The 264,934-nt window shown below is 43.0% G+C and overlaps 7 protein-coding genes across 42 annotated transcripts; 2 read left to right on the forward strand and 5 right to left on the reverse strand.

Moving 5' to 3' along the window:
• Positions 1–5,798: 5,798 nt before the first annotated feature.
• Positions 5,799–8,778, reverse strand: METTL21A (methyltransferase 21A, HSPA lysine). Its single transcript, XM_030240419.2, has 3 exons — positions 8,571–8,778; positions 7,264–7,375; positions 5,799–6,278 (listed from the first exon to the last, which is right to left on the reverse strand). The coding sequence occupies exons 1-3, from the start codon at positions 8,715–8,717 to the stop codon at positions 5,881–5,883; spliced, it is 657 nt and encodes a 218-aa protein (XP_030096279.1). The 5' UTR covers positions 8,718–8,778; the 3' UTR covers positions 5,799–5,880.
• A 964-nt stretch (positions 8,779–9,742) lies between these two features.
• Positions 9,743–53,334, forward strand: CCNYL1 (cyclin Y like 1). 6 transcript variants are annotated; one of them, XM_030241854.2, is made up of 13 exons: positions 9,743–9,877; positions 10,940–11,830; positions 14,570–14,637; positions 15,794–15,878; positions 30,938–31,012; positions 33,092–33,126; positions 34,749–34,849; positions 37,857–37,892; positions 38,630–38,681; positions 41,982–42,101; positions 44,090–44,256; positions 48,694–48,856; positions 51,618–53,334. In XM_030241854.2, the coding sequence occupies exons 2-13, from the start codon at positions 11,599–11,601 to the stop codon at positions 51,732–51,734; spliced, it is 1,251 nt and encodes a 416-aa protein (XP_030097714.1). In that variant the 5' UTR covers positions 9,743–9,877; positions 10,940–11,598; the 3' UTR covers positions 51,735–53,334. The 6 variants fall into 6 exon arrangements, with proteins under 6 accessions (XP_030097714.1, XP_030097712.1, XP_018767160.1 ...); XM_030241852.2 differs by lacking the exon at positions 9,743–9,877 and having other exon boundaries at positions 10,635–11,830; XM_018911615.3 differs by lacking the exons at positions 9,743–9,877; positions 10,940–11,830 and having other exon boundaries at positions 12,749–14,637.
• A 3,135-nt stretch (positions 53,335–56,469) lies between these two features.
• Positions 56,470–60,904, reverse strand: FZD5 (frizzled class receptor 5). Its single transcript, XM_018911614.3, has one exon. It carries the CDS (start codon positions 60,887–60,889, stop codon positions 59,159–59,161), a length of 1,731 nt encoding a protein of 576 aa, XP_018767159.2. The 5' UTR covers positions 60,890–60,904; the 3' UTR covers positions 56,470–59,158.
• Positions 60,905–61,225: 321 nt separating this feature from the next.
• Positions 61,226–154,087, reverse strand: PLEKHM3 (pleckstrin homology domain containing M3). Of its 8 annotated transcripts, none has more exons than XR_003946355.2 (10): positions 153,529–153,973; positions 147,677–147,902; positions 144,742–145,598; positions 136,914–137,849; positions 125,254–125,399; positions 120,409–120,602; positions 109,223–109,286; positions 92,252–92,409; positions 72,359–72,484; positions 63,575–63,694 (listed from the first exon to the last, which is right to left on the reverse strand). XR_003946355.2 is itself a non-coding variant. In XM_050976841.1 (10 exons), exons 4-10 carry the CDS (start codon positions 145,397–145,399, stop codon positions 82,313–82,315), a joined length of 2,334 nt encoding a protein of 777 aa, XP_050832798.1. In that variant the 5' UTR covers positions 145,400–145,598; positions 147,677–147,902; positions 153,529–153,621; positions 153,708–153,973; the 3' UTR covers positions 76,280–82,312. The 8 variants fall into 8 exon arrangements, 6 of the variants coding, with proteins under 6 accessions (XP_050832799.1, XP_050832798.1, XP_030097549.1 ...); XR_007777963.1 differs by having other exon boundaries at positions 63,576–63,694; positions 72,184–72,484; XM_050976841.1 differs by lacking the exons at positions 63,575–63,694; positions 72,359–72,484 and adding an exon at positions 76,280–82,490 and having other exon boundaries at positions 153,529–153,621; positions 153,708–153,973.
• A 15,071-nt stretch (positions 154,088–169,158) lies between these two features.
• On the reverse strand, positions 169,159–202,354 carry CARF (calcium responsive transcription factor). 24 transcript variants are annotated; one of them, XM_050976831.1, is made up of 20 exons: positions 201,890–202,282; positions 198,505–198,626; positions 196,689–196,958; positions 195,582–195,702; positions 193,404–193,533; positions 192,950–193,034; positions 188,888–189,077; positions 186,570–186,690; positions 185,524–185,667; positions 184,859–185,092; positions 184,298–184,460; positions 183,212–183,287; positions 181,113–181,243; positions 179,746–180,112; positions 174,870–179,268; positions 174,216–174,258; positions 172,882–172,920; positions 172,315–172,368; positions 171,117–171,278; positions 169,159–171,005 (listed from the first exon to the last, which is right to left on the reverse strand). In XM_050976831.1, exons 3-15 carry the CDS (start codon positions 196,902–196,904, stop codon positions 179,150–179,152), a joined length of 2,097 nt encoding a protein of 698 aa, XP_050832788.1. In that variant the 5' UTR covers positions 196,905–196,958; positions 198,505–198,626; positions 201,890–202,282; the 3' UTR covers positions 169,159–171,005; positions 171,117–171,278; positions 172,315–172,368; positions 172,882–172,920; positions 174,216–174,258; positions 174,870–179,149. The 24 variants fall into 24 exon arrangements, with proteins under 24 accessions (XP_050832788.1, XP_050832789.1, XP_050832787.1 ...); XM_050976832.1 differs by having other exon boundaries at positions 172,315–174,258; positions 174,870–174,951; positions 178,563–179,268; XM_050976830.1 differs by having other exon boundaries at positions 172,315–174,258; positions 174,870–174,993; positions 178,563–179,268.
• Positions 202,355–202,397: 43 nt separating this feature from the next.
• On the forward strand, positions 202,398–210,477 carry WDR12 (WD repeat domain 12). Its single transcript, XM_050976837.1, has 13 exons — positions 202,398–202,567; positions 202,649–202,743; positions 203,782–203,876; positions 204,501–204,607; positions 205,426–205,541; positions 205,970–206,124; positions 206,790–206,835; positions 207,029–207,114; positions 207,280–207,420; positions 207,532–207,637; positions 208,563–208,695; positions 209,222–209,294; positions 210,011–210,477. Exons 1-13 carry the CDS (start codon positions 202,527–202,529, stop codon positions 210,086–210,088), a joined length of 1,272 nt encoding a protein of 423 aa, XP_050832794.1. The 5' UTR covers positions 202,398–202,526; the 3' UTR covers positions 210,089–210,477.
• A 16,553-nt stretch (positions 210,478–227,030) lies between these two features.
• FAM117B (family with sequence similarity 117 member B) lies at positions 227,031–255,377 on the reverse strand. The gene is made up of 8 exons (XM_009088074.4): positions 254,662–255,377; positions 247,744–247,892; positions 243,473–243,565; positions 242,847–242,960; positions 237,072–237,215; positions 235,845–236,070; positions 235,126–235,246; positions 227,031–232,923 (listed from the first exon to the last, which is right to left on the reverse strand). The coding sequence occupies exons 1-8, from the start codon at positions 255,182–255,184 to the stop codon at positions 232,605–232,607; spliced, it is 1,689 nt and encodes a 562-aa protein (XP_009086322.2). The 5' UTR covers positions 255,185–255,377; the 3' UTR covers positions 227,031–232,604.
• Positions 255,378–264,934: the final 9,557 nt, after the last annotated feature.

Consider the following 264,934-nt stretch of genomic DNA (forward strand, 5'->3'; position numbering starts at 1 on the left):
GGTTAATTTGGAAGGAAAGCTGAACTATTTTTCAGCCACTTTATTCCCCTTTTCTTAATTTGAGATTTCTCTGCAGATTTTACAAGCTGCATTCCAAGAAAATAAATCAAAAGGCTTTCCAGTAATTTGACACCAGGAAATAAAGGTACATTGACAATGTGTCACCGTGCTTGAAAAGAAAAACACAGCACAACCACCTTTCTTTATCAGGAATGATCATCATTTAACCCTGAAGTCTGTCATTGTGAGCAGGTTTTAAAAAGCATACAGTACCTCGATGGTTCTCTGTTGTCTGCCTGGGAACTCGTTTTTCTGAGCTCTGTAATTTGCTAGCTGGTTTTACAAAAGCCTGAAGCTCAGTTGGTCTGGAAGGAGCCAGACTGGTGAAGAGAGGCTGCTGAAATCCACCTTCTGTGTGCTTGTGACAGGTTCAGGTCTGTGGATAGAGACTTATGTGTGTGAATCTTTGGGGGAAAGGGACCAGATCCAGGTAAAGAGGGTTTGCATTTCAAGTGTTTTGCCTTGGAATGTGTTTTTAAAATGTATTTCAGCTGTGGCCTGCAGAGAGATGTGCTTGGGCTATTGGCATAGCACAGAATGAAGGGAATGAGCTGTTTGCTTTCTGGCACTGCAGGTGCAGGTTTGTGAGTTGCTCTGTGGTGAGTTCAGGGCTGCTTTCAGCAGCAGAGGCAGGAGCAGTCAGCTGTCCTCAGGAGCTGTGTGCTGGCAGGGAAAGGGCCAGGGGCAGGCTGGAATGACCCATGGCTGGCACACTCCATAAGCTGAGCATTCACTGCACTCAGGACTCGAGCAGTTCACTCAGCCTCAGCTGCTCATTCCTCTAAATTAGGGGAGATAGCTGAGTGAGAGCATGGGGATGGCAGGCCTTGAGCCAACTGCTTCTCCAGAAATGGCCACTCTTAGGAACTAAGGATGTTTGGGTGCTCTCCACAAGTTGTGTTTTATCCAGGTGCCACTCCATTTTTTGTGTGTTTAATTACATTTATTTATATTAAAACATTAATTTTAAAACGTTCTGCAACTTCAAGTTTATACAAGATTTGAAACTGTGCTGCTAATAATGGACTTCTTGGGATGGGAACAGGACAAGAAGAGGTGCTAGTTGGCAGCCAACCCCTTCACAGATTTTTTCCACAGATTGGTTGTTCACTTCAGAAATTAGTTGTTTCTACTCTGGATTTATAATTTGAAATTGTTTTGAAACAATGTTTTTCAGGGAAGCTTCCAGAGCGAGGGTGTTCTTCTCCCTTTGTAGTGTAAGCTGGAAAGAGTATGTTCACCTCATCTGCATTTCTGATTCTTTACCCAGACCATGTCAGCACAGAACAGGGTATTTGAGCTTGACTCCCACATACTTGTGGAAGTTAAAAGACTAAATTAAAATCCATCACTGGGGGAAAATAAAGGCTTTTTTACATCTTCCCAAAAATCTAGAAACATCCCTGTTGCATTCTTTTTTTTTTTTCTTTTTTTCCTTTTTTTTTTTTTTTTGTGCTTTATCTGTGTTTAAAAGGAATTGTACTGGGTTATAATGCATTTTATTAACACTATGTACATATTAGCTGCTTTGTGTTTCAGAATGGTAGTAATTGCTTTGTATATTAAAGTGATTCTTGTGAATTTGTGAATTATTGTCATAAAGAAGTGCTTTTTCTTACTGTAACCTTTGTGGTATAAACTGTCATAACTCCCTTTTTACACAAACATTTATGTGCAGTCACATAAACATGCTTTAAAAAACTCTACAAAGTCTCTTTTTTGAGCAGGGTGTTCCATTTACACTAATTTAATTTAGTGTCAAATGGCAACTAGAAGAATATGGGAAAAGGTGTATTTTGAGCAGTCTATGGTATCATCTCAACCTGTGCCCTGCCCTAAGTATTCATAAAGTATTCTCCCCAAAGAGAAGGCTCTTTTTAATCTTAATTGAATTAGATTTAGTTAGAGGTTATGTCCTGACAAACAAAGTTTCTCTTCCTCCTGATATTTTTAAACCTATTTTCCAGTACCCCTTCTGGAGACAGTTCTGTTGTTTAATAATGTTTGAAAGGCTTATGCCATTCACAGTTTAAATGTGCTGCATGTCTCACTTTTAGGCATCCCTGTAAACCATGTCCTACTGGTCTTCAGAACAGAACAGAAACAGAAGGCAGCAAACACTGCAAGGATCACAACCCTATTATGTAATCTGCTAGGCTGGATCCAAACACTGGGATGGAAGCCAGGAGAACAAATTCAGCACTGAGGTAAACACACCTCCAGTGAAATCAAGGGGAAGCAGTAAGGTCAGCTCATTATGGCTGGGATTTTCTAGTTTTCATAATGCCATTCATGTTCTTGCTCAGAAAAACCTACAGTAAGGAGAGAAAATCCCAAACAGGGTTAGTCCCTGAGATAAAAATGCAGTTTGGCTTGTATTTTACACTGAAAAGAAGTGGGTAACAGATCCCTGTGTAGTCAGCTAAGTACCTTAATATCAGTCAAACATTACCTTGGCTGCAGTGACACTTCAGAAAAACTTGTTTGTTCTCTTGCACCTGTTTCAGGGATGGTTTCTCAGTGTCACAGCGTGGTCCTGTCTTACTTGGTCACTCCCCTTTGCCTTGGACCCACTCCCTAGAGCGAGTGAATTTCTCAGGAGACTATTTGTGCATTGCCCCACTACTCAGGGATGCACGCCAAACACATCCTTCTACAGATGAGCTCAGATCACCTGCTACAAAACAGGATCAGTGCAACGGAACCACCCAAAAGAGTGGGATCCTCTAGTGCTGGGATGAAGAGGGTGACAGAAAGTGCTTGGGCAGGGTGTTGGTATAATTGCCAAACAGCTGCTGGCAGCAGCTGCTGTCATTCATCATCTCACAGTAGAGCAGGAGCTCCCGTGGGACCCGTGGGCTGGGACAGCCGAGTGTGCAGGTGTCACTGCAGGGGGCTGCTCCCTGTGCTCCTCAGCAGCACTTACACTGCTGCTTGTCCTGCACGCCTGCCATGATTCACTTGCAGCCTGACTCACTCCTGACCTCTCCCTGAAGGTAAGTGGGTGGGAATACACAACACTTGTGAAGCCAGCCTGGGACAACAGCAGGCAGCACTCACTGCCTGGTGCACCTGGGTGTCAGCACTGCCCGGGGGGATGGACTGCAGCTTTCAGCTGAGCTACATCCTCACAGCTGATGCCTGCTCCTAAACACTGTAGCTTTAAATGCAACCACAACTGACGTGCACATGGCTGTGGCCTAACTGCAGTATTCCTGGCTCTGGTCTCCAAACAGGACATGCACCCCAGTAGCTGTCAGAGGAGAAGGTGTCCCCTTGAGGGGTGCCACTTGCTGGGCTGGGGAGGGGCCACCAAGAGCTCTGCAGGTCAGGGGCAAGGCACTCCCCTGAGCTGCCAGTGCCATCTCTGCTTTTCTCCACAGTTATTTATGGGCAGCAGCATCGCTGCAGCCTTCAAACACACTCCCTTAGGTGTGCATGCAGCTGCTGTGTAACAGCAGCACAGAGAAGGAAGCCAAGCCTGGTCTCCACTGGCACATGCCTGCTCTTGCAGGATGGCTGTGGGCTGTAACAGCAGCAATGGGAAATCTGACACTGAACAACTGTCAGAACAATTGACAATTGGAATTAAACTGCATTGGTTTAAAAGTACAAAACTGTTTCTATCATCAAAGCAAGACCTGAGGCAAAACCCCTTCTTAGAAGTGTGCAGGTTGCTGCACCAGCCTTTATTCTGTGCTTTATTCTCTGCTATTTGGAGATTTCTGCAACTTGCAGCAGTTTCAAAAATTAGCAGAATTTTTAGCATGTTCCTGCTATGGCAACAGTGCAAGCTGCTATGGCTGTCAGTGCTGCCAGCTCCAGCCTCCTGCAAGGCCGAGCACTGCCAGGCTTTTCCCACAGGAAAGTTCCCCTGGGCACTCAGGAGACCAGGCACCAGCACACTGCTTTCTGCCAGCTCCAGCCCATGGGAAGCCTGAGCTACACTAATCCCAGGTGAGTCTGGAGACAAGGATACACCAGTAGGGAGGAAAAGGGAGAGGTGAGAACTTACAGCCACACTCCCAAATGTAGAGCCAGAGAGAGGGGGGAGAGTTCATCATTCTTTTCATCCACTGCTCACCCAGCTGATAGGACAGAAGGAGCTACACCTGACACATGAGAGCCCATCTCATGGTCTGTTCTCAGTTAAAGGTGCTGTCTTCCTTCCCCCAAACTGACTCCAACTCCAGTTTCAGGCTGTGAATTCCCAGCCAGCTGCCTAAGCACTGTTTTAGTGACACCATGTGGCTTCTGAGGATACTGTTACAGCAAGTGTTCTAGAGACGGGTCTGAAGCCAAGCAAGGAAATTCGCTGAAAACATGCAAGAGATGTGCCAGGGATGAAACACAAACCTTAGTGATAAATGTGTCATTTCCACATCACAGTCAGCACAGCACTTCTGGACCACCGACCAGGAAGTATGATGGAAGCAAAAGGGACAAAAACTTCCAAAATGCCCATGGTCCAAAGCTGCTTTGTTCTGCAAAGCTGTTTGCTGTTGCCAGTGCCAAATATGTACACATGCTCAAAGTCTGAGCCTGACCTGAGGCTTTTTGAGTTTAAGTTTAAAGCAAAGAAAGTTCTACATCCACACACAAAAAGTGTACTAAAGCAATTCCTGCCTTCAGAGGTGTAGCTCTCTTCTGTTAGCCCATTCTTTTCATCAGTTTCATTCTTCCACCACTAGAAAGAGAAGGAAGCCTGGTGCAAGATGGATTCCCAGATCTTGTGGGATAAACACACAGATGTGTTTTACAAGCTCAAGGTATGAAATCTGTTACTTACAGCAGTGTCTTAACAACCACTGTGCACTGAAAGCACACTGAAACCTAGATGCTGCCCCAAGGTCCCAAGTAATGCACAAGTAAGTACTTCCCCTGCTGCAAAGACTTTACAGGGCACCCTCCTGTCCTAAGTAACAGCTCTCAGAGCCAGAGGGAGCACAAAGGCACAAAGCAGAACATTATCTAGTGGCACTTTGAGAGTCAAGGGCTGATTTGATATTTTAAGAACAGCTTGAGTTTCCTTGTTGCACTTTCCCACTGGCACATGTGCACATGTATCTCCTCCAAGGAGCCTCGATCTGTGTGAGGCAGACTTGTAAGGGACAACTTGGAAACCACAACTGCTTCAGTACTGCAGGTGTAGCCCACTCACTTGCAAATCAGGTTAAAGTAACACTGATTTCTAAGCTGGCTTACTTGGCAATCCCTGTTCCCAGAGCCCCTACAGATTTTGTTCTTTGTTTCACTGTGCCTCCTCAACGCAGCAGTGACAGCAATTTAATAGCATCTGCCCTTGGTTCTTTTTGCCTTTTAAGTGGTTTCTTTTATTGCAACTTCTAAGATGCAGAAGTCCTGAAGAGCTAAAGCATTTAAAGCTGGAGCATTAGCTTTTACTTCATCCACCCTCCTACTTTTCTAGAGTTAAGGAAGAGAGAAAGGGAAAAAAACCCATTGTAATCTCTTTAAGTTCCCCCCAGAAGTTAGAAGTGGTTTGATTTCAAACAAGAGACCTTTTGATATAACAGTTTTGATGCTGGAGATTTCTGCAACTTGAATCAGTTTCAAAAATTACATTTGATAAAAAACCAGTGGAACACCCTAAATGACTCTATTCATATATGAAGCAGAGGTTCAATATGCAGAACAGAAGTCCAATCCTTGCTGTATCAGACCCAGTGATCAGACAAGACCATCAGAACAAGAAGCCAGTGAAACAGCACAACTGCAACTTCATGCTTAGGAACAAGTGTATTGAGTAGAAACAAAGGGGAGAGTTGAACAGCCTCAGTGGCTTATTAACAAAGCAGAGAGTCACAAGTCATCCCTGCGACTCCCCCTCTGTGCTTTGTAGATGTGCACATCCTTGCTGGAATCATAGTGGACCTCAGACACAGAGAAGCGCTCCCTCAGCATCCTCAGGAAGTCGAGGTCGCGCTCGTAGCGGATGCGGCAGGAAAGGAGGATCACCGCTCGCTCCGAGCACAGGTGCTCCAGCGTCCCAAGCAGCTCTGCAAATGTTTCCTCCAGATAAACGATGTCTGCACCCAGGATTAAGTCAAATGCTCCTGGAGAGAAGTTATCCAGGTCTTTTCCCCACGTCAGCTCCTTCACCACCGCTCTGGGACGTAGTTCAGGGGGTAAGTTCGCCTGCACGTTTGACTCCAGGAGCTCCAGGGCTGCCGCCCTGTCTGTGAGGGTAACTCGGGCACCTAAGGGGACAGGAGGACATGGCTCACACTCACAATCCACATCCCTCAATACAGTATGTGGAATACAATGCTTAACTCCAGCAGGCTCCTTAGTTCCTGTTAAACATTATCAGCTCCCCTGAGCTGCCTGATTTAAAACAAACAAATAAAATAAGCAAAACTGCCCTGTCTAGAGACATCCTACCCTTCATCAGCCACTTAAGAATATAAAGCGTATTCTACGTGAAGATTAAGTTGGATAGGGTAAAAAAACATATTTTCTGAAGATTTTTCCTAATGCATGAAAGTCAAGGAGTTACTTTTGGCCTTTCCATATGCAACAAAAGAATAAATTACAGGGGGTGTTACAATTAACCGCTCCAATTCCATATTTTTCTGTAGGAGACAGGCAGCTAGAGAGCCTCTTTCACAGGTCAGACAAAAGTTATGCCTGTATGAGTTTACATGGCATGACTGCATTTTGTCAAACTGTTTTGTTTCCATGATTTCAATAGGCACCTTTCACAGCCGCTAGAGCTTTGAATTACAAAGTTAACCTGGGAATGATTGCACAAATTTAACATAGTACCCAGTTCCTGCTTCATCCACAGACAGATCAGCAGCAAATCATTTCTGCAAGACAGGCTAATGAAATGGTTTCTGTCTGTAGCTTTATCTGCATGGGAGGACAAGGGGAAGAGGGGAAGCACAGCTCTTGTCCCTGGGGGGGAGTGCTGCAGAGCTGGATGCTGCTGAGCTGCCTGCCATGGCAACAGGCACAGCCTCAACAGGGTCCTGCCACAAAGTAAACTGCAGGGGCACCATCACTACAACAAATACCACAGCAGGCTCTGAGTCTAACAGGGAGGGAAGATGACTCAGAGAACCATCACAGCTCACACGTGCAGCTTTGGTGCTCACTTCTACAGCAGGCATGTACATGTAAAAGAGCTGGTTTTACTACAGTTATGATTTGCTCTAAACAAGGCAAGGAAAAAGGCCTTACCTAGCAACGTGACCACTATTCCCAGCAATCCAGTTCCAGCTCCCAGCTCAATCACAGACCGATCCCTGAGATCAATGCCTTCCATCTCCAGGTAAGCACACAGAACAACAGCCTAAGCCAAGAGACAAGGGCACAGGGTTTCAGTCATACTGACCACAGGCTTTCTGGCTTAACCTGAGGGAGAAGGTTATGGGAAGAGTCAGGTGCTTCAGGTCTGCAGCAGATTTGTTCAGCACTTCTCCACCTCCTGTTTGCACCTACAGTCTTTTTATGCCTTATGGGAGTTTTTTATAGAAGAGTTTTATGGAAGACTCCTACTGGCAAAAGGAAAAAAGAACCACAGAGGTTACAGCTTGGATGTGACAACTGCTCCATGAATCCCCAAACATAACAGGAGGTAGAAAGAGTTGTATTTGGAAAGGAAAAGTTGTATTGGAAAGGAAATACAATAATTGTACCTGGAAAAAATTTCCTCAAAGAAAATTTGAGGGGTTGTCAAACACTAGTGAATGAACAGAGTATTGCAAAAGTCCAAAATAAGGTTTTATAGTATCTTGTATGGTATTTCAAAAGATTTCTGCACAACAGTGGAGTGCCCCTGGGAAGGACACAGGGAAAGTAAATTAATGACACTTCTAGCTGGTTGTATATAATATGTTATATATTGTATAGATCTTGATAAGTACCTCTCCCACAGCACTGTCAAAGCTGATGTCAAGAAAGATCAGCAACCCTGTACACCAATTCATTTGGGAAGTTTGCTGAAAATGGTACACTTCTTCTTTTAAACTAGAGGTAAAAGTGCAATCTGTGTGTGGACTAAAATCCACCCAGATGGAAAGCCCTTGGATTCCTGCAGTGATGCTGTGAGCGACTGCGCTGTGGCCTTGGACCCACCACCCACCCCTCTTGTTTTGGACGGCTCTTATCCCGAGATAAAGTCTATCGGCAGTCCTGCTTGAGGCTACAAGCAGTGGGATCTGAGCTGTGCTCCGAAGGGTGCCAAGCTAACATCACATCACCAGGCACTTTAAAGAAAGAGGTGAGAGTTATCCCGAGTATCTCCCGTATTGGGCACTGCCTGTGCAGGGTTTGAGTGGTGCATCCCTCTTGCATTCCTGCAGGATCTCTTATCAGGGAAGAGGGAAAAGTAAAGCACAGTTTAACATATTCTTTCCTAACATGACAAAAAAAAAAAAAATTTAAAACCTTCCCTTTACAATTCTACGGTAAATAATTTTCTACGGTGAATCTGAAAGCTCGGCAAGAGCCCCAGGAAGCCCCCGAGCGCAGAAAGGAGCACCTACCGCGTCCCAGACCACGGCCGCCACCCCCAGCCGCCGCCAGTCCTGCTGGAGGCGGATGGTGCGGCGGGCGAAGTGGAAGGTGGCCCAAGGGCTGTGCAGCTGCCGCGCTGTCCAGCCGCCTCCCTCCTCGTAGGGCACCAAGGCCATCCCGCCGCCGCCGACCGCAGCCCCAGGCCCCGGCTCAGCGCGGCCCCGGCAGCCGGGCAGGCCCGGCCCCTCGCCCGGGCCCGGCCCGCCGGCTCCGCCCGCGCCGCGGCCGAGCGGGAAAGGCTGCGCTCAGCCGCCGAAGCAGGGCGGTCTCTGCCCGGGTACGCGAGGCTGGGCTGGGCCAGAAGGTCCCCGGAGCGGTGCTGCCCCCCAGGCCGCGGCGGGAGCGGGGGCCAAGGCGGCGGGGAGGGCCCCGGGGCGGCCCGAGCGGAGAAGCGCCGCGCTGCCCCCGGCGGGAGGCCGGGCCCGGAGGGGCTCCTGCCTGCTCACAGCCGCGGCCACGCCGAAAGGTACGGGGAGAAAGGTCCCACTGGTGCCTTTGGGACGCTGTCAGCTGTCCCCGCAGCCTGCCTGCGGTTCCAGCCTTGGGTTTTTGCTTCGGGGGGTTGGAAGGCAGTTCCCGGGAGAGGCATTTGGGCAGCGCAGCAAGCCCCGTGCTCCGCTGCCGGCACGGTGTCTCCGCAAGGGCTCACGCCAGCCTGGAAGCGCTCCCTCGGTCGCTGGGTACCCGGCACGGACACAGCAGTTCTGCATCTCAATCGAGCACCGACCGAGGCAGCACAGCCAAGGCTGCTCTCTCTTTCTGCCGGCCGTGTGGCAAAAACGCCCCCCGTGTTTCTTCACCTTTGGCTCCATTTAATCTCTTGTTTGGTAAAACAACCCAGTGCTCCTCTCCTGTGTTCCTTGAACTAGCTCCAAAGACTGCTAAAGGCCATGGGAGAGCCGGGAGGTGTCCTGGCAGCTCTCCTGCTCTGGCTGCCTGGAGGCACTGCTGCAGGACCCCCAGGGAAAGGCGCAGTGCCTGCAGCCACCTCCTGAGCCCCCGAGAGGAGACGGGGCAGCAGAGGCAGGGGACACATCTCTAAGGGCTCTGTGTCCTGACAGCTCCCGGGGACACCAGCGATGAGGCAAGGCCGGCCCCTCGAAGGTGGGACTCTAACCACAGAAATCATCCCCTCTGTTTCCCACAGGGACCAGCAAATCTGTCTGACAGTCAAAGCCAAATGTGGTTTCATCTAAAAGCTGTCAGTTTCAACAGAGTGGCTCAAGATTCATGAAAACCTCTGTGGAGGATCATTACAGGTTGCACAGGGGTAACAGTGAGTAAAGCTTGTTTTCAGGGTTCTGCTTCTGTAGGAGAATGGAACCCAAAATTTCACTTGCCCCAAACTAGTCCATACTTGCCTTACAGCAACTCAGACTTCTCCCTATAAACATGCCAGAACACGTGTGATGATTCAGTTTTCTGTGGTTTTATGTCCTAAAGTGCTGGTTCCTTGCCACTATTCTGCTTTTGAGAGTTTGAAATTGCTTGTGCTATTATCTCGATTATTTTTTTAATTATTTATATAGACAGTGTGGGGAAAAAAGCAATGAGAGTCATGACATTTGAAACAAGAACTCTGTTTGAATGACTTTTTGTGTCACCTACATTCTGCCTAAGCTACATCAGCAGGCAAATAGAGGGAAACTCCCAAATGGCACAAAGCCTCAACCTCCACCTCCTGCACCATATGCCAGCCCTGGGACCTCCAACCAAAATATGGAGGAGTGTGGCTGGGCTCCAGTGCTCCCAACTGCCTCCTTTCTATCCCCAGATGAGTTCTCTTCCCCTGCAGTATTTCATAAGACCAAGTGTCTGGGTGAATAGCAACTAGAGTAAAATAAGGCTGCATGTGAAAATGTATTGTTCCTGAAGATGATAATGTAGTGAGTGCTTTTATCCCAATAATGTGATTTTATTAGTCAGATATCCCTGAATATCTCAGGAGCGCAGCAGGCTCTCCACCAATCCTGCCCTGTTTCCCAGAAATATTTCCCCTTCTTCCCTGATAAAGTTGCTCTGGCACTGACTTCCATGAGCCTTAGAAGATCAGAAATTACTTTCTGGATCATAAGTGAAGCTATTAAGAGAGAAGCAAGTCCACTAGAGGTTCAGTAAGGGCCCTGATTCCCCATATTCATTCTGAGCCTATGTTTACCTTCTTTTCAAATTTCCACATCCATTTTCTAAGAAAATAGAGTACCTGGGTATTACAGTGGCAGAGAGACACACTTGGTTTCTTCTACCTTCCCTGACAGTAAAAGGATAAGGAAAACACACCACCACAGAATTGTGGCTAAAACAGATGTCCAGAGCTGGCATGCCTTTCTCCCAGCAGGGCTAAAGCTCAGCCCAGCAGTGCAGTGGTGAGAACACAGCCTGGTTTGGCTTTTGAGCCCTGCAGAGGGCTGCAAGGACACCTAAGCTGCAGGTCATCTTGTGAAGTAGGAAACAGCTGATTTTAAGGTAAGCAAGAATGATTTAAAGTATGAAGAAACACCAGTTTGAGTCCATTCTTACCTCATTCAAGCACTTGATAAAGCAGGCACAATGTAGCCAATTATGAGTAAATCCCACCACCTCGGATTTGGGTAAGCTGCTCAGGGTGATTTAACAAAATTGTTTAAGCACAATGGTCCTTGAAATACTTAAAAGATCAAAGGACAAAGTAGGTAAGATAGAAATGAGAACAAATTATTTTGAATCTCTACTAATGTAAGTCTCTTACTGCAGTCTTCTCTTTGCTGCTTAGTATGTAAAATCCTCTCTTAGAAATGGATGTGCCAGTTCTTGTGATAGCTCTGCAGACACTGGATGCACTGCATGTCTGCGCATGGATTTTGGAGACATCCATGATGGGAAAATACTGCATCCCTCACACAGTCTCTGGTTACCAAGGCAAAGGCAGATATAAATAGAAACAAGCTGATTTTTTTTTAAACTCCATCTAGAAACCTGTGTTGTTGATAACCCTCTGACAGCAACGCCTTATTCCAAATGGTTCTGTTCTGCATTTGTGTGGAAACTTCTGGCTTAATCCTTTCCTCCCAAAATAAACAGCAGCTACTTCTGGTTGTCATTCCACTGAAATATGAAAATTGTCTTGGAAGTAAAGTTTGGACAAATATCTGTTTTGCTAAGAGCTTTCATCAACCGAGTGAACAAGGGCTAACACAAATCATGGAGGAAAACCCAGAAGAGAAAGCAGTCTTTCTCCCTATGTATCACTGTAAGTAACCATTCAAATGATTTAACAAGTTTTACATTTTCATCTTTACCAGTAGAAGAATCTTCCACATTCTCCACACCGGTAAAATAGATGGGGTGGTGAATCACTTGCTGTTAAATACAAAGGGAATAAAGCAGAGATTCGTTTGGTTGATGACAGCTTGCAGTTGCAGAATCAAGACAGCCTCAGCTTGAAGTGATTTGGACCATCTTTGAAACTGATGGGGTGAATTAAAAATGAAAACTTTTGTTTCTGCAGAAACTGGTGGGTTATCAGTAGACCTTAGAACTTGCTGCTTCTGCAAGATCCTTGCAAAAAAAGTGAAATCTTGAAATAAATGTATAATCCAATCTAGCATTTAATTTCCTTTACACACAGAGTTACATTAAACAGTGGAAGTAATGATCAAAAGCATGAAGATGTATCGCTTCATAAGTGCTTGAGCTGAAACACAGGAAGTTTCTGGAACCTCTGAAGAGGGAATTGTTCCTATCAGTAATACTACATTTATGCCTTCAACCTTGCCTCTTGATAAACTGCCATATATAATCACCACTTTTTTTAAATGTCTTGTTGCACAAGGATCACTTAGCTTTTAGGAGAATTATGAGTGAGCTCTCGAAGGCCTTGCAGGTCTGAAAGCTGACATTGTTGTGAAGTTTTAGTTAAGGAACAAAAAGCAAGTTGAGTAAGCTCTTGTTCACAACTAACCACTAGATTTCCAGCTGCACTTCATTTGCTGGAAACCTCCCCCCACTTTCAGATGTTCTCAGACCGACAGCCTTACCCACATCTCCAGCTGCTGAACTTCCAGGCCATGAGATGCCAGTGCTGGGTCTTGGGAAGGGAGAGTCCATAACCCACGGAGCAGACATGGGAAAGGCTGCTCCAGCAGCACTCCAGGGGCACAGGGCTGTGGTGGGGAAGTGGAACAGACATGGGGTAGGGAAAATGCTACAAAAACCTTCCTTTTGTGGAGTCTGAGGAAGGATCTAGAGGCTTAAAATTAGGTAGAAAAATTTATGATATGTTCTATAGGTGCAGGGTTTTGCAATTTGAGAGGAAATTACAGTGCAAGCAATGCACTGTATTAATTTAAGACTAGTAGCACCAACTAATTTGAAACAATTTAAAAACAATTAAATGGACAGGCAGACAACAGCTATAACATTCATATAAGACATTTCCCTCAGTGCAGCTTTTACCCTTTTAAAAGAAGGAAGAATCCAAGCATATGAAAGATGTGGGGGATTTAGTGTCATTTCTAATGGTATTGTCAGTGTTTCTCTTCTTGAGTCCTTAGAAAATCCATCAGACAGCAAAGATGGAAGAGTTTAGTTGAAGCAATTTCAGGTACCTTAAAGCTACCAGGGAGGGCCCCTTAGCACCACTGTCCAGCCTTTGGTGGCCCAGAGTTGGAATTAGAACTGCAGAAGGTTACCCTAAATAAGCTTGCTGCAGGACTTACATGTGCACAGTTAGACTTTTCTGAGAAAAACTACTTGAGTTAAAGTTTGTGTTAAAATACTGAAAAGCATTTTCCTTTTCCACAGAAGAAATCTGTATCCCTGACCTGCAGCAACAGCTATTTCTAATATTTGATGTGTTGGTTCTTCCAGCCCAAAGTACAGCTTTGCAGGCTTCCGTCTTGGCTCCAGCACATCTTGAATTTTCTTCTCAGGCACTAAGCCTCCATTAACATGAACTTAGTCTTTAGTAACTGTCAAGCTGGTTCTATTTTACCTGAAGACAAAACAAAGGTAGGAGCAGAAGAGAGAAGCTAAGATAAAGAAGGGTTTACTCCCACATGCCTGTGCTGTTGGTATCCCTGCAGCGATCCAGATGCTCGCAAGCCAGCCAAGCAGCTTCTGCATTGCCTGTAATGACATCTTAGATTGCAGCAAAGGCAAAAGGAGGGATTTAATCAATGACAGCAGCACTGCAGTCTGTCCTTACGCTATCAAACACAGCTCCCCAGCCCTGGTTTGCTTGTATTCACTGCTGGCCAAGGTAGTACGGGAGGTTTAATAGTGTGTGAAACATTAGGGCTGCTAAAAATCCACCTTGGGTGTTCTGAATAACCTCCCTGGTTACTTTTCTCCCCCAAACATTGGAATATTCTATTTCCCTAACTACTGTTTAGCTCAGGGATTTTTCCCTTAAATGGCCGTAGTCTTAGGTTACTTGTCAGCTTCAAAAGACATCACACGTGCAACATTTTTGTCCTGTCAGCTGGTAGTGGTTTTCAAAACAGGATGCCTATTTTTTCCCCTGATTATTTCCAAGTGAGACACAGAAGTCTGAGCTTTTGTTTTCAGTTGGTTATACAGGTTCAACCTGGTGATTCATTCTTCCTGCAGCTACATTTCCAGGAAAAGACAAAGCCCTGGCTCTTCTCCAAGTTATCCAAGTAAGAGCAGCAAGCACTCCTCCCCCAGCTGTGACACTTTCTAAGAAGGGAGAAATTGAACAAAACACATCCCAGAGTTGGTGTCATCACCCTGCAGATAGGCAAGGAGGTGCATGACCTTGGAAAGGCATGTGCAGTACCAAGTCAGGGGGAAGGTAACAGCAATTTACTGGATTTAAGATTCTCAGCCCTGTGAAGCACAACTAAATGTGTGCAACGAGCCATTCTCCATTTCTGGGACTGATGGTGACTGTGGAGCTGGATGGTTTACAGGAAATTCTGCAATTTCGTTTCAAGCCTTTTAGAAGACTTTCATCTTCTTGTTGCAGTTGGTGTGGACAAGAACATATGCCTGGAGTTGGGAATTTTTCAAGAGTTATTACTCATAAAGAAGCTGGTAACTTTGGCTTCAGACATCTCTTAGGGATACTGCTGCTTGCAGATGGAGGGGAGCCTGGTTTTACATAATGAGGCAAAGGACGACAGGATTGTGTGGTTGTGAATGCAAGTGCTGAGATTTCAGAGAGGGACTTAAATAAAAACCTGCACAACTCTGCCTACGAGGAAGTGTAAAGACTTGTCTGAGAAGTGCAAGCAGACAGCAGCTCCCATGTACTCAGCAAATGGGCCAAGTAAAGAGACAGAATTACCTCCCCCTGTAAGCCCACAAGCCAAAACACAGCTGGTAGCACTAATATTAGTCCTGTCAAGCCTGGTAGTCTTCATTTATTATGCAGCCTGCAAATAATTATACATATACTTAAGTTTATAGCTCAGAAGCTGCATTTAGTGGTTGGCAGGGTGTGCTCCTCACTTGGAGTAGCTGGCAGGGTATTGCTGCTCTGACCTCATTAGATTAACATGAGGGGCAAGTCTAGTCCTTTGTATATTCAGAATAAACCACAGGTCTTTCTAATCTCTGCATATTAGTAGCAGAGGTCACTACTCCTTTGGCTGTCATCACAATCTGATTTAGGGTTTGTTTCAAGATGCTGTCTGGCCCTCCTTAAAGGCTGTGTGGAGCTCTCCTGAAGTTTGCAGCAACTTCCCGAGAGGGCTTAAATTAGAATTCATTTCCCACATTTTTGAAAGTTACTTTGCTTTCCCTTTTGTGATAACTAAAGCACAGGAGGGTTGCTGCCCACTGGGTGCCCTGCTCAGAGACAAGGGGTGGTAACTGAGAGTCCCATGGCACACACATCTCTTTCTGGAGCAGGAGGAAAAGAGGTTGAATCCCAACAGTAAGCTATTTTCAGCTCAGGCATTCATTATTGCCACGATCCACCACCCAAAATGCCTGCTTATGCAAAATGTGCATCTAGGTACGTGCTGCCCATTGTACATCAAAGTAACTGATTTTTTCAGTAGTGGAAACTGTCTGATGATTCACTGGGGTAAATCAAACAGAACAGTAGAAAGATGAGACAGAAAATAGTAAGAGGACCAGAACCAGTAGTAAATCATGATAGAGGGTATTCAGTGTATTGCTATAGCAGTAAGTCAATAGAATGTTAAGCTGCATAAATAAAAGATAATGTGTTTCATTTCTGCAGGGTGTTGCTCACACTACACCTATTAACAGGATCACCTGGTTCTGCAGAAAATACACCCAGCAACAGGTTTTGTCATATTATCCTGGTAAGTCAGATCTGAATTAAGACTTTAAGAGTTACTTTGCCAAAACACAGCAGGAAATTATTATTCCTCATCATTGCAGCTAAATGAAAACATGCACAGATATGGAAAATTACTCTTTACTGTTGTACTGAGGTATGTGGAAGAGGAAGCTGAACTTCTCCTGGAACGACAAGGAGGTGGGACAGTTTGCTGTTTCTGTGACTTCCAGGTTTTAAATTCAGCTTCCTCTTGTTTAAGACCTACATGAATAAGTCCTCACAGGGAAACAAACTACTGATTTCTTTCCTCCCTCTGCATGTTTGTATAAATCCTGATACTCTGCAACAGCAGCAGCGCAGGGGAAGAGCAGCCTTCATCTCTCCCCTTTTGCAGAGTTACACACTGAGAACAAGTATGAAACCCATGGGAAACTTCAGCCTCTGTGAGGCAGAGAAACCAAAACCTTCCCAACCCAAATAGCAGCGAGGCACATCGCATACTCCAGCCACTCTGAGTTCCCAGCATTTTTCACCTGTGGGCACAAGTACGTGGGGTTTTGGCTCTTGGCCCCAAAGGCTGGCTCCTGGTGCTCAGCTGCCCAGTGAGCCACTCCTGCTCACTTCCTCACCCTTGAACAAGGATTTTCCACTGCCCAAAACCGCAGCTTTGGCAAAGGATTTCCTTGAGGCTGCTCCAAAGCTGAGAGTTAGCAGAGGTCCCAGCTTGCTGCTGGGATGCCTCTCCAGCTTCTGAAAATAGTCAGCCAGGTGCAAAGAGTGAGGGAAGGTATTGCTCTTCTCGTGCAAGAGGAAATTATGCCAGTTTTCATATTAAATAGTGCAGGTGCAAGCCAACTCTTATTCTTGCTTGAGAATTAATTACTTCAATAAGTCACAGCAACCCTCTAGCTTCTTCTTTTTCCCCACCATGCTCAGAAAAAATCACTGGGTGCAATGCCAGAGCGAAGGAAACACCAATCTCTCAATGGCTATTTGGCATGAAGCCCCTTCTTCTCTCCCTGGCCCAGGTCAGTCTCCTGTTCCAACCAGTGGTTCCCCCTGGCCCTTCCTAGAACTGGGAGCAGGACTGGCTGGCCTACAGATTTCTGTGCAGAGGGACTTCAGCTGACCTGAAGTGGTTCAAGAAGAGCTGAAAGCAAATCTTCCCCAAGGCCCTGGTGTAATCCACAGCAAGGTCAGATTCCTCTGGAGTAACAAGGCTTTGCAAACTGTCAGTAGCATGTAGACAGGCTTAGCTAACACAGTTTAGAGAAATTGCTGGTAAGTGAAAAGGTATCATTCATCAGTCTGAGGGAGTAATCCTCATATAAGACTATAAATCATTTGGTTTGTCACTTTATTGTGCCTGGGATTAAGTAGTACAAATTCTGGAAACACAGCATCTCTGACTTTCTCTCTTCAAAGAAACTACACAAGGCTTGCCTAAAAACTCCATGTTTGTCATCACATGGGAGAGCCAACATGAGGATTTTTCCTACAAAACAGAGTAAAACCCTGAGCCTGCTTATCTTTGGAATAACTGCCAGCATGATAGCAGAGTTTTGTAATACTTTTGTGTGCTCTTAAGTCTTCTGCAGAGCCATTCTTCTTATCAGGGGCCAGAGTTAAATTTTTGTAGCGATAGCGGGTTGTTTCATTGCAGAACAACGCACGTTTGCCTTTATCAGGGCCTCTGACTGCTGTGGGTATCTCGCCCTCCAATCCATCTTCCCTGGAGTGTATTTGAACATTCCAGTCTCCTGAGGAGCTCTCGGGTAGCTGAAACTCATCAAGCAAATACGCGGCTGCTGGGGACTTTTCAGCGCTCCCCGGGGATGCCGGCGGTCCCGAGCAGTGTCGCTTTCCCGGACTGCCGGCAGGTACCGGGCACGGCAGCGAGCGGAGCGCCCGGCGGGCGGCTCCCCCGGCCGGGAGCCCTTCGGAGTGAGGGGAGAGACCGGCCACGACCTGCTCCAGATCGCAGGAGCTGCGGCGGGGCAGCGCTGGCGTTGTGGCTTGTGTTCCTGCGAGTGGCTGTCCCCAAGCTGTTCCCCGGCTGTCCCCTGGCTGTCCCGCATTCCCGCACGGCCGCTCCCGCCGTTCCCGCGGCACGTGCACGCCGGGCCAGCGCGAGCCCCCCGGGGGCGGGGCCGAGCGCGCGGCTCCGAGCGGGCGTGGCCATGGGGGGGGCGCGTCCGAGGCCTCGCTGCCGGCTGAGCGTGCGCGCGTGCGCGTGGGGAAGGCGAGGGGAGGAGAGGGCGGAGCCGCGGGCCAGGGGAGGGCGCGGCGGCGGGCGCGTGACGAGCCCCGCGCCCATTGGCGGAGCGGCCGTCACGCGGCGCGGCGGCGGGAGGCGATTGGGCGGTGACGGGGCGGGGCCCGGGCTCCCCCCGGCGGGCTCTCGCGGGAGGCCTGTGCTCGCCTCGTGCAGGAGGCGGCGGGGCGGTCGCGCGGCCGCGGGGGCGGGCGGGGCCGCGCGCGGCCGGGGCGGGGGCGGAGGCGCTGAGCCCGCCCCGCGCTCCGACCCGCCCTGCGCCCGCCTCCCCTCCCCCGGCCCAGCCCGGAGCCGCGCAGCCGGGGCCCGGCGGGGGAGCTCCGAGCTCCATGGGCAACACCGTCACCTGCTGCGTATCCCCGGACGCCAGCCCCAAGCTCAGCCGGGCTCGCGGCGGCGGCGGAGGGGCAGCGCCGGGGCCCGATCGCTGGGCGGACGCGTACCAGGCGGCGGCAGCGGGCGGCGGCGGCGGCGGCGGCTCGGGGTCGGCGGAGGCCGAGTCGGGGGACTCGGATCCCGGCGGCGGCGGCCCCCACCTCCAGCACATCAGCGACCGGGAGTTCCCGGATGGTGAGCGGCGGGCGGGCGGGCGGGGAGCCCCGGGCACCGTATCCCTGTGCCCTCGGTGCCCCCGCTCCGCCCGGGTGGGCACCCGAGGGGGCACCGGCGGCCCGAGGCGCGGCCCCTTTGTCCGGCGGCGGGGGCAGCGCGGTCCCGCCGGCCCCGCGGGGCTCGGCCCGCGCCGCGCCCCAGCCAAAGTTCCCCGCGGCTGTCACGGCGCCGGCACGGCCCCGGCGGGTCCGGCTGCGGGCCGGGACCTCCGCCCGCGGGACAAGCCTGGGGCCGCTCGCCGAGTCCCCGCCCGGGCCGGGAGCGCCTCCCCTGCCGGGCAGCGCCCGGCCCTGCCCGGATCTCGGAGAGAGGGTCGGGGAACGAGAAGAGATCGTGGCAGAGCCCCCGGCTGCTCCCGGCTGAGGCGGAGAAGTCTGGCTGCTCCTTTCTCCCTAACTATGGAGTCGTGACTCGGTCGTAGTGTTCGGGCAGATCGCACAAGCTGCTGCATTTCCAGTCTCTGTTGAACAGGAGGAAGGAAGAGGGTGTGTGGGGAGTAAGGGAATTAGGAATTACAAAGATTGTGTGCATATGACATCACCGTGGCTGGACGTGAGTAATTTATACTCTGGCTGTGCAGGGCTGTAACTGTGGACTCATGACACCGGCGTTCCTTGTCGCTTAGCTCTCTGTGTTCCCAATTTGCTTTCCTTGGACTCATGGGAAGAAGGTACGCGTGTGCTGCTCAGGTTGCTCGCAGCGGCCCCCGGAGCGCTGGTACCTCGCAGAGCCGCTCTGGAAGGCATCTCCTGGCGGGCCGGGAGAGCCGCAGGGCGGTGCTGCCAGGAGGAGCTCCCCGGCCATGTAACAGGTTCGGGGTGCTGCTGCCTGCCCGGCCGCTCACGTGGTGCTGCTGCTGCTGCAGCCGCACGGCGCAGTCTAGCACCTCATGATATTCAAAACTTAGTTTAATTAACAAACATCTTGCTGTTCCTCTTCGCAATTATAACCACGCCTATGGGAAATGTATTCGCTTGGGAAAAGGATAGTCTGCCTGGCATCTTTAATGTACGGTGCATACGGTAGCAATAATCACTGTAATCCGTACTCTGCTTGAACTTAAGAAAAAAATTTTTGCTGTCAGACTCGTTGCAGACAGTGTGAGGAGACCTTCAGAAATGGAATTATTCAACTTGCAGGGTTCTGCACAGCACCATATGGTGCAGCTGTTCCAGAAATGAGATGGAGCAGTCAGCCCCTTGGAGCTCCTCTGAGACAGCTGTGCAGTAGTAGAAATTGTGTTTGCTGCCTAGGAGAAATAAACCTTTATTTTTGCAGGGAGATTATTACAGAACTCTCTCAGCTCATTAGGGGAGGAGGAGCTAAACTCTCTAAAGATTCTAATAAGCCAAGCAAAAATGCCTAAGCTGAACAAATCTCCTCAGGAATAAGGGTTGTGTTTGTTTGAATCTTTAGTATGTGATCATGTCAGTTCTGCTCAGTAACAGATTAAATTGTGAATTCATCCATGTTTCAGGACTGGCCTTGAAGTAGAGAAGTATTATTTTTTTTTTAATTTGCAAGCCTGAATAAGAATGTATAGTCCAAGAATAAGATACTAGCTATCTATCACAAATTTTACTTTTGTGGCTATAGAGACCTGAGTCTTCAGGCAGGAGATAATCCTAACATTAGAACTGCATAAGTGCTATATGTTTAAGATGATTTTAAAGATCACTTTCACAGTGGTTCACTATTGCCCTCCAAAGTTGATCTGCTGCAAGTGATAGATGATATTTGAAGTTTTCTGATTGATACAACTCTTTAGGGGTGCGGAAAGTATCAAAGTATGATACCTTTATTAAAATAAAATTTAGAATAGTCAATCTTAAAAGTAAAACTTCTTGTGATGATTTTTGAATGTTGCAAAGCACTCCCTGGATAGAATTGAAGAAGTTAAGTTCAAAATGTAAAGTACTATTTGTGAAGTCTGAAATCTAGTGTTATGATCCAGTCTTTATGAAGAAGTTAGAAGTGAGGCAGCTATTTGTTTAATTTAATACCTCCTACGAAAGAATAAATCTGTAATAGACTAGATAGTTATGCCTATTTCTCTTAAACTCTAGGATGTAAAAGCTGTTGGCATACCCAAACCATGCAGACAGCCTGCATGTTTCTGTGCTCTTGACTGCTAGAAAGTATTGGTTTCATTTGGGGGATAAAACATATTTCTGTAATTGATTATTGTATAATACCATAGGCTAGCTAAGATGCAGACTTAGTCTATAATGGGAGGCTGAGAACCTACTGACTGCCCTTTTCTTGAATCCTTTGGCAGGGAGAAAGGAGAAAGCTGCAAGGAAAAAAGTCAAGATCATTTTGGCTATTTTTGTTCCACACTGCTGAGTTCTAGGAGTTTCTAAGAAAACAGCTAAATATATCAGAAAGCTAGCATCTGAATGGGATGGAGATGCTTCATTCCTTAAATTTCTACCTCCATGTTGTTTGTTGTTCTAAAGTCTGTCTTCAGTACTTATGCACTTGTTTTGCTAAAATTGAATGTTTTGGTTGTATCAGGAATGCAGAAGTCACCAACTGAGCTTTGGCCTTTTTGTTTTGTATTGTTTTGTAGCTTTGTGTTGCTCTTCCATAGCAAGTGGAGTGTGTTCCTTGCAGGTCTGTGCTCCTAAGTGAGGATTATTCTGTAGCTTCTCCAGCACTCTCCTTAACAGGCACCACTTTCCAGCCAGCACTGCTTAGATTGTCTGTATCAGATCAGAAGGAAACAAGAAAATTCTCACTTTCTTAAAATGGACAAATTACGCTGTGGTATTTATGTATGACAGAAAAATCAGTGGTAGGTGGAATGGAGGTAAAACACTCAGTAAAACTGAAAGACTCATGTTTCAACAAAGGTTAATTCAAACAGGAAAGGTTTGTCAGATCCTCTACTAAGAGAATTTAAAGGATGACCTTGTATTTTATGGCTCTCGAGATCCTGAGCCATACCCTGTTTGGTGCACGCTTTCTCCAAATGAGAAATAAACCTTTATTTGTGATTTGATATGCTAAGGCAAGTTGGAATAAGTAAACAGGGAATAAACATAACTTTGAAAACAGAAGTTTTTTCCAAATAGGTTCATGCCTACTGCTAATATTAAATATCAAAGTCTGCCATGACTCTAAAGCAGCTAGTTGACTTTTCAGCTGAGCATTAGGTGTTCCTTAAATCAACAGTTCAACACAGTTTGCATTGACCAAAAAGGCTTTCCTATCTAGTTTTAGTAATGGTAGCCTTTGATCTTAGTGTGCCATTTAGTGGGCTGTGGTGATTGGTTTGGTGTTTAGTTTGGTTGTTTGGGTTTGTTTGGTTGTTTGGGTTTCCCCAACCCCAAATGAGTGTCTGCTAATCTTTATTTTGGGCTTCCTTTTTTTGTCATTTTCCTTGAGATTTTTTTCCTTGTTTTTTAGGGGAAGAACATCTTACAGCTGACGCTTTCTTGCTAGATCCCTATGTTTAAACATAGATCTACTTCAAAAATTCTTTGATCCTTGGATAAAAGAACAAGACCTTGCTCAGCAGATATTTCTCACTTGAAATCATCTCCCAGCACTGCTGCTCATCACTGAGTTTGAGCAGAGGTTTGCCTGAGTCCCTTGGACCAAGGGGAAGAGTACTACCCTTCTGAAGTGGTGGGACAAAGTGATCTGGGCCCTCACCTGAATAACTGGGGGTTGGAGAAGGCCCAGGGAAAAGACAGGGATAAGAGGGAACAGCAGATGGGATCAGGAGAGGAGCTGATTGGGATGTGATCATCAAACACTGGTTAGATGGGAAAGCAAATGGAAGAGGACTTTGAAGAGGGCTGTAGAAAGTGAGGTTTACCTGGCTAGTGCCTAGAGTAACTCTTGAAAGCTTCAGGGTGTCTGCATGCTGAAGTTATTAAACAGTGTTGAAGGTGAACAGATATTTGGATATATTGATTGTCTGTGATCTGGTTGTCTGTATCAGCTTGTCTGTAAATCTCCTTGCAGAAGGTCTAAATACTGTTCATTTGTTTCTCTTATATAATTTCATCTTATTTCAGGCATGTGGGTGGAGGTTTTTTCCTGGTTTTTTTTTTTTTTTTTAGTTTGGGGTTGGTTTGTTGTTGGGTTTTTTTAAATCCTAGTTAAAATGTTAGTTAAGTTAAAACATTCTGGTGCAAAGAATCAGCTTTTTCATGCCAGCAGTTTCATCACAGGGAAGGCTTAACCATCCTGTGTTGGTTTTTGTGCCTCTCTGTTTGAAGATCCATAGCTGCATAGGTTGATAAATGCTGTTGTCTATTTGGACAAACATGAAGCCAGAGCTAAAAACCAAATTATGCTCTGGTGTCTTTTCTTAGTATTCCCTCTCCTTTTTTCCTTGAAGTCACTGAGTTTTTCACCTTACTTGGACTGACTCTTGGTTCCCCATAAATGTCAATATCCCTTTCCAAAAACTGACTGGACATTCATTACAGAGGTGTTTGTAGCAGTTGCAGATAGTCTGTGATCTTGACAAATATAAAGTATTGGACTTTCTGTAAGCCTGAAACATGTTGTTACCTTAAGATGCTTGATGCCATGGCCTCTAGAAACAATCTATGAAGTACCTGTAGTGGAAATCACTGAATCATCCAGGAACAGCAATAAAATTTACCTGTAGAATTGGTAATTTGAAATAAAATAATTTGTTGCTGCAGTATAATATTTGTATTTCTGTACTTATGCTTGGTTGCTGCTGGCAACTAAAGAATCCTCTATCCTTTTTTTCTCTTCAGTAAGTCTTGGAGACTTTTGCAGCAGGCAAGTAAACCTTAGGTTTTTAAGGATAGTTGGTATAGAACATATGTGCATGAAGCTCATGTGGAGGGAGGCTGATTTGTGTTTCTGGTGTGTTTCTTCAGTCTTTCAGCATAACAGGTATTGAAAGGAAATATATAATCAGAGAGGTTTGATGACACTTACAGAACTAAGGAAACTGAATTCATTTTAACCTGATTTTTTTTTTTTTTTAATCTAACTAATTCTGTGTGACTTACCTCTAGCATCCTTATCCTCTGCTGGCTTTTTGAGGGGATTTGCTGTTTTCCCTCCTACCTGCAGGGCAGATATGGTAGAACAGAAGTTCAGTGGCTAGAAGTAGGTGTTCTCTCAAGAGTGAGCATAGTGGTGAGGTCATACCAAAAAGCTGACTAACAGGGGAATGAACTCCTGCACAGCCAACAAAACAGAAAACCTTAAACCCTACTCCTCCCAGATTCATACTGCACATTAAATTAACATTTCTAGCTGTGTTTCTTCCACATGCAGGGAGAAGGAAGAAGTTACTATGGAAGGCAGGAGGGAAATTCTACCAAACATGAAAAACCCAGACCTTGCATCTGTAGATGTCTGCCAGCAAGTTTTTGTTGAGATTTCTAAGCCTATCTTTTTTTTTTGCTCATTACATCTAGAGTTTGAATGAGCGCTTTTAGTTCACACATTAGAAAAATAATATTTTCAGAAGAAAACTCAGAATGTTTTGATTTCAAGAGATAAGTGAGGATGGTACTGACTTAAAAAAACTTGGTGCTAATTATTTAAATATGTAGTAAAGCCAGCTGAATAAAATTGAAGCTCTTCCTTGCAGGAGATGTGAATATCAGGATTACCTTGACAGCTTACATAAAAATCCCCCTGTCAGCCAGGTAGCATTCTGCAATGTTTGATGAGCTGTGTGTGTATAGCACAGCTTTGCTTCTGTTTGGAGTTCTGAAAGGGTCTCAAATCATTGCAGTAATCAAACGTTGATTTTTTTCCAGTTTAATGAAAACTAACAGTGGCTTGTTATGAAATGTGTCAGTCAGGCTCAGATAGTAAACTGCTGAATGCCAGTATATTTCAAAGACTAAACCAAGTTTTTATGTAAAGCTCTTGGATGTGTTTTGTTATGTGGCTAGTTATTTTTCCTTTACAGAGCAACTGCAGGTGAGGTCCAGGCTTCATCTGAAGTTTGCAAATGTGAGCAATTGGAAGAGGTGAAAAGCGTACCACGTGCCAGTCCTTCAGGTGGCATGTGACACCAGCAAAGGCTGCAGTGTGTCCTGCCTTGCTCACCTGCAGACACAACCTGAGACTGGAACTTCTGGTACTCACCTGTTCTGCTTTCTGAACCATGGCTTGGAAGTGAGGCAGAGAACATGTGAGGAGAGTATGGGAAGGCTTTCCTTATGCCTGCTGTTGTCAGCATAGACCTAAGAGTCTAAAATTTGGTTACTCTGTATATAACTCTATATATATTGATATATACCAATTTTTTTTTGTATGGTTTGGTGGTTTTGGTGGGGTTTTTTTGTGTGTGGTTTTTTTTTGTTGTTTTTGTTTTTTGGTTTGGTTTGGTTTTTTTGTTTTGTTCTGTTTCGGTTTTGATTTGGTTTCTTAGGGAGGGTATTTGGTTTTTTGTTTTGGTTTGGTTTTGGGTTTTTTTGTTTTGGCTTATCAGTTAGAAAATTAGAGGTGTGGACTTCGACTTTAACCTCTGGTGATAGTGAGTTGTGTTATGTGTGAAGGGCAGTGTGGGGAATAAAAAGTGACAGCATAGAACTAATTCTTTGTCCTTGCCCTTTAAATGGTCCTGAATTAAATGCAGTACAGGAACACATCCCTAACAAAAATTAGTTACTTCTACAATCTAGCTTGTGAGCTACTGTTTTCCTTCTAGTTCAAAGATAAAATCTTAGGGGCATCTTGTTTACCACTGTTTTAAGTTGTCCTGCTTGGTGCAATAGGATCATGTTGGGATGTCCTGGGAAGGCTGTACACAGTGGTGTGGGTACTCCTGCACTTTGAGAAATGAAAGACCATGTATTTAATATGGTATTGATTTTTTTTTTTTTTTTACTCCACAGAAATTAACAAGTTACTTGAACCCTTACAGTCACCAGTATTTAATATATATCTGCACTTTTTCTTTCTAAAGTCTTCTGATTTTAAAAGCACATTTGAAATGTTTACTGTCCATTTCTGCAGCCCAGCTCTGGAGTGTGGTGTAAAATAACAAATAATTCCTTCCTAATTAAGAGAGTTTGTTGTATATTGAAGTAATTTCTGCATCTTTCTAAAACATCAGTGTATACTTAAATATGTATTGGTAATGATATTATTGTTTCTGTAGTAGTGCCATAAAAATTAGCTGACAGCTATTAAATAGCTTTAAAATATCTGTGTCTATTGTGTAAATTCACAATATATAGAAATAATCTTTTAACAATCTTGCAACAAGGAGAGTTGCAAATAGAAAGCAACCTATGCATGCTGGGCTCTCTGGTGCATCTGGAGTGGCTGGGACAAATAAACAAAGTAGGTTAAATGTAGAAACCAGAGTTGTAACTTTCCTAAAAGGTTCAGGGAAAAGAATTAGAGTAACATAATTTGAAGGAAAAAAAAATTTATATGAAATTACTGTTAGGAATAGCAGACTTTCTGAAATGGATTGGCAGATTTGCTCATGTAATTTGTTATAATTTTTACATTTTTATTGGCAGTGTTAAGTGGCTTGTATCTTTACAGCATAAGGTGGTATAAGGGAAACTCAAGCATTAGTCACAGCTAGTAAGTCATTGAGCAAGTGACAAAACACAATTTACAGCAAAGAGATTATTGTATTATTTAATGCTTTAAAGGTGTGCTGTATCAAAATGTTACTGCTGTCTAGTGAAGCAAAGGATGGGGCTAAAACTGTTAAAGAAAATGCAATAGTTTATTGTTCTGAAGCAGTGAAATTGTCAAAGGGCTGCTACTTAGTGTCATCTTTGTCAGCTTTATTCACAGGATAATACATGTAGCAGGATGCAATGTGTAAAATGTGTTTGTAGTAATTAGAAGTCACCCGTGGAGGTGTGTAAACCACAGATAAGTAGCTGCCATAATAAATTCCTAAAACCCGCACAGATTCTTACATGGCATGGATAAAAGTAAAGTCTTCATGTGGATTTTGTGTTGTGGAAAGGATGCAAGATGTTGAGCTAGGGCAGAGGTTTGCCTCTGAAGTTGATGTGACCTGCCCTGCAGGGGCTGTGTGTGCACAGAGCTGCAGAGGTGGCTGCGATTGTCTGCAGTGCCAGCCAGCTGCAAGAGGTTCCTCAGAGGGGACACGGTGGCAGAGGGAAGCAAGGTCAGGCTTCTCTCTGCTCCACCTGCAGGCAGGGTTGATCTGCCAAGCTTGGTAGTACACATGAGTAAATGGCTCTGAGAGATGCAGAGAAATAAGGGGGAAGGGTGTTTTTAACACCCTGCTCTCAGACAGGTGAAGTGCCCTTGTGTAGCAGCATTATTGTCCTGTTCTCATTTCTGGTGGGAATCTTCCCTTCTCACCTCTTTATCACTAGGTGTGAGGGTCTGATAGAAATTGTTTTGATTTCTATTGAGTTTATAGCCTCTAGAACAAAAATACTCTGGAACTGTTTTCTTGCTTTTTATATTATCCATTTGTTCCTCTCATTTCTCTCATTCTTGTTTCTGCATGTTTTAATTCCCATTATTGCTGTTTATCCTGTGCCATACATGCTTTCTTTTTCTGTTAGCTTACTGTGAAGTTTGAGTTTTCTGTCATACAACTTCTGATGCAGCTCCTACTCAAGACTTACTCTTACCTTCAGGGCTTGTATCTTGGCTTTGGACTCATAAGTGCTGCCAGGATGAAGTATTAGGAGTTGTGCTTGGTTGTGAGTCAAATTGTTTGCAGACAGATTTATCTCTTCCTCTGCCTTTTCTTTTGCTGTTTCCCATTAAATTTTACCTCTGCTCATGCCCTTATCTGCCTCTTGCCTTATGTTTCCTTCAGCTGTATTGCTGTTGCTTTTTGGTATTTCATGAGCAACATTGGCAGTTCAGGACAAGCAAATCACATGATTGGTTTTTGCACTGCTTAGAAAAAAGCATTGTCCAGGGAAAATGGCACAGGCAGGATGGTTAAAGTTCTCTGGCAGCTTCTAAGGGGAAAGCTACAGGAAGGTGGTCTGTTAAATGCAGCTTTCTTTACAGTCTCTTGCCAGACCAAAGCAGGTACTCTGTGTCTGCCCTGGCCATGTTACTGGAGTAACAAACCCAGCTACAGTTGGCCTTGATGGTTTCTGGTGGGATTTTGTACTGGGAGCTGTGTGATGTGCTTTGGACTATTGGTACCTTAACTCTGGTTGTATCCTCTCTGTTGTGGGTTTAATGTGCTGTGGTTGCTGATACACCTGGCTTCATCCAGCAGAAAGTGTCTGGAGAGCCAGTATGGAACTGGGGCCAGTGAAGTCTGTGATCCTTTCAGTTCTGTTCCTCTCCTAAATATGTGGGTCTGCTTGGCTCAGGGCGTTGACTCCTGTGGCATTGTCAATTTTGTGTCACTCAGTGCATGCTGCAGTGCTGTGGATCTTCTTGCCTGGAATGACAGGAAGACATTGGAGACCCTTCTTGTCTGGGATGAAAGTTTCTTATGTTCATTCTTGTGCTCTTATCCTAGACCTGATTTCTAACATGTGAGAGGCATAGATATAGGGACTGGCAGAGCACCAGGAGAGGTAGAAACAATGTAAGAAGTGAGCATTAACAAGTCACATGGTTTCAAAATTAATCAAAACCATAGGGAAGTCAAGATAGTAGTGTGTTTTTTAATGAGGTGAGGGAGGATGGATGTTATCCTGTATTGTCTCTTCCCTGGGAAAAAAAAGCATCTGTCCTGCTTAATGTTTATCAGTGACCTGGAGGAGGTGATGGAGGATGCCCAAATTGCAGATGACAGCCAGCAGTCAGTGTGCTGGAGGCTGCTTATTCAGAGGGACCTGCACAATGGGCCAACACCAACCCTATGAAATTCAGCAAGGAGAAACATGGAGTCCTGTGGTAGGAGTTACTGACTTCAGTGCCCTTTTCCTGCAGTTTTCCTGTGCTTTTTCCTCCCCAGTTTTCCTTGATGCCTTTCCCTAAATATGGCCCAAGACTTGTACAGTCCTACAAGCTCTTCCCTGCCATTCCACTGTGAGTCTCATAGCCCTGTAGGCTTTAGTCCTCCAGATGGGAAAGGTGACATAGGCTTTCTGGACCCTCACTGGAAGTTTTCAAGGCTCAGCTCAGTAAAGCCTTTAGCCAGCCTCATGTTGTCCCAAAAGCTGATTTTGTTTTCAGTGAGAGGTTGAACTGGAGACCTCTGAGATCCATTCTAACCTGACTTACCCAGTCACTCTAAAAGTTGCCGCTGAACTGTAAATAAGCAAGTTCTCAGCCATTTGCTCTGTTTGCATTATAACTTGCTGATAATAATCTGAATTTTAAGTCTGCATATTGCAGTCTTGATTGGCCTGTTGATGATACTTCACTTACTTTTAGGCTGGCAAAATACTTCCACTTCTGAATCACTCTTTGTGTTGAGTTTGTTAATGCAGTGCTAGCATTAGAAGCTGTGTACTGTCTTTTAAATGGGATTTTGTTAAATCAGTGTTAGAAACTTGTCAGACTTGAGGACAAGTTTTAAACAAGTTATACTGTTTTGTTAAGATGCTACAAGTGGTACTTAGAGTGTGGCAGTATGGCATGCTATTGCTTGCTGGTTTTTTTATTTTTTCAGAGAATCAACTGTGTATCAGAAGTACTTGAAGTATGAGCTGTGAGGCAAATTCCACTCTAGGGCATCTAAGCCAGGACTTCTTACATTTTACTGCATGAATAAATTCAGGTGTCTGTTCACTGCGTGCTGTGAATGAGCACAGTAAGGTGACAATGGAAATACTGGTTTTATAAATTAGCTTTTTAAAACTTTACAAGATGGTTTGCTTTCATGGCTGACCCTGGTCTTTTTGAGAGGAGGAGGGAATTCCCTTTTGAACGGTCTTGATGCTCCTAAACAGATGTTGGCTACTTAAACAGTAGAGATCCAAAATTACAGTGTCCACATCCTGGACCAGTGCCAGAGCAACAGGGCTGGACTAAGATCAGCAGTGTTGTAAAGCCCAGTGCCTGGAAAACATGGATGTGTGGACAGCCCTGTTGTGCATTCCCAGTGGGATCTGGAGTGTGGAGTTGTGGGGACTCATGCCCTCCTGCAGTCACATTCCCTTGCTGGTGCATGGGGGCTGTGCCTGTGTTGTGGGGAGGTGCAGCAGCACAAACAATCACACAGTCAGACTTCAGCACCCAGGCAGTTTGTGGTCTGGCAGGGTTCTCTTGGTTGGGTGCAGGAAAGATTATGGTTTTTTTAAAATTAAAAGTTGGTGGTGATTCTTAGCTGGCTTTTCTTTTTAGGGGTGTGGCAGCTGTGCTGGTCCCAGCTTGAACACTTGAGAGTGCAAGTGCTCATGCCCGAGTGTGTGAGCTTGTGTGGCTGGCATGGCATAAGAGTGGCAGCTGTAAGTGGATGCAGATTTGCTCTTCCCAGGACTTGGAGGATCTCAGTCCAGATTATTCTGTTCATGTGTTCCATAAGTCACTGTGTCTGTAGCATGACTTCCTCAGAACAGCTCTTTCTTCTGTCAGAAGCTGAGGCAGCTCAGAATTTCATCATGATGGTCACAATTTCATCAACAAACTTTTGTGATCACTTCCATCTTAATCTAAGGGAGTAATATATCCTCTTTTAAAGCCATCACTGCTCTGTTGTGGCAAAGGATTAAAGCAGTCATTTGGTTCTTCAGTAACTTTATTTTAGCTTTACATGATTTTATTTGAAATTCCAAAAGAACTGAATAGTGTAAGCTCTGTGTTTTGATATTTATCAGCACTGTAAATGTTACTTATTAGGTTCTTTTGTAAGACCACAGAGATTGTTTCCTGCTGTATTTGGTACATAAAGCATAGAGGGAAAGACCACAGAGGGAAAGATCAGCAGTGATAATTTTTTCTTGTTTTGGTATGATTTGTTTTAATGATTCTCTTGATAAAGTTCTAGCTTTGTGCTCACTACTGAGCACATGCCCCACAGCCAGCTACCCTAACATGCAGGGGCACAGGTTGACTTTTGATAAATGGACTTTAGAGATCTCCCTGTCCAGTTTGTTTTGTTTTGTTTTGTTTTTCTCAGAGGGAAAAATGTAAAATTTTTATTCATCTTGTCAAAAGTACAGTTCTGTTTCAGAGACAGCCCATTCTACATGGGTTTGATCATGTTCCATCACTGTGCTTGAGCACTTTGAGGAAGGGTGGGAATTGTTGCAGTTATCATTTTTTATTAAAGGTATCTCCTTTTTTTTTTTTGGTACTTCTTATTTCAGATTTAGCCTTGGAATCTAATCCATCTGATCATCCCAGAGCAAGCACAATTTTCCTGAGCAAGTCACAAACAGATGGTAAGCTAAGGTTTTTTTTCCAATTTAACAAAAACCAGGAAAAAATTGGAAAAGCAACCAAAAGTAACAGCTCAAGAACAATGCTTCAGTTCTTCCAAAGCACAGAGATGAGTAATTTATGTATTTACACAGAAACTTGTTTGCAGACCATTTTACTTAACACTTAAAAGCACTTGATCTTTAAAATACTTTAAGTATCAGATTTCAGAGTGCAGATCCTAGTAGTCTGAAGGAGCAAGGCTCTCTTTATTAGTGTAATTCAAGTTTCAAGCACTGGTGGGTTTTCTAACCAATGACTGTTTCAAAAATTGTCTTAAAGTAAAAAAGTTGTAGTTGAAAAAAATTAATTTTTCTGTAATAAATAATAAGCCTAAGCCATTAGTCTATACCAGTTGCTTTTGAATATGTTGTTTTAAACTGTTTGAATAGTTTCAGAGGATAAATATTCTCCAATCCCAGTTTTAATTATATAGATGTATTGGGATTCTCAATTTCTTTGCAGAGCCTGTATTTAAGTAATAACTCAATTTTCAATTTCTTTGCAGATCCTGTGTTTACCTCATAACTCAGTTTTGAAACAATTGCTGTAGCTTCTGCATTCCAAAAGGCTGCTAAAAAGTGGAGGCATAAAAATTCAAATTCTGACAATAGGACATTTTGAAGCTGCAGCTAAAACAGAGTCTAAGATAATATTTTTTAAATGCTTCTGTTTCTTTTATGGTTGGTTCTTGTTTGAAGCACTGTTGTGCACTTGAGGTTGGATGTGTTGATGGAAAGCTGCAGTGTGTCTTTTGACTTGGCACAGCTTTGCCACAGAAAAGAATTATTTTGACAGGTCTGTCAGTGGCTGTCCTGCTATTGAGTCTTGTGGCAAGTGGTAGAATTGTCAGTTGTATCAACTTTGCAGTGCTCAGATTATCTGTGAGCAGTGGGAACAAGCACTAGCCCGGTTCTCCAGAAGAGATGATACCAGAGAGATGTAAAGACCTCCTTTTTTGGGGCCTCTGAGGTCAGTGTTGAAACAGCCAGAGGGCCTGAGCTGCTCCTTTCAGACACCTCTGAGATGGGCAGTGCTGGAGGTGGAGCTCACACCCTGACAGAGTCCAGGAGCAGTCACTGTGCAGCCTTCCAGTCTTGCTCTGAAATGCTCCAGCCACCTGAACAGCCTTCCTGGGGGTAGTGGTGCTTCTAAATGTCATCTGGGTTTCTTCCAGTGAAATGGATTGAATTGTGTAGGCTTCTGTTCATGGAGAAAAATGCTCCTATAGAATTAGCAGAATTAATATCTGTAAGTTCTCTCTCAGTGAGATGTTATCAGGATTATGAGTTTTGATTTATGAAAAATGACTAAAAACATGTGGATACTCTTTTCCAGTTGTGAGTTTTTTCTAAAAATGTAAGAGAATGTGTCCTGTAAAGAGTGGTACTGGTGTGAGGTTAGAACTTTGGAGAGGGGCCTGTCCATGCTGGTCACATTTCTGTACTTTGTGCATGTGTGCAGCTCTCCCTAGCACACTGTTGCACTGCTGCTGTCACAGCTGGAGGTTTAACCTTGCAGGCTCTTTTGAAAGACTAACACAGTTTAAAATGATCAGATGATGTGGTTGCAGTTATATGATGAATAGGTGCACAGCTTGTGCCAGCATCTTCTGCACAGTGAAATACCTTCTGCTGATGGGAGGAGAGGGAGCACCTAAATAATGCTGGGCACCTCCCTTCCTCCTTGTGTGCCTTTGGCAGGCTCAGAGTGTGCTGGTTTTGCTGCTGTTTGCTGTTGGACATTGTCTGTTTGAACTGTTTTTCATGATACACAGCATCTTTTCAAAGCTGAGACATTTTTCCCCTCAGTGTGATGGGAAGTAGTTGTTCCTAAATGTGCATGGGGGGAGACAGAAGGAGTATGTACTTACTAGCTTGGTAAAACATGGGTTTTTTTCTTCAAACTACTTTTCCAGACACCTAAAATAAAATGTGAAACTTTTAATACTCCCATACTTTAGAAAACTAGGTTAATAGAATTGCTTTATGGAATGTAAACTGGGAAACCTTTCAGTTCACATTGCTTTTCCTTCTTTCTAGTGCGAGAGAAGAGGAAGAGTAACCATATAAATCATGTAAGTAAACCATATGTATGTATGTAAACTTGTAAATAATACTAGGATATGGGCACAAAGACAAAGGAAACAACTGTGGGAGTTCTAGGTATCTAGTCTTACACATGTTCCAAATCTTCCTTAGAAGGGTAGAACTGAATTACCTTTGCCTGTCTCTAAGCAAGAAGCAGGCCCAATATCACAAAGCATAGACTGGCTGATGTCAGCCCAAAGAATAAAAATCTTTTTTGTTGTCAGTTTTAAGCATTTCAGAACAGTAAGAAAGAAAATGTAAGTCAACCTGTCTGTATTTTTTTAAACAAAAAATAAAACTGCATTAATTTCTCAGCCAAGATGGCAAGTCTTGAATGATTTGCTGATTGAGTATTGCTACAGGACTTATTTTATCCAGTGTGAAAAGAGAACAATGAACAAATAGCATCAATATGATAAACAGGTGATTCTCCATTAGTTTTAAAATCTGAAATTATGCTCTGAGCTTCTTCCACAAATATTAGTTGGTTTGGATACCTCACTTACCAAAAAACCAGCCAAAACAAAAAAGATGCAATGTCATTAATAGGTGGATATAAAAATCATTGACTAGTAAAGGTAAGAATGGAAGTTAGTAACAAAGCTTAAAAATATCAAAAGTGTCTACTGATAAAGTACTGGTAAAATAATGGTATTTCAAGTCTCTTATTTTGCATGATTATGCAAGGTGTGGGGGTGATTCTTTTCCTTTTTTCTCTCTTTTTTTTTTGTTATAATTCCAGCTTTGGTCTGCCTGTACCAAGGTGAAATGTGATTGGAGTGTTTTTGCTGGCAAACTTCAGCTGAAATGGGAGATATTCCCAGGCAGCTGTTGAGTTTTGAAGGGTGTCAGCATTTCATATTTAAGACTTTCAAGTTTTAGACAAGGAATTAAAAAAAATTCTGGTGAAAACTAGTGAATCTTGAATTGTTTGATTAAAATTCCTCCCTCAATGATGATGTCCTATCTCTAGTGCAAGGCATTCTCTGAAAATGCTCAGGGAAGCCTGGGTAGGGTTATATTGGAGGATTCTCACAGTACAGAATGGACAGGATTAGAATGTTTGGTGGGGCATATTACTAGCTCTAAATAATAATAGTTAAAGTAAGGGTAATAGCAGTACTCTGCTTCCAGATGCTAAACAAGACATGTGTGAAGGGAGCCAAGTCAGGAAAAGGTTTCTTTTTTTTTTTTTTGAGACTGTAGCATGACAGATGTTAAACTGGATAACCAGAAACTGGAAAGGAATAGGGTGTAAAAAAAGGGAGAAGGTGATTGTGGAATCACAGGGAAATCTACTAGAGTACATCACAGAGAGGGAAGACTGGGACGCAAACTGAGAAGAATGGAATGGGGAAGAACTGGAAATCAGGACTTGCTGCTTTAGCTCAGCTGTTTCTGCTGTAAATTATCTAAAATCATGTTGTGTGTTACAAGGGATGGTTTATAAATTTATCTTACACAAAGGAACTAGATGGCTGCAGGGTAGCTTACACTGCAGCAGCAGCCACTTGAGGTGTAAAGCCAGTATTCAGTGTGCTAAACAAAAGCTTACAGAACCCCTCTTCTTGAATGTATTTCAGTTCTTTTTTTCTTTTTCCCCCCCAAGGTTTCTCCTGGGCAGCTTACGAAGAAATACAGCTCATGCTCTACAATATTTATAGATGACAGCACTGTCAGTCAGCCTAACCTTAGAAGCACAATAAAGTGGTAAGGACCCTTGTGATCATCAACAGGGGCTTGTAAGAGGGGCATTGTAAGGGTTATTTGGGATTCTCTGGGGGTCTTGTCTGTTCCAAAGCCAGCTGCACCCTTGAAATGAGAGAAGCACAGCACTGCTTGTGCAGGTTGGTCATGGAAGGGCTGTAGAGCTCTGGGTAACTGACTGCTGGAGGGAGCTCTTGTTTCAGTCCCAGAGCTCATGGACTGTCCTGTTTCAAAGCTGTTCTCCTTGTGCACTTGGGGCAGTGCAGAAGTGTCAGCACTCTGGCTGTGGGGGTCCCAGTTGTGGGTTTCTCTGGGTCTGGATTGAAGGCACTTGAGATGGCAGTTCATGTTTGGACTCAAGTGTTTATTATTTCTTATCAGTAAAACAGTCTCACCACTGTGAGTTTGGCAGCTTTTCATTAGAAGGCACAAAATGGCCAACAATCATACAATCACCAAGCACTACAACACTGAGCTGTCATCCCAGAGTCTGTGACAGCTGATGAACCTTCAAACAACAGAAAATTGGAGAAATCATGTCCAGATTTATGTTTCTCCAAACTCCCTCTGAAAATAGGCTCAGCTGTCATATATGGTCAAATTGCCAAGCCAAAAGGGCTTGAATACTTTTTGATGCAGAAAACATCTGGGTTGATTGTCAGTCACTCCATCCAAATAGAGCTAGAGCTTAGCCAGAGCCTAAACTCTAATTGGTGGGTATCACTTAACACATTTTAAAACAAGACTCTTAAAAATAACAGTTATGAATAAGAAACCTTAGGGTTAAAAACCAATCAAACCATCAAGTAACTGAATCCCTCCGAAGTTTCTGTCAGGATAGAGATCCTTCAAACACAGCACATCTCTTCTTCAGAGATGTGAATTTGGTCACAGTTGGGATTGTGAGCCTGGATTTGGACACTGAGAGTGGAGGAAGTGCAGCTGAATGAAAGACCTAGTACAAAATTGAAATTAAAAAAAAAGAAGTTAATGCTACAGCTGAACTCTCTGCTGGAGTACCTCTGTAATAATAACTGAAGAAAACCATGAAACTGGCAATCTGGATTAAAAAAAAAAAAACCAAAACCAAACATCTGAGTAGTTAAGAAACAAAAAGGCAGGATCCTGAAGAGACATGTGTCTTGTGGTGATCACACAAAGAGATAGTAAAACATGGCTGCAAATATTACAACAATACCTTAATAATAATTCTTATCACAAAAATCTGAGTGTAATCAACTTAGCAACAGGAAGTGTTTGAAGGGGTTGAAACAACTTTTTTAAAGCATTCATATACCATTAACAACAATCACTGTTTATCAGTATTGCTTATAAAAACCAAAAATAACAAAGGTTACAAACTCAATACCAACAATCCCTAGAACTCTGAACCACTGGGGAATCAGCTGATGACCCCACATTTCCCAAATGCTCTGTCTTCAGAGGTATTTTGGGTAATTGAATCATTACTAATACTTTTATCTTTACATGGTGGTTTCCCTCCCTGGGAAGCATTTTTCACAATAGAAGATTTCCATCTATATCCTATTTGGAATAACACTGATTGGCATAGTGTTCCCTTTTTTCTGCATCCTGGGCAAAGTCCTGGTGCTTTCACACTTTTCCCTGGTTCTGGACACTTCTTTTTCACGTGTCCATATCTTCTGCATCTGAAGCATGGTCCTCCAGCAGATGCTGCTGCCATCACTTCAGTGGAGCCAGCCTGTTGAAGAGCTGGATGCAGCACCTCGAGCGTTTTCGAGAATTCTTTGTGCTGCTCTTGAAGAATTTTTCCGACCAGTTCTGTCCAAACACCCCAGGTTTCCACATGTGGGTTTGAAAGTGTGCCTTGAAATGGGCAGTTCAGGTCACACTGAAAGCCAAATCAAGAAATTCTTGACCTGGTAAAACTTGAAATGGCTTTTGTGTGGAGTTGCAGGAGAAGTCGTAGGGCTGTGTTTGGTACTTGGCAGTGATATTAGTCTGCCCTCTAGTTGTGGAAAATCAGCATGTTGCTGACTTAGGGTTTAGTTCTGGCCTTTCTGCCTTTTCTTCACCTACTTGTTGTTTTAGGTAGGTGATTATTATGTTCTGCAATGTAAATGGCTGCTGGAGCTATTTTTCTGGGTACCAGAAAGTCAATTACTTGCACTTAGATGATACCAGCTGAGAATTGAGAAGAGAGTTTTATCAAGTAGATTGAGGCCCAGAAGGCTTTACAGATTTAATAGTCTAGTAGAGTTTGGAAGTGTCTAAGTTGATTTGTTATTTAAAATTTGGTTTCAGACAAAGGCATGCAGGATGTCACTTCTCCTTTTCTAGAGAAAAACAAAAGCCTAAAAAATTATGCTTGTACCATTCTGAAGTTTCAGTGTGCAGTGATTTTGTACAGCTGACAGCAGATCAGAACTTTTCATGATAGGTTCCTGTGATGGCAGTGTTCCTGTTACCACCATGAGTAAAGAAGCTGAAATTTTCCATGGTACATGAGTGTTTAATATATGAAACCTATTGCCTCTCTTAGCAGAGACTGAAATCTGTTCTTGTCCATTTCTTGGATTCTGCTGGTATAATACCATCTTTATTACTCTGTTTTTAGACAGTTTCTAAGTTAGACAGCTAGACAGGGTTAAAACATCTGCAGAATCTCTGCAATGGTATATGTACCACCAAGGAGAACTTACAATTTAGTTGGGAATAGTCTACATTTGCACTAAATATCACCTAATCAGGAAATTAAGGCATATGTTGAAAATGTCAGTTAACTACTTTGTTGGACAAATTTCTGTATCATGAATGTCAGAGTAGTTTGGCAGGCAGATTTGATTTGGCCAATTTCTGTCCAAACAGTTAAACATCAGAAATGAGATGTGTAGTGCATGGGGATGGAAGAGGCGGTCACTGCAAAATGGATTTGTAACATTCCACTGAATGACAGCTTTTGTATTGGAATAGCGTGCATGGAAAATGCTTTGTTAAATCTTTCTTTCTTTTATTTTATTTTTTTTAGTGTAACATTAGCAATATTCTACCATATAAAGAACAGGTGAGTGAACTCTTCCTTTGCTGAAATAGAATGACTTTCTTTTGGAACCAGGGATATAAAATCCTAGAATCACTAAGCCTAGAAAAAAACTCTCAAGATCATAGAGTCAGATATGGTCTTGGTCACTTCAGTGACAGCTGGTGAATCTCAGAGGAGGTGAAAACTCTGGCACTGTCTGCTGTATCTGTTTTCTCTTTGTACCCCCTCTTGAGCAGCTGTGGAAGGGTCAGTAATGCACCCATCCAATGGCACATAAAACTCCAGAACAGGGAGGGAGGAAAACACACCTAACTCATCACAAATCAACCTTTGGACTTTGTTCAGCTTTTCCTGAGTACAGAGGTATGGATTAGTTTTGATGGGTGAAGAACACTCTGTCCATGTGCAAGTCACTCTTGCCATTACAGCTAGTTCCAGCATCTGCTTCTGAATTACAGCTGACCTTTTGAAGTAATGCTGTTAATGAGTTTCACCTAGTTTCACACTTTGGGGAGAACTTTAGTAAGCATAACACAAGAGCATGGAAAGCTATTCATTGTTTAGCATCCAAAATATTTAATTTTAAGGACTCATCATTAAATACTTTGCAAAAATACAAGGTAGCTCCATGCCATATTCTAGGAAAAGCTGAAATATAAAATATGTCCCTTGATTCTTATTAAGGAACAGTGATTTTTAGTAGAGCATAGTATAACCAATTAAGTCTTATTGCTAATCCAGAAACTTTTGTTTTGTAGAGATTCTGACAGATCATTGGATATTTTTGATGAAAAGTCTCACCCTCTCACAGTAAGTATTTTTTTGCCCTCTGAGTGTATATCAGTAACATCTTGATTTATATATAAGTCATAAAAAAGTATTAGCACCAGGCCACAATCAAATTGATCTTAAATTGGGTCTTTATACATAATACAAAGTGCAGACAGTGACTTTTGAGATCAGCTAGATCATGAATAGAGCCCAGTCTAAATGTTACAAACTGACTTTGATTTTTATGCTTTGACTATAAACAGAAACAATCATGTGCCCAGTTCTTTTGTATTCCATGTCTGAAGTTTCTTGTCTCTTTTCTCCCCCTCTTTAATAACTGCTTTATTAGAAGTGCTTTCTGTTTCTTTAGGAAGACCTGGTTAGTAGGCATATGCCTAACCCTTTAAGTGACTGCAGGAGAATATAATACATGAAGCATCACACAAAGCAGGCAACAGTGAATGTGGCCTTTAAAAAAACTGGAAAAGCAACATTTTAAGGCAAATGTGCTTGCAGTAACAGCAAGGAGCATTCAGGATGTGATTTTAATGTGACTGGTCCTGGTACCCCTTTTCAGACACTCTTAAAGATGCAAAACCTCATAGTACAGGGAAGCTCAAGAGTAGAGTGTGTGCTTTTCACACCCAGTTTGAGCACCTCTAGCTTAATGCCTGTCCTACAGAACCACTTACTTTGTTTTTCATGTGAAATCAATTTAGCAAAGATCCAGCAGCTTTAAAAATTGAATTTGCTCTGGGGCTTACCTGAGTGAATGCAGGATAACCTATTTTGTGGATCTCAATTGTTAATAAACAGATTTTAATAAACAAGTTAATATTTTAAAGTTTTGTCCTTAAATAGAACCAACTGTGCTAGAAATTGTACAGTGCAATAGAAATAAATACAACTCTTTATTCAATTAAAAAAAAACCCACAAAACTTCAGGACAAGAGCTATATTCAGGATTTCTTGTATGGATGTAGCACTTCAGAGCAAAAAGTGTGGACCAAAACTATTTTACCTTGTGGCTGAGACAGTCACAATGCAAAGCAACACTCCATTTTCAGAAGGCTTCAAATCCTTTTTTATTTTAACATACATGCTTTTTATACCTTCTTAAAAAACTCCTAAGTTCACCCTTTACTCATTGGTCAGAAGAGACAAACAGAGTCCTTACTGGAATAGAGAGCTGCAGGTTTCTCTTACTTACCCTTCTCTCTTTCTTGGTGTCTGTGTCAATGACTTTGGTAGGAAATTCTTTCAGGGATAAACATGGATCCTCTTATCAGACTTCTCTCTGGCTCACAGAAGTCACTGTAGAACCTCTTCCATAAATTTAAATGCCTGAATCTGTTGTTTTGCATTCAAAATTATTTATGTAAGATGAACTCCATCAGACAATTTATTTAACAACCTGACATCCTTTGCTCCTTTCATATAGCCTCCCTCCTATTAAATGAGAAGAAAATCATTGTGTCCTCTGGGGAACACTTAAAGGTCTCTTCTGTCTTACTGCAGCATACAGACAGAAATAGAGTTAGGGCTGATTGTCACACTTCTGAGGGAAAGGCACTCGTGGCTTGTTGGTTTCTATAGCAATGGTGTTTTGCCTGGGTACCTACTGTTCCTTCAGAAGGGTTAATTAGCAGGAAGGAATCTCTGAAACCTTGTCTTCTAAAGATGCAGTCACAAGGAGTCCAAACCCAGCTCTGTTGACCCTAATGGGACCCAGGTACCAGTATCATGGATTTAGTCACAAATGCCAGTCTTGGTGCTTCCTTTCTCACTTGCAGTGTCTTGGTTTAAGACAATTTAAAAGGAGAACACTCTGGAATAAGTTGCCTCCATGCATAGGTTCAACCAATCCCTTTCCACCAATAAGGAATGAACACAAGCAGATGTAAGTGAAAAAGAACAGTTTACTAACAAACAAAACAGCAACCAGCAAAAACTGACAATAAATAACTGCTAAATACCAAACTGCTGGCTCTCACATCCTGGGGGAACCAAGGAGAGACCCAAAATGCCAGGAATGCCCTTCCCAACATGAGAAAGCCACTAAGAGCAGTCTCTCTGAGACCAGGAAAAAAACACCAAAATGGGCAAATCCTGTGCTCAAGGCAAGACCAAGGAGCTGGCAAAGCCAAGAGCACACAGCAGCAGGGCCCAGCTGCCTTCCAGAGCCAAGTTTAAAAGCACCTGGGATAGCACCCACTCATCCCCAGCTTCCCACAGCAGGGTCCTAAAGACACAGTGAGAGATTTTTGGGCACAAATGGATGAGGAATACAACACCATTTTGGGTTATCTCAGGACATCCAGTCAGCAAAAATGTACTTGAGATGTGCTTTTGTACCAGGTGTAGCACAGGAATGAGCAGTGTTCCTGCCCATGCTGTTCCTTGTGTTGCATGGCCCCCCTGCAGAGGTTACCTCTGATGGTTAGTGGTGCATTAGAAGGCTGTGTGGGCAGTACTAAGTTAACTTACCTCTGCACTTTACCTGACAATGCTCCCCAGCTATTTTAAACTACAAAACCACAGGAAAATGCTGCTTTGCTTACTATACAACTCTTAGCTTGGTGTCAAGCAGCTCTGCTGTCCTGACCATACTGGAGGTGTAACTTGGATTGGAGACAGAAGTCTGTTCAGTGTCAGTCTTGCAGAACCAGTGTACAGAGTTGGGGTTCTTGAAGTTTCATCCCTCCAGAAAAAGTGCTAAATATCAGAACATATCTCAAACACTCACTTTAGGATTGCTTTTATAGACTGTTTATTTCTGAGCTTTTCTTGTCCCCTGAGTGTAGAAACAGTTTAGCACCGAGTCAGATTAAATCTAGTTGTTCATTAGCTTTGTTGTCTTTCTGGAGTCTCTGAAGAATGAGTCCTATGAACGCAGTGTAAATTACCTTCTGCTTCTACCTGTGACAGAATTGTTGCCAGGTGTTCTTCAGTGCTTCCTCAGCTGGAAGAGAAATCTCATGAAGTCTGTTAATTTTGCCTTTTGAAGAGCCATGGTGTGTATATACCTGTGATTTCTTGCAGGGAGAAGCATTTTTTTTGTACATCTTTTTCAGTCTGAAGAATGTTCCATGGACAATGGTTAGCACAGAGCAGTGATGATGGTAGTCCCTGCTCTTTCCTGTTGGCCCTACAGATCAAACAAGTGTTCAGAAGAGAGGTGCCAGCTAAAGCTCCCGTGTTTTGTTTGGGATGTTTGCAGTATTGCAAGGCTGCTTCTTTCAGGGTTAGATCTGTGACAGGAAATGGATGTATACAGCTGTGCTTCAGAGGCAGTGTTGAGCAGGCAGCTTTTCAGTAACTGCAAGAGCTTTCTTTCAGCGGGAGGAGGTGCCAGATGACTACTACAAGCACGACCCTGACCACAAGCACATCTACCGCTTCGTCCGGACGCTCTTCAGCGCGGCGCAGCTGACGGCGGAGTGTGCAATAGTCACACTGGTAAGGCACTGCTGCAGCTCCTGCCCAGCAGGGCTTCCCTCTCCTCCTTCAGACAGCAGGGCTGGACTGGCATTGAAATAGCTCAGAGTGTCTCATGAAACCCTGTTCATGACAGCACAGTACAAGTGAGTTCATTACAGAGCTCTAAGTAGTCACAGAAGTGATCAAATAAAAGGGCTGTTCCCTTTTCCCTGTATAAATATGTAATGCTTAATTACTTGCTCAATAAAACCCTGCTTGTTTCATAATACATAAGTCACTGAAGAAGCTTGAGAAGAGCAGAACAGTGGGATGCTGTAAACAGTGGGGTGTGATTAGATCATACACAAAGACATTTTTTATTTCAGCTGTGTGCAAGGGAAGGTGTTAGTTTTGAGTTCATATTAACCACTGCTGTCTCAAGGGACCAAGAGTCAATCCTGTAGGAACTCTAGGAGAGGATCTTTCTCATTATTATGTCCTTCAATCATTGCCATCTTTCTACCAAACTTTTTTTTAATTAAACCAAAGAGACTATAGCATTTTTCCCCAGCTGCCATGGAGGTACTTAGAATTTAAGAACAATATTAACATAATAATCTCATTACAGTTCATTGTTTGATTTCAGAAAGCATGATGGATTAAAAAATTTATGAATGACAATGATTTTTTATGTACACATATATATATATATATTTGTGTGTGTGCATATATGTATATGAAAGGAAATTTAAATACCACAACATGTATAATTGCTTCTTTAGACTGTCTCTCAAACTGCATTTTATTGCACACTAAACTTCAGTCTTCATTGTGGCTTCTTTCTGAAAAACAGTGTGAAAGGAGAACAGAGCTGTCACCAAAAGACAGTATAGCAATTAAGCAAACTTAGCTTGAAGGACTCTCTTCAATAAGGAAATGAGTAATTTAAAAGCTGAATATTTACAAGCTGTTGAAACTCTGAAAGTAGTTGAAAGTTTTTGCTTTTTCAAAGACAGCCAAGCAATTTTCACAGAACAAGATGACAGGTAACCCTGGGCAAACCATGTGAAGTGTTTACAAAAAATGGAGTTAGTTTTTAAGTGAATTTTACCACTAGATGGCCCTGTTATTATAGGAACACCTTTCGGCTGTTTGAAGGCTACGAGCCAAGGATGGGAAGAAAGCACGGAGAGAACTCAGTGAAATCAATCCTTCCCTTAGACCTTAATAGGTGGAGCTTCCCTTACCCACTCATTTATCTGAAGCTACATTAGAAATTTGGATTTAGATGAGGGAATATAAAATTAAAACAAATTTATATTCAGATTTGAAAGTGCATATTTCTTAGTACCTGGGTCATTATAGGAGTGTGAATAGTAGAGAACTTTCAAGGAAGAGAGAGATTGAACATGCTGGAATTGGTTTGAGATCTCATGGAGGGAAAAGACCAAGGCACATCTTTCACTTGGGCATGTCTCACTGCCTAAGCAGTTGGTGATGGAAATGAAGGGATTGAAGTCTGTTCTACAGGGTAAGACAGAAACAGCACTGAAGGCCTTTCACTGTGGAAAGACAGATTTACACATCTTTGTCCCATCACTAGAGATCAAATGCAGGTTTTAGCACTTCCTGCTAAGCTACAAGTGCTGAACTTAACCAGGATGAAAGGCTCATGTGCTGTGGGGTGATCTGCTACCCAGGCAGGCCCCAATGAACCTGCCAGGGATGTGAGACTGGTGACAGAGCTGTAGCAGTGCTCATTGCTCAGAACTCTCACCTCACTAGCTGTTGTGTACCCTGGTGGTCCAGCTCTTGGGAGAAAATAAAAAATGGAACCTGGAGCTCCTGAAAATTTGGATTCTTAAGTGTAAGTAGTAATGACTGATACTTATGTTGACACACTTAACAGTAATAAATAGTCCTGTTGGACTGGCATGTTTGCTGCTCAGCTCTGCTCCAGGTCTTACTTACAAACATATAATTGTGGGGTTTTGCTGTTTGGTTATTTTCTCTTCTTCTTTGTATAGGTTTATTTGGAAAGGCTTTTAACCTATGCAGAGATTGACATATGCCCTAGTAACTGGAAGAGGATAGTCCTAGGAGCTATTCTGCTGGCTTCTAAAGTCTGGGATGATCAAGCTGTGTGGAATGTGGATTATTGCCAAATACTGAAGGACATTACTGTTGAGGACATGTAAGTTGCAAGGTTTGGGTAGTCTGCAGTGGTGGGGGTTTGGGGATTTTTTTGTATGTGACTTTTTTTGTTGTTGTTTATTTATTGTTTTTTAAATAGCACATGATCATGCTGAAAAAATCTCTCTGTTGCTGTGATATATATACATATATGATATATATGTTGCTATGAGATATATATATATAGAAGGTGTATATTTAGTGTCTGGCCTCATTCTCTTTTTTACCTCAAGAAACTTTGCATAATTACCCTGCTTTGAGACAAATCTCTATTAATAATTTTAATGACTTGTGTGAGTGACTTCAAAGTTAATTTTCTTTACCTTCTTAATCTCAGTGATGAGCCATGGAACTAAACTGCCCAGTTTATGGTCTTATCAAAAGGTTTTTTAGAAGGAAAAAAAAGTGAATTAAATCTGTCCCCTGGATTTTCTGGTTTAGAATTTGAAGAATTGCAAGGTAAACCATAACTTAGGACTGTCCTGTGTGCTTGTGTACCCAGTTAAGGTCTAAACACCTCAAGGTCTGAGCTCCAGTGCTGCTGCTGGCCAGCAGGTGTTGAGTGGGTAGCTGTGGTTGCCTGTGTTACACACAGGTGCTGCTACAGCTTATCCTCTCTGGATAGGTTCTTAGATGTGCTTACAGTGCTGAAAACAAAGTCTCAGTCTTATTACTGCTTGTTTTTGTAAGGCTGTTCCTTAGATGTATTTTTCTTAGACATCCATTTCAGTTTTTCAGGAATTTTGAATCTGCTGTCTTTTCTTGCTGCACTCAGCTTTAAGCCAGATTCTGCAGTCTGGGAAGGTATTCCATCCTCATGGCTCCAGCTCATCCTTTGGGCTGGAGGTGTGTTTATGTGAACTGCAGTTGGCCCATTAGGTTTTCTGAGAAATTCCTTCTCACAAAGTTCTATCTCAGAGCTTTGACATGTAATATTTTTCTTTTAATTCTGTTTGCTAGCTTGTTTTCCTATTTCTCTTATTATCACAGGTAGAAATTATACAAGTCCAGCTAAAACCACCAGGCTTTCTGGCCTTGCTTTCATGAGATGCTTTGTGTGTGTTTGAGTTTAATCCCAGTGCTGTGCCCTGAGCATGTGTCCAGGGCTGTGCAGTGACAGCCAGTTCTAGCACAGGAGCAGACTGAGCTGGCAGAGCTCTGCACACAGCCCTGGGAGGCTGCCTGTGTCATGGGGCACTGTTCTTGCCCCAAGCTCTCTTCCCTGGATTCAACCCAAACTCATGGTTCAAATGCACTAAGTAATTATTCATTTGGGACTCTCTAGGAGTAGGAATATCTACTGTTCTTCCTTTTAGGTGGGGGGCTGTATTTCTAAAAACAAGGGAGTTTTCCGCACCAAAACAATTTTTATTATTCAAATTATTTCACATCTCAAACAGCAGCCACTGTTAGTTGTTTGTATACATACCCCTTGCCTGGGAGTTCTTTGTCTCAAAATGCAGGACACTGCCAGCCCTGCTTTCAGGAGAGCACAATTAGTGATTTTATACAATGTACATCTCCACTTAGCCTGGCCCTGAGTGCTCATCTGTCTGAGGAACATACTTTAGGCATTGCTGCAAATAACTCTGAGATGGCTGAAGTGGGGTCAGCAAAGCCAGAAGTGCTGGAGTGTACATCTTGCTCTTTTTGATGTCTCTTCTTCTAACCCATTTGGGACAAATTAAATTGATAGCACAGAAAATGTCTCTAACAAGCAGGATATTTATGCTCTATTGCCAGTGCTGGGTCTCTTGAAATTGTCAGTACTTGCATTTTCAAAGCAGTGATGGTGGTAAGGAAAATAGATGGAATTTAGGCTTTTTCCCCCCTCCAATTTGAGGATGGGTTTTTTGTAATTCCCATCTCATTTGAGATTATTTAGACTTTGAATTTAGGTATGGGCAGACACTGTACTACCCCCTTCCAGTGGCACAGGTGGTCATCCCAGGCTCTGCAGCTGGGCAGAGCTCAGCACTCCTTGGCTGGATAACATCACCATTATAGTAGGGACCTTGGAAAATTGCTTCACATACTTGACAGAGTTGTTTTAAGTTTACAAGCCTAATTTCAATTCATGGTTGGTACATAGTTATTGTGAGTTTTAGTAGTTGCAGTATTTTTAAACCAGTCATTTGGTAATGAGTATTCCAAGTACAAGTGTTAGTGAGAGAAAATAATTGGCAAAGGATTTCAGTCACAGCTGCATTCTAATGTTGGGGATGGCTGGTGATGCTGCCAAAAAATCCACCCAAAATCCCAGCAGCTCTGCAGCTAAAGACAGCTTGGCAGGACTCTACCAGGTGTTGCTCCCAGGGTGGGCCATCCCTGTGCAGGAACAGCCCACTACAGACCTGGTGGTAAGTTCTGTTTGTGAGCTCCTCTGAACTCTCCTCTTGGCTCTCTCTCTAGAATGATCTCACTTACCTGATAGATGCTCTTGTTGAACCACTGCAGGCCAAGCACAGGGGCTGCACCACTCTGGAGCTGGCAGAAGGTTTTAAGTCTGATTTAGTTCACCACTTTGCAGATGTGTGGGTGTGTTGTGCTTACAAGCCAGGCACCCCTTGTGAAGGGTGCACCTCCTCCCCACCAAACTCTCCCCCACTGCTCAGGGTTGTGCTGGGTGCCCCCAACAGCTTTGGGCTTTTTTGGGAGCTGGGGGCTCCCAGGTTCTGAAGGGATACAAGATCCAGGCCTGGCAACTGCCACATGTGGTCATTTGCCTTTGCCTCATCCTGCTCAACATAGCTCAAGTGTTTATCTTAATCCTTCTATCACGAGCCCTTTTCTATTTGCCCAAGGCAAAGGTGGGGTTTTTTAATGAAAGACATTTTTCTTTTGGGTTTTGGGAGATGGGTTTTTGTTTTACTTATTTCTAATGGGAAAAAAAAAATCAAAGGAAATTCAGTTGACATTTAGAAGTCATCCTTTGTCAGAACTTGCTAGCTTTGATGAGACCGAATCCATAATTGCTAAAAAATTAACAGTACAGCTGCTAATCTTGCCATGATTGTTTGTAAGGAGACACATGCTGTTCATTCTTTAGGCTACATATATTTGTAAATAAAGCACAGAAAACACATGGGCATTATCCTTTTCCAGGTTTTAAACCACTGTTAATGGACTTGTTAATCCAATGAAGAATTGTATTTTTACAGAATTAAAATGTATTAGCCTAGTGAATACAAAAGGGGCAGTGAAGAGCGTTTACTCACAGGGTAAATCAAGCTCTGATCAGCTGATCATCAAAACATTATCTGATTTACATTTCTATGGGCTTATGACCATATGAACAGGAAATTAATTTTGGCACTAGGTTCAATGATACTCGAGTCTGCTGTGCTGGAAAGAAACACAAAGCTGCTATTCATACTGACACCCACCACCCAATACAGGACAACACAGATGATCCCTTGATTTATTTGCCCCGCACTGATAGGTAAAGCATCCATTTTAAAAGCTCCCAAAAAAGCAGTAACAGCCTTGGCACTGACTTGGTGTGCAGCTCATCCTCTGGTGTATTCACAGTTGGCCTGTACAGCTGCTAAATTCTGTTGGAACAGATTTGCTACCTGTAGGGGCTGTTGTTGAGTTGTTGTTGAACCGAATTGCTGGGTTTGAGTAGCACCAGTTTCTTTTTAGGTTAATTTGTAGAACATTGTTTCTCCTCTGTAGAACATCTCTGCTTTAGCTGACCACATTACAGTAGCTGAAGCAGTTTTTTTCATGTCATGGCACTCTCCACGCTTTCCTCCAAGTATTTTGCCCAGTGAAAACAGACAGGAGTAAAAACTGGACAGTGCCCTTTGACATAGTACTTTGTTATCCTGCCTAATGCTATTGAGGGGAAAATTCCTTCTCCCACCTAATGCTGCTTATTTATTTATTTATTGGAGATGAATCCATGTTGCTTCAAGAGGCTTTTTTCTGTGAGATAATAGCAGCAGCTCTTCATAGATCCATTTGTTGCCGTGGTGATCTGCCTACTCCTTTTGTTAGTCCGCCTCTGCTTCAATAAACCCCCTTCCTGTTATCAGCCTGGTGAAAATGTCTGCAAGTTCTTCAGAGCTAATAAACAGCATACATCATTCCTTTCATCTGATCACTATAGCGTGGGGCCGTAGGAGAGTGAGAATGGCAGATGAATTGTACAGCTGCACTAATGGAACTCGGAAGAATGAAGCTCCCCGCTCGGGCGGGCGGGTGCGCGACAGGGCACTGCCTTCCGCGCCGAGCCCGAGGTGCCAGCACTCAAAAGCTGCACCTTGTTTGGAGCACCAGGGAATGACCTGTCTCTCGAAACTAATAATGCACAGCTCTCCGTGACCTGTTTCAAAGTTGCTGGGTTTAAAACAAGCTTGAGGTCTCTTCAGTGTTTTCAGCCAGCTAAAACAATCTTTTTTTTCCTTTGTCTCCTGTCCCTTACGCCTCCTAGGAACGAGATGGAAAGACACTTCTTGGAGCTACTGCAGTTTAATATCAATGTTCCTGCCAGTGTTTACGCCAAATACTACTTTGATCTTCGCTCCCTAGCAGATGACAATAACCTGAGCTTTCTGCTGGAGCCTCTCAGTAAAGAGAGAGCACAGAAGCTGGAGGTAAATGGTCTGAGAGTGGCTGAGCAGGGGACTCCTCTGTCTTGTATGAGTAGTAAGAGCATCTGTTGCTAATCATGTTAAGTGGCAGTTAGAAAAACTAAAAAGCTTTTGGATTAGTGTATTACAGGGTAATTTAACCCTTTTTATAAATACAGTTAGCATTTCTAAAACCGTGCATAGGCTAAGCTAGAATTTGAGGAAAGGAAGGGTTTGGAAGAGATTACAAAAGTCTAGCAGATAGCAAAATAAAATGGATGTTATTTTGGGAACCGTAGTTCAGCTAGGCTACTTAAGATTGAAAGGATTAGTGTCATATGTAATGGATTGTCTGTCCTTCCCTGGTCACAGTCTGTATTCCAAGCACCTAGAGACAGTCACACTCAGACCCTTCTAAATACTACCAGCTGAAGGTTTCCCACTGCATCCCACTGCACAGCTGCTTTTAGATTTAGAGGGAGCACTCTTAACTGCTCTCATGGTTTAATAAACAATTTGTCTGGGGGCAGCTGCAGAAATAAGTTGTGGCTTCCCACCTTTACAAAGAAACGCTGCTTTAAGATAAACTTTTGGAATAGCCCCTTGTTGGGAACCCTTCAGAATGCCCAGAGGAATGCAGATTACTGTCCCTTTCTGCTCCGTGGAAAGGCTGCCCTTGTGGAGAGGCCCCACAGCCTTCCTGGCACGAAGGCTCATTTTAAAAAGCTTGAACTTCTGCAGAGTCAGTCTTCCTAGTTGCTGGAGATATGTAAGACTTTTTGAAAATATACAAATTACCTGGGTTCCCAGGGAAATTTCTTGTTGGATCAATGCAACCTTTCATGTGTCCAGGTTTAATTGATGACTCTGCATGTTGTTTTGTTGACCTTTCAACAAAAGCATTACCACAGGCCCTGTACACACTGATAGCACAGCCCCTTTCAGAGAGGGGTGTGCTCTGGGTTCTTGGCTTATATTGTTCCATTGTCCACCCCAATAATTCTGCCAAGGGCTAGGGATTTTATTTTGTCCCATAAGAGCCTGAACTTCAGGAGTAAGTGGGATCCCTCCTGGTCCTTTGGAATGAGAAGTATGATATGCCTATGAATTCCTCTGTTTAAAGTTGAGCAACGCAGCTCTTCTGCTTTGTCTCACCCTTGTTACTTGCACTTTAAGCTAACACTGTCACTAATTGTAAATGTGGTTGTAGGGCAGTTCATAGTCCACAGGAAATTGTTTACTGAACTGCTCAGTGCCAGGGCATAAGTGGATGATTTACAGATTGTGAGCCTGTTTTGTTTCTTCTTTCTTCGTATTTGGGGGCTTGGTATTTAAACCAGGGTAATTTTCAGACCACTGTGTAATTTGTTCTCATGCACTTACTAATGCATGTATACTGGACATTTTGGGGTTTAATTCAAAAATGTGATAAATATTTAGACTATTTGCTAAAATTTTTAATTCTCCTTTTCATTTAGAAGCATATAAGCAGCTGATAGGAGCCTGTATAAAGCAGTGAATTAGTGAATTCCAGAAACTGAAAACTGATTTACACCATATGGGCAACTGGGGCTAAATATGTCAGCACAGGTTGCTGTGTGATTGATGTGCTAGCTTTAAAGCAGGATGGAGAGTCTGTCTGGTCTTGCACCAGGAGCTCATGCCGCCAGTGTCTCAAAGAATGCCACTCTTGAGCCAAATGCATGCCTCCAGAAGGTCGGCAGAAATAAATGTAAATAATTATTTTAAAATACACTTAGAACTTTATTCATGCTCCGAGTGCTTTTCACCTTTTGAACTTGCAGAACACTGGGCTGTGCTGAATGGGTGCTGCCTTAAAGGGAAGGTGTAGGCTTGTAGCTGATCACAGGATTCTGAAAGTTCATCTGGTGATAGGTGGTAAATTATTAATGGAAGTAAATGTTCAGGGCTGAAATCCAGTTTGACTTTTTTATTACAGGTATCCTTATTAATTTGCATTGATAATGCCTGAAGGCTCCAATCAGAAACAAGCCTTGCAGGGGAGGAGACACAGTATTTTTTTGACAATTGTGTTATTAGGATTTAATTATTAGGTTTGTTACTAGAACAGCCAGATAAGCAGGGCAAAGGCAAGCCAATAAATGGACCAAAAACAGTTTAACACTAGATTGTCTACACGTGCTAATATTTAATTGCTGTAATAAAGTACCATGGCTGCCCTCCCATCTCAGATCATGGGGGTGATCCTGCTAAGAGAGAATATGTTGGGAGTGAGGGCGTAGAGAAGGCAAAGGCAGAACAGACACCCTAGTAGAAATTAATTTCCTTGGCTTGCTTGCCCTAGTGGCCAAGGGTAAGATGCCCGAGGGAGCACAGAAACCTTTTCAGTTTGAACCTTTTCTCTCAGAGAAATGCCTCTGTGCATTTTTGCACTGTTGGAATAAAATTTTTGTGCTGCTGTGTGCACCAGACCCAGGTACTGGGGTGATTTTCAACATAACTTTCACAGACTTAAGTCTGAAATGGATCCAAGTTTTTCATTAGATAGTGAGACTGGTAAAATAAAGAAGATACTCGCATGTGGAAAGCTCTACCTTTCAGATGGCTCGTGTTTACCTGGGGACAGACCCCATTACTCTTTTCCCTCCAGAGCAGTCCTTATCTTTTGGCATTCTAGATGAAATTCAGAAGTGTCACTGCTGCAGAGCAGCTGTGCTGTTGGCATTGCCCCTGTAAAACCTCCCTTGGAACTCTCAGACTTTGCTAACGCGGACTTTGCGTTTGTGTCTGTCTGTCTGTCCAGGCCATCTCCCGGCTGTGTGAAGACAAATACAAAGACTTGTCCAAAGCTGCTATGAGACGATCTTTCAGTGCTGATAACTTGGTTGGTATCCGCCGTTCGAATGCCATCCTCTCCTGAGGAGAGAGCGAGCTGCAGCAGCAGGAGCAGCGTCCCAGGAGCCGCAGGGATCACCAGGCCAGCCAGCCGGGATGGGCTCTGCAGCAAGGGCCAGAGAGTCAGCCAGCCAAGGGAGCCCAGGGCTTGAGGAACATACTTGGTGCAAAAGACAAGACTCTCTCCTCCTTCTAATGTATCCAGAGGTGCAAAAACAAACTTTTCTCCTTCTCTCCCCCACAGATGTTTGCTTACTATGTAGGCCTATAGCTGTGAACTCTTGAGGTTTTTAATAATAAGTAGTTTTAAATTTTAGAATTTAAACACTAACCACATGACTATAGTTACAATGTTCTTCCCTCCTCTCCCCTGTCATCCAGAGTCTTCGCTGCATTTGTATTTCAGGTCAATGCAGTGTTAACAAAAACAACACATGGGACTCTTAAAGTATAAAGCCACTCTGGAGCTGAAAACAGTAGCATAGACACGTGTTGATGGCTTTTCCCTGGTTTGGCTACTAAAAGCTGCTATTATTGGTGATGTGTTCATACCAAGAAGCTGCCCAGCAGAAGGAATTCCATCTCTGCGCCCACAACTTCACTCCAGTAAAGATTGTCAAAAGACTTTGAATGTTTTGACTGGGGGCAGAGATATGGTTTTATGTATTGTTAAAATGTATAGGGTCCATGCTGCATTTCTTGTGAATTATGGTGCTTCTCTCATTTTCTAATACTTCTATTGCTCTGGAAGAGATGTAATCTGTGTATTTTTCTGAGGCATTGAATGAAAAAGTTGGTCTGGAAACATCATCACCATCCCAAACAGTGTAGCAATCCAGTGGTGAATGGCGTGTGTGCAGCACTGCTTCTCTGAGTTCTACTGCAGATCTCTTGTGCTATATACAGTGAGTTCCTAAAGCTGATATTGTGCATCCTTCTGGCTCTCCTTGGGTTTCAGTTTCCTGGGAGGAAGTTACATTCATAATGAGACAATAATGAGTCTGAGAATCCTGGACTACCTATCACGGTAGATGGAAAGATATTGTGTTCAACTGAGAATTATCAAAAAGCTTTCTATAAACTTTTTTTTTTTCCCAAAGTGAATTTTATCTTGTGCAACTGCTCTAGAGGATTGGGGTTTGCTCTTTCTGAGACTTTAGAACAGAGCTTACTGTCAAGCTCTGAAACTGAACTTTAAACAGGATAAGTATTATTGTAGACTCTTCCTGTTACAAGTCTTTGTAGTATCTTCCCTTCTTGGATCCAAATAGGTTCTAGGCAGTGTCCTAGGAGCAGATCTCCCTCCCAATGACACGGGTTTTGTGCACTTCCTCTTACGGCCAAGGCCCAGAAACGTACACTGAACAACAAGTCCATCTGCCTTTGGGAGTGGGGCTGTGTGAGTGCCCTCCCCAGTGGGGCTGCACTCAGCTCTTCAAGTGATGCATACAGCCTTTTGCAGTATGCAAACGTGCCAGCCCTGGCTCCCAAACCCACGGGACTTGGCACTTCAGGTATTGAGCACAGTTCAATACTGAAAATAACACTACATCTTCAGGTGGTTTTCCTTTCTCATGTTTGTATTAAAAGAAAAGCTAATAAACTCTATTTTAATTAAAGTTAAAGGTGAAGGGTGTGTTCTGTACAGCTGTTGGATTCTACAGGGATAAAAACAAAAAGAGAAACCCCAGTGGTGTGTGTGAAGGCCTCTCCACTGCCCACACCAGCCTGCCACCTTCATTTGGTCCCCATGGGCTGGCAATGTCTGGGAGCAGGCTGCAGACTCCTGGGAAGGGTGCAGCTCTGCATGGCTGCCCAGATCTTCACACATGCTCAAATAAAACCACTCACTGACAGTTTCTTTGCACTTCAGTGGGCTTTAAGTAGGGCCAGTCTCTCTGGAGGCGATTTGATAGTTTTTAAGTCCTCCCTTGAGGAGCACTAAATTGGAAGGTACAAGTGACCAGCTCCTGGATTGACTTGTGACCTAATTGCTAAGGAGCTTTGCTTCCCTCAGCACGGCCAGGTGCCTTCAGCTGTGTGGGATCAGTCTGGTGCACTCTGCTGTGGGGCTGCTCCAACAGCAGCCACTCACTGGGAGCTGCTCAGCAGACTGGGGCCACTCGTTTCCCTTTTTTGCCAGATGAGATGGAGACTCTTCCTGCTGATCTGGGTGGCAGGTGAATGACATCTCAAGCTGATGGCTGCTTCTGCAATACCTCCTGCAGGAGACAGCTGCTATGAACCTAATTTTGCTTTGAATATTACTTGGCTTTAGTTTTATTGTAGCCCAAAGAACATTATCAATGGGATTTTGATCTGTTCAGCAGATACTAAGCAGGCCTGAACTACAGCTTAGCTTCTTAATAGGAAAAAACAGCAATTCTGTTTACCATTCTGGTACCACTAAAAGAGTTAGATTCTGGAAAATACAGCTAGTGCAATTCTTAGCTAAACAATAACAAGTAAACCATACAGCTCCCTTTTGAAGTGCTGGGCAGTAATAGTGTTTCTGAAGGAATTGCATAGGGGTGGTTCTGCTGGACAATGAGCTGTGAAGGGGAAATGCCCTCCAATTTGCACTACTCTGTATGCTGGCAACACTTAAAGAGGCAAAAGAAAAATTACAGTCATGGTCAGAATATTGAAATTACAGAGACTGTAACCAATCTCTGTTCCCAGGGAGGAGCAACTGGCTATGGGATCAATGTACCTTGTTTTTCTTAATCCAATAGCTGAATAATTAATCTATGTTGAGGTGACCTCTGCCTCCTTTCAGTTCCGGGGTAGCACTCCCCATCTGGCAGTAAATGCTGTTTGCAGAGACAAGAGCTGTGCAATGGCCCAGCAAGAGTGATGTGAGCACCAGCCAGACTAGCAGGAGCAGCGTGTGTTAGCAGGGGCAGGAGGCCATGGAGGTGTTTGTGGGCTACAACCCTAACCCTTCCCTTTGTGTACAGGGACTGTGTATTTTGTTTCCAAGGGAATTTTATGAGAACTACTTCAGTTTGGGTTTGGCAGTTAAGAGGACAGGCACTTGAGGGTGGAATAAATGTCAAGACCACGGCTCCTGGATAAGAGTATGGGTGTCAAGCATACCCTGAGCAAGCAGAATTGGACAGAAGAGCCATTGAGGCAAGAGCTTGCACAGGAGGTTGGCAGGAGTGCTCAGGGCAGGCTGAGCTGCTCAGTTCACAGTGCAGCACTGGGCAGGCTGCAGCCCCCCTCCTGTCCTGGGATTTCCCACAGCACCATAGTGCAGGACTGTGACACAGAACTGGTATTCCATATCATTATCTGGGAATTCCATCCTGGCACCAAGTAAGCTGTTTGGCAGCACAGAGTGAATTACAGGGTGCTGCCACAGTGACTGTAGTGCCCTTACTAACACCCACCCCACAATGGACTGGCAAAAGAGCACTTAAATGCCAGAGCATGGGCCTGTTTGCCTTAGCATGAGGAAAGTCTCAGGCTGCCTCACAGACAAGGCATTTTCCAGGTGAAATAACCACTTTGGCTTCTGACCAATATTAAAACCTATTTGAAGAGCCACACGGCCCCCATGCCATCAGACACTGTCATTCCCCACCCCACCCAGCCTGAACTTGTGCTGCACCTGCACCGTTCAGCCCCAGGGAAGCCGCTGACTGCCCCGAGGCAGAAAAGGTGACCAAGTGGAACCTGGAGAGCACAGGAGCACAAAGCATTAGGCCAGCTGTGAGGGAGCACGTGTGTGCCCACAGGGACGCAGGCCTGCAGGTGATTCACACACTGCCTGCAGGAGAGGCCCTTCCCTTGCTCGGAAACAGTGGCTGGGGGTAGGCGGTGGATGGCGGTGCTGCCAAACTCCTGTTTACCGAGGAGCTGAGGACACACCAGCTTCCTGGCAGGCAAGAATGACAACAAGGCTGCCAGCAGGCTGCTGGAGTTACTTCCTGGAGCAGGCAGTCAGTGTCCGCAGCTCCTTGAGAAGAACCTGGTGCTGAAATAATTCATGTCCCCTCCACAGCCCAAAAGTGCTGCCCTTCAAGCGATAGGATCAGCCCCATGGTGTGTTTTGCCTGTACTTGAGCATGGGGGGCAGATCCCTGCAGAATCAGGTGAGTCAGGCTGTGGGACTGTCAGGTTTATCACTGGGTGCTGGAATGCTGCTTCCAGGTAAGAGATCCTATCTGGTGGGACCTGGTGTGTGCCTACACACCTAACTAGATAGCAGAGTCCTGCCCCATTAGTCACCACGGAGCCAGCCTTAACCCCCTGCTCTCCCTCCCCAAGCGCTCCTTGGGTGCAGCATCCTGCTTGCCTAGGAGCTGTCATCTGCTTGGCCTTAGGAGTACCAAAGGGCACCTCTTCAGGGCCTGATCTCAGCACAGGGCAAGGGACAGTACTGTGCAAACTGCAGAACGCCAATAAAAGTTGATAGTTAACCCTCTTTTAGCAGCCAGGCATGACCTTGGCCCGTCAGGGAAGTCGCTGTCAGCGCGGTCACGGGCACAGCCAGCACGGCCATCCCCGAGCACAGAACCCGGCTCAGGGCAGAGCCTGGCACCGAGGGCACGGCTGTGTGCCATCCTCCGTGCCAGGGGCAGCGCTGCGTGGGGTTTGTGCACATGGAACGTGCTATTCCTGTGCCACACAAGTGCAGTTGCCTCACCCGCGATCCCCAGCGATAAGAGCCCGGCTCAGCCCTCCAGCACACGCCTCCCCCTCCCCCGACAGGTAAGCTTTCAAGGTAATAAACACTCTAACAGAAGCAGAAGTAAAGAAAACAACACACACTTATTTTTTATCCTCATAAATAACTAATCTTAATACTTCTCTTTGAATAAAATTTCTTCAGCTTTTCACATAATATAGTACAGTTATTTAAGCAACATTGAACAGCATCGGTAACGGAAGAGGCAAAACCCAACATGTAAATTGGCTGCAGCAGACAGGGCACACGGCAACGGCTCCTTCCCCCCTCCTGCCACTTGTTGCTGAGAAGCCAGGCTCAAACACGAGTTGATTGTGTTACCCTGCCATTACATCAAAGCTGAAAATGCCCTCGCATTTTTCAACAGGCAACGGTTTGTAGCTAATCTTGGATTTCTTTACACAGCCAGTTGCACTTTGGAAAAAACAAAAACAGCAAAATACCACCTCTGACATGGTTTTGTTCACTGTATTGCATGATGTGTGTGTAGCTGTATCTACAAAAGGCACTATAGAGAGAGAGGAGTCCAGCAAGGCGTGGACTGGAGGAGGTTGGAATCATTTAATGCCCTGGATTACAGCAGGAGACTCCCACGGTGTCTCTGCGCCTGACCTGCCTCACTGCTGAGAACACACCTGTCCCTAACCTGTACCAAAGGTCACTACATAAGGCTTCTTTAGGTACAAATTAGCCTATAATACAACTATTTACAGTCTGTAACACAACATGGTGCAACTCTGTCCACAATAAAGCACTCCAACATGCTGGAGGGGGTGAGCCCTATTGCAGGAGTGCAGATGGGTGCAGCTGAACAGTCCCTGCTGAGCCCCCCATCCTCGCACCTCTGTCTCCTCTATCCAGGACTCCCCAGAGACACTCATGCAGTACCTTTATCCGGTGATGGGCCACTTGAGAGTTCCCTCACTTCCCAGGCTTTGGTTTTAAAATGAGGTGGAAACCTTTTTGACTGAAGTGATCCAAAGGTGTTAAGAACCACCTCAGATCCTTGCAGTCCTGCAGGAGCAAAGCCAGCAGTTGCTCTCCAGTGCTTGAACAGCTGGGTCACAGTGCCACGCTTGAAGGAGGGCAAAAAGGACTCCTGTAATGGCTGGGTAGTTTCATACATCACTGCTTAGGACAGGTGGAAAAAAAACTTAAAACCCAGGTGCTTTCACAAGTGGCCAGAGGCAGCCAGCCTCGTTCCACGCCACAGCTGGAGCCCCTTGCCCGGGCTGCATTTAGTGACTTCGACAACAGCCCCCCCCCTCCATTATTCTACTTACTGAAACCCAGCTGTCACCACTGCTTAACGCCAGGCAGTGCTGCTCTGTCAGTGCTCAGCTGCTGTCTGATCCAGGGAAGTGAGAAAGGCTTGGGAAGTTGGAGGAAAAGAGGTATGAGTGCTCAGCTAAGTTTTCCTAAATTAACTGCTCCCTCTCAAACCTGGTACTCTCTCTAGCAGAGGCAGAGCTTTGAGAAAAGCAGCAACAAGTATTGAAGCCGACTGACTGGAAAACCCAGCTGCTGCTCTGGAGAGACAGCCTGCCACCTGGCCAGGACACCCCCGTGCACTCACTGCTCACAGCGGGGTGCAACCACCCTTTTAGGGTTGGCTGTGCCACGCTCAGCTGCTGGGCAGGACACAGGGCCTGCCTCCCTTGCCCCAGGTAACCCACACGGGATAAGGGGACCGAGGAACTCACCCCACTGCAGAGGCGCCAGGGGCCCCAACCCTGGCAGGGCACAGGGCAGGGAGAGCCCCGCTGTCGGTGCCAGAGCCAGCGGTGCCAGGGCTCCTTGCAAGCCCCGAGCTGGGCTGGCAGCCTCACACCCACTGGGCCCCTGTGCAGCCCCTGGGCTGAGGGGCTCCACGGGCAGGCCAGCTGGCTGCCCATGGCAGAGCAGGGAGCCGGTGCCACCCAGCTGAGCCCACCGAGCCAGCTCCTGCCCGCTCTGAGCCCTGACTGAAGGGAGCCCCATGTGCTTGCCCAGGGCAGAAGGGACTGCAGGGGATCACCTGCCTGCCCTGCAGACAGCTGGGACCCTGTCCCTGTTGCAGATGCCCTCCACGGCCCCTTCCTCCCTCACTGCCACCACCCATGAAGTCCCCCAGCCTGCACAGCTCCTCCCCTCCTGCTCAGTGTGCTGCTGCCTGAGCAGGGCCAGCGGCTGCTTCACACCAGGGCCCCCAGGCTTCTCCTCCTCAACATGTGGTGTGCCTGGGGGCTCTGGGGGCACCGAGGCCAGTCTCCTGCTCTGCCCAGGGCACCCAGGGAAGCAGCACTCCCTGCCAGCTCTCCCTGATCCACTCTCTGGGCTTTAGTGAGGGGCTCAGTGGCAGTACCACCTGGTGTAGGGGGCCACCATCTGCCCTGCCTGCTACAGCTCTGCCTTTCACCCTGGCACCAGCAAGACCTGCCCAGAGGCTCGCTGTGGGACACAAATCAGTGCCACCTGACTGGCCCACAGGCAGCAGCATCCCAGGACCCCAACTGGGATGCAGGACCCCAAATGGGGCATACATGGCAGTGCTGGGCTCCTGACCACCCCGTCCTTCTGCCCCCACATAATTGGCAGCACCTCCTCCTGCCCTGCCTGGGGCTGCAGCTGCTCTGTGCCCGTGGTCCCAGGCAGCACCACCACAGTGGGGCCGAAGATGCCAGGCGTGGCCCAGCTGTCACCCCCTCTTCTGTGGCCCAGGGTCTTCGCAACCCTCTCCTCCCTGTGGCTGGGGTCACCGAGGCTCCCTCTGGTCACACATGGGACAGTGGGACCTGCTTGTGGTAGGAGGCCATGCTGGGCAGTACCGTCCTGCCCACCAGGGCCGGGCTGGCCTCGCCATACACGGAGGCGCCCGCCGGCTTCCTGGCCCGGCAGCAGCGGGTGCCAAAGCGCCGCCAGGACTCGAGCGTCTTGCCAGACCAGATCCAAACGCCGGAGGTGATCCCCACCACAAGGCACATGAAGTACTTGAGCATGAAGACAGCATAGTCAGGCTTGGGGCGGTGAGGGTCCCCGGGGCAGGAGCAGTTCTGCGCCTGCTCCCAGGCCTCGCGGTTGTGCTGCTCGTAGATGTAGCAGGCGATGACGATGGTGGCGGGCACGGTGTAGAGCACGGTGAAGATGCCGATGCGGATCATCAGCTTCTCCAGCTTGTCGGTTTTGGTGCCGCCCTGCTTGATCACGCTGCGGATGCGAAAGAGCGAGATGAAGCCAGCCAGCAGGAAGAGGCTGCCGGTGAAGAGATAAACCACTAGTGGTGCCAGCACAAAGCCCCGCAGGTTCTCCAGGCTCTGGTTGCCCACGTAGCAAACCCCAGCCACCGGGTCACCATCGACAGAGCTCAGTGCCAGTACAGCAATGGATTTGGCACTGGGGATGAGCCAGGCAGCCAGGTGGAAGTACTGCGAGTAGCTGGCAATGGCCTCATTGCCCCACTTCATGCCAGCAGCCAGGAACCAGGTGAGGGACAGGATGACCCACCAGATGGAGCTGGCCATGCCGAAGAAGTAGAGGAGAAGGAAAACCACGGTGCAGAGAGCAGGGCCTGTGGTCTCGTAATGGATGTGGTGGTGCTCCGGGTTGCAAGCCACGTTGGCATGCCCTGCCACCAGCCGCACGATGTAGCCCAGGGAGACGAAGAGGTAGCAGGCAGAGAGGAAGATGATGGGGCGCTCAGGGTACTTGAAGCGCTCCATGTCAATGAGGAAGGTGGCCACGGTGGTCGAGGTGGAGAGGAAGCAGAGGATGGACCAGAGGCCGATCCAGAAGGTAGCAAAGGTCTTTTCATCCTGGGTAAAGTAGGGCTGGTAGCAGGGGATGGCACAGTTGAGTACCTTTCCAGTCCTGATGCGGTTGTACAGCGGATGGGACTCCTTGGAGATAGGGATCAGGGGTGCTTTGCACTTGCAAGCCTGACCACAGTCCAGTCCTGAGAGGCGCTGCCCATCGAGCGGCGTCAGGTTTTTGGCCATGTCCTTGGCAGGGCGCGTGGGCTTCCCGAAGAAAGGCGGCAGTGTGGTGGCTTCCGTGTGGTTGTATCCCATGCACAGCACCTCGGAGTCCCCCAGCACCGGCAGGCTGTCACAGCTCATCCTCTCGGGCCAGGCAAAGCCGTACTGCTGCATGATGGGCGAGCAGCCGGCCTTGGCCCGCTCGCAGACGGAGCGGCAGGGGGGCAGCGGCTTCGTGTAGTCGGACAGGCAGATGGGGGTGTACATGCTGCAGAGGAAGAAGCGCAGGTCCGGGGAGCACTGGATCTCCACCAGCGGCCAGAACTGGTGCACCTCCAGCCCAGCCTCGTCCTGCGTGTCGTGGTTGAACTGGTTGGGCATGTAGGTGAGGTTGTAGCCGATGCCCTTGCACATCGGCACCGTGATCTCCTGGCACACCAGCGCCTTGGAGGCGGCGCGCCCCGCCGCCGGCAGCCCCAGCAGCAGCGGCAGCCCCAGCAGCAGCGGCACCGGCAGCCCCCGGCCGCCCATCGCCGCCGCGCGTCCTACCGCCGCCGCATGTCCTGGGCACCTGCCGCTGCCGCCTCCGCGCCGGGAGCGGGGCCCCGCCGGCAGCGAGAGCGGGATCCCGACCGCCGCCGCTGCCGCCGCCACCTGCGCTCTGGGGCGGGCGGGCGCCCCCGCTCCGCGCCGCGCCCGCGCCCCGCCCCGGGACCGCCCCGGGACCGCCCCCGCCGCTGGCTCCGCCCCGCCGGGGCTCCCCGCGGCCGCCCCCGCGCCGGGCACCGAGTGCCGCTGGGCGGAACGCCGCTCTGCCCCGGCCCCGCTGCTGGAGGCGTCCCGCTGGGTCCCCGTGCGCCGGCGCTCGGAGTCCCGCGGCGGCCCGGGGGCAGGCGGCGAAGTGAGAAGATGACGGTGCTGCCTAAGCACGGACTGCTCCGCATCTGTGCATCGCCTTCGCCTCTTGCCCGCCGGGCCCCTCCCGAGAGCCGGGACCCTCCGCCCCTCCAGCGCTGCGAAGGCCCGGCCCGGCTTCCCCGGCTCGGCGCGAAGAGCCAAGCGGCTGGAGGAGGAGGGCCGGCGGTGCCCGCGGTGCTGCTGCCGCTTCTCCCCTTCCTCCTCGGGCCCTTCAGCCTCTCTTCGCGGGAAGGGGCCGGGGCCTCGCCCGCCGTAACGGGACTGGGACGAACGGGGGAAACCCTGGGTAGGGGAAGGGAAGACGCGAAGGGCTCCTGACCGGCATTGCCTTGCTCCAGCCATGGCACATCAGCCCGAGTACACGGGGCACTGTAGCGTCTACCGGCGCTGCCCGCGCAAGCTGCCCGGCGGGGCAGCGCTCCTGACTCCCGGAACGCTGAGCCTCGGCGGGAAGGGAAGCCGCCCCTGCCCGAGTGCAGACAGCTGCGCTACCACATTCCTGCCCCGGATTCCGGTCGCCATCCGCTCCGCCAGCCCCTTTTCTTCCCGGCCAGGCGGGTGGCAGGCGCTGCAGCGCAGCGCGAACCAAGGGCGAGACCGTGCCGGGGCAGAGGGCTCTCCCTGCCCAGCGCCCCGGGACCGCGGGCTCCTGCCAGAGACACCGAGCTGGTCACGCTCAGGTGCCAGGAAGTCCAGTCCTCCAGTCCATGCCTTCGTAAACACCGAAATTGCCAGCCCGATTTTCAAGCGCTTCCCCGAAAGCCCCAAAGCCCCAGGGCACACAGGGCATTTTCAGGGCACACAGGGGAACAGACCTGCTTCAGAAGCCAGATTCAGGGGTCCAGACTGCAGCTGCTATGGCAGAGCCTCATTCTGCCCAAGGCAGAAGACCTTGCACAGGAACTACTCACCCCACCTCAGTGGATGTGCATGGGAGGGCATTTTAGACCACAGTACTTGCATCCAGCCCTGGATCTACAGTCAAGACATACCCACAGCACATCACAGATGAAGACATGTTGCATTCAAGGCCTGGTGCTGGGGAACACCAGCACCCAAATTACCCCTGACTGCAAGACCCAGAGCCCACAAAGCAAATATTCCAAGCGTGACAGCTCCTGCCTTCCTCCGAGGAGTAAAACCTGGCTTGCTTATTGCTCTGAAGCCAGTGGCTGATGTACTCACAGGCAGAGCACTGACTGCTGATGAGCAAAGTCATCAGTCATTTAAAAATGAGAGACCTCAGGACCACCTCTGAAATCCACATCCACCCAGACTAGGCATGCATATTACTTGGCACTGTCAACTTTGATGCTTAACTTTTTTTTTTTTTTTAAGGAAAAAAATAAATCTCACATCCCTATACCTCCTTGCTTTACCCTGTAAATTCTCCCTGTAATAGAGCTATACAGAAGAAAATTATAAGTCACGTTCCTTTGGAAGACAGTGGCATATCCTTGTAGCAGGAGTCATAACTTTTAATTCTCCTCAACAATGAGTTTCTGTGAACTAGCAGCCAGCAGAAAGCAATCACAGACAGTTTCATTATGGCTGTCAGTTGATTATCCAAATTATAGCTCAGAGAAGAGGGCAGCCTTTTTATTATCATCATTGCTGTACAATTAGAAAATGCTGATGAAGCTCCATAAGAGCAGAAATTGTCTTTTTTTGTTGGCATTTTTCATTTTTATAAGCATTCTCTTGGGCAACGTCTTAGTTTGATTTGACACACAATGGGGAATGGGTACGTAAGTGGGAAGGGAGAAGCTAAAAAGGGGAAAATGGGGCAGCTCTTCATTTCAGTTAATCTATCAACTCTCGTAGCCTGGTTCAGGTTTTGCCACTCCTCCAGATGTATCTAATTCTTCGAGCCTGGCTGTAAATAACACTGTATTTGCTACACTGGGGACACATAAAATCCAATTAAGAGCCAGGTAGACATCTGTTGGCTTGCTCTGTGCTTCTGTTTCCTTTTTGTTTTTTATGAATATGTAGCAGAACAACCAGAGCAGGATTAAATATGGGGTAAGTGCAAGTGCAGTTGATAGGTTTGTTACTCATCTCTTCAGTAAAGGATGAGAGTGCAGTGCTTTATGTGCATCCAGCACATAAACAGAAGAATTGTCTGCACAGAATTTACTGTGTCAAACCCCACAGACAAAAAAGGAAGGGTTTCCTGGCCCGAAGAAAATGCTTTTGTAGTTAAAAAAATCTTAAATTATTAAAAATCACTTTACCTTTTATCCATGTGCAGAAGTGTCCATGAAGCTCCACCATGCTAGCCAGGTCTGCTTGGGAGCACATCTAACCCCTGCTCCTGGCTCCAGCCCAGAGGATTCAGGCATGGACTGGCAATATGAGTCCTCACAGACATACCTCCCACCCACTGAGGAGTTTTCAGCTGGGATGCAGTGGTTCCTGGTAGAAGCAGAAAGTAAAAAGGTGATAAATATTTCTGTATTTGGTTCTTTCACTGTTGACTGTCAGTGTACACTGTTTACCTGGACAAATTGCTTTTGTGAAGGATACCATGACTTTTAAAAGACTAGAAAAGGACTAAGTGAGTTTCCTTTGTAAAGACTGGCTGTTGCCCTTGCCCTTGTTAGAGGACTCAGCAGACTTTTGCAAAGAGCTTTTCAGCCCAGGCTTTGGGCAGGGACAAAGCCAGAGAGCACTGATCTCGCTCTCGGCTTTGCCGGCACCAAAGCAGGGCAGGAACCTCCTGCCCCTCTTGTCACAGGATCAGCACATCACCCCTTGGCCCTCGACCCTTCTTGCTTGAAGCAGCAAATCCTGGTTTTGTCTGCACTGCTGACAAGTCTCCAGCTCCCAGGAAGGGAGCAGGGGGGGCCCAGTGCAGGTGACACCGGTGTCCCAGTGCTGGTGGGCAGCCTGCCAGTCACCCCAGCTGGAGGCTGTGCTGGCTCAGGCACTGCTCAAATTAGCAGTGACCCCTGATAACAAACTGCTTGAGTGAGGGGGTGCTGAGGACCACAAGGTGGTTTGCAGCAGCACAAGACTGTGCCTTGCTGCCTGTCAGGAGTGCAGGAGCAGGCATCACTTCTGGCAGCACGGTGCAGCCCCAGGCAGGCAGCCCCAGCAGAGCAGACCACTGGTCTGGCACAAAAGGATATCAGTGTTTGCCCACACTGAGGGCATGCCTGCATGCTGCACCAAGGCAGGTGTGCTTCTGCTTCCACCCCTGGCAAGTGCTTGCCTTCCCACCTGAGAGCTGCAGCCCCAGGCTGCCTGTGCTGCAAACCCCAGCACCAAGACTGACCTCGTGCAAAGCACCTGGAGCAGGGGGCTCCTGAATTAGACCAAGGCTCTTGCTGCACTGCAGGCTGGAGGGACCTGACAGGCAGGGAGACAGAGGGACTCTTGGCCCTTTGCAAGCAGGCAGAGCAGAGTGAGAATCACTGCCAGCATTTGCAGAGGGACCCTGGCACCCAAATCCCACTGAATCCAACAGCAGCAGGGGGGAACATTTCTCATGTGCCCAGATGACTTAAAGGCTGTGGCCTGGGGACATTAATTCAAATTTAAATCACTTGAATGCTCTTAACCGTGCCTAGCTGAAATTCCCTTAAAAATCCTAGCTTACGTCAATACAATTTGGTTTTATATACACCTGTGCAATTACACACCTTAGCATATTGCAGGAAAACAAAACCATGCCAAACTGTAGCCATATCCAAAAGGTTACATGGAACTTGAAAACTTGTGAGTGAATTAATCCAAAACCTAATTTCTAACAGTGACACAGACTTCAGCAACACCCAAGTGCTGCAGTTTGAAAAATGCCACCAGGTAAGACCAAAGTAAAATCAGGAAGAGTGGCTGCACGTAAAACTAATCTTGCCAAACTCATCACTTATTAATTAACTGTACCTGTACTTATAAGTGCACATAAAATGTATGCAATAAGCTTTCTTTGGTCTCCCCAGGCACTGGGAACCTTCCCACGAGCCACAGCTGGAATACTGAAGGGCTGTTCCTGTCCTGAGGTGCCACTACCACAGCATGCAGAGGCAGGATCAGGGCCCTGGCCCAGAGCTGCAGGAGGGTTGGTGGTGATGAGGATGGACCTCTGCCATGCCACAGCCATGGCTGGTCTTCAAATCTCTTTGCTGTGACTCACAACACTGAGGTAAAGAGGAAGCAGTGAAGTTCCTTACATCTAATTTTCTTGGGGGTATAGTGCAGCCTGAAACATCTGAAACCTTTCAGATATGTAGTTTCTGAAACACAGCACATTATGCTTTTTTTTCTTCTTTTTCTCTCTAAAGAAAACAGTCCCCATAGTGAAGTTGACATGATAAATTAGTATGGCCCTGGCAAAGCCCTCACTCTTCATTTGGCAAATACTTATTTATGGACTTTCAATTTGTGGCTTATGTAACAACAGGGTGAGTGACTTTCAAAAAAGGCTCTGCCATGTATTGACCTGATACAGCCTAATGGGTCCTTCAGAGCAATTAGGATTTATTGTGTTAGGGTCTATTGTGTATAGAGACCATTTTAAAAACATGTGTTATTTACCCAGAAAGCAGTAATGACTGTTTAAATACAGTGAGATTGTTTCTTAAAACTCTTGCTGCTCTATACATTGCAAAGAAGTTCCTCCAAATGTTTTTCAGTTAAATACTTTGCTCCAGTGGGATTTCCAAGCTGGATTATTGTATGGCACATATATCTGTATGCCTATAGCTGAAAATGAACCAAGCTCTCAGGAAAGCTGCAAAATGAGCAGCCTGGAAGCATGGGATCTGAGATTTTTTTCCTAACCAAGGGGCCAGTGCTTGCCACTCTAGTGGTCTGAGACGCTCAGGCCTTTTCCTAACTTAGAGAGCAAAGCATTTCCCATGAAGCCAACAAGTTTTGCCCTGTGTGATCTGAAAGTCCAGCAAAAGTGACCTTATGAGCCACGAAGCTGTGGTTTGCATCACAGCACATCCAACCCTCTACCATGCACATGAGCTGGGGCCATCACACTTCCCTGTAACCTCCTGGGGGCCAGCATGCAGGAACACCAGTGTTGGTTTCTGAAGAGCAGTGCAGCTGGGAGAAGCCAAACCCCTGGCCAGGCCCCTCAGGAGGCCTGAAGGAGCCCAGCTTTGCAGCCCAGCACAGATCAGCCCTGGCTCTGATCTGTGAGTAAAAAAAAAAACCAGCTCTGACTCTGACCACAGAGTAAAACAAACCCCCAGCTCATCCATGGGAGCCATCAAGTGCCTCTATGAAACAATAAAAATATAGACTAATTACTGCTTGGTTCATCTTCAGACCAATGGTGTTTTAATCAGCACTATCTCAAAAACAGTTCTTTCCTTTTCTGCCTTTTTCCTGCCTCCTCCTCGGCTGTGTGAAGCCTTCAGGGTGAAACTGCTCAAAGCAGTTCTTTGACAAAATGCTTTGCCTGCCCTGCTTCAGATCACAGCCTTTGGAGACTTGTTTCTATCTGCCTGTTTTACACCAAAATTGACATATTATCTGTCATAGCTGCAGAGACAGAAATACTAAGTGGTTTCTTTATTCCAACAAAAAGAGGGACAGGTTTTTGTCTGAAAAATTTGTGGCAAGTATTTCAGAGTTAGGATGCAAGTTTGTAATGGCCAGTCCTCTGGAGAACAGTCAGGCAGCCTAGACTGAAGCTGGCTATAACTTATGATTTCTGTTTTGGGGGAAATTCCAACATTAAAAAGCAAATGTAAAACACACCAGTTTGTTCCAAACAGGACAAGCTGCCCATACTTCTGAGCAATCCTGCAGCATCAGGAAAAGCTAGAAGGCTTCCTTTCAAAACATGGAGAATTCCTAGAAGCCCCCTGCTCAGGAAAGCCTTAGGAGCAAAGGATGGGGGAGGACCTGGACTGAGGGACATGGAAATCCTGGAGAGATGGATCTTGCTGGCCAGCTGGGCAGACTTCAGGCAGGAATCTGCCTGGTGAGAATTTGTCTCTTAGGTCCTGCCTGATTTTCAGAGAAAGTTAATCAGTGAACTGCTCTCAGTATGAGCATCTGCAGTTATGGGTGGTCTCTCCTGGCCTTAAAATTCTATGAATTGGTGCAAAACATATGATAACAACTGTTGCTGTTAAAAGCAACTTCAGTCTGTGTTCAGAATAGTTCGAGTTCAGTCTGTCTTTTCCTGAAAGTACAGAGTTTATTTAAAATAGATGTCAAACATGTAAGCCAGTTTGACTGCATTTCTTCACTAACAACTCAGGATGCTGTGATCAAGACCTTCCAGATGCAGTGAGTCTGGACTCTCTTGAGGCAACCTTAAGGGATTGTTATTTCCAGAAACTGGACTCCTTTACAACATTCCATATTGCTCACTTAAGATCAGAAGCAATCAAAAATTCTGCATTTGAAAGCTTTATCCTGTATGTGTACTTATGTACATTACCCTAGAAGGAGAACATTCACATACACTTTGTGTTTCTCTGAGCCAGAAAGTATCAAAGCCAGAGACCTCCTGAAACAATGTCTTCTACCTGACCTTTTGGGCATTCTTGCTAAGATCAGGCACTTCAGATTTTCCCTATCTGCTTTTGACATCCTTGAAGTGCTAGAGAATATTAGAACTAAGATTTAGTGAGTCATGTCATTCACACCACGTGAATGAAACTGTTGAAATACAGATTTAAATCCCTGCACAATCAACATTTATTGGACACAATAAAAAGAGCCAGAAACAGATGAGAAGGCAATTAGCACTAGCTCGAACTACACACATTTTGATTACTTCCTTCTGCAAGTCATTCATGGCACAGTGTAATACACAGGTCAAAGTGATTGTGGAAAGGATGTTGCTAGCAACCTTCCATTCAGGTATTAGTCAGATGTGAAGGATTAACACATGCAAGTGACATTTATGTGCTGTAGTGGAATGGAAACAGGGAGCAGAGTCTGCAGCAGGAGCCAGAATGGTCTTTTTCCAGCTCAAGGCTTAGGGGTTGATTTCCCAGCTCTCTGTGGCCATAAGGGCAGGGACTAATGTTAACAGAATTGAAGCAATCCAGGAAATTTGCTGGGCAAAAGAAAGAATCTATTCTCTGAATCCTGCACCTCACTGCCATGTACAGCAACACTGAACATGCAGTTATGTTATCCAGCTTGGGTATGACCTGGTGATGCAAGAAAGTGCTCCAAAATATTCCACAAGTGCTAGCAGAGAGTTGCCAAAAATATTGATGACAAGGTTGTGTAGTCATCTTACATGGCTTTTTTTTTTTTTACCAAACTGATACAATCAAACTGATTTGTAAAAACAACAAGCTGACACAAAAGGCAGCAGAATTGCTGCAAAGATGGGGCTCATGTAGGTCAGCATCTTCCTTATGGCATGAAAACACTGAAGTAGGTTCAGCTTTTGGCTCAGAAAAGTCTGTCTGACTGCAGGAGAATTCATGCTGGATGTGCTGGTGAAGGAACTGTCCCACTGTTTGTGACAAAGGAGAAGCTGAGCCCTTCTCCATGTCTCCTTCAGGCTGGCAGTGCCAGACCCCCAACCATTACACCATCACGAGGCAGACAGCATTCTACTGGGTGCACTCACAGAAATTCCAGTGCAAGCTTCCACCTGTGCCAGGTGCTGACTGTGCCTGCAGTTCAAACTGCTCTTGGGTTAAGCAGACAGGGAACACAAAAAACACAAGAAAGGAAAGGTAATTCTCCTTGATGCTGTTCCCCTCTCTGTTCCACTAGCACAGGAGACTGAGAAGCTCTGCTCTCTGCTGCAGGGAGGCAAGGCTGCACCTCCCTTCAGTCAGGGCCAGGCTTACAGCCCTGAAGACGAAATCCATCTTCTGGTGGATGAGCAGTCTGGAGGGAAACAAGGCAGATTCCTTACCTGGGCCAGCCAGCTGCACCCTGACAGGAGCAAACATCCCTCTTTCAGGGAGGAAGGGATAGAGCAAGGTGAGAAGACAGTGTAATCCTTTCAGCTGAGACTTTGCCAAGGATGTTGCTAATTAGCAGAGGGAGGATGTACTGTGGCTGGTGAGAGACAGACACGTTCTGTGTTGTGAGACAGTGCCCTCACCCAGCTCTATCTGTGAGACAGTGAGCTCCCTGATTGTGTTTGAACTGCAGGAGCCATCCCAGCAACACCAGCTGAGCCCTTGATGCCCGCTGTGCTGCCCACAGCCTCATATGAAACCCTTGATGGGATTGCAGACAGACAAAAAGTCTTGGTTGTAAATCTTATTTTCACTGTTCTAATACAATCAAACCTGTTTTGTGTAGACACACAGAGTGGCTGTGACTTCCAGGTCATGGAAAAAACTGGTACTGGAGCAGCATCTGTGTTTCCTAGGCTTACCTGGATATCTGGGAGATAGGAGAGTGTTGTAACTACCAGAGGAAACAGGGAGACATTTTCAATCTCCACCAGCACTGAGATGGTGGTCCAGAACTGTGTGTATCTCACACACTGCAGTTTGGAAACATTTCCAGCTGAGACTACTAAATTGGATCAGTTGGTGTCTGGTCTAACCACACTGAGCTTAATCTGCAAGAGCCCAGTTTAAACTTGTGGGACTGTGTGTAACTTGTGCTTGAGATGAGCACCTGTTCCAGCAGCCCTGTATTCAAGGACAGCTGAAACACTCATCCATTAGCTAAGAAGAGCCAACCATCAGATCCCACATGTTTCTTCCATAGATTGTATTTAGATTCCGTGACAACGTAAAAGGAATGATTCTTAATTTTGTGCCTCTGTGTACTTTCCATGGGGGCTAAGATGCGCTGAATTTCTCCTCAATACTTAACCACATTTATTTATGTAGGGTCAAACCTGCCTTGTGGCTCTTTTAATGTTCCCAAGACACAGCTAACTGTGTTGGACACATAGGCTCCTGACTAAACCTAGTACAAGAAGTTCAGGAGATGAGCTGAGACTGCTAACAGCAGCAGCCTGATCTCTAAGGAAGTAGGGAATAAACATATTCAGCTGCACCCTAATGCAGCTGCCTAAGACAATCCCAAGGTGTGCTGGGCCAAAATGTTCTTTAGGAACTTCTGTATGTACTGATGAAGGCCTCAGTGTGACTGAGAGCTGGCATAGGTTTGAGAGGTCTGAGGGGAGAGAGGTGGAGGCGAGTGCTGTTTGCACTGTGCAGACTTTTCAAAGGATGGGCAAGGTTTGGTCTTCAGCCTGAGCGTATTCCTCACCTCTGCTAAGCCGACTGAGGTGTTATCAGGCCTTTCCCTTTGTTTTATGAACAAAGGGGAGAAACTACAGAAGCAAAACAAGAGCAGTGGCCTGCAGGTCTCTGCTGGGGAAGGAGGGACAAACAGCCGAGCCTCCAGGTGTGCCGTGGCGGGCTGCAGGGAGGGACGGGGCTGTGGAAAGGTCCTTGACACGGGCACGGCGCTGACTCCCAAACCATCCCCCTGCCCCGGCTGCAAAGTACCTCCTGGAACCGGCTCCGAGCTTTGGAGAACGAAATCCAATTTCCCTGCCACAAAGAAGAGCTCGGCGAGGCCTCCCCCGAGCCGGTGGGTGAAGGAGAGCTGCCAGTTCCCAGCGCCGGGCTGCCCCCCTCGCAGGCGGACCGGAGGGAAGGGGGAAGGGGCAGCTGTGGCAGTAAGCGCAGGAACAATTCACTGCAGAGCCACGGTGCGCTTTGCAGTTTGCCCACTAATTACTATTAAGCCCCGGCTCCTTTTGTGTTCCAAGGGGCGTCTTCAATGTGGCACTGCTTCTTGGGCCTTTCATGCGGCTGGGCTAACCCCTGAATAGCCGGCTCCCCCCGCCCCTCCTCACTACCTCTCCCTTTTTCTTCCCCCCTTTTGCTTTTCTGATAGTATTTTCTGTCCATGTTGTGTAAGGCCCTAAATGAATCTTGACTGCCCCTACAGCCGACTGGAGACGCACAAAAGCGGCCCATTCCAGCGGCCACAGCGCCATTGTGTGCCCTAACAATGCACTAATTGGCGGCGACAATGCTGCGGCCGGGGAAGGAGCGGGGGCCGCGGGGGGGTGGCTGCAACACGGGACACGGGACACGGGACACGGGACAAGGGACACGGGACACAGGACACGGGACACGGGACACGGGTCCTTTCCAACCGCTGAGGCGGCTCAAGGGAAAGAGAGAAGCGTGAGGAGCGAGAAACGCGCTCTGCCCCGGGCACGTCCGTGCCCATCCCGGCACCTCGCTCCAAGGGCTCCCCCCGCATTCCTACGTGGAAGTGTAAGGCGAGAAGTTGTACCGCGTGGAGATGCACAATCTGAAAGGGTCGTCACAGTCCCCCAGGCGGTCTCACCCTGCCAGAGGCTGGAGAACTCATGTGATGAGGACACCACCACTGAGATATTCATGAGAAAAGGTCACACTCGGAGCCAAGATGCTGGTGCTGGGGCACTCTGCCCTAGGTACACGTGGGAGACTGCTCACCTCTTTCTAAACTGAGCTTAACATATCTGTATTTTGCCCCAGGACAGTGGGATGCATGGGCAGGGTGTCCTACAGCACTGTGCTGGGGTAGGTGCTGGTCCTGTGGAGCAGGAGCCTGTGGTGCTGTTGGGAGCAGGGGAATGAAAGGGACAATAGGTGCCACGGGACTGAAGCTGCTTATTGCCACTGTGACACCACCCAGGACTCAGGAGGGACTAACTCCATCTCACACTGAAATATGGCAGGAATGAGCACATGGACTCTGAAAGCTGTCCCAGTATGAAATTTGGCCTGGAGTTTTAAAGCTGATGTGGCTGACAAGTGAGGGACAGATTTCAGCTCTATTCATTAGCTTTTAGGATAAAATATGAGACAGGAAATGGCACGACCAATGCTTTTGAGAAAGACATTTGTAAGGCTCATCCAGTTGCATTGGCTCAAAATTAATTCAGACAGTTGAGAGACAGGGGGTCAGATGCTGAAGTGCTCAACACCTACCCATCTGTTTTCCAAACAGCTCCTATCAGCTCCCTCAGAGAACAGTGAAGACCAGCAGGTGTGGAGCACTGTGGTTCCTGACAGAGAAAGTAAGGCTGGCAGCAATACTCAAGTTTATGAAGGGCTCTGAAATATCTTCTGGGCAAAGATGTTCTCTTATTTGAAGCTATCTGACCTTTGAGAAGCATTGTCCACAGCAGGGTCAGGAAGCAGGTAATTCTCCTATCCCTCTCAGGACAGCTGTGGGCCTGCTGTGGCTGGGGAGACTTCTTCTTTGATTAAGAAGAATTACTTCCTGCATCTGCAAAGAAGCAAGAAAAACACTGTCATACACAGTGGCATCTAAACAGGGAACAACTCCATAGGAACCATCTCTAGTGGAAGAGCAATACTTTTCTAGTAAGTCCCATGTATCAGCATGGCTTGGAGAAGCAATCTTGCCATAACCTCATGAAGGGCAGACACAACAAGCAGGGAGGACAAACTGGAGCTACAGACCCATGGACAGGCAGGCACCGTGCCTGGATCTAAACTCCCTGGTGCTCTGACTGATTGGGACTGGCGTTTCAGTTTGGTCCACTACATATAAACACTAAACTCAGATGAGAAGTCTGGTCCTGCAGCCAAAACGCTGAGGGGAAGCCTACTGTGAGCCCAGTGTGAGTAGCAGAGTTGCAACAGCCTAGAGCTGGAGGTGTGCAGAGTCCAGGGTACACTGTGTAGAGACCCTGGGACACTGGACTCTTGCCCTTTTCACCCCATGGCCACATGGAGCACAGCAGTTCTCTTATTGTAATCTCTCAGATTTTATGGTTCAGCATTTCTATGAAAAACCAAAGGACATCCCTGCTGCCAGGAGGAACCCCAATCTCTTCACTTATTGCAAGGTGGATTTACAAGCTGTGTTAGCTCCTAGCATTTGGTGGTGGCAACATCCTCCCCGAGACAAAACCACTGTGACCTGCTCTAAGCATTGGAAATGTGCTTCTGCTTGCCCTCCCCTAGCAGGCCTCCACACAGCTCCTGCTGACAACTATGGAAACATTCCCATGGATTACCACAGATGCAGGAGGAGGGCCTTATATAGTGAGACTTCCCTTTGCCCTAAGCCCTTCACAGAAGTGCTTTATTGTTTTATGACAGTGCAGTTAACACTTGACATAAATCTCTAAGTGCAGCTAACAATGTTGATACTGTGTAAATACCTACAGTAGAGACCTGTATTTTATTATGCTTTTGCCCTCTTTTACCTGTTATCACCCAGGGTTAACTCTGTGCTAGATGCACTTGTATTTCACAAGGAACCTGCCAATTTTATACACTGCTACAGCTCCTGTCTTTAAATACTGAGAGCCCAGCTCTGGTTCTTTGACAAACTGCAGTTTTCATTGGAGCCAGCAGGTCTTGGATCTGCTTAAAGGATCAAACTTGCTGTCTGTCAAATCCAAAACAAGTGTCCTTCAGAAGTGCAGAGTCCAAGGCAGAACAGGACATTTTGCAATATGTACACAAGAAAGTATCCACCAATGTCACAAGCCACTGTGTGACAACGTCTGATGACTGGATGGTGCTGGCATCTGTTTTCCACCCTAGCCTTGCTTTCATGGGCTTTTGTACCCCTGCTCTCAGAAATCATTGCAGGGGAAGCTACAAACTGAGGGAGAGACACAGAATCACAGAATAAGCTGAGTTGGAAGGGACCCCCAAGAACTCAGGAGTTGAACTCCTGGCCCTGCACAGCACCATCCCCAGGAGTCACACCCTGGGCCTGAGAGCATTGTCCAAATGCTTCCTGAGCTCTGCCAGGCTTCGTGCTGGGACCACTTCCCTGGGGAGCCCATTCCAGTGCCCAAGCACCCTTTCCCTACTACCCAACCTAAATTTCTCCTGACACAATTTTAGGCCATTTCCTCTGGTCCTGTTGCTGGCACCACAGAGGTCAGTGCCTGCCTCTCCTCTCCCCCTCACAAGAAGTTGTAACTGCAGTGAGGTGTCCCTTCAGTGTCCTCTTGTCCAGACTGAACAGACCAAACAACCTAAGCTCCCCTCAAAGCCCTTCACCACCTTTGCTGCCCTCCTCTTGGATGCTCTCTAATAGCCTGACCAAAACTGCACACTCCTTGTGTTTCATAACTTTGTTGCTGCACTTCAGGTATTTGCCTGCAGTGTCAGCCAGAAATGAAATTAATTTATAATCTTTAATGCTAGGAAAGCACTTTGGACTGAACTGCTCCATGCATGCTGAATACATCTATTACTTTCTTACACTGATTCAGTAATTTGCACTTTCTTATTTTTAAACACTACCTAAATTTAATAATAATTCCTTCTTATTTACCTCTAAATGCATCATGATAAACACCTGAGAATTGTCAAGTAAAGGAAAGTTCAGTCCTTTAACACAAGCTCTCATCTGACTTGTCTTGCTTTCCAGATGAGCCTCACATCTTCGTTTTTAATATATAAATGAATGCTAATGCCTTGAAACTAAATTATAGAAAATTGAAAGTCACTTACTATAAACAATGGACTGAGTTTTTTAAAGCATGTTTGCAGCTTCAATGCCAAGTTTTATATTTGTCTATGCTTAAAATGGATGGAATTTACTCCTGCTTGCCTTGGAGACTTTTGTCTGGTTTTAACTGTGACACTTGATTATCTGAGATGCTTTTCACCACCTTCTCATAGTGGTAATACTCAGGCCTTTAAATGGGACCACTATTTTGGAGAGTATTTAGTTAAACAAGAACTCTTTTAACAAGACAGTCCAGGGCTATGTACACACACTCCCAGAATATTTTCGTTTGCCCTCAGCGTGCTTTCACTGAAAAGGTACAGTAAGGCTGACAGCCAGAAGGGCCCCCTCAGTCCCTAAGGAAAGGAGGAGTTGCTAGCTCCATTCTTTCAGGAAACCAGTCAACTTCACATATTAACCCAAAGATTCTTAATTTTGGTCTGAGAGCTACAAGGGTAGCTCCTTTAAAATGAATTATCCCAACTTTAAAAGAAGAGCTAGAGCTTGGATTGGCATGCTCTTCCCAGGGCTCCACAGAGTCCCTGCTCTGGGTGGATGCTGTTTCACAGCACCTCTTCCAGGGTGAAGTGAGGAGGGGAGGTGGCAGTGAAAGGGGAAGGAGATGTCACAACAGAATTTGCTCATCTTGTAAAGCAAATAAGGAGGAAGAGAAGGTCTTGCACACTTGGTTTCCTTGTGCAGCTTGTGTGGTCCTGGTCAAACATTAACTCATTGCTTGTAGCGATTTCATCACAAGGATGAAGTCCAAAGGTTCCTGCAGGAGAGAGGATTGACATTCCTGATGGACTTCTGGTTTGTCTGAGGAGGGGCAGGAAGACAGTGAAGCAGGGGATATATCCTTCTCTTTGAAAGCTGCCAGAGCATAGGGCTGGGGGTGGAATGTTCTGGGGAGTCTCAGGCAGGGGTTTTAGGCCCATGAGCTCCACCACAGCTCTGTGCTGCAATCTTTAGTCATCAAATCCAGATTCAAGGAGCTGCAGAAACTCCTTAGCTGGTGCACTGGAAGAAGCAACCAAGAAGAACAAGAGTCCTGCCTGCTCCTACATCTATAGGATGTGAGAACCCTCCTAACATGGGCAAAATCCTGCCCTTCCAGCCCCTCAGTGGTCCCCTCAGCCCACCTGGGAGATGCCTCCCTTACTTAGAGTTCAAGGCCCTGAGCTCTGACCCTTCTGGCAGAGGACATGTGGCAGCCACACTGTCAGCAGCTGCCTGCTGGGAGCCTTCAGGAGCTCTGTTTCCAAGGGTGCCTCAAAGCCACAGTAAGCTCCCCTGGGAGCTTGTGGCAGGGGTCAGCACCATTAAAAATCTAGGAATTTGTGGCTTTCCAAAACCACTAGATTTAACTGGGAATCCAAACCCCCAGAGCCTGATGCAGACACCAACGTAGTACTTCCAGAGGCTCTCCTGGCTGAGATCTGGGAACAGTAAGTATCATATTTTCTTAGTTTCAGAAGAGTTTAACCAGCAGAGAAGCATTTTTAAGAAGGCTATCACTCTTTCAGAGCTTGCCCTACCCATGGTACAGTGACCACCAGAAGGAAAATTAAAAAGGACAAATAACGTTTTCTTAGTGTTTATTGAGAGTTGCCTTTACACAGGAGGGACTGGTGCTCTGTGTTCCAATAACCCAAATAAACCTTGCTCAAGTGTCAACAAACAATTCAACTCAGTGGATTTAAATTATAACATCATTACACATCAATAATAAATTAAGACTATTGCCCAGTAGTTGCAGATAATTTAAAAAAATATCCTCGTCAAAAGTAAAAAAAACCAAACCAACAATGCAAACAATGAAACACACATAACAATGTTGCAAATAAGTTAACACAGTAGCACACACACATAAGGGTATTCCAAAAACTCAGGGTGCACTGCCAGCAATGCTAAAATTCACTGTAATGGTGCAGGTGAGCTGCAGGAAGGAAAGCCCAGGCTGCCAGGGACCACATCAGCCACTGGGCTCTGCTGCTCACACCTGGCTTTCAACTGCCTTGACTGAACTAAAGTTGGTTTGGAAGCTGCCTTTATCACTCAATACCTATGAAACACACATTTTGCCGATGAATTTACTTTTGCTTACCTCAAGTATAGCAGGGACTCATGTAAGGTAACTTGGTATCACAGGTATTAATTAAAAATCAAAACTGAAAGTACAGCTTACTTGAAGCAAACTCAACTTGGGAAACAAGTGCATAAGTAAAACTGAAACAAATTCTTTTTCCACCAAAATAATGCTGTGTATTCAAGGATTCATAATGGTTTAACATGTGGATTAGATTAGACAGGAATAAATAAACAATTGAGCTGCTGACACCTGTGCACAAACTCTGATACACTTTGGTCCTAGACAGCTGATAGCCCTCCAGACCTAGGTATCTCTGATGCTGACCACAAGTGGCATGTTTGCAATTTGGATTAATGGTCACCCTAAGGAATTTGGGTGAAATTGGCATTTTAACATATGACTCCAGCCATCAGGGCCACGCCAGGGTTTTCAAGTAAAGAAGGATTTTGCACATTATTATCCAGGCTGTCTCCTCACTGTACTGCTAAAATGCAGTAACACTGCATTGCACACTGTAACAATGCAGCACTGCTGCTGCTAAGGGGATTCACTGGCTTGCACTGGACCCAGCTGTGCAAGCCAGCAGGGGGCTTGGTGTGGGAGTCCTTGGCTGTGTTGTGTGGACTGGCCAGGGGTTCCAGGAGGAGCAAAACTGCATGTGACCTGACCCTGTTTTCATTCTCTGTACCTGACATTATTATATATGCACGGCTTCTGCAGGTCTTGAACAACTGCATCTCAGGCTAGGCAGCCCAGCAAATCTCAAAACCACACTTAATAAGAACCAATACCATCTCCATGCTATCCTCTCTCAGAATGCCCTCACAAAGCATAGACAGTAAACAAATATCATGGTTACCATTCCTAGCACGATGGAAACTGTCACGAGCAAGGGTTTGAAGCTCCAATGCCAAACACATTGCATCATGGCAGAGCATTTCTAAAAAAAAATCATTCACTTCTCAAAATTTAAGGCACCAAAAGAAGCAAAAGTGAGGAGTTCCCACGCAGCTTGGTGTCTTCAGAGCTGGTATATGAAGCCTGTAGAGCCAACTTCACGAGGACAGAACAAGCAAACTGATTTACTCAGCTGCTCCTGCCAAAGAGCAGGCCCAGCCATAGGAGCATTTCAGTTTAAGTCTACAAGTTAAAACAGCAGATGCAATCAGGAAATCCAAAACAGGAAGAGAGACACTAATATACTCTACTGTAAGGCACTCCTACTGGGAAGGGAAAATTGGAAGGCAAATTACAAAGGAGAGAATGACTGGACTCAACTGGTTCAAAAGCAATACAATGACCTGTGAAGCTCCAAGCCTGGCTACAGGCTCCGTACTGTGAGTAAGGAGAGGGACAGAGACCGTGGAGAGAGAGGGGAGACTGGCTTACAACTCAGTGGCAGAAAAAACCAATTAGAAGATTATGATGATTATTCAATTAGTTTTTTTTATACAGATCAACAGTCAGCTGCAGTCCAGGCAGTGACCTTTGGGAAACTTCAGAAACTCAGGGGCTTCTGTTGCTACAGGGAAAAAGCAAAATTCAACTGGACAGCTTCCCCATTTCATTGTAAACAGACATCCCCTGCTCTTTTAAAAAAATCATTCAGGACATTATTATCAATCTATTGTAATACACACACCTAATCCTAATAATAAGAGAAGCCTTGACAAGAGAAGCTCTAGAGATACCCTGATGATTCACTCCTAATAGAGCCACCAGAGCCTGTGCAGTACTGCAAAAAACTGAAGTTCCTCTCAAAAGAGAACCTTTCCCTCATACCTACCAATTCCTATGGATCCCAGCAGTGAGCTCATATTGGTATGTGCCAGCCAGGATATTTTGTCACATCATGAGCCAATCATTTTCCACCACATAAGACAGGCAAAAACCAAGAAAAGCAAAAGGAGGATTCCTATACAAGAAATACAGATTTCTCTTTTTATAGATTGATAATACAAAAAGAGCTGCAGTTTGCACCCCCTAAATAGGCCCATCTTCCCATTAAAGGGAAGGTAGATGGTTAGGGTAAAGAGGAAAAGAGACTTGAATAAGAACCTTGATAGTGCCCTAGATTAAAATAATATCAGACTAACTGTAAGTACCTGTAGAGAGTGAAGCTATGGTCCACTGCAGTTAAGCATCCTATTTTTACACTGATGACAAGCCCTGTACAAAGCAAAAGCAGTAACTGGATTACAGATCAATTCCTTCTCAGTCAGCTATGAAAGCATCTTCTCTTTGAAGGAGACAAACAGCACATTTTATTCTTGATTCACAATGAAATGGCATAATTCAAATTTATTTTGTGTGTGGGTAGGACAGGTCTGAAGTATTAATGCATAATTCCACCTGGGGTGGGGGGAGGGTGTGGGCAGAGTCATGCAATCTGCAAAGCCCCCAGGAACTTTACCAGCTGATGCTCATCCCAAAGTCTGCAGAGCACAGCCAGGTGCAGGCTGTGGGCTGCAGAATGGGCAGACAGTAGCAGTGGGGACCAGCACAGAGCACTGGCAGTACAGCAGGGACAACCAGGCAAGGGTACAGTGCTGTCTGACACCCAAACCACCTGCAGAACCCCAGGCTGAGGCTCCTGCTTGCAGATGGCTCCTGCAAGAAAATCGACTGAGGGCAGCATTAAGCCTTTCATTATGCTTACAAAAATTGGTGACAGAATACTTTATCTTACCTATTCATAAGGAATAACTGGTTTTGGATAGGAGCTAGGCATCCCTGAGAGGACATAATCTTCCACATTACAGCCTGCTCCTAGAGCTACTGTGAAGCTGAGTCACTTTTCCAAAGTAGAAATGAATGTCCATTCATTTTAGGAACAAGCTGGTTTACAACAACACTGGATTTTAAAGCAAACAGCATGATCTGTCTTGTACAGTATCCTTTAACATACAGCTCTGAGCACTGACAGAATATCATAACATGCTCTTGCTCTGTGTCATTTGGAAGGGCAGTGGTTTCAGACCCATGACTAATTTCAGCAGTTTTGCCAACATCAGACTTTTTGTATCCTCTAAATCTCTGTTAGCAAAGAAACTGTTCTGTAGTACATGTGCAAACCCAGAGCAACTCCCATGCTATGTTGTTACTCCAGCATTCAATTCCAATACCTAACCACCCACATCACTGGTACTTTGGAGATAGGACATCTGTCAAAGTAACTAATATTTTGCAATGCCTGAACCTTGATTCCTTGACTCCAAATGGTTTTTGACAGTGCACTCAAGCAGCCTTCTCCAAACTGAGTTGGACATGAACAAGCACTGTGAGGTATTATAAATACCAGAGCATGATGATATGAAAAACACCACCATTTTTTCTTTAATGACCTAACATTATGTCTACAGATAATTCAGAATAGTACCTGCCAGATGCTGACAGTTTCAGAGCTACTGGCTTTGCCACAGCAGTAATTGTAGTGACACAAGCTGAAAAACAGGGGAGCGTTCTGTTTATTCAGCCAGTACCAGGGCAGTTCCTGTTTGCCTGACTAATTCCACAATACTTCCCCAGTGTTTGCATTTCTGAACACACAGGGAATTCTTTGCATGGGAATGGATTTGCAAGGAACATTACACCTTTAAGGGTGATAGCCAAAAGCAACTCATTTCACATGAGGAACAGTGAGCTGAGACAGAGACACCATTGTGTATGGGAAGTATTAATTTTAGTGACAAAGGTGCATGATTCACCAGGTTTATCAAGTATGGGAATCCCTATAGCACTTTGCCAAGAACATGGACAAACCCTCACTTCCTTCTAAAGAATCCCAGTGAAAGAAGGATTTCTGCAAAAGAAAGGCACTGGTTGTCTAATGTATAGAGATATAAACATGCTTCTGTAGATATATATAGTAGTTGCACTCAAATTTGAGAAAGCTACCCTTTTCTTTGACTGGAGGCTGGAAAAGGTAACCACTTATATTCCAGTACAAGGCAACTCACTGTAGCATTTTACCTTTTAATGTAAGCATGATGTACCCTGTTCTTTCATTTAAAATACTTCAGCAATTAGTAAGATGCTTCAACAGTCAGAACTGCCTTCTGCCTTGAATACAACAGTCAGTAGATTATATAGAAAGCAAAAACCAGTATTCCATATTTTCACAAACCTATATGAGAGGAGGGGGAAAAAACACATGCAACTGGCATTATTCTCCTGAAACCATATTTACTTTCTATATATAGATTGTGTGTGTGTATATATATATATTTATATGAATGCTTTCACAGGTATGTAATACACATATCACTGCAGGGTGTGGAAAAGAGTCAGGAATGAAATGGAGGGAAGACAATCTAACTGCTCATTGGAAGTGAACTTGCCATGAATTAAACATACTGCCAGTAATGACACACACCTCCCCAGTTAAATCCATCAGGTACTCCCCTTTAGAAAATAATTCACTGTGTTTTATACTTCCCTGTGTTCCAGGTGTGTGAAGCAGAATCATACCTTGAGGAACTTCACTGTCCACCATGGAAATCATTACAGAACTATAAATGCCTCAGAGCTCAGAGAGAATGCAGGACACAAGCTGCTTATGAAAACAGCAAAGTAGTGTTTCACCATTTTGGAGGTATTGGCTAACTAAAATAGGCAAGACCACTTCTCTGACTATCAGTTTAACAGGTTCAGATTAGAAAAACCTTTGAAATAAACTTCAGGAAATAAAAAGAAAACCAATGTGAACACTTAAAATGCCCTAAAGTTTCAGACTGGAAGGAGAACCAACATCATGTTACTACAGACAAGGACATAGCCTCCCATGAATCAAGAGTAACCAGCACCAATCTCAAAGGACTTCAGTGACAGAGCTTAACTGATATTTCCAGCCTGAACAAAAAGAGTAGCAAGTCCCATGGTTATCTGAATATGGAGTAGTTCACTGGGGTGGTTATAAATATATAAACATAACTGAAGGAATTATTCTGTGTCTTATGCTTGCAAGCACCCCAAATAAGGTTTAAGGGAGATCCATTAAGATAGTTCTCTGAAAACATCAGGAAATTAAACCACATGTCCTTATCAGAAGGAGACAGTGGATTTAAAATAATTCCTGCTCTACTGGGTTCTGTGAAACACCTCACCAGAACCCCTGCCAAGACTACTAATAAATAAATAATACACATAAATAAGTAGATTATTCATCAACTCTAAATGAACAACAAAAAAAAATGCAGTCATGGCAGCCAATATTTTCTGCCTTGAGATAAAGTGTTCTCCAGAGGTGGAAAAGAAAGTTGGGTACTTAATTAGCTAGACCTAAAGCATTTCTTGTAAACCACATTTTGTATGAGAGCCAAAGGCTGGACTTCAATGCAGTTTAGCCACTGGTATTTCAAAGCCAACAAGGCTTTATGGCCACTTTGGCAGCTCTTATTTCACAGCTGAAGAAGGTCAGGTAATATTTTTCAAAACAATTTCTGCCTGTCTAAGCAGAGAATTTGCTCGAGCTGGCAGCTGGGAGAGGGATTCTCTTCAGGCTGGCCACTGCCTTAAGGACCTCATGTGTTCTGATATGACAATTCAAACATGTTGTAAGACTCTTCAAAGTTCTCGTCCATATTCAGTTGCCTCCAGAAGGATTTCTGCTTCTTCTGCAATTCCTTACGCACACACCTGGGGCACGGCACAGCCTTCACTTTGCACTCAGAGTGGAAAACAGCACCACAGCTTTCACACCTGCAAACACAAATTAGTGTCAAATTGAATCACAACATAGGACCAGAGCATGCAACAGGCTTCAGGTGGGCTGTGGGCAGTAGGTATTCCTTGACACCGTTCTGGGAGCTCAGAGAGCATTGTGCTTCATTAGAGTGGTGCTGTAAAAGACACTGGTATGGCCACACCTCTGCTGGTGTAAAGTTACTCAGGAACACTAAAATAAATTGACTTGCATTCATTTTGCAGTTGCTGAGAAATTGTCCCAGCACTTCTGCTTCACAGACAAGTTTTTAGAAGGATTAATACTTATCTTCTTAGTATCTAGTATTCAGGTACATCACTGAAAAGACATCAACTTTGTTTTATGAAAGACAAGTCTTGCTTTGTTTGTAAATGAGGTGTGACTATATTATTTTCCAATAAGGTATATTTCAGCATTTGCAGAAACAGATTCTGTGATTTGCAACAGCCATGATGCAACATATTTCTCACTGAAGCTCCAGCGGTCAGCTGTTCTGGAAAGAGTAAAGAACAGTCCACTTCAACAGCAGAAGTTGTCATTTCAAAAGTACAGAGGTAAGTGATGTTGTCTGCCCTGTGTCCTATGGAAGACTGGACTAGATGAACAACTGATCTATGCTGATCAATTGATCAATACATTGAGCTATGCTCTGGCATTCAAAGCTGTGTCATTCTGTTCTCATATGTGACATTAGGCCTTCAAACAAATCAACTGCTCAAACAAACTGGTTTACTTTTGGGGCACTGTGAGGCAATGAACTTAATGCCACAGCAGATCAAGCCCCAGCTGCAATGAAACATCTGGCAGTCATCAGTGGGCTGCAACTCAACAGTTGGACATTCTCAGCCTTTCAATGCAAATATCTACCTGTAGTGATGAGTTGTCACTACAGCTCTGTAACCAAAGGATGAAGTAAAAGGAGCACTGTCAGAGGTAAAAAGTCTTAGATTTCAGTTGGATAATCAAATAATAAAAGCAACAAAACATGAAACTTTAGAGTAATCCTGAAATACAAACAACGGGTATTGGTCACCCTTCATGATTCCGTAGGACATCCTGAAATGCCTTGCACTTTTTTTTCCTTTCTTGTAGATATTGCAGTCAAATGACTACATAAGAATCCAAGTGCCCATTATTATAACTTTAGTGGGGTTTTTTGTTGGTATGCTTTGAACCTATTTCTCATAGAAATAAGGTTCTTATCTTCAAGACTGTGAAGAAAAATTAAAAACGTGAAGAAAGAAAACCCCCAAAAGGCATGTGGTCTGACAATACTGAGAGAAGTCCCTAAGTCCATATTGGCTGCATCTCACCTGTAACTTTAAAAAAAAAACTGTTCCTGTCTGGCTGCACTTGAAGTTTTATGCATGGCTCCAAACATGGTGTAAATTTTAATCACTGCAGAGCTTTAAGAAGGCCGTGCAAAGATTTAAGTAGACACATTTCTAACTAGCATAAACTGATAAAATTTAAATATGAATAAGAAAAGGCAGGTGACCAAGGCTAAGTGTAAAGCAGTATATCTACTGGCTTCCATGCTCTCTTGCAGTAAAACCTGACTGTTGGATTTCTCAGCCCAGCTACAGTCTAAACTGGTTTTGAATCAAGAAACTGGCTCTTGCAGAGATATTTACAATTTCTGTGCTCAGAGAGTGTGTTACTGCCTTTATCCAGCAAAGCACATGCACACATGCTTGGGCCTCATATCCCACTGATTTCTTTGGGATTACTGATCTGCCTTCCAGTAGTGCTTTGCTGGGTTGGGATCTCCACAAACAGACCCACTAATGGGCAAAGAAGAGACAGGAGACAGCAGTGTCTTTAAAACTTTACACCACCCTGAACTGACACTAATGGTGATTTTATCAAGCTAATTCTCCCTTGTTAGTCAGCAGTTTACAGTGCCCTGGAAGTTGCTAGAGGGTAATGATTGATGAGGAGTGTAATTTTGTGCTCTCATATCACCACCCCCTATGCTAGCCCAATATTTCTCTACAGCGTGCCTGGAAATGACAAAATCTATCAGAAATTACTGCTGAAGTGGATTGAGCAGGATGAGAGAGGAGCCAGCACACCTGGTCTCTCAAGTCAAAGGCCATCAGCAGAGCAAACAAAGACTGATGGTGTTCAAATTAATACAAATTCATTTTTCAGAAATAAGGTCAGTGGAAAAGATTAACAAATATTTTTCCCATCACTTAGAATGAAAACAGAGAGAAAAACTGAGCTGTAATTCATTAGAGCTGGTGCAGGAGCTGAAGCTGTGCCCAGGACCCCACACTGTCAGGCACTAAGCAGAGGCAGAGCAAACAGCCAGCCCTGATCACAGTCCCTGCAGTGGCACCCACTGCTGCCATCGTGGGCCCATTCTGGTGCCCCCTGAGTGCTGCTCTGATCTATTTTCTGCCTTCTCTTGTGAAGGCTGAGCACAACCAAGGGGTCCAGATGACAACAAAGCAGCAGCCTAGAGGAAGGCTGCTCTGAGTTGGAGGACAAAGCTGCCTCTAGCTCTGCACAGGAACAGGTAGAGAGGACACCCATTTCAGCCTTCACTGCATGCTTGTGTCCCCCTCACTGACAAAGTCACCAGGGCAGGGGGGCAATGCTGATCTTGCTTTGCCTCCATGCAACTGGCAGGTCACCCCTTTTAAAATGGAGCTACACTACCCCAAGCTCCCTACACAGCTCTGCTTTCCCTCATATCAAATACACTCAATCTTAACTGGCCCTGGAATGCCAACTGGCTGACCATTTCTAACCTCACTGTGAGAGATTCTCCAGTGATACCAAAAACTCCAACATTATATTCCTTTTTAGAATATTACAAGCAGACTGCTTCCTAGTCAATTCTGAGATCTAATTTTATCTCCACATGTGAATTTCACAGGGTCTTTTGTTGTTTTCAAGCCCCAGTATATTAAAATTATTTTCTCCAGAGAAATACAATACATTTTGTAGCCTATAAAAGGCTCACTTAATAGTTCACTACACCTACTTATCTTTCCCTTAACCCTTGTTGTTGTCATAGGTAATTCACAGTTCAGGTGCTATTTCTGAATTCTGACTTACTCTTTGTCTAGAGGCCAAAAAGTCCCTACATCCTTTGTGAGAATGCTATTCACCACTGATAATAAGCTGATGAGCCCATAGCCATTCAGGCCTTTCATGTTTCCTTCTTTAATGAATGATATTGTGACACTGCACATTAATAGCATCTTGCTATTTTTCAAACAGTATTTGAAGACTTAGTGAACACTGCATGTTGTTTTCACACAGACTTGCAGTCTTCTAAGAAGGCAACTGAAATAGATTCCTCTCTATTTTGGTGTTTTCTTTTTTTTTTTTTCCTCTTTCCTGACCTAACTCAATTTCTGTTGAGACTTTAGGGGGTGTTTTATGTTTTAAGGATGTTTTACTTGTATGGAGTAAAAAAAATGCAGAGAATAATTCAGTCCTCTAAATAATTTCTATTGCATTGGAAAGTGTAAGAGAAAGGGCAAAGCTCTCCACAGCCAGAGAGGCATTATAATGCTCTTATTAGTATCATCACTAGTTACAAAAGAAAAGGCTTTCTACATTAAAAGCACATAATCATTCCTTGTGTGCTGAGGAAATGCCCAAGTTAGTATCTCCCATTAGGTCTGGGCATTTGAAACACAGCAATATTTAGTAAATTGCAAATTCTGGCATGTTCTTTTCATGCTTCCCATCTATTTTCCCCAGGAGTATAGCTCAAGTAATGCTAGATGCTGCACAACCACTTGATTATGCTTATATTTATTCTTTGTACTGCACCACCATGAAGTGCCCCTGAGCAGAATCAGGTGCCTGAAGTGGGGGTGCAACACAAAGAGGCCTCAAAGACATTTCACCTGAAACAGACAAAATGAAGCAGGGATGATCAACAGGTGGCCCAGGATATCATCTGCAAGCCAGGTTTTTGTCTCATAGGAACCTTACTGGTTGACAGACTGGTACAAAGGAGGATGAAGCTGCTGGAACCAGCAAGGTTTATTGGGATACCCTCAGTCCATGCACAGGGGCTGCCTGTACAGATACAGCACCATTCCCACCTGAGAGGTGAACTGGCTTGCTCAAGGGCAGCCAGGGGCTCCTAGCAGAGCTGAGAAGGGCAAAGAGCTCCCCTGTCTCACTGCAGTGCCATATTTACCCACCACCCTTCCTTTGTCATTTTATATGTTAGCTTTCATTTAAAAACTCACTTCCTTTGTTGCCAGACCTCACACACCTTTGGTCAAGTGAGTAATCTCTTGGAAGAAATTTCAGCAAGGATTTGATTTAGGGCTGAACCATTCATGACTAAATTCTTCAGTTTCTTCTTTCCTGCCGTACAGAGTAAAAGCAGGATTAAATGGGATCATTCTTTATATTTTCCTTAGATGATGCTAAACGTTCACCAAGCACCCAAAATACTAAACCACCTGCAACTTGGCTGTTAAAAACCCCAAAGAGCAAACCACACTGGCTGAAGTGAGCCTTGCTGGGGATTCCAGCATGATCACCATCCCACACTATGCACATGTGCCTGTCTGCAAGCATTTCTGAATTGCTCAGCTGTGAATATCATAGACAGGCCCTTCAAACTCTGAGCCTTTAGCAGAACACAAAGAGAAGGAAAAAGGACTAGCCTGTGTTCACTTACAATACAAAAAAAGCCCCAAAGGCAATCAATGCCTGACACACACGTGCAGCAATATTATTCCAGTTGCCTAGGAACCAATGCAAGGAGCCTGCCTAGGGAGGGATGCCCACATGGTAAATGAATGGAAGAAAGCTGGCACTAATAAGACATTGACTGAACATTCTAGTTAAAAACCACTGTGACATGAGGCAAGTAAAACCAACCTCTAAAGCTAATTCAGTTGTAAAAGACAATACTTGATGAAAAACCTGGTATACTTTATTGTTTTCTGTTTACATCTTCCAGATAATATTACTGTGCTACCCTGCACAAACAAAAATGAGACAATTTGGGCCAGAAGATTTTGATCAGTTTTGACAGATTCAGGTGAAATGAAATTACCAAGAAAACTTAACATCCACTTAGGTGCCTCCATGTCCTTGAAGAAGTGCTGAGCAGATCACTTCAGAGTGCTTTGAACAAGCTATCAGCATCTGATAAGCTAAGCTCTTTCAAAAGTTAGGTACTAAACTACTGGCCCAACTCAGGTGAGCCCAGCCTGGGGAAAGGCTTTCTAGCAAAAGACAAACCAATCCAAGCAAGAGGGAGAATGATGTACTTTGAGTGATGCCTTTGACCTCTGCCAAGGTATTTCCTGCAAATTCTGTGTACTGCATATTTCAGTCTCTCCACCTAACATCTATCTTGAACATTCTCCCAAATGCTCAAAGCTGCATTTGTCCAGTGGCACAGCATCCTTAACACAAAGCTGTGACTTTGCAAAGACTTCAGCATGCACAGCCCAGAGCCTTTAGCAGGCCTTGTCACTATGTGCAAAGCACATTCACAGGTCTTATCAGGATGGTGGCCAAAGATTATGGAGGCATCCAAGCTGGTTGATAGAGTCAAGTCTGTTCTGTGGCACGTCTATTTTAAACTTGGGCCTTCTGGTTTGTATCTTAAAAGGTCTACATGTCTTAACTGATCAGCAGAACAAATTAACTTCACAAAGTGAAAACAGTTTAGCCTTGATAAATGAATATGAACACAAAAGAGCAACTCTCCGTGGTTCACATACATCTACAGCCAGCACATAAAAGGAAAGGAATGGATTAAATTGGTCTTAACAAGCAAGTAACTTTACCAGCAAAACACAACAAATTAAATTGCCTGCGAAAGTAATCATTAGGATGATGACAGTCAAGACCAAAACTTTATTAAATGGGTAACACAATCTTAATCATAACCATGATTGCTTAATTATCTGATGGGACAGAAAACATGTTGTAATAAATTCTATCCTCATTCCAAAGGTAAATTTCTCAGTGTTCCTTAAGATTTAAAAATTGTTAAAAATTGTTCTAAGTTATAAAACAAATACAGCCACTACTACAGATAACAGTGCCACTGCCCAGACTTCACTTCTGTTGTTTGGTTGTTGGGTCTTTTTTAAATTTTAGTAGAAAGAAACAAAACCTCTTCCCCACATTAGTGAAGAACAAGCAAAATCAGAGCAACTTGAGGGGAAGTGCCTGCTTGCTAACAGACAAGGATAGCTCTAACAAGCCAATTTAAAGTCACTGCACAACACCTGTAAATACAAAAAAAGTGATATGATCATTTAAAATGTTTATTCACTAAATTTTAGCCCAGGGCAAATTTAGAAATTAAATAGGGGGTAGATGTTCAGTTTATTTAAGTTGCCAGAACTCCAGCAAAAGCAGAGCTCAGAGAGTTTACATTAGCTGAAAATTTGGTCCATGAAATGTGCAATTAATTCAAGAGGCTTTAAATAGTTCTCATGATTTAAAGCCTTTGAAAACAAGGTGAAATTGAGAAATTTTGAAAGAACCCTGATGAAGTATTATATAAATATGGGTAAGATAGAAAAGAGGAAAATAAGGGACAGAAGAATCAAACTGACTGGAAGAGGCATCAAAGGGATGGGACGATTTTTAAGAAATTGTTTAACTACTGAATCACAGCTTTCATGAAGATCTGTGCAGAATGGCCACCTCCCAAGAACAGCCGGAGAAAGGATGTATCATTAGAAAGCTTATGACTTTGAGCCCACCCTTCCATTCAAGGCAGCAAACTGTTGCGTTGCATTGTTGAGCAGGATGTAAAGAGCCTGCCAAGCACAGCCCACAGACCCGCTAATTAAGTGAACTGATTGTGTTTGTTTTGGAACCGTTTGCCAACAAAGGAATGTGTCACACTGATTAGTGAGAGAAGGGTATGTAATATATGTGTATTCAAACCCCGAGGAGTGCATAACCCAGGTATTCACTCTGTTTGCCCAAGGACTGACAAAAATGACTCTCAAGCAAATAACCAGACCAAAGAGAAACTCCAGCCCTCAAGAGGGGCCCTCTGTTTCTCTCAGCTGTATCTATCTAAGGAATACCCATCCTTCATAAATTCCTACTGAACACTGTGCCAGAAACTGCTGAGAATATTTCAGAGAGAAGGAATATCTTCACCTCAAAGCTGAGAGACCATGAGGATGGAAAGTTAAGAGCCAACTGAGAACCACCTTGGAATTGTAATGGCCACACTGACAGCTGTCAGTCTTCTCTCAAAAGAGCAAGAAAGGTCAGGGAGGCAGCCAAAAATCCAAATGCCATCTCAACACAGACATACACACACACACACACAAAAGCAGGCTTCACTTTTCAAACATGCAGCAAAGAACTGAAGTTTGCAAAAGATGTCATGCACCCACTTTTGAACATTTCTAACCTAACAGCCCAGTTTGCTGGTAGAGTTGATAGCTCAAAAGTGAACAAACATTCAAATGCAAAAAGAAAAAGATGAAGTTCAGAGTTCAGCAGCTCTTTCCTCCTCAACTCACCAGCTTCAGCCAGGGTACCTGGCAGTCCACTATTGTGTACAAAATGTGAGTACTGTGCTGTAGATAGCAATTCCAGGAAACCAGGATGGAGAAAAGGGAGTTGTAGTCAATTATCTCTGTACACTGTGGACTCAGAATAGCACAGCTAAACAACAAATCTGAGCTGTTTTACTCAGAGCTCTGTATGACAACTGACAAGGAAATTCTGAGTACATCATCAGAATTTTCAGGTATAATTCCAAGTCTTCACATGGACCTTTTAGGACTTGCCATTCCATTTGCCACAGGTTACTCTGTACATCCCTCTATTTCTAACTAACCCCCTCACCTTACCTTGTCTTGTAGTGGTCAGTACACCTACTTCAGAAACCTCTGTCATCTTCAAGAGGTGGAAACAAACACCAAATCCCTCCACCTGGCCTCCCTCACTGCTTTGGAGATGACAGAGCTGCACAATGTACAGCTTCACTGTACAAGCTCCTCTGTTGGCATAACTTGCCTCCAGAGCAAAAATATGGAACTGAAATAATCTGGTTAGTTCCACATAGGTGCATGTGTAGTAATGAGATGAGAAAACTAACTAGGAAGGGAATCAGAAAATGCTGGGGATAAAACCAAGGTTTAGTTATAAGGAATACAAAAGGAATAAGCAGAATGATGAGATAAGAAAGAGAAATCTTGGAGAACCTTTCATGCTGATTGTGTTTTAATTAAAACCATTAGCAAAGACTGCTGTCTTTGGCATGACATCAACCATAACTTCACATTTGTGAAACATGAACACAAGTCTTTTCTGGCTTCTAACTCCCACAAACACAGGAGCTAGAGCAGCTTCTGTTGGCTTGAATTGCTGACAAATTCTATTTGATTCCAGAGGGTTTTGAACTCTGTAATTGCAAGGTATGTCTGATCTCAGCTGAAGGGCAGGGAAACAATATACACCCAATAATGGTTTTGGGACCAGAAATCCCCCAGACAAATCAAATTTTAACATAAACTTGTATTCCCAAATGTTCCTTCACGTTCTCATTAATCTTTTGGGACTATCTTCAATCACCTATTATGCAGTCTCCATAGACATCTTATGTTTTATGCCATCTTAGTTTGTCTTTTAACTCAGCCTTATCTCACCATGCACCCTAGATGCATTCTTTCTTAAAAACTGTTTATAAACTCAGCCACATACCTTGTTTAGCTTTTATCCACTGCTTTGTCAATACATTTTTTAGAATAAGACTCTGGAAAAACAATGTGCAAACAACCTTTGAAACTCAGATCAGACTGAAAATCCCTTAAGAGCAGTACTTGTAATTTAACATCTTTGTGCATGCAAGGGAACCAGATTCTTAACAAGCCCTTTTAATTAGCTGGTCCTGATTGTTTCCAAAGGTGGGTCCTTGCTTTCTTCCACTTTCAAATGAACACTTTGGAGAACAAATTACAATGATTGCATTTGAAACAGCCACAAAAATACTTATCTGGGGATGTCAGATATACTGCCTTTCTGTTAAGGGTGGAAGAAAGTGTATCTTCTTTATTCAAAATCCAGGACACTACTGAAAAAGAGTAGTAACACTGCTGTTTTGCCAAGTCTGCTTTGGTTTCCTGCATTTTGCTTCTAGGTTTCCCATGTGACTCCTGGCCCTGACCTGGCATCCAGTACTCTACATGATCTGAAATAAAGGTTTTTTGCTTAGTTTAGGATTTGCATACACTTACACTCACTTTGTTGCCATCTGAGAATAGCAATGTCATTAAAAAAAAAAAAAATCTTGTGTACACAGGCACAGAGGAATAAGCAGACCGAGCAGAGAACTAGCCATAACATTTCATGGGGAAGACACTTCAGAATGGATGGCTGTTGTTTTACAGTGGATGATCCCTGTACATTATGGGCCCAGTGATACCAAAGAACAGAAAGATGTCTGTGATCACTCCAGAAAAGTCATCTGGCTTTTCAGGACACTTTGCAAACTCAGAAGAGCTTTGATAAATCACACTGTGTGATGATACTGAAGGATTTTCCCTTTTTTGAACAGCTCTTCTGAGACTTACAGGACCTTGGGAAGTAGCACTTCTCATTTGCTTTCACATTTGCTCATGGTGGCCTCCCTGGAGCAGTGATCTACTGAAGCTCCCCAGAAATGTGCATTAGTGGAATCTAGTCCCTAATTATTTAAATAAAAGGTCATGAGGCTGAGAATCCTCAAGGCTTGAGGACTCAAATCAAATGTATGACTGACATTACCACACTGGAGTACCTGCTTGTAGAAATGTCCTCAAAGGGGTAAAGGATTTCTCCATTGTTGCAGATCTCACAGATGAAACCCTTTTGGCTACACAGGCTGCAGCTGTACACATGAGAGGTGGCAAACTTGATCACCTTCCCCAAGAAAGGAGCCAGCTTTCCTTCAATAACCTGGAATGAGAAGGCAATGTTGAATGAAGCCCCCAGAAATAACCAGAATGACCTGAAAGACTGAGACAATACTTATTAGTACAGAAATGTAGGAACATGCTGCTGGTTAAAATAATAGGGAAGTTACTTCCCAACAATCAGAGCTCCATGAAAACACAAGTGATAATAGTAATCATTGAAGCAGCAAATGATCTGAGCATGAAAACTAATTCACTATCTCTTTGTAAATCTGTGAATGGCAATAAGAAAATATTACTAGTCATTTGAAGTACAACAATGTGCAATAAGGCACAGAGAAGTAAATAGGAAACAAGTTTAAGGCTTCCACATTATTTCTGTCAGCTATGAATACTGCCTTACAATTTTCACTATTTGTTACTTTCTATGCACATATCACTGTTTTGGTTGTTTCTTTTCCTTCAAAGTTCAAGGTTTTTGCATGTATTTTGTGAACAGAGTCCTGGCTTTAGTCCTTTAGTAGTGTTTCCCACTGAAAACCATTCAAATATAATGTTCCCCTCCTTGCTAAAACGAAGAACTTCTTAGGTAAAGTCTTGAAGAGGAACTTGGTTTTTGTTTTTTTTTTCCTTTTAGCGTCCAGCTCTCAAATCAAGAAGTCCCAGAGAATCCTGCTAGACCATGAGAAGTGATTAGCACTCCTCGTGTTGGTGTGGAAAAAATGACCAAAGCTTGAACTGCTAACCACAACACTCATCTAAATTTGTGACCTGGAGACAATGCCTCAATAAGGAGTGCTATTCAGGCAAAATACTTTCCATTCAGATCAAACTTCTAGAGACTTTAAGGAATTCTGCTGCTGTAGGGAAGAATGAAGATGGAATAAGGCCCTAAGTGTATATTCTTCTCTTCTGGGCTTCCTGTGGTCTGAATGGCAGCTTGCCAGATTAGTGACAGAAAATGTGTCATGGGATTTGATAGCAACCTCCTGTAAAAAGGAAAAAGAATGCAGTAATTGCTGACTGAAGAGTGCATGGGGCTGTGCCCTGGAACCTAAGAGTGGGGAGTTTTACACTTAAATGAGTGTCACACTCAGTTCAGGCACCCCTTCCCTAAATATGGTAACACAGCACTTGTAATTTGGGTTAGGAGTACCCAAATCTAGAGAAAGCAGAGATACCAATGCAAAGAAGAACAACAGAGGAGCAAAGGCCAGGTAGTAAGGAAACAAATTTGTCTTCCAGGGCAACTTCCTGTCCACTAGCCAAGAAAGCCACTACTAACAAGTCCAACTGGAAAAGGAGGTGCATGGGGAGTGCTGGTGTTGATGGCAGTGAATGGCACAGGCAGAAATGTGCCCCTTCCTTGCCTTCAGCTCCAGCCTGCTGACAACACCTGCAACAACAGGAAGCAGCAATGTTATTGCTACTCCTGCAGAGAGGACATCTGCTCATGTCAGAGGAAAAATGACGTTCCTATTGCATCCTGGCATAGGAAGATCCCCTCCAACCACAATGTAAACAATGCAGAGAAGCTGCTGCATGAAATACGAAAATGAAGCCATAGTTCAAGGCAGTGATACTGCTAACCCTCTCACAGATGGTCAGGAGCTAATTTAGCTCCCCAAACTAGGGTTTGTTTTGCATTTTGAAGGAAGAAATATTTTCCTTGCAGACTCCACAGTTACAGAGGGGAGACAGGGAAGTTGACAATATTCAATAAACACAAAGAAAGAAACAGTGAAGCCACCCAGCCCGTGACAAGGCTACAGTCACCCTCCAAAAACCCACTTAGGCACCAACAGATGAAATGCACATACAAAGATAATAAATAAATCACAATGCATACAAATTTTCCAGAGAATTTTCATGCTATAGCAGTCACCTCAGGCCACAACCGCTCAGCTTAAAATGCCAGGCTAAAGACACAGTGAAAACAACTCTAAATCTGAACTAATGTCACTGTCAGCAAGGATTTAAAAGTTAAATATCTGAATTGAAGTAACATTTTATTTCATGTAATAAACACAATTACCATAATCTGTTACCTTCCTAAGCATTGGGAGTGAGTTTAAAACTACAAGGAACAAAATCTTTCCTGTGCTGAAGAGTTCACAACTTAAGCAAGATACATGGAGTGGGCAGCTGCCCTGAGGAGATGCTGTTATTTGTCCCTCTTTATTTATTTATTTGTATGGCTTGTTGTAGCACTGTAGTGGGTGGGCTTGTTACTCTGGCCACTGCAGACAGACAAGGAAGATGATATCTTCAAAGAGCCATGCATGCCAATTTTGCAATGTGAATTACAGGCCATTTTACTGCATTATAGGAGGAAGACAAAATGCAGCATCAAATTGATGTTATCACTGGTTTTAGCATCTGTAAATTTTGTGTTATTTTGTTTCATCAGAGACCTCAAGGCTGTGCACAGGATGATTTTTCCTTGCCGCCTTCTCATTCCTGTTTGTAGCTAATAAGAATAAAATCCTCATCTCCATTTCTGCTAGGCAAGCAGGAAGGAAGATTCCTATTTGCTGTCCCAAGTCTACCTGGCTGTCTACTCACTGTCTTGTGGTAACAGTTGCACAGTGAATGCTTTATGGCTTGGGAAAAGGAGCACAGACCATCTCATCAAAGGTTTTCAAACTTCTCCTGTGATTGCCAGAGGTCCAGAGTCAGGCAGTTTAGATATCCCAGAACCATGGTGGGAGAGTCCCAGGATCTTCTCCCAGTTGTTGCTAGAATCTGATTTTGAGTTTCAAGGACACATAAGTGATAAAAGAATAGAAGTGTGATAGCCAAATGTAATGCATTATCCAGATATCATGGAAATGATGGGAGGAGAAGAAAGACCTCAAGAGGCTGTCTTGGCAGAGGCACCAATATTTACATCACTCTTTACAGCTGTATCTGTTCCTGAAGCCTTTCAGGGACCAAGACTTCACAGCCCCCATGCAGTCTAATCCAGTACACGTCTGTTCTCACTGCTGGAGTCACTCCTAAGCTTTGACCTGAACCTTTCCTAAGAACATTTCAGTTTACAAAATAAGTTTATGAAACAGAGAAACTGTGAAATCACACACTACAAGCTGCAGAAAAGTACATCACATTTCAGAAGTGTGGCAGCTTAGCATAAAACTAAGTTGAGTATGACAAAGGAACAGAAACTGAAATTTTCACCTTTATCTCTTCAACATAGGGGATGTCTCAGCATACACCTGGTAAAGGATTAAAAATCTATGCCTGTCTCTTAAAAAGAAAAAAGCATCAAGCTTAAATTAAAATTTTGCTGAGTTCAGATTCTCTTCTACTTACAGCACATATCAAGCAAGGTCTGTTTCTAATCCAAACTCTTTGCAGAGCAGGCAATTGTTTAATTGGTCAAAACTATGGGTGAGAGGTTGTTAGTGATGGCATCCCAGTCAGCAAATGGCAGAGGGTACAATGCAGCTTTTTCTTCCTTAACTGGCCAAGGAATCCTTCCCAACATCACTGTGGACACAGGGCCATGCTTATCACTGCTGTACTGGAATACCTTGGGGTACCCTGCTTGGTGACAACAGAAGGAAAACAGCTGTGTCCACAAGTCCAAAGCAAGTTGTGTCTCTGAACAGCCCCAGTGTTCAGATCAGAATCACTGTTCATCTCTCTGGATCAGGAAAAACATTTCTCTAAGCTTCCACAAGACAGAAAGCCATGGCTTTGCACACAGCTCCTGTGTGTGCCACATTAGGAATTGTATAAAAACACACACCCACATGTACATACATAAAAGCCAGGCCCTGCCCTCAAAGCACTTACAATTTAAAGCAGCAAAGCAAACACTGCTTTTTACAGTAACTGCCATATAACTTCCACCTGAAATGGGACAAGCTGTGCTTTGGAGGAGCCTCCCATACAGGTTCCCTGCCGATAGTGCAGACCATCCCTCTGGCCAGAGTCTGGCTGCAGGAAGAGAGGAGAAACCAGGGAATGCAGCAGCTCCTTGCCCCAGTGCCCAGCCTCCTGAACCCAGCTTGGGAAAGCTCAAGCTGTACTGAAGAGCAAGAGGGGAAGGCAGAGACTTGTCTGAGCAATGGGAGAAACAAAAGGGCTACAATATCTAAACAGGTGCTGAAAGGGTGGTGGCACAATTATTTTAGATGACTTCTGAAACAGAGGCTGCTCATACAAGTCAATATTATGAATAAAGGTAAATCAAACTTTCTTCTTGGTATATCCTTGTGTTCAGCTGGGGAGCACTATAATTCTGAAGAAACAAATGCACAGAATAAGTGAGGTGAGGGGAAAATGCAGGGACTGCCAAACTGGCAGACAAGCCAACGTTGGCAAAGGCTGCCAGAGTCTGTGCAGTGGGAGGGCAGCACACATGCTCTGGGTTCTGTGTTTCCTGACTTACCAGGAAGACAAAAACAAGAGACAAAAGGCAGCAGTGGCTGTGCCACAAGTTGAAGTCCCTTTGGATACATCACATTAATATGATTAGGAGGGCAATGTGTGATCAGTCAAAGTTTAACTGTTTGTCAGGAGGGCTGCTCGCCTCCAGAGGTTTCCTGATCCTTCTATTCAAAGACTGGCTCTTAGTTCTCTCACTCTATCAAGGAGATGTTTTCACAAACAAGCACACAGCCAGCTGTTCCCAGAGATCAACATCTGCAAAGGCCATAGACCAGAGCATCCACCAAGCCAGAGTGGCCCACTATGTGCAGAACAGGGCTGCTGCTCACAGACAACACTCAGTAGCAGCAGGTGCTGCCCAGGGGCCTGTGACCAGAGTCCCTGGGTCTGACCTTCTCAGAGCATTTCTGAGCCCACAGCACAGCAGGAGAGGCAGCCCCCTCATCCCTGGCACACGCTGAGTTCCAGCTCTGCCCTGACCCCATCCCCCATCCCCCATCCTGGCTCCCTGGGCAGAGCACAGGGCTGGCACAAGCCCACCTCTGAAGGCCCCACTGCCCAGACCCAGCTGTGCCTCCATGCAGCACAAAGCCCCAGCCCCCATCACACACAGCAGAGAAGTCAGGTCACTTTGTCTTCTCTGTTCAGTCAACAAAAACTCCTTGTATGAGAACCTACTTGCCAGCATGAAGGAGGGTTGCACAAACCAGTCCCACGGGAGAGCAATGTAGTGAACATGGTGTTGCAATAGATGTTTTATATTAAAAACCAAACTAGAAAAGTGGCCAAGGAACAGTGGCAGAACTTCTCAAGTCTGCTGAGAGTTTTGACCCAGAGAAGGTAACCTAAACTCATGACTTGTAATAACTTTGTCAGGGAAACAGAGCAAGGCCAAAAACTAGGCATGAAAAAACCTTATTACAGAACTAGAGTTTGTTCCTGAGAGTTGTTCAAATTACAAAATACATTAATAGAAGCCTCTGGCTGGGACTAACTGAAAAGCAATCACAAGTTGATCAGACAAGGAAAGCATGGAAGACCCCTCCTAACTCAGGCTGTCATTTCCATAGATGTAATACACCAACAACTACAGCAGGAACTAGGGGAGAGATGTGCAGAAACAGAAGGACAAATGAGTTTGCTGTAATCCACCAGCACTTCAAGTAACACCTGCAATAGCCTTCCACCCACCCAGGAGATCAGGGCCACAGAAATACCCAAACTTTGCCAGGAGATCATGGCCACATAAATCAGCACTGAAGTCTATCAGATATGATGAACTTTCTGGACAGGAAAGAAAAAACAGCACAGTTTCCAGACACTGCTGAGGTCAGAGTGTTTGTTTTGAGGGCAGGGCTCCTGTCAGCATTGCTAGATAAGAAGCAAAAGGTACTGAGTGAGACCTCCATCCCTGCAGGAGTCTATGTTATGAATTTGACTGAGAGTCATCAAAACTCCTACCCTGTCTGTGCATTTTTACCAACTTCTAGGAGTGCAGTAGATGTTCACATCGAATGGAGATCATAAATAACTTTGGTCACCTACATTAGGACTGTCAGAACAGACAGTAAAGGGAATACAGCTTGCTGAGCTTTCAGATACACCATTTTGCTCAATGTGAGAAACTGCAAAGGTTAAGAAGTCTGGTCTCTCAACAGTGTCATGGTATATTGCAACCACATAAAGTGTTTCTGGATTAAAATACATTTTAAATTAAATTTGCCACTCTGAGTAATTCCTACCATATGATAATAAAAGAAAAATCTGACACAGTCTAAACAAAAAACCCCTTATTAAGATCCAAGATATGGACAAGCAACAGATGAGGGATATTTTAACAGAAGCTATCCAGAATCTAAGAGTAGGAAGATAAATCTACACACATCTTTGGGTAGATATTTTGCCAGCTCTGGCACAAGGGGCAATCAGCCAGAGGCATAATGTAAGAGTGTGCCTGTAAACACTGTCAGTTCACTGTGGCTAAGTGATCAGGGAATAAACACTGAGATGGGAATTTGGGAAATGTCCCCAGTGCTGCTGAACCCTCAGACTGAGACCTGCAATTTCCTCAGGTATCAGAAGCACTGGAGGAAACTCTGGTTATTATCCTCATAAAGGAGAACCTGCTGCTACTGCTCTGCCTAAGAGCCTGGCCACCAGGGTTAAGTAATTCAGGTAAAGTGGTGAAAATACTGTAAAACTCAGGTTCTGTATTCCTGTCACTGTGAGGCAAGCTAAATTTGCCAAATGGCTTTGTGACCCCACCCTTGTAAATCAGCTTGTTAATCATTATCGTCATAGAGGTGATAAAGTTGTTTTATGAGCCAACACTGAAGCAGTAACATTAACTACTTATGCAGGGACTGGTGTATTTCTCTGCAGATAACATTTATTAGAAGGCACTCTCTTTAAAGACACAGCTTTGCTTCATAACCTCCTTTTGAAGCACTGAGCAGTCTGTTGCTCTTATTCCTCCAGTCTGATCTACATGTCAGACACAAGTGATGCCTGGAGGGTATGGGTTAAGTGATATGAAATCCCTAAAACACCTTGAACTACAGGTTCAAATCTAAACTGGGTTGTCCTGGCCTCTCCTCCTGACAGAAGAAAATTTATGATTATTTCTCAAGGCCAGACACACACTTGGCTCTATCTGAGACAGACAGACATAGAATTTGCCAGGAGGCACTGATGCAATGCAGAAGAGACATGAAAGGCCAAGAGGCACTGAGAAAATAGAAGGGGTGGTGGACATGAAACTCATTCATGATCCCCAATTACATAAATTGAAGAGATAGAAAGTACTTTAATTCACAGGAATAATGTCACAGGCATGTCTGGCAGAAGGAACCTACCTGAAAGAGCAGTCAACAACTGTGGATAGCTTTCCACCATCCTCTGCAGAAAAGGTTTCTGCCCCCATTGGTTGTTTTCTTTCTACCTCTCTAGAAACAGCTTGTCTGAATCATGCCTTTTCCTAACAAATTCAGAGGTAAGCTCCAGCTCTGCCTGGACTTTAAAGCACCACAGAGAATATGCTTCCTGGACTGAATGAAAGGCAGATAAAATATCCTGAAAAGATTGTCTTCAATTCACCATTGGATGCTCACAACCCTCCAAATTCCACCAGTGGAAGCTTTGTGGAAGAGGACTAAACATTCAATAATCTTTCTTCACCCCCAAGATAGATGAGAAATATGCTTTTAAAGGAGCTACCAATGACACAAGAAAACAGGTCTAGAAAAAACACCTTTAGAAACATCCAGTTTGTTCCTTACCCTCCAGCACAACCAAAATGACTGTCTGACTTCCTTCAAAACTTCTCACCAGAGAGATACCACAGCAGTCCAGTGCTCAGAACTGGAAAGTTGTTCCTAATGCCTTCCTTGGATCTTTTGCTGCAGTCAGGATCTTTGCACTCTACCTCCTATCCTTACATTGCAACATCTAGTTCAGAAAACATTTTCTGACAAATTCTCTTATCTGTCACAGGTAATCTTTGTCACAAGTCAGGACAAGCAAAAGTGGACTGGGGGTGTAGGAAAAATACAATGATTGCCTTTCCCTATTTGTTTACTGGATAACAAGCAGGTATTTTCTGCCTTCATTAAACATGCAAGTTGGGCATTAAAGCTGAAATGGTAAATGCAAGCTCTGCCCCATGAAGATTTCAGTGGGGTCAGGACTTCTGTGATAAAAACACAGACTTGGAAACAAGCGTGCTACAATATGCTTAGCTAAGGATAATACAAGTTGCAGAGAAAATAAAGGGAAAACATTCCCTGGCTGGGAAGTTCCCAGTCATTTATATCTAGGGAACAGACAATGCTTGTGGACTGCTAATTTCCTTGAGGATTTTTTCTCTTCCGTTGGCCAGATTCTTAACACCACAAATTCTTGTTATAATTTCAATGCACAATTAATCTTTAGTTCAGAGGAAAAGGAAATGGAAGGAGGAAGGATGATCATGAGGTAAAAGTTGCAGAGAGGCAGATACCAGATCTTTTGTGCAATAAACTAATCTGCTGGCTTTCCTTGCTCCATTTTGACTCCCAGTCACCTCTTTCAGACTGCCTGTCGTGTTTATTTAAATTACAGGTGATTTAAGGGAAGAAGGATCTCTTACTATTTGTGTGCATGCACACTACAGTCAGTCACTGTGCACTGCCATACAAGAAATTAAAAAAGAATACAGGAGTAACTTCAGTTGTGACAGGCATGCGACAGGCCACAATCCCAGCTCCCAACAGCAAGAGTGATACCACCCCACCCTCTCCCTCCTCTTCCCTTACACCTTCCACAGGTCCCTCTCTGTCCCAAAAGCCTGTTCAGCCTGTGGTACAGGTGACAGCAGGGTGGGCAGAGCAGGCAGGGACTCTGCTCACCCACTGCTGACACCGGCGCACATTGCGCTGCACTAACTCATCACACAGGGCAGAGAGCAACCCGAAAGGAAACCCTGCAATAAACACTGCAAAGAACAAAAAGAACCCCACTAAACCAGCTGCCAAATAAATCAAACTAAAGCAGAGGAAACTAAAGGAGTGAGATTGGAATAAACAGAAATCAGAAGTCCCCTTTGACTTGTTTGCATCAGGCAGTCTGTGCTGATGGCAGAGCCCTTTGCTGTTCAGTCCTTCCGGACTATGAACCCCTAAATATGTTTCACCTTAATTTGCTATTAGAGAGATACTCCACAAATTAGCCCCTAACTAAAACAGGCACTGGGAAGAGGAAGAATTACAAGGTCAAGAACAAACACTGCTAATCTCTGACAAGCACACATAGGCAGGGGGCGAGGTGAAGATGGAGTTTTACATTGGCTGGGGGAGAGGAAAAACAAACTGGTGACAGTTCAAGTCAATTTATAGCAGGAGACAGAGAGGATGACAAGGTTCCTCCAAGCCCTCCCCCACTCTTCTCACTGAAAGGAAGAAATGCCAGAAATTTCAGCAGGTCTCTGGATGCAAGCTGACACAAGTAAAGAGGAGATGGAATTGTCTCAGTACAAACAACAGGCCTGGAAATCACCTGTGTCAGCTCCCCGGCCAGCTCTGCAACAAGACTCACACTCACTGTGTTTCAATTGTCTTTCCTCCTTTCTCCTTCCCTCAAGGTTTCCAGGCAGCTACATGTCAATTTTGTCACACCCCAAGTTCTCCTGATCTTGTTGCAGGGAAGAATTATAGGTTGTTTTAAGGAAAAGGCATTCAAGCAAAGGTTAAAGGCTGTTTTAATCAAACAAGGTTGAACGAGTACCAGGAATTTGGCTGGTAGAAAACAGAAAGCACATTACTGAGCTTAAAAACATACGTGACTCTAAATACAGAAGCAAATATGCATTCAGGCAGAGAGTATATATACACTTTTTTTTAAGATTAAGCAAGCAATTGCATGCAGAGATATTAACTGACTCTACATGCCCACTGAGCAAAATGCTATTTCATGAGTGATAGCACAAAATTAGAAACTTTCCTGCCTTGCATAGGACTGGATCTGGGCATTTTAAGGAGGAGTCCTCTGAAGAATTTTAGAACAAGAAAGCAACATACCAAGAAAAAGGCTAGGGCTACTCTGAAAAAAACCTCTGTGAGTACAAAGTATATTTAAAAGCAAAATTTAAAAAAAATGTTCTTCTCTCATCCAAGCAGGTAGCCCTGAGATACTATTTTATTTCTTGGGAAATCTGGTTTTTCAGGATGTTAGTCCTGAAAAAACACCCAGCTGGCTCTCCCAAATCATCATTTTAAGTGAAGCAGAGCAATGAGTTCAGAGCCCAATCTTTCACACTGCTAACCTGCTTCTCCAGTAGTGGGCTTTTCATTCTGCACAGCAGAAAATAACAGAAGAAACCTGTTCAGCACAAGGCAGCAGAAAAAGGGTAACTTATATTACTGCTGCTGCTTCTACAGGCTGAAAAAAAATTAAAATATCTCTGGAGATCTCAACTCAAAAGCTCCTGTGAACCCCTGACACCACTACTGGGTCATTTTAAATCGAGTTTCATTCTAAAGAGCCACACTTAGCCCAAGAGGCCTAGATTACATATTCACAAGGAAAAGGACTACAAGTATTTCAAAAGGACTACAAGTATTTAATAAACCCTGTTAAAAATTCTGGTTTCATGCAGTGCTGGAACCAGTCCTGCTATTAAAAATATCTACTAATGATCTTGCTAGATCTCTAGACTTGCCTGCAATACCTAGCTCAGATGAACTTGTCTTCCTGAGAGCCACCTGCCAAAATGCTCCTAACCAGCTCTCCATGCCCTAGCCTGGCTGGCTCTGCCATGCTCTCTGCCTGAGAGCCATTGTGAATGACAGCAACTCCCTTCCCTGGCAGAGCTGAGGTAAAAAGGAAACGCCAGTGCACACTGCCATTACCACTGATTGTAAGCAGAGCTGTCAGCACTTTGAGAATTACACACACACAGGAACATCAGCTAACCTGAAGCTTCCTGTTCTGCTGAAAGGCAGCTCAGTGCTGGCAACCTCCAGGGAGTGACAAAAATAAATGATGTGCCAGGTGCTTTAGGATGACCCTGCTTGAGCAGGGAGGTTGGAGCAGATGACACACTGTGGTGTTACCAACCTCACCCATTCTGTGACTCAGTGATAAAGGAGCCACAGCCACAGGAAAGTAGACAAGATGTTTAACTGCTGCTTTGCTATCAGATCTTTTAATATTGATGAAGACAGATATTTTGTGTTTATTCCCATCTTAGGACTATTTTGATATTCCTCTGCTAATATACTTAGTTTAGAACACTGTCAACAGGCACAGCTCATAAAGACAGCTATTAACATTGGGCCACTGTGGTCTAAGATGCATCCTCACACAGTTCATGTAGACAACTATCTGGTATTATTACACTGGTAGTAACACACTGCAGGACTTACACCTCTGTCACACATGCTGTGTCAACATCAACATCCCTTGCTTGGGAGGCTGGAGCTGTGAATTGATGTTTTCCCAACAGTGCTGAACTCTGAACTGTGGCTGCTATGGCACAGATGATGTGCCTGGCATTTTGCTGCCCTTGTTGAGCACAGTCAGTTCCCACAGAGAACTGTAACAGAAAAATCTTCAGTCATCTCAGCATAGCCAGGCCTGCCCAAACCTCATTCTCCTTCTCATTTTCCACCTCCTGCCCCTTAAGCAGAAAAAGGGCTTGCCTAAAATTAAAAGAATTTGCTGGTACAGCTACATAGGTAAACCTCTTTGGTAAATAGAAGCTTAAGATGATACAGCTTATACTGAATCACTGAATGACACAAATGACAGCAACAGACTCTCTCCTTGATATAACTCAGTTTGCACTCATGATTTCACAGGCTCAGCCACATAGACCACGAGCAGGAGGGCGTTTGTCATGTACCTGATTCAGTAATACTTCTGAAACTACAGGAAACCCAAAGTATGTTAGCCACACCCCATTTTTTTCAATCAATACAGCCACATGCACAGGCTCTCTGTGGGTGAGATGCTACATCCCATCCTTTTACTGTATCAATGAAAAGGAACTGCTGGGCAGGGACACCACCCCTGATGGGCTTGGAATTCATCAGGCTCTATGTTACAAATCTATACTAAGCATCTATCAGCAATGGGATGAGGACTGAGTTCTCAGGGAAGTTTACTTCTGAAAAAAACAGCAAGTAAAAGGCAAAAGAAGTCCACATCTTGCATTCTTTGCTATTGTTGGGACTGATGAAACAATTTGTCTAAATCAATCTAAAGCTTTGCATGTATAAAAAGAGTAGAAAGGGCATCTCTGATCCACTCCTTCAGTTCTGTCTAGGAGGTGCAATGAAAGTACAGCATGGGTTAAAAGCCTGGAGGAGTGAAGGAGATCTAATGATTTTTTTGCTCTTCTAAGACTTTCTACTCCTAATCTAACAACATATTAGGCTCAAATCAGGTAGAACTTTTGTTTCATTGAAGCTCATTTTTATTCCCCACACTCTTGTTAGGGAGCCTTATATGCAGAAAAGCTTGACCAGAAACATGAAGGTTTCCCAGTGAGGAATGCTTCTGTGAGAGCAGCAGTCCAGCAAGCCCAAAATGCTCCCAGGAGCTGTAATCAGTGCTGTGTGTAATCAGTCTTCCAAAAGTCAGAGGAAGATGAAATCATTGATTTGTCTGTCAGTAGGGAAGACATCTTCCTAATCCCTTCAGTATAGTATGTCTAGTCTGAAATCCTATAATCCCTTTATTTTATGTACTGTAACTGTGGATATTCTCATTATGGATACCTAATCCTCTCAAAGATGATACATTTCTGGCCTCAGTGACACTATTGTGGCATTAAACTCCTCATTCTCACTGTGTTTTGCAGAGAAGCATTTCCATTAAGGATTCCATTGGACTTTTATGCACCCCTCATACTCACTGTGTGATCTGTGCCATATCATTGTGAGAACAGGGCTCTCCTGTTCATCCTTTCTCTGCACTGTTCTTCACATTATTTGTGGGTTCATCTACAGGTAGTCAGGAAAGCTGATCTGAAGGCAATAATGTTTTAACTAAATTTCAACAGATTAGTTTATCTACAATGTTAAAATGGACAAATTATACTACATTAAATCCCTGTATGGACATACACATTCAGAATGAAAATGGCTTTAATGCAATTTATGTCACTTTGCTTCCAAAGTAAATGGAGATAAACCAAATGAAAGCCACTTATATTTTGAATAACAGTATTTACACAGTGATTTAAAGTAATTCAACTCATCTTCTTAAATTCCCATATTTTGTCACCTCATTATTTTTCCCTGAGTGTTCCTGTATAAACAAGTCTTCAAATTATCATATTTTTAAATCTCCCATGTTTCCATCCTTGGCATCCAGTAATTTTTGCCCTTATGTGGATCCTTTTTATTTCACTGTATCTTTTAGAGTTGGTATAACCAGGATGAAATAATTGGCACAATTAAGAGAGTTTCTACAGTAAGGACCATCAGAGAATCACAGAATGTGTAAGGCTGAAAGGGCCCACAGTGGGTCATCTGGACCAACCCCCCTGCTCAAGCAGGGTTATCCCAGAGCATGTGGCACAGAACGGTGTCCAGAGAGGGAAAACTCCACAACCTGTAGCAACAGGCTCCCATGCATGGTCACTGCACAATAAAGTTCTTCCCCATGCTCAGGTGGAACTTCCTGTGCATCACTGCAATAAGTTTTGTGCACTTGTGTATCTTGTTATTTAACATTAAAAAGAAGGAAAGACATGAGTTAACTCTCTATGGATGAACCATCTGAATTTGGAAATCACTACAATAGTGCCTTCTAGTCTTTTACTTCAAAAGCTCCCATCAACATATTATGTAGTGTAAGGAGCCAAAATTACTTTTCATAAGAAATACAAGACTCTTGTCTGAGTCAACTTTGGTCCAAACCAATATTTAAGAGTGTAAAAACTGTCAGTTTCAATACAAGCAGCACCATAATCACATCTGTAAAATCTAAATGGACAGTTTTTAACTCCTGTTGCATGAATTCTGTCCATTTATGCACAAAAGTATTAGCAATGTCAGCAGAGAAGAGTTCACACCTCCAGCAGGTTTAGGATGAAAATATCCTGGACTGTAACAGCACATCACAGCCTATAAAACAAATCCATTTTTTCAGTATACTATGTCTGCTAACACCAGCAAATTCAGGAGTGAATACTTGCTTCCTAGCCAGTGGAGATCTCCCTCTTGAAAGCTTTAATTGACTGGAATAACCCTGGATAAACTGCCTACCAGAGATGCAGAGGGTTATGGGTGCTGCAGGGCAGATGACACGAGGCTGCAAAGACAAACAAGAGCAGCCAATGAGGCAGAGCAGGCAAGCTGGGGGGGTTGTGCCTGTTAAATCACACCTGGTGTTTCTGCCTATTCAGTCTGAACACACCTCATCAGTTATCTCATCTGCTGACACCAGGATTCTAAGAACATCTACCCCACAGGAATGCCCACAGATAGACTTCTGTAAACTTTAATGTAGCCCCTGGGGCCTTGGGCTGCAGCAAAACCTTCTGGAGTCCATTTGTGAGTACATACAAATAAAGTCTGTCACTCTTTGCTTCTTTGGTTACTCACATCTGCACCACGAGCATTTGTTAACAATACAAGAACTAGCAAAAGCCACTGCCTCACCAGGATTTGGGACATTTCCAAAAGTAAGGCCACTTTGCTCCAATTTTTTTTCACTCTGCTTTTAACCTCACAGTAAAGTCCTCCCACTAGAGCCCTATCCAAATGGATCCAAGTGACAACCATCCCCAGACCAGCAGATAGCCCAAGTATATACTCTGCTAGACTCATAATATCTAGGCCCTGTTAGACATGGAAATAGATTGATATTGGATTTTATTTGAGAGTAGTATTATAAGATGCTTCATCTACTGGCAACAGGCATTTCAACCTTTTTGCAATGAAGAACAGACCCTCAAACCCAATTTCTGAAACTCAGCTGCTAGGTAGGAAACAACCATGTTTTCTAGGATCTTTAAAGGGAACTTGGCCAGGAAGCAAATCAGAATTGAGCTGGGACTAACCAGGGTAAAGGTTGCTTATATCTGCAGATTACCCCTCTCTGCTTTTCTAATTCACTCACCATGCCTTATCTTTCCATTAATCTTTAATAAACCTTTTAGTTAATTCCCCAAACACATGCAATCTACATGACAGCAGGAAACAGTGCAAAAGCAGTCCATGGATATGAGGAAATAGGCAGCAGAGGAATCAAAAGGAGGAAAAACTTTCAGGATTAAAACTACCCAAACTGCAGGTCAGGGGAAAATGATGAGCAACTGGGAGAAAGCAGCAGTAAGGGCCAAAGCAGACAGGAGGGAGGGGCTGGTAAGGGTATTAGTATTTATCTGACCATTGGATTCACTCTCTCATTGGGCCCTCCTCTCTTTTCCACTCTGGATCCACTTTGACAAAAACAGGCAATCAGATTTCAAACTTGGAGCCTCTGAGATGTGGAAAACCCTCTCCATGCTCACAACAAGGATATAGCTCGATTAAAAGGTAAATGTAATTTAACCCACCCCAGCAGCAATGATAATCAAATTATATTGCCTCTAAATATGATAAGTTTGGGACTGGGAGCCTCAGGGGAAGAGAAGGTGTCTTGAAAACACAAACACAAAGCAACATGTTATAGGAAAGTGCTAAATCAATGCATGAATTATGACTTCTACCCTCCTTCTCTCCCCCAGGGTGCTTGATAAGCTGCTGCTTGCTTCTAAAATATCTACTACCAATGTTAGGAACTGATTAAGCAGCTTACAAAGCACTGGGGGCTAATATACAGGCCCACCAGGGAGACTGCAGCTCTGGAGTTAAGTAGCTTGCTTTTTCATGGCTTGATTATTAAAGATGAGATAGCAGAACATGCTGAAAAGATGTGGAAACAGTTTCAGACCTCAGGCAACTGGCCTTTTTATTTTATATATGGAATCATTTCCAGCCTGTGATTTTACCAGCCAACAAAAGCCACATTTCCTGTTGTTCTGTAGTCTCCAGCTCTGAGGGGCATCTGAACTACCTCAACCTAATGTGTCAACTGAACATCCAGAGCTGACTATGCTACTCTTATCCTGAAAAAAAAGGCACCACTAGAGAAGGGAAACATAGGTGAAAGAAGCTTAAAATACTGTTTTACACACCACTGGCAGCAGCATTATTGTGAACACAGAGGTGCCCAGGTCAGCCAGCACACCTCACCTCATTGCTTCCTCCCCTGTGCATCTGAGCTTTGCAGCACACTCACCTTAGATTCCCTATTCTCCCCTTTTCAGCTCTTTTTTCCAAATTCTTCTTGTTTAATCTGCTACAGAATAAAATTCTGCTGTTCAGGTAAATGTACTTCAAGGTTCTTGCTTAGTTGAGTCAGTAACAATGCAAAGACAAATTCTGCTGGCACATGACCTCTTCCATGGTCACATCTGTCATGGTAACACTGCATGGCTCAGCTCTGTGTAGCAGGCTGGCTTAGCTTTGGGGGGAAGGGGGCTGGGGGTTAGCTTCCACCCTGCCCCCTCCTCATGGCCATGCTCAGCAGATTTGTAAATAATCATGCTGCATTAGGGACTGTACAAATTTCAAACTTCCTGAACTACTCTTTCAAGCAAAGAAATAAATTCTACTTGTCACCTATGGGCTGAGACTGATGAGAATTTATTGAGCAGATGAAAAATTTCTCATAGCAAAGTTCTCTTTACAGACTGCAGTTTTTTTCTCACAGTCTCTTTCCACCCCTATTTGAACAGTGGTGCTCTAGGCTTTCATCCCTAATCCATGCCACTGTTAACCCATTTTTGTACTAAACTACAAACCAAAGACACAGCTTGGAAGTACAGGTATTTCTGCTATGAATAGCTAGAAGGGAAATGTACAGTTAGCTCTGGAGGTGGGAACAGGCTCCATGTGTAACAGGTAGAATAAACCAAAGACACTCACCTGCTGAAGGTCTGCCAGAGAATAAAGATGGATTTGTTGAAGAAGATACTCTCTGGGAAAGATCCTGAAAAGAGATAAACGGGTATGTGTCACACCTTTTTGACTGGGAAACTCCTAAGCTTACTCTCCCCACCAAATAACAGCAGAACAGTGATGTTAGAGAGAAAGAAACTAGAATTATAACACCCTCTAAGCACCACCTATTTTTATGGTTTTCTGCATGGACACAATAGTCCCACAATAAGAATAATTTCTGTGCCAGTGTCATTCTCATATTGTCAGGTCATATACTGAGACATCAACAGCCACTGAAAGCTCTTTCTGACCACAGACCATGATTCTTTAAACAATTAATGCAGCAATAAAAATAAACAATGCAAACAACACATTAGAAGTATTTCCTATGGTCTGAGACAAGATTCTGGTCTGCTACAAAGCTGTAACACTTAGTTTCACATGTGATTTATGGTTTTGTAACTGAAATATGTATACTGGGGGAAAAGGCCATGCAGATACTGTTCTTCCAACATCAAGCTGACTGATAGCAATTCCCCTTTCCATACAGAAATATATGAATTGGTTTAGACTCTATGATGACTTACTTAAGAAAGCAATATTTACCTTACATAAGCCAAGGTTTCAGGGAAGGCCATTGTTTATGTACTGACAGACCTGATAAGTAAAGCTAAATTACAGGAAAGTGAACAGAGAAGAGATGCCCTAATTAGACTGATTGGCAGTAAAGTGAAAAACTGGGTTAATATAACATCACAGAGGGAAAAAAAGGACATTGGAGCGTTAAGTGGATATTAACTAAAAATGTTTATGAAAACATTTGTATCTGCTATAAAGATGTCAGGAACAGAAAAAAACCATCTTTGTGTGCATGCACAGAGAAGATGCAACAACATAACCAGCTAAACCACAGACCAAGAGAATAAGACTGCCAAATGCAATCTTTCCACAGAACATGGATTCTAAGAAATAATGAAAACACCTCTGTTTCTGATATTCCATTAGCTGTCTTAAACAACCTTATACTGATAGTTTTCAAAGCTGCATGTACTGAACTCTCACTGCTGCTAAGGTGGGCAGTACAAATAATTCATAATTCCTTTTGTACTTTTGAAAAAAAATTAAGATTTATTGGGGTAGGAGGAGAAGAGTTTTAAGGAAGGCACTGACAACTGCAGACCACCCATCTTATGGCACTCTGCTGCAGCAGGACTGTGCCACTGCTCCTTCTCAGCAAGCATATCCACTCTACCCAACCAATTCTCAGCTGCAATCTCACTAGGGCATTGCCATTTTCCCCTTCCAGCTCTGTAGGTTATACTAGTGCTCCTTTTTCAGGGGACTGTGTTGCAGTGGCTCTGCTGCATCACACCTTCAGAATACATTTGGCACAATGTCAAAGACCAGTGGAAAACAGTCAAAATCCAGACATCAGACAACATATGAGACTGGAATTGCCCATCTGCACATAGCAGACTTATTAAAAGATAAGGAGCCAACTCTGAACAGCATTTTGAAGCATTAGTGTTTTTTCAGCTCAGACACAATTTCTTTCATTAAAATTTACCATCATCCTCCCCGATCATACGGGCAGGCACTAAACAGCTTTGCCAGAAACTGTATTATCTGCTGATGCCCTTACCCTGCTAAGGAAAACAATTAGCTAATGAAACATTTCTTGTTCAGGAAATAGCATGAATAGCCCATAATGCAAAACCTGTAAATGACTAGTATTGATGACTAACATCACACTCCCCTGCCTTCAAGGATGGCATTTTATTTCCTTATTTCCTGCAAGTTCTAACTCCTAGTAAAAAGTGTGCAGGTGAAAAGCAAACTCATGATCAGCCAAATTCCTTTGTCAGGCAAGTCTCATCCAGCACAGGCCCTGGTGACAAATCTTATCCCTATACCTGTCCCCTTCCTTAAAACATGCTGATTTGCAGCAATAGCTCTGCAGAGCTGGCATCCAATGCACCTCCTCCCTCCCAAATGTACTTCCAGGGGGAAAAAATAGGCATTACCCTTCCAGTTTTATGCAAAACATGTACACACATACATACACACACACACACACACACACATATACTCAGCATTCAAGGGAGGGGAGTGATTATTTCCATTGCTACAGGAACTGAGGCATAAAAAAGCCCCAGGAAGTAAGGCTGGTCCAGTTTCAGATGTGCAGTCCTTCTCTTGACTTGCACAATTAAAACTGGTTCTCTGTGTGTGCCACAGAGGAACAGCTGGGCAGCCACAGCTCACAAATGCAACAGCATTTACAGAAGTCATGAAGTAACTGGGCCAGTCCCTGCATGATTCCCAAGAAATGCAGAGGTGGAAAACACTCCTCCAACATTTGCTCACACCACCAAAGGTGGAAACCATAGAGCCCCATGGCCGTGAAACCCTGAAATTGCCTAGAAGGAGGCAGCTCAGCCCCCACTCATATAAATGAAGTGCTTTCACCACACCTGTGGCAAGCTGAGCAACTCTACAAAAACAGGTCTTGCTGTGCTGCATGTCTGCAATTAAGTTCATCTCCAGAAAATTCCTATTAGTCCTGTTTGGAAAGAAAAACCCAAAGCTCAACAGCTACCTGAATGGAACTGGTGTAGCCACCTCCCAAAAATGTGTCTGTTCACTGCCAGTTTTTGCCAGCCTCTAGTGGGTGGGGAACAAGAGTATAACAGGCACCAAAATACCAAACCCAAACACATTTTCAAAAAAACTCATAAAATGCAAGCAAATCAGTTGGGGCAGGAAATCCACACAGACCAAGTCCTCCAGTGAGCAAGAGAATGACTGATGGCCACTTTCCAACCCTTTGCTTGCCTGCACAGGTTCTCTGAGCCTAATGAGGTCATGGCTGATATAAAGTCCTTTTCAGTAGGAGGACTAATTCACAGCCTCTTGCTTCCCAACAGTGCAGCCAGTAGGAAAGTAGTGTCTATGCTATCTCTGTCCCTCTGTCACCTACAACTGAAACTGTTCAAAGGAAACCAAAGTCAGTAGAGAAGAGCAGGTGAGATGGGGCTCACACAAGCACCACACCATGGCACTGGCATCCAGACAAAGCACTACAAGGCATCCAGGTCAACCTAAAATCACACTCGTGTCCAAAAATCTCACAGGGACCCAGAGCAGGCTAAGATAATGACACTTAGGAACACTTCACTAGAAAATAGGTGTTTAGTTTCTGCACAAGATTATGTCAGGAGCTTTGAGTATGCTTAGATTAATACAAGGCCTTGACACAAAAATACCAAAACATGCCTGAATATTACTTTTCCCCTAATATAAAGTCTTTTATACACAACAAATGAGAAATCCCTAATTAGTCATTTGAAAGCAAAATAAAATGTCAGTTTTGTAAATCTTTTGATTGATGTGGTACAACTAACTAGATTTTTTTTTTAAAATTGGTCAATTAAGAGCATTCAATAAACAGTGGCCTTTCAGCCAAATCTTAACACAGAAAAGAAACTGGAGTGAACCAGACAGAGGTCAAATGTGAGATGTAAAGACTCATCACAATAAGAACTCAAACCTCTGCAGCTTCAGAATGTGACCTGTGACCCTTGAGAGGCAAATGGCATCAAGTGCACGTCCCACTAAAAGCACCTCCTAAGCTTTCCCAGCCTGGAAACTCCCGGACCAGTTTCACCACTGATGAGTCACAGGACTGCTGGGCTGTAAACCCTGGCTACCAGTCAGGGGTTAACCTAAAATGAACAAAACAAGTTCAATGCTAACCAGCCTCTGGCTTTGCCAGTTACTGTGAACAATGAAAACTAAAGTCCTACCGGTTAAAGGTCTCTAAATTGCTTTATTGTTATGTCCTAAATAAAACAATCAGTGCAAGCAGAAAAGAAACACATCATCCAGGACTTTTTGATCCAACTAAAAGAAAGAAATGAGCATTCTCAATTTCTGATTATTATTCTTCTTTGCTTGATATTTTGTAATCTGAAGTACAACCTTCAGGCAAGACAGAAATTTCATCTGTTCCTTCTAGGATGATCTTATCAGGTAAGTATTTGCACAAACAAAGGTTATCTTTTAGTGTCCTCCTGCAAACAGAACCACTGATAAGAGTTTGCTTTTTGCATTTGGATAAAGTGTGTAGTCATGGTGCTTTGTTAGCACTAAGTAATTGCTCTGCATTTAAAGCCTGTTTAGCACCAGCCTAGGTAATTTTTCTTCAATGGGTTAAATACCCTGACAGCTCTGCTAAAGCTAAAACCAATTAATCTGCCTATGCCTGACACTATAACCAAAGTACAAACGTGATAAGCAGGGGGAACTCTTCTTTTTATAGTGCAATCAAAAGAAATCAAGTTAGGTGGCAGGTGGGCCCAACCAAGTCTCCTTTATACCAAAAAGCCTCTTAAAACCTAGGATGTGAGGGGGGTAGGTAGGGAAGGTGGCACCAGGGTTTGATGTGCCAGCCAGGAGTGTCTGGTTTGAGCAGGCTGAGAGCTGTATGCCTGAGCTGTGACTCACAGGGGACGCAGATGACCCGGTCCAGCAGAGCTCTGCACTCAGCCTCCCCTCCACCCCTGTGCAGGAAGCTGCCACACCCACAGCTGGCACAGCACCAGGGTACCAAGTCCTTGTGCAGCACTGCTCATACCCTGGCACTGCAGCCTACACCTTTGGAGCCCTGCACCACTGCACAGCAAAGCAGCTGAAGGCCAGCACAGGCTGATGAGCACTGCTCCTGTGGTTTTCTGGCCCTGCACAAGGGCCAAGAGCCCTCTTTGGTCCTCACCCTGCAGCCACGTGTGAGGCAGACGGGCAGGACCTGCGTGCAGTCTGATCTCACTGAGAGCAGCTCCAATTTTTCAGACTTACTGTTTGGTTCTGAAAGTACAGAGGGGTATCAGTGAGTTGCTAGTTATTGCAAATACACATGGCAAGGTAAAGAACACTTCTTGCTGGGTTTTCTCTTGCAATTCATTTGATATGGACATTGTCAATTCAAGGTAGAGAATGGCATCAAAAGTGAGAGGGAAGGCAGGATTTTTTCCAGTGTTGCTAATTCTTATGGCTTTCTTCAAGCTTTTGATTTTGTATTTCCTTGGAAGTCTTAGCTCCTGTAACTTTGCTGGGAGAGTAGAACCCAAACTTCCCAGCCAACTAAAGTTACTCAGAAAAGTAGGGCTTTGGGAACTTAGTGATTTTAAAGTCAAAAGGTAAAAATAAATGAATGAATTTTAACCAAACCAAAACACTACTTACTCATTTAGTTCTTGTGACATTATACCAGATTTTTAAAATTCTAATTCTATGAGCTTATGCAAAAAAGCTTTTGTGAATCATTTCACATTCATGAGGCATGAACACTTCTGATTATGTTCTGGGAACAGTCACTCCCACATATCTTCAGCCCACACTAAGTGCTAGATTTATTAGCAAGCATGTCCAGGTAAGGTATTATTTTATATTGTTATGAAATTCCCCACGAGCACCCCTAAGCTAAAACAGTTACTCTTATCATCCATCAGCAATCCTGAACCAGTTTATAAACTTCCTACTAAAATGCAGTACACCAACTCCCTCTCCTTTGTGATTCCTTGAGCAAGGTTACGGTAACATTGTGAAAGACAAGAATTACTACAGATCTAACTCATGAATCAAGTAGCACTGTTACTAAAAGCAGAACAGAGAATTAGAGACATAGTTTCATTTTGAAATCAAAATAATTTAGAGCCCCCAATTAACTTGAAATTAAGAATAAGAAAACAGTCTGTGCTTTTGTCAGGCACTCTTGAACCTTTCCACTTTGCTGCTAGAAGTTCTGATATAAAAATACAGGGATTAAAATGGCACAAGTCATCTTCAACATGGTGTCCACATGTAACAGGAACTTGTTTTTAAATCACTGGTTTTTTGAAATGGAAAACCAGTGATTTAAAAACAAGCTCCTGTTACATGTGAATGGAAATTACCATTGTGAAAGTGATGTAATATCACTCATCTCTTTGACAAGAAGATACAGGTGTGCCCTCCAGACCATAAAATGCTAACAAGAACTGAAAGACCCACCTGTCTTCTGGAAGACTTGCCATGGAAAGCTCTGGCAGGTCCCTCAGCTGGAGGCTTAGCATGGTAGAGCATTACCTTGGGCTTTTGACCTTCCCTTGACATGAACAGACAGCACCACTGCCTCCACCCTGGCTGCTCTGGTGCACACCTCAATGTTCAGCTGTTTCTTACCTCTAGTTGAAATGAAAGTTCAAATTCCACCTAACACCATCCCCTCAGTTTTAGGCAAACACTTTTTAAGATGCTAATTTGCAAGATCCTGCATGCACAGCTACCTCTTCCAAAAGAGAGAAGAGTTGAAGCAAAGAGTTGAAGGTAGTCTGTTTGTGTCTGCTCCATCAACAGGCAATTTTATTTCAGCTACTGCAATGACTAAAGGCATGCAGGATCTAAATAAAACAACAAATGCCTTCTAATGCAACAAAGTGCATACTTCTTTGCACTTATTTTCTCACCTTTCCTCACTTTAGGTTGTTGTTTGGTCTTAACACTTGTTCCTGTAAGGATATGTTGATATACTCTTTGAATAATTTTCTCTCTCACCCTCTTTCCAACCAGCCATGCAACAAATTTTCTTCTTCTGTTGGTCTTGCCATTATCTCAGAGCCCCGAAACCACATCCTTCTGTTTCTTCCCTGCTCAAATTTTCTTTTTGCAGTTTACTGCTTTCAGAATCTGTATCTTTGTTCTCCTGCTTTGGAATTTTCCACTCCCCAAATGGCCTCAACATTGCAAAGAAAATGGAGAGTCTCCTTTGACAGTCTGGAGATGACTTAATGACCTTCTGTTGTCCTCGGTCTGAAAGATGGCATAGCCCAGCTTCACATCCATGAGGTATTTGGAGGTATAGTGATTGCATTAGATCAATCAGTATTCCTGTGATGTGTTTAGACAGGTTCCCCAGTTGCCACACAAATATTTTGAAAGTCATCTATTCCTGTGTCAGGAGTGTTGTGTCTAAGGCCTCAGTGTAGGAAGTGACAGGACTCCATTGTTCAGCATAACTGAATCTGGGCTTGTCCCACCCCGTGCTGACAGAGCAGCAGGCTCAGCCAAGACCACACGTCTGCAGCACCCGAGGTGCACCTTTAACCTCCTGCTGCTAGACAGGAAGCCAAAACAGAGCCTGCTAAGTGATGCATCTAGCACTGGAGTTTTGCTGGGGTAAAACTGATGTATTGCTGCTCTGGAAATGAGAGACAAATGGTATCAGACCGAGATGAGGAACAAGAGAGAAGTTTTTCCACATAGATTCTCACCTCCATTCAGATTTACTTGCAGAACCAGGGCACTACAACAAGCACTAATGCACAGGAGAATGTGCTGCAAAACATTTACCTTGTGTCACTGCCATCTGTCCAAAGTATCTGGGCTAGCAGCCCCTGAACTGCAAGTTTAGATGTACAGCTGAGAGAGCAGAGAGCCCAGAGGGCTACCCAGATGGAGCTCCAAGGCTGGCCTAGGTTACTCTACCCTACAATAAATGTGCAGGCATCTGAACATTACCCCAAAAATCATTCTGCCAGTTCCTTGACTTGACTTCAATCATGACAAGACCAAAGCAAACCCAGAACAGAACCTGCATCATTCAGCACAGTTTCACAGAATATCCTAATTATTTAATGGACTCAGAGATTATGTTTCCTTCCCAGCCATCCATTTTATTGACTCCATGTTGGTTTGTCTGGGCCATTCATTCCCTGACTGCAGGAGGTGGTGGGATCTGTACAGCTCCCCTTGCACTAGTTGTATGTTGGCTCCAGGTTTCAGTCCTGTATGTCTCTGCCTGAACAGCATCCACATGGGAAAGGCAACAAAAACAAGCAAGAACTTGTTCAGTAAAGACATTTTAGTCAAATGATGTGTTGCAATACTGACTGTTACAGCTAACTAGGCATAACAACATCCCTTGTAAAACAGGGAGCTCAGCAACAGGCTGGGAATCTCATCTGGCTAATATCAGAGGAACACTGCTCATACATGCTGGTGGAGGGCCTTATTTCACCCCCAGACAAGTCCATGTTCCTTATTTTTTTCCCCCTGCAAATAAAAAAGTGTAGAATCCAGTGGAGCAATAGGTGAGAATAAATCACTATAACTGACAAAGACCATTTTTACTGTGAGCCTTCTAGCTACTATAATTAAGGATTTCTTCTGTCTTTTCCTTCCTTCCTTTTTTTCTTGTTTCTTTCTACTTTGTCACTTGCATCTTCAAGGTTCACAACGTGGTTTCGGTCCTGAGTTCCCTGCTAGATGCCAAGTTTCAAAGTTCTCAAAGTACCTATCTAGGCACACCAAACATTATAAATAACATTTCCACATTTAAGCTAACTGGATCCTGAGCTAAACTGGTTTATAGCCATCTGGAATTCTTCAGAAAAAAGTGACTGTAAGCATTGTAAACAGTTTTGTCTTCACAGAGGACACCAAGAGTTTCCAACTTCATTGCCATCTTCATTTTGTGATCTGGGCTGAAGAGCAAGGTATAGATTTAAAGTAGATGATAATGCAAATAGTATTAATAAAAGAAACCTCGGAGTGATCTGCCTTTCCCTAATAAGGCAGGTTCTATCAGTGTCCCAGAGGCAGCAAGGTGCCAATACAATTAATCAGTCTGTTTTTAGTTCTCTGCAGACAGCAATATTAACAGTTTGTTTCAGTCTGTTTATATGGGCCTGACAGGTCTTCAAGACGCTGTGTTCACTCTCTGGTGATTAATAGTCATTCACATACTAAGGTGAAGACCAAGCAGCAAAAGAATGTTTTTAGGGGAGGACAGATAACTGGATTCTCTCTCCCCATCTTTCCCTTTTAATTAGGAAACAGTACTAAATTTAGGAATGCTGTCTCACCATATTGTTTAAACTCCTCCTTTTCTTGCAACTTGCCCCTGGGATGAGCCAAAGGAAAATTTAAAATCACATATTTTCTTTATTTACTTTTCAGCTGTGCTCTATAAAGTCAACACATTGGTAGTGAACACCTGCACACTGGGATCCTAGATGAAGGCAGCAAAGCCATTGGGAGCATTTTGTGTGAGGAATAAATCCTTATGGGAAAAGAACTTCCTTCTTCTCCTCTCTGCACATCTCAGGTGACATCTGAGGGAACAAATGAGCACCAAAATCACCTCAATGGAGACTTCACAAACCAAGAAGGAGCCAGACTCTAAGGTGTGTAATGTACATTCCTTCAGGGGCTTTTACACTTGTAGCAAGTCCTATTGAACTGGAGATGCTTCCCCAGTACAAAACCAAACCTTTCTTGGGCTGGGGCCCTTCACCACACAGCTTTAATTGGAGATGGTGTGAAGAATAAGAAAAAGGAGCACCAGAAGCACTGTTTCCATTTCTCCTTCTAGCCCTTTCATTTTGACACAGGGATCTCTCTCTCTCTCTCTCTTTTCTCTGCTCCAAAAGAGCACGCTCACATTTCTGTGACAAATTTTGTGCACTCTCTTCTATTTCCTTAGCAATTGTCATTTCTCCATTTTGGAGGCAGATTTTGGGTTATTCCTATTTTGTCCTGATTTCTTCATTAACATAATTTCCTGAGGTTTCTTTCTTGTTTGAAACTCCTTCTCCTGGCTTTCTCTCATCCCTTTTTTTACCTCTAGTCAATTGATTGCTATGCTAGCCCTCCTTTGAACTCTCTTCTTTTACTGTCTTACTCAAGTCCATTGAATTCTTTGCCTCCTTCTGCCTATTTTAATAAGAGAATTACTTTTTTCAATACTAATCAGAAAGCATAATTTTCTTTCTTCTACTTTTTCTGAACAACCTTCAAAAATCTTTTTTTCCCTTCAGTTTTTATTGAAGAGGATGGCATAGAAAAGCAGCTCTGCAAGAAAATGCCATCCTCTGTAATAAAAGAAAACCATCCTAATTTTTAAAATGCTGTAAGCTGCCCTAGCAAATAATAGGAATTGAGCAGTAACACACAAAAACTTATTAACCCACAGTGCAACACCCTCCATAAACCTGCTGCTGTATCCTTCTACTTGTTCTAGGCAGTTCAAAGCAATGACACAGGTTATGTACCCAACAACAGGCCAGCTCTCCTTACCTGGGATAAAGACACCAGGGCAGCCTCCTCACCCCTCCAAAGAATTCAGGTCCCTAGAACACCATGTTCAAAGTACAGTCACTGATGTCTTCTGCTTCTTTGCCCTTTGGCAGCTCACAATTTCAAAGCAGTGGCTTTCCTACTTGAAGTCTTGTCTTAAAAACTGGGGTACACAAATGCTTACAGATCCATCAGGTCAGCTGCATGTGCCCAGAGCCACTCACTTCACAGTATGGCATGGGCAGACACATCTTCCCATCTCTTTTGGAGATCCACACCAAGAACTACTTGGCCTTCTTAAGATCACAACAGTGGCTTGACAGTTTTAAGAAAATTGCTCATTTTTAACTTGTTAAAAAAATGCAGTAGCAGCTGAATGGATTAAGATACAGCACTTCTAAAATGAAGTTCACCTTTTATAAAACTCCTGTTTTCACCACAGCAAACTCAATATGAAACACCTTTTGCTGTGTGACCATGTATTTGTGACCATGTATAAACAAAACATTCAGTGCAGCCATCTCAGGGATACTGGCTGAGCAAGAGACCAGCATGAATCATGTGCTGGCTCAGCTGCCAGGGGACTCTATCTGACCTCTACCTTTGGCTGAGATCATGCCACAGGGGAGAGCAGAAGTGCTGGAAAGGTGGTTGACTCTGGCCCCCCTCATGCTTGGCCACACTGTGAGGTGTTTCAAAGGTCCCAGCAGTGGCTACCTCACTGTGATGCCATGGCAGGGGCATGAGGCAGCAGATCTGACTGCAAATACACACAGCCAGAAAGCCTGAGGAGGAGTAAAAGATGCTCACCACAATGTGTGATGCCCTGGAGCTAACAGCTGTCAAGAACAACTTCAGATATTCAAACCCCAAAACATCATTTTCCTTGGCAGAGGATAGCCCAGCTTCCCAGGGAAGCCAATTCCACCACAACATCTTTCTAAATGGGTAATGCCTTCAGAACCAGAATGTGAGAGAAAACAAAAGAGGCAGCAGAAGAGGCAACATGCCAAGGAAGCTCCATCCTTGTGCTGCAGGCTGGCTGTGGCTCTTACCTTCTCCGCAGATCCTCAGCCACTGCTGCCCTGCAGCTGAACAAGTAGGCTCGCAGGGATTTCAGCTGCTGCCTCAGGCGGACAACAGTTGCCAGAGGTTCAACATGACTGTACAACATGGGATTTTCCTGCTGGATATCAATTAATGGCTCCTCATAAACATATTCCAGGAACTCTTTGGCTTGCTTTGACACCTAAAAAATAAAGCAGTTTAGTTAGGCTTTTCTGCAAATTCTTTTTAAGCAGATCTCCCCCTCTGTGATCTGTCAGCTACTCTACACATCTGAAAATTTAGTCTGTTACCCGTTAAAAATGGAGACACAGTTGAGAGAGATCCAGCTCTCTCTGCTTATAGCCAAGTCAAACTTCACCAAGCCCTTCAAAACTGAATGTATGAGATAGCTATTTACCCAAAGTACAGTGATATCTGCAGTCACATATGCTTTTGCTGCACAGTAACATAGCTTACTAGATTTTTTTGAAGTCTAAAATCTGAATAACCAGTTTCTTCCCTGCTAATATTTTTCTCTTTGTTCACTGCTTTCTTTTTTGCAAAAGGCAAGTTGTTGTCCTTCTTAAAATACAGATAAATAAAACTGAATCTTATTATTCCCAAAGTTCCATCTGCAAAAAGTTTTTCATGCATTTTTCATGGTAGTGCCCTGTTTTATCTCCACCTGCAAAAAGCTACTGTAATCTCGATAAATGAACAGGACTCTTGTTCCTTAAGTGAAAAGGCCAAACTCCCTCTCATTACTGATTTCTGCATTTTATCACAGCTGGAAAAGAGAAGATGGGATTACATGAAATGAGCTGCAAATCACCTGAAGCTCTGCTACAGAAATATTACTGGTTCCACAATTCAATTAGTCCTCCTGAACCCCTAAGTCAATGTTTACTCTGAGACAAGGGAGGGATGAGTTAGGCTAACAAAAGTACAAAGGGCACACATGCTACAGCCTCTTGAGATTTAGGAAGTTATTTCCCTTCTGGGGCTGTAGGTAAGAACAGTACACATCCTTATAAATAGCACCACTTCCAAAACCAGCACGAGTAGCTAGCTACTGACAGGGGAAGCTAGCCCCAGATGTAACCTTTCACAACATTTAATACAAATCTAACAAATATGCCAAGGCCAGCTTTCCACCAGTAACACACAGATAACAAGATGTGCCATTTTAAATATAGCAGACCATAACTCCACAGGTTTCCCAGCTCCTGAAGCTGTATTAAATATCCCACCTACTTACATTAAACACCCCACTAACTTTTTTTTTTTTTAATATCCTGCATGTACAAAGAACTGTGGAATCAGAGCTAACATTGCAACACAAGCACCTCAGATTTTGTAGAACAAAATCCTACAAACTCCAAATTTATTAAGTTTTTTAACACTAGCAACATTGATATTTTATTATGCTTACTGCAGTGCATAAAAAAACTGCAGGTAAACAACCTGCTTTTACAATCATTGGCCAATGACTGCAATATCTCAGCAATCCCTCAGCAACTTCTGTATCTATAGTAATTATTAGTCCTCTTCCACCAATGAGCAAATTAAAGCAGGTATTCCATGATTCCTGAGGAGGTGTGTGAATGCCTGGCACAGTAACCAGCCCCTCCCACCAGGAGCATCAGGTGCTCACTCATTTCTTTGTCTATCTCCTTGCTTTAAGCCTCTCTCGAGGTGATGGGCTCCTCATCCACCTGCCCTGCTGTCTTGGGAACTGGGAGGTGGTTCCTGTCCAAATACTGCACTCACACCTGTGCACACCTGAACCCCACGCTGGGCATCTCTCCTGAAGCATCAGGAGCACAGAAACAAAGAGATGCCACAACTGAGGTCCCCTGAGTGACTCTGCCATATGCAGGCACTGTGGTGACCAAGCACTACTGTGGTGCTGCATGGTCTGAATGCAGCCTTTAAGGAGAGAAGGGCAAAGCAAACCTTTGCCTCTCCTTGCCAATAAAATGCACCCAGGAAGAGCTGATTGCAGGAAAAGCAGCTTTGCCCAGCATCACTGGCTGACAGATAAGTGTCAGTCCACTCTGCATGGCTGACAGAGGCACACACATCTTGTAAAACATTAACACACATTGCCAAACACAGCAGTTGCTACAAGAGGCTGAAACACAGTCTTGAAACAGGAAGGGCTGGGCAGTCACAGTAATTCAATATTTTAGTACACATCCTTGCATACTCACAGTCCCCCAGTTTTACTGGGCAGTAAAAGAATCCTATTAAATCAGCCAGGAGTGAGAAGATGCAAAGTGCAACAGGGTTTCAGCTTTAAATGTCATAAAAGGATGGATGCTAACATTTCCAGACCTTTCCTTTCTAAAGCCTGCAAACTTACAGTTCAAAATTCAATTTTCTATAAGTCAGCTTCTCCTGAAACCTTCTAGCACAGGGAGTTCATTTCCTACTGTGTTTGTCTGGCATTTTGTGCAGGCTGAAAGCCACCTGAAACAAACTGCAATATTCAGTGGGCTTTGCATGCAAACAGGGAAAACACTTGGCCTAAGCAAAAGGAAGAAAGAGTGTTCACAAAATTGCCTCTTTTCTTTTGCCTTCACACAAACACATGAAAAATACAAATATGAAAACAGTAGGAGACATGGGGGAAAAAAGCAAACCTGGGAACTGAGCTGCAGCTTTGGTTTGACAGAAGAAACAGGTCTAACTGCCAAGTCCTTTCAAAGAGCTTCTACTGTAGCCAAGAAGATTTCTCTTTTCCTACCCATGTGCTACCAGATGTTAAGTGCATTGTTGTTTTTCAGGATCCTGGGTATGGGAAGAGACAGCTCTAGAGGGGTTCATTCTTTCTGATTTTCATGACCTGTCTTGCCAAAAGCAGACAAGAACCTCTCAATTTCCAAACTTAATTGATGCCACAGCTTATTTTACAGCTGCTGAGCTCATGCAGCATAAAAAGAGAACCATGCACATTTACACTGTAAAAGCTCATGTCCTACAGTACTTTTTGGTGTCTGCTTTACCAGAAACAGGACAGACCCCAGAAACACCTGAGGAGGTGGCAGTGGAAAGGAATGCAGGTTTGCAAACTCTTAATTCAATTTTGCTCCCAATTTGGTGGACTGACAGACACATTTCAGACTGTGTAAAACAAAGAAGCTTTTGAATCTTGGAGCCCTGTTTCAGTCCTGACCATCAAATGTGGCATGTGCTCATTTCCTGCAGGACCTCTTTGGGGTGTGCAGCCAGAAGTACAGCCAGGAGCACGTCCCCCTCTGCAGAAGCTCCACTTTCAGGGAGTGCTGTGCTACCTACAAGGGGCAGGGCAGTGTGCTTACCTTCACCTTCCCTCCCTGCCTTAGTTCCTGCTCTAATAGTTGGGGATGATGTTGGTTTTTCCTACCTGAGGGGTTGCGTTCCTTTCTTAAATTCATCTCTCTGAGCACTTTCACACAAAGACAGGTAAAGCAGCTGCACAGAATTTGCCTCTGTTCCCAAGGCACCTCATACCTGCTCTGTCTACAAAAAGTGCAAAATGAAATTTCTCACTATTACAGTGAGATGACAATAGCTTAAGTTTTCAATCAATGCTAAAGCTTTCAAGTCCTGCTTCTTTTTGTGCCTCAGCTGCCTGTACCACAGGAAACAGACTAGAGCACAGTTTTTATGCTGCAGGTTTAGAAAAAAACCCAGCTAATTTTCTTGGCAGTATTACTGACAGCTTGATACGAGGTCTTTGCCTTACCATCCACTAGCCCCATATCAGGGCTGCTTATACTACCATGTGGTAGCAAGTTTAGTCCTTGGTAAAAGCATCCAAAAAAAGAACTTTTAAATATTCCTAACTTCTAGGCATAGGAGGGCTTTTTGTCTCCACACCTTGGAGCTTTGCAACTTTGAAGAATCTTGCATTTCACAGAGCAAGACTATAATTTTCCTGATAGCAGGCTCTGGCTACCTTTTAATAATCTCCCCATCTGACAAATTTTCTTCAAGAGACCTGCTTTTCCCCTAATAGGGCATTTACTGGTTATTTTTTTTCCTTTTCAAATAGCACATAATAATAATATTTGCAGACACAAAACATCAAACAGCCTCTCCTAACAGTGGCTGCTAAGTCTGAAGCTCTAGCATGGTCTGGATTCCTTATGAGTTTGTTATTCTTTCAGCATATACTGCCTGAGATGGCAAAACAACACTGTTACTGTGTTTGCTGGTATAATGGTACATGCTTTGAGGCATGTAATCAGTGCCCCTATCTAGCAACCAGCCACCAAGGCAGCAGCAAATAGCAGATTATAAAAGTTTTAGGAAAGCTCTTGTGTGGCAAGTGAACAACTGTAGAATTTTCTTGTTATGTTACTTTCACCTGTTTGGTTCAATCAAGTGCTGCAGCAATGTCCTTCCAGTGTCCTCCAGATGCTCACGCCAAGAGACAGGACATACTGGGCCTCACAAACATTGCATTTGGTAAGACAGTTCCCTATAGGTATTTCCACAATTTAGCATCCATCAGTAAACTGCGCCAATCCACAGTCCCTGGTGGTCATGAAACAGGAACTCCTCAAGGCTCCAATAAGTGCAAGGATTAGAGCTGTTGTTGTGTGCTACCTCTCCCTGTCCCTTGAACAGCCAGATAAGCAATGATGAAAAAGATGCCACCAAGAAGGAGGAGCATGGCTGCTCCTGTGGAGGAACACCTCAGATCTGGCCAAGGAAACTGTGATGAAAACATGTCTTGTTGAGAAAGAGAGGCTCATTTTGCCAAGAGGGAGAAAGGCAACAGTATCAGCAGTCAATGCCTGCAGCCTTGGGGCTGCTGTGTTTCTCCCAGCAATTCAATTCACTCCAGCCTGCAGGGAGATTACCTTGTACTTGGAAGTGTCCCAGTTATGAACCAGCCGTGCAGGGATAAGGAAGGTGTCATCCACATGGCAGGTGCTGCAGTAATACCATCCACTGTAGCTGCACACCTTGGCTTTCCCATTGGACAAACCTATGGAGCGCTGACAGCCTAGAGAAAAGAGAGGAGCAAAAGTCTGGGTTTGTACACCAAGCCAGAGATACACTTTCAGGATGGAGTCAGAAAAGTATTCCTCCATCTGAGATCCTTTTAATATTTTATTTATTTTACCCTAAAGACATTTCTCATTCCATAAAAAATTTGAGAAATAAATACCAGTATTCTTGGACTAGCACTGAAAAAGCACTTGGGCGTCCATGACAAAGAGTTTAAACAACAGTCAAAAGATACTTAGCACTTCTCAAAGAAGGCTTGCTTGTGAGATGCTGGGCATTTAAAAGCCATGGCAATCTGAAAACCACTGCCTGAAGCTTGGCCCGGCCACATTCTACTGTATGCTTGCTCCAGAGAGCTCCCATTTTCCCCACAAGAGAATGGGCCAGCACTGCCTGCCTGCAGGAGTGCAAGCCAGCTCCTGCTGACAGCCAGAAGGGATGCTGACTTGGCAGGTAAGACTCAGCCACAGAATTAGCACAGCCAAGGCAAACCACAGTCAGATCATGAATAATAACTGAGCAGCAGTCACACTGAGAATGAGTAGTTCTTGACCAGCAGTAGTGACACAGCTCAGCTCCCAGCAGGGTTTTTTTTCCCCTTACAATTGCATTACTCTGTGTCTTACAAGGTCTGAGGTCTGCCTGACACTTTTTTCACAGCTAGATCCCTTGCCTCTTCCCATGCCCTCTTGCATGGAGTCCCTGGGGAAAAACAATGTATTCAAAAGCTGCTGCTTTAGTTGGAAAGAACTAATGCAGAGATCTCCTTCACCTGACCACCTGTTTTCACAAAACACATAAAAACTCAACATACTTGACACTTCTGTCTTTCAATGGTGATTAAAATGAGCCAAAAGGTTCATATGATATTAGAGTGGATGGCTGAGGACAGACAGCACAGTCACATTAAACAACCTGCTCAGGAAGTGAGGCTAAAAATGTTTGGGTAAGGTACATCAAGATGTCTGTGGTTGTTAACAACACCTCTAGACACAGCTCACATGACAGAATTTCTGCTTGTCCTTCAAATGCCAGTGTCCCCACATGACATTTACAGTTTCAGCCAGAGCACCAGAGCTCCACTCTGGCAGGTGCTGTATGCTCAGATGGTCTCTGCTGCAGCTGGTTAGAAATACTGAGTAGCAGAATCTTTGTACATCACTTTTACTGCAAAAGCAGTGGTTAAACAGAGTTTTTCAGATAGAAGTTAACTGACCAATTGCTTTTGTCAATATAATTAATTTCATGAAGTGTAATTATGTGACTTCTCCAGCTGAAAGCATCTTTTCCCCCAGTAGAAGTTACACTGATTTGAGGAAAGATTACAGGTCAGCTATTCTGGGCATAAACTGAGCTCCTCCTTTCCCACATCAAATGATGTCACCACATCCCCCTCTGCTCTAATAAAAATCATTAGAATAACCTCACCAACACAATTAGCTCATTTCTGCCTCTTTCACACTCCAGAGCCATTTGGCCACTGATTCTCTGCAATACACACTACCAAGTGAATCAGTATGTGACATGTCCTGTTTCCATCTCCTTCTTCCCCTGCCCTCTTGGAAGAAGTAAACATATAAACTGGTCAGCTGATAAAAAAGATATTTATGTTCATATCTTCTCCTTTACTCTTCATAAGACCAGAGCACAAGTATTAACAAGCTCTAGTGGTAAAGCTGTGTCTGAATGCAAAAAGTCTCCCAAGTCAATGTCATTGAAACCTTCTAAACATTCCCCACCACCCAACACTTACTTGTCTGGGGATGAGGATGGGACAGGACATACTGATTTCACCTAACTAGCACCATGCACTCCACTGGCTGCTACCTTGTCTTAATGCCCCACCTCCTGTCTGTTAGACTGAAGGGAAGAATAAGCAAGAGTCCAATTTGAACTGCCAAAATTCTAGCTTAAAACATTTGCAGTTGAGAATGAACCACTTTAGGCCTAATTTCTGGCAGCCTCCTAGAGCCAGAAACTCATTCCAGTCCATGGAGACCATTTTCTCAGGAGAGGAGTGACAAAGCACAGAAATGCTGGGGGGCTTCTCTCCTCTTCCCTATATCCAACCCCTAAGAACTGAAGTCTCCTCTCAGGGTGAGGAGAGTCTCAGCTAGCAATCTTGGATGCCCTTCACCTTCAGAAAGGGTGGTTTTATGAAGGGGAGGAAGTGGAAGAAATTTGTACCCAAGCAGCATGCATTGCTTTCTCCCTTGTTACAGCCCTTTCCTGAGTCTGCATTTCCTCTTCACACCTAGTATTTTTCATTCCTCTTCATATCCTCAAGAAAATACATTCTGCAAGGCTACATAACAGTTGTGTAGCTGGGGTTTGTTAGATGATAATGTGGCTCTGGCATCCACTTTACATCCTCCCCCTACTTTCCAAGCTTTGCTGTTTGAAAATCACCATCTTTTCCATTCCTCTCTGTTGTGATTCATAATGATGGCTATTTCTACAACCCTTTCAAATCAAGTTATCAAAGTACTGATTTTCTTTGATGTTATGCAGTTCAAAGTGGTGTAGTGTGACAAACATATTTCTGTGGCATAGACCACTTATGCTACTTTGTTTTTTTAAGATGGAAAAAAATAGATCAAGAATGAGAGAGAAAGAAGAGCAAGAAGGAATAGCCATTGGCTTAATGACCTGGGAAATCTTGCACCTGGGCTTTCAGGTGCATCAACTTGCCATGATGCTTACCAGAAGCAAAGCTAGTACTGATTCCTGGCTTAAAACTCCTGAGCACATCTCCCAGCAGGACAATCAGATGTAGCTGACCACCTCCAAGATCAATAACACAATTCAACAGGTAGTTTAGAGTTTGGGAAGGGACCATGTTTGCAGAGAGAACATTTAATTGCCTACATAACTAGAGAAAGCACCTTGCAGAGGATGGGAGAAAAAAGCAGCAGAACTTTCACCAAACCTCTCTCAGCTATTCCTGATGCTCACACAGAATATTATCCACATAACATCAGTACAAAGGTCTGGCAAAGCTGGAGCCTAATGCAAAGAGATCATCCCTCCCTAAAGAATGTTATAGAGCAAGCTACAGAGGGAAGAAGTGTAGCTGTAAGGTATACTGTTAGCAAAGAGAGGGAAGGAATCATCCCAAACCTTTCATCATGGAAAATACAACAAAACAGCCTTGGAATCAAGGAAAGAAAATAGGGGTTAGAAAAAATAGCAGCAAGAAAGTGCTCTTGGGCACTGATGAATCTCTCTCAACACGTCTGTGAGCAGAGCAGGAGTATCAACATCAAGAGGCTCATGTCCAAGTGCGAAGCCTTCAGGAGGAAAATAGTACAGAAGGTGAGGTTAAAAAGTTGTAACAAAACTCTCTCCTTGACTTAAGGTGGTAGACTAGCATGGAGGAGGAATGCAAGACCTCTGAACACAATTCCTCTTCTCTGAAGCACGGAAAACACCACTTTCAGGTTGCTGCATACCCTTGTGGTCAAGGAAGACACTCACAACTATCCTTTTTATTCAGATACCTTCCTCTTTAATCTTTTAGCAAGAAAAGACTGGAGCAGCTCCACAGTGAAACTAAGAAAGTGAAAGACCAAATTAGAATCAAGTACACAACTGTTTTCCTTATTCAATAAAGTTCCTTGCTCGGTAACAGGAAAAAGCAAGTCCCTTGTGATTGTGTGCTATAATTAAATCTGTGACAGATTAGCTTAGAAGCTAATTCATTTAGAAACAACATACAATACAAAGAAAAGAAAATGATCCACAGACTTCAAAAGGCTTTCAGCTTGATAAAGGCATAAAGCAGACTAAGCAGAAGGAGCACAGCAACAAATTTTCAGTTTTAGATCAGACATACAACATTGCTCTATCAGCTCAGCAACAACAGAAATAAGGTGAGAATTACTTCAGCTGCTTACCTTTATTCCTGTGCATCTATTCCAATTCAGTCCCCCATGGGAAAACTCAAATTCAGAAGAAAGATACACTAACAATCCAATTCAGTTCTCTCTTATGCCTACCCAGCTTTGCATTACACTTTGTCTTTTTCCCACCATTACCTTCCAGAGCAATTTTATTTCAACTAAATAATTAAAAACTTATAAACCTCCAATCTGACACTACTCACCTTGCCTACATTTTCTGTGAGCTTCTTATGAACTTTAAAAAAAGACAATAAAACTGTGACAGATTAAAGTAAAAAAAAAAAAAAAAATCTGTGTTGAAACCATGTGGGTTTGACCCTATTTACCTAAGCAACATATAAAACTCCTAGCATGTCAGCAATGTACACATCCCACTTTAATTATAAACTAGATCAGCTTCTCCAGAAATAAGGGAAGGTTCACACATCCAAAGGATGGTCCAACTGTTCCAAGTCAATGGAAACCTTGACTATCAGCTACAGCTCAGGACTAAGAGCTAAAATAACAGACCTTCCATCTTCCTTAGCACCATTTGAAGGTACAGTGCCAGTCTCTCTTGTCTTACACATTCCAGCTCAGCTGACTTGGCCTACCAGTGCAGGCTTGGTGGCTCTGGGCTATGGCTCCAGATAGTGACCCATGCACCCTACTGGAGATGTCTCACAGGCACCCAGCTTCAGAGCAGCTCTCCAAAACACAGGAGAGGAATTATCTCCTAGACACCCAGACTTTCTTCAATCAGTAGAGATTGGATTGATGCAGACATCCAATATTTAGATGGCTGGGGGTAGGTGAAGTGACCAAAACCCTTTATACCAGTCATGCTGAATTCACAGAGCTGTGACTTTCTCTGTGAAGATGAACAATCAAGAAAAAAACCCCATGTTGGAAACAAGTCAAATTCTAAGAGTTATATTCTTCCCAGTGAATATGCTCTAAGGAAATTACAAACAGCTTTGAAGACATACTTTACACATTAGCTGTTGTTTGTGACCCTTTTAACACATGGCCAGTTTGCATTCTCCTATTCCATATTTTCAAATCTTTCCCTGTGTTTGCAGGACAACAGTGCTGAGGAATAACACCATACACCTCAAACTAATCTGGTTTTCTTTTCCCCATACCCTTAAAGGATTATTTTCTGCAGTATCTGGTGCTTTGCTGAGACTCTGAAGTGCTCCCTGACAGAAGGAAATGGGATCTACCACGAAATGACTTATTAGTAGGATTCAGGAATTCACCAGCTCTTGGGTCAGGAATGGGAACTGAACACACCCTCTGGGCCAGCTCTTGAAGCCTGCCTGCCAGCTAGAAGTGAGGAGATAATGTAAGCATAATTAATAATGGCATTCCCACTCGTAGAGTCAATTACATTCATACTTGGTTCTACATACTGAGAAGGCAGAGCAGAGAACAGAGCAAAGAGCAGGCCAGCCATTTGTGTGATCAGAACAAACACTGCTGCCAACACCTTCAGCCAGGTCATTCAGCAACATGAGTCTCTACTTAACCCAGTTTTCATTTCTGCTCTGCAGTTAGTTTGAAGACCACTTACCCCTGCACTGCTCTCTCCTTGACTCACACTGAAGGCTACCTGGTTTGCCAGGTTTCATTTATTTGATACAGCATTAGCATACCTAGAAATAACCAGCTCTGTTTCTGTTTGAATACACAACTGGTTTTGTATCTCCTTTTAACAGAAGGAACAGCTGTGCAGTAAGTGTGGTTACACATTTTTACCAATGCTAGTTGGCTGAATTTCTTCTTGGACACTCACCACTACCACAGCAGTGCCTTGGGCACATGCACTATCCAGTTTTACACAGCACAGTACATGTCAGAGACTAGAGATGTTGCAGAAGGCCAGACTGAGAATCTAAACTCTTCCTAGCAGGTGGCAGGTGGTTTGTTCTGTAATTTCTTCTCTGTTGACCCTGATTTGATCCACATGCAATAGTTTTGCAATAATACACTGCTTTGGCATGTGACAGAAGAGGGAAAGCCTTGCCAACACACACACAAATGCCTCAGTTTTGCAGCAGTGGACTGACCCTAAAGCAGCCATTTTCCTTCAGTGTTTGTCCCTCAGGGCTGCACATCTGCAAGGACATTCTGATGCCAAACAAATGCAGAGTGCACTTCACAGGATTTTTTTTTTTCAGAGCAGCATTAGGAGGGGCTCCCTGTGATGCTGGCTTCTGTGACACCTCCAAGATGCACACATCTTTGCTACCTCTCCTCTGTTAAATTTTGTTAGAACAGTCAGGTAGATCCAAATTTTATGGGGCAAGAGAAGAACTGAGCCAACAGCATTGGAACATAACCTTTGCTTTCTTAGGAAACTAAATTAACAGCCATGGCCCAAACCAACTCAGGAACCTGGTATAAACTGTAACTGCAGAGAAGGTGCTCTGCAGACACCTGAAAAATACTTCCTTTTGTGCAGATGTAGCTTTTTTCCATCTCAACAAAGGTGAGACTTGGACATTTAGACTGCCTGGTTTGGGCATTCTTTTCTTTGAACTCTACGCCAAAAGGTCCCTCAAGACTAGTTTCATACAACAAATGGACCAAAAAGGTCCCCAGACAACCAAGAGTTCTTTGGGGGTAGTGGAACTCATACCTAGCACCCACAAGCCAGGAAGAAACAAGGCATAGCCAAGAAGAGCCTGTGCTTACAGGAGAGACACGTTCACACCCAGCAGAACTGAGCTCACAATAGTACAATAAATTAGCACATCCTGAAAACCTGCAGGGTTGTTGACAGGGACAGATTAGAGCAATGGGGTCACCTATCCCCACAGAGGCAGAAAAGGCACCCCTCAAGGCTGCCAGGGGGAATATGTAGATTCATCAGCCAAGACAGCTGGATCAGCAGTTCCTCTTGCAGGGCTGAGACAAAGAAGTCAAACACCAGTTGATTGCCAAGTGCACATCAGGGCACAGAACAGGCACTGAACTGATCAAGTACTTATCTAAACTGCACTTCCAGGCAGCAGCAGGCCAACTCCAAACCAAATCCCATGAAGGAGAAAATCTCACTCTGTGGAGGTGCCAGCCAAATCCCAGGAGGGTGAAGGATCCAACTTCTACCAGACAAAGCTGATAGTTTTCACTGTCACTTCCTCTAGTCATGCCATCCTAGAACTGCATTGAGGAACTCATCTTATCAATGAAGGTTTAAATGGCCTCTGTGAGCATAACTGATCACTGATAAACACCTTTAATCAACCCAAGTACGTGATATCTCCCAATCTTTGTCCAAAATGAGCTGTCACGTGGCAAAGCACTGTGGCCCAGCAAACTCGTGTTTTGAAACATGTAGGTCCACTGCAAAAAAAGTGCTCCCTGCTACACAAATTCCAGTCACCCTTGTTTGGAAACACTCCCCCCACTCCTGCCAACAAGTCAGTCACTTTGTTTAAACATGGTGCATTTTCCAAATACTAACTTAGACTACGTATTTTTCTGCTCAGCTGGTTTAGCAATCCCACTAGCTAGCAGTGGAAGTTTTACTTTTAAATGAATAGAAATAGGGCCTGAAAGTCACATACAAGACTAGAAGACTAAAGCCTAAAGTGAAGATACCTAAACAATAGAACCTTTACAGTGCAAAACATTCCAAGGGGATTTTACAGAGTCTCAAATACAGGGAAGGTAAAAAGCTGCTGAAGCCTTGGAAGAAAGAGATCAATTGAAATGAAACCAAGCACAAAACAAATACAGCACTTAGAAAAAGCACAATCCTAAAAGCCCTGGACAGGTGAGAACAATGGTTATTCAGAGCTAAAATGTGACAGGAGTGCTAAAAACCTTCCAAAGGACCTTATGGTATTTTATTTTTGTGCTGTATTTTCTAGATTTATCCTCTAGCATTTTTATTTCAGTGACATGCTACAAAGTAAGTGTTGGGTGTAATGATGGTTCACTAAGTATTTGCTAAATTCAAGGATGCTTTTCAACTATCTGTATTTGAGAAGTTTCAACTTTAAGGCTTTTTGAGAAGTTGAACAAAGTTGATATTGCACATGACGATTTTGTTTTGTTTTTAAATTACACTTGCTGGCTTGCAATCTATTAGGAAATACTTTCTTTTCACTAAGGGGTGTGGGGGGGAAAGCAGAATTTTATTTTTACTGCAATAGGGACTGATTGCAGACCAAGGGGCTGAGATAGAGCAGAGGGTACATGACCCGTGCATGTCGCACTGGGCTGTCCCCCAGCTACACACAGGATCACAGCACTCGGTGCAGAATGATTCCTTGCAAGACAACAGCTCTCCACCTGCTGCTTCATTTGACAGGGCTGCAAGCTCAGGAAATAGCAAAATAGCACATTTAGTAAGCCTGGCTTCTCTGCACCTAGTGTGGAGCTCAGCCAGCCAAGTCATTCAAGCCCTAATAGCAGTATTTATCGTTTTGGCAAGGGAGGGGACATGGAGAAGCAGGGAGGAAAAGACAGAAGGCACCTTAGAAGAGGAGCAGGGAAAACCACACAGACAAATGAAAGCGTGCAGAGCGCATTTTCCAGAGGCAGAAATTCCCACATCCATTAGGACTCGCTGTCTAAGTAACAGAGTTCCTGGCAGACACAACTGACTTCTCTGGAAAAAATATCTGCTTTAATAAAGGACAGGGGGAAAGAAAACAAAAGGTGAAACAGAAGAGAGCCATCAAAAGAACAGGAGCTATGCAAAAACAGGAGGCAAAGGCAAAGGCCATTTGTCTTCCCCATCCATAGAAAAGTGATGCCACAAGACAAGGAAATAACGATAGTGAAGGCCTGGGGATATTTGCTCCTTACAGACCTCCAGGAGAAATGCTTACCTTTCCCTCGATGCCCTTCTCTAAGCCAAAAATATAAATAATGGCCACAAAAATTAAAAGAGTTTATAAACTCCCTGCCTCTCCACTGCTAATCAGTGGCCTGTTCATTTATTTTTTATCAGATTACAACAAGCAATGCTCTGCCCTCTGCAGTAAAACAGAGTTAGAAATGTGGAGAAAAGCTTTTGTATCTGCTGATCAAGCAAAAGAACTTTTTCCCAACTGCCCTTCTGACTCCAGGGTATCAACACTTTGTCCTCCCTGCCCCATGACTGCATCTGACACCACTGCCCTGGCTCCTATCACGCGTTGAAAAGTGCTAGCCAGACTCCAAGATAAACCTGTCAATAGCGAGGCACAGACATTCACATTCCTCCCTACCTGCTTGTGAATATCAGCTGTTTGTCTGGGACCAATTCCTTAAAAAGCTTTTACTGAGGGAGAAAAGGAAGGGGGATGCCGAGAGCATTTCAAACAGGAAAAAAAAAAACCAAAAAAAAAAAAAAAAAAACACAACCAGGGAGGGGAACCCCACAAAGACTGCAAAGAGAAAATAAATTTTAAAAAGCCTGTCCCCATCAGGTCCTCCCAGCAACCTTCTTTATCAGAGGTTCATTGTCAATCAATTAGCCAAGGCAGCAGGGGTCTGTAGGAAGGGGGGTAGCTCGAGAGACAATGGTCTGCCCTGTTGTATTACTATTTAATCGCTTTTCCTAAATAAATAAAGCAGCCCTGAGGTGCTGTCATGTCAAGGGAATTTATAACAAAAAACCCCTTCATTTTTCATTGGTCATTACTTTTCCTTCCCTCCCACCCCTGCAGGACTAGAGAGGGTTATTACTGTAGCCGTAAGTTCCATCTTTGTGCTGCTCGCCTTTGATTCCCACTCGGACCTTGCCACTTTCTGGCACTAATTTGTCAGGCTGAACAAAGGAGGGATTTGTACCTCCTGTAAGGTCTCAATTAGGAAAGGCTTCTGCTGTATTATGTGCCATTGGGACAGGACACAAAGACGGTAATTACAGGAATTTGCACTAAATGGCTGAAGAATTCACAGCAAAACTTTTCTTCCTCCCCCCTCCTCATCTTTCTGCAAGCTTACCCCTCCCAGCAGCCCTGGGGAAAGCCGCTCTCAATGCCTGCGAGCCGTAATTACCAACAGCAGGCCCCTGAGGTTAAACAGCAGCCCAGGCTGAACGGCACAACTGCCTGCAGGGAGCAAAGAACAGCGAGACAGGCTCAGCCTGCCCCTGGGCCTCCCCAGAACAAACCTGTCTGAGCCAAACGAGTTTCCCCAGCTTCTCCCAGTTATAACTAAAATTATTTCTTTCTCTGCACCATGGTAACAGCTCCAAGCTCCAGCTGGTCCTAAGGGTCTCAGGAATGGCAAAGGAGTGGCTCCTGCAGAAAGTGCTGAGAATCCCCATCCTCGGGGACAGATCCCAGTGACCAGCTTCCCACAGACCCACCACAACTCAAGAAGAGTTTCTCTGCACAAGAATATTTGTTCAGTTTGGCAGACTAAAAGGAGACCACAGGAGTATTGGGAATGCCTCAGGTGTCTCAGGAAAAGACACCATGCAACCCTGGTCAGAGCACCTCATTTTTGTGGGAATACATGAACGAGTGGATATTAACCATCCCATGTCTGGGAGAGGGAATCCACCCTTTCCCAGAGAAAAGTCTGCTCCCATTCTACATAAAGCAAAACTAAAACCTGTTTCACATTGGAGACATGTATTTGTTGCCATCCCAGGGCCTGATCCTGTTTTAGAGGAGGTAGTTGAAAGTATTCACTTGAAACTCTCCTGAACCTCAGTCACAAGATCAGGCAAAATATAAAAGAAATTACATTAAGTCATACAAATGTGGCCAAGAACAGAGCTGAATTCAGGGAGAAGCCCAAATACTGCGACCAAATCATTAACTGCAATGATGCCAACCTTCATGATGCTCCAGCTGCCAGCTGGATGACATGCACTGTGGAGAGACGAGCAGGAAGATGACCTGCAGGTGGCTATCAGAGAAGGACAAATCCAACTGCACCCACAGACAATTCTGAGGGCAGTCCAGTACTTCTAGGGCCCAGGTCTCCCCTGAAAGGCATTGAGGCCAGCCAGCAGGTCCTGGGCCCAAACAGATGCTCCCTAGAGTTGTCATGTTCCAGAGCAACATAAGAACCGCACCCCAAAGCAGCATGGAGAGGAGGCAGGACCATCGCAGCTCCCATAATACAAGAGAAAAAGTCTCCAAAAGAGCTGCTTCTGCTTGAGCTGACAATTTCTACGGGAGTGTAACTAAAGCAAGTCAGAGACTAAGGATAAAGTGCCCAAATTTGCTCTACACAGGTGCCCTTGCTAAAGTAAAATGACAATATACTGCATTCAAACATGATCTCTCTATTTTCACTTCCTTCCCAAACTGGATAAAAACATGATCTTGCCTATAGGACTAGAGTCAGACAACAAATTCAACCCCCTTTGATTCTGCACCACCTTTACGGTGTCCAGAATCAAGAAAACAGCTCAGCCCCCCTGCAAGGCAGCCCTGGCCCATGTAGTGGTGTGTGTGCAAGATCTGTTTCAGCACTGCTCATCAAAAGCAGATGAACCTCTGAATATCCCATAGGTTTTTCTCCACAGCTGACACAGAGAAAGGCTAACTACAGCCACAGTGAGAGGCAGGGAACAGCTGTGCTGCTAACATACACATGCTCTTTCAAGCTATTTTCTTTTTCTGTGGAGGGGATGTAGGTGCAGATGCTGCAACCTGGCTGCTCACCTGCACACTTGAAGCTCTGAACTGTGAGCCCTCTCTCTAGAGACAGCGTGGTCAGGATGCTCAGGAAACTGGTGGTCACAGACTGGCGCTTGCTCTTTCTCAGGTCATTTCCAAAGGGCCGATCTCCAGGTTTGTTCCTGAGCGTGACCTGTGGGTTCTGAGTCAAACTTCGAGTAGCATTGGCTGCTGCCTTCAGTGCCTCCATCCACTCCTGGGCCCTCTGCCGCGTCTCTGCGCGCAGGCGCAGCACGTCCTGGGGGAAAATGACCTGAAAGCAAGAGTCACAGCCATCCTGAGCGTCTGTCTGGACTGACAGGCACACATCCACATTGTAGCTCAGCAGGGGATCTTCATCAAGCCTACCAGGCTGGAACGCCATGAGATAAGACCTGTTCAAGACAAAAGTAAATGCCTTCCAGTTATTCTGGACAGTTAATCTGTAAAGAGTCCCTGATTTCAGAATATTTTGGTACTCTTTAGTGTTTTCAGTCAAATTCATGGATAGGAAGAGCTCCATAGGCTTCTCTAATAATCCATTAGTTTGAGAAAGGTCGCTGTTATTTTCAGGCTTTGGCACGTTCTCCAGTTTCTCCTGCTGTCTTGAAAAAGCAGGCCCAGAAGCATGCACCGCTTCCCAAAGTTTCTGTCCCCAGTCCAAAGTCTCCCAGGAGGACTCTGCCTTCAGCTGCAGCTGTGAGCTGTCTGACAGGACAGTGTCCACCACCTTGGTTTCAATGCCACCAGTAACAAGGACCCTCTGAAAACGCATGAGTGGATAGATGGTGGGAAGAGTCTGGTTGCCACTGCTGTCCAAGCAATACAGGTACAGTTTGTACTGAGAGAGTTCAGCGTAACAGGTTTGCCAGTAGCTGTCATTGTCTCTTCTAACTTCCAAGTATCCCTTCTTCAGAAGATTTGAGAACACTGTCTTGTGTTCTGGAGGGAAAAAAATTAGAATATTAAGATTTTTTTTAAAATTATCTCAAATTACTACATCATTCTGGCTTCTGCTTCTCTCCTACCTATACATGGCATATCTGAAGATAGCATCACAGAGAGAATCTTTATGTAATAGGTTATAGTTATCAAACACAAGCACTAACTCTACTTTTGAGCCACCAAGAATACAGCACTTTTTTACCCAGAGGTATCAAAACACCTTACAAAAAGGAACAAAGAAACAGAGGGACAGAAAAACAAAGCAATTTTATTGAGATATCCAGGACAACAGTGGCAGAGCAACAAAACACTGCAGGTCTCCCAGAACCTAGTCCAGAAGTAGACAATAATATCAAATAATCTATCGACAGCTAAAATAAGATTTTAACAGTGAAAAACACATAAAAATTAAAACACCTTACCCTCTCTTCCCTGGTCCTTCCCAGGCTCACCTTCATGTTTTCACACACACCACTTCTGCCTGCCTCATCTTAAGCAGCTCAGAAGGAAAGGGCATAGTGGCATCTGGTCAGCTCCTCTCTGCTGCTCCTTCCTTCTCACACCTTTGCCCTGCTCCAGCATGGTCCTCTCCAGGGGCTGCAGTCCTTCAGGTTAAATGTACCCCTGCATGAGCTCTCTGTGGCCACAGTTCCTTCAGGAAATCTCACATTCTCCCGCATGGGGTCCCACATGGGCCTGCAGGGAGATCCTGCTCCACCACGCTCTCCCTGGGCTGGAGCACATTCTCATCCTCTGACCCTCAGCTGCTCTTGACACAGCTGCCAGTGCTGTGCCCTTTCTGAGAGGTGTTCTGCCAAAGAGGCCCCACCTGTGGCTGATGGGCACAGCTGTGTCCTGCTGCCAGCACTGCGTGCAGCACCTGGCACCTGCACGGACCCGGTAAGTGCAGACCTGTGCCCGACACAGCAGTTTCCTACCACATTCCAGCATCACCTGGGAGCAGAACATTTTGTGCAGCTCTGTTTACTCTGAAGTTTTGCTGATTTATGAGAATCAGGTTCAGGAGTAGCAGACATGACCAAAAATGAAAAGTAAGAGGCTGCCCTGATGGATTCAAATACACACACCTGAGCACTTCAGGTGCTCTGGAGCAGACCACTTCACAAACCCCAGCCCAAGGCAAAGCTGAGGGGAATCTTCTTCATCCACAGAAAACCAGCCATGCACAAGTCACTCCAAGCACTAAAGTGATGCAAATTTAAAGGAATTATCTAAAGCATTTCTGAGTTTTAAAAAAAGGTTTCCATACAAAATTTGTTCCAATCTGATTTTCACCATTTTAGCCACCACAGGCAAGATTCATATATTCACCTTGGGCTAGGACTGTGGCTCTAGGCAATTTTTGTTGGTCCCTGTAAAAATTCAGAGGCATTCACTGCTATACTGTAATACCAACTGCAACACTTGGCACCCCAAAACAACGCAGGCCTGAGGAACAAACTCCTACTCCCATTGGAGTTTTACTTCACCCTTCCAGTAAGGGTACCTGTGCTGGGTCTTGACTTGCAAACAGTGACAGAATTAGAAGACACAAGTAAAGGTTTCTGTTTCTAATTGTCTATCTCCCTTACAGTCTGCTATTCCTGGCACAGGAGCAAGGTGGCCACCTGAAACAGCTCCTCATCCACTGCCCAGCAAATTAGGTCACCACAAAATCAGCATCAACTGACTTTAACACACAGCATTACAGACCACAGCAAGACAAGAGCTGGTCTCCTCAAGATTTCCACCCTGGGGCTGATGGCCTTTGAAACAGGGATAGCTGGAGGCATAAAACATTTTCAGTATCTCAGCTTAACCAGTTACACTCATGTCAACAGGCCACACTCTAACAAGCTTTAGACATCATCTCTGAGCATACCAAGGATTTCTGCAACGCAGAGCTAAGAGAACATTAAACATCTAGACTGGATGAAGCTTGGAAACAAAACAAAAGTATAGAAACTACATCCTTGTGTGTACTGGGCTTCCCAGCTAATGTGGCCAAGATTGCTGGCCAAACTGCCTTCACCACTGCTGGATAAGGGGTGAGTCTGTCTGTCCTCCTGGAGAACAAGATGAGTCAGGGACTCTTGAGTATTAGAGGAGCTTGCTGTCCAGGAGCTTCTGATACCAGCTGGGGCAACCTTGGGCTGTAACCTTCATTCTAAGAAAATGCTCCTGCCTTGGGCTGCAAGATCTCCTGTAGCTAATTCTCAGTTTCTTCTCTGGGCAGGAGAAAGAATCAGAATAGCAGCAGTGTAAAAGCTTTTGCCAGCTCTTCAGCAAAGACCAACTTTTAAGGATTTTTAAGGATTAAGCTCCAGTTAAACTTGATGAACATAAACTTCATTAACATATATGAAAATTAATTGCTTGATATACTTAATGGAAATCTCATGGGGGTTAAAAATGGGGGAAGGATGCTACCTTGCAGCTCCCCTAACAAAAAGGAGGCTCTTAGGTTTCACCTTGACAACTCAGCCTCAGCTTCCCCATTTACCCATATACTCAGAAGGGAGCCTCTTTCAACACCATGTTCAAAGGACTCCATCTACAGAGATTTCCTGCAGATATGGCAAAAACCATAACAACAATTTTAAAAATTGCTATTTTGGCACTAGGTCTAAAAAGGTCAGTATAACTATACCTTGTATATCAATAAACTACTCGAGGGTATTTCAGCTAAATATGAAAACTGAAAGCCTAATCTATAACCCCAAATGGTAGAGAAAAAGCACACTTTGATAGCCCAAATGGAGAGATGTGCACACACATGGACACACTGAAAGAGAACCAATTTTGTTCACCGTACATCTCTGGCCCTGACATTCATTAGTATTTCTGCACTAACTCAAAAGCCATTAATTTCTCTGAAACCCACACTAATCCCTTTGTAGTGCAGATAATGGACAGCCATTCTAGAGTCATCTTCCCTTTCTATTAATCCAATCAGGGAGGCAGCGCTTCTGCAGCTCCAACTGCAATCTCTCTCGCTTCCATCAAGTACAGATGACTGTTCAAGCTTCTCCATAATAAGACAACTCATAACCTTCCCCCAGCCACCCCTCCTTCATCCACACACAGGTTTGCCTGTCTTTTGTTGAGTTAGAGAAAGGCTATCTCTCCCTGTCTTTCACAGAGGCACCCCCCTCTCCCTCCTTCACGCCACTCCTTCCCTTCAAGCTCTGTGAAATCGGCTCCAATGGCTCTGGCTCAAACTGGGACAGAACCAGCAGCCACCTTGATTAACATTCAAATGCCTCGTATTGTTTAGGGCAGGGCAATAGATGCTGGCAGAGACAGGTTGAATTCATATGCTGAACATACACATCTCACAGCCCTGCTCCTTTATCTCTTCCACATGCTCTGTGCCAGATAATACCTTTTTACTCAGAGAGCAAATGGTACCATCTCTCTATCCACCTTCCAAACAGAAACTGCATCTCTTTTCTTTCTTATGGAGACAGGCAGAGTAAATTGAAGAAGAGTAAAAAAAAAATGAAATAATCACAGTAAATGGCTCACATCTGAGCCATCTGGAGTTATAATTTCAAGGAAAGAGGTGGAAGAAGGCAGAGAAAAACAAAGAGAGACTCAGCAGCTGGGGACAGAGTAGTATCTTCCTCAGCATCTCTCCCCTCCATTAGGAAATGTCTCCTTGTCCCACATAGGAACCCTGCACATAGCACTGAAACCAGGCCAGCCTAGCACCCACCTACCACTGGCCCACACTTGGGGCAGCTGGTGCAACCAGCACCCCTGGAGAGACAGACCAAATGTTGTATCAGCATGTCCAGAAGATACACACTCCAGAGCAACTGACTGTACTCCCATCTCAGTTGGCATGGCAGGAAAGCTTACTCTGTTTTTCCATCCCTGAAGCATTTCTGACAACAGTCATTCCAAGTAGCTTGGAAAAGAGGAGAAGCAGAGATGCCCAGTTTGTGAGGAGCTGGAGGGAGCACTCTTGAAGGGGCACTCCTCTCTGAATTCTCTAATGTTTAGTAAGTGATGAGTGTAAGTTACAGAGATTTTGCCAGTAGCTTTCCTCTTGGATTTTTAAAAAATTGAACATTTTTACAAAACATGTTTGGGACCTAAAATGCTCTCAAATTGGGTTGGGCTAGTCACCTTCTTTTGGATTTGCTGGATCAGAGACAAACTGTGCCTCAGATCCACATTGTCCACCATCTTCCTACTTTAAAATACAAGTCTTTTCCTCCCACCTGGGTCTGCAGATATGTATCCTTCAGCTTGTCAGCATGCAGGTGCTCAACACAGTGACAGCTCTAGAGCTCCCCAAGCTCACAGGCACAGCAGGCAAACAAAACAGCTACCTGGAAAAAGTACTGTAGCACCCACACTGTCAGGAGAGGCAGTGTTTGAGGAACACCCACCCATGACCATCAAGCCATGCTGTGTTTAAAACAGTGTGTTTTAAAAACCCAAGCCAAGCTTCACTGTATATTACAGAAGCAGTATTCACTCTTTGTCTGCCAGGCCACATGCCCAGAAACACAAGAGCCTGCCTTGAATTTGCTTACAACTTCTGTCTTTGCTAGCTCTGCTTCCTGCTTGTGCCCCATAGCACAACAGGGTTTATTTCCAGCACATGAGTTCTTTCACCAGCAGGCAAAGATACTGCCCCAAAAAGCACAGCTTCTTTTCAGGTCCTTTTGTTTCTCAGCACATGGAAAGTATTCAGTGCCATTTTATTTGTATTACAGTTTAGTAGAGTCAGCAGTGCTGGGTTAACAGCTGGAGGAGATAATCATAAAGGTTTTTTCCAACCTAAATGATTGTATAAAAGAGCAAGCAGCAGGAAGAGAGAAGCCCACAGGAATGGGTACACTATGACGGTAAGGAAAAAAAACAGTGAAGAGTTCACGTGTGCAATAACTGGGACAGCTCAGGAGGACTGGGAGACCTCTGCAGGCTCCAGAGGGAAGTCCTTTACAGCCGTGAGGACTGACAGGAGTTGCTGAATGTCCTCTCATTCATTTCATTTCATTTGGATTAAAACTCTGAAAAGGGATGTCTTCTAAGGATGCAACCACTATGACTCCTCCAACAACTGCAGTAGGTTTTATCTAACCCCCAAATACATTCTTCAATCTTTTCTGTAGAATAATTAGTAGCCACAGATAACACGTCTGCAAAACCTACTTTCTTGCTTTTGCACTTCTTTTTTCAGGTCAGCTCACAGTAGCAGCAAACTCTTTGTGAGGCTCTCTTGTAAACACAGAGGGAAGAAACAGCACAGCTACCTTGTAAAATCTGCACAGCTGCTGAACAGAACAGGTAAAGGAAACAGATTAAAAAAGTATCTTTTCAGAGCACAGAAGCTCTCCTTCCTCAAAGAAGGTACCCCTGCCTTCCAACACTCCATAGAGAAAGCTCTTGGAGGACACACAGCAAGCACTGACTACCTCAAGAAGTGGGTCCATGGGAATTTCATATCACAGAATCACAGATTAAGCTTAAAACACTATCAGGGACATGTACAGACCTTCAACAGCTTCATTTTAATGGAGTTCCTGTGGGCATATGAAGTTGTTACACATCAAACCCAGGAGATGCCCAGGATACAGCTGACAAAAACTAAGAGCTCTGTCTCCAGACTTGTATCATGTGCATTTCTGTTCTGCATCCTTTCCACAGAAAGATATAGAACATAGACTCCACTCTACAAGAAGCAATATATCTCCCTAGACAAAAATAGCAGCAGGTGCACTTGCCTTTGTCAACTAAGAACACCCTTCTTTGGGCTACAGCAACTGTGTCACAATATAACACAATAACCTACATGTTTGTACCTATATATACACTTATACATACTTACATGTTGTATATATTTATACACACACACATCTCCCCACACACAAACACTTAGGCACCTGCTTTCCATGTTCCAATATAGCTGACTTAGCTGGAAAACCCAACACAAAAGGTTTGTTTTAGCCCTAAACAGGCCACCTATTCATAACTGGAGTCAAGCCATCATATACATACATGCACCCTTTCCCAATCCCTTGATTTTTAGTTAAGCCCTGCCTTTATTTAGATTACAAAATCTTTGTGGCACTAGCTGCTGTTCCTCCCAGTAAGTGCCTGGCCCATTTCTGGCATCTACAAAATAAATCATGGAGATGGAGACACTGGATCAATGATTCCAAAGCCCTGAGCAGAACCCCTTCAGTGCAGTGCTTGGGAAAGGAAAAGGAAGAAGTATCACTTGCTGAAACACCACTTCACATGGCTCACTGGAGATGCCTGCCTCAATCTGACAACAACACTTCCTGTGCCCCACACAAGGCTGGCAGGAATGCCTCAATATTGACAAATTGAGTGCTTTAGTTTCTGCTACTTGCTCATGGACTAAAAATTCAGCATTATTTAAAGAAAGAGAGCAGAGATCTTGGGTCTTACAGTAAAGGTCTGTATGCACTCTTTTTAAAGGCTGCTCTATCACTTTATGAAAACTGCTTTTGTTTGGACTTGCCATTCTCCCAATAGCTTTAGCATTCAAAGCTTTTTTTAAGTTTGGGAAAATCATTCAAGGAAATTATCAGAAACACACAGCAAATAAATCATGAATCAAACCTGAGTCAAACTGAATAAGACAGAAGCAAAAAGTAAAACAACTTTAGATATTTAAACCATAAAAAGAACAGAAATCAAGGTAAGTTTAAAAAATGATCCTTAGGCAGGCAAACACACAGAGTTACATCAAAAGAGCCATACTGATTTCTCTTATGAGTTACCTCACAGTTGGATTTTGAGTGGGTTTTTTGTGTTTTTGAACATTCAGCTCCTCTTTCAAGACAAATATTAAAGTCAGATAGGAAACTCCTCATATAAACACAAACAAAGCACCAGCACAAACCTGTGTTTCCTTGGATATCCTCTCCCTTGGTTAGTGCCAGGTAGGAAAGCAGAGCACAGTTATTGTCCTGACCAGGTGCAGGTGGCTGCTGCAGGGAGGTGCCTGTGAAGACCACTCTCCAGTTCACGTGGCTGATATCAGAGCGTGACCTGTTGTGACCTGGTTTGAACACAGAGGCTTCCTCCTTCTGCACCAGGATGTCATTCACTGAGCGAGGCCTATCCCTCCGCCGCTGGCAGATCCTGAAGATATTAAAAGCTGTGGTGTCCCCTTCCCCTGCCCAGGCAAGGCTGTCAGCAGCTGTTCCCCTCTGCACCATGCATTGGTCTTTGGCAGGGAACACTGTCTGAGCTTTGGTTTCCAAGAGGCCATTTTTGCAGTGATCCCAGATGAGGCTACTTTTGGCTAAGGAGGCGACGTTCCTCAGGTTCCTGCTCTCTGTTATCTGATCAAATACCTCATGCCCAACCAGTTCTGGGACCTCCTGTACACCATACACCTCAGAGGGCTGCACAATCTTTTCAAGCTTAGTATCAAAACTATTGAAAAAGTCTTCAGTCACTTCCAAGGCAGGGCTGATGTCATCCACTTCCAGAGCCTCCATATCCTGTGCTGCCGTGGGCTGGAGGCGCTGCGATGCGTTAAGGAGATCCCACATCAATATGGACCCAGAGACTGCCTCACATCGATCCTGGGCACACCATCAACCTGGACGTGGTGGGCAAACAGTCACCAACTCCAACCCATAGTGGTAGGAAGTAGCCAACTCAATTTGCCTTCAGAGGGAAGATCTAACACCCGCTGACCAAGTGGGCTATGGTCCCTGTATGAAAACAGCTCACAGGGATGAAGAGTACCTGTAAAGAAAAGCAAAACATCACATCAGTAAGAGTCTATTCCCAAGCAAATATGTTTAATCACATCACCCCTTTCACAGTCATAATCCCCTTCATTTAACTTTCTCCTTCAATTGGCACCAAAATTATGAAGAAACCCTTTGTGGTTTCTGTTGTGCACTCTGTATGAACTCTGTGTATAATCACTTTTTGAACTGAAAGCTGCAGAGAGCAGGATGGGACACCAGATGACGCGAAACCAAAGCAATATCATTTGTTAACCAAGCTTTAGAAAGCTGCATTGAGAGGTAGCCACCTAAGGAATGCTTCATAGAATGCCCTTAGGCCTTTCCCTCCCTCTCTTTTTTCTAAGAAAAAGTTGATAAACTACAGGGTCATAACATAGGCCAACCAGCCCCAAATAGTTTCCCTTTTTGTCCAAGATTGCTTGAACTTGCAATTTTATGGAGACCAACATGAGTTTCACAGCAGCTACCTTGCCTATCCATCTGCATGAACAGAACTGTGACATTTGCCAAATAAATCAAGTCTGCTGCTGTCTTGAAGCTCCATCCACAGTGCTGCCATGCTGAAGGGAAATGCACAGTATGTTTAAATTGGGGTAACCTGTCAAATGTCTGTGAGTTCTTGGGACCTGGGGACTGGGCATTTGTACTGGCAGGAGAGCAGCCCTCAAGTCTCCTAAGACAAATCACAGTACCCACAGCCTGTATATGCAGAACAGCTTTAAGTCAGAGTTTTGAACACATCAGCTCAAGTCCTAGAAGCAGCAAAGCTGCATGAGCTCAGAGCTCTACCTAGATTATTACACTCTTAACAAAACTAATTAGCTGGGCTGGGCCGATAATTAGCAGCTCATTAGCTTGTAAATGCTGCTGAAGTGCTACCAGGACCCATGAAGATTTACACTTAGCAGGAAAAAACATCTATTAAACAGCATCAAAACCAGATAATACTTTATTTAAGGTGGGGTTTTTTTAATCCAGAACAGTCTTCTAGCCTAACTTCTGTTAGGAAAGTTGCTTAAATAGGCACCCTTTACTATTCTGAGCCAGGAATGTGGCCAGCAACCCTTTACTACAGCAAGCAAGAGAGGAAGGTGGCCAGCAACCCCAAAAGGAGGGGGCACAGAATTCTGTAGAACAAACCAGTCTCCTCCACAATCCCCCAGTGGCTTCCTCCCACCCCTGCTTCAGTTGTAGCCAGCCATGAGAGAGTTGTGCTCAAAAGCAGCAGCTCACCCTCCCTCCCAGTAGATCTGCAGTTCAGACTATGATGTCCACAAAGACACTCCAACTAAGCAACTTTCAAAAGCAATAACTAATCACATACACAATCTGGAACATCAAGCCTTTACACTGAGATCTTTCTCCCCTTAACTCTTTGCAAGGATTCACTTTGCTAGTCTCACAGCAAATCAGGGTAGGAACAACTTCAATTATGTGAAGACAGAGTAAGACACTGAAGACAGAGACAAAATCACAACCAGAGGGCTGAACAAAACAGACCTGGAGTTATTTCAAATCAGAACCGTATGGGAGCACACTCTTTGCGAAGCTGTGCAACTGTGCCAGTTGACAGCAGTGGGAATTTAAGTCATCCTGGGCACATCTGCATTGTCAGCTTAATGCAGCATTGAGTTTACTCTTGAAGCTCAGTCCTGCCAGCAGCCCCAGAACAGTGTTCTACTCCCTGGTACCACAGAGCTTGGGAACTCAAGGAACAGCCTAAGGGACATAATGTAGTGCAACCTGTCCACTCATTCTACACCCTTCAGTAGCACATTTTTACAGCAAGAATGGTATTTTGAAGTTGCAAACTGCAAGAAGCATTCATTTGAACAAAACTAGCACCAACATAACCATAAGCCTGCAGTGAAGGCTACAGCCTGGTCCATTCAAAGATGCTGCCTCATGGGGATTGGCAGGGGATGCAGCCTTGCACTCCCTGGAGCAGCAATCACTCCAGAAGGGCTTGTGACATGCCATTGCAGCATTCTAATGACAGCAGAACAATGCTGGCCTGTTCTTTAAGTCACTAGGAAAGGTGGAAAGCAAGGAATAAAAATTGACACTTACATTTAACAAGTTCATTTTTAAATGCCGGAGGCTTCAAGCGGCTGAACGTTTCTCTGGATCCTGTGAGACTGGAGCTACCAGCCAGCCAAGTGTGGTGATGCCAAACACAAACTGACCTCATAGCCAGGAGGATGCTGAATCACATGGTCATGAGAAGATGACAGGTCCCTGTACCACACAGCTCATAAACTGCAGCATTCCTATCTTCCCAAATAGTCTGTTTGCCCTGCTCAATAAAGATGTGAAAGGTGACATCAGTGGCGTCAGGCTCATCCTCCCCTACACCACCAAAAGAGCAGTGCCAATAATTCCCACTAGCACTGAGATCCTGCAATTACATATCCTCCATAAATGCAATTAGGCACTTTCTGACAGCAGCACTCAACAAAAATTTAATTGAGATGTCTGCATGGATTTGGTGCCAAATGAAAGCAAACTTTGACATGGTAGTAAACAGCTTCATCATAATCTCCTCCAGGAGGGAAGCAGTGAAAATCACTTCCTTCATGGGAGAGGTAAAAAAAGGCAAACAATAGGATAAGTTAAACTCCTTTTTAAGTTACTATAAAATGTATTGCTTTATGTATTGTTTCTTGAAACACCCTAAATTTTCCAAAGACATTCAGTCTAAGGCAGTGAATATGAGAGAAAGAAAGAAGCATCAGCCCAAACTATTATAGACTGATGAAGCTGTGGACAACCATAAGCTTGGATTTGTGCTCATCCAGGCCCCTGGGAACTGGTCTTAGTGAAAAAAGGATGAAGGAACATGCTGCATTCTACTCAGCAAAAACTGCTGGACACAGGGATTGCAGCAGCTGAGAAAGAGTTTTCTGTATATCTGCCCAGCATGAACATGGGCAGCAGTCAGATAACTAATGTGCACTTACAACATGAGGAGTCTTTACTATCACAAGTTTACAGTGGCCCCATCACTCACATGGCTGAGGTAAACAGCAAGGATTACTGGTCATAGCAGATGAGACTCTGAAGTTCAATTTACTAAAGATTACCTCCCTTGGAGAAGCCACATGGATTTAACTTGGGTGACAGCACAGTCTCACACAGAGAAAAGTCATGAATGACAAATGCCAAGGAACATACACTGGAAGGAATCATTTCACTTCCTGATACTGGTTTTCTGGATCCAAGCATTGCATGGCAAAATTTAAAAAGCACAGAAAATACTGTGAAGCAGAGGGGAAAAGCAGAAAGGAAGAACAGGAGACTTCACACAACCTGTTAAGCAATCTTGTTGGTTTTGGTGCTCAGAGGACTTCCTACCTCTCTTCCAAATTACAGAGATGCATAACACAACAAGTGATACACAACAGAAAAATAGAGACTTTCCCTTTCTTCTGGTATTTGGAGAATCAGAAAGGAACTAACAATGACGTTCATGAGGAAATGCAGAAATTACAGGACCTCCCAGTCAGTAAAAGGTAGCCAAAGACAGGTAATATTAAAAGTCCCTCAAGTCTCATTGATTCTTAATGACTCTTGAGCTCAGATTCCTGGCAAAGATTAGGGTTTCTGAGAATTTTATCTCAAGAGCACAAGAGGAGTTCTACAAGCTACCCATATGCAAATAGAGAGCAGGGGTGCCTCAGGCACTGGGGAGCTTGCCCTATCCCCCTTCCCAACACACTGGAACCTTCTGTGGGAACCACCTCTGCTTATCTCACACTGCATTACAACCATGGGCTGAAACTCCAAGGCCAAGAAGGAAAACAGAGAGAGATTCTTTCAGCTGGGTAACAATTGGGCAGCAGAACAAATTCAAGCAGCCAAGGGATTTTAATTTCTGTTACGCTGTAGGCCTGGATCACTACAGTCCAGCTCAGGGGCTATGTGTTGTTCAGACAAACCTGGTGTGAACACATCTGAAGAAGAGGCTGATGCACTGCCTCTGAATGCAATCCACTGGGGCTGGCAGAGCTAAGTACCTACTGAGCTTTTCTACCTGTCAGTCTGAGCAACCTCAGACTGTGACCTGAACGTCTTTCTGTGGTGCTTCAAACAACCACAACCTACAGGTTCTGCTGCTTCAAGGATTTCTGACCTGCTCTGTAGCTCACATCAGACAAGTATTGCCCTGAATCTAAACAGGGCACACTTAGGTCAATGATAGTCCTTGAAAACCAGGCTCTGCTGTGCAGAATCCCTGAAAAAAGCTATGAAGCTGATGACTTAGGTGCTACCTGGTAGTTAAGAAGTTGAGCTGTATTTGTCAGGAGGGCACACCTGAGTGGACAGAAGGGAGAACAAGGATGCACAGATGGCTGTGACACACACAGCTTTGACCATTGCCTATTCAGTTCTGCACATCACTGGCACCAGGTGCTTGCACAAGGAGCTGAAGAGACCTGTAAGAGTCCTGGTTCAAGACACTTCCCCTCTGAGTGGTTATGAACCCCAGGCAATGCAGTGGCCAGCTCTCTGAACAGCATTTGAAGGCTGCACTCCTTGCCTGCCACACCCATCTTGGAGAGGCAACTGATAAGGAGGAATTTCGCTCTATAGGGAGTGAGCATCAGGTGGGACACTGCCCCTGTGCAAACTACCACATTCCCTTGGATCCTGGCTGTATTTAGTTCCCTTGGCAAAAGGCAAGCCCTTTCCCACGTGATTCCAAAACCCCAGATGATGTACTGCCATGTACACCAAGTGAGACAGAGGACACAAGCTTGTTAAGATTCACCATTTCAATGGCTGGAGGAAATCTACAGTGCTTCACAAAGAAGAGAAAACTACAAGAAACTTTTCATATACAGGGAACCACAATTTCAAAAGGTTGCCATATGACAGTCAGTGGTTGGTTCAACATCACCTGGGCAATTGTCTTTAGATAACATTTTCAAAGCCTCTCTCCAAAGGCCTCTTTCCCCAACAGACAAACTGAGAAATGCATTGCTTAAATTTTTCAGACTATCCCAACTTTAAAATGTCTCACAGAAATATCTTTTGACTGATATTCCTGCACAAAGCAACTGGTTATACTCAGGAAAACTGCAGCAAGAGACTCCCTGGTCAGGAATGCTTGGCTACAGGGTCAACAGAGGGTAGCTGAATGCAAACATAACCATTTCCAAGTTGCAAACCCACCTGTTTGCCAGTCTCATTGCCCTTAAGGATGAAATTACCTGCCAACATTTATCAATGAAGAAGAGCTCCCACATCCTGTCTGCTAGACCTAGGGAGAGGCAAACAGCAGGAACAGCTGCAATTAACCCGGGGCCTAATTACAGTCAAGTTAAAAGACAGCTGTGATCTCTTCTACTCTACAGAAAACAAAACAAAACAAAACAAACCCAAAACAACTGCGAAAAGTTGAACTGAAGAAAGAAGCGAAATCAGGTAGGAAGAAGAATGCCACGTTCTGTGAAGGGAAGCAGGCCCTTAGCAAGGACACATGAGTCTGGCTCTGTGCAGCACAGATTCTCCCCAGCTGCTGATCTCACCCAGTGCCTTTAACAAGGAAGCTCCCCAGGTATCCTCCCCGTGTGGAAAGCTAACACACCACAGCTCCAGAACAGCTCACCCAGTGAAGAGCACACAGCAATGCACAATAAACAGTGCTTACAGTATACATTATCCTTAAACTGTCATTTGGAAACAGTGATTAAAACACAAGAAATACTAAGCTGCAAAGAGCACAAGGACCTGCACTAGAACAAACTGGGGCCAGAGGCTGAGGAGCACCCAGGAGTGGAGGAAGACAAACCACCAGAAGGATTTCTTTTCCTGAAACTGACTGCTGGACAGCTCTCCCAAGATCTTTATCACTCACTTGCCTTGCCTTGATCTGACACACATCCCTCCTGGCTGTGAAGCACCACCAAGAAATGAAGGGCTGTGCCACTTCCTGGGGATGAATAACCATTAAAAATCCCAGCAGCTGGACTGGGATGCAGGATAAAGGACTTTAACAAGGGAGGGAACAAAAAGCCAAGCAGACTGACCACAGGAGAGCAGCTGGTGGTGACACACAGCCCAGGCTGCAGCCAGCCAAACCCACCAGCAAGTGGGCACTTTCTTAGGTCACATCAGGCAGAAGCCCAGACTGCCCCCTCTGCACGCTGCCTGACCTTGCAAAATCCACAGGCACAAAAAGAACACAGCAGTGCAGTGATTTGGCCCTAGACGTGGATCTGTGGTCCTAAACACACTTGTAGCCTCAAATAACAACCCAAGGGACTGAATGATTTCTGTGCTCATATTCCAGCTTGGTCTATAGTTGGATTTTAGATGCTGTCCCTGTCTACAGGAACACTGCCTGTTCTGCCAGGCACACAGACACCACAAAACAGCCTGTCACCTCCTGAATTCAGCACCGAGTACAGAAATTGTCAGGGAATGGAGTACCCAAGAGGAGCGATCCAAGCTCCTCCAGTACAAGAAGAAACGTGATTGAACTAGACAAGCAGGAAACAACAAGCATGACTCAGTCTAATATTTCTAATTGCACCTGCCTCTGTGGAGCAGCCTGGCTCCTGATAGGATGTGGAACAACTTGGTATATGTCAGGTGAAATAACACTTTTCTTTTTTAAAAAATAAATATTTCTACTTAATGCAAACTGAAATTTTGCAGGTATCTCCTCACTCCACATTTTCTTGGATTAGGAATAACAGTCCTTAAATGCTTGACTTTTTTTTTTTTTTTTTTTTTTTTTTTAAGTTCAGAAATTAAGACATTTTCAATTTACCCTTGTTGAGCTGTGAACAGAAGTAAAAAACATAGCTGGGAATAACAGCTTGCATTGCCCCAGAGGCCCCAAAGAAGATAAGAAACACACCACCTCCCACAAGGACACAGAAGACCATTTCTTCCCTGAGATCCCAGCACAGCTGTAAGGAAACGCACTTGACATCTAAATCAGTACTGTACAGCTTTCTGAGTAGCCCTGATCTGCAGCTGGAGCTAAGTCCTCTCTCCAGCTGTGGCACCCAAAGAATCAGCTGGGACAGCACAAGCCATCTACAGTGAGACCTGCATTTCCTGTAACTGTTAGCAGTTGCATGCTGACATTGAGGGAAATACAGCACTTAATCACAGCCTCTTTTCAGACCTCAGACTAAGCTCTTCTCTTCTTTTTCAAACAGCCAGGACCACAGTGCTATGTCACCTAAACTGGCAGGAGAAGGAGAAGAAGCACTGATCCAAATAATGCTGAAGTTCGGCAACCTACCACAGCAACCCAAATGCTCAGGTCCTGGCAGCCCTGCCACAACAGCTGACCCTGAGGGATGGCTGTAACCACTGGCACCATGACAGAGCTGTGTGACTACCCAGCCTAAGAGCTTGCTCTTCTCCAAACTGAACTGCATCTTCACTACGGAAAATCATAGCAGAAGCCCTGTAGAAACCTCAAGGCATCTGATGATACTGAAATGGCAACAATAACCTGCTTTAGTCTGATCAGGTCCTGCAGGAACAATGTATCTAGCTACTACAGACTGATAAGAACCTTCATTCCTCTGTACAGCGCTCTGTTTCACATTAGATTTCTGATTTAAGTCCAAAATTTAATTCATTAATTTTGAATAAATAAGACATAAAAGTGGCAAGGTGAAAATCATTGTATGGGCATTGGACCAACTAAGATTCAGATGCTTTCTTACTCTTACTGCGACTTTTTGTAGTCAGTTAGTAGGGTATGCAGTGCTGAAAGTGAGATTTGTCTGTGCACATTTGCAGGATGAGGATCATTTGTGCACACTTGCAGAAGAGATCGGGAGCAAGCCACGATGCCCCACACAAACGCACCCACGAGTTTCCTCCCTCACCCCTCGCTGCCAGCGACCCCAGCATTCCTGCTGATGCTCCAGCTAGCACACGTTCATTCCCACCTAACACAGACTCCTGTCAGGCCTGTTGGATTCCAGCAGGTGTAACTCCACTGGCTGTGTCCGGGTGCCTGCTCCTTAAAAGAAGCAATTTTACTGCAAGGTAAGAAGACCACGGCATTATGTCACACTCTGGGCTATAAAAATAGAGAGGGATGTCAGCACCCTGCACCTACACGTACTGGAGTCAGACTCGAGGAGCACCCAAATTCCTGATGAGACCGTGAGCCGGCTGGGGTAAACGAAAGCACGGGGCCTTTTTATGCAGAGGGGATCACGTCCTTCCAGACGAGCACATGACTACAGCCGTGTTTGTGCTATAAATGCAAACGCGGCCGCGCCCGGGCCCTCGCACACAGCCCCGTACGCTCGGGCGGGCAGGCAGCGCGGCCCGGCCGCCCGCCCGGAGGGCCCGGGGAGCCTGGCAGCCCCCGGGGGCCCCGCCCCGCCCTCGGCCCAAAGGGAGGATTTATTTACCTGCGGCCGGGCCGCGCCGTGCCCGCGCTCCGGGAGGGGCCCGCGCTGGCCCTGCCCGGCGGCCCCTCCCGCCGCCGCGTCCTGCCGCAAAGCCGTCCCGGCCGCCGCGGGAAACGGCTCCGCGCACCAAGGTTCCTGGCGCCGCCGAGCGCGGGCCGGCGGCCGGCCCGGCAACCCGCCAGTCTCACTTCCCTTAAAACGCAGCACTCGGAAAACCACAGCTTTTCCTGGATAAACATCCAGGGTAATGCACCTTTCCGAGTTTAAAGCAGCCGAGATTCTCAGGGAGCTGGCACTTGACTTCGGGAGAGATGGGAAACGCAAAATCCTAAGGGGATTGAACAGTCCCAAGTGTGGGCTCGCTTACCTGGGCGCGAAGGCTGCAGGGAGCAGCGTGGTGCATGAATCCGGATCGCCACAGGGCAGCAAAAGGATCCCTAGCAGAACCTGTTGCCCAAGGAAAGCAAAGACTTACAAGACAATTACAAATGGCTTGTTTCAGGTAGCATGGCAACCCACGCGGCAATACTGGTCTGTAAAAATAACCTCGGGGCAAGAAATAGCCACGTGTGGATGCGGGATGCGCCTGGATTGGGATGTCCTGTGCACACAGAGCGCCTCTCACCAGCACCATGCACAGGTCTAGGGTGGGGGCACGGTGCTGTCTCACTGGCTGTGCCACCGGGGAGTCGGTGCTGTGCTGAGCAGCAGAAACCAGGTTAGTGCTCAAGGGGAGCCACACGATATGGTGCTGAATTGAATCCATCAAGCTGATTCACAACCCACAGCAAAAGGCAGGAGTTAGATCAGCTTCCGCCAGTAGTTTTTCATCTCTTCACACATAACCATTTAGTGTATATTGCAAAATGCAAGTGGCACAATTAACTAAGTAGTATTTGAATGGGTTATCTCACTTCGGTGACAGCAATGATAAATGAGAGCCTTTGGCACAGAAAATACCAGTTAACCTGGCTGAAAACAAATTAATCTTGGCCTCTGAAAATAACATATTACTAGACCACCATACATACCAAGTCCTGCTCCCAAAGATGAATGGTTTCTTCACTGGGTAACAGTCAAGGATTGATCTTTTTTATTCCAAGTCAGCTGTATCCACCTAGATCCCACAAAGGACAAGGCAGTATCATTACCTACCATGTTATTTATCACCATCCTGCCTTTTGTCAAATGGTACTTAAACATTTATCTCTTGGGCTCTTCAGAAGGAAAGAGACTCTCTAGAGCTCCTGTGTCTGACAGTTTCAGAACTTCACCTCTCTTCCAGTTACAAGCTAAAAGTTTGCTTTCAGGCCCAACCAGATCATGCACAGGGCATGCTGGTCCATTACCTGGGGGGATACAGCTGTCAGGGGAGAAAAGCAGGCAATGTGCACTGTAGAAAAATCTATCTCTTTCTTGCTTCTGATTCCTCTAGTTGGTTTCTCCTCTAGTAGATATTTTTCTTCCTGCAGTCTGTGTGCCAATGGAGAGAGGGAAAAAACCCCAACTATCAACAGTATCTTTCAAAGCTGCAGAAAAAACACTCTCAGTTCTGAAGAAATAGGAGCCTTTGAAAAAAATTTTTGGTTGTTATTACTATAAATAGCTTTCAGAATGCAAGCTTCAGATTTTTCAGTTTTCATTTTTAAGCATATAATTGTCCTCCCGTGAGCACACACCCCCACACAACATGAAATCACAAGCTGTTTCCCCTGAGATATACTGGTTAAAGACATAGTGGTGCCTTATCTATCAGAACCTTCCTCACAGCTTGACTTGGCTTCATGCACCGTTCAATGAGGACAAAGAACTGTCCTCATTGCTCACCAACCATCAGCACATGGCCCAACACTGAACTGTGCATGGAGCCATATGGTGGTTACCTGTATGAGTAAAAAAAAATTGTATATGTTTTTTCCATATGACAAGGACGTAAAGGAACTCATCTTCCTGCTACTTGGAATGTGTCAAATGTGATTTTTTTCCTTAGTTTCAACACTGTGTTGAAAGAGGAAAAAAAATATCTCTCTTTAGCAATACTGGAAACAACTTAGTTGCTTTTCCTGTGGAACAGTTTCCAGGACCAAGTGCTTCTTCAGTCTGAACATCTTCCACAAGTACTCCAGAATCATCTTACAAAGACCAGATCACTGCACCTTGTTTTCCTAAGTTTGGCTTCTGTTGTCAAGAATCCAAACCGCCTTCTCAAACTGGGAAAGTCTCAACAACCCTCTGGGAACATTCTTGGCTGGCATAATGTGGAAGGAGCTATGCCCATTTATTGTGGCCATTGACCGACTTGACAGCTCATACCAGCTGAGCATTAGACCCACCAGTCTTCCACTGCCTCTGAAAAAGTGGCCTTTTTTCACACGTTTTAATTACTGACTCCCTACATAGAAGCTATTTCCTCACAGAAAGGCCATTAACTGGAGCGTTCAGAACAAGATGAAGCCTTTCTGATAATTGTTGCTTGAATTCGTGTTTGTGAAAATAAATATCATCAGATGATTAAATTAAACACCACAGCCAGCCTGGCTATACACTATTTTCACTTATCATGCAGAAGGGGAGATCAAAGAGAAAGACTCAGGTAGAATTATCCCAACTCTTCCAAGTTTGGCTGATAGCTACCCATTGAACACACTAATTAGCTCCCTGCTTAGGGTGTGCAGCACAAAATTAACCCTCCCAAAATTGGGTGGTGCAGCCATTTTCATGCTCTGTAATCAACTGCATGCAGAAGGATGAGTATCTCATCTCTGTGTAGTAAAGCAGCAGCTCTGCCTGATTCTGATTTTGGGGGTTCTTGGGCCTCCATCCCCTTAGGAATTCTGAGTGGGTGCGAGGAGAGCTGTGCCTGGGGAGCATGAGGAAAGGCTGGAGGCACCCCAGTCCTGCAGGGTTTTTGCCTCCCTTCCTTCCCTCCTGGTCAGCACCCATGCCCGGCTCTGGGCTCCTGCAGTGAGTAGCAGCACGGCTCTCACAAGCCCCTGGCACGGGGGCTGCTTAAACTGGGAGATGCTTTGGGAGAGAGAGCTTGGCCCAGCACTTGCCTGCTTTGCCTCCTTGGGCCCTGGAGGGCCGGGGAGAAGAGCGAAGCAGTGGGCAGCGTAGTCTGTTCCCACTGCGAGCCCGCTGTCCTCCGTGAGCACACACCCCCACACAACCAGAAAGCCCCGCTATTCTTCTGCTAATGGGATTGGCACCGCTTAAAGCAGTCTGCGAGGGTATTGTCTGCAACCACAGCAAGAGAAACATTATTCAAAGGCTATTCAGGCCCCAAAAGAAGCGGCAGAGCAGAGTAATTATCGAAGACTCTCCATTAACGAGGGCATCTTTGCTCTTTGTCTGTGTTGGTTTAATAAGGGCCACTAATGGGGCCGGGGGAGGGGTGCACTAATGCTTCTAAACAAACCTCCTTCCCTTCCCCACCCCCGCACTGTGAGGAGAGCTGCCTTTATGGGCACTGACAGCCGGGCTGGGAGTTACCATATTGCAGAGTGACCTTCGGGAAAACTTAGTGTGAACCCAGCCGCATTCAGCCCCATCCCCACCGAGCCGCCTGGAGCATCGTTTGCCTAGCTGTTCTCTTTTTAGCCTTTCCATATTTCCCCATGCTTGCCAGACCCTTGTGCGCACCCCCTGCCCGACCTCTCTCATGTCATCTTGTGACCCTTCAAGGCTGGACACGACGGCACTGAGTGGCAGTAATGAGGGACGACAGTGCAGATTAAGTTCTCGCAGCAAAACCTGGGGCTGTTGTCCATTATCCGGCAGCTGTGACTGGGAGATGCTGCTGGGAAGGCACAACTGGAGCAGCCTCCCCTCCCCACCCTGCTGGAGAAGGCAGGCTGGGATTTAGCATGGGCCCATGTCTCCTACCTTCTGGCTGTGAGCAGTTCTCTGGTGATGAAGAGATGGATGAAGGCAAAAGCAAGCATGAACCTCTATCCCGACATTCTTCAGAGCCACTTTCAGGAGCATGCAGCTGAAATTCTCTGGAGGGCTCCTAAACTGCCCCCATCCTCAACCACCAGCTGTAGGGGCCAGCCAGTTTTGAGGCAATTTTTAATATTACAGGGTCAGATGCATGCTGGTCACTAAAACAGTGAAATGGAGCCAAGAGGTCTCAGGTGTCTGCAAAAGACAGCACTGAAAGAGAGAACTGTAATGGTCACAGAGATATGAGTATTGAACCATAGAGGCTGTTCCAGGGTGGTGTGGATACAGGGTTGAGAATTTCTAGAACCGTTTTTAGCCAAGGAGGAGCCTCAAGAACAGTAAAAGGAAATTCCCCCAGCACTTGGGAAGGTCTTTGCCTGAAGCCAAGATAGGGACACTGTGCTACTCTATCTCACCTTCAAGTAGATGGTTGTACTGCACAACCAGTCCATGGACTGCAGAGACAAAGCAGTGCCTTTGTGCCTGTACATGTGCAGGGCAGCAGTCTTGGGAACCTCACTGCTGAGCCTCTTTTGTTATGATAAATTATTTCATTCAGCTGAGGTATGGAATAACAAAATTCTCTGGGCACCCACCCAGTCCTCTCCACTTAGGCAAATATCCTGGTGCTAAAGGTTTATCACAAACAGGGAAAGAAAGATATGTGGAGACAGACTCCTCACTTAAACCACCTGACTGGTTTGAAGAAACAGCCTCCACAAAGGAGTTTACCCTTGTTTCCTCAGGGCTTGGTAGTTTGGAAATTTTCATGATTTTTGCCTTTACAACATTTCACCAGTAACTGCATCTCTTCTAACAAAAGAAGCTCCTCTGAACACAATCCCTATAGGATAAAAAGGTCTCAGAACAATCTTGCAAGTCAAAGAAAGAACAATCACCCTTTACACACAGAGAGCTAAGCCTCAGTGAAATTAAATAATACCTGAGGTCATTCTTGCCATGGCAGAGCTAGGAAGTTGATACAGTTCTTTCTCCAGAGTCCTATTGCAGCATATCAAGATCACTGGTATTCCTTCACCCTCTTGAATCACACTTCAGGATCATACTCCTCATACAGAAAACCCATCCTGTTTTCAGAATTTCCTTCTTCACGTTAATCACTTTCTGTTTATATTCTATCTTTTTCTTCTTAAAAGAATAATCATTAAACATGCATAAAGCAATGATTACTAGTAGCACAGGACCTGGCCTCTGGCATGAGTTTTGCTTTATAAGTGTCTTTAAAAGTCCTCCTTCTTTGCCACTAGAAGATAATACTGCCAGCTTTGTTGCAAATGAAGACAATATTTGAACAAACACAAAGCAGTGACTCAGAAAGAAGAACTGAAATCTCATTGATATCCAAATCAAGGGGAAATTAACAGAAAAGTTAAAAAATAAGTAGGTTTATGGCTTAGAAGATGTGGATACCACAAAACAAGTAACTGCAATATGTAAAGGAAAGATGGTCAAGCAGAGATTTGTCATGAGAAGGGGAGCTCAGTGAGCAGCTTGTGCATGGCAGGCTGAAAGGAGGAGAGCTCACAGTACCCTATCTCCCAGTGACAGAGACAGGATGGGCAGTGAGAGACTGGTGGATCTATTTCTTGGAACTTCAGCCACACTAGGACAGCTGAAGGTGAGGCATCAGGTACAAAGGAGACAGAAACTCAGCAAGTAAGGTTTTGGAAGCAAAGCTTCCATCTGAGAGGCACCATCTTGTCTGCAAGTCTTTGTCCAATTTATTCTCCTCCAAGTTCCTGCAGTGAGCAGGGAATCACTACATCAGGTATCATCTACCCAGTTCTGTTTAGACTCACTCATTAACACCTATAGTTTGGTACAGAGATATTCTCCCAGCACCCTCCCCCTTTATTTATTTATTTTTATTATTATTATTAATTTTACCAGCACTTGAAGCTAACAGACAATGAGTGTAAGTGGATTCTTCCAGGTTGTTCTACTTCACTCTACTGCTGTTATCCTATTACACTTTAAATAAACTATCTAACTGGGATCTGAATCCTACTAAAACAATGAAAAGGCCTTCATTGGCTGGGCAGTTTTGGATTGTGCCTCAAACTGTGTTTGATCTTACTTGAGCCATTTATCCAACTGCACCCTTGTCTTGAATCCCAGGGGAAACTGGACTGGAGTAAGGAGGAGTAAAGTATGCATTTCCAGAAAATCTTTTGTGTATGTTTGCAAGGAGAAGATATATTATATGGGACAGGAAGCAGCCATTAATCTCTGCAAGTGCCATCCTGGTTAAGTTCAATGCAACTTCCCTGCTTTGTCTTTATATCCTTAGAGCTCTTCTTTCTCTACTAAATAGGTCTTGTTCTGCCAGTTTAGCAAAAACCTGTCCCTCTAATGCCCTCAGCTGGTGCTTCCTGCACCTCCTTTTCATTCCTTCAGGCCATTCTCCTGGATAACTGGAGTGGTACAGAGAAGCACTCACTCACTCAGCAGCCTGGTAGATCAAGGGTTCACTAGAACAGGGGGGACACTAGTGACTGTGTGACATTTTTGCCTGTCCATGCAGCCCCATTTAGAAAGGTTTACAGGCAGGAGTGCCAGATTAGGGTGGTGACTTTCTTCCTTTACTCCTCTGGCATACCATGGGCTTCCTGTGTGAGTTTAAGCAAGCTGCTTTAGTCTCCATTTCCCTGTCCAGAAAGGGAAATGCTGCTGCAAGGGTACATTTGAGAACACTTAAACCCTACACTGATAGGGACTGAGAAATCTGGTTTTCATGAACTCCTGTCCTGACCAGGAGTGCCTTCTATATCCCTGCACCATGTTTAGCCTCCCCATCTTATGGAGGTATAGGCAGCCTTAAGGGATGCAGCTGAATGTCCAGTACTCTCATTTCCTGACATGTCTTCTACTCTGCTCTACCTACCTATGAATTCTCCCTGCTTACTTCTGCTCCAAGCCCTACTCTCTCCTTGTCCTGGCCCCATCCAGTGTCGTGGCCTTTTGTGGCCTGTTTTGGTGCAGTCCATGATTTCTCCAACTTCCCTGTCATAGGCACTGACCTTATTCTGGTGTCAGGACATCGCTCACTCGCCCTGTGAGCTCTTGAACATGGCAGGAGAGAGGAATATCTGCACCATGGGAGGCAGCTCAGTGCAGAGATTCCCCTATCTAGCACCAAACGTGCCAGCTTTGGGACTGGGAGGAACACTGACTCCTCATTGCTGTCAGTGCAACACTTCACTCACCTCTCTGTGGGGCCCTGTGAGCAGCCATCCTGCACCCAGAGCCTGGGCCAGTCCCTCTGCATGGCATCACAGCCATGTGGAGCCTCCAGCCAATTCAGGGATGTCTCACAAGACACTGCTTGCATTCAATGTGGATACAGCCTATGTGAGCTCCTTGCTGGGATGCAAATGCTGTGGGAAGGAAATATTGAAGCTGGAGTGAGATGAGTGAACAGATGTTTTACAGCAATAACTTCCACCCCAAACCCCCTGGAAAGGTTTGGATAGAGAGCCCTGACCCAGATCCCATCTAGAAGAAGTCTGAGATGCCAAAGCTTTCACAAATATAATCTATTGACTCTACATTTAAAAAAAAAAAAAGTCTTCAACAAATAACCACTTGTAATTGCTGCTGCTAGCAATTTAGCTTTTATTTTCCCCTAAAAAAATTTATTACTTTCTCTCAAAAAGCTTTTATTTTTTCCTGTGAAGTTACAGCCAGATCTTCAGTGTTTGCCTCTGTACTTCTCTACAGTGACTCTTCATCTTAATGCTAATTTAATTAGCAAATAGCAGAGCAGGGAACTCTGGTTGATGTTTTAGCCTTTCAGGTGAGCTGCAGTTCCATGGAACTGAGAGCAGCCTCAGGGCTCTGTTTCTTTCTGGTATAAGGACCAGAGCTCTCAAGACCATAAATGTGGCCCACAGGCATAAGGCCCAGGTATAATTTTCCCATAGCTACAACTGCTATACAAATACTAACCTGAGACCTAAAATCCTCTTTACTCCATCTATCCATCACGGTACTTATGCTGAAAGTACATCCAAGAATATGACCTGCCTCAATAATGTGTGTTATAATATTCTCAGCCTTTATAATTTAACTTTTAGAGTTAGGGCACAAATAAAAAGAAGAGGAAAGGCTGACAGAATTAACAGGGAATCCAAGTAAACGAAAACTGTATTGGTGTTCATGCCGATCAACCTTAGGTGATAAAGGACCTTAAGTTTGCCTTGGGGAGAGGAGTCTCTACAGTGTCACCTATAACAGAGTAACAGCTTTTAGTACTTACTGCATCCTGTAAGAGTAAAGCCCAAGCAATTAAACTTTAGACAACTGTGTCACAAGATGCCAAGGAGAAAAGCTTGGGCCCTCCATTTCTGAGTATACCCTGAAGAGGGCTAAAATATCTTCTATTCCACAAATCAGACTGAGCTGCAAATCAAAACTTTGTAGTACTTATGTGGAGAGATAGAATGTAAGAAAATAAAGACAGTGCAGAAGGCAGTGTCACACCTGAGAAGCTGCAGCTGTACTAATCACCAAAGATTAGGAACAGGCCTGCCCTTAATAGGCCACAGCTGTGTCCAATAAGATAAGTGCTACAAAAGAGTGGGTTAGCTGGTTGGGAAGGGAGATGGAGTTGTTGGTTGCGAAGAAGAAGGAGTCAGTGCTGTGAGGAGCTGCCCATAGGAAATCACTGCGAAGGTAAGAGAGCTTTGAAACATGATGACAACATGCTTAGGTATCTATGAAGTCAATGCCATTGTAATGCCTTCCCATCTTCAGCCCCCTTTGTAGCTCTTTGTAAGAGCCCCTTTGTCTGGCTTCCTTAATAGGACCTATATCCAGCAGGACAGCATGTTTCTGGCAGTAATATGCCACTGAAATACTGTGACTTACATTTGTGTGATTATTTTGTGTCATATCTAATATCCACCTGTCTATACAGACCTTCTTATCTGATAGATCACATTTTGCCTACCATGGCTACTCTGCCAGAGCCCGTGGCCAGGCATCACTGCCCTCTCCCGGGCAGAGCTGGGCAGGAATGCCAAGCCTGGCTCGCAAAGCTCTGCGCTGCAAGCAAGCCTGCTTTGCCTCAGGCACTGGAGCAGTATGATGGTCCATTTGTTGTTGCCCTGACACTTAAAGTAACCTCACCATTACAGTGACAGCTGAGCTTCTTCTGAAGGAGTAAGGATTAGCTGAAATATAACTAAACAGATTAGAGGTGGGGCTCACTATGATTGGAGGTCCACATGTAAAGAATTCTGAATGATGAAATGGATGTAATGTGAATTAAAATTTGTTCCAATTATGGAAAGTTATTTTAGCTAATATATTTAAGCTAGGCCAGTTCACGTGTGGCTGCGTTTCAGCCTTCAAAGACCCTAAATTCTGGTTGCTAATGTGCTGTCAACTGCACTGCTACAGTGACAGATCCCTAATGAAGAACAAGGAGGAGATGGTAAAAGAGTCAGTCAATATGTTTCATGATGTTACCTTGTGTTTTCAAGTCTCCTCCTTGAGTGTTTTGAAGAATTTTGCTTGGACTACTACTTTGTGTATCTATGTACACACAAGTGCTCCCGGTGTTACAGGTCCTGTGTATTCATAGGGATATGAGAGATAACTTATTTCCTCAGAGGAAGTTGGGAAGGTAAATCCAGTCACAGCAGGGAGGTGCTCAGATGTAGAAGAAATTGCAGCTACAGCACTTCAACGTCTGAGTGTCTCTAAAAGCCATGTGTAATTTCCTAAGCAGATACGTTCAGCCCTTCTAATTTTGCCAGTGATGGAAAAAGGTGCATTATAGTCATCAACAGCACTTTCCTTTCCATCTGTGTTTCCTCAAGAATTGTGCAAGGTATCATGATTCATTCTGACTGCTCAAGCCATGAGCTCCCTCTAGCATCAAAAAGGATTAATGCAGTTGGTACCTTTGTCATCCTAAAGGAACAGAGAGCAAATATAAGGAAATATCAGTAAGATGAAGGAAGTCTGACCCTTTTCTTCTTTTTTGGACAGAAAAAACCAAAATAAACCAACAAAACAAAATCCTTTAGCTATGTGCACATAACTAGCTTAAACACTGTCAGCCTAAGAATGATGACTCACAGCACAGGAAAAGGCAGGGGCTTAGTTTACACCCTAATCCATGGAATACAGGTACAGATTGTGCAAGTCCACTCTGCTTATTAGCTTTCACAGGAGACCAATATAAACCATCATCACCAAGATGATGGTTCTGGCCTTGGAGCTGTGTTCATTCTTTAGATGAGCTTTGTCACCAGAAAAGAAATAAAAAGAGAAAACAGAATGAACTTGGATAATAAGTGGGTGAAATGATCCTTTAGAATACCTCAGACCACAATATTCCCAGTTGGCCATTTAGAGATTTTCTAGTCTGTCCTTCCATTATATAGCTTTGGGAGCAAAACAGGATTGTTTCAGTGGTGTTGGAGCTCCCCTTCCCCAGGAGTACCTATTGAGTAAATCATGTGAGTGAGAAAGGAATCTTTGGGCTATGGTTTAAATCTTCCAAAGTGTGTTGGCAAGTTTCCTTTCCCAGAGCCAGGGAAAGAAGAAGCCATGTAGCCAACATCTTTTTTATATAGCTTTGGGAGCAAAACAGGATTGTTTCAGTGGTGTTGGAGCTCCCCTTCCCCAGGAGTACCTATTGAGTAAATCATGTGAGTGAGAAAGGAATCTTTGGGCTATGGTTTAAATCTTCCAAAGCGTGTTGGCAAGTTTCCTTTCCCAGAGCCAGGGAAAGAAGAAGCCATGTAGCCAACATCTTTTTTGGTTGCATTTGGGAGTGGTTGTGGAGGTGACAAGCACAAACATGCTAAAGCCTCTATGTCTGCTCCACAGACTACCGAATTTCTGTTGTGCCTGGGGCACAGGAAGCCTCTCTCTATGGCACAGCAATTCTCTCAAAACACAGAGAGAGCAAAGAATGTCAGAGTGAGGCAAAACTCCTGACAAGATAGGAAAGGTCAAATGGATTTGCTGCTACAGACAGTTGCTGGTGAAAGCTGCAAGCCAAACTGGTACATAGAAGTAACACCAACCTTTATACCAGTGCTCAGTAGTTTAGAGAGCTCCTTCTCCTGTGCTCAGAAGAAAGCCACAACTCTAGTCCAGGCAGGCATTGCAGATTTCAGTTGTTTGTGACATTCCCAGTGACTCTGCACCAGTGTCTGCTGTCCTGTCTTTGACATCCAAGTCAAGTTCATATACATCACATGTCCATCAGGCCTACCAATATTCCAGAAAGATCAAGAACCTAATTTAACTCCCTATGAGGCTTCAGTTTTGAAGAAGCTGTTAATGCAAGAAGGATCTTTCTCTGTGTTAAATCCAAACTGGTCCAGGCTTTCTGGGATGATCACAGACTTCATTCAAGGTTGCAAGATGCAGAATAAGTAGCACTGGAAGTCCAGGAACCTCTCCTTTCTCCCTTCATACAGTCTGAGATGCTTTAACTTTATGCACTTGTGTTGAGGCCAGAGAGTCCCAGTGACCCACACACAAAACATGTGCTGTGGCTTTTCTTAGGAAAAGAAGAGCATTGTGTAAGCAGGGACACTGCAGCCTCTGCCATACCCCCCTACTGCCAGGGCAGGGGAACAGACTCAAAGGGTGAGTGGAAAACCAGGTCAGGCCAGGCTGAGGTAACCACACATCTCCCAGTGCTGATACTCCAGAGGTGGTGCCTGATGATGCTGGTAATTGCTTAGAGCTCATCTACATTTAGAACTTTGGCACTGCCTCTCCCTTCAGTGCTACTTTTTCTGATGTCTTACATGCATCAGAAAAAGTAGCACTGAAGGGAGAGGCAGTGCCAAAGTTCTAAATGTAGCTCCTGTCTGATTGCATGGGCCACCCCACTGCAACCCCTCCCTCTCCACCTGTCTGCAGAACAAAGCAATGCCTGGACACTGGCTGACAGAAGCTGAACATGAATTTTTCACGTTAGCCGGAGAAAGCAGAGTCACTAATAATTCACAAACCATCCAGACCCTTCCCAAGAGTTTGAGTTCACAATTCACTGAAGACTGTCATTGATTACAGCTGCTAGTGATTTTATTACATTTCTTAATTTTCAATATCTAATTAGAATAAACCCTCTAATTCTTCTATAATGCCAGCTTGAAAACAGCTTGGAGACTGTATTCTCTAATCAAAGGTAAAAAAAAAAAATCAAATTTCTGACTATGGAATTATAATGTAGGCTTCAGTGACTGCTCAGCACAGAAGCAGCAATACATGGTAACAACCATGCTAAATGTTTAAAATTCTTTTAACACACAAGCAAATGACCTAACACTTTAGAAAATAAGATTTTTTTAAATCATGGCCTTTGTCAAACTACTGTACATTATACAGTTTCTGAGGTTCTTGCCTTATTGAGCTGCCACATGGAAAAAAGCTCTTTGTTTTTCATAGGATGAGTGAAAGCAGCTTTCTGCCAAGTTGTTTGTAGGAGTTACTATTAACAAATTATTACAGTTACATGTGTACATGTACTGCATGAGGCTGCACATACACCTCCTAAACTATACCTCCTAAATTTGCCCTCTCTTGATGTGTACAGAGAAGCCTGCTGCAGAAAGAACTGGCCAGCTACAAGAACTCCTACTAGTGTTTGTTGTCTGAGCAGGGTGCACTTAGCCAGCATTCATCTCTTCTCACAACCTGTTGGCCTAAATGGCACCATCCCTCCCAAAGGTAAGAACCAGGGAAAGGACAGCCTGGGATAGAAAATACTCTTTCCAAACAGTCTGAAGGAGGACTGGGAAAATATCCTCTCACTTCCAGTGCTACAGAAGTAGCTGGGTGACTTAGTGGAGTTCAACCAGATGCCATCACCAAGCTCTCACCTCTGCTATCTCTTGCAGTGCTGCACGTTAATTCCCCTAGAAATCTTTTGATCTGACATGGTAACACCAGAAGAAAAGCAGGGCTCACATCCATCTTCTGTTTCATTCCTTGTTCTCTCATCTGCTGGATATAGAGATGGTGGCTGTTTCCCCTGCCCACACTATTACCAAGCTGTAATATTAATAGCACTACCTGATTCAGATCCTAGGAAACTTTCCAAATAAGCTTAACATTTTTTCTTTTGTTACCAGACAATGCTACAGAGAGAGGAAAAAAAAAAACCAAACAAACCCAACAATTTTTCACTCCTCAAATATCTCAAGACACTCACCTGTGTAAAAATTTTAAATACACCAGCTGTTGCCTCCGTTTCTAGGTTTAAACAGAACATTTATCATGGACTCTCATCTCTTTAACATCTCAGCAGCAAGCCACTGAAAAATGAACACGAAGTATTCCAGGCATCTCAGCAGGCAGCATCACTGCCTCACACCATGCTATCCTTGGCTACCATGCTGGTCAAACTTCTCTGGAAACCTTGTTCATCTTTGTAACATTATGCCCAAAAAGTGGTGTTTCTCTGAGTGCAGAGCTGGCTCCAGTGTCTCTTCTTTTTTGGAAAGAAAATGGAAATTCTGGGCATTCAAAATTAAATACAAACCCGGTTTCTCTACTTGAAACCATTTGAACTGCAGTCAGGAATCTACAGATAATTTCAAAATAATAACTTCATTGCTAAAAACTCCTGACAGCTCTCAAAGAAATGGGAATTCATCAACTCTGAAACACAGACAAAAAGAGCAAATACAGCTTGTGAAGTCTCTCTCAAATATCTCCTGATAATTATCAAGAATATGCAACTTCTACTATTTGTTAGAAAATATATGAAATATCATATTTTGCCATTAATTACTTGTGTCTTATGCTCTAAGTATTAACTATTAACTTATTTTAACTTTCTCTACACAAGAGATCAGATAAAACAGACCCTACAATGCATACATAAAGGAATGAACACCAAACAAAAGCCTGGAAAAGCCAACAGAAACCAAAACCACCACAGACTGGCATTTTAGAAAGTGCTTTATTTCCCAGTTCTTTCTGCAATGGCTCATAAACATTATTTTTGTTTGCAAGATCAGAATAAACATCAGTGTACCACCAAAGGTATTAGCCTGTAGTTAATCTCTGGAAGATCTTACCTTACTAATGTTAATTTTGCTGGCTGCCTTTATGGTACATTTTGTTAGCACCTGTCCCCAGTGAAATGTTTTCCATTTATGCAGATATTAGCTAATCTCACTAGCAATCTGTCATTTTGCAAAGGAGTTCAGAAGTCTGAAATAAGAGGAATGGAGACACTTTTGTTCATAGATTAAACTAGATGAATAGAAACATTTCACTATGAAAACATCAATCTTTTTACAATTGCAACTGATGAACCCTAGGTCATAGCTCCTGAAGATGCTAGATTTGGTTCCAGAGTAGTCTGTCTTTTTTTTTAAGATGTTAAATTCACTTTGCCTGATCCAAGGAAAAATCTCAAGTTTATGGAATACTTCAGCACAAAATAATTTTGGCAGCTCTAGAACATGGACAATCATGGACTTTTCCAGAGAAGGTGGTGGCTAAAAAAAAAATGAAGAATTCCTTTCCCTTTTATAAAACTTAAAAAGAGAATATGTATTACATCTATGGCCCTGATATGGCCAGAAAAGCCTAACAAATAAATTATACACCAAATAAACAGTAAGACAATAATCAATAGTGAGTGATACAATTGGAAGAAAATACAATGACAGTACAGTTCTTTCCAAAGCTCATCTAATTCATTATCAAATAAGTTATTTTCATCCAACTGTTCATAAACACTTTTATGAACAACTAACAATTCACCATATTCCCTTAACAGAGACTCTTCCCTTTGTAGTGAAATGTGAAGAGAGAGGATGAGAAGATTAATTTAGCTAATGTTAGGAAGCTATCCATCAATTTTATATTCCAGTGCCCCCATTATAAAGCAGTAAGTGTGTCATGTCACCCAGTACCCTACCTAGCTACCCCTGGTGTCCAGTGCCAGGTATTTTCCAAAGGTGGTATAAGAACTTACATATAAAACTTACCCTCTAAAGGAAGTTTCCTTCCTAATCAGGAAAATAATCTCTGGAAAGCACAAGAATATAAATCTCATTGCCAAACTCTGCTTATTTCTTTTCCCAAAGTTAACAGCACTTTCACCAAAGATGCCACTCACCACAAACTTTGCCCCATTCTGAAGCACTGTTAGACACAACACTAGGAAGGGTGCCACACCCTTAGTACCTGTAAGAACAGTTTACTAAAGTAGATAAAGTAGAATCTACTGCTGCAGCATCCTCTCCTCAGAATGACTCTCTCATGCTCCAACCTGTAAAAATATGTCTGGTATTGTTTTCCAGCTGAAATGTAAGGGATTAGACATGTTCCTGAGTTAATGCTCCACCTGAGATCTACTCTATGGAAGTTAGTATGCTGAACTTGAAAGGCCTAAGCAGAATACATCCAGAAATGCATTTGCTGATTCAGAGAAGGTACCCTACTTCCTTCACACAAAATGAATTCTTAAAAATAAAAATTTGATTACTTAAAAAATAAAGGCAGTAGTGACTTGCAGTGATCAAAGAGACATCAGGATTTTCCACCACAACTTGCATCCAGATGTAAATTTCAATATTTGAATCAATATGAGGAAAGCTAATTTATTGCCAATTAAAATGGATTAAATCACTGAGAAACAAAAGCAAATCAAAACAGCACATTCCCTTCCTGTTGCTCTCTTTCCTCAGACTCAACTTCACACTTTGAACCCCCAGCTTCTCTGTCTCCCCTTGTCCAAGGCAGCACAAGGCAAAGAGAAATGTGGGCATTGCAGTCTGCAACAGCTCCTTTCTGTTGCTCCATCATGGTCCTCTCCACAGGCAGCAGTCCTTCAGCAGAAACCTGTTCTGGCATGGCTCCTCTCCATGGACTGCAGTTCCTTCAGGAAAATCTGCACCTGCTCTGGCATGTAATCCTCTGTGGTCTGCAGGGAACACACCTGCTTCTGAAGCAATTCCTCCCTCTCCTTCTCTCGATGCTGAGAGGACTTTCACCTCCTTCCTCACTCCTCTCTGCCATGCAGCATTTTCCCTTCCTTACAGACACCTCCACAGAGGTGCCCCAGCTTCACTGATATGCTCAGCTGTGTCCTGTGCTGGGTCCATCGCAGAGCTGCCTGGAACCAGCTGTGTCCTGCACAGGGCCACCTGCTCCAGGGCACCTGAACTCAACAGAGAAGCACAAACTCCAAGCTGAACATTAAGAACTTCCTGGCCATCTCCTCTGCTCTCTCTCAAGTTGTGCCCGAGGAGTCATTTGTGGGGACACAGTGGGGCAGACCCACAGACTGATCTGGACTCTCAGCAATAACTTTGTACTGATAAGGTGCTGGTGCACAAAGTGCAAGACACTGCTGTCATCAGCACAGCTCTGCATTTGTGCTGACCTGTGTGGAGATGCTGGTGCAGGAGCAGAACCTGTAGCAGGTGCTTCCTCTAAGGACTTCTGGACTGAAGGGGGCAGTGGAGCTCACCCTGTATTTCCCATTCCTTAAGCAAAATGCAGATATCTTACATCTCAATCTAAGAAATCCAACTCCAGCACAATAAAGCAAAAACAGAACCCCAAAATGTGGGAAACTAGGGATAGAGAATTTTTTTAAAATGAGAAATTTGTTTCTGTGCATCTCTGGGTATGAGAAAGAGGTAACAGGAGAAAGGCAGAAAAGTGGAAAATCAGAACATGTTAAAACGATTTCCCCACTCCTGGAAAGCAATGAGTACAGTGGTAGGAGGCAACAAAAAACATGGCTAGGCCAGTGAGAGGTAATTTTATGGCTTATATTATGTGCAAAGTTAGAGATGCACTAGCACCTGACATGAAAAACCTGTACGGCCAAGAAATTATTGTGAGGATATTGATTTTAAACCAGTAAAGCCCTCTTTCCACAGATCATCAGTTCTCAGTAGAAGTCAGGTCAAGAAGGTTCCCACTTCCTCCATCTCCTTCCATGTACAGAACACCTCAGATGTGATAACAGCTTTGTCAACAGCCAAAACCATGGAGTTATCAGACCAGTTTGCTTTCAGAAGATAACCAGCACACTGAAGATAAAAGCAAAATACACAATTACCATTCTTTTATTAGATGTGAGCTCAGAGCATAAATAGTAACAAAATCAACAATTTAAAAGCAGTATATTAAAAAACATTTACCATCCAAAGTGAGCCATTTCAGCCATAAGAAATTGCAATCTTCAGCTGTAACTTTGAGAGCTTTCTACCTCCTGCAGGGAGTTTTTTGCAAACTTGTCTTCCTCTTCTGTTCTCTGCTCTGGTCTCTTGAGTTATCTGGAGTACTCTCAGACGTAAGTGATCCTGAGAAAACAGCAAATGAACTAAGAGATAGAAGTGGAAGACAAGGGCGAAACACCTGCACACTTCTGACAACTAAAGTGTCCTCTGTTAGAAAAAAAATTTCCAATTCTCTCTCACAATTCATTTTAGCTTTAAAAGAAACAGCTTTGCAAAAAAGATAAATTTATGTAACTTAACAGTGACCTGACAAAGCAAACCTGAACTTAAATCTAGAATAGATTTTTAGGCCCAACTTGTGATTAATTTGCAGAAGCATTGTTAAACTGTAAGCTGGCTGTGGGGAGAAATTGAGATTTGTTTTCTTCTTACTGCTGACCAGTGTTTTCAAGGAACATATTTAAGAAAAAGTATTGTGTAAGGGCAATGCTATGTAAAGAGCAAGAATGTCTACTCTCCACGATATTCTTCAGTTGCTTATTCCTTCTACCAGCTCCTATTTCTAAATTAAGGACACTTGAGGGTGATTGTTCTAGACACTCCCAACTCTCTGTACATTTTCCACCAAGTTTTCATACACAGAGGCTTCATAATCCCTTAAGATGGAAAGCAGAATTCCATGAGCCATCCTTCAAGCGATGAATATCAGCAGCTTTACATCAGGCAGAAACACAAATGCTGCTGATCTTGGGAGCTGGGAGATTTTATTTCTGCACAACAAGCACTGCAGAACATAGGGGTATGGCCTCAGAATTTGTCCCTAACTCAGACAGAGCTCAGATTAAGATCAAACTCACAACAGAAGGCTCTCAGTTCACGAGACCTATTTTTGACACCACTGGTATCAATAAACCAATGCAAATTCCATACACAAAGAAAGTTTGCCACATCTAGAACTGATGTGACAGATGTTAATCAACAAAAGGTGGCTGGCAGATATTGTTAGTGACATGCCTGCTGTCAAGTGACCAGGTAGATCATGTATATGAAAAAGTGCCCTCGTGTGATGGGATAGCTCTTAACTATGGATTCTGGTGATGCAAGACACTGAACACAGCACAGATGGAAGATCACCTACAGAGGAAGAAAAGTGCCAAACCTTTCAGGCTCTGAGCATGGTGCTTTTGAGGGGTAGTTTGGAATGCTTCATCTTCTGGATAAAAAGAAAAATAAAGTGAAAAGGCTTTGGTTATTTCGGGTTATTAAAGGGTTAGAAATATACAACATTATTAAGTTAAAGCTTACTCTGTAAAAAGTGTATATCTGAAAGGACTCTGGATAAAAGCTCTCTGTTGTTTCTTTATAAAACAAGCTTTCATTTACTTTAATAAAATCCACAGAGACAATAAGAAGATCAAGGAGATGCCACTGACCTACAGTTTCAGGACAACATGCAAACATGGCAATGTATGAATGAGTATTCATTAACATTTTGGGAACACACCATAAAAACACTGAGATCTGTCCAAACACTAGGCATTTTGTTGAGTAGACCAGAGAGAGTCAGCAATAATACTAATATTCTGAAAAGGAAGATTTACTTTTATTCTGTATTGGAAAATCCTCTTCCTCCCACCAAAGAAAGTGCATTACATAGAAGTAATGTCATCAAACTTTAATCTCCTCTGTTTCATTCCTGCAGGTCCTCTCATAAGATCTTACACACCTTCATGCTCTCCATGTTCCTTGAAGGCTTGTAGAGCTTCTTGAGTGGGCAAGCAGAAAGAAGAGCTATGTCAGCACCAAGACAAGCACTGTTTGTCAAGGCTGCTTTCAGGACTAGCACAGAAATTGTTAGTCTGGCACAAGGACACTGGCACTGAACTCCCTCTCTCACTGATCTGCCAACACACACCTCTCTGCTTCTGGCTCTCCTACTGCCACTTGATTACCACACCCAACTATGTGGTAAATAGTATCTACAGACAGAAACTGTTCTCCAAAGAGCAGAAATATTCCTATGATCTTTCCTGGAGCCACTGAACTGTCAACAGCAGACCAAGGGAGAGTGTTGAAATGTTTACAGTATTTTAGTGGGAGCTTATGCTGTATTGACACTGTCCTGCTATAGAAATCCAGACAAATTAGACAAATGTCCAAATGGCAGATCCAATAGTAGGTAAGCTTTTGCTCTCTAGCTCCTTCCTAGTGAAGACCCAGAAATCAACTCTTATGAAAGCACTATACTACAAACAGATTTTCATGATGAACCATATCAATCCCTGTTAGAAAAAAGATCAGGAAGAGTGAGAAATTTAATTTGCTTAGAACAGCATGCTCTTGTTTAAACAGGCAGAATGTCATTAACAGAAGCCAGTTCATGCCAAATGACCAACTGAGCCACACTGCAGAGAGTGAAGGATGGCTGTAGTAAAAACATGGATTCCAATTACCCACATTAAAAGATCTGATTACATGTGCCCTAAAATATCTGCATCATTTAATCACAGATAAGTGTAATTAAATTGGTATTAAAGAACTATGTGCAAACAACTATAGTCATGTCTCCATTTTATTTTCAGGTACATACATCTATATATGTATGTGTATGTATTTTAAAACTACTAATTATCCAAAGGTAACTTGTGTAAGGGGCTATTATATACATGCTTTTTGCAAGGTTTCTTTTATCTATCAGAGGCTAACAGATTACTGATGAGAATTACTCCCACAGATCCTATTTTCCTGTCAGAGAAGACTCCTTAGGACAAGGACACTCTTAGTAAAGCTTTCCATGCTTTTAAAACCCCTTCTGTACATGATCATGATGGGGTCCTAGTTGACAAACATGTACCAGTAGTTTGTATGATACAGCAGTACTATTTATTGAAGACTCTCCAGAAAACACTTCAAATCCCTTCAGAAAATAAACATGCCATTTGTCATGTGCATCAGAAATGGAATGGGATACTGAGATGTAAGAGCTTATACAGGAAAAAAAAAACCATGCACACACACTCCTGTTATTTGCTCTCCCCTCCTTTCCCCCCCAAATCATACCTTAGCTGCTGCTGTTGGATAGGCCAGCTGGATAGCTTCTGACCTAAAAAATTAACACCACCTGTTTTACACAAGGCTTGTTTCATTCATTAATGAGGTGCATTGTTTTGGGGAGAAGATAATTGTTACTGATGGGATAGGCTCTGAAGTCTATTCCTACGAGAGCTTTGTTCAGAAAGGCAAGGCAGATCAAAGATGATTTTCTCATCAGAGATCCATAAAGAGCAGTAACTTTCCCCAGCACCATCCTCAGCTGTATCACTCCCTCTATCCCTAATGGAACAGATTCTTTCTATCTAAACATCTGAGAACCTATCTGCTTGAATAGGCTTAAGGGAGAAAATTGCACTTTTGCCAACAGACAGACTACCTAACAGGCATCTACTATCCACAGCCAGAATCAGGAGTTCAAGTGGTATGAAAGAGGCCAGCCCTAACAGCTGGCAGAACCCATCCTTTCCTCCTTGTTTTATCAATCTTTTCAGTTGCTGTGAATGTAAATGGTCTGTGAAACAGGGCTCCTTTATACTCATCCCACTAATGAGGATAAACACCTATGCGAGCAAGTAAAAAACCTTAATGCCATTTAAAGGAACTTATGATTGTGGGGAAGGAGGGAGAAAAACTGATAGGGCAAAGCTCACCAGTGTTTACCTGTGCAGTGAACTCAGCAGCTCCTTCAGCAGTCCAACAGTGAAGCACTGAGAATTGGAGGGCATGGGATTTCTGTGGAGGCCTTAATAAGTGTGAAGAAAGAGACATTTGGGCAGATACTGAGCTGCAGTCAGTGGGATGAGAAAAGCAGCAGGTTAATTCAGTTAGAAAGAAAAGGTTTGTTTTCCTTGGTAACAGGTAAAGAAAAAGAGTCTACAGCCCTGGGCTGAAGAGGTGTTTCTTCTTCATATCAGAAGCTAAGAATGGGCACCTCAGACTATGAGGAGTCATTTATCTGCCTCTGGTCCTCACCAAAACTCAAGCAGCTTTTCTGTTTTTAAGGGCAGGGCAGGTTTCCCTTCTCTTCATACCTTTAAATTCCTACCATGAACTCACACTATCCACTACTGGCATAGAGAGGACTATGGATAGACTCAGGAACTGCATTGAGCCGTTGGGCTCTCAACCCCAAAACCCCCCAGGCACAGCCCCCATCAGCCATCCCACAGCAAGATCCTTGCTTTTCAGGAACTTCTTCCACCTGAAGAAGTTTTTCCACCTGAAGCTTCTCCCTGAAGCTGTCTTACTTGTATTCCATCATCCCTAAAATCCACTGCCCTGAAAGAGCTCTTGCATTTCTCCCCACGAGCTCCCATAGCCACAAAGTAGACCAGTACTTTAAAAGGACAAGTAGTTTACATTTGAATAGGAATATTATACATTAAGTTACTATAGAAAAAAATACACATACATACACAGACATTTGTGCCTATAAATTTTGTGGAAACTGCAATAATTTTGTACCACAAAAAGCACTCATTACCAGTGCTGGTTTCCATCCAAGAGGCCTCCAGCCTTGAATGAGAGCTAGAAATGTGTGTCTTTTTACACCTTCTCTACATTCTACCAAGAGGTTATCTTTGCATGAACATACAGAAGCACATCTCTTCTGGTAAAGCAACCAATCACTCTTACAGACAACCGACAACAAGGATAACTGGAGAGTCAGTTGTTCATTTACAGTACTGTTGAAGGTCAGGAATTGTAGGTTTTCAAAATAAGTGCTTGCACACAACAACCACAAGAAAAAGTAAACATCTGCAATTCCAGCACAAAGTAATAACCAAGTACTTTGTATAACCAAGCTACATAGATTACTCTGGAAAATCAGCCTTGAGTATTCTATTGAAACAACTTTAACCATTACACGTGGCAGCATTTACTTCTGATTTTTTTCAGATACATAACAGTCTTCTCTGTCAAATATAGGTGGATATCAGTGAACAAAGGCATTAAATCAAATATAGAGACTGGACATGAAGGAGAGTTCATATTCCTCCTCCAGCAAAATGCACAAAGCAAATGTAAAACACACTTTGAAAAAGAATTATTACATTAAATTAAAATAAACAATACAGTAATAAACTGAAATATGTATCTGGAAGATACATAGATACAAAGATACAAAGAACTGAAATTCTGTGAAAATGAAGAAAACTGAAGACAAAAATATGAGTATTGACTCAAGAATAATTTAAAATAAATTTTCCAATAAACAATAATAACAGAATTGCAAGTCTAATCCTCAGCTTTTAAAAACAACTAACTCTTTATTGCTTCTTTAAAATCTTCCAACTTTTTCCTCTATTGTTTTCAGAGTACCATGCAAATCAGGATAGAATGCAAGATTAATTTCAGAACCTGCAATTCAAGATGGACTAAAAGAGTGTTTTCTCCAGCTGTGAGCACTAGATCAAAACCAGAAATACCATCAGAAATACTGTGCAGCACAGGATGAGACTGTGGAAAGAACTGTGCAAAAACCAGAACTGTTAATGAGGGAACTAAGCAAGAACTGATGGAAATATAACTTGACTTTCCTTAAGCTTTGACTCCAATCACAAATGTATTGTCTGCTTTGAAGAGAACTAAAATGGAAATAACCTCTTGCTGGTAATCTTCAGCTGTAATGAATTCTTTTGAAAAGAAGGATTCTCAACAATGAGGAAAAATTCTCAAAAAAAGAGCAATATAGGGAAAGAGAATATAGGTTGGAATGCAATAGTTTAAATGTAAAGAAAAGCTGGCCATGATGGAATGATTGAACACAGCAGCATGGAAGGAGGTACCCATCCTGGTATGCAGTTTTGAGCTGGATAAGAGAAAGGGACTGCTGACTGAGTGCTCCAGAACTAACACTGCAGCAGACAACATCCATCTCGGAGATATTTTGACAATTAACAAAACAACCTACCAAAAAAACAACCAACAAACAAATAAAGCAAGATTAGAAACCCCAACCAAATAAATAAATAAATGTAACAGGAGAATCTTGTGTGATTTTTCCTTCCCAGGAATGAGTAAACCTACTATAAAACAAGTCAGTGTAGATACTAAATACTGGAGGCTCCAAAAAAAAAGAGATTTTTTTAATGCACTTGCATGGTAAAATACAGGCTCTTATTTAATAAAAGCATAACCCTGTTGGAAAATTCTAATGGGACCTAACCCAGAAAAATTAGCTTTAAACAAAAAGTGTTTACAATGTTAGTTAACCTCAGAGAAGTTAATATATGTTAAGACTAAGATATAGCACCTAACAGATTTTGCACATAAAGCCATTTGGAACTCAAGTTTAATCTAAAGCTTTTGAAAGTTTTAGCTTTAAATACTCAAAATAAAATGAAAAATTAATTTTAAATGGCCACTGTTTAGGAGATGTTTGTGAATGCTTGAATGTAAGGTAAAGTAACAATTCAAAATGTTAATATTTTGGTTCATATAATATTCACAACACTTTCTTCTCTACATAAATGAACTAATAATTTTCCAAGGGTTCTTTGTTTGTTTTCAAGTCTGAAAAAGAGAGAAGCCCTCACACTCAATTCTTCCACAGCATGCAGAAAAAACCCCTATTTTATGATCTCAACTACTTAGCAGGAACTAATAACAGAAAGGCTCCTATTGCTGTATACAAACTACTCTGAATGTTGCTCCAGGAATTCAACATCTGAAGCAAACAATGCAATTGCTTAACTTGATGTCTATGTTGTTATCAGTTTCACTTCATTTATGACTTTAAATTGATTCCAAGTTATTTGTAGGCGTGATTTTTTTTTTCTAAATGTCTGTCACACATTACACAGCTTGTCACTTACTATGGCTTTAACTCAAATATTACTAAACCTTAATTTTTATCACATTCAATTTTCTAAAGATTCCTGGTAATTATTTTCATTGTATGGACCACGTAAGTCTTAGAATATGTCACTTTTGAAAGAGATTAGTTTATTTTCTGAATGTTGTGGTGACAGCATACTTGGACATATTGCTTTGATTACTTCCTTTGTTTTCTTGGGCTTCTCTTTGTTAGGAATGTGTCCACAAGCCCTACATACCAAACAACAGCAGCTTAAATCACATTTGTCTGAGCTGATAGCTTCAAGTGCACAAAGCAAGAGGTAGATAAGCTGAAATGGCAGCATCAATCATTTTCCATGAGAAAGACTCCTACATTTAGTTGTTATGACCAACTGCAATTACAGTACCACTGCAAAGGAAGGCTGCATGCATCAATGAACCTCATTATAAAGCCAGAACTGAAGTTCAAAGATGTCAAGTCAAAAACATTCACTGTTACAATTCACACACTTTTCTTTATCATACAACCTTAGGTTCACCTGGAAACCTCACCTTTCTCCTCTCCTTGATCTTCACACCATTAACATTATGATCAGGTCAAAGCTGCATTTTCTTAAGCATCCATGTCCTTTATCACTTTGAAGTTTAGCATCCTGGACCTTCCTTTTGTCACAAAACCATTGCCATACTGATCCACTTTGCTGTTGGGATTCTGTGATCTTGGGGCTGACAGATTCTATGGTCTCTGCAGTACAATAAAAGTCAAGGGTCTCAAGCAGAAAATGTGAACTCAGCATTGTGATCCACATTCTAAAGCTAAGGAATTAAATTGTGGAAGACCTTCAGAAACAATGAACAAAATGGGCCATTTGGATAGAATCCAAATTACTCAAAACTTGAAACAGAAGAGAGGGGTGGTGTTCCACGGGGCAACGGAATGACCTGGAGTTGGCAGTGAGCCCCATCAGTCAAACCAAAACAGCTTTCTGTCAGAAGTACTCTAAAATATGCTTAGTCTGAATGTCATACACAACTAAAAAAGAATGGCAGTACTTTGAGAGCACCTGCCTTTCCTTCCAAGCCATTTCGAGTTCTCCAATTTGAAAATCTTTCCAGGCTTCACAGGTGAAGGCGAAGAACTACGGTGAGGAACTGAGGCAGTCTCTGGTTTTATCTGTTTCCACAGACAATGCTTTTTCTCTTGGTTCTTGTTTAACTTGACTCACACAAGTAACAACATCCTCTGTATTTTCTTCAGCTTAAAAACAAAACAAAAATCAAACATTGAAGTTCAAACTCCATTGACAATGCTTCAGCCCCAATAACTGTGCATTTAAAAGAAAAATATTTCAGGAACTCAAACTAATAGTTAAGGAATATATGAAGTTTACTGCTTTATAGCTTAATAGCCAGTTATGTCAGTTACGTCTACTGTGCTCTAAATCATTGCAAGATGACACAAATTTACTCCAGTAAGGCTCCCCTCAAGTTACAATATTTAAACCAATTTATATTTAAAAAAAAAAAAGTTTGGAGATATTAAATCCCATTCACAAAAAACATCTTTCCCCTTTCCCACAGAAAAATAAAAAAACTAATTAGAATTGTCTGAAAGAAGTCTCTTAGAGTTCCCCACTATCAACACATTTGTCTCCTTTCTTCAAGACACACAGCAAAATCCACTGTATTTTCTCTATTCTAATATTGACATATTATTGAGAAAACTACAACTTACTAAGTGCTGGCTGGTTGTCCACAATCCTTACTGGGATAGTCTGCACATCTCCCAAGAGAATCTGCTGCACTCCTCCTTCCAGGCTTCTGGAGTCATCCACCCCTTCAGCTGGTACCAGCTGGCCCATGGCAACCAGACTCTGATCAGAGGCAGGCAGAGCCCCAAAAGCAGGCACAGCAGCATTGTCCTGTGTCAGGCCAGCACCTGCTTGCAGACTGTGCCCCTGAATAAGTGCTAGAGAATGGCTGCCTACTGCACCCCCCAGGGAATCCAGGAGACCTGCAGGGCTGGGAGGGGAATGGTTATTTACAGCTAGCAGGGCTGTTGATCCGTTTGTCGAGGTAAATGCTGACTGCAGCTGCAATCCCTGTGAAAGAGAAGGCAGAAGTACCAACCTAGCAGTATTTACAGCACAAGGAGTTTGCATTTAACAGCATGTATTGTCTAGGTGGCTTCTGACTTCCTACTCATTAACTCTTCTGATCACGCAATCCCAGCAGCTCTAGGCTCAAAATGTACTTGAAAACAACCAGGACAATGGAATCCAGCAGCATTTAGAAGACTGCTTCTGAACATAAAGTTCTAATTTTGGATTGATGCTCAGTTTCAGATCATTTCCCAGTACTGCCCATTCCCACAAGAGTACTACAAGCTAAGCACACTGCTTTAAATAAAATGATGTCAGATGGAGTCAGGCTGTCCTCAGAAAAAAAAGGAACAGCAAGTAGAACAGAATCTTACTACAGATCGTATTTCTAGGGAAAAGATCACACATTTTGTTGGGGTTCAGGAAATATGAAGGCAGATTTTCAAAGCAGTAAAGGAAGAGGGATAAGAGAGCCAGCTTTGAAGGGAGATGAGCTTTAGAAGAAGCTCTTTTAGCATGACATTCTTATCCCTCCCTCTTAGGCCTTTCAATCTGCAAGTTTACAGGTCTGAGTTAGGAGCAGTTTCAGGATTTTAAGATATTTTTCTTAAGAGGCTGGAGAAGGATTTAAAAGGAATAAACAAGACTGCCTTATCTCCCTGCAGTTTTGCAGCATTTTCATTATGAAATGACTGGACCATGTGGAAAATAACGGGTACTTGGTTTGAGGTAGAAACCCACTGCTTTTATCCTCTTGGTTTTGCCTTCACAAGAGATCCTAACTTCAAAGTGTCAAAAGATGGTAGTGGGATCCCCTGCACCACAGCTATATGCTAATTGTGACATGCAAGAGCCACCAGAGTAAGAGCTGACAGCTACTTCCCAGTGCGTGTCTCCCAGCTACGTTTGGGATTTGCTGAGAGGGAACGTGCTGTTCTCAGCTCACCTCCAGCCCTTCCAGCACAGCATGTTTGATGTTCTGTAAATGACTTGACTGTACCTGAAGCTGTGCAAATATCTTGGGCTGAAGTGAAGAGAGTGAAGACAGCAGCTGAGCTGTTTCTGGTATCAAGGAGTCCCCACTCTGGTTGGATTCTGCTTTGGTGATGACTGACTCCACTCCTGAGCTCCCTATGGTGCCAAAGGGAGGAAGCAGACAAACAGTTATGACAAATCTCTTCTTCCTGTTTAATAAAGGCCTCCCCTGTGAACCAAACCAACTCCCTTCAATCTCAATACAGATATACAGAAGACATATATATATATACATACATATAGGCTGTTTTCTTTGCAGAACTTGGATGCTAAAGAAAGAAGACTGGGTATGACAAAGACAATACTGCAGAAAGTTTGTATGTATCTGTACAGAGCAAAAACCAGAGGCACAAATAAATCTGTTCTTGAGAGCAAAGTAATTGCACCCTACACTGTTCAGTTCAAATTAATCCATCACAGCAACAGCCAAAGTAAGTTTAAAAATCCCAAATAAAACAGAGCTTTTTTTTTAGTAGTAAATGCACTGCTGTAGATGGAACTGCTTCACATAAATCAGGTTCCCCAAGTCATTGAGGAGAACTCATGCAGCGAGCCAGACCTCTGGGGGTTTATATTTCCTGCTACAACAAATAAGAAATTGGCCCATGTTACTCCCTGACCTAAGGGGAAAGGGACACAAACACATCAGGACTTCTTCAGGCAAAAACCACAGGGTAACTGTTGACACAAGTAAACCCTGACCATGACAACTGAGGCCAGTGCCCCTTTGCTCCCTGTAGACTTCTCTATCAGCTGTCTAGAACAAAATGTACCCACCACCATGTTTGGGTTAAATGGGGAAATCAGCTGGCTCTGCTACTGAGATGAAAAACATGTGTAAAGTCTGCAGCATGATCTGAACCTGTGCACACAATTAGGCTCTTCCACCTCACTTCAATCACATCCCTGCTAAAAGCCAGGCATAGCTCTGATGAGTTTCACATCAAACCTATTACACAGAGGATGGGGAAAGCATTTACAAACATGAGGAAAAGTTCTTTTGGTGTCACACTAGACAAAATATTCTTGAAACAAGGGTAGGAAGGGCAGAATAATCTAATTTAAATTTATTACCAGCCACCATAATCCAACAGAACATCTTAGCCTAAGTGTAGTTCTATTTGGGTAGCAAATAGATCTAGTTAGAAACACCTGTATTTTGTCTTAGTACATGTTTTGAAGTAATAGTAGTAGGAACCCAGTTTCAACAAAGGAAAAACAGCATAACATCTTCAAAAAACCAGTCCTTCAACCAAGAATGCATAAGTTTATAGAGAAATCTACCATACCTACACTCCAGTTTTGCAACAGACTGGGAAGAAGTTTTACACTTTGTAGATCAACAAGCACTGGGAAGAGACGATACTTAGGTGCCACATTAATAAGGAAGTTACACCACAAAGAACTGAAGAAACACATCTCTCAGCCCTGCTGCCATTTAACACCCGTGTTTCTACTTCTGCTCTAAGCATCAAGGAAAAATGGAAAAGATTACTTTCAATTCCAACAACAGAAATAAAATGCTTGCTGTTTAGTGCCTGATCCTAGCACTGGAACTCATCAGGACAATAACTTTTGAGAAGCAGGAGTCTCAATGTGCATTGAAGTCCCTTTCAGCAAGACATTTAAAGATATGTGAAGCACAAATCCCCTGGAAACTCAAGTACCCTGCTGGATCCTAGTATTGTGTCCCCTGACAGATATATCTGTTCAGTAGTAACTTATTCTCTCTAAAGAGGTATTATTAGCACCTTCATCCAATGAAAAATGTTCTTTCCTGACAACCATCCCACTAAATTTTTTGTTTGCTTGAAGATGGTAAATAAAAGCCAAATTTTTAATTTTAATACTTCTGTCAAAAACATCATGACTACACATATTTTTTCCACACATGCAGTCAAATACAAAAAAAGTAAATCAAGATAGTTATAGCAAAATAATTCTTCTTAAGTTCACCTGAGTGACCGGACATGACAGCAACCTTCTGGGAAGGAAAATGAACTTCTGTTCATGACACAGCTAATAAAAGACATTTGGAGACACAGGTTATCCATGCAGTCCTACCATCTGAAGGTGGGGAGGAAAACGCGACCGTCACCGTTTCTGTGAGGACATTCCCGCTGTCTGTGGTCCATTGCAACTGAAAGGAAAAAGAAATCAGTTCTCAGAAAGGGTGCAAGCTTGTCTTGTTCCTGTCAGGAACACAGGCTCAATACAGGGCTGATAAGAAAGCAGTGTCTAAAGCTACATTTTCTTACTTTTTTTTATAATTATACATTTTAGGACCTCTTGACCACAAAAAAAAAAGTACTGTAAAAGATTTTTAAACATGGAGTGTGTATCAGGAAGATTATCTGCTTCATCTGCTCATAACAGTTTAATAGACTTTAAAATAGAAAACAGTCAAACCATTTGGCTAACTAACAAGCACACTCACTCACCTGGACTACACCAGAGTAGGGAGAGGGAAAAGACTGATGACATAGCATGATTTAACAGGACTGTTTGTCAAAGATGATTTTAAATCAGCCCTTTCCTAGCAGTTAGTCTCAGAACTGGGAAAACTAGAATCACTGTGTACCCTTTATTACTCAATACATGGAAGAAAATTAAGGAACGAGATTTAAGAGTTAGTGAGCATTCGGTAGATTCAACTCCAGCCCCACCGCATTTATTTTTACTATAAAGTGCATTTATTACTATTTACACATTCAAAATGGTTATTAAGTCCCAACTAGGATGGCACCTGAGACGCACCTCATCTCCATTTTTTTCAGCTACTGAAAAGTAGCAGTAACTTCTTCAAAACATAGACAGTGACAAAGCCATGAATAACATTTTATGCCACATGTCAATTTTTCAATACCAATGGCTTCCAGTTCACACAGTCATCAAGACGTGCTAATATGGTGTAATTTGTCAACCAACTAACAGCAATCTAAGGCTGACAAGATATATACTGAATAAGGTCAGAAGGTTTTATTCACATTTAATCCAGTCTTACTCAGCCTCAGATTCCACTGAAAATATTGCTGCTGCAAATATAAAGTCACAGAAAATTTTGGATGAAATTTGGAAGCTAAGTGGTAAAAATTAGGATTTCCAGTATTTAACTCCAAAAATCAAAAAGATACATAAAGACCAACATACTGTTGCTGGGATACTTTCTGAATTATACACCATCTCTCCATTCCTTAGGGACTTCTGCACTTCATGAATGTGGTTCTTGATATCATTCACAGTGGGGAAGAAGGACAGGTTATGTCTTTCTGGCACTTCATCAGGTGTGAACAATTCTCTTTCCACATACTTTCTGTCATATGTTAAAGAACATTTATTACCATACATAAATATATTCCACTACTTCCCGCTGTTAAGAGACCCTGCTACCTTCTCCCTCCCTCCCCTTGTTGCAATGACAAGACAAAAGCAAGCTAGATGATCTACTGAGCCAGTTCTTTGTGTTATCAGCTACAGAATTTGGAATTTAAGACCCCCATTTATTCAAGTAACTTTAAAGAGTACAGCAGCTCTTAGTGGCTATCTACAATGATATGAAAAGATACCAAAAGCTGGGAAAAACAGACTCATAACATCTGGGAATTAGATTCAGTAATGCACCAGCACTGTCCTTTAGCTGCAAACCAAATTAATCAAATACAGAAGTAGATATATCACTATGGACTGAGAGCACTGCAGACAGTTCTGTACCTTAGTTGCTTCCTCACTGCATAGACCTGCTCTACTCCCTGAGACACCAGTTCTCGGATCTTGTCTGCCACCTGAGGATGAAGGCGAGAAGGCAGAGTACTGTTCTCATCTCTAATGACTTCCTCCTCCTCCTCAGGAGAAGACACAGAAAGATGGGATGGTGAAGGAGGGAGACAGGAAGTTTCCATTTCATGATATTGGTGGGCTTGCTGAGTAGGTAACTGTACATACCACCTAGCAAGAAGGAGAGAGGTTATATACACAATTCTCAAACAAAGGCAAGAAATTAGTGTCTTGGGGGAACAGTCTGAGGATACCAACAACCTAGTCAGTGTGACAAGTTTTTACAGCCCCTGAGCAAGAAGATGTCTTTCAGAACTCAGGGCCCTCTCATACCTTTCAATGCAAAACAAACTAGATCAACCCTAAAACAACACAACTATTTCTATCAATACCCTGCATGGAAACACCGGCTGAAGTTCCATAGCTTAGTGCTTAACACATTTACTAAATTAATACTTCACTGCCACAGAAGTCTTACTGACATTGTGGATTTTTTTACTATTAATAAGTGACTAAGTAAAAAAAAATTTAAAAAAAATCAAGTAAAATACTGCTCTTTTCTGCTTCATTTGTGAAAATAAAGAAAAAAGTGGAAGTTTCACCTGAGGACACCACCAGCATCTATCAAGTTCTTCTTCAGCATGTTGAATGCTTTCTCCTGCTCCATTCTTATGATTTTCTTGTCAATTTTAGGGTCTGTAGGAACCCTGTATTCTGGAAACTTTTGGACCTTTTTAATATAGATCCTTCCAAGGAGGAATAAAAAAAATTCTCCATCAGTATACTTTGTCCTTGGGAAGGGAAAGGCAAAAATCCCACTTACTTCATATCAGGCATAATTATAGAAAAAGTTCAAGCAGAGTGATGTCAGGTGTGAGGAGTCTCTAAAAGAACTGCAAAATTCTTAAGGATACATTAATAGATATGGGTGCAGACAGACACACTTCTGTTCTGGTCTGGAAGCCACTCAGCCAGGTGATTTTACTCCTCAACAAAAGCCCTCGTCCCTCACTAAAGTAAAAGCACAACACCAATTGTGAACAGTCTGCAGTTCACCCAGCTATGCAGAATTGAGCACATACAGACCCAGCTGCAACTATCATCAAACACACTCTTAGCTCAGTAAAAACTGAACAAGCACCCAGGAGAATGCTCAAGGGTGAGGAAAAAAAACATTAGTGTTGAAGAAGGAGAAAATCCCCAGTGAACAGGAAGAATTGTAACTTCTTCAGCACACAGGACATGTGCTAAATTAGGATGATTGACTGATATCAGTGCAATTAAAAGCCTGAAGAAGAAACAACAAATAAGATGACAAAGTTTTAGAAGCAGAAATAGCTACTAAAGGACACCAAAATAACTTGTGAATGCTCAGGTAGATAATGAATCCCAGTTGTATTTCACAGAGTGATGTACTGCTACTTTGCATTCAGGGAACCTATCAAATTTCAGCCTTATTCAGTCAGACAGGACAGCATTTCCTCCTTACCTTTAAATGAGTATCAACCTCAAGTTATCAAGGAGATAAAGCAAAAGAGCTACAGTGAGTATCAGCTACCATCCCAAACCAGTGCTCTGTCATGGTTCACAGAAAGAATGCTTTCTTAGGATGCTCAGTCACTCTTACAGCTGTATGTATAATTCTTACCTTGCTGGACATGTGGCTTTGTAGAGCTGGCTAGAGGTGCTTTCCTGCTCACCAGCTTTTTTGGGCTGAAATCCTTTCCTCCTTGGCCCATATTGGCACTCCATTACAATGGCTCTGCTTCCTGGAAACAGAAAGTAAGGCACTCTGTTCAAGCAACCACTTAATTCATTACAGTAAAATACTAACTACAGAAGAGATGAGAGCTCTGAAGCAGTCATTTCTGTTTGCCACCAGACTCTTCTTCAGAAGGCAGAACCCTCAGGTATAGCAAGCAAATACAATGCAAATGCTTCTCTCCCAGCATGTAAGAACACAGAGCACTTTAAACCATTTCTCAAACTTATTACACCTCACAGCACTCCTCAAAATATGTGAGGGCAAAATATTGGACTTTGCCCTGGTGAGCACCAATTCTTCACAAGATGAGAAGTCTCGCAAGCTACCAAAGGAGCACAATACTGGTAATAAACATAAAAAGCAGAAGCCCCAAAACAACAGAGAAAATCCCCTGCTGAAATCAAAGGTGTGATGGTTTTGGACGGGATAGAGTTTCTTGACAGTAGCCAGTGTGAAGCTGCGCTCTGGATTTGTGCTGGAAACAGTGCTGATAACACAGGGATGTTTAGTTACTGCAGAGCAGGGCTTACACAGAGTCAAGGTCTTTTCTGCCTCCCACCCCACCCCACCAGTGAGGAGGCTGAGGGACACAAGAAATTGGAACAGGACACAGCTGGGACGGCTGATTCAAAATGACCAAAGTCATATTCCATGTCATATGGCATCCTGTGCAGCATATAGAGCCGAGGGAAGCAGGAGGAAGGGGGGGACATTCAAAGTTAGAGTGTTTGTCTTCCCAATAAACCATTACAAATGCTGTCCTGGGGATGGGAACTTGTGAATGAATTCCTTACTTTGCTTTGCCTGTGTGTGTGGATTTTCCTTTACTTTTTAAACAGTTCCTATCTCAGCCCATGAGTTTTCTGAATTCTAGCTTTCCAATTCTCTCCTCATCCCACTGGGGGAATGAGTGAGCAGTTCTGTGGTGATTTCCAGCTGGGGTCAAATCACGAGACAAGGTCAGCAGACATTTCCAGCCTCTTGGCTTAAATCAACACTTCAGACCATGCTACCCATGAAAGCTCAGCCCTGCAGTTAAGAAATCTTAACTGCTAAATAACAGTTTCAGCACAGCACACCCATACAGAATAAGACAGGCTCAAACAAATATTGCTTTGCTCTAAACTCAAATTAAGTGACTTCTTCCAGTCAGACCTCTAACAAAAGGGATTGATGAGCAAAACAATAAAGTGGTCAAGAAAGGAACATCTTCCAAATTTCTTCCACATCATGTTTAGTTATCTTTTATTTATAGTTTGTGTACTCAAGTGTGCAGGCAAGGAGCTGCCTATGCCACAAGTGATATACCCAGAAACTTCTGAAGTATTATATAACAGCAACATAATGTGTTTCCATAGGATACCAAATTATCTAGATGAAACTAAAGATGTCTCATATGCATGTTGGGGGAAAAAATGGGTAAGCTGCTTTGATTTTATTCTTAGTTTTCTTTTATCTCACAGTTTATGGCTGAAGCTTTAAAACTGGTGCTAACATTTCCCTTTTTCAGTAACTTTCAGGGAAAAAAAGAAGAAAAAGCCCCAAACACAACTTACATTCCTGTCACTCATTTTCTCTGTGTAGCAAGTAAAGCCCGTTCATTTTATAGGCAAATTAAACTCTTGGCAATTTCACATATGTACTGCATGAGCTAAATATGTAATTATCAAGCTGTGAAGTCTGCATGAACATTTCAAAAAGAACCCCAAACATCAAAAGTCTCTCTGCTGAGGTCAGTTGATGTTTGTCTTGCTTGTTTGTTTGGCATTTTGAATTTATTTATTTATTTATTTATTACTTTAAGGTTTGCAATTTAAATAGCTTATTGACTCCTGTGGAACAAGCTCTTCTAAAGATTTTCAAGTTAGGCAAGAATAATCGAACAAGCTCTTACCCTTATGAGAACTTTCAGGTCCTAATAGAGCAGATGGGACCTCTCCCTAAAGACCTCATCACGAGAACCCTCATGAAATGGTACTTAGCTAATCTCTAGAGGACAAAAGGAAATAATCACAGCAAAACATAAAAAAGGAAACAAGCTCCTTCAGACTCTCACAGCAGTGTGCAAGCTGCTCCTTTTTTTTAATATTTGTGTCTTGACCTTATCAGAACTAAGGAACAACATAAAGATTCTTCTTTGTGGCCAGCTGGGAGCTGACGTCAAAATTTTGAAAGCAGTTATTAAAAGGAAAGTTAGTTACCTGCATTGACAAAGGGGATCCCATCATATGGGACATACTGAGATTTCCACATCAAGCGTGTGGCGGGTTTGGCCGGGCTCGGCGACTGGCGCGTGCCCCACACGCTCTGTGTCTGCTGCTTGTGGAGCGCCAGGACGCTCTCTAACTCGGCCTCGCTCACGCAATAGCCGCGGTACGAGTCCCCAATTCTCTGCGTGGAAAGGACGGGAAATAAGAGCATTATCCACCCATCTGACTGCTGAACACTGCTCAGGAAAGCAGTCAGGGACTCCGGCAGGTGAGAGCATAGGCCCAGATTTTTGGCATTCCATGGTTTTTGTCCCCACAGTAGTATCCTCATAAAGAGATTTATCATAGGATCTAACAGGAGTACCCATTAAGGTCAGGAGTTTGTCAGTCATTCAAGACCCTAAGAACACCAAGAGCCTCTAAAAAGGTAACAGTCACTGTCAACTCTGATTTCCAGAAGACAACTTCACTCCTGTGGTTTACCCCCAACATGCTTCAGTTGCAGTCACTGACTAGACAAATTAGTATTAGATGAAGTTTTTCACTTGACTGCCAATAATTGTCTCTGCATCTACTGCAACACACACTGCACTGAGCTGGAGCAGAATGCAACTGCCCATACCACCAGTTAACTGTCTCACCTACTTAGTGCACTAACTTTGAACTGGATGTCTCACACAACATCCCTCCCAACCTTCGAGGCCCTCTTGATTCTCAGCATTTCACTTACTATACCAGATTTGCCATGTGCAAACTGATAATGGTTTCATTAACTCTGCTAATGTCTGGGCAACACCACAAAAACTGCATCTAACTTGACTCAAAGAAGTTATCCAGTTGCTACTCCAGCTACTCAGTTCCACCACAGTTGGTGCTAGTCTGCCAAGGCCAGCCAGCAAGCTACAAAATTACTGGAACAGAGAAGAACTTTTCATCCAAACTCAGAATGCAACACTTGTTTCTGTTCATATGCAGCTGAGGGTCAGGAAGGCCAAGCAGCTGTAACAGCCAGAGTAGTTTGCCAGCTCAGTCTTAAAGTGTATCTGTGGGACAAACACATGTTGAATGAGTACTAAGGTCTGATAGATTTGTTTTGCCACCTTCACTGACAGAACAGTCAGATGTTTAATTAATACTGACAGCAAAAGAGCAACAGCGTCTCTCCAAGATTATCAACAGATATCTTAGCAACAACTGCTTAAAACCTGCCTCACGCTCATAAGAAAAACAGAATGTCTGTGGTTAGCAAGGCCTAAAGTCAACAAAGAACCAATGAAGACCTTGTGAATGAACTGGGCCAGCACAGTGCTGCTGCTAGTGCAAGGCCAGGCACGGAGGGCTGTGTGTGCACTGCGGGGGAGTCCCTGGGACACGAGCTGTTCACACCTCAGAGCTCACTGCTCTGCAGGCACTGCTGCAGCAGCTAACCACGTCTGCACAGGCTGCACTCCCACCACTGTGGGAGCAAGAGACAATTGTTTAACTAGAAGTTATAAGCAATACCTCTGAACAAAACTTGATCTGAAAAATTCAGGAGAAGCAAAGTAGCCTGAGAAATACCAGAACTTCTTTCTTTCCAGAAGTCAGGGATGTTGCCTTTCAGATGAGGGATTACAGCACCACTGCACATAATAAATGCTGCAAAACCATCTGGATTTTTTTCCCATACCTTACACCTGTCACTAAAAATAGGTCATTGACTTTATTCTAGAGAGATGAGAATTCTGACAAAATTGTTGCGCCAGAAAAGTAGCAAAAAACAGGTAAGGAACTTTCTCCTATTCTGGCTTTCCTTGTGCACAAGTTTAGATCATTTTCCCTAAACTGGTGGAAGGGGAGGAGAAGGACAAGAAGGGGAGGAGAAGGACAAGCATGTAAGATCCCTGCTTTCTACAGGCTTCACAAGTAGGAAAAATTTGACAAACAAGACTACTTTTTTCAGACAGATAAATTAATTTTGTATAGTTAATTAATGCAGTTTTCAATTACATTTAGTTTCAGTAGACTGATACATGCAGGAAATGCATTCTGATCAGACCACTGAAAACTAAATATAAGTCATTGAAAGGAACTGTTTAAACTAACTCTGTAACAATGTCCTTACCTTGAAGTAATCACATACTCTTCAGCCCTTTAACTCCAAGGTTCAAGCCCAAAAACTGAGTGATTCCTTCTTTCTCCCCTGGCCTTGCCACTGCAAAGTGCATAAAAGCTAACCCTAAAGTACACACATCAAGACTGCAGTTTTCCTTGAGGAAACTCAAAGCAGCAGGGTACCAGGGGCACTTTGCAGCCAGACACAGCAAGTGTAAGCTGAACATTTCAAGGCAGCCAGCTTTTACTGCTCTGTGTTTGCCCACAGTACCAACTACCAAAGGAGCCACTGGCCTTTGGTGTGCAGGGGCTTCACCTGCTGACACCTTGTGTGACTCACAGAGACTTCGATACTGTTTTAAGATTGTTTCAATTCTGGCAGGCAACTCAAAGAGTGGAGTTGTGAGCTGACATATTTATCAGCACACCTCTCCAAACTGGTTCTCCAAGTTTCAGTAGGACCCTTCAATTCTGTTACAGTAACAAAACATTTTGACACCTGAAAGATAATTGACACCTCCAAATCCCAGTGTCTCTAGTCTGTGCCCAAAAAAAGGTACAATACAACCCAGCACTCTCTGGTGGATCGGGGAGGATTAATGCATACAGGCAACAGTTCTGCTGAACATCAGAGGGAGATGTTTGTGTCCTCAGAACGTGTTCAAATAGATATTATTTCTATTTCCTTTTCTTTCAAAATAATAACTTTTCTATAAATGTTGCTATAAATGTGAATTTTAAACACAGGCAGGTGGCATTTCTTGTAATAGAGAGACAAAGCAGACCCTCTGATACTGTGATACCAATAATAAGTGATTCAGATAAACCACATACAGGAAAGAATCTACCACAAAGTGCTAAAAACACAGTGAACCTTATGAACTAACTGGCCAACTGAATTAAGCAACTGATTCTATAAAAATGGTAACTCCACCATGGAAGAATTCATGCTAAGAATTTTCTGACTTCTTAACATTTATGTGGACATAAGAGTGGACAGTACTACAATAAATGGAATAACACAAAAGGAATAGATGAATATATTTAATTTTAAAATTGTTTCTAGGCAGATACAGAAAGAAATTCAATTTCTAGGTTCCTCAAACTGCAACTTCCAGTTATCAGTGCCCAAGCCAATAGAAAAAAAATGGTAGAGATACAGAAAGAGATTAGGCAGCTACAGAGTATGAGCTTTCCTTTTAAAAAGTATTAAGAGAAAGTAAAATAAACATCTGTCAGGAAGAGTCTGGCAGCAGGAGGAAGGGGTAGCTGATCTTTCAAGAAACTTCCCACCTCCCCTCCCTTCCCGTTAAGGGACTTATGATGCATTCTAGCTGCTGATAGCACCCAAGTCATCAGGACAGTTCTGCAAACTTCTAACAATATGCAAAAAAAGAAGAGTTCTGTTTAAGTCAAAAGCCATCACAGAACATAAAGACACAGCATTTTCTAACAGAAGAGGAAACAAGCACAAGTAGCCTAACTTGCTGTGACAAAAAATAAAAATCAGCAATAATATCTAAAATAGGAATCCTTACTGAAATATTGATATTAGGGTGCATTAAGTCTCAGACTTGACACTGGCCAATCACATGGATTTTGATTTCTATGTGATAACACAAAACACATGATCAGTTGCAGAAGTCAGCAAAATTTGCACTGTCATTCAACAGCAAACTCTAACATGGCACATAATGGCTCTTCCCAGCACTACAAGGTACCAGGTTTTCAGCAGCACTTCTTTTAATTCAGGAGCAGTTGATGGTCAGTTATTCCAAAATTCTCAAAACAGAGAGGGATTGCACAGCATTTTATGTGTTTAACTGTGCTAGCAGTACCAGTGCTATATACCAAGAAGCTTGAACACTTCTACAGCTATGAATTATTGCTTTCAAGGAATAGGAACATTATCTCAGAGCTAGATGATAAAACATTAAGTCAGAATTCTTTGTGACCCACCTCACAGTTCCTGAGACGGCGTGCCCATGCAGGTGTATTTAGTGGCAATGGCTGAAGAGGGGTGGGAAAAGAATCTTCCACTACCCTGAAAAAAAAATAATAGAAGTCTCTACAGACATTCAGAAAAGCAACAACTTAGTCTAAATTACAGGCAAAATCAAATCAGTGTGCATATGATTAAAGTATGGATATTGTATCAACATGCCTTAAAAACCTGTGGTTTTCATTTTCATATTCTATTTCATTGTTAAAGTAATTTACAGTGAGTAAAAGTATTAAAAATTCCCACTGGTTTCTACATTCAAGTCCTCCAAACATTCAGTACACAGTGTGTTCATAACCTCTTTTCCATGGGAATTTTGTGATAACCATTGCAAAAACAAATTGCAAGAAAAAAAAGGCAGTGCTAACAGTGGATGAGAGTGACTGTTCATGCCTTTAACCCCTGACCTACCTGGTGGTTGTTTTTTTGGATACAGTGAGAGATGCCTGTGGATGTAGAATGTAACTGCTTGCACTGTCTGCTATGGAAGCCACCACCACAGTCTGCAGGTTCCCATCACCACACTTCTCTTCTGAAATATCTTTACAAAAAAAAAGCAGCTTCCTGGTTAATAACTGAATGTAGAATGGGGAAAAACAAGCCATGATCAAACTTTGTGTGTTGTTAAAGCAAGCCTTTTGATGTAGGAAAGAAGTTTTATAGGTGATAAAGTAGTCAAATAGCTGTGAATCAGTGCTCAAACTCCCGGCACACATATGAAGATACACTTGATAAGGCTGCTTATGTTTAAGGACTATGGTAATTGTGCTACTGCTTACGAATCCTTCCACAACAAGGACAATAATTAGAGCAATTTACAAATTGCTCTGCTTTCAGGAATCCATATAGGATTGCACAAGCATTTTGTTCAGCTGCAAGTCACATACTGGTTGCTTTTAAAACAAGAAAAAAATGAGGTAATGATACTGCTTAGTACTTAGAAAAGAACACTTAAACAAGAAAAACAGGCCTCATGTAATTGAATCTGACATGCTGCTAGAACAAATGCCTCAGCCTTTCTTAGTAAGAGGGAGCAATCCACAAGCCAAAAATTGCTCTTAGATTGAAGCCTGTGTGTACAGTTAAACAAAAACATAATGGAAAACTGTGAAAGCAGATGTTCAATATTTTGGTCTCAACATAAACACATGAGGTCTCTTTAGATGAGGGATTTTTGCCCTTCAGTTATGAAAGCTTCTTTCCCTCATCCAGAGAGAGTGGTAAGCTATTGACACAGTACAGAAATGGATCCACACAAAGCTCCATAAGAAGATTCCTAAGTGTGCACTTGGATTAACACCACTCTGGCTCAAAGCACTGGTTCCTCCTGCAGAGATGTTCCCTTAAGACACTACAGGCTGCTCTGAAGTCTGCACCATTCTGTGCATTACCACCACGTGCAGACAAGTGAAACTCAGGAGCTGACAGGCCACTCTCCTTTCTCTTTTACCTCCACAGTAAACTGCTGGCAAGTCTTCCCAACTGTCTAAAATGGAAATGCAGAACTACTATCTAGTGTTCAACTTAGTGCTTACTAAGAGTAGCAGCAATTATTTTGTAACTAAAGGCTTCCAGTCAGCTTTAAAGTAGAGTAAGACTCTACTGTAACCAAACCTGGTTTTACCACTGCAAAAGCTGAAGAGAGGGAAGGTTGAGCATTAGGGTAGGGACAAGTCTTTAAATGCAAGCTCAGGGAAACATATTGCAACCCTAAGTGAAAAGAGCTAGATCACTACTTGAATCCCAAATCTTTCTTCTACCACCCAGCACCAGGACTCTATTCTTATTCTGAGCCATCATTCCACAGGAACATTTAACCAGTGCTCAAATCTTGAGAACTTTATAGAGAAGGAAAAAACAGTTTAAAAAACATTTGAGAGTTCAACAAATGTGACCACCTTGTTCTCAGTCTCACTCTGTGAATGCAACCTAGTACACAGCATTTTGCCATCCAGCAAGGACTGCAGATAAATAATCAATGCTTTCAGATTTCAGTATGTCCATTTTCTAGAGAAAACCTGAAAATTTGGCTTCCAGTTGTGTATCTCAGCACATGCTTAAAAGGTGACAACCAACACATCCCAATGAATGGAAAGTAACATCTTATTTTCCTTGACTGGGAACTGAATTTCTACCCAAATGATTCATTCATGGCTTCACAGAAGATGCATCATCACCAGTGATCTCTGGAACAGAAGATTTAATGTTCTTCTGACCTGTCTGTGCTACAGGAATTAACTACTTCACTCACAATGAAGTAAACAAGTACTGAAAATTTGAAGGCAATAGTACAGCTGATGGCACAAATATCCTTATTAAAGCTAAATAAGGCAAGAAACAACTCTGTGCTTTATATGTTAATCTATCCATTACACACCCTTCAGAAAGGGGGCATAATAGCTGTCATAAGCTTTCATTATGCTTTTGCCCAATAGAAAATGTGGTGTGTGAGGCACCAGATTCACAATCAGAAAGCAGGTTCAGGGTGCATTTTGTCTTATAACTAAAGAAAGGAAACAAGGTGCTTAAAAAAGAGCACAGAGCTTAGTCACAGGAGCACAAACCCTCAAGTCCTGAGGTTAAACTCACCCTGTGTGCTGGTCACATCCAGAAGCTGACCTGGAGGAATAATCACTTGGGTCACTCCTGGCTGGGCAGAAGGAATGACATGCAGCACCTGTCCATTTTCTGACTGGCTAGCAACAATCATCTGTAAGGCAGTCATACAGAAGGATGAATGGCTCTAGTTCATATGGTGATCATGCAGCATGACTGGGCTTGATTATTACCAGAACAGGAAATATTTTGCTTAGAGCTGGGACCTGTATATTTACTGTTCTGGTAATAATCTAACCCAGCCATGCTGTCTCTTTGTTGTCAATTTCTTAAAATTATTTTCCCACTTTAAAACAGGCCTTTAATTAAAGAAAAAAAAGAAAGAAAAAACCCCCAGTATTTTACCTGATTCTACAATGAATTACACATTTATTTGAAACTGACAACAACTCTATTATTACACACAAACACCTGAAAGCCATTCATAGTTGGATTCGCTGAAACTCCATTCATGGACTAGCAGAACGAATAGTAACATAAAAATTGTGAGCTTTACTTCTAAGAAACTGTCCTCTATGGGCAGCATTTCATGCAAAAGCAGAGAGAAGAAAAGCTCCAGGGCTTAAAGAACAATACAAATTAAATCACCTGGGATTCTGAAAAACTTTAACAGCTCCTTATGGTATATTCACACAGGACATAATTACACAGGACTCTGGGTGAGAGTTACCTTTTTTACAACAAAGCAACATTTTAAGAAAATTAATTGAGTGCTGGGGAAAGGTGCTACATAATGACTTAGCTTACTGCTAATGTTCTGATTCCCCCCAAAAATCAGAGATTTATCCAGAGGATGTAGAGAAAGCAGCAGCAGTAGAATACAAGATCTTATCACACTGCAGCACCCAGGCTCGATACTGACAAAGACATCAGTTTAAAATTAGTAATGGCTGCAGACAGGATTTGCCTACCTGAAGAAGGGCAACTGGAGCATGAACTATACCACTGAAAAGTTCCACCTTGTTGCTAGATCTAAAGTCTGAATCAGCTGTTGCTACAACAAACCACCAGTAAGAGAGTTCTTCAAAGAGCTCCCTCATCTGTGAACGCAGCTCCAGGCCTGTCTGCAGACACACTCACCATGGGTGCGCTGGGCCCTCCCAGGGACTGCAGCTCGCACAGGGGCTGCCTGGGCTGCTCTGCCAGCTGGAATTCCTCGGCAGAGTGGGGCCGTGGCTGGGGCGGCCGCGCCGGCACAGCCGATGCCGGAGGACTGCCCGAGAGGGGGACTGTGATGGGCAGGGCTGGGGGAGAGTCGCTCTGGCCAAACAAGAGATCCCTGGAATCCATGCACATTAGTTGCTTTCACAGAGGAAAAACAGTAAAATGTACTTGGAGCTGCAGCAACTTCTAAGAAGGGAAAAAAAAAAAAAAAGAAAAGAGAAAACAAGAAAGAGAAAAGGACATTTAAAACCAGTGTGCTATGCTGTATACTCAGAGGAGCTCTTGTCCTTCTGGATCAAGAGGCTAACACTAGCAGTTCTACTTTTGTTTTCTATTTCCATGCTGAAAATAATTCATATTCCTGCTTTCTAGAACAAAGTCTCTTTACTAAGACAAAATTAAATCCCTTTTGCTCAAAATCTGCTCCCCAAAACCATGTATCACTTTAAACACCTCAAGTCTCCCCAGAAACTGAGAAAACATACCAAAAACAAAACTGTACAATATTCACCAACTTGATTTGATTTTAGAAGAAATCCTAGATACTCTTCCAATTGGCCTTTCCATACATGCATTTAGCTATGAAGAAAAAAAATCTCTAAATTTTAAAAATTCTTTACCACAGAAGAAATACAAGCAACAGAACCTCTAATTCAAGGCCAAGAATTGTCTAGCTTTAGGTCAAAAATCAGAGTTTCAAAATCTTAAAAAAACAGAGTGCATCTTCATCAAGTTTGCAGAACTGAAGTCTTAGAGTACACACCATTTTCATTAAATTTAAGAGCATAGGCACAAATACTTGTCTTGTTGAAACTCTGGCAACACAAATATTAAGCATGTAAAAATAATGGGAAAATAGGCAGTACATATGCACAATAAAAAGTCAAGATATCATCTGGCCAATGCAAGAAGGGCTGCAATCTGTTCTATCTCTTGCAGCAACTGCACAAACAACTCTCATGTTTTTTTCAACAAAAATTAATACACTACAAATCAAAGAATGAGGAAAAATGTTTCTAAATTTTATCTAAAGCCAGATTTTATTTAAATAACCCCATCAAAAATTCTGCAGGTATAAATCCTCTGTGCTGAAACTGTCTATGGTGAACTATACCAGAAAAGCAGCACCAAACAAGTGGCACCTGTTGTGTTAAAGACATTGTGCAGACCATAAGCACACAAGTAAATCACTGCCTGAATGACATTTTATGTCAGAAAAACATGCTGCAGAGGAGGATTCATGCACAGAAATCTCCCCAAATAAGAAGATCTGGCAATACCTGATAAAAAAAACCTGAAAGACTCCTCTCCCTCAATACATACACAGGTGTCCTGGGTCCCCAAACTCTTGATTTGTCACATTTGGTCACTAAGCAATGCCACCTCATTTTCACCTGCTCTGAATCTCTCCTACTCCAATGCATGTCAAAAAGCATTTTTTTAAAGGGCTAACAAAATAAAACATGCATTTCTTCAGCACCATAGCAGGACATAATCACTGAAGGCTGTCAATACATGTAACATCTGGATATTCATCAGTTCAAAACTGAATGGCACAGGAATCCAAGTGAAGGATGCACATTCCTAAAAGACACAATGTATTACTCTAAAGACAAGAGAGAAGAAAAGCTCCAGAGCTTTTCTGGAGCTGCACTGATGAAATAGCATATTTTAACCTCATCAGAGTGGATGTGAAGGAAGCATCTACAAGGAGAAAGCATTCATACCTCACCTGAAAAATCTGATCATTTGTTTCTGACTCTCCTGTACCGTTACAGCTGCCTATGAACAAATCCTTAGATCCTTCCATAGCAATATCATGGTCAGCTCCGCTCTCTTCCATTACAAGGTGACCTGAAAAGGTTATAAAAGTTCATTTTAGCCTTCTGCCAGGAGATTGCCACAGGTGTTGTCTTCAGGTCTTACAAATTTAGTGCTACAAGTTCTAATGCTTTTGCAAAATAACAGCAAAGTTCTCAAGAAATCCTTGCCTCCTTATCACATTATTACTCACTGCAGAAAAATTCCAGTGTGTTGCTCCAGGAGTACAGCTTAGCCTTTTATACGAGACAATTTGCTTGATTTGTCATTGCATACACAGATAGAAAACACACATACGCCCTCCCACAATTTTCATCTGAATATGTCCAAAAGCACTGAACTAACAACCACACACATCCAGAGAACGCTTGATATTTAAGCACATGCCAGCAGCGCTTTATAAATACATTAGTCACCTTCTTCCATCATCACCAGACAGAATTTGCATTATGCAACTCTGTCATGCAGACATCTTGAAGTAAATCAATTTGTTTTAAAGGCTTATAAGACAGCATATAAAAGAAATAAAATTACTATTGTTAGTCTACAGTGGTATGCTTTGGGCAGAAAAAACCATCAGATATGTAAACAAATTTGGCATTAATCACGTGGTGAATGACAAAAAGACAGAGTTCCCAGCAGTTCAGAGATCTACCTCCTATCCCAAAGGAAGCTTCAAGATACTCAGCTGCCTATTACAAACCTTCAAAGAGACAGATAATATTGAACAGTGAATTGCCACATCCACAGGACAATGCTCTCATGCACACAGCACACTCTTTAAAGCAGCGACAACCCCAAACATTCACAAGCAGCAGGACAAAATCACAATTAACTTGGCCCCTACCTAACAAGAGTTTACATATATAAGACTGCACACACAACACACTCAACTGAATAGAAGAAAACTCAACTCCTGTAGTTTGGGGTGAAGGAGGGGGAAGGGTGGTCACGATTTTTCCCTTCAGTATTTAATTTTAAAGACAGGCTGCATTATATTAGCACATGACTCCTACCAGCTGTATCTTCTTCACCACACCACGCAAGTAAATTCCTCAAGATGGACCTTCTTGGCTGTGGTATTTCAACTGCTTACAGCTTTTGCAAGGAGACTGTAACAGGCTAGAGAGTAACTTCAAAAGAACTGTACAACTCTTAAAGCACAGATTTATTCTGCTTTGCAAAGTATAAAGGACACAAAGGCAAAGTAAATCCACATCTCCTTGGCTTTTGAAGCTGAATAAAGCATCCTGCTGATACAAACAACATTGAGAAGTTAAGCAGCTCATATGCTCAATATATTAATACTTTAATCTAAAGCAGATTTATTTTTCCACTCAATTTTCAAGTGATGACACTCCAGACCAAGTTCCAAATGAAGTTACCTCATGTTTACCAAATATTTTTGAACTTTGGATCTGAGAACAATTATAAGATGTTTCAGTTAAATGTCTGAAGCATCATAGCAGCAAACAGAAAAAAAAAAAAAAAGACCCAGAAAACTAGATTTCATTATCACTCAACCATTTCCTCTAAGTTCAAAGATGTAAAGAAGAGACACAGTTTTGCAAAAGCAGCACATTTCGTTCTTTGAGATAAACTGAGTTTGTTCCAGATACTGATAACACAGACTCTGAGCATGCTGGAACCCAACAACAGAGCACAAGGACAGCTCTATCGGGACAGACCAATGACCCCAGCAGCCCAACATCCTGTATCTAACAATAGTTAATAACAAAGCTCAGGGAAAAAAATCCAGCAGTAAGGTAAATACACAGTCATATTTATCCAGCTTCCTTTCATAAGCAGCCCAGAAATACCTCAAGTTTTATATTTGTGTTTAAAATAATCCCCATGGTACAATTTTGCCTCATGATTTTGTCTAATCACTGTTGTAACCCAGGCAAACCACTGGCACACACATCACTTGGAAAATCAGCTTCATGGTTTAACCACCCAGGTTTTGTTAACCTAAGTGCTTGTGTGCAACCACAGAGATTAATATTTTTTTTCTTAAAGAAATATGCTTCTACAGAGGTGTACAAATGCAGGCACAGTTAATAGATCTTATGGTTGTATAAATATTGCTGACCAATTCCCCCAACAGGATAGTTAAATCCTGTATATTTATGTATACGTAAGTGTACGGATATTTTGTCAGGAACGTGTAAATAACATGTAAGTATCTCTTCCTACACATTAAGTGAGCAACACAAAAATTCCCACTGTAACACCAGGGTATCACACATTTAACAGCTGGCTGAAGGAGAAATGTGGAAGTTTAATGTTAGTGTACAGTAGGAACAAGAGCTGTATCCTCAAAGCACGCAGGCAGTTCTCTGTGCCTCAGCTTTAGCCTCAGCACAACTCTACCCCCACCACTTTATAGGCTGCTTCCCGAGTTCAGCATTCCAAGGCCATTTCCAACACATGGGTTAGTGTATTTTAATGCCACAGGTCTATGTCCTTCACCCTTTTCTCAAGTAAAGGGAAATCTATGGCTATTGTTGTTCCTGGTTCACCTCTACAAAGACAGCAAGCAGCGACAGAAACTGCTAACACAAGCAAACATGATAACCATCATGAGCACTGTATGCAGGGTGTTGATTATATTTAACAGAAAATACATACAATTGAACGCTTCAACATCAAACTCTTTTGAGTTTTCCGCAAGATGTTGTAGAGGTTTTATAAGAAGACTTCAGATAACTGCATAGCTTACAGCAATCAAAACTTGCTGTCTGAACAAGCTCCCTCTGAGGGCATTTCCCTACAACCATTCACAGTGGCACAAATTCACAAGGGTATGAATTACAGTAAAACATATCAGGGAGGAAATCAGGGCATCGTGATATTCCCCAGTAAAGGAGTTACAATTAGCTTTGTCAATTTGTACCAGGTTTGAGATTTAGCATTATCTCTACTACGGAAGAGAAGGCAGATGCTGTTAAGAATACAGAAAAGTTCTGAGGACTGACACTTAAAACGTTTCTCAAGTCAGTTTTTGGTAGACAATGCCAATAACTGGAAAATGCACCTGCGTCAATTTCGCTGACCAACAACGTTAGATCTGTCAAGTATGTTTAAGAAACAGATGAGATTTCAGAGCCTCAGGAAACAGCAAACACCCAACACCGCCCGCTCCAAAACCGAGTCACCGCTCAGGGAAACCCCAGCTGCTCCCCAGAGGCCACGAAGGACTGTCAAAAAGGTGGAGGAAACATTTTTACAAACAGCGCAAGCACACAGCCAGTCTCACACAAGCAGCCTTCTCCCAGAGCACCAAACTCACTTACAGCTTCTTTTTAAGTCCACCGCGCGTTGGGTTTATTACTTCTAGTAGGCAGTTTATTGTGGGTGTGTCGCTTGACATGCAGAGAAACACAACCCGAGCGACTCCAAGCAGAGACCACCGCTCCAGCGACCCCGGCCGGCACACGGGGCACTGCCCCGCCCGGGCACGGCCCGGCAGCGCGGCCGGCCGCGCTCAGGACCGGCCCCGGGAGCCGCTCCCGCACCTGCCAGGGACCCCGGGACGCGCCCCCCGCGCCCCAGCCCTGAGGAGAGCGGAGGGCGCCTCAGCCCGCACCCGTCGCACCCCTCAGCGCCACAGCCCCGCGTCGGGGGCGGCGGGAAACACCGGCCGGGGCCCCGTCGCGGCGGCCCGTGAGGAGATGCCGGAGCCGCGTTACTCCACCTGGGCTCGCCTCCCGCAGCCCCGCCGCCATGCGCGCCGCCGCTCCGCGCACGCGCGCCCGCCCTCAGCGCGGAGCGGGGCGGGGGCGCGCGGGGTGCGCCGGGAAAGCGGCGGCGCGCGGCCTCTCGGGAGCGCGGCGGGCGCGCGGCACGCGGGCGGCGCGCGGTCCCGCGGGGGGCTCGGCCGGGGCGCGCCGCCACACGTGGTCGGTGCCGGCGTCGGCGACAGCGGCGGCCATGGCGCAGCTCACGGCGCGGTTCCGCACCGAGAACCGCAGGTGAGCGGCCTCCCCTCCCGGGCCGGGGGTGGGTTCGGGAGCGGGTGACGCAGAGGCGGTAACGGAGCGCTGTGCCCGCAGGTTCGCCGTGGAGGATGTGCCCTTCTCGGTGCCCGCCACCTCCGAGACCACCGACCTCAGCCACCTCATCAACAAGCTGCTGGCGGCGGCGCACGGTAGGTCCCGCGGCCGGGGCGGCCCCTCGGAGCCCGGCGTTCTCCAGGCCGGGCCCGGTCCCGAGCGGGCTGTCACAGCCGGGCGGCACCCGCGGGCCCGGGGAACGACGACAGCCCGAGCCGGTCCTGCCCCGCCGCTTTGGCCTGGCTGCCTACGGTGAGGCGCTCCTGGAACTTGATCTGAAGCGCTGCGGGTACCGGCGCTGCTGGGCATTCCCAGGAGAAATGGACCAATGGAATGCTGTGTGCCCGGCCGCACAGGCCAGGCTGCCACAGCAGATGGGAATGGAAATGTTGCCCAAAACCAGAACTAATGAAACCAGAAGTTTCGTTTTTATAACAGGCTTTAAGAAAACCTCAGCTATTCTGTCGGTGCTGAAATGGGCCGACTGACTTGAAAGCTGATCTGGGAGAGACACATGTCTGATGTTGTTGGAAAATCCCATTTTCTATAAGAAGCTGGTGGTCAGCGCTATTATACCCTGCTTCTTGAACCTTTTGCAAGTTGCTTTCAACCCATGACATTGCAAACAATCTTGAACAGAAAACTGGTCCACAGTGCCGTGCTTCTGCCAAAATGAAGAGCCTTTGTCATTTGTGCCATTACAAAGGGAGAAACACGAACCAAAAGTTCTTAGGATTTTCCTACTGCTGGCACAAATACAGGGCTCTGGCTGGTGGTAACAAGTGGCAAGATCCCTAAAGAACAGTCAGGAAGCACTGCTGGGGTTTGATTACACAGAGTTACAGAGAAAATACAATAAGAGGCAAACAACTCTTTGAACACCAACAGCAAATTTTCCTTCCTCTTAAATAATCCTGTGGAAGTAATGGGCTGCCCACTTAAAACTGGGAGAAGAAACTAATTGGTTGGGGGTTTTGTTCTTGTTATCATTTGTTTTGGGGGTTGTTTATGTTTGGGTCTTTTTTAAACTCTTCCTGGCTCCATTTCCTGAACCATTCATGAAATTAGGCCATTCTTGATGGTATCAAATAAACAGTGACACCTGACCATTGATTTTTCCCCATTTGTTTCAGCGGATCACAAGTATGTGGAATTTGACTTCCTTATCAATGGCCAGTTCTTGCGATTGCCACTGCTCACACACATGGAAATGGAAAACATTTCCACAGTAAGTCATACTCAGTGTCTCTCCTTGGACAGTAGAACATATTCAGCCAGTTTATTTCAATCTGATCTAGATATTATGCTCTTGGCTGGGTAGATTTCCTTGCTCAGTTTCATTTCTTTCCTGTGAGAATTCCCTGTATTTTTAAATCCATTATGAACTGCAGTGATTAGAGACTAGAGACAGAGCAGTGCAAGGAATGTTATCCAATCTGTTGTCTGTGTAGAGTTCAAAGAGGAAATTCTCTTATTCAGTTCATCATTAATACATTTTTGTCTCTGATGGTGGGGGATCATGGGGATGTTTAATATTATTCTATGTTGCAGTGTTTTAGACACCAGTTTTGTATGACTAAATATTGAAGAAGAGGAATGTAAGAAGACTGAAATCACTTGCTTTTGCTTCCAGCTTGCTATTAATAGTAATTTGATAAAAAGATGGAAGGCAATGTAATTCACACTTTTTTTCTGAATACTTTTGCTTTACTGATGTGGTGAAGGACTTGGATACCACGACCTTTGCTCAATAAATATATTTGTGCTGCACTCCAGTTAAATTTTACTGTTGGTGATTAAAAAACCCAAAACCGTGCTACATCCCTAAATAATATGTTGTCTGTGAGCTCAGGAAGAAGTGGTGGAAATAGAGTATGTGGAGAAGTACATGGCCCCTCAGCCAGAAGAATGCATCTTCCACGATGACTGGATCAGTTCTGTTCAAGCCACTGAAGAATGGTACCACACTAAGCCAGTTCTAAGTTTTGTCTTGCTTATTCATGTTCCTCCCTGGTATCAAATAGAGTGGTATTTTCTCTTTAATAATCCCTTGGGTGGGGTTTTTTTCCCCTCTTTGCATTATTTTTTTTAACGTGACAGGTCAGTCAGCTACTTGCTTTTATAAGCAGTTCAGTTGTTATGCTGTCACAACAGTGACTTTAACACAGGTAGAAAACAGCTAGAGACACTGAACTTGAGATATTGTTTATACAAATGAACAAATGCTGTTTAGTATTCTTTTTCTTAAAGGAAAACAGGTCTTCCTCATTACTCTTTTTTGCTTAAACCCTTGACTTCCAACATGACACCCATCAGCTACAAACAGAATAGCATTCCTTTCTGCAGAGATTTTACAGAAAAAAAAGCCAGAGGCATAATTGCCTTTTTCTACTGAATTTTCACATTTATTTGCCAATGAGCTTGGTAGTGTTCATATATTAAATAAAGATTTGAAAATACTTTGAGAACCTCTGGCAACATACTAAAACTAACAAAATGAGTTTTGAATTATGTAAATTATATAAGGGATCTTAAGTCCCATCAAGCAGAACATGCAGAACTGCTTGTCTTTCTAGCCTGTACTCTTGGCCTCCCAGTTGCAAGGCTTTAATGAAGCTTTGCTCTGTAGCAAAAAGATATTTTTTCCTCTTTCAAGCTAATTCTTTTAAACCAGTTACTCTGCTAATAGTTGTGCCAAGTTTCTGGTTGAGGTTTTATTTCATAAAAACATTTGTTGGTCCTAAAGACAAAGATGTTTCCAATGCTGTCCCCTGTAGGATATTAACTGGCTGCTACGACCAGACTGCTCGGATCTGGTCTGTGGAAGGAAAACCCATCACCACAATAGCTGGGCACACAGAAGTAGTGAAGGATGTGGCGTGGGTGAAGCAAGGTCAGTACATATAGCAGGGAAATAGTGGTAGTTTGATTTACTGGGGGAGAAATGTTAGCATTCCTAAACTATGAATATTTAATTGTCTACATGTAGTTATTTCAGTCTCTGTCAGTGGTGTAAGAAATTAAGTCATGTTGTGCAGAAAATAGTCCTTTGACAATAATGAATAGTTACTTTAAGTAACTATTAAGTAATAGTTACTGTATAGTTACTTTAGGATGGTTGTTGTCTATCCACCCTGCAGCCTCCATTAGCAAATACTGGTGTATTTATAGTTATAGTAACTGTACTTGCAGGGAAATGTGATGTAAACTGAAGCATGTGTAAGTTTCTGTCTGTCTGCTATTTCTTCTAGGATCAGAATAATTATTTATAAAGACTTAGGAAGCTGAGTTGGGCATGAGTGTAACTTTTTTCTTCCTCAGATAGTTTATCGTGCCTGTTACTCAGTGCTTCCATGGACCAAACTGTCCTGCTCTGGGAGTGGAACGTGGAGAAAAACAAAGTGAAAGCTCTTCACTGCTGCAGGGGCCACGCTGGCAGTGTCGAGTCCGTGGCTGTTGATTGTACAAGAACCAAAGTGAGTGACTTCTGGAGAGAAACCTTTGTGGTTTGGGATTTAGCAGCCTGTACCTCAAACATCCTGGTTTTGTCCTTGCGTGGCTATTCATCATCATGATTTTATGACACAGTGATAATTTTCCAGTCTTGTTATAAGTGGTGGTTATGAGAATTAGGAGAGCTACATCAGTGCTAAGCTGTAGAATCACAAAATCATTTAGTTTAGAAAACAACTTAAAATTTAAAGTGTATTTTACTTAAAATGCATTAGAATTAACTATTTCCAAATTTGACCTAAATTTTTGTGTTGGTTTTGGTGGGAAAAAAAGTTCCAGAGTTCTTGGAAAAAGCAGGTGGTAAAGAGGTTCTTTCCCTTCACCCAGGAATTCAACAGTTATGAGCACTCCCACCAAAGGTGGACTCATTGCTCCCAGCTTGACTCAATATCAGACAGTTTAAAGTCAAACTTTTTGGTGCTGAAGGAAATAGGTGTTTTGTAGATATTTTTCCTACAAAGGAAGTAAAAAGAATAATTTGATGTATGCCAAACATTCATGGCGGGGTGGGGGGGGGCTTTTAGGAGCCCAGCACTGTTATTTTTGTGTTAAAACCCATTTTTCAAGCAGATCTCTCTTCCAAGCTCTATCTGGATCAACATTTAACAAAATGTTTCTGTTCATACAGTTCTGCAGTGGCTCCTGGGATAAGATGTTAAAGATCTGGTCTGCAGGTAAGATGTAAGTTTGTAAGGTTTGTACACATCCTTGTGCTGAGTTACTGGTTTGGTTAACTACACGGTTTCAGATCTTGTTATCAGCTGCATGATGGCTGTAGGCACCATAAATATGGGGATTTGCTTAATTGCTTACATGGAGATGAAATTCAAAAATCTGTGGCTCAAGTCTGCCTGTCTTCTGTCCCAGTACCTACAGATGAAGAGGATGAAATGGAAGAAGCAGCTAACAGACCACGGAAAAAACAGAAAACAGAACAGCTTGGACTAACAAGGGTAAGATGAGCTCTGGGTTTGTCCAGGATTTTTCTTTAGAAGTGTAGCCACAACAAATAATTTCACTTTGCTAAAGGTGACTTTAAAACGGCTGGTATGTCTCAGGATAATCAGACTCTTTTATTTGTTTGTTAACTTACTCAAATCTGTCCCCATAAATTCTAGACTCCCCTGGCAACCCTCTCTGGCCACACAGAAGCCGTCTCCTCTGTGCTGTGGTCAGATGCTGAAGAAATTTGCAGTGCATCATGGGACCACACCATTAAACTCTGGGATGCTGAGACTGGAGATCTCAAGTCAACTTTGGTGAGATCATTATACTCTGGCTGTAGGTTCAGCTGAGTCCAGCTCAGAGAAGAAGAAAAAGCTGTGTAAAATAGTAGCTCCTGTCTTAGTTACTATTTTCTTTCCTGACAGACAGGAAACAAAGTGTTTAATTCTGTCTCCTACTCACCCCTGTGTCGCCGTCTTGCATCGGGGAGCACCGACAGACATATCAGGCTATGGGATCCTCGCAGCAAAGGTGAGCTTCAACATGCATGGTCTCAAAGATGTTCTTCAGAATCAGAACTTTGTCCTGTCAAGAGACATCTCACAAACTTTTCTGGTCCCTCTGCTTGAAACCAGCCACTTGGGGGCTTTTCTTAAATACAAAGCTCACATCTATTTTCTGTATTCCGGTGCAAGACTTGCTTTAATGTCTTACCTAATTTAAAAATTATTCTTTTTTTTTAAACTTACTAATGAATGTTCAACTGTGCAGTTGCAGAATGGATTTTTTATTCTAAGGTTCAGACTGAGGCTGGTCTGATAACCATTAAAGTGAAACAGTAGTCACTTGGACATGGTACCATATTTTGTAAACAGATGGAATTACAGATATTATGACTGAGCCTATCAGATTTATTTTCATAGGCACATTTCATAGAATGGTCTGTGTTGGAAAGGACCTTAAAGATCACCTAGTTCCAATGCTCCTGCCCTGGGCAGGGACTCTTTCCACCAGAGCAGGTTGGTTAGAGCCCCACGCAGCCTGGCCTTGAACACATCTCTTTTTGTAGGCTCTCTTCAGGTACTGGAAGGCCACAAATAGTAAATAGCATTTACTTGTTTGGCTTCTGTAAATCTAATCCAAAGTTCACTAGCAGATTACATGTTGTTAATAAAATTTTTTTGGTTGGTTTAAAAAAAAAAATCTTTGGAAAGGAGGTTTAGTGACAAGAAAATACATTTTGAGGGGTTTCAGGTTGGTTTCTTTTGTGTTTGGTTTGTTTCTTTGTGTTTATTTCTGCCCCAAAACTTGTGTGGCTTACCTTTTTGTTCACTTTAATATTTAGAGTTCACTTAACACTTAACTTGAACTGCAATTGCACTGGATTTTGTATACATCTTCCAAGTGCTGGTTTCAGCATCTGGTGATGTCTGTGTTTTTTCCTCTCTCCATTCAGATGGCTCCTTGGTTCTCCTGTCTCTGACTTCTCACACAGGCTGGGTGACATCTGTGAAGTGGTCACCTACCCACGAGCACCAGCTGATCTCTGGTTCTCTGGACAACATTGTGAAACTTTGGGACACAAGGAGGTAAAACAAACCTGTGTTTGTTGCTGTGCAAAGGCATGTAAGCTTACAGGGTGACCTACTCTTCACAAAATAGCAAAAGCAGTCTGAGACATTCAGTGGAAACACCTGGGGCATTTGTGAAAACCCTCCAGGTTTTGGAAGACAACCATGTAATAAAAGGGAGAAAAATGCTTGTAGTTTTCCACGGTGCTGGAAAGCATATGCTGTGGAGCAGCATCTACACATGGAAGAAGGAAGCTGTAATAAATTCTTCACAACAAGTCATTGAATTTCAGTCTCCAAGTTGTTTGCAAGCAGATGAAAAATGTTGCTGCTTGCCTCTTTGGGGATGTAGGAGAGGATAATACTGATGTGACTGGCTCTGGGGAAAGCAGAGGAAACATCACAGATGGTCAATGTCTGTACTCTCTCAAGGTGTTTATAACTGCTTGGTAGCATCTGTTTGGTAGCATTGGGATAGTTTTTCTCCCTGGGACCAGTTGTTGTCTGAGGTTGCTCACATAACTTCAAACCTGTTTTTTACCAGTTGCAAAGCTCCTCTGTATGACTTGGCTGCTCATGAAGACAAGGTTTTGTGTGTGGACTGGACAGAAGCAGGGGTAAGACTCTGAAGAGCAAGTTACTTGATTGATATGCATGGTGTTGAGGAACAGAGCTGGGGGCAATCATGGGCTGTTACCTCCTTATGCTTCAAGCTAGAAGAGAACAGGCAGCTGTAGCTGTGCTGTGTTTGATGTTTGGGTGGTGATGTCCCAGGCACTGCAACATGTCCCCACACTCTGCAAAGGGGAAGGGTGGGAGCAGTAGTTCTGTGGCTTGAACTGAGCACTGTAGTGATATTCCAGACAAGGAGAGATGAGAACAGCACTGCACCATACTCAGACAGCACATGCAGCCTTCTGCCATGGGGACTAAAGCATGAAGTAAAGCTGGGGTGTGTCAGTCAGCACATGCAGAAGGGGAAACTGTATAATGCTCTAGAGCAAGCTGTTCTGCTGCTGCAGTGGTACACACATATTTAAAATTACCAAAAACCCTCATTCTGTGAGTGTTCAAATTTCTCAGTGTGGCTCCTGTTCACTGTAAAAGTCAGGAAAAGCTTTAGCAGCTTTCCTACACAAAGTTTCACTTCTAATTTTAAGAAGAGAGTAAGAGACAAAGCTGCTTCAGCGCTCTGATTCTGGGATTTAGTCATGCATTAACAGTTCATTATTCACTACTGCTTTTTATAAAGGAAAGAAAAATTGAGTCCTTAACTTCTGTGTACTTATTTTGCTTAGTTCTGATAATAATCACAGTTTCCTTCTCTCATCAGTTGTTACTCAGTGGAGGAGCAGACAACAAACTGTATTGCTACAGATACCCAGCTACAGCCTCTGATGTTGGGGCATGAAGGTCAACAGCCAGAAGACTTTTTTTAAAAAACAAAGATTTTTGCAGCAGTTGCTCTCTTTTAGCATCTCCACACAACCAGCTTCTGAAGAAAGGAGGAGTTTGTTGCTCAGAGAGCTGTTCCTGATTTTTTATTGGTAACCTATATCCAGATTTGTCACAGAAAAATAGAAAAGCCCAAATGGGATTCATGTGAAACAAAGCAAAGGTCATTTCCTCCCTTTTGGATGGCTTTGAATTAACATCTTTTAAATTACTATTTGTATAGCCCTTTTAATAAGAAGAATACTGTTCACTGATACTTACAGAAAAACTACTCAATGACTAAATTATTTTTTGAGTTTACCTGCTTTATGCTGGAAAAAAAAAATAAAGCTTTTATCAACAGTTCATTGGTTTAGTGTGTCATTTCAGATAAAAATGAGATTTCAGCTCTCCTCTCAGTCTGGCTGTTGGCAGTTCTTATGATTTAGTCCTTAATTAAAAAACCAGGCTTCTTTCTAGGATGAAGACTTGGTATGTGTGTAATATAAATAGCATACATTTATATGATGATATACAGGAACTTGACAGATTTATTGGCAGATGAAATATTCCATATTTTAGTGGCCCATAAATTAGGGTTGTAGATTATAAGAATCAGCCTTGCACCACAGTACTTGTGCTGCAGTACCACTAATGTGTCTTGGACCTAAGGATGCGTACAAACAGTGGTGGATCACACAGAGAAGGCAGAAGTAGAAGTAATTTGTTCTTACAAAGAACAGATGCAAAAAGTTGCAATAGTTTTTAGGTCGATAAAGAATAAGCACTATTCAAACATGCTCAATTTCTCTGCTGGTGGTTTTGCTTTGAGTTCAGCATTCAAATGAAAAAACATTGCTGCAGCTTGTTAGATTACATACATGTGATGTTCAACCAGCACACTGTTAAACTCTGGAGACCTCACTTGAATATCCTTGAATATCCTCAATGTCTTGGTTTCCAATTGGTGTAACACCTGTACAGCACTAGCAAGTCAAATGCTTAAATTAATAATTTTTGTTTGAAGAATGGGAACTCTGGAACTACTATTATAAACCAGTTTATAATATAGACATATATATACTTCATATATAGTTCTGAGTAAGGAGTTTGAAGAAATAGCAAAGAGCAAAACTGGTGAAAATGGCAAAGGACAGGGGAAGTAGCTCTGATCCCTTTGCTCTGCAAGTGAAGTACTGCAACTAACAACTTATATACCTATGTCTAAAGACTCAGGTAAGCAAGGGAAATAAGCTTAATATGGTTTTCTTGCCTTCCCAGAAAGATTTACAAAACACTTCTTAAAAAAGATCACGTTATCTGAAGTGTCAGCTTCTCTTAGTCTAATATTATTTAGACTCAAACAAACCCAGTATTAGTTGTTTTAGTTTCATTGAATCCATTAGATCTACTGTTACCTGTAAAAAAATACACAGAACTTATCTAAAAAGGTAAGTTTTGATAGAGCAGAGTGAAAAGCAGGAGCATTTTTATACCCTTCTCTTGTCTGGAAAAGTACTGGGGCAAAGGAACAGCCAAAGAAGGAACTAAGTAAACCATATTAACATGAAGTGATACCAGTGCAATGTATTTTTGGAATATCTCTATTACCACTGTCCATAAATTATCCTGAAACCAAGACATTTTACATTTGACTGACAGTTGTTTCAATAACCTGTAATCTTAAATAAACTGTTTTAATAAAACTTTTGAACATGCAGTCCTTCCTTTTAAAATAATCATGTGAAATTACAGTGATCAACATAAGTTGATTTTAAAACTGCAGAACTGAGTCAAAAACATGGTAATTGAGAGTCAAGGTGCTGATGGTGACTCTACTCACAAAAAATACTTCTTTCATCCTCTAAAATCCATTTCTGCATATTCCCAGTGCCCTAGTAGCATAATACAAAACCGTCAAGAATTTTTGTGTACTAACTGCCAATTCTGCTTAAAAATAAAAGTGATTCTACAAGGGAGGGGAATAAAGACAATAACCAGCTACTGCAAGACTGACCTCTGTTTGGTTTTTTTATTGATGGGAGGTGGGGGTTGGTTTGTTTTAGAGGCTGTGCAATACACATTGTTCTATTTCTGTCTTTTCATTCTGTGCTGACACCTGGCCACCAGCACACATGTGCTGCCTCTAAACACCACCATGCACTGACACACATTAAAAGCATTAGCTCAAGACAAGGTTTCACCTGCTTGGTCCCTGGCTTAGTGTCACATTTGCATTTTCTCTCCATGTGGTTCCTTTTACCCAGCTGGTTCTTTCAGCTTTCTTCTTGCTTTGAGAATTTTGTCTTTGCTTCTGGATGGCTGCCATCCCTTCCCTACAGCCAGCCCTGGCAGAGCACTGGTTTTTCTCTCTTGTTGGCATTTGGTTTTTTTAATCTGTCTTCTCTCTACTGCAAGATTGAATTAAAACAAGGGAAGGGGGAAGGAAACATTAAGTAAATATTCCAGTGACACACAACCTGAATGGGTATGTGTGGATAATGTGGACACAGGAGTCTGGGCCAACAGTGCAGATCTCCAGCCAGCACTGCTCTGCCTGTCCCTTTCAACCCACAGAGCCTGGGGGGAGGTTTGTCCTTAGTGAAGATAAACTTACTGAAGTTTTAATTGCTTTTGTACAGGCTGATAAATTTCCAGGATAAATTCAACATACTCCTCTAGATTTTAGCATGCACACCTTAGGAAACAGATCCAACCACATCTGCTTAAAGTGACTTCTGCAATTTAAACAAAAACGTTTCACCGAGATGGGAAGGAAGCACAAAGATAAAGGAATACACTTCTAATGAAAACTCCTGAGATGTAAGGTTTTCTCCTGAATTTTCTGACATTTCTGCAACAGAAAGCACTAGATAGACACATGCACAAATTCCCCAAAGGAAAAACACACTTTTGTTACACTCCTATGTTAATTTAAATCTTATTAAATGTGGCTATAACTTGAGGAATTGCAGAATTTTTAAAGGTTTTCTCATTACTGAATTAACAAAAGGTACAAATTATCTCCAAAACTGTGTGATGATAAACATGATTCTTAAAAAAGCAAGCAACCCCTCCAAACAAAACCAAACAAAAGTCCCAAACAAGATTTAGGCTGATCTGTTCCATGACCTCTCTGAAATTTTACCACGTGCTCTTTCCCTTGCTGTGGGGAAGGCAAAAGGTTTTATTAGAATAAAACTTAATGAGAACTAGGTCAACACACTTCAGATTTCCACTCTCTGTCAGAACAGGTCTGCCAAGCTGGCCCTGGCACACCCCAGTCCAGGGGTAAATGCAGTTTATGGATTAACACCCTGCTTGAATTTGAGAAGCACAAGGCTACAGTGACCTGCACAGACATTTCATTGGCTAATGACACATTGTAGTAGCTTACATTGCAATTTATATGCCAAAACAACTCCCATCAACTTTGAATCACCAATTTTGTTTGATGCAAGCTCATTGGCAGAGATCTCAAATTACAGGCAAAACTTGGGTTGAAATTAGTTGTCATGAAAACCAATTTAAGTTGTCCTGTAAATTGCATGAAATAAGTGGCTTTTCAGCTGCCAGTGAGAAGTTGGCTAAGTCTGGTCTAGGAAAGACAGCTGCTCAGTCTGGATGAGTCTATCGAGCCATCCAAATCAAGACATGTACTCTGGGGAATGCTGAAAACATAACTCAAACCACAAAAATGTAAATTTCTGTAACAATTTCAGTATTCATACTTGAAACTTCAAAATGTTGATTTTGCATGTCTTTGCAATCTATTCCATTGGACAGCTAGGAACCTGTGACCAACAGGGGATCTCGGGAGAAAAACACAGTGGAACTAAATAAACACTGAAATAAATGCTCTGTAATTAGTACTTATACTTTCAGCCTATAATGTATCATTTAGGCAAAGGAATTTCTTTAAATGCTTGAAATTACCTCTGAATGCAAACCAGAACTCACAAAAAGCTGTACAGAGAAACATGATAAGCCAGTTAGAGCAAAACATCCCAATAATCTATATTGCTTCTCCAAAAGTCCCCCCATCACACTTCCTACTGTCTATGGTCTATAAATTTAGAATAGGGAAGTACTGATCTTCAGTCAGGCCACAGCTGTTCTAAACTGCATGTGAAAAACAGCTGAAATCCCTTGGAAGAGCCTTCAGGAAATGCTCAGTGAATTCATTCCTCTCTCTCTACCCCAGTTCTTGAAAACTATTCAAGTCTGTTATACACACATGCACAAACCAGAAATCTCTCATGGATTTCTGCTCCCAAGACAGGGCAAAAAATACCAGACAAAGCACAGAAGAAATACTGGTAATAGATTCATTCAGCAAAGAATGAAGATGATTGTGTGGTAATATCTGATGCAGAGCTGGGTACTAAATCAGTGATAAACCTGTGGACCATGGAGAGAGTCAGTATGAATTGATAGTTGGAATACAGATACATGAAAATGGCTCAGTCTCCCAGCCAATAACAAGTACTAGTCACTCTCAACAGGGCACCCTCAGTTGCCTGTATCATTTGAAAAACCCAAAAAATGGTATCAAGTGATGGGATGATATTGCTGTTTTCTGAAGCTGTTCAGCACCAGAGAGGAAGGCAATCTTGAGCTGTTTTCACCAGCATATCTGTGCACACATCCCTGCACACACATTTGGTGGAACAGCTTAGCAGGTTTGAGTTTGCCTCAGTAACCAAAGTGTTAGCACAGAGTTTGGCAGCCAGGCTGAGAAATCTTTGTCATGTGGGCTTCTTTGGGGATCAGGAGGGTGACAACACCAAATAAGCCACACTCTCCTTTTTTAAAACACTTGCAGCATTGAAGGCTACCAGGTGACATAAATTCCTTATCTGTGTCATTCCAAGCCTTAGGCACAGTGCTGATTGAGCAGTGGATGTGGGCACCCAGAGCCATCTGCTCAGAACACAGACTGAACCAAAGGCTGAAAGGTGTGGCATGGCTGGGCATTAGTGGGAAGTGCTCTTCATACTATGATTCATACTATGATGCTTGGAATTCACAACAAATTTGTTTTCTAATGTCCCCTGTTAAAAGCCACTAATTTGTTTTCTAATTTAAAGAGCACAAATTTTCATCTCTCTCCCATTCTTTTCCTCTCAGGTGTTGCATAAACTTTAGCCCAAGTATGAAAATATTTGTGCAAATCTGCAAAAACTTTTTGATCTTAGAAAAAAAAGAAAGGTCAAAATTGGATAGAATTTCCCTGAGTTCCACTGGAGAGATCTTATCTCTCAGGTCTCAGATTGGTAGTTTGTTATTTTGGTGGATTCTGAGCATAGAATGAGCTGTTAGAATTTGCTGGCAGTAGGTTTTTAACACTTAGAGTAGAAAAAAGGACTACTTTTGATGTTACACAAAAGATCTTGTTTCCATCTTACATCAACATGCAAATGGTCCTCTTGATAGAAGCACAGGATATGAAAGAAGAATGGATTTAACAATCATAATGTTTTGCCTTTGGGTTTCAGAGTATACAGAGACCTCCAATGGATATTCTCTGCTCCTTCTCAGAACACAGTACTTTTCTCCTGCAGCTTCAATGCTAAACAAAGTGTTTCCTAGATCTAAACAGCACAAATTTAAACAGATCCTGGTTTCAGCTAACTGCTCCAATTCCAGAGCATGTCAGTTAATACAGTGAAGCCTGCCCAAATCCATGGCATTAATACAGATTTTCAGAGAAGCTTACATGCAGCCTACCTGGGTGCAATTTACAATTATTAGATCTTGTATCTTAATGTAGCTGAAAAGTGAGTCAGAACCCATCTCCAAAAAATCAAATGCTCCATGTCAGTGAAGCCTTTTCTGACAGGAAATAAAGAAGATTTGTCTTCATAGTAACTAAGCTTTGGACAGAATGGTGAGGGGGAGGAGATGATGGTTTTTCTCCCCTTCTAATCCAATCTATTTAAACAGAGGAATCAAAACAACAGCTGTTTAGGACAGTACTGGTGCCACAGAACCCAGCATGAACTCACCAAAGTTTCATCTTTTTCATTCACATTGGCCTTTGCTTCACCTTTGGGAGGAACTACCAACATTCTGCCATAAAACTACAACATTTGATGTCCTCTGGCACAGAATAGAGAGAAGCGAGGCTGTGAATGAAAGATGAATCCTAGAAGCTGTATTCCTGACAAGAGCAAGCAAAATGAGACTTCCAAAATGTAAACATTCACTCATCCAAGTACCATCTACACTGCAAGAAGTATAAGGTTGCCAACTAGCTCACTGTGATTTAAGTGGATGCAAAGACGTGTCATCAGTAGCTAAAATACATACTGAGGTATTTATTGTATCTCAAAAGTGAGCTCAGCAAACAAAATAAAAAACAAATCCCTTCTACAGCTGGAGAACAATCCCCTGCTGTTCTCTATATTTGTTATTAAAACTGAAGAATGTGCTTACCACCATCTACAAGTCACCATAAAAGAAACCTTGCAATGAATTTGTTACTCATTTAGACAATTGCCTTCCAAAAAGCTTCTCCTCCATCTTTGTCCCTCCAGCAGTTACTCTTTAAGTGCTTTTCCTGAGCAAACAAAAGGGCAAAGGAGAGCTTTCCTTTCTGCCTGAAACACTCCCCTCCAGGATGACAGAGTAATTACATGCAAAGTGCACAGTTAAGTGTGGAAGATGGAACAGGGACTTGGTAACCAAAAAGATTGTGTTGCTACAGGAACAGGGGCAAAGGGGTCTGAGTGGAAAAGTCTGTACAGAACTTGGAGAACTAGAAATACTGTGATTAGTGTAACAACCTGGCCTTGCTTGCATTGCATGGCCCACGTCTCCCAATCCCCACAGCCAAGATTCTGCAAAATAGAATGGATCTAAGCCAAACCTGCACATCTACTGCTAGGTTACTGTAAAAGATTACCTTCACTCCTCAGTTTTCACTTTCAGGAATTGAAGAGGTTATAATTACTATCCAATGGTTATACATTTTTCTCCAATAGCTGGTCAATGTCTGCACAACAGACAAGATTACATCACATAAGTACAAAAAACTTCATAACAATAGAAATCTGTAGGACTGGGACTTAGTTGTTTTAAATTCACAGTCTATCAGGTATCTCCTCCATCCAGACCCCTCCTGCTCACCTGCCTTTGCCAATTCCCCATGATTTGAGTGTGCATCTTCCCATGGTAGGTATGGACCTGATGCCTTTGTCTGCCTGTCTGTGGGAACGACCTCTCCTGAACTGCAGTCTTGCACAGTTTACCAATCTTTTTCAGTGAAAGAGAGTAAATGTAACTTCAGAATTTAAGCATTTTTTTCAACCAAAAATATAAAATAGGAAGAATTCTGCAGAGCCTTCTGGGAAGCAACACAAGGAAAGACTAAGCCCTAATTCCTTGTCTTCCTCCAAGCAAATAGTTTGTGTGCTCATTCACCCCCAAATATTCCAATTATCCTTCTAATCCAAAAAACTACCTGCACAAGTACCTGGACATGAGAGCTGCATTCCCAGCAATGAGTTTTTCAATTTTAGAATATCTGAAGCCTTATGAAGAAGTGGCTATAAAATTGGATTGTATTTTTCAAGCTTGGGATGAAGCTTTTTTAAAAAGTTAATTGATAGGAAGCCAACTGTTTGAGGTCTACATACAGTAGAACCACACAGTTAAACAAAATGCAAATAGCAGCCAGCTTTAAACTAGTTCAATGAATTCTTCACCTGTGATTCTGTAAACTGATTGAGCTCATGCCCAAAGGCCTTGAACAGCCTGTGGATTCCCATCTGTATCATTCTGTTGCAAGCAGGCAAATTTCTTTTACACTAAGAGAGGCTTTCTTACAGATCTGAAGTTTCAGAAAAGGAGCTGATGAATTCAGCACACTCAAGGTCATTCCCCATGGTCATCTGCCAATGGATACAGAAAAGCAGAACATTTATTCTCCTTCACCCTCACTTTTTCCTCTTTTAAATCTCTCTGGCCATATTGTTTATTAAAATTCCACCTATAAAAGTATTTTTATGGAATTAAGAAATCAGATGAAATTAGTACATGGCTGTACAGCATTGTAACTTAGAAAATGGAATCTTCTTAAGTGTGACCAAAATTTTGGCATGCCATCATCTTCCTGAGGAAATACAAACAGTCCCAATGTTATGAAGTACAACCAGAATTTCTGTAACAGTTTCTAAACACATTATTGAAACTATTTTTACAAGCAGAAACTTGAGAACATGATCATTATACATTGTGCACTGGAAGAATCAATAAATTGGGGAGATGGAACAAGAGGTCATTGTGTTCCTTCTTTCTCAAGAAAGATTTTTCCTAGCCATTAGAGAAGTCTCCCTTAAGCAACCCCAGTGAAGAATGTGGAGAGGAGAAAGATGACATTTCCAGAAATATCAATAAGCAACAAGCACAAAAAATAAACTGCACTCTAGAAGAATCATAAACATTCTGTACATGTTTCATTAGAAAGGAAATAGCTGCTTCCCAGAATTCTTGAAAAAAAGCCCTCAACTAAAAAAAGACTAATTTCTACTTGCAGCCTTTCATGTTATTTCTTTTTCATGTTCTGAACACACATTTCACAGTGTGTCTAATATTTTACCCAGCTAACTGAATCACCAGGAACAGGAAAGTTAACACTTAGATTACTAAACCCTTGAAACACCTAAGATAGTTTCCCTGCAGATTGAATGGTAGAGTTGAAAGGTCCAGGACCATGGTAATGGGGTCACAAATGATTGCTCTTCATCCTGGGCCACTGACCCACAGTGCCAAGCAGTCCCTCTGTACATTGGGCTCACATCTCCAGCCCTTAGCACTTCTTGTTTGTCCTCTCTAAGTGCAACCCCAGCTCTCAGTCTGTCCTTGAAGCAAATCAGAGCTGACCAGCCCAGCACTGGGGCAATTGGCACACACAAGAAATTGGCTCCATTTTCACCTGACCCCCCCTTTGGGGGGAAGGGAAAGAAAACAGTTTTGTTTTTATTCAGATTTCAATAGCAGCTGTCGGAAAGCTGCTCAGCAGTTTGGAATGTCAGAAGTAGTCCCTTTGGAGCTGGATTAGAGGGAGATGGAGACAGCCAAGAGCACTGAGAAGATAGCTGTGTAACCATGGAGTAAAACTTCCTGCATACTCACAGACAGAAAGAACCCATTCTCTGTCACATGCAGCTCACCCTCAAACCTTGCAAGCAAGGCCCAAACTAAACCTATTCCTTAGGCTTGTCTAATCCATTTTCATTAAATAACTGTGTAAGATGTACTGGGACAAGAACTCTAAAAATAAATCTGCCAGTCTTATTGGAGGGGAAGCTGCAATGCCTGCAAGCCAACAAAAATAACAATTTTTCATTCTACTCACAGTTCAGGAAAAATATTCGTGTTTGCCAAATTTAAAAAAAAGACAAAACTGATGGGAACGGAAAATATTTTCATGCTGAAAGAGGATATTACAAACAATGGAGACTCAAAGTCAAATGTCTCTTTATCCTTTTTTAAGGAACTTTCTGAAATACAACACCCAATTTTTGCAAGAATGATGTAACCTTTAAACAATACTACTCCAAATACTTTGTCATCTAACTTTCATACAATTATTTAACAAATTATGATGGAGCTGACCCACCCATGCCTACATATCTGAAAATTTATTCTGGCCTCCTGGCTTTAATTTTCAGTCCTTCTGGTAGTATTGAAAAAACTGAAAGAGAGCTCAAAATCTCAGGCCTGCTTTTATTTAGAAGTTATTCCAGAAGTTCAGAATACAGACGTTCAAAGAAGAAACAATGTGCAGATAAGCAAGACTGATGATTCTCAGATTTAAGCCCAGAAAATGGTTTAAAAAAAACCAAACAAAAAACCCTAGGAAAAAATGCCTGTGACACCTGTACTCAAAACCATCTTTTGACATTTCTTATTATTATTTTTCAGAAGAGAGGTAAGTAGAACAGCTTTTCCCTGCGATCAGCCTAAATATATACCCTAGGGCTGATCTAGACAGCACCTGGAAGTACCTGCAGAAGCATCAGTGGGGTTTGGGGTCACTTGGTCTGTTCAGCCTGGAGGAGACCTCACTGCAGTCACAAGTGAGGGGAAGAGGAGGGGCAGGCACTGATCTCTTCTTGCTGGTGACCAGCGACAGGACCAGAGGGAATGGCCTGAAGTTGGGTCAGGGGAGGTTTTAGACTGGATATTAGAAAAAGATTCTTCACCCAGAATGTGCTTGGGCACTGGAATGGGCTCCCCAGGGAAGTGGTCCCAGCACCAAGTCTGACAGAGCTCAGGAAGCATTTGGACAACGCTCTCAGGCACAGGGTGTGACTCTTGGGGATGGTGCTGTGCAGGGCCAGGAGTGGGACTCAGTGACCCCTGTGGTCCCTTCCAACTCAGCATATGCTGTGATTCTATATCAACCATCATTCCTCTCCTCTAGCTGAGATGGTTTGAAAAACCCAACCATTCTGTACTGAAACATGATAACAGCAACATGAATATTTTCCATGCAAAGCTCTGCAAGAAGAAAAGGATGAGGGAGTGTTTCAGCCTGAAAGACCAGGAGTCACCCAGCCTAAGACAGCAGTACACATTTTCAAATGTTTCCCAGTCAGAGGCACATGCATGATAATCTCCTGCAAAAGAGAGGAACAGCTGGCTCATCAATACCTTAGCCACACGCAGTGTTAGGATGAATCAATCCAGCTACAGCTTCAGAAGTCCCAACACATCTGCAGAGAGGAACAGCTTTGCTCTGCCCTCTTATAGTGGCCAACAAACTTCCATGCCACCTGCAGAATCAGTTATTCCAAAGCATGAAAAAATTTCTGCAGACCCTGGACTTTCAAATGAGAACATGCACTCATTTAAGAAATGCCAGTTGAAATGTACAGCAACCAAATGAAAACTTCAGTACTTATAGAAATTAATTTTTCATCTTGAAAGTAGGTTATGATAGAGTTATCTGAATAAGTTTATTACATCCCACTGTCCTACTTTACACATTGCTAAATTTTGCAAGAGAGAAGACAACTAGAAAACTAAAGGAAGTAAAATTCTGGTGTGTTTTGACAAGTAGAAAATTGAAAGAATATAATTAGTTAATTCCCAATATATCAGGTTGATATTCTGGGAATCTGGATCCCTGACTAAATCCTGATTCATTCAGATTGAAGAGTAGCCAGAAAAGTGAAAATACATTAAGTATTGGATCTAGAATTTCATAGTTTGAATGCACACTCTTCAAACATACATTTTAAACTACTCTGCTGAGTTGCTTTTGCTAGACAAAGAAAATAAACATCAGAAATAGACTTGGACTGAGCAGATTAAACTGAATTCTTGTAGACTTTCCCGTAAATCCACGAAAAATTATTTTCATTTTAAAATTTAGGTGCAATTGTCTTGTATGCAATAAATACAGTTCTAGTGTTCCTCAAATCAGTAATTCAGCCCCCCCATAAAAGTAAGGGCCATCATCTCTAATTCTTTCAATAATCCTAGGTCTTGTAAAGCATGTTTTATAATGTAAATTATGTAGTGTTAAGCACTACAATAAAATCAGAAAGGAATAATAGCTGATGCATTATTTCCTTAAGCTGCTCAAAATTCAAACAACTAGAATAAGCACTAATTTATAATAACTGAGTCACCACAGGGCAGCTTGTGCCTTGCACTGAATCCAATAGCTCATATTTTACAGCATCTGAATCTTGTAGTTGGCATCCAATTCACTACCTCCCAAAAAGTTTTTAGCAAAAGTGATAACATCTGAATTTGCAATAGAAAAATGAATCAACATATGATGGCTTGTCCTATGGATATTTTAGGCTCCCACAAATTCATTTTTCACTCTGAGATGTTAACCACATTTGGCACTTCCCAGTGTAAGCACTACACTACAATGTTGGCCAGCAGTACCACACTCCTGGTTCAGGGAGAGAATTTGTTCTTTACTTTGCATGCTCTAAGCCCAGTACTGCCAGAAAATGTTCCAGCAAGAGAAGGGGAAAAACATAACATAAACACAGCTATCAAATAGCATTTCACACTGGCTGCACCCAGTCTCTTGTAATGGAACTCAGGCCGAAGGATGGAGAAAACGTTCCAGCAGATTTCGCTCTATTGGATTATGAAATACTTTTTGTAAGAAACACCAAGTTTGTACTTTATTAGGATCTCAGTTCTAAGTGATCTGAAGCATTTTTTGAGTTGCATTCAGTATGTAAAGTAGCTCAGTCTACCCCTTTATTGCATGGACCAATCAACTCAAGTTAGGCCAGCACTTTTAGTTTGTTAAGACAAGAATGTACTTTTTGTCTTCAGATTTATCCTGAGGTCAATTAAAATATTTTATTATTTAAAAAGGTCTGATTGTATTTAATAACAAGCATTATCTTTTTTTTCTAGCTGTCTAGAATAGTATCATAACTGTATCAGCATAGTTCAGTATTTTTGCAGCTCTGGATCTCCTTTCAAATCTAGATGCCACTGGATATTCAGTGAACTGCTTAATGTTTAGGCAGTTATCCTATGGGCAGATATTGACAGTATTTTACTACAGTGGTCTTTAAAACAGACTCGTTTCATTTTACTTTTACAAAAGGGTTTAACATCCAGCTACAGACACATACCATCATCTGGTGTGATGGTGAACATTTAAGTTCCAAGAAAAACAGCATTAAAGGAGCCTACTATGAGTTGTAAGAGGAAAATCAGTCTCTAACACCTTGGGTTTGGGACATATTGGAGCTGTTTGAAAGCCTATTAAGTGGGTATGGCTCAATGCAGATAAGATTTGATTTGTGATGCATCACAGAGGATAAAAAGGGGGGAACTAGATCTAGCTAATTATTTTTTATCCCATGGCCATCTAAAAATAAATTCCCTGGGGTTACAAGCAAATAGTAGTTCCAGGAAAATACTCCAGGGCATACAATGGATTCTTTTTAATTGTTCTATCTTCAAGGAAATCACATGCTTACGACTCACACCTGAGACAGCAAAACTGTATTTGGGACATAAAAGTGGATGTGACAATGGTTAATTTCCCAACCCTGAGAAAGCCATAAATTTTGGTTTTTCATAGAATCATGTAACACCTTTGGCTGGAAGGGACCTTACAGATGATCTTGATTCAACCCCCCTGCAGGGGCAGGGACACCTTTCATGAGACAAGGCTGCTCAAAGCTCAATCCAATCTGACTTCCACGGATGGGGCATCCACAGCTTCTCTGGGCACTTTCAAAGCTTTGGAATTGTTCTGCTCTCTCAATTTCACAGGCCCTTCTTTGGCAACAAAGGTGAGACTGAGCACAGGCTCTGCATTGTTTCTCCTGCACTTATAAGACATTTGTGGTATGCCAAAAACAAGACATGGTAGAAGCCTTGATATTGCCAAAGAAACACATGAAACACCCATCCAGACTAGGCCAGGATGCAGCCCTTTTATGAATTTGCCCATGAAATGCCTCTGCCTGAACTTGCCATTAACTTCCTGCAGCACCAAAATCAACCCTCTGTGGGTTCCAGTAAGGCCAAGACCATGGATCCAATCCCACTGCAGGACAGAGTTTGAAGATTTTTTTTAGTTTATGCAGACTCTAGCTGCTCTTGCCTTTCTGATCCTGTCATTGCTGATTGCACAGCAGTGGGTTTTAAAAGATGTTTTGACTGGGGTTGTGGCTCTACAAAGAGATTTATGGAACCACTGGAAGTGCTATGGAAGAAAAGAACAGATATGTAGGCAATGCAGCTTTAAACAAGCAATGCAACTGAACACGTTTGTGAAACCATGCTTCTGAAGTGGCTGCATGTGATGCTGCCCAGAGATCACAGCCTAAGATCAGAATCAACCTCTGACTCCTGGGCTCTGGGACCTGCTGCTTTCCATGGGTTTTCCTTACTGTGTGGATGGGTATGGGTGATTTGGGATGGCAGCTGTCACACACCTGCAGGAGAATGCTGCCATCCATCCTACTCTTGGAACGAGGACAGGTCCCTACAGCCCTATTGCAAGAAATTTTTGGAACTTAGCAAACATCTCCCCAAAACTTGAAGGTAACTTTATGGGCTGAAGACATTGCTTAAAACTTGAATCAAAAATCGTCACAAAAAGGTCATTTTTTTTTTGTGTGAGGAAAGGAAATTGTTTCATTGAAACTGCAGGAACATGCTATAAAACAACCTCTTAATGAAGAATTAAATATCTACAATTCACAAAAGGTTGAGAATGTCTAAAAAAAGCCCCCAGAACAACCCTAGACCAAACTTCTCTATTTAAACAGGAAATAGAAACAAAAACTTCATCCCAAGAGAGAAGTAACTCAATTATGTGACTGCTCAGCCTAGTTTGTGGCGTCCCAGCTGATGTTAACTGTATTCACTACAGCAAACACAGGTAACTTTGCAAAACTGCAAATCATAAACCAAATTCTGTTGCAGCCCTTCATCTACTCTACACAGCACCTGACTACATCTTGCAGCTGAACAGTGCTTTTATGAACCCTGTATATAGAAAAATATTTTTCAGAAATGATTAAAATCTTGCAAAAGCCACACAAAAGATTTGGGCTAGGCCAGGATGTACCTTCTTTGTTAATTTGTCCAGTACAAGATGTTGTAGGTCAAGTTCTAACTTGTAATTAACTTCAGAAATTTGGAAAGATGAAGGGCAAAGAGAACACACTCTTACCTGCTGCCTGCCTGACACACACAGCCAGATTAATTCTGGCAGTGCTCACTGTTCAGCTACTTGCAGTGGACACCCACTGGGAGAAAACAGAGAAACCTCCCTAAAAGCCACTTCCATCAACAGTGAAATTAGTGTTTACAGTGGTCAGCTACACATCTGTAGTTGGAAAAGGCATCCACAACAAACTGTGCAAACAGTTTCTTAATCAACAGCTTAATCACAGCAGTTACATCCCCATGCTCATAAGTGTAGGAATTAATGAACAGTGTTCTACTTTGCTTGCAGTAATGAGGTTTTAATCTACTACTGAATCTTTTCTTTACTACAAGCAATGCCACCACAGTGTGAAATTGCTATTGACCACAGACGTGCTCCTACGTCAATACAAGCATCAGTTACAGGGCCACAGCCCAGGTTACATGGAACAGGAGTTCTGTAAACAGACAGGGCAGGAGGAGATGAATCAGGCTTGTTTGGCAGGAGTAAGACTTGAACAAAAGTATATGCAGTGGAGATGAATCCAGCCAATTTCAAGTGTGGGAGAGCTTCACCTAAATTATCTCCTCCATCCTAGTCTAACTTATGTCTGCACTACACAGCACTAAACCAGGACATGGCTAGCAATGAACAGTGCTTCTGTAAATGCTGTATACAGATGAAATAGTGTCAGACAGCAGCATATCAAAAGTTTGGAAGTCTGGGTGGGATTACTATCTTACACATTTTCCAAATGCTGAGTGAAGAACCAGGAAAAGTACAGCAAGCGAATGTGATAAATTTGGCTTACAACTTCTATAGTAATTGCTACACAGTCAGATCTAACCCCAAGAAAAAACTGAGATACCTGAGAAATCCTCCTAGCAGTCTCCTGCCTGATTATCTCTACAATCTGAAGAAAAAAAAAAAAGCAGCTATTTAACTGAGCAACATAGGTGCTTATAATGAAAACCGAGAATCAAAAAATAGAAGATGGTCACTGCTCACCACAGAGATGCTCTTTCCATTCTCTTTGCCTTCATAATGATCTTCACCAGCATCTTAATGTCTCTGGCAGTTTTCCTATATGTAATGCAAGGTGTGAAGGTATTTTGAACACCAGACATATTTACAGTAAAATCATCCTTACATGCACAAAACCAGAAATACTAGATCTGTAATCAGTGGTGAAGAAATAGTTTAATAGAGAATGAGGTCACAGCCTATTTAACAAAGAATCAGATCCTGTTCATCTGGACACAGGCAAACATCCAGAGACAACTGAACAGGTGAAAAAGACTAAAATTTGAGAAAGCACCAAATACTGCAGACTTCATTGTCTGTGAATTACTGTTTTACATTTCAGTCAAGCAGTTTCCTATTTGGATGCAAACTGACCGGTGGTCTCTCGTTGTGAAATGCACAATAATGGGAACTTGATGTTGATGTCATATTTACTGTCCTAAACTTTTCCACCACTGGAAAATCACAAGCTAGCCCTGCCTTGAGGGCCACACACTAGTAGTCCTTCAATTCTTCAAGATTCCAAGAAATCTGCCTCTCCATTCTGAAATGAAATATAGCTGACAATGATTTTCCAGAAGGGGAATTGCTCCAAGCCTTTTAGGCAAATTAGACCAAAATTTAATATAAGAGCTAGCAAAAACCCCAAACCCAATAATTTATCTACTTTACCACTTCTAGTTTAACAAAGTTTTGGCTCCAAAATCTCCTCATGAACAAAGATGCTTGTTTGGAGTAAACAGACAGATGTAGAACATGAAACTATTTCAACAATCAGCCTAAGAGCCTCCTCAGGTAGCCTTCAGCAATTGCATTCTACTGAACAGCAGAATGAGCCTACCAGCAGGAATCCAGGGCTTGTCCTCAGTCCTGCTCTCACACCTTCACTCCAAGGAGAACACATGCTGAATCCTTCTGTTTCCAAAATCCAGGATTTGATGCACCTTCCCCTAATGGTGGAATTGTAGTGTCCTCAGGAACTGACCAAACTTACAGCAGATGAAGACAGGGAAAGGCAGAATTTTCAGGACTGTTCTCCAGGACGCACTGGAGGAATGAGGGTATGAATTAAACAAATATTCCCATTCTGATGATTTTTTTCCAAAAGGGTTTAAAAAGTGCTTATTTGTAGTAAATGCCCATTACCCTCAGGGCAAATGCTCAGGCCAATCTTCAGACTGTGCAAACAGAAAAACCCCTTGCTACTAAAAATAAATCCAAATTAGCCCATAGCTTCAAGTGACAACTTTTTATTTTAGGCAAAAACAACAACAAAAAAAAAAGGCCAAAAACATTCCGCTATTGCAGTTTGTAAAATTTTCACTGTTTTCAGTAGAAACAGTTCACAAGTCAGAACGCAATATTCAAATAACATTGTGCAAAATTGTACTGGCATAACTACACATAGCAAAAAGACTAGTGTAAATCAAGAATTCCATTGAAATTAGTTGAGCTGCTCCAGTTTTACAACAGTGTACATCACCTCAGAATAGGCCCTTTTTTTACAGAACATCCCTGGAATTCCTCTTGCTTACAAAAATTGCTTTACATGCAACAAGTAACCTATCAGTACAACATAAGCAAGAACATCTCCACAAGTTATCACAGTGTAACAGAGGAAAACATGTCAGCCAATTTCATACAAAGGCAAATCTAATGGCAGTTTTGAACATCCCTTGACTGCTACCCTCAAAAATTGCACATTTCAATGTAAGAAATAATTTAGAATGAAGCCAAGCTATGTTCTTAACTATCAGTACATGGACAATTAGGATGGATGATGGGGTTTGTTTTCTTTTTTTGGCTTAGTAGATTTTTCCAAAGAGAGTTGTTCCACAAACTTGTGTAATAAATGTTAATTTGCAGTGTTATCAGGCCAAGTCCTCTTCTGCTATTCAGACAGATCTGTCAGCACTACAGAAGTCTCTGTAGTCAAATACAAATCCCAATGAAGAACTATTAAACAAAGACCATACATTAAGTATTTACTGATGACATGCAACGAAACCAAGCAAGCAGTAACAGGACTCCATTTCTGTTTGGAGCATTCAGAAAGAGACCACTGTAGTTAGCTGGGGTACAGGACTGGAATTTCACAGAACACTTGTGAGTAGTTAACATTGTCCTCCCACTTGATGTGCAAAGTAACAGTTTCCAAATAATGCATCGAAGTCATTCTTTGTATAAACAGAACCCTAAGAGTGGAACTGATTTTCAGAGATGCTGAATGCTCACCAACTCACATCAAGAAAATACACAGGTACATCTCGCAGGGATTGGTAACTTTGTTCTCCTGTATACCCATACAGGAAAAACAATTCCAAAAGAACTCTTTGATCACATAAAACCAATTGTTCCCCAGTGCTTTTCAGCTCCCTAGGTAATGAAGGGCTTACCTTCTCTTGCCTTTCCTAAGAACAAACATTTTTGGTTTACCATATATCAACCTGGCTTGGTTCTAAGTCATCTGATGAAGGGCACACACCTGAACTATGGAATTATATGGAGAAAGCACAGTCCTGATGTTCTCAAGTGATTGGGTGCTTTTATTTCCTTTTTTCAGGTTGTATTAATCTCACAAGGACAAGCAAGAACAACACACAAGCTTTGCTCTGGAGATACATGTAAGTGTGCATCAGTTCTGCAAGAGAACAGCTCTGCAAGTCTGTACATACGAAAAAAATAAAAGGTTCTTAAAAATACCAACTCTGCCTCCAGCCACACAAATTAAAGCAACAGACCTGTGTGCATGCACACAGTAAGTCAAATGGAAATCAAGATACCCAAGAAGTCACCATGCAGGAATGATCTCTGTAACTGCAAGTCTCTGTTGACTTCCTATGCTTCCTCCTCTGCCCTCTCAGCTTGATGGAGAAGCTGTCAAGTACTCAGCAAGGAAACATTTAGCAAGGAAATATGGACATTACTGGCACTGAATTTCTGTGAAGACATCAGTCAGCATTTTAAAGATGGCAGGGAGAGAGTACAGATAGTACTTCAGCAGAGAATTACGGTGGTACCACTGAATTCTCTTAAGAAGCAACAAGAAGTTTGGCCTGAGGCAGAGGAAAGGTTAATGGATATGACTTTGTTTCCTTCTTCCCAAAAAACTCGGCCTCAGTGTTTTTCAACAGTCTCAGACTCTGAATTCCAGGAAATTGTATTTTAGAACAAATCAAAAAATAGCCCTGAGACTAAACATACTTTATAAGAGCTGCTATTGCTTTACGTAAATCAAACACAGCAATCATTTACTGCCACAGTAAGCAATATTTCATTTTCCCTCCCTTTTTTGCTCACTTGGGATACATACCTGAAAACAAGAATTTCTTTCAAGATGTATGTACTTAAGCACTGTCTGTTACTTTACCAAGCAGTTAAATGCCACAGGATTATGGCACCAAGCAAGGAAAGAATAGCTGATGCAGGTCAAACTTTACAAAGGAGCCCTCTTCTCCTGTGCTTTGAGTTTTTGAAAAAAAACAACTCTAATAATCACAACTGTCACCATGGACTTTGTCACAATGAACTCCTTCCTTGTGATTTAAGCAGAATTTACAACTGGAGTAACATCATTTAGTATATCTCAAAATCAACTCCCAGTGTTATTGAACACAACCACCAGCCTTTAAGCGTGGCTAGAAGTGTAGCACACCAAGAAAACAAGAATATCAAATGCATCAAGTTGTGCATAAAAAGACCTTTACTTTCTCTTAAGCTACAAAGTAGGCAATCAGGGAACTGACTAGGTCTATGCATAGTTAGGATTTTAAGTGAGCCAAAAGAATTTGAACTCTTTCAGTAAAACTGTGCTTGTGTAATGCACAGGTCAGCTCCCTCCAAAAAAGAAGATCCCACTCTATACATAAAAGAATTTTTAAAAAGCTCCATGCACTCTCAAAGCTATTTGCAAATCAATTTAAATACTTCAGCTAACAGCTATGCTATGGCACAAGACAGCACAAAAATTTAAGGCTATTTTTTTGTCTGCACACAACAAAGCTGGTCTCAGAACAAGAGCTGTCATATTTTCTTAACTCTGAGTCTTTAGTGTGGATTTGTAACAAACTTGAGCTGCCACAGGAATAGTAGAGTTGTCCTGCATATAAAAAAGACTGAATGTTGTCCTGAATGCTGTTCTTTTATAAAAAGCAAAAACTTCACACATTTACATTTGGTTTTTATCAGAGCAGCTCACTAATTTGTACAGTACATTGTCCAATAACATACAAGGTAAACTACCAGAGAGATACTCAAGTCCTACAAGAACAGGTGCAAAAGAAAGTCCCACGGTAAGAAAGCCCACTGCTGTTTGGGAGAGTCACAATGTGATGAAAACAAACATCAGAATGCATCTTGGTGAAGTCAGTTAAGTGTCAAGGCTGTAATAAAGGCTATTTGTTAACTTTAGCCCTTCTTAATGGTTCTTAACCATTCAGTTAAGATCTCCTAATAAAGCACTAGGCAGTTTGGCAACAATGAAGTTCTTTACATGCTACTGTTACAGAAATAGAAAACAGACTTAAAAGCACTTCCTTCACCTGAATATGATCCAGAACAGTCACACCAGGTTTAAACAAACCTATCTAAAGCAGTAAATTTCAGACTTCAAATTGCACTGTAGTGTTTCAGAAAGAACAAATTAATATTCACAAAGCCTAGAAAAGAACTATCAGATGGCAAAATTACACAAGTTTAATGAAGAAATCTGCTTATTTTTAAAGCTCTGTTCCTCAACAACTCCAGGTGACTGACAATGTCAGTGCAAATCAAAACTGTTACTTCAAAACAATCCTGTTCATTTTCATGGGAAGATAGATGGTAAACTAAATTATTCTTGTTTGCTAATTTAAGTGGTGAAATACTTTCATACAACCTGGTAAAATTTTAATTAACTGATTTTTTTTTTTGCATAACATTTTAAAAATACTATAAATAGAGAACTTGCCCATTCTAGCATGATTTACACTTACTTGCTGAATGAAATACACTGCAGTCATAGTTACTAATACAGGACATAAAGGAACAGCAAATATGCATCAAAATCATGATTATTATCTGCACACATATGCAGGGATTTTTTCCCTAAATCAAAACGTTTGCAAGCAAATTCATCATATTAAGAACTGAACAAGTCTGCTATATTTGCAGTATCATCTTTAAATAGTTGCCATTATGAGGAGACCTGAGAATACAACTGATCCATGGAAACTATGTCGATGGAAGTTGTGTATATGCAAGCCAGTGAGACCTGCTTGCATCTAACAGACCAATATTCAGACCCAGAGACTGTCCACAATGACATTTACTTTGAAATTACTGAATCTAGCTCTGTTAAAGAGCTAGATCAATTTGTTTTATAGGTGACTATGACACTGGTATTCAGGTCATTGGAGCTTTCTGCCTATCTATAATTCTATTGACTCAAACCCAGGTAATGCACTCCAGGAACACATGAGAAACCTCAGTGAAGTTCCTGAACAGTTTCTGTTTGCAGTTGCCTTCCCCCCACCCCCCTATTTTTGCCTTTCATTGTAATTTCAAAGCAACCATTAACTGCCACATTATCAGGACAAACCAAATATCAAAAAATCCTGTTTTACATGCCAGCCTAAGCTGCTAGTCAAAAAGAGAGAACACATCTGCTGCTGTAAAGTTCTGCATAACAGATATCATGCCTGACAAACCATCACCTTCAACAGACACACAAACACCACTATGACAAAAGGGAGGAAACCATGCACAGGTATTTCAGCATTATGTGGCCAGGGTCTATAATACAGGGATGAGTCATGTCAGAGCAAATTTGTACCAAGAGTGATTAATGATTCAGGCTGACTCATAAGGATCTAAGCAAGCCTGTAAGAGCCAAGTATTTTCTGGAAGAAAGAATACTGAGTAAGAGGATAATATGTTTTTTCCCCTACATCTGCACAGAAACTCTAGGACAAATAGAACAATAGCAGGGCAAGTGCTTTAAAAATGCAATTTTCCAGCCAATAAACCAACACTAGTAGGAATTCTGTGAAGGAAGGAATTTTAAGAATGTGACTTACCAGAAGCACAAATTTTTGATATCAAAAAAATTTACACAATACACTAACACTGTTTTTGCATACTCTTCTGTTTTAAAAGTTTCAAACGTATTAACTTGTTTTGCTTGGTTTAGGTCTGAGGCTGTTCAGCAAGGTCACATCATTTGAGACTGCCACAATAGTTCAGCAATCCTTTGGTCCCATCAGCTGTAAGCCGGCCAAGTATAAAAAAATCCTTCCCTACCAAAGGAAAAAAAAAAAAAGGGTAGGGGGATCATCACCAGGAAACACCATCTGCTACAAACCAGAAAGGCAAAATTTTGTTACAAAATACACATTTTCATACAAAAGACATCTTGCAAAACCATCTGATTGCCCCTCCCTCTGCAGATTACAATGGTAAATGGGATCAGCTGGCTGGTCTTGAGACTTGTTTTAGTGGGGAAAAAAGTCAGAGGACACACACCATCACAACAACTGGTCCTTTAAATGGGAAAGGATTATGATAGTCTTTGTTTTCACCAGTGTTTAAAAAAAGCAGAAGAGAAACAGAACCAGAGTCTTCAAAAGCAGAAAGTACAACAGCATATCAGCTGCTGCATCCTCCTGAACTTCTCAATGTGCTACAAACTGTCAATGATACAAACAGTTTGATTATGGCAGTGCCATAAATTATTAAAACAATGCGTGTGTGTGTGTGATAAGAAACATCCGGTCAACTGGTTCCATTTTTTTCCCAGTAGTTGCCCAGAAAAATGTCAAGACAATCTAAATTATTCTTCAGCTTCCTCAATACATCCTGACTGCTGGAGCAGAGAGGTCTGTGGTATTACTGTACTTGTTCCACGAGAGATCCTGTCTTGATCTGTGTTTGTAGTCAAGGAGGCCATAGAAATGGGCTGTAACAAACCAGGCGTCATGCTGGAGGAGACAGTCAGGCTGTGTGTAGTGCCCTTAAGTGTGAGATCCTGTGTGGGAAGAAGTGGCTTGAGGATGCTGACAAGACAGAAAGCAGAGCCACTTTTCGGAATGAAATTCACTTTGTTCTTGTCAGGGCAATAGAAGGCTGGAATTTCGTGCAATGGCTTTGGCCTAGAAATAAAATACACACAATAGTTTTAAGGAACAATCAAATTCTGCCAGTGGCAGGGATGTATTGCTGAACACATCATCAGAAACAAGTCAAGATTTCAATTTGAAGTATTTCAACTACTCAATAATGCCTCAATGACACTCACAGCACACAGCAAATGACAAGATGGGTTCAAACCGCTGGTTTAAACGTGCTGCAACTAACAGCATGATCTTAGGGCAGGCTGTTTCCAAACCCAAGTTGGTTTCCAAACCAACTTCATGCTGGATCACAAACCCTATCCATGAATTAGCACATTCATTATATGAGAAAGCATTTTCAATCATGTTCTCCAGAAACTTTCACAACCCAACCAGTTCTGCCCCACATACAGACACTATTTATACAGCAAGCCCTGTGAAAGAAAGCTGGCATAGCAATGATCCTAATACTGCATATCTCAAAGGAGGTCATAATCATCTGGGGTTCCCCTTTTCTATACTTTTGCCTTCTTTGCATGAGGTGTGCCCTGACTCTCCACAGAAGATGACCCCAATCTTACTAAAAAAACTCAGTGCAGAGAGTAAAATGTAATTTTCCTCATCAAGTACTTATAATCTGGGAAGGAAGTGTGGAACACAAATTTAGATCCTGACTTGCACTTTTGCCATCTCAGCATAGAACTCAGCCCAAGACATGCTTTAAGAAAAACAGAGCTGGAATGAAAATCACGGATAGCTTAGGAATGCCTTCAGTGTTCTAACGCTGCAATGTAAAGCTACTTATAGTAGCCAAAGTCTACTTCAAGACAGAACTATAGAAATCTGCTTTAAATTCTCTCTTTACTGCTTGAAAATAGCCACCAGAAATTTTTATTCACTTTTTGTTGTTGCCAGCATTGTCCTTTAGCCTATAACCTCTCCCTCCCTGTGTTTGTAAAAGAGCCATGTTCACTTCTGTCTTTGTTTTACTAAGCCAAGCAAGCCAATCTTCCAGTAAATCTTTGTAGAGATACTTTATTATGAAAAGAAATCCTGCTCATAAGATAAGGTACATTTCCATGCTAGCTGATTCTCCCCAGTGTCCAGAAAATTCAACCCCACTTGTTAATTTTCTTCCCAAATGAAAATCTTGTATAGGATTTTCAAATAGAAATTACATTAAACAAAGGTTGAGCTTAAAATAGTTACACTCATGTATTCCACATACACATGGAATTCAAGTAACAGATGTGAAAAGATGTTTTTTCATCAGACTGCAGCATCTGAGGACTGCTCTGGCTATGTAGTAACTTCTGCAGAAGCCTGTTTCACTCTACAGCAGAACAGTCCTACAGTTATGCAGACAGGACTTCTGAAAAGAAATGTGAAGGTGAGTCAAACTGCAATAGAGTATGTTCCTGTAGGCAAGGAATACTAACTATCCATCTGTCAGTGACACAGTTTACAGTATAATACACACAGGTAACTTCAGTTACTTAACCCTTCCCACATTGCCATGGGACAGGCTGTAGAGACCTCTCAAAATCCATTTGCACAGGTCAGCCAAGCTCATTTTCTTTTTAACTAACATTTATACTAGATGGCATTCTTGAGATAATATTAGAGAATTGTAAACAATCTATACTCCTTGTGACAAGATGGAAGTTTTAACTGTAGATTAAGATTCTAGTGTACAAGTGACCTAAGGGTATAAAAACTACTCTGAAATAATAATAAAACATAACCTCCTAGAATATTCCCAAATCACAAAAATTGGCTTTTCCAGTATAATCAAAGCATCAAATACTCAGGGTCCAGTTCACTCCTCTGTCACTAGAAGTTTCACAACTACTCTGCTTTAGCTGAAAAGAATATGGTCCTCAGAGTCTAGATTACTGGATGTGCCTGTCAAGCTGTGACATACATTAGCTGATGTTATGGCCTGTTATTACCTCTCCCCCTATCTGATTATTTGAGTTCTTCTCCCACTATCTGCCAGGTAAAAGACTCCTCTCAAATTATGCTGGTGTTTAAAAAACATCGCTCAAGATTTTAACACTAAATTTCAGCAGTAAAATATATACAGATATGCCAGTATATAGTCACACCAAAAAACAGAGATCAGGTTGTTAGCACAGCTTTAGCAACTGGACTAATAACTTCAATCTGACAGAAAATCAATAAAGCAATAATTAAACTGATTCTTAGATGTTATTTCTTATGTAGCAAAAATGAACTTACAAGTTTTCCTCAAAGACTTTCACCTTTTCACAGCCCTCAGGAGGTTCACGCTTGAACATGTAGCTGTTGTTGGGTTTTGGCGAGGTAGCGTATTTTGGCAAGGGAGAATTATTCCCATTTTCTGCAGGAACAGAGTTTCTCATTATGCAAATGTGACACACTATAAAAAAACCACAAGAGCTACCTTTAAATGCCCCCTGAATTTAAAGCCACTTCATTACCAATGTTATGAAATTCAAAAACATTTTCATCTGCCTTCAAAGCCTTCATTTGCAAATAAGCTTTCTTATCTCAATTTCTTTCCTTCTTTCTGTTTCTTCTTCTAACATTTTCAGGCTCCTCTGCAATATCTGATCATTCCTGGACATTTTCAGTTTTTAACTGCAAACCTAAATCTGTGGTTCTGTACTGTCACCATATACCCAAAAGAAAAGGGCAAAAGCCATATACTTTAAAAAACTAAACAGGTCTATGTTGAATTATAAAATTCTCCTAGGATCTCTCAAAAGATTCCAGATGAAAAAAGAATAATTAAATAAACTCTAAACACTTAAACTTTTATGGGTATGTCTATGAAATGCTATAAGGTTGCAGATTTTGGCCAAGATCATAAAAAATACCCAACACAAGCACCAGGACTACTGGATGCAGGATTTACTGATGCAGTTATGCACGTGGCATAAGTTCAGCACTGTTGAACTTTTAAAGCGACACGGTACCTTTATCTCTGGAATCACCAAGCAGATCATCTGCAGAACACGGGCTTTCCTCACTGCTCTCATTACAGATGGTGAGAAAGGAAGTTGGAGACACCGACTGGGAGCGGCTGCTGTTGTTGCTGCCCTTGTCTGCCCCACCAGGTGTTTGGGTGTCAATGCTGCGAGTGCTGCTGCTGCGCTGCACCAGCGGGGGCGGGGCACGGTGCCCGTCTGGAATATCTTGAGGCTGTTGAAATTAAAGATATCAGACAGCTGCTCTTGTCTGGATAGCAGTTTCTTTAAATCCAGTAACAGTGAGGGTCTTTTTTGGTTTCATAAAACCAATTGAGGAAGAAAATTTTATTAGCTACATGCAACTTCAAAAAAAAAATAAAATATCAGGTTCAGAAACTAAGGACAACAATTTCTAAGATTTCTCATCATTACAGAATTCCTGAGGCTGGAAGGAACCTCTTGAGATGATCAAGTTTAACATCTCTGCTCAAGCAGACTCAGGTAGAACAGTGTATCCAGGACTCTGTCAAGTTTTTAATATCTCCACAGACAATGATTCCACAACTTTTCTGGGCTTCACACATTTGAAAAACCCTCACACATTTGAAAAACAAAAAAACAAACAACAAAACCCTAAGATTTTTAAATTTATGCCCACTGCTCCTTTCCCCATCACTGGGCACTACTGAAAAGAGACCAGCTCTGTCCATTTCTGCACATGAGATGTTTATGCACATTGATAAGATCCCCAGAGCTGTCTCTCCTCAAGGCTGAACACTCCCATCTCTCACAGCTTCTCTTCATATCAAAGCCATTCTGGTTCCTTAATCATCTTCACAGTCTATATTTCCGATACCTTATTGCTAAATTCACCTCTAAAAACCATTAAAATAAAATGAACATTAAAAATGGGTAAATTATGGTTCACCTAGGATGGGGATACTTCAGCATGGGCAAAAAAGAGTTACTACAAAAACTCAAAGACATGTTGCTTTTCCCTGTTTTACTGAGATATCTTATTTAGAGGAAAAGGTTCAGATTCAAGCTTTAACTCTTTCATTCCTTTTGCTTTCCAAGAGACTTTTCAATTTACCTTAAAGAAAATAATAAATAGAAATATAATTAAAATTAATTCCAGACAAATTTAATTCAAAAATGGTGCAAAATAAAGTTTATGATCTCAAAGCAAAAGAAAAATAATTATATAGAGCAAACATGGTGGCAGATACATACAACAAGTTGTTCCTCTTTGTCTCCTGTCTCCTTGATTATTATCTCAATCTCTTGATTCAATCCTTCTACACTGTTTCGGAACCGTGACCCCGTTGATTTGGTAATAGGTATCACAGGGATGAGAGCACTCTTTGGGATGTGAGCCTAAAGAACCAGAGATAATAAGAAAACAATGTAGATTTAGTTACAATACAAAGTTACTTTTTCTACCCAAAAGTGACCCTTGAAACAGAACACATGCACACTTCAGCATCAAGGATTTACACGAAACCACAGTGATTGTGTTCAAAAGGATGCTTGATCTGAAGGCAGACATCCTGAATTTTGTTTCAAATCCAATTTCTAGCAGGAAAAGCTACATAACCTAGTCTCAAAATCACCCTTGATATGGTCTGCCTCTAGCTTGACATAGCTTTACAAGTGAAAGTGAAACAGTAAACATTTAAATGGAAGTAATTCTGAAGCCTTTAAAATACATTCACACTCCTCCTAAAGTGAGCTACACCACAATGTCAAATCACTCACTGTTGGATGGTAACTACATTAAAATATTTTAATGGAAATTTGTGACCACCTGCAATAACATGATACATGCAGAAGGAAAATTATTGCACAAATGCAAGATTGCACTACATTAAAAATTAAGACAAATGTATTAACTGTATTAAGACAGAATAAAACATTGACAAAACAGCTTAGGGAGACTTCCACATAAAGAATAAAATCCCAAACCCAAATGTTAATACTTAGTTGCTTCAGAAGGAAGATTAACAGTTTAAAAATCCAGTGTTTCAAATTATGCACAAAAACTTAATTCTTACAAAACACATTACTGAAATTTCCCAGAGCTCCCTTTGGCACACCACAACTTCTTGAGGTTTCCCAGTCTCTCCATTAGCATCTGCCCTCCCGTTAAAAAAGTCTACCTATAGAATACTAGAAGATTCTGCACTCATTAAGCAGTGGTGTACTACAGGTAATGTAATACTTTCTGCAAACATTTAGTTCAACTCAAAGAACAGCACAACACACTTAAGTCACAGTAGAATTCCCATGTAAAATTCCTGGACTCTGTGGCCTAGTGTGCCATGATTGAGAGCCAATTCTCTAATGAATGAAGGACCAGCATTATTTGGTCTTCGGAGTCTATTTTTGTGAGTAGGTTTTATTTTAATTTTTCCTTTAGTAACGAGACTACATAGGACACCAAAGCATTTTAATTTCCTGTGTACATTCTCAAAAACCACACAAAGCTTGTCTGGCAGAAAACTGACCTCAGAAAAATTAATGTACACAAGACATTTTAAGCACAGATCATAATGGAAACTTCTCACAATCACGAACCTCTACAGCAGCAGAACTCATGAATTATATTGGTTCTGCTTTCCTGAAACATTAGGTTAGCCATAAAAAAACCCAAAAACCAAACATCTCAAAAAAGACACTTGCACAAGAACTACAAAAGCTTCTGTTCAGGAAATGCTTGTCACAATGTTTCTGTCAACAAAAATGAAACAGTCTCATACAAGTCTCACACTTGTAAAGAGTTTCTAAAATCTGGCCTGAAGATGAAAAAAACCACTGGAGAAGAGTGCAAAAAAGTCTGAGAAAACAACCCTGCTAATTCTGCTCTGAGCAAGGCCTTGGACCAACAATCCAGTAAACTAATACAGGTTGATATGCAGTTACAATATAGATACATCAACACAAGTTCAGGCATTCTTAGGACAAACTGAGCTTGTTAAAAAGTAGAACACAAGTATGCTTTAAGATTTCAGCAGCCATTAGCAAAATGTGGGAATTCTTCACCTTTAAATATGATTGCCTACCACAAAAATTCTTAGGTTCATGCTACTATTTGAAGAGCTCAAAGTAGCTTCAGTAGAGTTCAATATAGTTCAGTACAGCTTGTTTCACTTCCAAGAAAAATAACATTCTGTACCTGACGGAGGATGATTTCTTAGCCCAGGGTGCTAGAGGGTGGAAAGGAAGGAGGTATCGTGACATGGGTGGAACAATCAGCCTCAAAACAAGAAACTTTATTAAAAATACTGCCTTCACAGAGGTCTGCATGGACATGCAGGAATGGGCTACCAGCTCTGGACTACTCATCTGAATACCCAGGAATGCTCACAAGGAGGCAAGGTGCCAACCACAGGATAATTACTGTGCTCACACTGTAACACATTGGCACAGACTTTTCAGTTCTGAAACTTACAGGTATGGCATACACTCATGAGGTAGGAAAAAAGGGCTGATGACAAAGCTAAATTGTTCACAGGTATTTCAAGAAAAACCCTCTAAGCTCTTCCAATTTTTCACAAATAACCAAACTTTAAACAGAATCCCAGGACTTGTGATGCTTTTACATCAAGCCATCTCTAGGTTGAATGTATCATGGTAATTCTACTCAAAAAATGAAATGTTCCACCTGGTGAGCTGGTAAGAGTGACACCAAAAAAACCCCAAGCCCCCAACACTGTGAACTGCATGCACTTGATGTCAGTATCAATCAATTGGTCAGACACTGGGGACACAGGGTTGCTAGGAAAATTAAAGGAGCAGGGGCCTTGATGGTTCAGAGTGCCAAGTAAAAATGTAATATCAGCCAAGTGCACTGAGGAAAAAACCATCACTTTGGAAAAACATAATCCATTTATTCTTCCATCTGTTTTCAGTTCTAGCCTCAATTCTAGTTTCTTCCTTATACCAACACTGAGAATATAAAAAGATCCCATTGTTTTGACTCCTGTTCACAGATTTAGTACCATGCAATTAACTCAAAATGTTCTCAGAAGCATCCTGAGATCACCTGAGTAGGCTATGACCTTTCTGCAAACTCCTCTTCCAGTTAAAGAGAGATAGAAAAGAACATTTGCTGCATAATGAGAAAAACACACAAACAAAAAACCAGTAATTCATTCTGAAAAAAAATGTAGTCAACAGCAAGGACTTGATCCTCCCCAACTATTTCCTGATTGTGAGCAGAGGGCTAGGAACAGCTAACAAGCTTATTCTATAGAGATGGTGTGGATTTCTTTCTTCACACAAAAATCATATTAGAAAGAAGCACAAGTAAATGACCAATTAGAAGCTTAGCTAGCAAGAACTACTAAAAATTTTGCTATAATTCAAGAATTCCAGAAAAGTTTAAGTAGAGAAGGAAAGAGGAAATAAATCCACTAAAACTTCTTTTAACTAGAAGAGAATGCCATTTTCCAAATGTTAAACAGAGTTTACCTGGTCTCTGTGAAGGAACTACTGACACAATTTCCTAATACTTTTTCTCATCTTGTCAGGAATCCAACTCCTTTAGCTCAGAAATCTTTACACGACCCTTTAGAGTCAACAAACACAAAAGTTTCCTTCAAGCTAGGAATGTGAAAAAAAAAATTTCTAAATATTCTAATTACTAAATTCTACTTTCCACACAGTCCTTCCCACAAACCCTGAAGGAACAGAGCTGCTGCCAGAAATTCTACTTTAGCAGTTCTCAAAAAAAGGAGAAAACACAGGAACTTTGCCCTTGATGACTACAGTTACAGATTTTCACTGAGTTAAAAAACAGCTGCTAAACGCCATTAATCTAAATGCTTCACTTACTCTTTGAATCCTTCTTTAACTTTTTCCCTTTGCAAGTAGCTTGACACAGCTGGCACAAAATTCACCAAGAAAAACAATGTTTTGTTTTGTAACAGTCCTGGAAAAGCTGCTTTGCTTCAATTTATATTTTATAGTTTGTTACACAAGCATTGCATAATATTTTATTCATGTACTATAAGATTTGGCAGAATGTAAAGACATCCTTACCAGAAACAAAATAATAAAACTATAATGTTTAAAAAGTTATATAGATAATTTGGGGAGGTATTTTTCAGAATAGCAGTATTGTTGTTCATTTTTGAAATTAAAACTCAATAAGATCATCTGTGCCCAGGTTTGTAGAATGCCAAGCAAGCCTATGTATGTAATTTCCCAGTGAACTAAAGGGCCTACACCAAAAGCTCTTCAGTATACTTTTTGGTTGAAAATGTCCTCAAGTTCTACAAATTCAGAAAAACATAATCAAGTATGCTGATCTGTCTTTTGTTTTGGTTCAGTTTTTTAAACCCAAAATTTGACAAATTTTGTATTTTGATTTTCATGAACTTTCTCAAAACCCCCAAGAAAGGGATTGGGTCAGTTGTCTTTCTTTGTTCAATAATTTTGGACTGTCCTGACTTGAGCAGTCAGTAAAATCAGCAGCACAGTACACTGCACCCACACTTCAGTAATTCCTAAATTGCTACGTCAAAAAATGTAATTTAAAAAAAAAATTTCTAACTATTTCCAGTAGCAGACAATTCAAACTGCCAACAAACTGAATTCAAGAGGCACACAAATCCTGAAAAGTCATGACTGCACTAAGTGTTCTACAGCAGGGATAAGAAGTTAGGGTCTGAGACAAAAGGTGCTCATGACTTTTATACAAAGTAGGAGTTAAGATCAACAGAATAGAAGAAATTCAAAACACTCTATTTTCTTATTTTCATTCTTGAAGTAGAACACATTCAGTCAGACACCACCTGACTTTGAAAGAAAGAATGAAAGAACCTGACCTAAATTATTTCCAGAAGGACGGAATGACAAATGAAAATTTTTATTAAGTGTTGTCAGATTATCATATTTGTTGGAACAATTAATGGCATTTCAGGAGTAATTGGGAATGTAATTAGATTTTCAGAGAAGTTTCACAGCTGAACTACTTTCTCAATTCACAACACTGACAGCTTCCTAGTTGCTTTCAAAACATTGAAAGAACATTTCATACATTGCCTTGCCAAGGCTATTGTGAGGGATTTGTTCTTTTTGTAACTGTTAAAAAAAATTTTGTGTATCAAATGTACAGTCATGAGATATCAGTAGGGAGAGAAAAAAAACTCTTTCTGAAAAAAAATCACCAAACTTTTCTATTGGTTTTCTTAAAGTTACTCAACAAAAACACACTTGAAAAATGCTCTGTGTTTTTAAAAGCTGGTAATTTTTTTATGCCTGTTATCAATTGAGCTAAAAATATTACACCTCTGTCAACCTGACCTCATTAGAAGCCTTGAAATAAAACTGAAACTGCACACAGAACGTTTGGTGGCCTAACCATCACAATTTTTGTAGAAAGGATTATTACTTTAAGTCTCAAGGCATGATAAATGGGAAAAAAAGACAAAATCTTTAAAAAGCTGAATGATGTCATGAAGTGTGTAAACAAATAAATGATCTCATGCAGGAGCCCTTTTCAGGTAAGCTCTCTGAATCTCATCACAGTATTAGATGAGTGTTTGGCAAGACAACAAAATGTGCTCAGAAAAGCTACCTTTTATCTGAGTACACAGTTTTAGCAGCAGTTTTCTCCACACCAGACTCTCTGTGCAAAGTTGTAACTGTCACAGTAACATGTAATGAAGATGGTCTGTAGTTTTAGATTTAACTTATCTGTCATCCTTTTGTGGAACCAGTAGAATGCACTTTAAAAACCTTGCTTCAAGGACAAATTTAACTACCTCAAATTATTTGAAAGTGGGAGCTCAAAGCCAGCTCACCCAAGTAACAAAAAGATCTGGAGCCCCATTCACTCAAGCAGCCAAAAGAAAGAGCTCTATTTCACAGAACTCACCTATAGCTACAACATATTTAGGAGTCTGTGGTATTTCTGAGTTCCCTCTAAGACAAATCACAACCTTGAAAGGACCTGAAAGTAGTATTAGCTCCCCAATACAGGCAGAAAGCACTCAGCCTTACCTGGCTGTGGTTAATGGCTGCATGGCTGCCATGAAAAGGAGACTGCCTTTCCTTGTCCCGATGATGCCTGCTGCTGTGTTTGCTTCTCTGCAGCTGTTGACGCAATTTTGCAATCTAACAAAGGAAAAATTCACATCAGAGTTCAACGGGTGTATTTAGGTACACAGGTAATTTCACCCATTTATTCCATCACTTAGTTAAAATTCTTTACTACCATAACATTCATAATTATTGCCAGCACTAGATTATCCTCAAGTTCATGCAAACCTAGTATGCTAGCTAGCAGTTCAGCCAACACACAGAAGACACCTCTAGAGGTTTAGTGGAAGAACTTGAAATACATAAAATTTGAAAGTAGTGAGGTCACTGCTGTTATTTCCCTCTCTGATAAAAGAATGTCCCTCTCATTTAACATTTTCTTTCCCACACATTCAGACTGAAAATATTAATTGACCTGCATTTTATATTAATTAAATAGCAAATGAAAAGCAATTTCATATTTTTAACCAAGCCTGCCATCTGTATAATTAAACAAAGTAGTAAAATACTCCTGCCTTCCTGAAGCATCATGATAACAGTGCATACCAAAAAAACATTTCATCTAAAGTTCTCAAGTAATTTCTGACCTCCTTGAGCTGTTCATTGCTGCCCCATGATGATGAACGTTTGTGTGAGCTTCTCTTCTTTTCTAAATATTCCTCAGCCCAGGCACTTTCTGTCTGTAGGAAGAAGATTACAGGACTAATTAAAAAAGATAATTGCTACTTTCTGGCAGAATATTTTGAGACAAATTTGAAGAGAGAACATTTAAGATCAGCAGGATTCAGAACTGAAAGTGAACAGTAACCAACTAGAAGCCTTTCTCACAGGTGAAGTACCAAAAAACTGAGTGAAACCATATAAATAAAAAGCCCCAAACTTTCAGACCTAGTGTAATATAGGGATGTGCTAGTTTCCCTTCCAAATGACTGAGCATAAGGCAGTACTCACAGCCAGATGTACCACAGGCTGCTACAGAGCTCTGAAGAACCACTGTGAGGGTGCTGAACTGGGGGGAGATGGTGGATTTCATTTCCTGCACAGATGCTGACCTTGTTATTTCTGAAGCATTAGCAAGGGTGGCTTGGTGTAAACGCTGTGGAAGCCTGCACCAGCACAGCTTCAAAATCACCTTCTTGCTCTCAAGAATGAGAAAAAGGAAAGCAAGTCATATAAGCACCACTAGAGCTATTGCAAAGCAGGGAATAAATTTATTAATGCCTCCAAGGGTTCCAGGTTCACAATTGCTCCAGGCCAAGCAGAATACTAAGCTGGTAATACTAAACTGGTTTCACTGAACCAACAGAGCCATTCGTGTATAATAAAAAAAAGTCACAAACATACTGTGGTAAAGGAGTTTTGAGAAATGCAAAGTATCATTAAGACACTGTATCTCACATAAGAAAATGCACAGGCAAGCCTGTGATAATACTGCATGCCTTATGGGCACTTTGTATTCCCACCTAGCCACCTCCAGAAATGTCTTCAAACACAGTGAACTGCAAGGGCTCTAAGAAGACAGATAGTAGCATCTATCAGGAATCTCTGAGCAGTCACAGGAAGTAAGGGAAAGAACCTAATGAAGCAAGGGGAAGAATTTCTGGAAGCATTTTGCACACTGAAAAAGACAGCAAATTCCTTGAAATCCACTCTTGCCACCAAGCAATTCTTAGCACACAGTGGTGATCTAGCTAACCTCATTTTCTGGATATCTCACTTTCTCCAATCGAGAATTTTGATTGCTTCAAAGTCTTCACATCTCCAGTGTGCCATGGTTGTTCTTACACATGAGACTAATAGCTTGCAGAAGCCACATGCTGACCTTTCCTAGCCCAGCTGCAGTTGTATCAGAAATTCAAGTCTTTTGTGGTATTAATCCCTATTTTGCAGGGAATATGGAGCCTTAACTCCAAATACCCAGGTTGCAACCCCACCAGTTTCATTTACAGACACAAGTTTCATATAAATGAAACCATTATCAGTACTTTTAAATCTTCATCATTCCAAATAAAAAACTAACTAGGACAAATCTGAATAATAAAGTTAATAGGGTTGCTTTGAAATTCCTATTTCATAGCAAAATCAGAATCTATTACAATCTGTTTTTCTAGAGAAGCACTCACTGATCTTTATCATAAAATAGAATAATTGATAACCCCCATTCCCAAGAACCAATCTTTCTCTAATCAATTCTCAAATGTCAGTCAGGAGTATCATCCTATCCTCAAACTCCTGGAACAGTAAGCTTTAGCTACTAATTCTAGCTTCCCAACTCAGCACAACCATTATACTTGCCTACAGGAGAATAATTAACACTCTAATTAGTCTTTGCCTTTAATTTATATTCAAGACTTTGACTCAAGATTCAAGAATTATCTAATAAATTAATATCTGATTCATTTTAAAGCATTAAAGTTGCTTTGATGCTCATCCTCAAAACAGATAGTTAGAAATCTTTTCAGATTCAGCTATAGGGAACCCGTGCATCAAAACAGAAATGCAAACTATTTTAGCAAGTCTTCTCCTATTTATTCCCCAAATTTTGATTATTATATTTATTATCAAGAAATAGACCAAATAACCAATAGGCAAAGTGGGATTTATATTTCTCTGGTTTCTTGAAGTACTACTACTTGCTTATTAGTTGTTACCATGCACAACATCCTCCCTGCTTTCTAAAATTACAAAGAAATTAGTTTAAGGCTGAATTTATTACTGACAGTAGAACATTTCAGAAAAAAAATGTCTTAAGAGGCAAAAACTTTCCAGTCAAAATGAATTATTTATGAATTTAAAAAATACAAAGTAATTGTCTCATTTTAACTGCTAAGACAAGCATGTTTCACTCAAAGCAAAAAAGACAAGATTATTAACACCTGTTTTATGAGCACTTAATAAGTACAGGTATAAATTCTAGCCAGACCCTTGGATGCTCAATAATACATCTATTCATCATCCAACAACTACTCTTCAGGTACACAATTCAGTCTAGTTTTATAGACAGGTTTCATCAAAATCCTCAGTTGCAGGAGGAGTCTGACAGAGAGACGGTCTCTGCATGACCTGGGGTCTCTTACTCAGCTCAGCCATGACCCATGACCATCTCTAGAAAGGCCTTCAAGCTGCAGTGTGCCACTAAATGCCATCTCTTCCCAGTCTGCTTCCTCAATGACTCTATTCCCTGTGCCATAACTCCACACAATCAAGATACCCTGCTTACTCAACTTGAAGCCTTTGATACATTGCCAATTAAATTCCTGTTCTCAGAATCAGAACACATTCATTTCTTGTCAGACTTTGTGAAATCTGAAGTTACACACACTGGAACCAGAGTGTCTCACCAGTGAAACTTCATCCAGATACGACATTTTCAGAAAAGCTGAACAGTACAAATGGGCATCTTGTATTATCTTGGGAAACTAACCATTTTAAGTCACATTTTATACTTGTCCCTAGCTCCACTGGCTGCTCTCAGGAAGATTAAAAGCAGTAATACCTCATCACTGTCATATCAATATCAGCTTTGGCCATACAGATGTACATCTGTAGCCCTAAACTTTCTACTGGTTTGATAAATTCTAAATTAGGAAGTGCAAACAGATCATTCTGGTTCTCACAGAAATACACTACCATGTAAACCACCACTAAATGTACTCATTCTGCAGAAATATCTAATGCCCTTTACAGTCTTCTCATTAATTTTTCAAATACATTTCCTCTACAAAAACCCCTAATAGCTAGGCACAAACAGCCACTCATCTCTTATATCACATTCCTTTCTTCATTCTCCTCCTCTTACTTCAATCTGCTTACTTTTTTCACCCTGTCTACTACCATTTTTCTAATTTGTTCTCCTGCAGAGAAAACTTGTTCCTCAAGTCCTTTCTTCTTCACCAGCTCCTAATTCCACCTTATCCACATGAACATATTTCCCTACAAAACACCTTCCTTCTCCACTGATCTGCTCTTTGAATTGTGGTCCTTCCCACAAAAGGCTATAGATCTCAAAAAGGCCCCACAGTAACACTGCAGATCTCATCTGCTCAACACCCTACATGTTCTTAAACACTGAAAGCTATATGGACACTTTTTTTCTACTGTTACCAAACCTAACAGAGGTTCAAACACAAGGATGTCCCATATGCTATGAGGTCCTCTTCCAACTGCATTTTGCTTATGTTCTTTGGAGTCAGTGGAGATTTCTTGTTGAAACCATGTTCCAGGAATAGGGATTTCATTCAATTGTTTGTTGGTTCTGTTTTTACAGGTGGCATGGGACTGAACCTTTAGAGCTTGTAAAATTTGGTTAAGCAGGTGATGTTTATTGGCAAATCACATGGTTTTTTTAACACTTTCCATTTGAGCTAGATTTCAACACCATTCAGGGTTCAAGGAGACAGCTCTCCAATGCATATAATTCTATACTTGGTGCATAAAACACAGGTGAACATTATGGGGCTTTTACAAAGAGAGGATGAAGAGCTGGAGACAGACATACATATACGGATACCCCACTAAGTTCTCTGTATACATCTAAAGTAAACAGTACTTAATTCCAGCGCTATCTAGTGTACTGCACCCTGTAAGAACAATAGAAATACAGATGTACAATGCAGAACTGTTTTCCTGAGGCAAGAAGGAAGTGGAACACCTAAAAGATACTACAGTTCTCAGCCTTTACTTAAAGAATGCAAATAATTCACACATGCAATGGTAAAGGTAGGATTCCTGCAATTTGAAAGTGAATAGGAACTTGTGAGCAAGAAAGCTAAAGTGAATGTTTTCAAGGGAAAAGCTTCTTACATTTAAATCCTGTCTTCACACTTAAGTGCTCCAAAGGAAAAAAACTCTGTCCTACCTGGGTGGCTTTGTCTCTCATACAGGGAGCAGCTTGTCCGTGATTATCCCGAGGCCACTGCCCAGCGAGGTACGGGGCAGCGAGCGTATCCAGAGAAGAGGTGCGGCGAACAATACTGGAAGGGCTTGATGAAGGTGGTCTTGATTTGTCTGTTAGAGCAAGAATATTTGAATACAAAGAAATTAAGAGATCTATTTAAATAGACTACAAGAAATCATATCAAATTGGAACTATGTTATTACCTACACAACAAGATACTTTCATTATGGAAATTAAGTTTGCTTTTCCAGGCTCTATTCTGTTTGAATAAGCTTGAAATCTGTTTTTACCGTTTCCTTAAAAACAAATGTTCCATTAGTGCTTACACAACACTATTCATTCCTTTAAAAGTCTAATAGTCATTTGTCTCTTAAATGATGAAGGTGTAGAAGAAATAAAAACAGCTATGTTTACACATAAATAAAGGTTAATGAAGAAAAACTGAGTTGAACTTCTTCAGTTTAATGCTGAGCTTACAGTTCTTCCCACCAGCTCTTCACCTACTTTATGTCAAGGGACACCATAAACCTGTATGTTTTAACCACCCAGCACATGACATATGGCATAACCCTCAGATTTAGAAGTCAACTTTGATACGGTAATGATTTACATTTTACAAGCTGAGACATCTCCTCCCTTTACATGCTACTTGGTAACTACATTCATATTTGTCTGGTGCTGTATCTTCTGCAACACCTTATCTGTAGTGTATATACTGGCATCCTACTTCAGAACAATTTCAATACTAGGAGGAATCCTTACTAAAAAAGGTTTAATACAACAACCATTGGAACTAATATGAGAAGGAAGACTACTGTTAAAAATAAAAATTTGTATCTATCTCATCTGTCAATGATGTCTTAAGTAAAGTGTCAGTAAAAGACTACACCACAAGCTATGAAGAATAAACACTGAAGAAAGTTTCCTCGAAACAGTAACTGAGGTTGGTAAATTTAAGAGATTGATAAGCAGCAAAGACCCAGGGTCTAGATATACATATGTGTTCACACATTTTGAGATGAAAAATGCAAATCCTGAGATCACAATGAGCTAAGCTTACTATCATCTCATCTACTCCCCACAAAAAGAATTTCAATTATGAAATAATTGTGCATTAATCTTACGTATAATTAATAGAAAGTCCTGAAATACATGGCTACAATACAGCAAGCATGATTCAGAAATCAGATGGAAGCTTTATAAAAGGGCACTGGAAAAACTCAGTCATCTGTCCTCTCTTTCTGTGCCTTAGCATTAATTCTGCACTAAAAGTATTTGTATTATACATGCACTAGAAGTATTTGTATTATACATAAACTCATTTACAGGCAAAGAAAGTTGTGCCTGATTAGTGTCTGAGTGCTAGTCAGATAATAAAACCACTGACAGCAAAAGTCCAAAATTCCATTTTCAAGCTGTTGCAATCTACTAAAAATACATATGAGAAATACTAATAAAACCTGTTAGGTATAGATTTCAGTGGAGTGGACAGAACCCAAGTCTAGTAACATTCTACACTAAATAGCCTCATTCAAATTTATTAGAAATGTACACACTAAAAATGTGGGAAATATTTCAATTCAACTATAAGGAAACAATTGCTGGCACTATAATCAGCCACACTCACACAAAACAGTCAGGAAACCTCATCTCCGCTATTATTTCTACAAGTACCAACAATGATACAACCTTACTACTGAGCTCATTGCAGATTTGCCTTCAGGGTGCAGCAGCAAACATGTTTTGGAGTTTGCACTTAAGACTCCTCCTGTATCAAAGACATTCTCTGACTACTGCTACCACCACACAGCACACTGAAGGGTCTGTTTGTATCAGATGACTTCAAAACTATTCCCTTTGTGTGTACTATAGGACAATGTGGCATGCTAACGCAACGTGCCATTCCTTAAAAATTACACTGGCTTCCAAAGTTAAATCAAATATGTTATTTGTCTTAGAATTAGCTGCCATATCCTCCCTGTTTGTTTTTCTTCTCAGTTATTATTCTTCCTCTTCAAGAAGCTTCTCTCTTCTTACCAAGGGGAAACAGAAAGGATGTGAAAAAAAATTATAAATCAGGAAGTGTACATAGTCAGCCACATCATCTGCAAAAGCCACTGCAGCAGACAGCTTCAAAACTGGAGAGGCAGAATCTATTACCCTCTCCTCCCTGCCACAAGCAAAACAAAAAGCAACTGGAAGACTATTTTGATGAACAGAGAGAATGAGAACTGAAGAGCCTGTTTACTATTTAAGTTCAAGGGAAGCTGCTCCTTTCAAGGCACAAAGCCTGTAAATACTCTTTTCCTCTGATTTAAAAACCCATTTAAGAAATTCTGTTTTCAAATGATTTATATTTAGATGGGGGAATGACGTTTGGATATGTTTTTACTTTTCCACCTTCGTAACCTGTCTTTATACAAATTCAAAGTCTACTACACAATTCTTACTGTTTCAAAACATTTCAATGGGAACATACACAATGTTTTCATTGCACTTTCCCCTACAATACTTGAAGCAAGTGTTCAGCTGCTATTTTTCCTTGATGTGACCTACATAACAAGAGATCTGCCTCCATAGAGATAACAGTTACAACAGCTGTGGCTGATGAAAAACAATGGAGCTGTTTCATCAAATAGACGCTTCTTAAATATTAGATCTCTTTTAATTGGCCTGATTATCTCTCTAAACCAGTATTTGTGAAAAATATCAACCCTCCTATCCATCCACCACTAGTATAGATTAATTTAGAAATTAAAATCTTCCTGCAATCCAGTCTCAAGTAAAGCAAATTAAGAGAATAAAACCAAAGCAAACATACAGAGTACAGATCAATGAAGTCCATCATGTGGGGAGATAACAAGCAAGCTGCCACCTCTTCACCAGTCACTGCTGAACAGGTGACCAACAGAAGTTGCTACAGGTGACCTGGTATCATACACACCACCTCTTACAGAGTAGAGCCACCTCCCAAAGGCAGCATAAGTTCAGGTAATGTAACAGTGGGTCTGAAGAGCAAAACTGAACAAATAGAGATGCTTACCAATAACTGATTGAAAGGTATAACAGAAACCAAAGAAACACAGGCTAACACATACTGTGAGAAAACAAGCAGCAGAAAAGCCCAGGATGCCACTGAACTCACAAAATTCCCTGACAGTTCCACTTGAGGCTTTTTTTATACAAGTGGACTACCCAAAGTAGCGAGAAGAGGTGGGACCCAACTAGCTCCTCTGGCATCGAGGCATACAGCTGACCTTTTGGTTCTGTTTTGGTCAGGCTTTTCCCCAGAAAGGACATTCATGGGATCTCTCCCATACACAGCTGGCAGAGTCATCTTTTCCAGAACTGCAACTGATCTCTGGGGCTTCACCTGCTTTTCATGTTTCATTAAAAGAACTGAACAGACTCAGTGCACTAAGAACAGGACACACCACCCAACTGTGTATACTCCCTTCAGAAGATAATCTTGCATAAATTTAAAGAGAGCTATTCACTAGTAATTGTTCCACTGCAGAAGAATAACAGAATTAGTGGTGTTTTACAAAACCAAACCTCAGAAAGCCCAAGATGTTCAAGCTACTTAACTCTAAGAAATGAAAATATTTTTAATCCCAATGAGTGCACTTCCCTAAAGTGCTTGCTACAAGAAATCTACAGTATGATGCTGCAAAAATTAATTCACTTTCTTTACTCCTACCATTTGTCAAACAGCTTAGGTAAGCAGAGCAGGGAAGTAATGGTACAAAAAGTCTTCTCTCTTATCCTACAGAGATATCTTTCAAAACTACTGCAAAACCTTGGTCATTAAGGCTGACAGGTCTGCAGCTAGACAAGTAGCTTTTAATATTACCCTTCCATAGACAAAACAATTAAGTTATCCTCCAAATTAAACTAACCAATTTTTCTCCTTAATTTTCAGACTGAGTTTAGATGTCCAATACAGTCAACTGGAATATACCAGAAAGTCCAGCACCCAGCAAAGAACTCTCTCACTACCTCAAAGCACCTGAAAGTAAACAACTGCTATGGCTCTGGTCTTGACCTTCTTGTTTACTCAGCCGGGTACACTGTAACATTCTTGCAGCTGAGCAGCTCAACTCCTCCAAGACATGTTTCATATAAGGACACAATAACAAGATCCCATTAGATCTTTACTCAGTGAATAAACCAAGGCAAAACCAATGAAGATAGAGAAATGTGTAAGCTCTAGCTCATGTAACAGCAGTGTACTAGTAGGTCAAAACAATGGCCTCTAATGGGAGGCTTGCAGACAGCTGAAGAGGCATATGGGAAAACTGAACCAAAACTGGAGATTGCAGGACAGACATTGCAGTGTAGAAATGAGGCCTCAGCAGTGATGGGAAGGGCAGAACATATTAACAGACAATTGGAAGCTGAATTCTGGGAAAGAAGTGAGAGAGACCAGAAAGGCAAAGTAAAAGATGAAAAACAGGTAGTAGCAAGATCTAGGTTTCTGGTCATATTTAGGAGGGAGAGAAGTGGCAAGAAAAGCATGGAAAATTAGAAATTGTATGACAGAATCTTCAATTTTTAACTATCCCATAATCAACAGAAAATTCAGTTGGGTATTTCCAACATTTAATTGCAATTCAGATCAGAAAACAAGGGCTAAAAAGACCCTCCAAAAACCACACCCAAAACCCACAGAAGTCACATTTGTAAAGTCACAAGTTACGGCTCTCAAGTGTAAAGCAGATTCACGAAAACTAAGTTCAAAACTATTCAACTGTTTTCCAGGAAAGAAAATCTGAAATATTTAAAACTGAATCTGAAGCATACAACTTATATTTAGATACAACTTAAACTTAGATACAACCAGTATCTAAGCTCAGGAAAAGCTATCATTTGTCTAACCTCAAGGTTCATTTTTATCTAAAGAAATATGCCTGCAGCTCTAGGAATGAACAAAAGCCATCATTAACTGAAAGCAAGAAACAGAAAAACCCAAGTGATTCTGCAGCAGATTCTCACCAATATCCTCAAGTGTCCTGTGTGTCTGCACAACCATTGCCTCATTGGTAAAAAAAGTTCCACCTCCATGTTCTCAGCTCACACTGTTTACTCATTTAGATGAAGAAAAAACCTGAAGTTAACTCAGCCTCTGTCAAGCACTGGACTGCACAATCCAAATGTTAAGCAATAGGAAAGAGGTTTAGCTTGCATTTGGGGCCAGTACAAGTACTGCTCAGGAACTGGAACATGTGGAAGCAATTAAATGGACACCACTCTTCGGTTTTCACACATCTTGTAAAAAGCTAGTGGAGTTATCTTAACACAGTAGAGTGATCAAATGACTTCTTTCCTTATACATGTTAATTCTTCAAAGCAGTGGAGAGGCCAGCACGGTTTCAACAGGCTTCTCCACAGTGACTAAAAGACAGTGCAATTCTTCCACCCTAACTGGTCTGACACATGCCTTTACAAACAGTTTTTGAACCTGGACCTCAAGGCTAACCACACTCTTCCTCATTCTCCAGGCCAGCAGATTGTATCTTAAGCAAGAGTTTCATGAAGTTCACAGGAAAAAGACAGGATTCTGTGATATGGATAAAGTCTTTCAGGTTACTGATTAACAAGAATCTCAAATGAAGAATACACACATTTCTTGATCCAAAGCCTTTAATATAATACAGCCTTAATAAAACCCTCATTACTCTTATCTGGAAAGTGGAAAATCTAACTCAGAACCCTATCAGTCCTCTTCTTACACTAGCAAACTAGGAGGCACACAGTCATCTTGTACCAACTGGTTATGATTGTCTTATTTGGCAGTACCACTCCTCAAAAGCCAGGACAGGAAAAAAGAAAAAACCCAACGTGGTAGTCTGGTTACAATCATTATTTTAGAAAGGGGGAGGAGTATTAGGAGAAGCAGAAGTGTTAAAGGGGGGGCTAGTCCCAGATTTCCACATGTACACTTCTGCATATTAGTCAGCTTTACTCTTTAGATTACCACAGGCAATTTCATAGAAATGAGTAGCTGCAAGCTTTGGTATCTTAAACATAACAGATTTGAGGACATGAACACAAAACCTCACTGATGCATTTCTGAGCAAACTTTTAACCCAAAAAATAAAAAGGACTTACATATGTCAGCCTCTATTATCCGCAGCCTGATGCCATACATTACTTATATTCAAGCAGTCCCAGTAAGATTTAATTATTCAAGAAGTTAAAATGGAATTTGTTACAACACGTATGCTATTGCCACGCTATTTTCTATCTTCATTGTAGCACAAGATTGTCATCACTCTCAAGTACACAAGTCCTTCTGCAGGTTTCATGCTGAAAGCAACTACTAAGAGAGACATTGAATACTTTTGTTCTACACCTATCTGCCATGCCTACAGCACTAGTTAGATCATTAATTACAAGATGAGGGACACTGTTTGGATAACAACCACGTACACCATCTGGCACGAGGTGTGCAGAAACGGTAAATGTGAAGGCTCCACAACAGCCCCCAAACACCAAATTCACCTTAAGTTTGTGCCCAAGCACCTTAAGTACATCTACCCTCCTGAATCCGAGGCAGTACTCGCGGTACTACAGAAGCGGTCACAACCCCCACATGGCACGCTTGGCTCTCTATTCCTCTTCTGAAAGCCAGGGCGCAACAGAGCAGCAACAAAAGCAACGAGCCCTTCCACGCACGCACACCCGGCAAGCCCTGCCGCCGGCCAGAGAAGGGGCAGGGCGAGCACCAGCCCGGGCACAGCCCCGTCCCTACCTCTGCCCCGGGGCACGGCACGCTCGAAGGCACCGCCGGCCCCAGCCCGGCACCCTGCATCCCGCGCCCGGCCGGGCGGCCCGGGACGTGCCCTTTGCCGCTGGCCCGGACCCCCCGTCGCTCACCTTTGCAGACGGGGGAGCTGGGACTCTTCCTCTCTGGGGAGCTCCTGCCCGGCTCCGGCGACTGCCGCCGGTGGTGGTGCCGGACCCTGCCCTCCGGCAGCGGAGGCACCGGCGAGGAGCAGGGCGAGGGCCCGCTGCCCGGTGGCGGCGGCGGCAGGTGGTGGTGCCGCGGGGGGCTGCCCCGCGCCCCGCCATGGCCACGCGTGGGGCTGCCCCGCGAAGAGGCGGCGCCGCCGCCGCTGCCCGCTCCCCCCGGCGGGGCCGTGGCGGGGCCGCCGCGCCCGCCGCTGCCGGGGGGTGCCGCGCGTGGGAGCCCCGCTCCCGGGCCGCCACCGCTCCTCGTGGGGCTGCCATGTTGTTGCTGCTGCTGCTGCTTGAGCTGGAAGGGCACCGTGGCCCGCATGGGCTGGAGGCGGCTGCTCGCTCCCGCTGCTCCGCCGCCCGCCGCCGCCGCGCCGCCTCCCCCCGCCAGGGTGGTGGCGGGGGTCGGGGAACCGCCGCGCCTCACGCGCTGGTGGGACATTGTCCGTCGGGAGCCGGGGCTCGCGGAAGGCGGCCTGAGGCGGGGAAGAGAGGGAAGGGTGCGAGGCGCGGGCCGCAGCTCGCGGGGTCCGACGCCTCAGGTGGCGGCTGCGGCCGCCACAGCCCCGTCCTGGTTCCCGTCCCGCTCCCTTGCCCGTGCCCTCCGCGCCGCGGCACCCGCAGCCTCCGTGCGCCTCATCAACAATAGTGCCCCGGCCGCGCGCCCCGCCCACCGCGCCCTCCCATTGGGTGCGGCGCCGCTCAGCTCGCGCAACTACGGCGCGTCCATTGGCTGCGGGGCGCGCGCCTGAGTGGCCGAGCCCGCGCGGGGGCACGAGGGGGGCGCGGGGCGGGGGCAGCGCTTAAAGAGCCGCACGCGGGCGGCGGCGCGGCCCCGGCGGGAACGGGGCGCGCTCCCGACTCCCCCTCCCGACTCCCCCTCACGCCTCCCCCTCACGCCGGGCCGCCGCCGCCACGGGCAGAACTGCGAGGTGGTGGCGTCTTCCCCGCCTCTCGGTCCTGTTCTGAGGGACCATTATCCCTAGTCCATCATTCCTAGCCCGAGGTGCGCTCCAGGAGGGGACGGGGCTCCACAGCGGTTTATCCAATCGCTTTGCCACCAGCTCGGTGTTACCGATGATGGCACCAGAGACGTGGGCAATATCCAGGCAGACTTGACCCTCTTTTCCCTTAACTGCTGTGTTTACTCTCCTCCGTTAGGCCAGATTAGTTGCATCTTCATTGTAATCTTTTAATAATATTTGTTAACTGCTGGTATCCTCTTAACTAAATTTATACATCACAGCAGTGAATTAATGCATGGAACAGGCCTTAGTTCATGTGTTTGGTTATTTAGATGCAAGGTAAATATACATTCGTACCCTCAACATGAGAATCAGTAAACCTTTTTTCTGTCTTTATTGCAAATGCTTTCTGAACTACTTACACAAATTCTTTTCAGTACTGCTCCACAAGTAGCAATTGAAAAGCATTGCTATGATACAAACGGTGTGACAACAATTTACATATTGGTCCCTCTTCATCTTGGTTGCGCTTGGGTTTCTTTTTTTCCTCTCTCCTTGGCTGTTTCTGATTGAAGCCTGCTTCACTCAAAAATCCCTAATTCCGCTTTGAAGAGCTCCATCCTTGTGGCTGAGAAGTTAAACAAACCTGAAAACCGAGACACGGTCCTTCTAAGGGATGCCTGGATACTGGCCTACCTAAAGCCTTGGAGGGCAAACCTCTTGTTAGAGTCGAGAGCTCTTTGTGAGGAATCAGACTGGCAAAAGAGAGCAGGACAGATGTAGCGATGAGGTTGTTGTCAAGTAAGCTCTTGCATTCCGGATTAATTACTTTTATTTTGAAAGGCATTATGCTCTCTCACAGGTACTGTAAATGCTAGTAATATGGCCTGAAGGAGAGCTGTATGGGTCAATCAAAACCTTCTGCAAAAGGCTGTGCCCAGTCTTAAGAATTACCCTGTGCTACTCCTGAAAGCGGCTGCCAAGTGAAGGCACCAGAAGCCCGGCAGGTCACCGTCAGCCCTATTGTATCCCTTCCTCCAACTGTGCAACTTACTTGTTACCTTGTAAATTACACACAGGGACACTTCCCAGTCAGTTTCCTGTAGCCATCACCAGCACTGCTGGTACAATGTGGCAAGGCATCAAAATCCCAGATTACCCATAGTTATTGGAATATCTGTGAGACAGTGATCTCCTCGCTGGGAATGGCTGAGGGGCAGAGAACACTACAAGCTGTGTACTGCATCACTGGGGATGAACGGATCTTGTCATTCCCTCAGTGACTCCATGTACATATTGAAAAACAGAACCTCAGCTTTAAAGCTCTCCACAGGTAAACACCCAGGAGGTAGAAAACCAGCACCCAGCATGTCCAGAGAAACAAATGGAACCTGTCTGCTGCTTTGTCCTTCGGTAGTTTCTGTGACTCATCTGTGGGGCAACACAGCAGAATAAATTTTTGAGAAGGGGAAGAAAATAGTTTGAATCCTTCTGAAAGCCAGTTTTGCCATAACACAAAGCCAGGTCAAGACACAAGGAGAACAAGTTTTTAGGAACTAAATGGCAAGATAACATCGTCAGAACCCAAGGGATGTAATCAACAAATAACAGCTATGTTTTCACCAACTAGTAAAACACCACAGCTAAAGAACAGCCCTACCTGGAGCTGCTGGCAGAAAGAACGAGGGGAAACGTGGATTTTTCAGCTCCTCACCTAGTCTCACCAGCAAGGAGGCTGGGGGGCACAAGAAGCTGGGGACAGAGGCAGGACAGAGGCAGGACAGCTGATCCCAACGGGACAATGGGATGTTCTGCACCCCACAGCAGCAAGCTCAGCACGTGAATGAGGGGGAAAGCTGGCTGGGGGCTGCTGCTCAGGGACTGGCTGGGCAACTGCAGTCTGCACCATTTGTTTTCTGTATTATTCTATTATTGTTATCTATATTTTATATATATGTAATATCTACCATATTCATATCTATTATCATCATCATATGCCCTATCGAATTGTATCTTAACCCACAAATTTTCATTTTTTTCCCCCTCAGTTCACTTCCCCCACCCACTGGGAAAGAGCAAGTGAGAAGGCAGCTGTGTAGGGTTAACCTGTCAGCTGCCTGACAGGTTAAACCACAACAGCAGCCCAGAACAGCGCAGTTATCCTAAAGAAGGTTAATTTATGCAGCATTTGTTTCACTTCTTTGCTACAGTTTTCAGTCAAGAGCAGAAGACTCAGTTCTTCCCACTGTCACAGCGCCCACTCCCAGTGCCTGTACAGCTGTGCAGCAGACTTTCATCCCAGTTTACACTCTTCAGAAATATTAGGAAGCACTATCTCCCAATACTTGCAAGCAGTGGGCCATGAAGATACTTCTAAAGCACAAAATATTCTGCTAGCACTTTTATTCCCGTTACTGTTTTGAAGAGGCCAGAGTGACAGGTACTGATTCATATTTATTTTCATGCTGCATGCTATGGAGCCAAGTCACGACTTTGATGGCAGAAGATACCTGTTACAATTATAGATAGTACTTCCCACATTATTGTCACACTGCAGAGATGACACTGCTCCACAGAGTAGCTGTGAGAATATAAAGCAAAGCATTTAGGTGCACTGCTCATCATCAGTTGTGTTGCTTCGCACGCAGCAGACGTGAGAGCTTGACATGTAAAGTCATGTACTCAGACCTACTCAAACACCGTGTACTTCTTACGTTCATTTGTTTAAACTGTAACAAATGTGTTACAACAGGATCTTACTCCTACACCTTATGGAAATAATGGAAAGAGCTAAAGCAGGATTATGAACTTGAAAATAGTTTTGAAACTCGTTTTCAATTACAAAAAACCCTAAACCCTCAAAACAAAACCCCAGCCCCAAATGAAACCCCAGCCCCACATGACTTGGATTTGGATCTCCCAGACTCTCCTTGCAATTCACACCTCTCAGGCTCTGGGCTTCTTTCAGCTGTCACCTTCCTTTCTGCCTGCACACTTTGCCAAATGCTGTCCAAGCCACCTCTGAGCAACACATTTCTTATGGTTTCATGTGGAACCTCTAGGCTGGGGTTTCTTCAGATCCATGACACTCTAACTCTGGCCATAACACCCAATGTAACGGTGCCAACAGTGATCCAAAAAACAGGAATGAATCTCCTCATCACCACAGAGGCTGTGAGCCTTCTACCAGCAGCGTGTGTATCTGCCTTTTAGTGACCACAGTCACTTCAGTGACTCCAAATGCCCTGGAGTCACATCTGACCCCACATACACAGGGCCCATCTCTGTGTCTCCAGCTCCTCCCTGCCTGGAATTTTTATCAACCCACTGGTCCTGGGAGCTCAGCAGATACTGCTGTGCTCATACACCAGGCTGAAGTGCCACCCACATCCCACTGCACCCATCCAGAGTCCTGCCAAAATGTGCTGCTCTGTACTCAGGGCTGGGAGATGAAGCCTAGGTATGGCAGTGGCCCCTTATGTGCAAGCTGTTGGCTCTTCCTTAAAATACAGCCTGTGGTAAATGCTGCAGATACAAACAAATCAATCCAAAGGCTGAAGCATATTGAATGCCCTCAAGGGCAGGCTGATCAAACACACAGAGCTGCATGAACAAATCTGGAACCTGCTGAAAGCAGGGATGTAAACAAGTCAGGGAACTGTTCAACTGCTAACACCAAATGAAAAGCAGAGAAACAAGGGTCAGAGAGGTTTAACTAAGCTGAGAGGACCAAATGCCACTGTACAGCTAATAAAACAGATAATACTTAGGGAGTTTTCTGGTAGTACAGACTGAAAATGTGAGTAGTACTGCTCATGGCTCATAATAATATCCATGATAAATGTTCTGCTAAAATAATTGTAATAATAATAAGCTTTACAGAAAATGACTGTACTTCAAGCAGCTTCAAATATGCTATTGTCTTATTCCAAAATTAAATAAATGCAAAGCAGCACGTGTCGAGGGGCAATCTACTGCCTGAAATTGGTTTCTTAAACCTACAGTTAATGTAAGCAATATTGAAGGTTGAAAGACCAAAAGATTCTGGGAGCCTAATCTAAACATTGGATTATGCCTCAGGATATTTCATCGCATTTCTCATCTCTCTCCTGCAGAGTGAGTTTGTTTTGCTTGTTTCTGTGGGTGTTGAACATCAACCGGAGAAAAAGACATTTAAAAAATAGGACAAATATAATAGAATTTGCTTCATGCAAAACCTGTAAGAGCCTAGTTAATATTCCAGAATATCTGTGGGGATTTGAGAAGGCAAATAGATTGAAATAAGGTATTAAGATTAAAACAATAAAAAACAACAGATGGGACCTTGGACATAAATCAAACTCCCCACAATAAGAAAAATGCAAAATACACTTCTGTCACATTATAAGGTACAATCTTTAGGAAAAGTTGTCACAGAAATAACATTCAGAGGCTTCAGTGCCTCACTGGCATTAAGACAACACATTTTTGACAAAGAAACTTAGTTCTCAATGCAACACTTACATGCAGGCTTGGGAGATGCTCCCACTGCACATTCCTGGCACACATAATTACCTGGGAGAAGCACGAGGTTAATTCCTTTAGAAGCCAGTGCCAAGCTCACCTACATGTGACATGTTTTTCCATGCCTACAGACCTGTTTTCTGAGCATGGGCCATGCAAGTCAGCAGCAGCACTCAGCAATAACAAACCTATGGTGAGTGTCCAGCTGCTGAAGGAGCAACTGGAGCCTCACTTTCTTCAGTGATGGGACTTGAAACTCTTCTTGGATGGGGATGAAGGAAGAGAATGAGCAGCAGGAAAAACATGTTGTCCACCACGTCCCAGTCTCTTTTTGTCAGTAACACTGAGAGAAGTGGCCTAGTTCACTTAAACAAGGGTCAGTATAATCTCCCCCAGGTATCCTACAGGATGCTGAATGATAATTTGCACATGATTCCTCCCATTCAATAATAAAACTTTCCTGCCTTTTAGGAAGCAAGGAAATTTTTTTATCTTTCAAAAACTTAGCATTTTTAGATCATATTTACAGAGGAATTTATTTATTTATTTTATTATATTTGCAAATATAATAGATTTGTCTGTATTTGTGTTGTGTTTAGACATGTAATGCGTTTCTGTATTTATAGTATCATGTTAGAAAAACACATGCAAATTACAGAAGAAATTCTTCATTTACAAACATTGAACACTAATTGCTCTGGCAAGGCACCAGCACAATTTCTGTACTGTGAGGACAATGAAATTACACACCATAAATTACTTGTTTCAAATGTTGACACTATAAATTAATTTGGCAAGTGACAATACTTCAATACTGTAGGTTTTATGACCATGTTGTAGGATGATGAACATCCTGTGTAAGTGATGAATAGGCATGGAACTACTGACATTTAAGAGCGCGGAGAAGAGAGTTCACTCTTTCTGATTCAGGCCTAAAATCTTATTTTGTTTCTACTTGTTCATATAACATTTAGAAAAGGTAAAGAGTTGGTGGAAAGCATGTTGGCATGGTTTATTCATGCACCGAGAGGCAGTGACAAAATTATTTTTCTTCTCTCTCCACAGACATACACTAGCTCTGCAGTTAAACTCATTAACTTGAGCAGAGCGTGTGATGGAGCATGAGCATGTGATTCTTCAATTTGGGAAAACACTTACTGGGAAAGAATGGATCAAGCAAAGTCCTGAATCCTCCCTTGCACTCAGCCATAGGTGGCAGGGGAGCTTTTAACTTGTTTGGTCACATCTGAACCAGACATCAATTTGTCTCTGTGGTACCATCCTGTCCTCATGCACTGCATCTCCCATTCAGCCTGAGTGCCTCCAGGAGAGCCAGAGAGCCATCACTGGGAGAGAGGATGTCATCTTGGAGAGGAAGAAAGCACAGGTGGGCAAAGCCCCAGCTCTGCTGCTGTTCACAGCCAAGTGCTCAGACAAGGTGTCAGGCTGATTCTGCTCAGCACAAGCAGGCAGACATCTCCAGCAGTTGTGGCTGGCATGGCTAAGCTGGTGCTTCATCATGGTGAGCCTGCAGGGTGTCACTTCTCCTTGAGGCCCAACCCGAGCTGTCCTGGGCTGTCCCACCTCCCCCAAGGAGGGGCACCTGCCTCATGCACACTGAGCAAGAGCTCAGCCTGCAAGAGCTGTTCTGAGCTCTGCCACACGCCAGCATGGAGCCAGAGCTCTTCCAGCTGGCATCCCACCAAGAGCTCATCCTGAAACAACTCTGCCCTTCCTCCTGCTTCCCTCCCCCACCTCCCCAGCAGAGTCCAGTTCCTCTGCCTGCCTCCTGCACCTCAACCCAGGACAGGGGAAGGATTCCCGAGGCTGTTGGTTTGCCACAGGAGAACCTGTGAGCCCCTCCTGTGGCTGGCTGCTGAGCTGGGGTTAACACAGTGCCCAGATCAAGTCTTCTTGACACTGCTGCTTGCTTCTGCCTGGCTGCAAATACTTCTCATGTCAGTGTCAGTCTCAGTCCACAGCTTATGTTAATGGATGGGAACCTCTGCTTGTCTGTGCCTTAAAAGCACATTGCCATCCCTCATGATCACAGGGTGAAGCTCAAACACATGATTTAGTTGCATTCTGGTTTTCCAGAAACAAACAATAAATAAAGTTAGCCTGCTTAATTGCGGTTTTAAGCCAGCCACTTCCAAGGCCTGATTCAGAATTGTTATTGGTCCTGCAAGAAAATTCTTGGAATGGCAAAAAAAAAAAAAAAAAAAACGGGTTCCCAATAAAGTGTTTCCACCTCAGCAGAGATCAATTCTGCAGGAAATTCTCAGGTCATCCACACACATTGGCTGCATCAAACAGCTGATGTGTGTATCAGCAATGCCTACCTCCTGGGCTAGTCAGACCTATACCCTGCTACAGTGAGTTGTGCCAGATCTGATTTTTTAACCAATCCAGAGACCTGGAGGTGCTGGAAGTTACTCTTTACAACATATCTGCAAGGATCAATTATTACCTTTCTAATAAGAGGAAAGAGGAAGGAAAACAAAGGGAGAGAAAGGGAAGGGGTTGGAGAAAACAGGTGTAATTTCAATATTACAGCAGACTGGCAAAATACCAGTCACCTGCAAAGCACACAGGCTGTCAGGAACAAAACCAGGAATAGAGCACAAGCCTATCTTCCTCCCCAGGCACACAGACCCTTGTGCACAAAAGTAGCTTAAGAAAGCTGTATTTCTAGTCATTCTGATTAGGAAATCTGATAGCTTGTGGCATGAACTTCTCCCAAACAAAGGCTGCAGTAGGTGACAGAGGAAGCAAACAGGCCTGTACCTTTCCTAAGATCTGCTTGCAGGCCTGTTCACTAAGTGGCACGGGTAAAACGAGCTGTACAATCTCTGTACCCTCTTTATCACAACGCCCCACACTATCCTTTCCTGTTAGCACTTGGCAGCAACAAAAAAGAAATTGGGCCAAAGACAAATGCTGAGTTCTACATTGTTGCCGATGCCTGAAACAAGTGTCCCTAGTCTCCCTTCATGGTTTTTCCTTCCTCAAATCCACCTCCTGTACTCGAGGTGCTGCCCGCTGGCTTTTGTCCATTATCTGCCCAAGCCACCTGCCTGCCCTCTACTGACTGTGTGTCCTTGTTCTCAAAAGGACTTGATGGACCGTGATAGAGAGGGTGCTGGAAAGCTCCTGTCCTGTGAATTGAAATGCACCTGCATCAGTTGTTTCCAACATTTCTCAATACTTGCATCCTTAACATTTTTCCAGTGCTCATGTGAGCCCTGTCTGGAAATGCCATTTGCTCAGACGCTGCATAGTAAATACAGACTTGCTTTCCTTAATCACCTCCCACAGACCAGCTGTCCTCAGGCAGCCTCATTTGTTGCCTTTGTAAAAGAGGCATCAGTGATCCCCAAAGCATGACTTCAGCTCAGATCACCATTTGTGGATTTCTCACAGACTTTCCCCATGGTACTGAGAGCTGAAAGAAGATCCCCTGACATAAAAGCAGAATACCCAAGTGTGCCATTTAAATTCCAGGAATCCAAACATTTCAAGTCTTCCCGGGATGGAGAATGACAAGGTTTCAGGTTAACACGAAAGGCTGAATTTATACAAATATTTTGGTATAGTTGAGCTTTCCTGCCTCTGCAAAATTAACCTTCTTATCCAATAGAATGTGGTTTGGGTCATGGCAGTGAGCAGATGTGAATAATCTCCCGCACGTGGAGAATTTCCATAACATCAGAATTAGCAAGAAGTAAATAGGGAAAAAGCCCTGAATGGAAACAAATAGAAGACTGACATGGCTGTGTTCCACAAAGTACATTCTGCAGCTGCATCCCTGCTCTGGAACAAAGGGGAATATAATTATTGTTGTTTTACTTTCAATTCCCATTAGCAAACCAAAAGCAAATAAAAGTGGTTATTTCTGCAGGAGAGAGCTGGCAGAGGTGAGTGTATGAGGTCACACAGGGAAATCATCAGGAGACTTTCCTAAGGGCAAATGGCTCATGCACCCAAAGAAAAACCTATCAGTAAAATTCACCATTGACACTCTGTTCCTGCAGGGCTGAGTCAGGCTTCTCAGATGCCCTGGGGATAAGGCTCAGCCACACCTGCTGGGTAGGGCAGGACTTGGCTGCTCTTATTGTCAGCCAAGCCAAAAGTGAGAATTGCTTTTGGGGACACAGCTACTTTGGTCACACTGGCCTCCACTCCCAGTGTGCTTCCTGCTTCCAGGGAAAGCAAGGCCTGCCACGGTCCTTTCCTGTAGCCAAAGGTTTCTGGGTTCACTTGTGGGGCTGAGATGATTTGCCATACAGGCAGATACTCAACCATACACTACTTGCCTCATTTTGTTGTTTCCTCCTTATTTATGTCAGCAAGAAATGAAGCTCCTCATTCTGTCTCCCTTCTTTCTTTCAATTTTTGAGTTAGTTCTTTGGTCAGAGACTTCCATCACTTATCTGCTTGCAAAAACCATCATTGTGGATAGTGAAAAATAAATTAACAATAACTGAGGAGAAAAGATAAAACAACATCCAAGCTGCAGAATGGATGCCACCAATCTGTGTACAGTGGAAAAGTGTCAGTGGAAATTTGCAGCATCCTTCTACTATAACTTACTCCATCCTTTTCAGTTCTGTTGGATAGGACAGGAGCTCTGGGCTGAGAAAGCTTCTGCTTGTAAGAATGCCAGGATATTGTCTCTTCATGGGGAGGGGAAGGTGCTGTGTTCCTGCACATGCCTGGTTGTC

The sequence above is a fragment of the Serinus canaria genome, chromosome 7 (assembly GCF_022539315.1).
Source record: "Serinus canaria isolate serCan28SL12 chromosome 7, serCan2020, whole genome shotgun sequence".
In the NCBI taxonomy this organism is placed as follows: domain Eukaryota; kingdom Metazoa; phylum Chordata; class Aves; order Passeriformes; family Fringillidae; genus Serinus; species Serinus canaria.

Coding starts and splice junctions, on each gene's coding strand:
- METTL21A (XM_030240419.2), bottom strand. CDS start 8,717: ATGGCCTTGGTGCCCTACGAGGAGGGAGGCGGCTGGACAGCGCGGCAG. Junction 7,376..8,570: donor CGGCCGTGGTCTGGGACGCG/GTAGGTGCTCCT, acceptor CTCTTGGCTTAG/GCTGTTGTTCTGTGTGCTTA. Junction 6,279..7,263: donor AATAGTGGTCACGTTGCTAG/GTAAGGCCTTTT, acceptor CTGTCCCCTTAG/GTGCCCGAGTTACCCTCACA.
- CCNYL1 (XM_030241854.2), top strand. CDS start 11,599: ATGGTTCTGTTCTGCATTTGTGTGGAAACTTCTGGCTTAATCCTTTCC. Junction 11,831..14,569: donor CTTTCTCCCTATGTATCACT/GTAAGTAACCAT, acceptor TTCTTGTTGCAG/TTGGTGTGGACAAGAACATA. Junction 33,127..34,748: donor AGAGTAACCATATAAATCAT/GTAAGTAAACCA, acceptor TTCCCCCCCAAG/GTTTCTCCTGGGCAGCTTAC.
- WDR12 (XM_050976837.1), top strand. CDS start 202,527: ATGGCGCAGCTCACGGCGCGGTTCCGCACCGAGAACCGCAG. Junction 205,542..205,969: donor TGTGGCGTGGGTGAAGCAAG/GTCAGTACATAT, acceptor TTTCTTCCTCAG/ATAGTTTATCGTGCCTGTTA. Junction 206,836..207,028: donor GTTAAAGATCTGGTCTGCAG/GTAAGATGTAAG, acceptor CTTCTGTCCCAG/TACCTACAGATGAAGAGGAT.
- FAM117B (XM_009088074.4), bottom strand. CDS start 255,184: ATGTCCCACCAGCGCGTGAGGCGCGGCGGTTCCCCGACCCCCGCCACC. Junction 237,216..242,846: donor CAGCCATTAACCACAGCCAG/GTAAGGCTGAGT, acceptor CTGGTTCTTTAG/GCTCACATCCCAAAGAGTGC. Junction 232,924..235,125: donor AAAGTCTTTGAGGAAAACTT/GTAAGTTCATTT, acceptor TTTTATTTCTAG/GCCAAAGCCATTGCACGAAA.
- CARF (XM_050976821.1), bottom strand. CDS start 196,904: ATGTGCATGGATTCCAGGGATCTCTTGTTTGGCCAGAGCGACTCTCCC. Junction 195,703..196,688: donor GAGGGCCCAGCGCACCCATG/GTGAGTGTGTCT, acceptor ACTGCCTTACAG/ATGATTGTTGCTAGCCAGTC. Junction 189,078..192,949: donor GCCGTCTCAGGAACTGTGAG/GTGGGTCACAAA, acceptor CTTTCCACGCAG/AGAATTGGGGACTCGTACCG.
- PLEKHM3 (XM_050976842.1), bottom strand. CDS start 145,399: ATGTGGGATCTCCTTAACGCATCGCAGCGCCTCCAGCCCACGGCAGCA. Junction 137,850..144,741: donor GGATATCCAAGGAAACACAG/GTTTGTGCTGGT, acceptor TTTTCCCTCCAG/AACACAAGACAGTGTTCTCA. Junction 120,603..125,253: donor GGGACACTTCCAAGTACAAG/GTAATCTCCCTG, acceptor TTTATTTTTTAG/GTGTCAAAGCAAGCCAAAGA.
- FZD5 (XM_018911614.3), bottom strand. CDS start 60,889: ATGGGCGGCCGGGGGCTGCCGGTGCCGCTGCTGCTGGGGCTGCCGCTG.